Source organism: Monocercomonoides exilis (genome assembly GCF_001643675.1).
Source record: "Monocercomonoides exilis strain PA203 chromosome Unknown scaffold1-2713096, whole genome shotgun sequence".
Lineage (NCBI taxonomy): Eukaryota > Preaxostyla > Oxymonadida > Polymastigidae > Monocercomonoides > Monocercomonoides exilis.
The window spans coordinates 19763-297773 of NW_027150546.1; the positions used below are offsets into that span (position 1 = coordinate 19763).

At 38.0% G+C, this 278011-nt stretch overlaps 56 protein-coding genes across 56 annotated transcripts in view; 23 read left to right on the forward strand and 33 right to left on the reverse strand.

Moving 5' to 3' along the window:
* Nucleotides 1-703, reverse strand: part of MONOS_15744 (uncharacterized protein) — a gene marked incomplete at both ends in the record, with an annotated part of 939 nt that extends 236 nt beyond the window's left edge. The window contains 2 exons of the mRNA XM_067868638.1: nt 216-385; nt 425-703. Of these exons, the coding sequence (XP_067736085.1) occupies nt 216-385; nt 425-703 (449 nt within the window). The remainder of the gene's footprint in view (nt 1-215; nt 386-424) is intronic.
* Nucleotides 704-4520: 3817 nt separating this feature from the next.
* MONOS_15743 (uncharacterized protein) lies at nt 4521-5545 on the forward strand (the record flags this gene model as incomplete). Its single annotated transcript, XM_067868637.1, has 1 exon — nt 4521-5545. The coding sequence occupies one exon, from the start codon at nt 4521-4523 to the stop codon at nt 5517-5519; it is 999 nt and encodes a 332-aa protein (XP_067736086.1). The 3' UTR covers nt 5520-5545.
* Nucleotides 5546-11611: 6066 nt separating this feature from the next.
* On the reverse strand, nt 11612-12079 carry MONOS_16864 (uncharacterized protein; the record flags this gene model as incomplete). Its single annotated transcript, XM_067869733.1, has 1 exon — nt 11612-12079. One exon carries the CDS (start codon nt 12077-12079, stop codon nt 11612-11614), a length of 468 nt encoding a protein of 155 aa, XP_067736087.1.
* A 5126-nt stretch (nt 12080-17205) lies between these two features.
* MONOS_10974 (putative f5/8 type C domain protein) lies at nt 17206-21244 on the reverse strand (the record flags this gene model as incomplete). The annotated part of the gene is made up of 3 exons (XM_067863464.1): nt 17206-18327; nt 19789-21146; nt 21235-21244. 3 exons carry the CDS (start codon nt 21242-21244, stop codon nt 17206-17208), a joined length of 2490 nt encoding a protein of 829 aa, XP_067736088.1.
* A 73-nt stretch (nt 21245-21317) lies between these two features.
* MONOS_10973 (putative Vacuolar (H+)-ATPase G subunit) lies at nt 21318-22158 on the forward strand. Its single transcript, XM_067863463.1, has 4 exons — nt 21318-21381; nt 21461-21523; nt 21616-21716; nt 21790-22158. Exons 1-4 carry the CDS (start codon nt 21333-21335, stop codon nt 21925-21927), a joined length of 351 nt encoding a protein of 116 aa, XP_067736089.1. The 5' UTR covers nt 21318-21332; the 3' UTR covers nt 21928-22158.
* A 67-nt stretch (nt 22159-22225) lies between these two features.
* Nucleotides 22226-34684, forward strand: MONOS_10972 (uncharacterized protein; the record flags this gene model as incomplete). The annotated part of the gene is made up of 5 exons (XM_067863462.1): nt 22226-22347; nt 22431-22599; nt 22661-22773; nt 22847-28230; nt 28504-34684. 5 exons carry the CDS (start codon nt 22226-22228, stop codon nt 34167-34169), a joined length of 11454 nt encoding a protein of 3817 aa, XP_067736090.1. The 3' UTR covers nt 34170-34684.
* Nucleotides 34685-35044: 360 nt separating this feature from the next.
* Nucleotides 35045-36392, reverse strand: MONOS_10971 (vesicle-associated membrane protein 7D; the record flags this gene model as incomplete). The annotated part of the gene is made up of 4 exons (XM_067863461.1): nt 35045-35580; nt 35660-35829; nt 35895-35982; nt 36054-36392. The coding sequence occupies 4 exons, from the start codon at nt 36390-36392 to the stop codon at nt 35518-35520; spliced, it is 660 nt and encodes a 219-aa protein (XP_067736091.1). The 3' UTR covers nt 35045-35517.
* A 460-nt stretch (nt 36393-36852) lies between these two features.
* On the forward strand, nt 36853-38523 carry MONOS_10970 (putative flagellar associated protein). Its single transcript, XM_067863460.1, has 3 exons — nt 36853-36964; nt 37043-37645; nt 37731-38523. Exons 1-3 carry the CDS (start codon nt 36869-36871, stop codon nt 38331-38333), a joined length of 1302 nt encoding a protein of 433 aa, XP_067736092.1. The 5' UTR covers nt 36853-36868; the 3' UTR covers nt 38334-38523.
* Nucleotides 38524-43824: 5301 nt separating this feature from the next.
* MONOS_10969 (uncharacterized protein) lies at nt 43825-44280 on the reverse strand (the record flags this gene model as incomplete). Its single annotated transcript, XM_067863458.1, has 1 exon — nt 43825-44280. The coding sequence occupies one exon, from the start codon at nt 44278-44280 to the stop codon at nt 43825-43827; it is 456 nt and encodes a 151-aa protein (XP_067736093.1).
* A 471-nt stretch (nt 44281-44751) lies between these two features.
* MONOS_10968 (uncharacterized protein) lies at nt 44752-45938 on the reverse strand (the record flags this gene model as incomplete). The annotated part of the gene is made up of 3 exons (XM_067863457.1): nt 44752-45105; nt 45200-45402; nt 45869-45938. The coding sequence occupies 3 exons, from the start codon at nt 45936-45938 to the stop codon at nt 44752-44754; spliced, it is 627 nt and encodes a 208-aa protein (XP_067736094.1).
* Nucleotides 45939-47610: 1672 nt separating this feature from the next.
* On the forward strand, nt 47611-56237 carry MONOS_10967 (uncharacterized protein; the record flags this gene model as incomplete). The annotated part of the gene is made up of 4 exons (XM_067863456.1): nt 47611-48436; nt 48776-51438; nt 51531-55192; nt 55391-56237. The coding sequence occupies 4 exons, from the start codon at nt 47611-47613 to the stop codon at nt 56235-56237; spliced, it is 7998 nt and encodes a 2665-aa protein (XP_067736095.1).
* Nucleotides 56238-56261: 24 nt separating this feature from the next.
* On the reverse strand, nt 56262-56722 carry MONOS_16865 (uncharacterized protein; the record flags this gene model as incomplete). Its single annotated transcript, XM_067869734.1, has 2 exons — nt 56262-56407; nt 56443-56722. The coding sequence occupies 2 exons, from the start codon at nt 56720-56722 to the stop codon at nt 56262-56264; spliced, it is 426 nt and encodes a 141-aa protein (XP_067736096.1).
* A 3541-nt stretch (nt 56723-60263) lies between these two features.
* On the reverse strand, nt 60264-68309 carry MONOS_16290 (uncharacterized protein; the record flags this gene model as incomplete). Its single annotated transcript, XM_067869206.1, has 1 exon — nt 60264-68309. The coding sequence occupies one exon, from the start codon at nt 68307-68309 to the stop codon at nt 60264-60266; it is 8046 nt and encodes a 2681-aa protein (XP_067736097.1).
* Nucleotides 68310-73429: 5120 nt separating this feature from the next.
* MONOS_9282 (uncharacterized protein) lies at nt 73430-73909 on the reverse strand (the record flags this gene model as incomplete). Its single annotated transcript, XM_067879766.1, has 2 exons — nt 73430-73591; nt 73700-73909. 2 exons carry the CDS (start codon nt 73907-73909, stop codon nt 73430-73432), a joined length of 372 nt encoding a protein of 123 aa, XP_067736098.1.
* Nucleotides 73910-81795: 7886 nt separating this feature from the next.
* Nucleotides 81796-82938, reverse strand: MONOS_9283 (uncharacterized protein; the record flags this gene model as incomplete). Its single annotated transcript, XM_067879767.1, has 1 exon — nt 81796-82938. One exon carries the CDS (start codon nt 82936-82938, stop codon nt 81796-81798), a length of 1143 nt encoding a protein of 380 aa, XP_067736099.1.
* A 1649-nt stretch (nt 82939-84587) lies between these two features.
* On the reverse strand, nt 84588-89080 carry MONOS_9284 (uncharacterized protein; the record flags this gene model as incomplete). Its single annotated transcript, XM_067879768.1, has 3 exons — nt 87887-89080; nt 85120-87634; nt 84588-84907 (listed from the first exon to the last, which is right to left on the reverse strand). Exons 1-3 carry the CDS (start codon nt 88754-88756, stop codon nt 84588-84590), a joined length of 3705 nt encoding a protein of 1234 aa, XP_067736100.1. The 5' UTR covers nt 88757-89080.
* Nucleotides 89081-91359: 2279 nt separating this feature from the next.
* MONOS_9285 (uncharacterized protein) lies at nt 91360-97980 on the forward strand. The gene has a single exon (XM_067879769.1). It carries the CDS (start codon nt 91476-91478, stop codon nt 97806-97808), a length of 6333 nt encoding a protein of 2110 aa, XP_067736101.1. The 5' UTR covers nt 91360-91475; the 3' UTR covers nt 97809-97980.
* Nucleotides 97981-98821, reverse strand: MONOS_9286 (putative secondary thiamine-phosphate synthase enzyme). The gene is made up of 5 exons (XM_067879770.1): nt 98781-98821; nt 98682-98724; nt 98538-98634; nt 98251-98465; nt 97981-98176 (listed from the first exon to the last, which is right to left on the reverse strand). The coding sequence occupies exons 1-5, from the start codon at nt 98805-98807 to the stop codon at nt 98118-98120; spliced, it is 441 nt and encodes a 146-aa protein (XP_067736102.1). The 5' UTR covers nt 98808-98821; the 3' UTR covers nt 97981-98117.
* Nucleotides 98822-98856: 35 nt separating this feature from the next.
* On the forward strand, nt 98857-99121 carry MONOS_9287 (uncharacterized protein; the record flags this gene model as incomplete). The annotated part of the gene is made up of 2 exons (XM_067879771.1): nt 98857-98962; nt 99027-99121. 2 exons carry the CDS (start codon nt 98857-98859, stop codon nt 99119-99121), a joined length of 201 nt encoding a protein of 66 aa, XP_067736103.1.
* Nucleotides 99122-99754: 633 nt separating this feature from the next.
* On the reverse strand, nt 99755-102811 carry MONOS_9288 (uncharacterized protein). Its single transcript, XM_067879772.1, has 8 exons — nt 102751-102811; nt 102438-102647; nt 102235-102384; nt 101314-102164; nt 101044-101133; nt 100806-100894; nt 100505-100642; nt 99755-100370 (listed from the first exon to the last, which is right to left on the reverse strand). The coding sequence occupies exons 1-8, from the start codon at nt 102803-102805 to the stop codon at nt 99962-99964; spliced, it is 1992 nt and encodes a 663-aa protein (XP_067736104.1). The 5' UTR covers nt 102806-102811; the 3' UTR covers nt 99755-99961.
* A 138-nt stretch (nt 102812-102949) lies between these two features.
* MONOS_9289 (putative kinesin-like motor protein) lies at nt 102950-105436 on the reverse strand (the record flags this gene model as incomplete). Its single annotated transcript, XM_067879773.1, has 1 exon — nt 102950-105436. The coding sequence occupies one exon, from the start codon at nt 105434-105436 to the stop codon at nt 102950-102952; it is 2487 nt and encodes an 828-aa protein (XP_067736105.1).
* Nucleotides 105437-105499: 63 nt separating this feature from the next.
* Nucleotides 105500-109701, reverse strand: MONOS_9290 (uncharacterized protein; the record flags this gene model as incomplete). Its single annotated transcript, XM_067879775.1, has 4 exons — nt 109558-109701; nt 109422-109449; nt 107032-109359; nt 105500-106879 (listed from the first exon to the last, which is right to left on the reverse strand). Exons 1-4 carry the CDS (start codon nt 109668-109670, stop codon nt 105500-105502), a joined length of 3849 nt encoding a protein of 1282 aa, XP_067736106.1. The 5' UTR covers nt 109671-109701.
* Nucleotides 109702-111698: 1997 nt separating this feature from the next.
* Nucleotides 111699-112583, reverse strand: MONOS_9291 (putative pre-rRNA-processing protein TSR2; the record flags this gene model as incomplete). Its single annotated transcript, XM_067879776.1, has 2 exons — nt 112414-112583; nt 111699-112330 (listed from the first exon to the last, which is right to left on the reverse strand). Exons 1-2 carry the CDS (start codon nt 112568-112570, stop codon nt 111699-111701), a joined length of 789 nt encoding a protein of 262 aa, XP_067736107.1. The 5' UTR covers nt 112571-112583.
* Nucleotides 112584-112992: 409 nt separating this feature from the next.
* MONOS_9292 (putative cob(I)alamin adenosyltransferase) lies at nt 112993-113732 on the forward strand (the record flags this gene model as incomplete). The annotated part of the gene is made up of 3 exons (XM_067879777.1): nt 112993-113131; nt 113191-113261; nt 113319-113732. The coding sequence occupies 3 exons, from the start codon at nt 112993-112995 to the stop codon at nt 113730-113732; spliced, it is 624 nt and encodes a 207-aa protein (XP_067736108.1).
* Nucleotides 113733-113794: 62 nt separating this feature from the next.
* On the reverse strand, nt 113795-114538 carry MONOS_9293 (uncharacterized protein; the record flags this gene model as incomplete). The annotated part of the gene is made up of 1 exon (XM_067879778.1): nt 113795-114538. The coding sequence occupies exon 1, from the start codon at nt 114464-114466 to the stop codon at nt 113795-113797; it is 672 nt and encodes a 223-aa protein (XP_067736109.1). The 5' UTR covers nt 114467-114538.
* A 22-nt stretch (nt 114539-114560) lies between these two features.
* MONOS_9294 (VPS9-ankyrin-repeat protein (Varp)) lies at nt 114561-121699 on the forward strand (the record flags this gene model as incomplete). The annotated part of the gene is made up of 3 exons (XM_067879779.1): nt 114561-116504; nt 116997-120654; nt 121021-121699. The coding sequence occupies exons 1-3, from the start codon at nt 114566-114568 to the stop codon at nt 121697-121699; spliced, it is 6276 nt and encodes a 2091-aa protein (XP_067736110.1). The 5' UTR covers nt 114561-114565.
* Nucleotides 121700-122268: 569 nt separating this feature from the next.
* On the reverse strand, nt 122269-127003 carry MONOS_9295 (putative Exo-beta-D-glucosaminidase precursor). Its single transcript, XM_067879780.1, has 2 exons — nt 122707-127003; nt 122269-122640 (listed from the first exon to the last, which is right to left on the reverse strand). Exon 1 carries the CDS (start codon nt 126891-126893, stop codon nt 122766-122768), a length of 4128 nt encoding a protein of 1375 aa, XP_067736111.1. The 5' UTR covers nt 126894-127003; the 3' UTR covers nt 122269-122640; nt 122707-122765.
* A 7278-nt stretch (nt 127004-134281) lies between these two features.
* On the reverse strand, nt 134282-137901 carry MONOS_16866 (uncharacterized protein; the record flags this gene model as incomplete). The annotated part of the gene is made up of 2 exons (XM_067869735.1): nt 134282-135687; nt 135744-137901. The coding sequence occupies 2 exons, from the start codon at nt 137899-137901 to the stop codon at nt 134282-134284; spliced, it is 3564 nt and encodes a 1187-aa protein (XP_067736112.1).
* A 1840-nt stretch (nt 137902-139741) lies between these two features.
* On the forward strand, nt 139742-141835 carry MONOS_14680 (uncharacterized protein; the record flags this gene model as incomplete). Its single annotated transcript, XM_067867504.1, has 1 exon — nt 139742-141835. The coding sequence occupies one exon, from the start codon at nt 139742-139744 to the stop codon at nt 141833-141835; it is 2094 nt and encodes a 697-aa protein (XP_067736113.1).
* A 2262-nt stretch (nt 141836-144097) lies between these two features.
* On the reverse strand, nt 144098-147012 carry MONOS_14681 (putative 26S protease regulatory subunit 6A). Its single transcript, XM_067867505.1, has 9 exons — nt 146814-147012; nt 146488-146666; nt 146404-146431; nt 145969-146321; nt 145829-145903; nt 145535-145705; nt 145110-145376; nt 144846-144935; nt 144098-144732 (listed from the first exon to the last, which is right to left on the reverse strand). The coding sequence occupies exons 1-9, from the start codon at nt 146878-146880 to the stop codon at nt 144604-144606; spliced, it is 1359 nt and encodes a 452-aa protein (XP_067736114.1). The 5' UTR covers nt 146881-147012; the 3' UTR covers nt 144098-144603.
* A 1698-nt stretch (nt 147013-148710) lies between these two features.
* MONOS_14682 (uncharacterized protein) lies at nt 148711-151772 on the reverse strand. The gene is made up of 2 exons (XM_067867506.1): nt 151613-151772; nt 148711-151543 (listed from the first exon to the last, which is right to left on the reverse strand). Exons 1-2 carry the CDS (start codon nt 151734-151736, stop codon nt 148803-148805), a joined length of 2865 nt encoding a protein of 954 aa, XP_067736115.1. The 5' UTR covers nt 151737-151772; the 3' UTR covers nt 148711-148802.
* Nucleotides 151773-151795: 23 nt separating this feature from the next.
* MONOS_14683 (putative Nucleosome assembly protein (NAP)) lies at nt 151796-153620 on the forward strand. Its single transcript, XM_067867507.1, has 2 exons — nt 151796-152119; nt 152217-153620. The coding sequence occupies exons 1-2, from the start codon at nt 151798-151800 to the stop codon at nt 153371-153373; spliced, it is 1479 nt and encodes a 492-aa protein (XP_067736116.1). The 5' UTR covers nt 151796-151797; the 3' UTR covers nt 153374-153620.
* Nucleotides 153621-153726: 106 nt separating this feature from the next.
* MONOS_14684 (putative WD repeat protein) lies at nt 153727-158051 on the reverse strand (the record flags this gene model as incomplete). Its single annotated transcript, XM_067867508.1, has 6 exons — nt 158020-158051; nt 157837-157949; nt 157566-157760; nt 157370-157516; nt 154074-157278; nt 153727-153873 (listed from the first exon to the last, which is right to left on the reverse strand). The coding sequence occupies exons 1-6, from the start codon at nt 158035-158037 to the stop codon at nt 153727-153729; spliced, it is 3825 nt and encodes a 1274-aa protein (XP_067736117.1). The 5' UTR covers nt 158038-158051.
* Nucleotides 158052-158515: 464 nt separating this feature from the next.
* Nucleotides 158516-159688, forward strand: MONOS_14685 (putative Hepatocellular carcinoma-associated antigen 59; the record flags this gene model as incomplete). The annotated part of the gene is made up of 5 exons (XM_067867509.1): nt 158516-158664; nt 158712-158865; nt 158924-158994; nt 159114-159203; nt 159301-159688. 5 exons carry the CDS (start codon nt 158516-158518, stop codon nt 159686-159688), a joined length of 852 nt encoding a protein of 283 aa, XP_067736118.1.
* Nucleotides 159689-162551: 2863 nt separating this feature from the next.
* MONOS_16030 (uncharacterized protein) lies at nt 162552-170630 on the forward strand (the record flags this gene model as incomplete). The annotated part of the gene is made up of 1 exon (XM_067868937.1): nt 162552-170630. One exon carries the CDS (start codon nt 162552-162554, stop codon nt 170628-170630), a length of 8079 nt encoding a protein of 2692 aa, XP_067736119.1.
* A 3602-nt stretch (nt 170631-174232) lies between these two features.
* On the reverse strand, nt 174233-181513 carry MONOS_12150 (uncharacterized protein; the record flags this gene model as incomplete). Its single annotated transcript, XM_067864746.1, has 1 exon — nt 174233-181513. The coding sequence occupies one exon, from the start codon at nt 181511-181513 to the stop codon at nt 174233-174235; it is 7281 nt and encodes a 2426-aa protein (XP_067736120.1).
* Nucleotides 181514-181582: 69 nt separating this feature from the next.
* MONOS_12151 (uncharacterized protein) lies at nt 181583-183304 on the reverse strand (the record flags this gene model as incomplete). Its single annotated transcript, XM_067864747.1, has 1 exon — nt 181583-183304. The coding sequence occupies one exon, from the start codon at nt 183302-183304 to the stop codon at nt 181583-181585; it is 1722 nt and encodes a 573-aa protein (XP_067736121.1).
* A 696-nt stretch (nt 183305-184000) lies between these two features.
* On the reverse strand, nt 184001-187398 carry MONOS_12152 (uncharacterized protein; the record flags this gene model as incomplete). Its single annotated transcript, XM_067864748.1, has 3 exons — nt 184001-187089; nt 187163-187300; nt 187392-187398. The coding sequence occupies 3 exons, from the start codon at nt 187396-187398 to the stop codon at nt 184001-184003; spliced, it is 3234 nt and encodes a 1077-aa protein (XP_067736122.1).
* Nucleotides 187399-187457: 59 nt separating this feature from the next.
* Nucleotides 187458-199079, forward strand: MONOS_12153 (uncharacterized protein). The gene is made up of 9 exons (XM_067864749.1): nt 187458-187646; nt 187698-187813; nt 187907-191789; nt 191931-192001; nt 192839-192921; nt 193011-193167; nt 193292-193406; nt 193581-193806; nt 193982-199079. Exons 1-9 carry the CDS (start codon nt 187497-187499, stop codon nt 198544-198546), a joined length of 9366 nt encoding a protein of 3121 aa, XP_067736123.1. The 5' UTR covers nt 187458-187496; the 3' UTR covers nt 198547-199079.
* Nucleotides 199080-199132: 53 nt separating this feature from the next.
* On the reverse strand, nt 199133-203127 carry MONOS_12154 (pyruvate-ferrodoxin oxidoreductase (PFO)). Its single transcript, XM_067864750.1, has 2 exons — nt 202982-203127; nt 199133-202906 (listed from the first exon to the last, which is right to left on the reverse strand). The coding sequence occupies exons 1-2, from the start codon at nt 203085-203087 to the stop codon at nt 199347-199349; spliced, it is 3666 nt and encodes a 1221-aa protein (XP_067736124.1). The 5' UTR covers nt 203088-203127; the 3' UTR covers nt 199133-199346.
* A 1090-nt stretch (nt 203128-204217) lies between these two features.
* On the forward strand, nt 204218-209977 carry MONOS_12155 (uncharacterized protein; the record flags this gene model as incomplete). The annotated part of the gene is made up of 1 exon (XM_067864751.1): nt 204218-209977. The coding sequence occupies one exon, from the start codon at nt 204218-204220 to the stop codon at nt 209975-209977; it is 5760 nt and encodes a 1919-aa protein (XP_067736125.1).
* Nucleotides 209978-217115: 7138 nt separating this feature from the next.
* On the forward strand, nt 217116-218332 carry MONOS_15153p1 (uncharacterized protein; the record flags this gene model as incomplete). Its single annotated transcript, XM_067868012.1, has 2 exons — nt 217116-218121; nt 218184-218332. The coding sequence occupies 2 exons, from the start codon at nt 217116-217118 to the stop codon at nt 218330-218332; spliced, it is 1155 nt and encodes a 384-aa protein (XP_067736126.1).
* A 177-nt stretch (nt 218333-218509) lies between these two features.
* MONOS_15153p2 (uncharacterized protein) lies at nt 218510-222228 on the forward strand (the record flags this gene model as incomplete). Its single annotated transcript, XM_067868013.1, has 3 exons — nt 218510-219087; nt 219135-220073; nt 220692-222228. The coding sequence occupies 3 exons, from the start codon at nt 218510-218512 to the stop codon at nt 222226-222228; spliced, it is 3054 nt and encodes a 1017-aa protein (XP_067736127.1).
* A 2760-nt stretch (nt 222229-224988) lies between these two features.
* Nucleotides 224989-226536, reverse strand: MONOS_15154c1 (uncharacterized protein; the record flags this gene model as incomplete). Its single annotated transcript, XM_067868014.1, has 1 exon — nt 224989-226536. One exon carries the CDS (start codon nt 226534-226536, stop codon nt 224989-224991), a length of 1548 nt encoding a protein of 515 aa, XP_067736128.1.
* A 2111-nt stretch (nt 226537-228647) lies between these two features.
* On the forward strand, nt 228648-229714 carry MONOS_18519 (uncharacterized protein). Its single transcript, XM_067871545.1, has one exon. It carries the CDS (start codon nt 228670-228672, stop codon nt 229507-229509), a length of 840 nt encoding a protein of 279 aa, XP_067736129.1. The 5' UTR covers nt 228648-228669; the 3' UTR covers nt 229510-229714.
* Nucleotides 229715-235751: 6037 nt separating this feature from the next.
* Nucleotides 235752-237299, forward strand: MONOS_15154c2 (uncharacterized protein; the record flags this gene model as incomplete). Its single annotated transcript, XM_067868015.1, has 1 exon — nt 235752-237299. One exon carries the CDS (start codon nt 235752-235754, stop codon nt 237297-237299), a length of 1548 nt encoding a protein of 515 aa, XP_067736130.1.
* A 6652-nt stretch (nt 237300-243951) lies between these two features.
* On the reverse strand, nt 243952-245190 carry MONOS_16867 (uncharacterized protein; the record flags this gene model as incomplete). Its single annotated transcript, XM_067869736.1, has 1 exon — nt 243952-245190. One exon carries the CDS (start codon nt 245188-245190, stop codon nt 243952-243954), a length of 1239 nt encoding a protein of 412 aa, XP_067736131.1.
* A 7365-nt stretch (nt 245191-252555) lies between these two features.
* Nucleotides 252556-254929, forward strand: MONOS_8480 (uncharacterized protein; the record flags this gene model as incomplete). The annotated part of the gene is made up of 3 exons (XM_067878895.1): nt 252556-252649; nt 252711-252817; nt 252889-254929. 3 exons carry the CDS (start codon nt 252556-252558, stop codon nt 254566-254568), a joined length of 1881 nt encoding a protein of 626 aa, XP_067736132.1. The 3' UTR covers nt 254569-254929.
* Nucleotides 254930-255252: 323 nt separating this feature from the next.
* MONOS_8479 (uncharacterized protein) lies at nt 255253-257200 on the reverse strand (the record flags this gene model as incomplete). The annotated part of the gene is made up of 4 exons (XM_067878893.1): nt 255253-255476; nt 255571-255699; nt 255822-255881; nt 255973-257200. The coding sequence occupies 4 exons, from the start codon at nt 257198-257200 to the stop codon at nt 255253-255255; spliced, it is 1641 nt and encodes a 546-aa protein (XP_067736133.1).
* Nucleotides 257201-257586: 386 nt separating this feature from the next.
* On the reverse strand, nt 257587-260549 carry MONOS_8478 (putative leucine-zipper-like transcription regulator 1). Its single transcript, XM_067878892.1, has 8 exons — nt 260334-260549; nt 260115-260267; nt 259972-260053; nt 259844-259914; nt 259633-259779; nt 259238-259531; nt 258235-258790; nt 257587-258032 (listed from the first exon to the last, which is right to left on the reverse strand). Exons 1-8 carry the CDS (start codon nt 260512-260514, stop codon nt 257804-257806), a joined length of 1713 nt encoding a protein of 570 aa, XP_067736134.1. The 5' UTR covers nt 260515-260549; the 3' UTR covers nt 257587-257803.
* Nucleotides 260550-260993: 444 nt separating this feature from the next.
* On the forward strand, nt 260994-264858 carry MONOS_8477 (uncharacterized protein). Its single transcript, XM_067878891.1, has 2 exons — nt 260994-261232; nt 261305-264858. The coding sequence occupies exons 1-2, from the start codon at nt 261024-261026 to the stop codon at nt 264726-264728; spliced, it is 3633 nt and encodes a 1210-aa protein (XP_067736135.1). The 5' UTR covers nt 260994-261023; the 3' UTR covers nt 264729-264858.
* Nucleotides 264859-264923: 65 nt separating this feature from the next.
* On the reverse strand, nt 264924-266277 carry MONOS_18520 (uncharacterized protein; the record flags this gene model as incomplete). Its single annotated transcript, XM_067871547.1, has 2 exons — nt 264924-265919; nt 265981-266277. 2 exons carry the CDS (start codon nt 266275-266277, stop codon nt 265515-265517), a joined length of 702 nt encoding a protein of 233 aa, XP_067736136.1. The 3' UTR covers nt 264924-265514.
* A 1111-nt stretch (nt 266278-267388) lies between these two features.
* On the forward strand, nt 267389-267671 carry MONOS_16868 (uncharacterized protein; the record flags this gene model as incomplete). Its single annotated transcript, XM_067869737.1, has 2 exons — nt 267389-267586; nt 267645-267671. 2 exons carry the CDS (start codon nt 267389-267391, stop codon nt 267669-267671), a joined length of 225 nt encoding a protein of 74 aa, XP_067736137.1.
* Nucleotides 267672-268774: 1103 nt separating this feature from the next.
* MONOS_8476 (uncharacterized protein) lies at nt 268775-270239 on the forward strand (the record flags this gene model as incomplete). Its single annotated transcript, XM_067878890.1, has 3 exons — nt 268775-268899; nt 269022-269383; nt 269476-270239. 3 exons carry the CDS (start codon nt 268775-268777, stop codon nt 270237-270239), a joined length of 1251 nt encoding a protein of 416 aa, XP_067736138.1.
* A 1129-nt stretch (nt 270240-271368) lies between these two features.
* MONOS_8475 (putative ubiquitin-conjugating enzyme E2-binding protein 1) lies at nt 271369-273833 on the reverse strand (the record flags this gene model as incomplete). The annotated part of the gene is made up of 9 exons (XM_067878889.1): nt 271369-271536; nt 271683-272116; nt 272260-272363; nt 272618-272743; nt 272882-272968; nt 273042-273267; nt 273332-273486; nt 273534-273652; nt 273702-273833. The coding sequence occupies 9 exons, from the start codon at nt 273831-273833 to the stop codon at nt 271480-271482; spliced, it is 1440 nt and encodes a 479-aa protein (XP_067736139.1). The 3' UTR covers nt 271369-271479.
* A 1074-nt stretch (nt 273834-274907) lies between these two features.
* MONOS_8474 (uncharacterized protein) lies at nt 274908-275580 on the reverse strand (the record flags this gene model as incomplete). Its single annotated transcript, XM_067878888.1, has 1 exon — nt 274908-275580. The coding sequence occupies one exon, from the start codon at nt 275578-275580 to the stop codon at nt 275281-275283; it is 300 nt and encodes a 99-aa protein (XP_067736140.1). The 3' UTR covers nt 274908-275280.
* Nucleotides 275581-278011: the final 2431 nt, after the last annotated feature.

Consider the following 278011-nt stretch of genomic DNA (forward strand, 5'->3'; position numbering starts at 1 on the left):
TAGAAGGAAAGGCATATCCGTCCGCTGCAACAGCTGACATGAATGAATAATTGATCATTCTTGGAGGTTTTTTCGTTAAACCTGCTTTCGTATCTGCTGCATGCACAAAAAGCTGTTTTGAATCTGTAGGAACGAGTGTTGAAGATTCGTCGATATTAATAAATTAAGCTGGATTGAAACAATATTTCTCATGAAGCTCGTCGAGTGTTTTGTACCAGGGTTTCAAAACACTTCTGCACGAAACATCCAGTCTGTTAATGTCCAAATTCTTCGGAGTTCCAGTCTTCAGCTCCGGATGACGCTTGACAAAGCCATATGTGGCAGACATTGAAACTTCGTGAAATGGTGCGTCTTCATCGTCATTGTCGTTTATAACATTTTCTATCTGAAAAGCAAATAATAAAAACATAAAAATAAAGCAAACCAATTCTCTTGTTTTTTTTAACGTTAAACATGTTCCAGACTTTGCTTCAATATGAATAATATCTAAAACTCTTTGTTCATTTTCGCCCACTACTGCTGCAGGTCTGCCAACTTTTCCAACCAGCCTTCCTTTTCTCATCGATCCAACTGTGTTCTTTTTTCCAGTGCGACTAAATTCCTTAGAATTGATAGCATCAGTTATACGAACAACTCCATCAACAACGATGTGAGCCATTCGCTCCAGCCGACTGTTGTATTTTCTATGCTTGCGCGAAGACATTGCTCTTTGCAGTTTTTTCTGCCCTTCTTTTAATTTTATTTCTGTTGATATTTTCATTTTTTTTATAATATTTTTAAGATCATAATAATTTTTTATTTTTTGAATTGAAATGAAATGAAAATAAAAAACGATACATAACATTTTTAACAAACTGAAGGTTTTATTCCATGTTTAACCCTCCAATTCCACACAGAAGTTCAATGAAGGGGTTAAACCCCCCCATCTCCCCCCCCCCCCCCCCCCCCCAGCGAAATTGGGTTTGTTTCAAAATGTATTTATTTTTATCAATTGAATTCATATATATACTTAAAAATCTTTTCAAATATGAAATTGTGGGAAAAGATACTGATAAAACTATAAAAAAGGTCTTGATAAAAAAATGTCAAAATACAATCATAACACTATTTAACTTCCTTCTTAAAAAATTGTGAGAGCACCACATCATGGGTCATTCACTCAGCTGAACAAATGGTAAATTGTGAAATGATACGCAAAGGTGTGAGTGAGAATATTTTAAAAGAATTGATAATTGGCAAATTGAAAATTTTTCCAAAAGTTGAAAAAACATACGTTTGAAAAACAGAAAAGAGATTAGCAATCAAATTATATATTTTTATTATATTCCAAATTAAGAGACGATCCTATAATAATTAAACGTTTATATCATTGTTATTCTGCACCAACGAATTTTAAAGGAGATGAGCATTTATAATTGATGAGTGAGAGAGAGAAAAAAGTGAAATAAATTATTTCTTTATAATAAAAACCCTTGTGAATTTATAAATCGAAAAAAATAAATTGGTTGTCCAGACACTAATCTTGTATGAGTACAGCAAAATGAAACTTCAATATTCCTCAAGGATGTGTGAAATTTGTCCTTTCCGAATCAACCATTATTGAAGCCGCAAAATCAATTTATCCAGTTTTTAAAAATCAAGAAGGATGCATATGTTGAAGAATTCGAGAATGAGTGTGAGAAAAAATGGGCTTCAAAAGATTTTTTTGCTTAAAGAAATATAATTGTGTTTTTTTCAAAACCTAATTAAACATTCTCAGATTACAAATTAAATTGGATATCAAATCTGTTCACGAACACAATTGATACAATAATATTATGTTTTGTGGCCTCAAACATATTTCAATAGCAGAACCAATTTTTAAAATAGATTTTGTTTACAATAAGTTAATTATAAGCAAATAATTTTTGAATTAAAATGACTGAAGATAAATATTTTGCCCTACACAAAAAACTTTGAGTTAGAAGTGTGCATTGAAAATGGATATCGAACAGTAAAGTCTGACAAAGAAAAAATAATATCCTCCTGCCTTTATTACTTTTGTTCCACAACAACAAACAAATCAATGAAAGCTGAAGAGTTGATGAGAGTTGGAGTTGATGCTGATATTTTGGAGCAGATTTTGCAAACTGCAAATTGATATTTCAATGACTTCAAATTCATAAATTATCTTTTGGAGAATTTCAAGTAATGAAAAGAAAAAGAAAAAGATGAATTGAAAGATGAGAAAAAAAACGGTTGAGATTATTGGGTTTGCAATTTCTAATTATCGAAATTACTTTTTTTCAGAGCAATTCATTATGCAGTTTCAAATTAAAAGAATTAGGACTACTTGTATAAAGTTTATATCGTCATTCAATCTTCAAAAAAAACATGAAGCATTCACTTCCGACAATAGTAAACGAGGAAATTGATAAATCATTTTGAATTTCTTGTGACTTTTTTTTCATAAATGGATTTAGCAACAATAAACATTTCACAATAACAAAATATCAATTTCCCCTATTTGAAAAACTGCAAAATAAAATTCATTCAAGGCATAGGTGTAAATTGTGCCACTTTCATTTTGAATTTTTTCAAAATTTGAATATTTAATCGTTTATCTACACAATATAACTAAGCGATTCAAGGAGGGAAATTTCGAAATTCGATCAAAAAAATTTCTCTCAAAAATTTTAATTTTCGGCACCTATAATTTTATATTTTTGATCACATTTTATTAAAATATCAATATCTTGGTTTGCAAAGATCAAATAAATTTGTCGATTCAATGGAACAAGAAGAAATATAGCGTTTAATGTTTGTTACGAAGAATTATTGTCAATATTATTTTGTATGCTGCTAATATTTATGGATTCAATAAATACCGGATTCTTAAGTTTTTTTAAAAATAAAGCAAAATACTACAATAACACCTTCTAAGCAACAATGGAAGAAAACATATGCAACGTGTGATAAATATTTTTTATTGTTTATTAAATTTTTTTAATGCTATTTTTTTCCCCTTTTAAATTGAAATGCATATGAAAGGTTCGTGACAGTGAAGATCGATTGCTAACTGCATTTTTTTTGATTGAGTTCTGGATGGAGGAAGATGAGAAGAGAAGAATGCTGAGAGTGAGGTTGAATGGGCAATGGAAGAGCGGGTGAAAACAACATTTAATTTTTTCTTTATTTGGAATTGGGTTTGAAAGGCGAAGGCGTGGTGTGGTGTGGTGCTTGGAGTGGATGATGCTGGGGTGAGAGGTATTTGGAGAGAGGCAAACAGGGGACGAGGGGAGTGAAGGGAAATGAAGATTTGTGGAGGTATTTTATTCTTGTTTCTTTATTTTCTTCATATATTATTTTTTATTTTTATTTGTATATTTTTGATTTGATTGATGTGTGATGCGATCAGGTGTTGTCAGAAGCGCTGGGGGAGCATGAAACATGGGATGTGGAAACACTCCTTTTTTATGAGCATTCCTAAAAGAAATTTGGAGAAATGGGCAACTGAAGAGCGTTTGGCAGATTGAGCAAGACGGAAAAAACTGAAGAGAATGAGGAAAGATATTTTTGTGGAATTTTTTTTTGCAAAAATTTTTTCGGAAGCAGCAGCAGAAGAGGCAGAAAAAAGTGAATTCAAGCTTGTTTGGATATTTTACGATATAGCACAAAGAATCATGCGGCAAATAAGTGAAGGGAAAGGAAGAATTTCTGTGAATGAATTTCATTTCTCCTCTATTTACCGATTTATCTCTTCACCTTTTATCCCTTTTGTATCCCTCTAACATCTGACGTTTTTCAACATCATTACAGCAAATGAGGCATGCTCACCTTCAACCGCAATGTCAACCCAAACCTCATGTATGGTATACAGCTGCTCATTTACTTCTGTTTGCAATATGTATGATGGAGGGATTGTCCCTTCCCTCGACAACCCCTAAGCCTCTTTGACAGCTTCAAAGACCATGTTTATAAGGTGTTGTCGTACAAGAAATGTGAAATGTGAAGGAACTGCAAATAAAAAATATAAGCCAGGGAGACAAAACGAAACAGACAATGGACCGAATACATTCACGTGGTGTCAATGGAATGGATCAAATACAACAGGAGAAGTTGACTCAAATACAGACGGAATATCGAGTGGAGGTGCGATTTGCATGTCCAATCTCAATTTCGGAAAACTTTCAGTGAAATATTGTTCATTCAATGACTGCAATGCACATTGGGACGGTGGAACAATTATACGTTATTCGATTAATTCAGTCAAGATTGAAAACAGCTCATTCAGTTTATGCAAAGCAAAATATTCAACAGGAGGGGGAATGTATATCAGATCAATTTTGAAATGCTTCATGATGAGCAATTGTGAATTCTCAAAATGCAAATAAAGAAACGGAGGAGGAGCAATATTACTTTTTGATTTCAATGAGTCAAAATCTAATTGTGCAGCAACGGAAAGTGGTACTGTGGAGAGCGCTTGTGTGTTTGAGTGTTTTTTCACTTCGAGTTCTCTTACAGGTTCACATGGTGGAGGGATGTGTTGTGCAACAGTTCCAGCTGCATTCAAAATGCTGAGCATCCAATTTATTTCGTGCTTGGAAGTGTCACATGGAGGAGGAATGAGATTTGATCCATATCAATCAACAGCCCCAAATTACAATCGTAATTTTTATATCTTCTTCTTCTACGATTGCAGATGCACAACCAATTCCACTCCATATGGCCATGACGTGTATTTTAATGATGGAAACAATCTCTTCTCTTCGAATAACCCATTCTTTGAATCATACACAACGAATAGCGATGCAAATAGATTATGCGATGCTTATTATTCGAGAGGTTGGAAATATCAGCATACAGAAAAGAAGGATTGGTTGAAGGAAGAGATGAAGGATCGGTATGTTGGAGTGAATGGAAACGACTCGAATAATCTGCGTGGGATGAGTGAGGCAACACCTTGCAAGACAGTGGGGCATGCAGTGGTGTCGAGCATGGCACAGCTGAGCTCGACAATCACGTTGCTGAGTGGGAAGCATGTGAGCGAAGGGGCGACGATCAGTGTTGGGGAAAAGAAGATAATAATAACAGGGAGAGGGAAGACGGTGAGTGTGATTGGGACAAGTGCGCTTTCTACCTCTTCGACAGCGCTGTTCAGCGTATCTTCTGGTCAACTGGAGGTGGGGCATGTGGGGATCGATCACAACTCGATGAGAAGTCCATCGCCGAGTGTGTTTGTGGTGTCTGTGGGGAGCGGGACACTTTCGCTGGAGGATGTGGTGATCGACTCTTCGACATCAGGAGGGAGTGGAATCTCGTCATCTGTATTTGAAGTGACGCTGAGTCAGCTGAAGATGATTGATGTGGAGATAAAAAAGGTCAATTTATTTGCATCTCCTCAAAGATTGAGTTGCCAACTTAAAGGGAACCGTAGTCAATACCTGATCCTGGAAAAAGCTGTTGCTAAAACGAAAAGTGCTTTTTTTTTATTAATATTCTTTGCTTATTTATTGAACTTTTCATTTCCATTTTTCTAAAAAAGAATACTTTTAAAATAACGAAATGTTAGAATTAATGTTTTCATTCAAAACGAACTTTCACCAATTCGTAACTAGATCCGAAACAAAAACATCACAAAACAATTTTCTGTGAATTTTCGAAGACAGTTCCATCCCCTCTGTTCATAGCATAATTCTTACGATCCATTTCCTTCACTTTCCTTCTCTCGTTCAAACAAGCTTCATCCTCTATGTTCTCCATCTCCCTCTTCTTTTCTCACCTTTCCAAAAAGACAACTGCTCCTCAATCTCACTTAACAAACACATCTGCTCCAATCCAGCTTTTCCTTCCTCCTTTCAAAAATGGAATTTCATACCAGTTCCAACGAATCCGTTACAAAAAGAGTTTATAAATCAATAATAATTAAATACCTATAATAATCTCATAATAAACATTAATTATCATCAATCAAACATGCAAATTCCTATCAATTTAGTTTTCATCTTCTATTTATCAAAAGCGAAAACATATATAACGCTAATACTTGTGAATAACTAAATAATCGAATCCATAAATATTAGCAGCATACAAAATAATATTGACAATAATTCTTCGTAACAAACATTAAACGCTATATTTCTTCTTGTTCCATTGAATCGACAAATTTATTTGATCTTTGCAAACCAAGATATTGATATTTTAATAAAATGTGATCAAAAATATAAAATTATAGGTGCCGAAAATTAAAATTTTTGAGAGAAATTTTTTTGATCGAATTTCGAAATTTCCCTCCTTGAATCGCTTAGTTATATTGTGTAGATAAACGATTAAATATTCAAATTTTGAAAAAATTCAAAATGAAAGTGGCACAATTTACACCTATGCCTTATATTCATTCAGCCCAATGATTATTTGCGATTGAAAATGAATTAAAAATCAGCCAAAAATGTTCTTGCACACAAAAATGTGACTATAAGCGAATGTGATTATATTCGACTTGATAATATCCGGTTCAGACTGTTCACTACAATTCAAAACCAATATTTCCTTAAATATAACTTCTCATTACAGATATTGCACAAAATACATGACATCGCACAAAATACCGGACAAGATCGTTTTCTCAATAACCACTCAAAGAGAAAATCTGATAATATTCCTCCAAATATATATAAACAAAACTAACTCATTTGCCATACCGGGCATTCATTTCCATGCAGACTGAATATTTAAAAAATAATTTTTAAAATCTCCGAGAAACACATAATCAAATTTCTCGGAGATTTTAAAAATTATTTTTTAAATATTCAGTCTGCATGGAAATGAATGCCCGGTATGGCAAATGAGTTAGTTTTGTTTATATATATTTGGAGGAATATTATCAGATTTTCTCTTTGAGTGGTTATTGAGAAAACGATCTTGTCCGGTATTTTGTGCGATGTCATGTATTTTGTGCAATATCTGTATTTCTAATCAAAAAAGAAAAAAAAATGTTTCATCTCCGGATTTTTGAAAAATATCTCTTTTAAATAATGAGGAAAAATATTGTTTTCATTTATAAATTTATTTTGTTCACATTGTTCGAAAGCCTTCCAGATGACAAATCAATTATTCTTCTAAAAACAAAATTATGCAAAGATAATGAAGTGATATTAAATTGACTAATGAGGTTTATTCCATTTGCTATAACCAGAAAATGTACAAAGCGAAGAAAAAATTTTTCGATTCAAGTTCTGGATGAATGTTATTATTCCAGGTGTTTCAGATGAGGAAAATATTGCTCATTATTGGGAATAACTCCTTTGAAAAAAAACAATTCATATGGGTGATAATTTTTTAATCCTATTTTTTTTATTCAAAAATTTAGGTTAAAGGATTCACTTTGAATTATGCAAACCAAACACCGAAAAAATAAAACTTCTTTCAAAGACACTCAATGGGAAGGGGGAAAAACCGCACAAAAGACGAAATTTGTGCACATGGGTTGAAAAATTAATACTTGCTTTGTGCATCGCAAATATGTATTTCATAGTATCCAATTCTTGTTCTGTAAAGAATATATTTAATGAATTTTCGCTTCAGCAATTTTGAAATGGATTCTTTCCCATTTTCATTTATGTTTTTTTTTATGGAACAAATGGAACACGAAAGAATTTGTGCAAATTGTCAAATTTTAACTCTTTCACAAAAGGAACTTTGATTTTAAATGATTATTAAAACATAATAATCCATTTCATTCGAAACACTTCCGTTATTATTAGATTTGAACTTTTTGGTTTTTTTCTCCAATTTTTATTTTTGCATCAATTGTTTAGCAATTATGTAAAAAGAATAATTTCATTGATGCTGTTTGTGAAATTTTTACGTGTTCAATTAAAATGTGAAAACATTTAGCTATTTGTTCAATGAACTTTGTAAAAAAAAATTGTTTTCTTCTTGTTTTAATTAAGGATTCCAATACTTTTATGCTATCATTTTATTTTTCCTTTTAAATCAAGTGAAGATAGATCAAAATTTTCACATATATATCAATCGAAAAATAGTTTGATAAAGTTTTGTGCTTTATGAAGTTTGAAATGAAATATATATATGCTTATAAAAAAGAATAATGAAAATATATTTCAAATTCATTCAAATACAGAAAGCCACAAAATAAAAAAGGATCATTTGCTTCCCTTCATCTTTTCCCTTTGACATTCATTAAATGTGTCTGAAAAACTTCTTTTCCTTATCACATGGGGTGAAAATATGGATTTTCAAGCTTTTTATGCACAAACAATGAAAAAATTGTTTCACTTATAACATTATAAAATTTAATCAGATTTCAAAACAAATTAGATTTTCATTATTGAAAACAAACGTCATTGATGAAATAACAAAATGTTTTGTGACATCACATGTATTTCAAAAAAAAACCCATTTTTTTTCAATTTTTGTATCACAACAAGTTCATCGAAGGTACATAATTTTTCATGAAAATGCCTGAAGTCAAATATTTTGTCCCATACATGAAACTATTGAGCTCATGCTCGAGCTTCGTCATTATCACCGTGTCAATATTTGAACAAAATCTTTTCAAACAAGCTGATTCATATGAAATTGAATTGGTGCCCATCATTTTTGCAGTAGTAAACTATCTCAGATTATTCCTATGCGCTTTCTCATAAGAAAACAATTTCTTATCCGAAGCGCATAGCATTCATGAACGTTATCTTCAATTAATAAGTTTGTGAATGTTCAGAAATATGAATCGATTGTAGTAACTGCTCAGTTGTCCGAATGCAATAGTCATCATCAGTTCAATTAATTTGCGTACTCCTCAATCGTTTCTTATCCTCAAGTGAAAACATGTTTTGCTTGTCATATCACCAAACAAATAACTCCACATTTTTCTTGCCTAAGTCTATAAAAATCCGTACGACTTTTATCTTTGTCTCACACGATTCCAGAATGGCCTATGCATTTGACACTTCCATTAGTTGAGCATGTTGGTATATAGAACACATTTGTTATTATTCTCTCGTCAAATTGTTTCTGTTCAGCTTTTTCCTTGAAACAATTGGTTCAAGGACATTGCTCATGATTCCTATTTTGCGTTTTGATTTTCCACGACAAGCTCTCCATATTCTTTTTGCAGCACAATTGAACATATAAAACATGAGATACCACAAAAACACAATCAGCTTCATTTTTCCATATAATAGTGCTTCATTATATGAGTTGTATCAGGTGTTTTTAATTAAGCTTCAACTAGTTTGCCTAACTTTCAGTTATTCAAAAGTTTACTTTTGTTTATCTTTTTAATGAATAATTAGATCATTTTTTGATTGAGAAGTGAATAAAAGTTTTTAAAACGAAATTCCACATTTTTAAGTTGATTTTTTTAAAAATTATGCAATCTGCCTTAAGCAACTCATCATTTGAAGTATCAATATGAGTAATTGCACCACAATCAACAAGCACATTTTCATTTTTGTAACTTGCTTATTTTTGTTGATGTTTCAAGACAAAAACAAACAAAATTTTGTTTGTTTAACAATGATTCTTTCCTTTGAAGCATTTAAAACCAAGAATGCGAAACAGAGGATGTTTTGCAACGATTAACAAAAATTTGACATGCGAACTTACCAAAAAAACCATTGACTTAATGGATCTTTCAGAAACGGGAAAAAATGTCATGCATTTTTTGTTGAGCTGAAAAAATAATGTGAGATAAACTGTATTGGGCAAAGTTCATATTGATTGAGTTGAAACATCTCACAGTTTGAAAAGCTAATTTTGTTCTCTTGAATCAACGAAAATCGATGTCATCTCAAAGAAGTTTTGAATTTAGTCATTAGTTCGTAGAATTATTTCTATTCTTTCAGTTCACAACAAATTTTGTGAAATAGTTTTATTCTCGAAAACACAATGGAAAAGTATTCCAATATGAACTTTGCAAATTAAACGGATAACAAAACTTTCAAATCTTCATTTTTCGAATGAAGCATGCACATATGTTGATAATAGTTGTTCAAATCATTTCAAAATAAATTGCATAAATAAATTACAATTGTTTTTTTTACAAAAACAACGAGAAAAAAACCCGTTACAAAATTAAAAACCCGGATTTTTTTTGAATGGCAACTGCATTTTGTTTCATTCAAAAAGGTTCAATTGACCGGTTTGTTTTATGTTTCATTGAATAATTAATGAACGTTTTGTGATTTCATGAATTGAGATTTGTATTAGAAAATAATTTTTGTATTTTTTCAACGAATTCAAAGATGTCAATGTGAAATGGCATTTCTCTAATTGTCTAAATTGTTGATGTGATATTTATTTAAATAAAATGATAGTTGATAAAGACGCAACAGAAGTTTCTTCCAATCCGATGCTCAGTTTATTCCATCCTTTGTCTTTTCTGAATTCAGTGAATAAGAATAACAGAAATTATTACATCAAACATTCAATACAAGACAAACAATTAATTTCAAGCTAAACGAATAAAAGTTGGGCAATAAAATGGATATGATTTTCAACAAAAAAAATTATTAAACAAACTTATTTACGTTTCCATCTATTGGCATAGGTGTATATAAGGTACATTCCCAATACTTGGTTATTCTTCAAAACATTGTGATAAATAAAAAGTAGATTTAATAGTAAAACATTTGCATGGACTAGAATTTTGAAATTCTTTTTGATCCTTGAGAAAAATCAATTTTTAAAAATCACCCATAAATCTGAGTATTATTTCTAATTATTGATAAAAATTGATAATTTTAAACTAATAAGCAGCTAAGAGGTCGTTAATCATTATATACTCTTATTTTATCCATGATTTTTCAAAAAATAAAACATTCGAAAAAATAAATTAAAAAATAAATAATTTGATCAATTCCACAATTATATTTTTAATATCCAAAAAATTAGAATTTGCTTTCTTTCATCACTCGCAATATAAAAGTTCTGTTATTTAACTTTATTTTTATTAATTATATCCAATCTTTTGTGAAAAGAAGATTCAATGTAAATATAACTCAAACAGTTTTCATAATGTTACATTAAATTATAGAAGATGTCTTTGTTCATAATAATTGGTTTTCTTTTTATATAAGCAGCGATGAATGATCACAATTAATAATGAATAATATTTTAATATTTTAGCTTTATAATAGTTTATTTGCGATATTTCAATTTTTATTTTCTCTATTATTTAATTTTTTTAACAAGATGCAGAAGATAATCGTTTTCTTTTTATTCATTGCCAGTTTCTTTTCATATTTATATGGCGTTTTTGTTTAAAAGACAAATGAATTTGAAAAATAAATATTTTTTTTTAAAAAAAAAGAAAATTTGTTCTTGTACTTAATTTTAAAAAGTTATTAAACTTAAAATTTCATGCAATCATTTCAATTCAAAATGTCAAGCACTTTTTTCAATGTGTTCTCCTCATATATATATATGATATGATTGCTGCAACACTGAAAAATAAAAAAAAAATTCGAGTTATTTTATTGAAAAAATCAAAACACAATACTTTATTCTTGCTTCTTCTTCAAAGTTTCTCAGCCCTTCTCAGCCTCTCTTTCTGCTCTTTGCCACTGTTCCTCAGGATACATCTCCATCATCTCCACCTCAAATGCCTTCAAATCCTTTCTGTTGTTGTCATTCGCAATCTTTTGTAATTCCTCGTTTCTTCTTTTTCCTTTCTCCACCGAACAGCCAGAACAACTGATGCAACAAGAACAGTCAAAAACAGAACAACAAATATCACAGCAATAATCGCTGTGCATGATGATTTTCCTTCTTTCCCTCCATTAACAATCCTTTCATATCCATTAGCTTTGGGATCACTTCGATTCTTCAGAATGAAAGTATCAGTGACCAATGGCTTATTCGAATCCCCAAACATAATGCTCACTCTCACTTCTGCTTCATCTTCCGCCTCACTCATCCTCTCCTTTGGCATCCTCCATTCTGCTGCAGTCTCTGACACACATCCACTTTCACCAAATCCATATTTTTCAATCTGTTTTTCTTCTCCAATTTGCTTCACAATCATGAACGACAATTTCCATGCAAGAAGGAGCTTCCCTTTAAACACAACCTCCATTTTTTCTCCTTTCTCATTTGTTTCAACACTTTACAAAACAGGAATGAAGAAGGCAAAGTCTCTTAAAGAAACACTCAAACTGTTCATAATGATTGAATTACTCTGATGAATTGTCACAAATCCAATCAGATCAGTGTCATTTAGGTTATCGCACAAATCTATTCCGCATATCGTATTATTATGAGTGCAATATCCATCTCGAAGATTATACTGGAATTGCCTTTCATTGATCTGCAATGTGACGTTGTTTCATTCTGAAAAATTTAATTTCCAACTTTTGCTGTGTATTAATTTTCACCTTTTTTTGCCAAAAAAAACTTCTCTTCCTATTTCTCTGTAGTTGTTGTGGTGATTAACACCAGGCTTTTAACATTCATTTTATTTGTGAAGATAATATTCGATATTTAATATGTTGAATAGAAATATTTAATAAAATATTGTTAATCATTAAAAATAATACATTCATACGTTTTAACAATGCTTCTTTATTCATGATCATCATTGTGTAACATAAACATCCTCAAACTGCACAAAAATTTTCATATTAAAAATCATAATCAAAATACATAAAGATTTGAATGATATATAGATAATTATTCATCACACACTTTAAAGCTATATTAATATATATGACTTGTTATATGTTTTCAAACAAGGGTTCAATTCTTGATGAAAGAAAGCAAATTCTAATTTTTTGGATATTAAAAATATAATTGTGGAATTGATCAAATTATTTATTTTTTAATTTATTTTTTCGAATGTTTTATTTTTTGAAAAATCATGGATAAAATAAGAGTATATAATGATTAACGACCTCTTAGCTGCTTATTAGTTTAAAATTATCAATTTTTATCAATAATTAGAAATAATACTCAGATTTATGGGTGATTTTTAAAAATTGATTTTTCTCAAGGATCAAAAAGAATTTCAAAATTCTAGTCCATGCAAATGTTTTACTATTAAATCTACTTTTTATTTATCACAATGTTTTGAAGAATAACCAAGTATTGGGAATGTACCTTAAATACACCTATGCCCATCTATTCGTTATCATCATGCTGTATTTTAAATTTTTTCCTTTCAGGTTGAGTGGTTTCTTCTGCGCTTTCTTTATGCTCACTTTTTCATATATCTTTTTCGTAATCTTCGTCATCTTCATATGGGGTAAAATATGGACTTTCAAGCTTTTTATGCACAAAGCATGAAAAAATTGTTTTTCTCATAACATTATAAAACTCATTTGGAATTTAAAATAAATTTGATTTTTATTGTGTATACAAACATCATGATATAATTACATTATGATTAGCGACATCAAACGTATTTTAAAATATAAATTCATTTTTAAAGTACTTTTTGATGTCAAAAAGTTGATCGAAAATGCATAATTTTTCAATGAAAATGCCTGAAGTGAAATATTTTGCCCCATATATAAAATCGTTATCAATTTTTACCTTTCTTGTTCTGATAATTCTTTTGGTAAAATTGCCACTGTCAGAATTGGTGCAGTGATCTTCGTCATTGAATAAATTATCTTCTGTTTGTTTGCTTTCATCAACGCTAGGTTTTTCATTGATTTTCATATCCATTTTACACTAACTTGATTTAACTTTGCGTTTTGGGGAAAATGAACCAAACAATTCATTGTTAACTTCATCTGAAGAAATTACTAAAGAAGATTTTGAAGGAGATCCACTTATTTTGGAGAGAACTTGCGAAGCTGCTAGTGGCCAGATTCCTGTATTGAGAAAAGCAGCTTTGATTACCGATGGAGTGGTCGCTTCAGCGATTGCGTCTGGTAAAACCATAGCAAGAGCCTTTCTATATGAAGAACATGAATTATCGATTGGAACATAGAAATTATTGAATAATTTTCATTTCTATCTGGCAAATATCACATTGTCACAGGGCTGGAGGAGATGGGTCATGTTAGGGGGAAATGTTTTTATGAAAATTCCGTTATTTTCAGCTTCCATAATGACTTTTGAACATGAATGGGTAGAATGGTTGTCAAGAAGAAGATGAGCCTTTTTCGAAGATGTCGATTGTATTTTTTGATGAATGAGAGGAATCCAATTTTGAAGCATGATGACTTTGAAAATTTCAGTAGTTATCCATCCTGAAGGTACAGGAATATAATTTATATTAAAAAATTTCAATTAGAAAACTCTTCAGGCATTTTTTACTTTGGATAAAGAAAATAATGAGGAAGGCAGGAACCATCAGAACACACACAAACGCAAAGAGTTGAGTTGGCAATTTTTCGAGGAACTGGAGGAGAAGAAGGGATCTGATCTTTCAAACAGATCACTAATTTTGACGAACTTTCTCCAATTTTCACGGAAGATTCGTCAAAATAAAAAACATTGTAAACTTCGATATTGTTCACTTCTACGATTTCTATCACTTCTTCAAACCAATTAGTCACCTTTTCAGGGCTCTGTGATCGAATCTTTGCAATTTCCAGTGGTCTCGCGAAGGCCGCCATTAAAATAGAGCTTCTATGAACCAAATAATAAGATAATTTCGGATGGAGTTTTTCGTTTTCTTCTTCATTTGTTGATTCAGTATTTAAAATGTCAATTGCCTAAAAAACAAAGATAAAAATATTTTTTTATAAAAAAACGAAAACCATTTCCTGTATGTGCTTCATTCGAACTACAACTCCTTCTGATAATATAGACAAGACCTGATTTTCGATTTTTTCCAGTTTCTCAGAATTTATAAGCGATGGTCTTCGTTCTTTTCCAACATCTCTGTTTTTCTTTTCTGCTGTTTTGCCTCTGTACCAAGCCTGCCTTGTAATTACTTTCGCTTTGACCGCCACGTTCACTGTCAATGGATATGTTTTCTTGATTTCAAAAATTTACCTCGATCTGGAATGGATTGTGCGGTATTCTCTTGTAGCAGCAATCCTAAGAAGTTCTTCTGAAGAAATTGATTTCTTTTCCATTTCAAAAAAGGGAATGATCACAATGAGCAAAATGGTTAAAATATTGTTTGAAAGGCTATTCAATCAAACTAACAAAAGGCAGTTCAAGTGATGGAATGATAATTTTTTTTTCTCTATATTTGCTAAATTTTATCTTGAATTTTCAACAACAAATAAAGAATATTAATCATTCATTCTATCAAGTGAACAACACTTGTGGAGAAGAAATACATCGTAATAATTAGAAAAGATTAAACTCTCCAACTTCAAACGTTTAATCAGTCAATATTCAGTTTGAACAAGCTAATGTTTCAATGAAAGAAAAAAGTTCTTTTTTGAATAAGTCCTGGTTTTTTTACTTTGTTCTGGGTATTTTACTCATTTAATATTTTTGAAATAAAAAATTGGCTTCCGAATTATAATTTGAACATCTCATTTTGCCACAATTCATGATTTGCATTTGCATTTATAAAAGAGAATATATTTTCCCCCTTACATCATGGTTTGCCTTTATTGTTTTCAATTAATTGCAACTTATAGAAGATCATTTTTTTATTGTATTTGTTCAGGATAATCATGATTTTTATTCGATTGTGTTATAATTTCTATTTTCTAATGTTTTTTTTTTTTGTTTTTTCCCAATAATTTGAACATATAGCTTAATGATCCTTGACGGAGATTATTTATTTTTCAAATCACATATCAAAACATGTTTTTTTCACTTCAAAATATTATATTTGTACACTTATTATTTTTTCAGTGAAATGCGATTGATTTTCGATGGAAATAGTTATAATAAAAAATTTCAGAAAAAAAACTAATTTTCTATTGAAATGTCTAAATATTATTGAAAAGTTCCTTTTATTTAATTTTCAAATGGAGTGAAAATCTCATATTTTGATCTGATTTCTGTTCCCACTTACGAAAATTCACAAAAATGGAAACAATAACATTGTCATGATTTTATTTTCATAACAGCAAAATCTGGTGAGTGAAAACAGAAATTTGATGGAAAAATGAAATACTTATTCTATTTGAAAATTTTACAAAATGAACTTTTAAAAAAAAAATTAGACAAATATGATGTCATTACAAAAATCTAAAATAATCTGATTGCAATTACCATTTAAGTGTAATTTTTCAGAAAAACAGTAAAAACCACGTTAATGCGCAATGTTTCTTTTTCAATGAACTCTATTTTATTTGCAAACAATTAATTAAGAATACTTTTAACCCTTGTGCTCAAGTTTTTTCTCCGAAGTGGGTTTTTTTCCTAACTATCAGAAATGAATAAAATTTTATAATTAGTTATTTTCTACGATTTTCATTTATTATAACTTTTTAATGAAAAATTCATCACCAAAGAAATTTAACTTTTGAAAAATCAACTCTCCGAAAAAAGTTATGATTTCTTAAATTATTACACAAATATATTTTTTTCTTTCCAAAGAAACTCGGAGAAATATGATTCTCCGAGTTTCTCTAAAAACTGAAAATGTTTTTTTTATTATTCCAAGGAGCATGTTGTTTCATTTGTAATTATTTCAATAGATTGAATTCGAATAGTGAATAATTGGATCAATTGTCGAAAAGCAGCTATCAATGATTGTTGAGATAATGCCAATGTCCACATTCATTGAATGCACACACTGTTACAAATACAAATAATATTTTTGAAATTTCGTACAAAATGCAAAATGCGGAACATGAAAAGTCAATTGAGCTTTTAAAATGCAATAAGTTTTCACATATATGAAATTGGATGATTATTTCTAGAGATAATGTCAAGTTTGCAGGTTTTTTCACTCACTTTTATATTTTTCTCAATTATTAATTATCATTTTTTTTCCAAATAATAATTTCCAACGAAAACATGAGAACATTTCATTTCGATTGCGAATTTTATTATTTTGAATGCAACATTTATTATTTTGAGTGCAAAAATGCTCATTTAAAATTATTTTTGGTGTACCTTTTTTTTTGAAAAAATAATTATAATTTTTGTTCTGCTCTCAATGTATTTATCAATAAATAATAAACAATTAAAAACTCGAAAAGAATTATTAGGTTATTTTTAAGTTAAAAAATGTTGCCTTAAAATGCTTTTCGATTTCAACCGACTTTTGCTTTTCAACAAATTTCGCGAATCCTTTTTTTTTTTTAAATTGACGTCAAGTACAATTGGGGGCACAGTCTATCCGTCAACAACGACCACAAACGAATCCCCATGAAGCCATTTGCTATCGAACTCAACGGACACTGTCTTTGATGTCTGAGGCATCAGACCAAACCAATTATCGCTGAAATACACAGGAAGCACTCGAGAAGTCAATGGCACAGAAGTTGAAGAAGAAGAAGAAGATGATGATGGCACTCTGTACAATTGCAAATGCACCAAAAGCGCAGGATCAGGTGATGTGTTGTTGAGTGTAACAGAAAAGCGTCGAATGCTGCTTTGAGATGCAGAATCGGGCAATGAACTTGGTGTTGCAGACCAAAATGACAGCAGCGATGGTGCTGGCGTCTCTTCAACTCCTGAAACGCCTGCTGCAATCGTGGCATTCTTCAACCCAGAAAAGTCCATAAACGAGCGACTCCCTCCGACTTTGTCCCAATAAAAGTTGTCTGAAATCACTTCCACCTCCTTTCCCTTCACCTGACTTGCTCTTGTGCTCACAAAGAAGATCCCTTCCTGAGGCACCGAAAAGGCAAATGGCGGTGGAGAAACCATCGTATTTTCGCTCATCGTCATCTCTCCTTCAAAGCTGTTCAGTTTCTTCCCATGGAGATCGTGCACCCACACTTCAATCTTCACATTCTCCCATCTTTTCCACGCGTTGTTCACAACAGAAATGTTCTTGCTGTCGATGTTGTACACAACACTGAACGGCTGGTTGCCCTTCTTGCACCCAAAATACCCTGCATTCGTGTCGAAGAAGAAATCGTACGTCTGCCACACCATCGAAGGCCAGCACGACTGGCTCATCCACATCAGCAGCCCTCGGCTTTCCCGCAACGTGGATCCTTCAAACATCGCCTTATGGTTCTCATAGTTCACAAACTGCGACCGCCAAACAAACTCCTCAAACGGATTCGCTGCAAATGATGCTGAGCAAATCAATGACGAGGTGTTTGAATCGTTTGAGTTTGTAGATGAAGAACCCGCACAAGCAACTTCACTTGCAGCCTCTTTATTAAAGACTCTATCATTGCCAAAAAGCGTTGCTTCGCTCAGGAACCTTCTTCCATTCTGTGCAGAACCCAAAGCAAAGTCATGAAGCCCCCACAGCTCACCCCTCGGCCACAGCCGATGTGCCTGCAGCATTTCTCTGATGGAGCGCGCACTCGGAACATTCGGCATCCCCATCTCTGTGTGGAACGTCTTCGAATTAGACCGATAGTAATAGGCTGGCCCTTGCACCGAATATGGCCCGTTCCCTGTCAGCGCAACTCCCTCTGTCATTCCAGTCGAAGAGCCCACAAACAATCTGCTCCCATCCAGTTCTGTTGTTGCCTGCTTCAGCGGTTGATACAGCGATGCAGGTGGCGATCCTTCGTTCCTGCCGCAGTACACACACAGTGATGGGTGCTTCCGCGCCCACCTCACCTTATCTCTTGCATTTCTCATGAACATCCCTGGATCATCTGGTTCTGGCCCGTCCCACGGGTTTGCCAGCCAGAAGTCATCGAATATCAATATCCCATTCCTGTCACACGCCGAATAGAACTCTTCGTCTCCTGTCATCCCAACCCAATTCCGAATCATCGTGAAGTGCGCCTCTTTGTGCAGCCGCACACGTATCTCGTAGTCTTCTGCTGTTCGGCAACGCATCATCGACTCGTCCATCCCCCAGTTTCCGCCCGAGCAAAAAATCGGCTTGCCGTTTATTATCACCGTCAATATTCCGTTTTTCGGGAAATACAAGTCCCTCACTCCAACGTCGAATGAATAAAAATCACTCAACAGTTTCGTGAGCTTGTCACCATCATTCGTGCTGTTGGAAGATGACTGCTCATTCAGCATCATTTTCCCTTTCGCTGCCTCTTCGGTGATTGTATCAACGATTTCTTTCGCTTCCACATGGCACTTGTAAAGGTGCTGCTCGCCATAGCGATTCGGCCACCACAACTTTGGGTTGTCCAGTGTGGCATTGATCTCCACTGTCTTTGTCTCCTGTGCACTCAGCTCCAAAGTCTGCACAAACTCAACATCTGTTCCTTCGAGTGTTGCTCTGACCTCCACCTTCTTGGATTCCGCTGGCTGCATCTGCTTCGAAACTGAAACGTCGTTCTGCTCACTTTTGCTCCTGTCTCCTTCTTCTCCGCCGACTGCATTCATCACCTCACACCGAAATGTCAGCTGTGCCTGCTTCGAGTTTCCCACGCTCCTCACATGTGTCTCCACCCACGGGTCTCGCACCACCACATCGCCTGTAAACGTCAGGTACACATCGTTGTATATCCCTGTGTTCCGCCCCCTCACTGTCATCACCCAGTCCCATCCCACACTCGCGTGAATCGTCGGGTTGTCTTTCCCCAGAACTCCTCCGTTGTGCCCTGCATAGCTTTCTGTTTTCGTGTCAACTTCTCCAGGGTTGTTGCATCGATGGATAAACACAGCAATGTGATTCAGTTCTTTCTGCGATGCATTTGAAGATGACCCAGACAGCCCATCAGCGCCATTCTCTGCAGCCTTCTCTGGCTTGTATTTGATCAGGTTTGTAATGTCATACTTCCCTCGAATGAACGCTCCTTCAATCCTTTTTGACAGAAGCACCCCATTCACCCAAATGTCTGCCTTCCAGTTGATCCCATCGAAGTTCAGCCAGCACCGCTTCCCTCTCATCTTCTCACTCACATCAAACCCACAGCAATACCAAAAGTCTGTCGTGAAGAACCAATCAGAGATTTGCAGCTGCTGATCCCCAAAGTTCGGATCAGGTATCGCCCCCACGTTCAAATAAGACACAAGCACTGTTCCAGGCACTGTGGCAATCACCCATCCATCTTCCATTCGATCCGCTTTGTCCGCTTCTTCCTTTGCTTGTTCGGTATTCCTTCCAACTGTGCCCCCAGATTGTTCTCTTTCTATTATGTCTTCATCAAACTCTTTCCCAAGCGACAATTCACTTCCCTTTCCCTCCACTTCTGATGCCCTCTTCACTTTCCAGCTTCCCCCACTCAAGTCTTGCCGCATCCGTTTTTCGTCAAACGGCGGTCGAGGGCTTGGCTTCACAACCAGATCGTTGCTCCCAATCACTTCGATCTGTGCAACTCTGATCGCGGAAAACCTCGATGGAGTATCAAGAGGCGATGAGAGAGGCTTTGCAACTGCACCTCGAACGAGCAATTTCATCAGCCTGCAGGAAATGTCATCCTTCAATTTGATTGTGTGCACTGTTCCTTTGCTTCCACCGCTTCGCTCCTCATACACACTCGCAAACACTGCCTTTCCGTTTTGCAATTCGCTTGTGCTCCCGTTGCTCGCAAGGATGCCGTATTCGTGGCCGATGCTGTCCAGCCCCCACGAAATCACCACAGTGCTCAATGAGCTCAGCGCCCCAAAGTCAATCACCACCCACTCGTTGTTGGTTGTCCGCGCCTCCCAATAGTTGTCTCTAACTTTCGCCCTGTTGCTCGCTGGCCGATGAAGAATCGACTTTCCGTCCGCGTCAAGCAGATCAAACTCTGCCAGTTCAAGCATCCCCCCATACATCCCTTCTGTGTTCCCGTTGTTCTTTGTGATGTTGAGTCTGTATGTCGCGAAGCGTATTTTTTGATCGATTTGGAAGTGCGAAGCTTCTGTGTCGTTTTCCTCAAACATAAAGTTTGCAACATCGCTCAGGATGGCCCATGTTCGATTGTCGTTCGATCCCAACAGCGTCCACGACTTCGGGTTTCTGCTCGACGCATAAGTCCCTGGCCGGATTGTGTATGAAGACGCTGGCTTTGCTGACGACGGAACAGTCACATCCACCCATGTCTGCGGGTGGATGCAAATGAATGTTTGATTGCGGTTCCTGTTCAGCAGCGTTCGCACCGAATGAGTGCGCGGCTGATCGAGCCATTGCGATGAGATGCTGATTGTGTTGTTGGGCTTCAAAGTCGAAATTAGTCCGTTTGTCGTCAGATGGCCTGTTTTGTGAACATCAATCGAGCTTGAGTGATACGCAGCTCGAAGGAGCGCAATATTTCTCACCTCAGAAGCAATATTTTGTAAGACTAAATTTCATTTGTTATATACTGTGAAATACTCAAATATTATTTCTTTCAAACACAAATGAATAATTATGATCATGAATAACCATAATAAGGATCATAATGACAGACGGAAAGATCGAAAAAACCTGGGATAAACAAGGACAAGCTGGTGATGATTCTTATCATTATACATTTAATTATCAAACTCAATGTTTTATTTCCTATCGTTATTTATTGTGACATTTCAGGTATTCAACAATTGTTTGAAGCTGAAGCAGAAGCTGGCAAAATTGTTGAACAAGCCAAACAAAGTTTGTTGTTTTCTCTACAGTTTAACATTTTTATTTTAACCTTTTTTGTAATTCGTTGATATCTCATGGTTAATTTGTATCTTCAATGTTAGAGCGAATTCAACTCATGAAATCAGCAAAGGAAGATGCAGATCGTGAAGCTCTTGAATTCAGAAAGAAATTGGAAGCAGAGTACTTACAAGAAGTTGCAAAGGTAACATTTCTTATTAGGATCTCGATTCCTCTCATTTTATAAAACTTTTCAAATATTTTTTCTTATTCTTAAGTTTGACGGGACAGACTCGGAGTACTTTACTGGCCTTGATGAAAAGAAAGAAGAACTATTAGAAAAAATGAGAAAGGATGCGGCATCACATGAACAAGAAGTAGTTTCTCTCTTAGTCGAAGCTGCAACAAAATTCTAATTAAACATTCATTTTGTTGTAATAGCCTCGCAATTTTTAAATTAAATTCTATTTGCTTACAGTCTCTTCAAGCTACAATGTCTTCATCTCACTTTTCTTTCTCTAAGCGTTATGATACATGTTCATTTTCACATTGAATTCATCATTTTATATTCACCATTGTCGTTTTTATCGTTAATACGGGATTTATAATAACATAACATGAAACTGTTTCAATGAAAAGTACTTTGATTTTATAGTTTTTTTCTGGTCCATAATTTATGTATTGAATTCTTTGTGATCATTTCACACTGAATTCATGGGCAACCTTGAAGCAAAGAGTGAAGATCTTATTGTTGTTAATAAAAACATAGATTTTTTAATCGATAAATTTATAATACATTGCCAAAAGCTTACAAATGTTGAATTGAGACGAAATGAGTTTGTTATTGACAATTTCGGATAATTAAAAATTCAAGCAATTTATGTGATATTTATTTCATTTATTAACATATCTTTGGAAGATTGAAACAATTTCCAGGTGGAATTGTTAAGTTCAAAACAATGAAACGTCTTAAGATTGCTGTTAATCGTCTGGAAGAAATTCAACCAGAAATCTATGGATTTCCCGCTCTAGAAATTCTTGACTTATCTTACAATTTTATAAAAACTTTAAAACTTTCAGCGTTTAAGGTGTTTTATTTTTTTGTTTTTTTTCTTTTTCAGATAAAAAAAATTATTTTTACGAATTTAGTCACCAAAACTGAAGGAATTAATACTTTTATCAAATCGTATTGATACCTTTCAAGTTGAAAAATGTCTTTCACTTTCTCAATGTTTAACAAATTTGGATATGACAGGCAACCGGTTTGCCTACATTTAATTTCTTTTTTCAAAAGTTAGATATTTTTAATTTTAACTTAAAATAAATATGCACAAGTTTATCTTCGCTTCCTTTTGAATTATTTTCCTTTACACAACGCTCTCCTATTCCTTCACTGCAACGATTAATCCTTTCTAACAATATGTTCATATCTCTTCCATCTTCAACGTTTTTTCCATTTCCTAACTTAAAAATCCTTGATCTTTCATTCAACATGCTTACAACACTGCCAACTCCTTCAGACCCCCATACGATTTCCGTGTTTGATGCGCTTCCCAACCTGGAGCAACTGAATCTGCAGTACAACAAACTCACCGAGCTTCCATCGAACCTGTTTTATCCGCTGAAGAAGCTGACCCAGCTGAACATCGAAGGCAACCAGCTGTCGTATCTGCCCACGTCCTTTTGGCACCTCAAGTCGCTCGTCTGTCTGAAGGCAGCGAGAAACTGCCTGTCCGCATTCTCTTCGCAGCTGTACACAGAAATGGAGAGGAAGCGGAAGGCAAACGAGCAGAACTACCAGAGGCTCCTCACTCGCACCCCTATCACTGCCTCCTCCTCCTCCTCCTCTTCTTCTTCTTCTGTTTCTTCTGCTAACAACATAAACAATACCCCTTCAGCTGCGTCTCCAAGCACCACAACACCAACAACTGGAACAGCAATGACATCTTCTTTAAATTCATCATCATCCTCCTCCTCACTGCCATCATCCTCATCCTCATCCTCATCTCTTGCCACTCCTTCTCCTCTTCGCCCATCACAGCCCATCTCATCAGCCACTTCATCCACACTCTTCCAAATCCCCTTTCAGCATCCGTCGTCTCATCCTCCTTTTCACCCTCCTCCTCCTCCTTCTCTTCCTCCTCCAAACTCTTCCTATTTCCGCCCAACACTTTTGATGACTCAAAACACAGCAGCAGACTCACAAATACACAAAACTGGCCCAAGTATTTCTTTTTCTCCATCTTCTTCTGTTTCTGGCATATTGCCACCACCTCCTTCACCATCGACTTCATTGTCATCATCCTCTTCTTCTTCTTCTTCTTCTTCTTCTTCTTCTGCTTCTTCTTCTTCCTTGTCTGACGACTCCTGCCTCGACGAAGGGGAGTGGGAGACGACGAAGATTGACGATGAGGTGTTCAAAGAGATCAGCGTGTCTGTCTTCAGCGAAGTTCTGAAGAATCTTCGAGAAGCTGACTTCAGCTACAACATGATTGGCATCGGGCTGGGTCTGTCTGAAGACGAAGAGCGCGACGAGGCTGTGGCACAGAAGGACGAGTACGACAAGCCATTCGATGAAGGAAGCTGGATGAAGACGAGGTTTCCTGTGAATTCTCTTCGAAGTGATGGAAGTTATAATAATAATAATAACAAAAATCACAGAGCATCTTTTGGTGCATCTACTGCTCCCCCTGCTCCTTCACCACCTTTTCCTCCCCCGTCTTCTTCGCCTTCCTTCAGAAACACACCACTTCCTTCTCTTTCCCCTTCTTTTTCATCCTCTTCCTCCAACCTTTCTTCCTCCTCCTCCCTCTCAACACTCTCGACCCTATCATCTCTCTCATCATCATCATCCTCTTCTTCTTCTTCATCCACAACCACACCAGAAGCCCTCCATGAGCTCCAAATGCAGCGTGTGCGCCGTGAGCTTCTTGCCTGGTTCAAACACCGCCGCGAGACCTCCCAAAACGCGTCGTCTGTGCCCTTCTCGTGCATCCCCTTTCCTTCCCTTGAGACACTCAACCTCTCCCACAACCGCATCACCTCCACCGCCCTCCCGCACTTGGGCATTGCCCAGCTCTCATCTCTCACCCGCCTCGATCTCTCGCACAACCCCATCCGCTCCTTCAGCCCGTCTGCTGTTGCATTCCCGTCTTCTCCTTCTCCTCTGCAGCACCTGCGCCTCTGCAGCTGCCAGCTGCACACGGTTGATGAGCAGTGGGACAAGCGCATTGCTTCTGTGAAGAGGAAGGAAGAAGAACAGATCTCTTTGAGTAATGGCAGTGGCAGTGGTAGTATTTCTAGTCCATTCAGAATGTCAGCAACATCACAGTCATCTTTTGATTCATCCTCTTATTCATTCAGCACTCCATTTCTGGCAGACACGGCGAGTGATGTTGTGTGTGTTGACCATTGTGATGCTGAAGATGCTCGTCTGTGGTCAATTGGCCCCCACTCTGCCAGTCTCTTCGGAAGGAATGAGAGCAGAGAAGAGAGAAGGCGTGATGCCTCTTCAGCTTCAACAAGGGCTGCCCAGTGGAGTGTGTTTGCCTCTCTCCGTCTGCTGGACTTGTCGATGAACCCACTCCTCTCAACACTTCCTCCTTCAATCGCTCTTCTCTCGCTGAATGAGCTGAGGCTGGCGGCGTGTGGATTCACAGAGCTGCCACTGCCATTGATACAAGGGGCGATCAGAAGAGAGGAGAAGGAGAGGGAGAGAGAGAGGGCGAATTCAAAAGACAGAGAGAGAAGTGGGAGTTCGCCTTTCTTTGCTTCTGGAGGCAGTCATGGAAACAGTAATAACAGCGATAGCATCAATAGTGTGAATATGAATATGAGTGTGAATGGAGGAGGAATAACAGGAGGAGGAGTCGGAGGAGGTGTTTGTGTGAGTGGGCAGGGTATGTCACACAGCTTCGGCAGCTCTCCACTTGCTATTCAATCGAACATACGCACAATTAACATGAACACAAACACATTCAACAGCAATAGCAACATCAACAACTCTTCTGCCTTTGGAGGAGCGATGCATTTTGCTGGCAGCTCCTCTTCAGACACAAACAATCCTGGCTGTTTGATGAACAGCTGTGGAGGAATGCCCAACACTCTCAGCAATCCTCACCCTCCTTTCCATTGCACCCACTCGCCTTCTCTTCATCACAAAGATCCCGTCCCTCTTTTGCCGTCGAAGGAAGCTGTACCAATTGAAAAGTCACTCACTTCTCTTGTTCTCTCCTGCAATCGCATCTCTTCCTTGTCTGTTCCTCTTTCTTTCATTCAACACCACTCCATCGCCACAAACTCGTTCTTCTCTCGTTTTGCAAACAGAACTGGCTCTTCTGTTGGAGTGCTGACATCTTCTTTACCAGCTTCTTTTGTTCCTTATAGCCCTTCTTCTTCTTCTTCTTCTTCTTTTACTTCTTCTTCTCCCTTATCCTCTTCTTCCTCTACTTCAGTTGCATCTTCATCATCTTCTTTATTGCCAACTGCTTTCTCTGCAAATGTTGTCAATTCAACATTAAATACATCTTCTTCTTCTTCTTCTTCTTCACATGATTCACCATCCTTTTACAGCACCATCCCTCAACCATCCCAATCACATCTCTTATTCGATGAATGCAACCCCTTTGAACGTATATCTCCCCTCGAGTCATTCACAAAGCTCGCCAAATTGGATCTGAGCTGGAACAATCTCACTGAACTGCCTTCTTCTTTCCCCAAAATGACAACACTTTCAACACTCAACTTGTCTGGCAACAGAATGCTCTTTGCGCCTCACCCGCTTTTTGGCAGTTTGCAGCCGTTTTCTTCTGCTTATGATGTTTCTTCCTCTTCTTCTAATTCTAATTCTCTTCCTTCTTCTCACATTCAACATTCATCAATTCCCTCGTCCAATATAAACATCTCTTCTGATCATAGCATTCCTTCTTTGTCTCCTCCATCTGCAACATCAGTCTCAAATGTCCCAACCCCTCTTTCTATTTCTCCTCCTCTCCCACCTCCCCCTTCTTCTCCTTCTTCCTCTTCCTCTTCTTCTTCTTCCTTTTCGCAAGCCTCTCAGCCTTCTCTTATCATCCCCCCCTCTCCTCCTCACTCCATCACAAAGATATCTCCTCTTCCTTCCGATTCCAGTGCTTCTTCATTTGCTGTCCAAAGCCAGCTCCAAAAGAGAATAAAATCTTCAACTTCAGACATCCTCATTCGACCACCCGCCAAACGAAGACATCATCCCCTGCAGCTCATTCCGCCTTTTGTGGAGAATTTGTCGTTGGATTTCACTTCTCTTTCGTCTTTCTCTGCTTTCCAGTTGCTCACTTCTTGTCCAGATGCGAATCGTTCAAGTGCTTTGTCTGCTAGCAATTTATCTTCTTCCTCTCCTTCTTCTTCTTTTTCTCCTTCTCCTTCTTCTCCTTCTTCATCTTCCTTCAATCCGCCTTCCTCCTTCTTCAAACAGCACCCTCGTCTCTCCACTTTCACTTGCGCTGGCAACCATCTTCGTGTTATGCCACCTGATTTCTATCAACTTTTGAAAGGTACTCTTCAAACATCCTTTGCACCTCAGCTGATTAATTCTCAATTGTTTTCTTCTTCTTCTTCTTCTTCTTCTTCTTCCTCGTCATCTTCTTCTTTCTCTCCTTTATCCATTTCTTCTTCTTCTTCCCCAGCTTCTCCTCTCAAAACAGTTGACTTATCCTTCAACTGCATAGAAGAGATGGATGAGTTGCTGAATGTTCCTCTGACTGAGCTGGCGTCAATGAAAATGCTCGATTTGACAGGCAATCCTCTCTGCCACAACACAAAATGGATGGAAAAGATGAGAGAAAGAGTGGCTCCGAAGCAGAAAGCGGAGAAAGAGAAAGAGAAGGAGAAGGAGAAAGAGAATAATAATAACATCTATTGTAACACAACAACACAAACACAAACAACTCAAAACATTCAGCCACTTCAGCAACCAAGTCAACAGCATCTGATGAATTCCTCTTCTCATCCTCCTTCTCATCCCTCTTCTCAGCAGCCACAATGCCAGCAGACCACTCTCTCCTCTCTTCTTCCTCTTTATTCTTCTTTCGAATATCCCTCTCAATTTGTCAATCGCATCCCCTTTCGCAGTCGTGTGCTGAATGTGAGTGGAAGAATAATACCTAAACAATCAAGTTTAACAGAAACATTAACAGAAACAACAACACAAGAAATATCACAGACAAAGAAACAGACTCAAGTTTCTGGTAAAACTGATACAGTTCAGTGTGTTTTGAAGGAAAAGCAGAAGATTAATAAGGAAGATGGAAAAGATAAAGAAGAAAAAGAAGGGGGAAATGAAGATGAAAATGAAGAGAAAAACAAAGAAATAAATCATAAAGATGATGTTTCGTCTTCAACATCGCAAAATACACAGCAGATGAATTCAAAGTCATCAATTGATGCAAAACAGACACAAAATCCAAATAACTTAACTATTTTACCTCTTCCTCTTTCTTCTCCATTTTCTTCTTTTTCTCCTCCTCCTTCTTCATCATCATCCAAACACACAATTTTACTTGCTGCTTCTCCCTTTCAGCCAGCTGAAATATCACAAAATGCATCTTTCATTTCTGTGCCGACACCACAATTTCCATCTCCTTCTTCATCAACATCAACATCTTTTTCTTCTTCCTCTTCAATTTCTCCTCTCATTCGAAAGTCAGCATTTCTCACAACACAACCACAAAACTCACCAATCAGTCAAGATTCACAGCCTAAAACCAACAATTCTTCTTCTTCTTCTTCTTCTTCTTCTTCTTCTTCTTCTTCTTCTTCTTCTTCTTCTTCTTCTTCTTCTTCTTCTTCTTCTTCTTCTTCTTCTTCTTCTTCTTCTTCTTCTTCTTCTTCTTCTTCTTCTTCTTCTTCTTCTTCTTCTTCTTCTTCTTCTTCTTCTTCTTCTTCTTCTTCTTCTTCTTCTTCTTCCTTTTCTTTGTCTTCTTCTTTGTCTGCTTTGCCATCATCTCAGTTTGCAGCATCGCCTTCTCTCAACTCTCCTGTTTGCACATCATCTTCTGCCTCTCCTCAAACAACCTCATCTCTTTCATCTTCTGACTCTTCTCATTCTTCTTCCTCTTCACCTTCTTCCTCCTCTTCCCTCTCTTCTTCTTCTCATTCATTTGATTTATCTTCTTCTTCATCTTCCACTTCCTCTTCCTCCTCTTCCTCCTCTTCTCCTTCTCCTTCTTCCTCTTTCATAGACATCTCTTCCTTCTGTGCATATTCTGAGTCTGTTGGCCCTCGTGCCACACAAGAAGACTCCATCACATTCGTCCCCTTCGTCTTGTGCTCTGCTACTGTCTCAAACATTCACAGGGGAATGGCAAAATATGATTGTTCTTCTCCATTAAATGATGCTTCTTCTTCCTCCTCTTCCTCCTCCTCCTCCTCCTCCTCTTCTTCTTCTTCTTCTTCTAATTCATCTTCAAATATTTTGAGTTGTTCTTGTTTGCCTGACAAGAACACTCAACACTCTCAAACATCACAAGATTTCTCTCCTTTCTTCATCACTCTCACTTCATTGGCTCCTTCCTCTTCTCCTTCTTCCTCTCCTTCTTCTTCCTCTTTATCATTTTCTTCTTCTTTTACTTCTTTTTCTGTTATCCTTCCTCTTCCTCCATTCACTCTGACACATCAGCATTTCTCTAATCTCTCATACAACACTCTCTCTTCTGCTCCTTCTCAGTCTAAACAGCCTTCTTCTCAACAAAATGCCTCTTCAAAGAAATCTCGCTCTTCTTCTATTTCTTCTTCTCTATCTTCTCCTTCTTCTTCTCCATATTCTCCTTCTCCTTCCACTCCCTTCAACCCCCGCTGCTCCTCCAACACAACCCATCCTCCTCCTCTTCCTCCCCCTCTCTCTCTTCCTCCTTCTCTTCCTCTCTCTCATTCTCCTTCTCTCAAGTCTTCCTTCTTCACCAGCTGTGATATCTTCCCTGACTCCACCATCAAATCCATCATAAACACACAAAGACAAATTTATTGGTCTTTTCTGCTTTCTTCTCGCTGTGCTGACAGCCTTCTTTCTGTCTGCCTCGCCATCATCGCAAAGGAATGTCATCCTCCTCTCCCTGGACTCAGTCAAAAGCCACCTTTTTTGATCGAAGCTGAAAGAATTAACAGAAATGATACTCAAAACTTGAAAATTTCATCAAAATATGACAATATTAATCAAACAAGCTCTTCTTTTATTCCACCATTTTTCACCATTCTTCCTCATTTTGCGTGTGCCATTCTGCATTTCTGGTCAGGCAGCTCATTTTCAAAGCCAATTGCTGAAATCGAAGAGTATTGCAATGCTTTGCTATCATCATCATGTTCATCATCAACTAATAATACCTCAGATTCTTCTACTCCTTCTTCCTCTTCTTTCCCTTCTTCCTCTTCCACTTCTTCCTCCTCAGACGTCCCAGCCTCTTCCTCCCCTGTCCATTTCCCTTCCAACACGACTGCATTCTCCTCTGCCTATCCCTTCCTGTCTCATCCTCTTCCTCCTCCGCCTCTTCCTTCCCTCGGCTTTTATGCTGTTTGCGATGGGCATAACACTCATTTGTGTGCTGAACAGCTCTCTCGTCTGCTTCTTCCTTCGTTCATTCAGTCATTTTATGAGTGTTTGTACTTCATAATCGAAGACAATGTATCAAAATGGGATGAAATTGTGAACGAACAAGAGAAATCTTCAACTTCTTCTTCTTCTTCTTTTGCAACAGTTCCTCCTTCTCCTCTCATTCCGAATAACACACAGACAGACAATGACTTCTCCTCTGCTTTAAACACTTCTTGCTCATCCAACAGCCCAATCAACATCATCCACAACTCACTCTCTCGTTCAAAGACGTTGCTGTCTTCTTCCTATTCGCAGCTGAAAAAGGAAGAATTTCCTGACTTTGATTGGAATCACATTGTTCCTTCTCCACAAAATGATAATCAATCTTCTTCTTCTTCTTCTTCTTCTTCTTCTTCTTCTTCTTCTTCTTCAACATCTTCTTCATTCCCCCTCTATTCCTCCTCTGATCCACTCTCTATCTACCCTCTCCTCGGCTGCTTCTCCTTCTCCACCATCATCCGCCCTCTCCAATCGCTCATCCTTCGCCACGCCTTCCGCATTGCCTCTTCCTCTCTCCGTGCCATCAACCCTGAAGGAGGCTCTGTCTGCTGCTGTGTCTTGCTCACCTCTCGCTTCATCTACAGCGCCCACGTCGGAGACTGCAGGGCAGTTGTGGTGAAGGAGCGAGTGGACTCATACAGACAGCGACTGGAGAGGAGGCGCATGGCACAGCTGAGAGAGAAAGTGGCTGTGGAGAATGGAGAGGAGGAAGACAGCGACGATGCTTATGATGAGAGTGGATGCTGTCCGGGTGATGAAATGATGCAGATGAAGATAGCTGATTTGTCATCACATGACTTGTCTGCATCTCATTCATCATCATCGTCATCTTCTTCTTCTACAACAGCATCATTATCTTCATCCTCTTCCTCAACGGATGTGATGATATCAAAGACTCCATCTCCAATTCCATCATCATCATCATCATCATCATCCTCTCTCCATGGGAGAGTGAAGACTGCAGAAGACTTGTCGTATTGTCTTCGTTCAGAAAGCGTTCCTTCTGCTCTTTCCCCTCCGATTACTCTGTCTGCTTCGTCTATTTCTCCCATCTCTCCTCCTCAGACAACACTGCCTGCCATCACTTTTGTGCCTCGAACGGTCTCAACTTACTCAGCAAGTGGAAATGGGCAAACATTCAATATGTCTTCTGTGGTGAATTCTTCAAATGCAACAATTTCTTCATCGTCGGCATCATCGTCGTCATCATCAGCTACAACTGCTTCTCATCCAACAAATGCATCGCTTACAAGTTCTTCTTCAACAAATATGTCAATCCAAACATATTCTCCTTCTTCCTCCTCCTCTTCTTCTTCTTCCACTCCTCCCCACCACCACATCATCAACTTCCGCCACTCGGTCTCTTCTCTTCCCTTCTGCTCTGTTGGCATCACCGCCGACCACAAGCTGTACAATCACAATGAGATTACTCGCATCGTCACTGGGAATGGTGGCTGGATTTCCTCTCAAATGCGTCTGGAAGGCATATTGGCTGTTGCCAGGGCATTTGGAAACTACAAACTGCCTCGTCCAATCTGCGACCAGCCAGACATCAACGCAGTCGAGTATGATGGGAATGGAACGATACACAGCTTGTATGTGGAGTTCAACAGACAGATCAAAAGAGAAGGAAGGAAGAGAAGAAGCATCCGAAGAATGCAGATGCTGCTGAGGCCAAGGAAAAGACAGAACCATTGGGAAATGCTCAAAAGCAAGTCAGAACATGCTCCGTGTTCATCTGCTTCGAGCAAAGCAAATGAGTCATCATCATCATCATCATCATCATCTTCTTCTTCTTCTTCTTTCTCAACACGTATCAATAGTTCGTCTTCAATGAAGTGTGAAGAGCCATCTCTTTTCATCCCAAAGATTAGTTCACAGCCAAGTGGTTCGTCGTCTTCCTCTAATTCTGCCATTTCTTCTCCTCCGTTTCGAACAACAAGAGATGCCATCAAAGTCACAGCAGATGTTGCATCAAGCCAGCCAATCCAAAGTAATCAAAGCACAGAACAGCCAAATGGAATGCAGCAGTATCAGAATCAGCAGCAATCAACACAATCAACACAATCATCGCCTATTAGTGTGTCTTCAACAGAAGCAAGATACATAGATCGGTATCTCATTATTGCCTGTGACGGGCTGTTTGATGTGGTGGACAATGCAGCGCTGGGTGTGCTTGTGCTTGGGATGGAAGAGAAGGAAAGAGGGCAGATTGAGAAGGAGGAGAAGGCAGTGAAAGAGGAGATTCTGATGCTGGAGAAGAAGAGGTGGGTAAAGAGAGCGCTTGCATTTCTGAAAGGAGGAGACAAATGTGACACAGCAAGCAACAAGGCAAAAGCAGAAAGACAAATGTTTTATTCTCAAAATGGAGATATTTCATCGCGTTCTCCGCTGTTTTGGCGGGCGTTCATTCATCTTCCACAGACACCCTGGTGGCAGCAGCTGCCTGAAATGCATGCTGACAGTGCAATTGTGGAGACTGTTGGATTCAATGCAAATGTGAGAGAGGCAGCTGCAATCAACAGAAGTCGTGTTTCGTTCAGTACATCGAAAGAGAGGAGCGAAAAGAGAGAATTGAAAGAGCTGCTGAGAAAACAGAGAAACGAGTCAGAGGGAAATATGATGGCGAATGCAAATATGTTGTCAAATGCAAGCGCTTTTGCGAATGCCAACTCAGGTGTGAAGCCGAGGAGGGTTCCAAGCGACAAGAAAGGAGCGAAAGATGCGATTGACGAGGAGTTTGAGACAATTGACACAGAAAACGAGGAAGACGACGGAAGCTTCGAAGGAGAATCAGTGATGCTGGTGAACAAGAGCGATGTGATCAGAGGAGATAACATTAAAGTGAAGGCAAATAAGAAGAGGAAAGGAGGAAATAGATTGCATTTCAATGGAAAAGACAGAAATGCTCAAAAGGAGACGAAAAAAGGAGGGCTGGCGTATAATCTGCGGAGATTTGTAAGCTTTTTGGACTCGACATTTGAACAATACAACATCAGCGACGAGTTTGATGGGAATGAAATAGATGAAGAATGCGAAAAAGAGAGCAGCGAGTCTTGCAATGGCAGTGGAAATTGCAGTGCTGATGGTGAAGGAGGAGAAGGTGAAGAAGAAGAAGATGGCTCTGAAGAAGGAGGAGCATCCAGTGACACCTCGTTGTTGTCATCGAGTGAAAGCAGCATTCAACTTTTGGACAAGTTCGAAACAGTCGACAAAACATCAATTGATCAGCCTGCTTTTGAACAGAAGGCGAATAACCGCTCAAATCAGACTTCGACTTCATCCTCGCCTTCACAGTCGCATTCGCATTCGCCTTCTCCAGCTGCTTGCTTGCCAGATACAGGAAATAAAACAGTACTTTCTTCTTCTCCTCCTACTGCTCCTGCTTTGAATGTTTCTGCAACTGCTACTTCTGGTGTTGTTCAACAGCCGCCTTCCACACTCCCTTCGATGACACCTTCGCCCAACTTTGCTTCGCATATGCCGCTGCGTCCGTTGCACACACGTAATGCTTCATTTCCACTTGTTAAACAGTCACCACCACCCCCTCCTCCACCCCCGCCACCACCTCCTCTTCCTTCTCTTCCACAAAGTACTGTTGATTCTAACGTGAATAAAAGATTGCCTGCGTCTCCTTTTGAATCAGTTACTTTGCCTTCTTCTTCTTCTTCTTCTTCTACAACTACTTTGACCTCTGTTAGCTCGTCATTGCCTCAACCGCCTCCATCCCAGCAATCCCCACCTTCCCTCGATATTTCTCCTTCTCCTCCTTCCTCTTTCATTCCAACGCCTCCCAAACAGCAGGAGCTTCCACTGTGCACAGATAGACAGCTTCTGGCAAAGCCATCCCAAACACAGCCAGCAACGAGAGTCTCTTCATTCAGAGGGAATGTTCCTCATCGTGCGTATGTCTGCCCATTGAGCTTGTCTGCTTATCCGTCGAGTGCAGCAGCGATCGCAGCGAAGCTGAAGGCAGCAGCAAATGCATTGGACACAGCAGACAACACAACAGTGATTGTGTTGAGGTTGTCTTAATGGAGTTATTCAGTTGATTTACAAGCATTCATTCATGTGCTTATGCTCAAGGAAAATGATTAAAGTTTTATTTTTTTGATTGTTTTTTTGATTGTTTTTGATTGTGCCTTGTTTTGATAAGTGATATTGAGTGTTGTTTTGTTGAGTGTTCTAGGAAATACTGATATATTTGCTTAAATATGTTTTATAACTTATTAATTTACGAGTTTGAAATCATTTTTTAATTTGTGTTGACTTCTTATTGAATGAAGTTAGTTAACGTCTTTTTTGATTTTTTCTTTCAAATTTTTGTTTCGTTTTTTTGACTTCGTTTATTGGCAAAGCTTGTTGAATAAATATTGTTTTTGTCTGTATTTTATTAGCCTGGTGGTGTAAAGCCATCTTTTGTATTTTCCGAAACGTTTAGTTATTTCTGCACTTGAAGTGTTCTTTGAAATGATTTTTATTTTTAAAATTGACAATTCAATTGCTTTTGGAGATAGTAAATAATTTTGCGTTTGATATCCGCATTAAAAGTTTTGTAGCATTGATTCCTTGATTATTAGAAGACAGTTGCGAATTTCCTATCAACCCGTTGTGATGAGCAAAAATTATTTTGAAGATGTTTCAAAAGGCGCAATGCATTAAAGATATTCATTTTTCAAAAATTCCAATTTTTCAACTTTATCAAACTATTTCTCTCTCTTCATTTTCAAAAGAGTTTCTAAGGAAGCACACTCTTCTTCATTCTTCTTCTTCACAAAAAGCAAATTATTGTTATTAACAACGGAGTTGAGAATTGATATTTAAATGAGAAGCTTTTTGCAACGATGCATAAATTCTCATAAAAAAACGGATAAATCAAATAATTCTTTTCTTTGAATGTGAATGTGATATTTTTTGTTACAAATTGTTTTTGGTATAAATTAGAAAAAAGAATGAAATGCAATCCTATAGATGATGAATCAACATTGAAAAGACGCAATAAAGAATAAATAATTCACCTTTTGAACAAAGTTTCATGCATTGCACTTCTCGAATAAAGAGCTATCATAAAACAAAATAATAATTTTTTTCTCGGAAAAATTCAAAAATAAATGATAAAATAAACTTCAAGTTGCAAAATAAATGAGGTTAAAAAGAATTCATTGCAAAAAACAATATTTTTATCTATCAAACATGCACTCATAAATTAGACACGGAAATTAAAAAGTGAAATAGTAGCAACGAAAAAGAACAAAGACAAAAATGAATTTTTGAAATAGCAAGAATATAATAAAATAGATGGAGATGGCTTATTAAATTGACACCGAACATGGCAATTCAATAAGAATATATCATCAATAATCGTCTTTCAAATGTTTACGTTTTATCTGCAATTCTTAAATGTGAAGCCACCACATCCAACAAGGATACAAACTATGCCAATCACCTATAAAACAATTGAAAATGTAAAATTTTCAGATTTTGTAAAATCCTTTGTTTCATTATTTCTCAAAAAGATTACATACAAGAAGAACCATAATCACAATGAGCCATATCAACATGTTTTTATACCAAGGAGCCTTTTTCATTGTTGGATTATGACGCTGTGCTGAGCGAAGTGAGTCATCAACAAAAGGCGTTTTTTCAACCTGATCCACAAGAAGTTCACTTTTTTCGTGCCTTTGCAAAAGGCGATCTGAATCATGAATTTGTTAAAAGCATATAACTCTTGAAAATAATTGTTCACATTGATACTCACACCTATGTTTTGAGCTACTGGTACTTTTGTTCCTCTAAGATCGTCTTTAGCCCTTTCAAGTCTTTCAGGAGAAAGTATTGAATAATCTGCCTATAAAAAAATAAAAAAATTTCATTTGTTTATTATATAATAGTCGAACATAAAAATTTCGATAAACATACCATCATTTCCTTTAATAGCAACCCAAAATCTTGATATTGATATGAATTTATGTTTTCCAATGTTTGGCCATATCTATCAATAAACCTTCGTTGAGCTCTAAGCAAAAACGAGAATGCAACTGTTTGACTAAAGTTATAGTCTGTGAGGCACATAAAACAAAGATATCCACTCACAACATAGTGAAATGCATAATTATCGTATGTGTAACTCATCTTTCCTTCTTTATGTGCAACTTTTAAAAGTATTTTCCGTGCTATGGCTGACATGTTTCCAGTTTTCGCCATCATCTCAACAAGAACATATGAGCCTTTTGAAACAAGTGCGTAAATTATTGGCATTTTTAATCTCAATATTATGGTTGCATCAATTCAAAAGTGTTCACAATTGGTTTGTGATGCATGAATGAATATATATGTTTTTGAAATTATGAATTTTTTGATAACGAATTATCAGAAATATTAATACAGCATTTGAAACGTGAGAACCGAAAAAAAAATAGTTGATTTGCAATTCTAATTTCTTATTCAGGGTTTCAATTTTTTGGTGATGAGTATTTGTAAGGTATCTTTTTTTATGTTTCATCATTCTTTTATTCGAATTTTATGTCAAAAAAATATGTTTGAGACTATTCACAATTTTATTTGTTAATAAAAAAAGTGATTGAAATAATGATTATAATTCAATTCTTATTATTTTTATCTCTGAGAGTTTAATATGCATTTTTCTTATTATTTTTTTAAACACATGAAAGGAATATTCTTATTCGATTCAGACAAAATCAGAGGTTATTTTGTTCCCATATTTAGAGCTGTTAATGGAGACTTCAGCAAAATCAGAGGAGCCATTGACTCTTCGACAAAAATTCGAGCAAATATGTGCTGCAAACGAATTATTAATGAACGAAAATGCTGTATGATTATGTTTATTATTTTATAAAGAGAGTTGGATAATATTATTTCTCAATTCATTTTCTTGTTTATTGATAAAGTTACTGCAAGACACTTTATCAAGAATTCCACCAGAACAATTAAAGGCAAAGCCAACACAACAAAGGCAAAGATATGGTCGAGGACGTGAAAAAGAGAAACTTTTAACAATGCAACAAAAGCTTACTCTTGCAAATGCTGAGATTGACCGCCTGCAACATGAAATTGCAGATAGAAAAAAGAAAGTGGAAGGGCTTGTTGATTCCGCAAAAGCATCAATAGATGTATTCCAGGCACAACGCGCTGATATTCAAAAAGAAAGTTTTGAATTTAGGAAAAATGTTGTGGTTGAAGGAGTTAATGATGCCACTGGAATAGTTAAAGCTGAAAGAGTCATCAGCTATTTTGATACTATGTTTAAAGAAAAAACTACGTTAATAGGCGCACTGCAATTAAAATATCAAGCCATGAAGCAAAAGCAGAAAAGGGCAACACAATTTGAGGCACAAAGTCGCGAAGCAGGTGAGTCTCTCGAAGAAATTGACTATGAACAACTTAAAATTGAAAACCAGTTGTTTCAGGAGAAAATTACTCAAAGAAACAGAGAATTGTTAACATTCAAATTAACAGCTGTATCTACTCAACAAACTTTAAATAAAAAAAAGGTATCAGAACAACATATAAATTTGGAGTTATTTAAAAGGATTCTTCTTTATGATCAAAATTAAAATATCTTATTTATTTATTTAGCGTGATCTGTCACAAGAGTTAAAAGATAAAGAATGGCTGCTGAAGGAGATTGAATCGAAAAAGCAATCTTTGACAAAAATTGACGAAGAATTGCGCCGTGCAATGAAAGAGCGCGATCATGCTTTGAATCTTAACAAGATTTTGACTGCAAGGCACACGGAAGGTGAGAGGCCGAGAGTTTTGGACTATATTAAGCAAAAAATGTTGGTGGGAGAAATGGAAAAGGCAGTTCAAACTTGGGAAAGAAAAGTTGAAATTGCTGAAAAGAATGAAATTCAGCGAAGAAGAAAAGAAAGAGAAAGAGAGAGAGGCAGCTTGTCTGGTTCGACTGTTGGAGTAATGTCTTCATCCAGAATGAGAGGCACAGACACACGAAGAGGTCTAATTACTGGTTCAACGGCTGGCTCCATGGCATCTTCGAGATCGTCAACATACAGACAAGGCTACAGTAGTGGGTTTGGTGCTGGGATGGGGAGAGGAGGTGGTGGTGCTGGAGCTACAGCGAGGCAGTCTTCTCTGTCAATGTCTTCTGCTTCGCATCCCTCTTCCACTTCAGGTCAAAGGAGAGATCAAGAATCGGAAGCATTAAAAAGCACTGGATAAAATAGAAACAAACTTTCTGGAGAAATGAAACAAATTAATTTGTAAAGTTCATGAATTTATGTTGGACTTTTTTAAAACCACCTCAAGTAATGTAATTTTTTTTTTCATACGTGATTTCATTTTTGTTTTCATAATATTTTCTCACTTCAATTTTTGATGGAAAAATTGCAAAATATAGAAATAATGAAAATATTTTTTTTTTTTAATTAACATAATTGCTAACAATTGAGATGTTCTTCTAACTGGACAATATGCGGGGAAATAAAAATTTAACAACAGTTTTTGTTCGCTTTATAAAAACTTTATTTGTTTTTATTTTCAAACACTTTCTCTGTGAATTTGTGTAATTTTAATTAATGGAACATCATTTTTTAACATTTATTCTACATTGAAATGTGTTGTTCCTTTTGAAAAGTCGCAAATGTTTAATAACCAGGTTAAATAAAAATGTAACTTATATGATTATTTTTTGCACTTAAATTAACAATCTCTCACATTTTGCAAATTAGAATACATCAACCTATTTGATATGATAATAAGTGCATAGCGGAGAAATTTGATGGATTAACAGCAAAAAATGATGAAATAAGGAAAATTTTTATATAACCAGGATCTTAAAGATTTGCAATTTTTCAAAAAGAATAACCCAGGTTTTATGATCATAACCCAAAAAAAAAATTGGAAAAGGAAGTTGTAAGGAAATCTTGTGCGGGTCAGCAAAAGCTACTGGAGGCAATGCCATCGTTCACATACTTGCAAATACAAAATCCACTGAAGCGAATGGTGCATATTGTGAATGATGGAGCTGTATATATGGTGTATGCGAACAACGGCATATAATTCAGCGAAATTCGAATAAAGCGTGCGTTGAAGGCTGTTCGGCAAGGATGACTAGTTTCTTAAATTGGAAGACCAGATGTGGTCATTGGCGAAAAAGAGCAAAAAGTGCTGGACGAAATCAAAATAGAATCACTGTCTGGAGCAAGCTTAACCATCAAGAAAATGTGTGAATTGGTTTGCATAAATATTCTTTGAAATGTATTAGTTAATATTAATTTGATTGAAAACGTTGTTAATGATTTGAAACCAGAAAACACGCCAGATGTAGAAGTTTCTTCGTCAGTTGCCTACGATTTCATCAAACAACATTCAGAGCTGAAGACATCAAAACCAAAAATTGTTGAAGCGTACAGGCTTGCGGTGTCATGCCAACAAGTTCTAAAGCCCTGGTGTGATATGCTCAATGGATTGCATTAAACAAATAATTACAATAACGCACTGATTTTCAACGAAGACGAGTCTTCACCCAGGGTTCCCGACAGCTCCAATCGGAATATTGTTCATCCAGCTAATGCAAAACCCAATTTCGCTAAATCTGATGAACGAATGGAAAATTCGACTTTGATTGCAGAGGTTCCAGCTGATGGTCAATCACTTTTTTCAGTGATTCTGCAACCGAGTCTCAAACTTCCTGATGATTTGAAGCCTCTTCAATCTTCAAAACTTGAAATACGGCAGAACATATGCGGATGGATGGAATTTTCAACGTTTGGAAAATATTCACTCACAATTCTTCTCCCTTCAATCAAAGAAAGAAGATAACTCATATCACTCGATGAAAAAAACTGCTTTCTTCTTATTGATTCCCACATTTCTCGAGCTGATCCAACAATCTGGCGAGGGTTCAAAAAAGTAAATGTGGATGTTGTGATTTTCATCCCTCACAGCACGCACATCTGCCAGCCACTTGACAGAGTCGAATTTTCCGTTCTGAAGTTTGAGATGAGTTCTCAGTACGAAGCACCTTTATCTTCTTCTTCAACTGCGAAGAGAACAGATCTTGTGGAAGCTCTTCAATAATCAATTCATTCGGCGCAATCACCTTCGGTAATTAAAAGAGCACTCAAGTGCAGCAGCATGCTCAAGGACTCGTCTGGGCTAGTTCTGATGAAACTTCCTCAATCATCAACTCATCCACTTCCTTCTAATAAAAATCGATTTGACTTCCACAGCAAAGAAATTACTGAAGAAAAGTTACTAAATGAGTGGGATGATTATTAGAAAAAAATAAAAAATGCATTTATAAAAAGAAAACATTTTGTATAAAGAAAATGAGAAACAATGAATTTCACTGAAAAGCTGTTTAGAAAGATAAAAATACTTCAAGATGAAAAAGTTATTGAGAAAGAATTATATGATAAAATAGAACGAGGAAAGGGAAAAAGAAAAATCATTCGCAAATTTGATTCAAGTTATGAATTTTGAGTTTTTATTTTCTTTTTTTCCCTTTCTTTCTAATTCTTTTCTTTTCTTTTCTTTTCTTTTTTCTTCACTTTTCTTTTCTTTTTCTTTCTTTTTCTTTTTCTTTTTCTTTTTTTTTCCTTTCTTTTCTTTTGTTTTTCTTTCATTTTCTTTTTTTCTTTTATATTTTATTTTTACGTCTGATCCAATTAATTAATAAATTTCAATAAGAAAAAAGGTTTCATGAATGTGTTTGAAGTGTTTGATTGCGTTCAATAGTGTGAACAAGAAAACAATGAATATTCATTAACTCTTCACATGTGATTAGGATATAATAAGTTATTTTGCAAAGAATAAATAAGACAAGATTATTCTGAATCTTGTTTTACACACAAAAAGACAGAAATCAATAACATGTTTTTGAATCGAAATGTTTTTGATTTCATTATTTGCATTTGAAACTGAATAAATAAATCATTTTCAATTTTTATAGTGAGAAAAAGATCTATGGATATCAGTCCAAATCATAGAAAATAGTTGTCAAAAAATGAAAAAAAAACATTTTCAATAAATTAACATATGCAATTATGAACATTTGTTTCAATAAAATATTTATTTTTGCCTTGAATTGAAATTTTGAACTAATTAACTTCTTTTTTGATTTTGAATAACAATTTACGATACTGAATTAAACTGTTTCTATGTTGTTTTTTTTCTTTTTCGATTTCGAATTAACGTTTTTCGATCTTGAATAATTTTTTGTGTCCTTTTTCGAATTCGAATTATTTGATTAGGTTTCAAAATTTTCAATTCCGAAATCGAATTGTTATTCCTCAAATTAGTCTTCGTTTTTGTGTTTTTAAAAAATAAAAAAAAACGTTTAGAAAAAAAGTGAAGAATCAATTCCTTCTCTTGTTTTAGACACGCCACAATCTATGGGTCAGTCGCCCATTTGTGTGTTTTGGAGAATTGGATTAAAAATGCTTTGTGCTTACAAAACCAAAAAGCGCAATGAGAAGGAACAACAAAAACAAAGCGACTTTGTTAACAGAACTTAAAGAATGGGAGTGAAAACGGTGGTGGGCAAAGAGAAGGAATTGATTCTCCACTTTCTTTTTTAATTCAAATGCATAAGCACCTTATTTATCAAGAAAGTGTTTCATCAATTCCTTCTCTTGTTTGAGAGAATAAATTAGTTGGATGATGAAGCCATCATAACAACCACAGTGTGTGTCTTCTTTGCTGCATTGTTTTCTACCTCCTTTTTCACTTGTGATCTTGTTCGAATAATGAATTGTTCTTCAAGTGGTTTTTGTTCCTCCATCTCATTGTCAGGCTTATCCACTCTTGAAGGGAATTCAACAGTATTTTTTTCATTTTCATCACTCACAAAAGGCTTCATCAGGCGCTTCTAATCTTCAACATCATACTAGATTCCATTGATCGTCTCTCCTTTTTGTTCTTCTGGTCTCTTTCCTGCTTTGTACATGTCTTGCTTCCATCTTCTGCACACCGCTTGGTTGATAACTCTTCACGGGGAGTTTTCGTTATTGAAGCAATCACTTTCCTCAAGGTTGAAGCAAGATTGGCCTTCACATAATGCTACACCAACGTGTCTGTTCTAGGGGATAGGAGGGTAAACTTCGCTATCTGAGTCGGGGGTATTCCAGATATCGTAAGTGTTGAAAGTGTTGCAGCCTTTATCGAATAAGGGGTGAAATGGCTTGGAATTCCTGCTTCCTTTAACGTCTTCTTTGCCAATCGTCTGATTCCTTCCACCGTTAGAGGATGAAATGTTTCGGTATTTGAAAACAATTTCTTTCCATCGGTCTTCTTTTCTGTATCTCCTCCTACAAAACCTGAACGGCTGAAGCAGGATAGATCGAAGGGTTATTATTCAAAAACAAAACGGCAATCTCTGTTCGATTAAGCGATGTTTTTAGCCTTGTGTCCAAATGTATTCCTTCCTGCTCGAATCTGGATCGTTCCATGTCTACTCTTTCCAACTCTGAAAACATGTTCGCAGTGAATAGCATGGTGAGCACAATGGCTTTCATTGTCAGATGTTTGAAACTCAATCTCTGGTTTTCTCCAAGTTTAGAAAAATACGTCAATATGGTATTCGGATTCCAATTTTTTAGAACCTTCTTCTTTCTTGTCATCTTTGTTCTTCTAAACCATCTGAACAATATTTTTATTATTGGAATATCCCCCAAATTTGTGTTGAAAACCAAGCTAGTGAAGAATGAAACCGCTGAGCGGATGAGTTGCAAACATGACAGTTTCATTTCCTTATCTTTAAGTGGAATAAATATTCTGGAACATTGAGCTGCACACTCGTGAATATCCTCCTAAATAATGCCCATATCACTTTTTTCCCACTGTTAACCAAATTGTTCGAAGCCGAATAAATATCCGTCCCAATTCGACCGAGAAATTCCTTATTTGCACTCCTTCACCAATAAAACTTGGAATAATCTTTATTCCTATGCCCTTTTCCGCCAGCTCTCTCCTTTTTCCCTGTGGATTGATTAATATTACTCTAAATCTGCCTGGAGGAAGACATGCACATATGTTTGTCATTGAAGGCCCCTTTCTCAACACTGTTCTCAGACTCCTCCATTCGAATTTCCGATGAGGCGTCTTCTCCAATAACACATTCCAGTTCTTCCCCTTCCAGTTCGGCTAGAGAAATACTACTGGTACTCTCTCCTTCTGAACCTTCCGAATCGTCATTAAAATCAGAGGAATTGGGTGGTGTGCCTGAACGCACTCGTTTTTCCATAAATATGCAAGACCGTCTTCTCACAATGGGCTTCCTATTCCGCACCAACGCTCAAGCTTGTGGTTGTGTTGAGCTGCAAAGGCGTCCAGTGTTGGAGAAACTTGAAGCACCGCAAGAATCTGAGTAAGTTCTTCGTCTGTAATGCTGTAGTCTCCCGCTCTTTCCAGGCGGAACAAAGAATTGGCTCTTGTGTTTATCTATCCGGGGAGATGAACCGCTCTCAGAACAATTTCCAGTTTCTCCTTTAATGTCCATATCCTTTTGAGTGTCGGGCGAAGATTCATTCCTGCATTCGATTTGTTCACGTTGAAAACGACTTCCGAAATGTCTGAACGAAATTGGAACTGTGATATCTGACTCACTGATATGACTGGAGCAAAATGTGATAGAGCAAGTTTTACTTCTTTTTATTCCTTGTTGTTGGATGATTGGTTTTTCACTGCGAAAGGAAAACGACTATTACAATCAAGTGACATTTTGTTTATTCTGAGGGTTGCTCCCCAGGAGAATTGTAATGCATATGTGGTTGGTCCGTCTTCTGGAATAAACACTTGTGTGAGTCTGCGTCCGGGGTTCTACCTCAATGTCCATCTCCATCTTCTTATCTGCAGGAGGATTGACGCATTCAGCCTCATCATTCCATCCCATCCGTTTGTTAAAATTCCTTTCTGCAACAATTCGAAGATTGATCGGAGGTGCAAAGATGCGTCTGGCAGAATGAAGCATGGAGAGCTGAGCTTTCCCACGAATGATGCGAAGTCCTTCACTCTGACAGTCTTCGCTCTTATACACCTTCTCTCCCACTTGTGACACAGCTCTCGCAATGACTTTTTTCTTTCCTCCGTTAGGCACACATCGAAGCTGGTTGTGTTTCATTCGATTTTCAGGAAGCTGAACTGCATGCTCGGGATGAGGCTGCATTTTTTTTTGTTGATTGGAAGACCAAGGCCTTCAAAAAACACGATAATTTCCTGAATTATTATCTTTAAATCTGGTTGATCTTGATGTGGGAAAATAAGATCGTCTCAATAGATGACGACTCTGACATTCCATCTTCTTCTTGTCTCCGCTGCAACCTTCCTCATTATGTGTGTGAACAGGCGCGGTGCATCTACAAAGCCGAAAGGTATGCCTTTGAAGGAGTTGTCTTTTCCCATGAATCTGAATACAAGATAGGGCATTAGTTCTTTTGAAACTGGAATTTAATGATAAGCTTGTTTCAAGTTTAGGGATACGGAGTAATCTTTCCGTCTTATCAGTCGTTCCACTGTTTTCTCTCCATCGTTCTTGAAATGTGTTCTTTTCGCCACTGCATTTTGTTTCCGACAATAAAAAATTTGTCTTTCGCTGCCTGACTTCTTTTGAATGAGAAATACATTGTTTCTATGTTTTTCATCCTTCTGCTCCATTGAGATAACAACTGCTGTTCGTATCTGTTTTTCTAACATCTTCTTGAATTCCTGGATCTTTTGTTGGTTGAGAAGCAACGCTCCATCTATGAACTGTGCTTGGCTGAGAGATTTTCTGGCTTGGTTGCTCTTCCACATGGCCTGCACTCCTTTGCACATCAATTTCTCTCCTCCGATTCGCTTCCATGCCGAGATAAACAAAGCGGTTACCCCTCCTATCTGCCTCCTCTACTATGTTTCCTTGTGAACTGGACTTAAAACTGTTGACTCCCTTTTGGTCTCCTGCTCCAACTGCTTTGGTTCTTCCTTCTTCCAAATTGATGTCTTCTTGAAATGGCTGAGGACCGGGGTGATATCCGAAAAAACCGCGGGTTAGGACGAGGAAGGGGATAACTTCATCTTCTTTGAAGTGAATCTGGTTGTTATCAAACAGGGTTCTGAACTCGCGTAATAGGAAGTGTTGGTATTTGGAAGTCTCTTTCAAGTTTGGCTTCTTGCCTTGTATCTTTGAGAAACAAATCCTGTCTTTTCGTGAGGATTCCTGCAGAAGTGTCTGTTCTCATCGCTGTGGCAGCCCTGAAACAAAACCTACCTTGAATTCGAATAGTTCGTGCCTCTTGAAGAGCTTTGGTAACTATAATAATGATGTCAGCCAAACTTTGTTCTTCCCCTTCCTTAGAAGTCGGTATCTCAGCAAAGCCTATGAGCTCAGCCTTTGTAGTTTGGAAAAGAAAAATCTCCACCTTGCAACAAGCCTGATCAAACACATCGTTAATCCAGTTTTCTGTTCTCTAAGCAGCTGGTGGTTCCAGAGATAACAACGGGATAAAATCCTGTGTTGCAAACTCCTCAACTTCATCTTTAACGGATCTTGATGAAAGCCTTAGATAAAAACTTGAAAAATTTGGTGCCTGTCCAAAAATGTCCTCAAACTCCTGATGAATACGTTGGGATATGTCTAAGCCATCTTCATTTTCCTTTCTGTCAGCTGAAGGGGTCGCCTCCTGTGTTAAACTTTATGATGAAGAAGGAGAAAAAAATTGAAGAGGAAGAAAAGGTGTTCGGTTTAGATAATTTCCCTGGTTGCCTTTGCGCCACACTGTGCTGCATTGCAGCTTCAGCCGACGGCGTAAGTCCAACAATAGGAGGGTATTGTGAAGCAGACAACATTGATCAAATGTAGCGACTGACCCATTGATTGTGGCGACTCTCAAACAAGAGAAAGAATGTGTGAAACACTTTTTTGATGATTAATGTGTCTTTGCACTATAATTTAAAAAACAAAGTGAGCTATCAAAAATCATAAGTGCATATTTAGTTGTTCTTATTTCCATATGTGTTGATAAATAAATGTATTATCATATTTTAACTTTATAATAGTTAAATATTTGGGGTGAACATTTAGCAGTTTATGAAATACACAACAGTTTGTTCCAAATTTTTTCTCCACCGAGATCATGTGTAGAATAACATTAGCATGCACCACAATAAAGAAAATTAGAAAAAATCGAAACAATTTCAGAATAAATTGATAAAAATAATTTTCTCATATCAAAAGTTTTCGTTCCATTTTCGTTTAATTATTAACAAATGGGTGATTCTTTTGAAAAGTTCCGTTTGTATAATTTTCAGGTAATATTGAAAATTAAATATTTTCATTAGAATTTTATTCAAACTCACCAACTTTCAATAGTTTGAAAAATTTTTCATTGTCAAGATTTTGATTTCATAATAGCGAAATTTGGTGAGTGGGAGAAGAAAATTGGTGAAAATATAAAATTGTTATAATATTTGTAAATTAAACAAAAGGAACTTTTCACAAAAAATTTAGACATATGAAATTTTTAATTTATTTGAAAATTAAACATTTGTGACTTTTCAAAAAGAATCACCCAAATGGATAAGACAAGAACTTTATTAAAAATCTCAAACATAATGGAAGAGATCTGAATAATAATAATGAAAAGATGAATAAAGGATTTAATGGAAAAAAAAATTTCGAACGCAAAATTCTTGCCTTTTGAATATCTGTATGTTTTGCTTGAGTGATTACAAATTGTTTTGAATCACAGTCTATTTCAGAATCTCTGGATATGAAGTCAATTCATCTAATGTATCTATTTTTCTATTTCTGAAAGAAAAACGAGGGGAGCATCGTTTTCTCTTTGTGACAGAGCTATCTGAAGCGAGACTTTTTCGAAAATTTGGCAACCGAAATAGACCGGAGATCTCATAACATAAAATATGTCAAAAGTTTTTGTGAACATTTTTGGAAGTGGAAAGTGGTTTAAGGTTAAGGTTGGTGATAATGTGATTTATTATTCACGCACAACGAAACATGTATTCGAACAGAACCTGGGACTTGGAAATGAATTGATTATTGAAATATCGTCTTGAGAAGAATATATTAAGAGAGCAAGAATAGAGAGTATATGTTGAAAGAGTATTTGATTGAAATGAAAAATAACAAAGCTCAACATCTATCAAGAAGAAAGAGGATAACTAACAATCGAAGGGGAAATGTTATCAGTATTCTGTGCAAAGAAAAACATTTCTTCGAAAATGAATATAATTGTTACGGAAATGAAAAGTATTATTATTATAATAATTATTATTATTAAATATTTTTAAGAGTTTTTGAGTTTTTGAAAAAAAAGATCTATTTTCTTGATTGATGATTGTTGTACTTGTTTTTAGCATTATTTAAGATTATTTGGAAAAAGAAAGATAATAAAAATTTTTTGATGAATATTTGAAGAATAATATGGGTCATGGTGATAATAAGAATTTTTCCTGCGCATTCTTGCTTGCAGCTCAGAGCAAATAGCACTTCAGCAGAATAATGAACATAGTGTTTGTGATAATTGCAAGAATTCTTGCAGTCAGCGAAGTTAAAGAAGTACAAGGGAAGGAAATATGTGGTTTGGATGAAAAAACTGTGTTCCAACTGCCAGGAAGCAGGAATGATTGTTGTGCACAAGGAAACAAACAGCGCAGCACGATTCTATCGACATTTGTTGCAATGAATTGCTCGCTTAACACAGCAAATGTGCTGCAGATTCAGTTGGAAGGAAAAGCTTGCTTTTTCGTTTGTGAGAGGTCAATACTTAACATGAGAGGATGCGTGATTTCAGTCTCATCAAATGTGAGACCATTTGCGATGGATGGAGGAAGTATCAATTCGGTGAATCTCTCTCTTTCCACTGTGAATCCGTTTGAACATATTCCGCAACTTTTTAGCTCATCCGTGCAGAAGGCTTCCAGCAATGTGATTTGTGACGTTTCTCTCTCTGACTCGTCATTTTCATCATTTAAACTATCGTCTGTTCCGTTTCTTTCACCGAATATTAGCTGTTTGGTGAAAGTCTCTCATCTGAAGATGGCAAACATTTCTGTTGCTTATGGGGCGCAAAGAGAATTGGATCTGAGAGTAAATACGGAAACAATGATTGAAGGTTGCATATTCTGCAAAGTGAGTGATGTTATTTATGGAGGAATTGTGAAATCGATGAACACCCCAAGCATATCGCTAACTGTGTTGAATTCCTCATTTGAATGCTGCTCTCGATTGAAAAATGTGAACGAATCACACAATCATAACATGACAAAACAGACTCTGGAAGAAAATGACACGCATGCATTTTCTGATTGCGAATGGCATAATCCAGGTTTCTCACCTGCCGGAAGTGCGATTTATTTGAATGGAAGTTCGACCCTTGAATGTGTAAGATGTTCTTTTATTAATATGAGTTGCAACAACGATGGAGCTGTTTGCATTCATTCTGCAACATATGTAAAATTGTCATGTTGCAGCTTTGTTCATTGCGTTGCTAATAGCAATACAGGTGGGATGATAATGTACTATTTAAAAGGTGATTATAATATATCTGAATGTTCTTTTTTCGAATGCAGGTGCATAAATGCATATTCAGGTGGATTACGTATTTTTCATCCACTTGGAAAAACGAATTCAACAATTGAAAAATGTAAATTTATTTTCAATCAAGCCGCATCCTATGGTGGAGGGTTATATATAGAGCAACAACAGAGCCCTTATTTAATCTCAGAATGCGAATTTGAAGGGAACAAGGCAAATGGAGCAGGATCGGGAAATTTTGAAGGAGGCGGTGGAGGTATTTTCATGAGAACATCAAGTTGGATGGAGACTGATTCAACTCCAGAGAGAATATCATTTTGCTTTTTCACAGGAAACAAGGCAAGAAACGAAGAGGGACATGATGTTAAAATAAAAAATGAATATCTGAAAGGCTCACCATTTGAGTCATCGTTCTCAACAACCCCCTCAAATAGAGTGTTTTATAATAACAGTCAAACAAATTACGATGAATGGCTCCCAACGGTTCGAACAACATATACAAGTGCAACCGGTGTTGAAGGACCTGTTTGTGGTCTTTCTGAAAGCAGTCCATGCAACAGGATTGAACAGGCATTTAACATGATTGAGAAAGGAGCAGAGGGAACAGTAAATATCCTTCGATCTTCGTACTCTTCAACGGCTCTATTCATTGGAGGGGGAGATATTTCATTCAAAGGCGAAAGCGAAAGCGAGTGTGTCATTTCCACAAAATTGCTGAATTCACATGAGTGTTTGTTCACATTGGATTCGGGATCGATGGGATTGTCTTTGGTGACTATTCAACACAACAGCGAAGAATCATCTTCTTCGTTGTTTGTGATGCACACAGGAGAACAGTTACTGACACTGAAGAACGTGATCATATCAGGGGCAGAAGATGGGCAGACTCACACATTTGATGTTTCACCATTCAAAGTTGTTTTTGAGAAAACAAAGATGGAAAACTGTTTGATTGAGGATATTGGTCTGAGAGATTGCTCTTTGTTAGAGGAAGAGGAGGAAAGTGGAGTTGGGAGAGGGATGCTAGGTAATATGACGATGCAAAGGATCAGTCGGATGAGAGGGGATGGGGTGATATTCAACACTGAAAGCGAGAGAAGCGATTCATGGGAGCTGGAGAACACCACGTTCAGAAACTGTGTGAGCAAGGAAGGGAATGGAGGGAGCATTGCTTGGAGAGTGGATGAAAGTGGGATATTCAAGATTGGCAGAGGAAATGTTGTAACAATGATTGGAGATTGTGGGGCAGAGAAGGGAAGAGGAGAGGAGGAGGGAAGAGGAGGAGGGGTGTATTTGGAGCTATCATCCCCATCAAGTGTGTTTGAGATTGTGAATGTGGGATTTGAAAATAATCATGCAAAACATGGAGTGAATGTGTTTATTGCTTCAAATCAGCTGGAGCATATACCAAAAGAGAGGTTTGGATTTGTTTCTCATTTGAAAGAAGATGTGCATGAAGTGGAAGGGGCAGGAGATACTAGCAATGCAACACTAGTGATTCCGATTGTGTGCTATCTTCTTGATGTTCCGAGAAGTGAGATCTATGTTTCAGCTTCAGGAGCTGATCATCCTCAATGTGGACACACATTTTTCGAGTGCCGAACACTGAATTGTCCGATTGAGAGGGAAGAGAACACACCAGCAGATGGAACAACAACAGCGACAATCAAAGTCGGAAATGGAATTGAGGTTGGTTCGACAGTAGTCTTTTCGAAAATAGCAAGGGTGATAGAAGGAACAGGGGATGATGGATCTCTTGTTGTTAAAGGTGATGCAAGTTGCAAAGGTGATGAGGATGGATGCTTTGGGGTGTTTGTGGTGTTGAAGGAAACAAGGATGAATAAGATCGAGCTGGTGGTTCCATCTGTTCTTGAGTATCATGAGGCGATATTCCAGTTGAAAGGAGAAACACTGAACTTGAGTGAATGTGTTATCACATTTGGAGCAGAAGTGAATTTTGTCGAATACAGCTTGATCATTGTGGAGTGTGGAGAGGCGAATGTGACTTCACTGAGATTGGATTCAATGAGATTTGAAAAGCCTGCGATTATAGTGAACGGGGGATTATCATCTGTGGCGTTGAAAAATGTGGAGCTGAATGATATGACCTTTGAAGGAGAAATGGGATTTGTTGTTTGCAAGGGAGGAAGCACACTCACAGCTGAAAGTGTGATTGTCAGTGGGTGCGAAATAGGAGGAAGCAGCTTGATTTTAGCAGGGAACAGCTGTATTGTTCGAATGAGGGAGTCTTCGTGGAGCTCATGCAATTTTGTTGATTCAGGGGTGATAAGATGGAGTGAAGCAAAGGAGATATCGATTTGGGGATGCAATGGGAGTAATGTACGAGTGAGTGAAGGAGATGGAGGGATGGTGAGCGGAGTGGTTGGGGAGGGAGGCATGGTGGATGTGTGGAACACGAGCGTTGAGGGGTGTGTGGCAGAGAAAGGGAATGGAGGAGGGATGAGGATAGAAATGAAAGGGAATGCACAATTGAAGATCAGGAGCGAAACAGAAAGCACACTGATGAAAATATGCACAGCAGGAATAGAAGGAACTTTGAATGGAGGAGGGTGCGGAGGAGGGTTGTGGCTGGGGATAGAAGGAGAGAGATGCGGTTTTGATCTCAGTGGAGTGAAGTTTGAAGGGAATAGAGCAAGGAGTGGGAGGGATGTGTATGTTGTGTGTGATGATTTGAGGAGGGTTGTGAATGGAAGCAGTTTTGCATTCAGTGGAGAGATGAGTGAGAAAGAGAATTCACTGATGGGGAAGGATAAGTTGAAGTTTGTGAATGAGGTTGATTTGTTCATATTCATTGATGGATACAGCTCGTCGATCATCGAAGTGGAGAGTGAAAATGGAGACAATGGAATATGGGTGGGATGCAGAATTGTCCGTGTGGGAGTGTGGATTATGGTATTGGGAGGCTTGGTGGAGAGGGAGAAAAGAGAATTGTGATAAGAGGGAGCACAAGTGTTGAGAAGGTGACAGATGTGAGTGGAGTGAGGATTGAAGGGAAAGACAACAAGAAAAAGAAGGTAGTTGTGGAGAAAGGAATTGAAGGAGAAGGGGAAAGTGTTCTTGATTCGAAAGGAGTGAGTGTGTTTGTGAATGTTGGGTTTGAATTGCCTGGATCATTTGAACAGAGGAGAGAAGTGGTGATAAGCTCAGGAGCAGCAAATGGTGTTTTGGAGATGGAATTGTGTTCGTTTGGGATGCAGGAAGGGGATGAAGTGGCAATAGAATATAGAATCATCAGAAGCACTGGACAAGCTGTGATGATGAAGTGGATATCAATAAATAATATCAGGACAAGAAAGTGCCTGATGGATCTTGCTGTTTTTGGAGCTGAGCGGAATGGGGCAGAGAATGAAGTTGTGAGCATCAGCAACTGCTCGTTTGGGAGCCTGTCAGTTGTTGGTGCAGATGAATCAGCTGTGATTTGTGCCGAGGTGAGGAGAGTGATGAAGATAGAACAGAGCAATATGAGTGGCATCACAGCTGATGAATGCTTGAATGGTGGGGCAGTGAGGGTGAATAACCTTGATTCAGGAATGATTTGTGTGAAGGAGGGGATGATGGAGAAATGTTTGGGAGAGAAGGCGAGTGGTGGGAAAGGAGGATGGATGCATGTGAACTGCAGTGAAAGGAGGGGAGGAATTCCATTCAAGTTTGAGAGAGTGAAATTTGATGGGAATGATGCATTTTTTGGGAAGAACATGTTCATTTTGGATTCAGATCTGAATGTGACAGCGAGGAGTGAGACATTTGCGATTGATGTTGAAGGGATGGAAAACGATCCGAATCTGTTTGTTGGAAGTGATGAGAAGCGGATCAACACAGATCTGTTGAGATTTATCATCGAATACAGGAGTGAGAGGATTGTGGTGTGGGAAAGGGGAGATGATGTTGTTCGATGTGGGAGTGAAGAGGATCCGTGTGAGACATTGGAGATGGGATTGAAACATATTGAGAGAGGAAAAGAGAGAAAAGTGGTGAGGGTGAAGGAAAAGATAAGAGTGGAAGAGGAACATGATTTGAGCGGGATTGAGGTGGAATCTGTGGGAGCAGGATATGATGAGATGGAATATGGAACAGTTGTGATGGGGAGTGAAGGAGAAAGTGGAACAAAAGTGTGTCTTAGCAACAGTGGAGCATTCACTCTGAAAGCACTGGAGATGTGTGTGATGAATGTAAAGGGAAGTGTGGAAGCAGGGATGATTATGAGTGAGGGAGAGAGAATTGAATGGGAAGACTGTTCGATCTCATGGAAGGGAAAGAGAGAAGGAATGGGGAATATTGCATTTTGTGTTGTGAAGAAAGGGGAGCTGGAGATGAAGAAGTTAAAAGTGCTTTCGTATTTTGGGAAGGGAAGTGTATTTGTAGTGGGAGGAGAAGTTGTGAGTGTGATAGATGAATTCACAGTCACAGAAGCCACATTGGAGAGTGGAAGTTTGTTTGAAATTGAAGGAGAGGGAGCAAATGGAGGAGGTGAGATGAGGATGAAGAATTGCAGTTTCGGATCAGTTGATGGGGAAGGAACAGATCCGAGTGTTATTTTGAGCAAGAGTGGAAGTGAAGTGAAGCTTGTTGTTGAAAATTCACTGTTTGAAGGATGCAGCAGTGGGAGAAGCACAAAGGGAGGTGCGATGCTGTTTGAGTTGAATGAAGGAGGATTGTTCCATGTTGTGAATACAAGTGTGAAGCAGTGTGGATGCTCTGTGAGCGAAGGGAAAGGAGGCGGGGTGTATCTGAAGACTGAATTGAGGGGAGAGCTGGATTATGTGTTTGATAGGGTGATATTCCGAAGGAATACAGCAAGCATCGGGAATGATGTGTTTATTGTGTGTGACTGCATCGAGAGGCAGATCAATGAAACACAGTTCAACATCGACTTCCGGAATAAAGAGTTCATCGAACAAAATGCAATCTATGGGATGGATGCTGGAGAGCACAAAGAGGAGGCGATGGACTTGATGAGTCTGATTGTGAAATACCAATCAGACACGATTGTTGTGTCGAGCAAAGAAGGGAAAGGAGGGAGGAATGAACAGCAATGTGGAAAGCCTTTGCTTCCTTGTGCAACAATTGGGTTTGGGCTGAGGCATCTGACACATGATTTCTTCAGCCAGGTGTTTGTCGATGAAGAATCTGTAATTGATGAGGAAATTGGATTGGACACGCTCACATTGAGTGGGATGCATGAAGTTCAGAGTCGAGTGGTTGTGAAAGGGAGAATGAACTGTAGCAAAGAAATGATTGTGGAAACAAGTGGGCAGGTGTATGTGAGATGGATTCAATTTTCATTTGAAGAAGTGGAATCAACACCGACTCCACTTCCAACGACTCATTCATCATTCATGAAGATTTGTTCGGGGAAGACGTCGATCAGCATGTGTTCGTTTGAGGGAGTGAGCTCGGCCGGGGAGGAAATGGCAGAAGTGCCATTCTGCCTGATATTTGTGGAGAGAGGGAAATGCTCAATGGGGAATGTGAGTGTTATGTGGCTTTCATTTTTGAGTGAAGCAGTGATGGTGATGGAAGAGGATTGTGAAGTGAGTGGGATGGCACTGAGAAATGTTGAGGGAAGCAAAGACTGTTTGAAGATCGGTGGAGGTGGGAGTGTGAAGATGGAAAAAGTGGAAGCAGGAAATGTGAGGATGGAAGACGGATGGGTCATAAGAGCAAATGGAAAGGAAGAAGGGAGACACAACAGAGAGGAAGGAGAGTTTTCATTTTCGATTTTGTCATCTTCATTTGAGAACATCACGTGTGTGGATGAGCGTGCAGGAGCAATTGAAGTGGAGGGGATGGAAGGAAATGCAGAGTTTTCGAACTGCTCTTTTTGTGGGTGTTCATCGAGAAGAGAGAAGGGGAAGATGATTTCGCTTTTGGTGTGCAAAAGAATTCAGATGAGGCAGTGCTTGTTTGATGGGAAGGCAAATAAAAAGGATTTGAATGAGGAAGTGGTTGATGTGTGCAAATGGAATGGGTCAGTTGTTGAGGTGAAGGAGAGCGCGGGGGAGATGAAGGATACCAGTTTTGTGAGCTGTTCGGGTGGAGGTCTTTCTGTATGCGAAGGAAGGATGAAGATTGAAGATGGTAAGTTTGAGAACAACAATCCTTCGATTGAAAGATATCCATCTGCCAGACGAAACATTCTCTGTTCAGACACAGGACCATTGAATGTGATGAGTTTGAAAGGAGGAGACGGATGGGAAAGAAACACATCCTTGTGGATTCTGGATGAAGGATGTGAACTGGATGGGATTGTCTCTGAGAGAGCATCCACTCTGTTCGTTCCAGTTGTGGAAGAGGCGATGAATGAGACAACATCCGATGGTAGAACAAGCATCTCACTGACTGGGAAACTTCTTCTTCCATGCAATGTATCGCTTCGTTTGAGCTTCAGGAATGGAAAGGAAGAAGTGGTCGAGATCTATGGAATTGGTGAAAGGGAAAGTGTATCAGAGAAAGAGATGGTTGCTGTTGTTTCATCTGCTCAGATGACAGCGGTGGGAGCTGAGACAGAAGTATCTGTGAGTCTTCTGTTTGGAAAGATTGATTCGCCATCATCAACAGAATCATTTATTCTGAAGAACAAAAGTGAAAGTCAGGCAAATGGAGATGAAAAACTTGTTGAAGGAGGAAAAGAAGGAAAATCTTATTGGTTGTTGATTGTGATTGTGCTTGTTGCGATATTATTTATCGTGTTAATTGGCTTTATTATTTTTGTTGTTCGATGGAGAAAGCAAAAGAGAAGAACTGAAGAACTGGAAGAGATTGTGAATGACAACATCAAAAAGGATCCGAAGGCATTCGAGATGGTGACGATGGAGATGTCTCCCGAGGAGCAGTGGAGGAGGGCAGAGAGGGAGGCTGAGAAGAAGAATGAAGAGAGGTTCAAGAAGAGGGTGTATGAGAAAAGCTTGGGACACTCAGAGTCATCTGAGCATCTTCTTTCTGAGAGTGGTTCCACTGAATACATTCTGGGGAAAGATTCAGACAAGATCCCAGATTGGGCATTGGAAAAGGTTGAAGAAGAAGAGATTCGAAAGAGATCACCTTCACCATCCATTTCATCCACTTCAACAACAGACTCAGATTCAACATTTGTTCGAAGGGAGGAATTGTGTCCAACCACCTCATCGATGTCGAATCTCGTGGATGCAATGGCATGCTCGTCTCCTCATGAGAAGCTGATTGTGGATCTGAGGGATTCGCTGTTCATGCTGCTGCACGGAAAGAATGAGAAGAAAGAGATGGCCATTGGGAGCTTGAAGGAAAGAGAGCAAACAGCTGCTCAAATCCTGTTCTGGGTGGCTGGCGGCGCACTCTTCTCCTTCGAAGACGGGGAGGACGATCTTCCCTCTCTGCCAAACCTCAGCCCCCACATCGTGCTGTTCTCCGAGCACATGGTCATCTGCATCGCCCTCCATTCAGATTTCTCTTCTGAAGACTCCGACACATCCTCCATCTCTTCTTCAACCGTTGTCACATCTGCAAGCGATGATGATGATGATGGCAGAAACGATAGAGACTCTCTGCCCTCATCTGCATTTGAGGAAGAAGATAGCTTCAAAAAGAGTGTTTGAGGTGGAAGGCGCCTGAGCTCCTGATCAACAAGAAGATGGGGGCAACACAGAAGTCCGTGGCATTCTCCATCGGGATGATGCTGTGGGAGTGTGTGACGCTCCAGATCCCGTTTGGCGAGTACGAGGCCGAGACTGCCGGCCAGAAGATAGCAAATGGCGAAAAGCCAGATCTGGGCGCGGCAGGCTGCTCCGCCTTCGCCCAAACCATCAACGCCTGCCTTTCCCAAAATCCAGATGCCCGCCCCAGCCCTGCCCAGCTCCAGCGCCAGTTCATCCAGCACTTTCCCGGTGGCGCTCCCAGCCTCACAGCTTCCGATGCCCTCTATTGTTACTGCCCCTTGCACCTCAACTGCTCCTCCGATCAATCTGCCTCCTATTCCGCAACAACCTTCACCGAAGATCCCGCTGCCCCCTCCTGATCCTTCTCCGAGCAGCTGAACATGCCCTGTCTTTTTCCATCCAGCTCTCCCCCAGCCCTTCCACATCCCGATGACTGGCTTGGAAGCTAGCAAGCGAAAAAGTCACATCTGCAGCTCAAATAAAGCGGAAATGACGCAGGCAAGATAGATGCTCACAAATGACGATAGCGCAGACTGCATCTCATTCTGTGCCTCTTGTCAAACGTAACAGTTGTTTTATTAATTTATTAATTGTTTGTCTTTTTTTTGGGAATACTTCCATATGTTTTCTGTTATCTGTTTTCCGTTTTCATTTTGCCAGCTCCGATTTTGTTGTTATTATGAGGACCAGGCTCGCCAAGCTGCGGCCGTGTAGCTTTTTGCATCCTTCCATTTTGTGTTTGTTTGTTTGTTTGTTTTGTACTCGCTTTGTATTCGGCGTTTTTCTTCATTCACAGATGTTGTGGTTTTCAAGCCATTTTCATCCCCATTTCATTGTCCTGTTCCCACCCATGTGCGCTCTTCACATCACTTCCGTTGGCGCGCTCTCTCTCTCTCTAAAATAAACAAATCAGGGCATTTGCACTTCTAGATGGGAAAAACTCACAAACAGGTGCCAAAAAGAAAAAAGCAAAAATTGCGTTTCTGTCACAATTCTCTGTCTTTCTGAGAAAAAGAAAAGCAAACGAATAAAATGCGAATTTTTCTATCAATAAAAACGATTGAGTGCACACCATTCTCTTCGGCCGAGAAAATGTCAAAGCGCTCGCTCAGCAAGAACACTCACTTTGTGTGCTTGCCCAGGAAGCAACACGAAAACGGAAACAGCACCAAACTCAATTTAGAAAGAGCCATGTTAGCCTTGCAACATAAAGAATAACAATATCACAAACAGATGCATCGGATGATTCACAAATGAAAAGAAAAGAAAAGAAAAAGCTTTAAAAAAATGAATGAATGAATGAATGAATGAATGAATGAAGAGGACAAAATCCAAATCACACATCTAACCAACACTCAAAAAGCACAGATAACCCCACAGACATTTCAAAAACCGGTTTGATGGATAATTAGCAACAACAAAAAACAAAAAAGCAACTGTCATAACAGAGCAAACCAGAAAAATCAATACACACATATTTGATAAATCAATAAAAAATAATTTTTGTTCTTCTGAAAATTCTCTTCAAAATGTTGAAATATTGCTTGTTTATATGCTTCATGAAACCAGAAAGTGGAAATATCATTCTCACAAAAAAGTGTTAAAAAAAGTTTAAAATGAAAACAAACAGTTTCAGGCAAAATGGACAATCAACGAAGCCTCTTCAAATGTAGTGCTTCATTCGGTTACATCTTTCTCGGATGAATTTCAATCTGCAAAATCAATATTATTTGGTGGGTTTATTTCACAAAAATCTGTAGCAGAAGGAGCATCCACTGCGTTCATGTGAAAACATTCCATCACAAAGCATTTAATGCAAAATTATAGTTTTTTTGCACCAATTATTTATTTTTCCAATTGGCTTTTTCCTCGTGAAAGATCGATTTTATCTGTTTCTCTTTTTTGCAACAAATTCGACAGATAAATTGACTTCACAGTTCTCCATTTTCCCCATATGGATTTTATAAGCAAAAACGATGTAATTGCTCAATTCCTCGTGGGTTTTGATTTGTAATTTAATCGATTTGAACGTATATCTTTCAACAAAGCTCATTTCATTTCTTCAATGAATAACTACTTTTTTGTCATTTTATTTGAACAACAAAATATGTACACTATTTATTGGCTCAACGTGAGTTAGTCGAAAGAATTTCTGGCTCAATCTCAAAATTCTTTTTTTGTTTTTTTGAATAAATGCTCCCATACTAAAAGCTGATTTTTAAGCAAATGAAAAAACAGCAATATTCGAAGTGTCATTTGGAGATGCGCAACAAAAAATGAGAATCAATTGGTGAAAGCAAAAAGAAACAGGGAAAGGCGAAGAAAGCATGCTTTTGAAAAACCAGAAAAGGAGGTGAAGCACATTATTGAAATTGAGCAATGGCTTGAAGCAAGCAGGACAAAACATTGGATAACGCTCCAATAAATGAAACAATTAGTAATCGGAATAGCATCCAATGGAGTTATTCAAAAAATGAAGAACAAAGGGAAAAAGAAGAAAAACAAGGATGGATGAAAGAATGACTGAAAAGGCAAGACAAAAAGAAATTGAAAATTTTCCCAGTGATTTTCACACACCCTCATTAAATGTGTGAGTGCTTAAAGGAGAGCGGAAAAAGAAGTTGATTGAAGAAAACAAAGAAGAAATTTCAGAAGCAAAAAGGTGAAGCGGGAAAGGAAATGGAAGGAGCGACTGGAAATAAAGATACTACGAAAAGATAACTGAGTAGAATTAGATGGAACCAAAAACAATATTGATTCACTTTTTAAGATTCAATTTGCATATTATTAATTCATTTTGCAAACAAGGAGCGAAAAGAAAAGGATTTATACGCAATAAAGACATTAATAACGACTAATTATTTGTATTTTCTGGTTTGTTCTGTCGTAGCAATTGGTTGTTTGTTTTTTGTTGTTGATTGTTTGATTTGTTTGTTTTTGAAATGTCAGTGGGAGTATTTGTGCTTTTTGAGTGTTGGCCAGACGTGTGATTTGGATTTTGTCCTCTTCATTCATTCATTCATTCATTCATCCATTCATTTTTTTAAAGCTTTTTCTTTTCTTTTCTTTTCATTTGTGAATCATCCGATGCATCTGTTTGTGATATTGTTATTCTTTATGTTGCAAGGCTAACATGGCTCTTTCTAAATTGAGTTTGGTGCTGTTTCCGTTTTCGTGTTGCTTCCTGGGCAAGCACACAAAGTGAGTGTTCTTGCTGAGCGAGCGCTTTGACATTTTCTCGGCCGAAGAGAATGGTGTGCACTCAATCGTTTTTATTGATAGAAAAATTCGCATTTTATTCGTTTGCTTTTCTTTTTCTCAGAAAGACAGAGAATTGTGACAGAAACGCAATTTTTGCTTTTTTCTTTTTGGCACCTGTTTGTGAGTTTTTCCCATCTAGAAGTGCAAATGCCCTGATTTGTTTATTTTAGAGAGAGAGAGAGCGCGCCAACGGAAGTGATGTGAAGAGCGCACATGGGTGGGAACAGGACAATGAAATGGGGATGAAAATGGCTTGAAAACCACAACATCTGTGAATGAAGAAAAACGCCGAATACAAAGCGAGTACAAAACAAACAAACAAACAAACACAAAATGGAAGGATGCAAAAAGCTACACGGCCGCAGCTTGGCGAGCCTGGTCCTCATAATAACAACAAAATCGGAGCTGGCAAAATGAAAACGGAAAACAGATAACAGAAAACATATGGAAGTATTCCCAAAAAAAGACAAACAATTAATAAATTAATAAAACAACTGTTACGTTTGACAAGAGGCACAGAATGAGATGCAGTCTGCGCTATCGTCATTTGTGAGCATCTATCTTGCCTGCGTCATTTCCGCTTTATTTGAGCTGCAGATGTGACTTTTTCGCTTGCTAGCTTCCAAGCCAGTCATCGGGATGTGGAAGGGCTGGGGGAGAGCTGGATGGAAAAAGACAGGGCATGTTCAGCTGCTCGGAGAAGGATCAGGAGGGGGCAGCGGGATCTTCGGTGAAGGTTGTTGCGGAATAGGAGGCAGATTGATCGGAGGAGCAGTTGAGGTGCAAGGGGCAGTAACAATAGAGGGCATCGGAAGCTGTGAGGCTGGGAGCGCCACCGGGAAAGTGCTGGATGAACTGGCGCTGGAGCTGGGCAGGGCTGGGGCGGGCATCTGGATTTTGGGAAAGGCAGGCGTTGATGGTTTGGGCGAAGGCGGAGCAGCCTGCCGCGCCCAGATCTGGCTTTTCGCCATTTGCTATCTTCTGGCCGGCAGTCTCGGCCTCGTACTCGCCAAACGGGATCTGGAGCGTCACACACTCCCACAGCATCATCCCGATGGAGAATGCCACGGACTTCTGTGTTGCCCCCATCTTCTTGTTGATCAGGAGCTCAGGCGCCTTCCACCTCAAACACTCTTTTTTGAAGCTATCTTCTTCCTCAAATGCAGATGAGGGCAGAGAGTCTCTATCGTTTCTGCCATCATCATCATCATCGCTTGCAGATGTGACAACGGTTGAAGAAGAGATGGAGGATGTGTCGGAGTCTTCAGAAGAGAAATCTGAATGGAGGGCGATGCAGATGACCATGTGCTCGGAGAACAGCACGATGTGGGGGCTGAGGTTTGGCAGAGAGGGAAGATCGTCCTCCCCGTCTTCGAAGGAGAAGAGTGCGCCGCCAGCCACCCAGAACAGGATTTGAGCAGCTGTTTGCTCTCTTTCCTTCAAGCTCCCAATGGCCATCTCTTTCTTCTCATTCTTTCCGTGCAGCAGCATGAACAGCGAATCCCTCAGATCCACAATCAGCTTCTCATGAGGAGACGAGCATGCCATTGCATCCACGAGATTCGACATCGATGAGGTGGTTGGACACAATTCCTCCCTTCGAACAAATGTTGAATCTGAGTCTGTTGTTGAAGTGGATGAAATGGATGGTGAAGGTGATCTCTTTCGAATCTCTTCTTCTTCAACCTTTTCCAATGCCCAATCTGGGATCTTGTCTGAATCTTTCCCCAGAATGTATTCAGTGGAACCACTCTCAGAAAGAAGATGCTCAGATGACTCTGAGTGTCCCAAGCTTTTCTCATACACCCTCTTCTTGAACCTCTCTTCATTCTTCTTCTCAGCCTCCCTCTCTGCCCTCCTCCACTGCTCCTCGGGAGACATCTCCATCGTCACCATCTCGAATGCCTTCGGATCCTTTTTGATGTTGTCATTCACAATCTCTTCCAGTTCTTCAGTTCTTCTCTTTTGCTTTCTCCATCGAACAACAAAAATAATAAAGCCAATTAACACGATAAATAATATCGCAACAAGCACAATCACAATCAACAACCAATAAGATTTTTCTTCTTTTCCCTCTTCAACAAGTTTTTCATCTCCATTTGCCTGACTTTCACTTTTGTTCTTCACAACAATGGCATCGGTGAAAGAAGGACTGGAGGGGTTGCCGAACTGCAGCGCAACCAACACATCTGCCTTGTCAGATGCATCAGCTATTGCATTTGCTGGGATGGTGCTGGCGATCTCGTTCTCGCTCACATAATCGTCATGAGAGAAGAGGCCTTTCTCCACAGCGTGTTGATCGCCGAGGAGGAAGAAGAGGGCGTATGAGAGGTTGCAAGGGAGAAGGAGGGAGCCGTTGCAGCGGATCTGGATGTGGGTGTTGTTGTGATGGGTGATGGCAGCGCTGGTGAGTGTGGGGATGAAGAACGAGGATGCTCTTTGAGCAGGGATGCCGTGGAGCGAGCATGCGGTTGTGTGGATCCAGAGGGAAGTGTTTGGAAGGAGGCCGTCTCCGCCGGCGATGCTTGTGAGATGGAGGGCGGAGGCATTTGAGCAGATGATGTTGCGGCGGGCAGACTGGTAGTTGGGGATGGATGGGGTGTTGTTTGCGAAGAGGATCTTGCGTATGTGCGCAGACGCGGCAGAAAGAGAGAGGGCGCCCTGAGGCGCAGCGGTGAATGCAGCGTCTGTGATTGCGACTGATGAGTCGGCGAAATGGACAAGAGACCCGTTCCATGTGCACACGTTGTCTGCAACTTCTCTGGCTGTGTTGGCTGTGTTGGATGTGCTGGATGTGCATGAGGCAGCGGTACCTGTGCCTTGGAAGATGCATGCTTCGATCTGGATGTTTGCACAATTAGCAAAGCGCTCCATCGTTCCTGTTGCAGATGCAGATGCGAATGTGGGTGTGGAAGTGGAAGAGGAAGTGGAAGTGAAGTTGGTGAAAGAGCAGTTGTGCTGGAGGATGGTTCCTGTGCACGAAGTGCAGTCAATGCCGCATCTCTTGGTTGTTGCATGGGCAACAGCCACCCCGACCAGCTTCAGCAGAGAGGCAGGTTCATCTGGAGAAGGCTGGGTGCCTGGGGTTTGGGGGCAGCCGCACGTGATGAATGCATTATCTGCTGTGGAGTTGTGTATGGCGAGATCTCTGATTTCGATGGTGGTGCTTGGCTCGATGGCAAGCGCGGCGTTGCTGGTGGCAGTGCTGCTGATGTTTGTTTCTGTGCACACTGCAACAGCTGAGCTGCAGAAGAGGAGGAGATTGCGAGTTGTGGCGATTGAATGGAGGGAGGCTTTCCTCATCTCGAACACCCCGCTTGCCACAGAGATGAGTGTGGAGTTGAGGAGAGCTTCAGTTCCGGCAGATGTGAATGTGCATGAAACGACGAGCAAGCTGCCGTTGAGCTGGCGAAAGACAGAGTCGAGCTCGGACGCGAAGCCGGAGCTAATGGAGAAGTGGCAGCTGTCGAGCGAGCAATCGTTTGCAAAAGCGACGACAGCGTGGTGGGTTTGCTCGATTGCGATTGGAGTCTGGAGATGGACCAGGCAGATCAGCTTTGTTGCTGAGCGGAGGGTGAGGTCGGCGAGTGTTGTCTGGCGGGCGAAGGCAGAATCGGTGTGGACAACGACCATGTTCCAAGTGCCGCTGTCGATGTGGCGGATGCTGTTGTCGATGGTTCTGCACATGTTTGAGGTGGAGCCGCACTGGCGCGAGTCAGTTCCGAGGAGGCAGGCGTGGATCTGGCCGGCCTTGAAGAAGGTGATGAGCGGGATGAGATCGAGAAGGGTGCTGTCGGTGAATGTGGAGCCGCAGATGGAGTTGTTTGTCTGGAGAGAGGGCTGGGTGAAGTCGAGTGTGAATTGGGTTTCGTTGATCTGTGTGGCGACGTGGTCGGACCGGATGAAGATGTCTTTGCCGGCAAAGGCGTCGTTCAAGATGAAGCGGTCGTTGAGGATGCGGAGCGGGATGGGGTGGAGGAGGTCATCAGGAGCTGGGGGTGAAGATTGAGAATAAGATTGAGAATGGGATTGGGGCTGGGTGCAGTCGATCATGAGAGCACCGCCTTTGCCCTTTGTGCGCGAGCACACACACTGAGTGAGCACACACGAAGCCACTTTCAGAGAGGATTCGGTGGAGCTGAGGCACACACGCACCGCGCCTCCTTCGTCGATGGTTTCTCCCACGCAGTTTGTGCAGAAGCAGGAGTCGAGCACACAGTCGATGCTCTGATACGAAGGGAGGGCAAAGACAGTTGAGTGATTGGCGCGGGCAGTGATGTTTGTGAAGTTGGAGTCTGCGATTGTGAAGGTCAACTGGCTGTTTGTGGGGCTGTATGTCTGCTTGGATGCGTCTTCAGCGGGTGCAGCGACCTCGATTATCCCTGCTGGCGAGGCATCCACCATGCAGGCGGACAAGTTCTGCACAGCTGCTTGGGATGCGGTTGCAGCGACAAGGAAAAAGGGATGGGCGAGAGTGATTGCAGAGACGCAGCAGTTGGCGATGTCGGCTGATCCGGCAAGCACAGACACAACAGCATAGCTGGTTGGAGAGGAAGGGGCTGTGGATGCAAAGGAGCAGGCAGAGAGGGAGAGGCGGGCAGATGATGTGGCGGTTTGGAGAAAAGAGAGGATGCTGTGAAGCGAGGGTGGAAGAGAGAAGGAGAGGTTGGCGAGGCGGAGGAGGATGGAGGAGGCGAGGAAGGCTTTGTTGCTGCCTTGAAGGGCTGGCTCGTGCACTGCGACTGGTGTGCCATGGAGGTTGCCATTTATTAGGAGTTGTGGATTGTGGTGTGTAGCAGAAGGCTGGAGGTGGAGGAGGATGGAGAAGGTGGTGCTGTGTGTGACTGTGATTGTGGAGGCAGAGGATGGAAGGTCGGGGACAAACCGGAGCTGGAGAGCCTTGTCGATGGATCTGCAAGGTGCGACGTCAAAGCCGCAAGCGCTGAAGTCCCATCCATCTGTGCCGTCGACATAGGCATGGGCAGAGAAGTTGGTCCAGAGGTACACAACGAGCGGCACAGCATAGTGCTCGCCGCATGTTGCTCTTTCCCAGCCGTTGAGCTGGTGCAGCGACTGGAAGGCTGGCCCGTCCATGTCCCATTTCAGGTGGAGCGTGTCGGCCACGCTGTCCAGCATCTGTCCGGCAACAAACAGGCTTTTCCCTCTCCAGGCGCGGCACTCGTCGAAGGTCATGTTTTGGAGCACAAAATCCATCGAGCCTTCGCCTCCCTCGATGAACATTCCACCCCCAAGCCCTCTTTCTTCGGTGTCCTCGTTTTCTGCATCGACTTCTTCATCGGCCTCAGTCTCAGCATCGGAATTGGTATCTGCCTCGGGCGCGGAGCTCAATGCTGAACACTGTGTGAATGTGACTCCAGTCATGGTGAGCTTCCTGCCGTTCTCCACAGATGCATACAGACCGCCGCCTTTGAGGGTGTGTGCGCGGATGCAGCAGGATGATATGGTGCAATTGGACAGGTGCATTGTTGTGCCTTGCTGGGTGTGCTTTTCCGCGATCAGGCACCCGCCGTCTCCATTTGCCCGTCTCGGCCGTGCTATTATGGTGCTGTTGATGGTGATGCTGTGTGCGCCCGATATCAGGATCGGGGTGAAGGTGCTGAACTCGGCGTGTGTGCTGATTTGTGTGTTGGTGATGGTTGCGCTTCCCGATGCAAGGCGCATGATGTAGAAGATGACTGGGTGGGATGGAGCACTGTGAAAGTCTATGCAGCAATGGTCGAGCGTGAAGGCTGCAAGCGAGTGGATGAAGCCGTGTCGGCCGGTGCTCATGGCAGTGGGGAGCAAAAAGCAGATGCTGGATGCGCTCATCTCAGCGGAAGCAGTGACAATGGCTTTGTTTGAGCACTGGCCTGCATCATGCACGTGCACAGCCTGGAGATGTGCTGTTGCAGAGGAGAGCAGGAAGGGGAGTGTTTCGATTGTGATCTCGGAAGCGAGCGTGGAGTTTGCAGCAAGAAGAATGGTGGTGGATGCAGAGGTGATTCTGTTGGATGCTGCGAAGTGGACGGTCTCGCAGGCAAACACAGATGGGCCGCAGTGCAAATGATCTGTCCCGGCGAGTCCGTCGACATAGATGTTGTTGTCGTGGTGGCAGAGATATATCTCGAGCGGGATGGCAGGCTGGTCTGCACCGTCCTCAGAGCCGCTGAGTCTGGATGGATCGGCAAAGCAATGGGTGTGGTCGACAAACTGAAGTGTGGTTGTGTTCACGATATCACTCAGCATCACTCTGCTTGTGCATCTGAGAAAGAGGTCTCTTCCAACCGCTGCTCTGTTTGGTGTGGAATTGGAGAAGCACACGCCGCTGCTTATCTGGAGGAGTGCTTTGGCGTTGTCGATATGCACCATCATCCCTCCGCCCTTTCCGCCCTTTCCACCCGTTCCTCCCGTTCCCTCTGTATCGGGCACACAGCAATCAGCGAAAGCAGCCGAGCCGTTCACAACCATCTCAGCGTCCTCGTCTGTCAGGTGCACACACACCCCTCCGCCGCACGAGCCATCCTGGCAGGCGGTGCAGCTGGAGAAAGATCCACCAGTGATGCACACTTGCGATCCAGCGATGAGGGAGCATTCGAGGCCGCTTCCGCTTCCGCTTTGCCGGGTGATGGCTGTCAGGTTTGTGGAAGTGAGTGTGACGCTCAGTGCAGCCTCGGCATTCACAGTCAGGGCAGCCACAGATGAAAGGCACATAGGGCCAATTTCCGCCGAATCGAACAGCACATGCCCTGCAGCCACAGTTATGATGGATGCAGCGAATGGTGCATCGGGCAGTGTTTCTGCTGCAGTGATTGTGCAGTGGGCGACTTCGAGGCATCCCTGCATGTCTGTCAGGTGGAACAGGTGGGAGTGCAGCGAGGCGCTTGCATTCCTGCGGAATGCGAGGGAGCTGAAAGTGGCACTGCCAGTTGTGATTTGCACGAGGGCTGTGCTGTCTGTGGCGTCAGCACTCAGCACTGTTTTGTCAGCGCCAGCGCCGCTGAAGGATATGGTGAGTGTGCACACATCGATCCTTGTTTCGTGGCACACACACTCCTCGACTGCAACAGCCTTTGTTTGGAGCAGCGGGTTGGCCACGCCCACTGCATATCCCACGGTTCTGCATCTTCTGCCTTGGATGTCTCCTGCATCAGCCGATCCGCATGCTTGGTGGTCGATGCCGCTGAAACTGTTGACGAGGATGGGATCGAAGAAAGTGTTTGGAATCCAGGAGCTGCATTCTTGCATCCCCTTCACAACCCTGTTTGTGGAGCCAGCTGTTGCGGAGCGGCAGAGCACAAAGCACTCATCATTGATGTTTGTCCAACCGCTGTCGATATACACATCGTGACCCATTTTTGCAGCAGAATTGTTTTCAAAGAAGCAGAAGCTCACTTTGGAAACATATGCGTTGCTTGAATTGTCCCAACAAATTCCTCCTCCATGTTTCTCACTCGAACAGTTTCTGAAACAACAATCAGTCATGTTAACTCTTCCATTGTCATATAATCCAAAACATCCTCCTTGATAATCTTGTGTTTTCTTTTTGCAACTCTCAAAAATGCATGAATCTGTCAACCCAGTATTTTCACAGTCATATGTTATCATTCCGCTTCCAACATGTCCAGTCGTACAATTTGTTGTGACAGTATTCCTGATCAAAAATGAATTTAGAGTGGACATATCAATTGCTCCTCCCGAATGAATTGCATTGCAGCTATTGAAAAAAGTATGTGTTGAAATCAAATTTTTTCCTCCATTGTTCAAGGAAATAGCACCTCCACGAGATGAAGAATTGCAGTTATTGAACATGCAATGTGAGATACTCAGTACTCCCGAAGACGTGAAGTGAATGGCTCCACCAGGTGAACCTGTCAATGAAGAAAAGTGGCAATCAACGAACGTTGCATCACCTGTTGAAATGTTCTGTCTTAACATTGAATGATTGCCAACCACTGGCTGGGCATTATGGTGTCTGTGGCAGTTCTCAAAGGAAGTGTTTGCTGATGAGTGAGTGAAAGATTTGGAGTTCAGTGCATGGAACAAGCCTCCGTTGTATGGGGATTCGACACATTTCACGGTGCATCCAGACATCACTGTTCTGATTTCGCGGGTGGGGATATCGAGGGGCTCATTCATGTTTGTGGTGTGGGTGATGTTTGTGAAGCATGAATGCAGCAGCTCAACATCGGATATGCCAGATGTGGCGACAAACGGGGAGCCATCACAGACGCAGCAGGAGTCGAAGAGGGATGAGGATATTGAGACTCTGCAGCTCGCTGAGCTGGCCGGATGGTCAGCACCGCTGGCAATGGATGAAACAGGAACAGCTGGGTTAGAGACTGCCAGCGAGATGTTGAACAGCCACAGGGATGCACTTTGCAGCTGGGCAACATGGTGGGTTGATTTGGCGGTGTATGAGAGAGTGCAAGATGTGAATGTGGCATTGCTGCTGGTGATGGCAAGGCAGGCGTGTGGTGCACAGCATGCAAGGGATGTGTCAGACAGCAGGAAAGAGGTGTTGGCCATTGTTGCACAGTGGCGGCTGAGCAGCTGAGTTTGTTTTGGCGCACTCAACAAACCCTTGAAAAGGCATTGCTGTTTGTTGTTGGATGTGCCAATGGACTTGTTATTGAAAGGCAAGTGTGCTTTGCATGGTGAATGTTCCGAGCAGTTGGCAGCGCCATTTGATTCGCATGCAATGAAGCACAAAAACAAGAAAGTCAAATGGCACTTCATGGATGCTTTCAGCATGGTGACACATAATTTTTTTTTTTGAATTTGATTTGTCAGAAAGTCCAAATTATGAGTTTTGTTTTTCTTTGAATGGGTCTTCGAGATAATGTCTTGGCAAATTTTATGTGCTTTTTAACTTTTGTTAATTGCTGTTCTTTTACTTCGATGAACAACGAAAATTGTGTGATTGTTGCAATCATAACGAATATATATGATTTGAGCAATTGTGATGATTGTGAATCTCAATAATTTAATTTTCATGAAAAATGTTTGATTTCATCCAGCTTCGTAATCATCTTTCTCTTTCTTTTCAAACGCAAAATCAAACAAATATCAAAAAAGTTGGCATTGATGTTGTTATAATTCTCACTTTGACTTTCATTTTGCAGAAATATTATTCAGATAGAGAAAGACAATCCGAACTCTTAATTTTGCACCAAAAACAAGGAAAAGTCATTAACGTTTCAGATTGAAACAATTCATAAATTTTTCGTTATAGGAAAGTCTTTTAAAGAAGTAAATAAATTTTGAAAAAGTTATTAATTTTCGAATTAAAGGTCTATGATCAAAAGAACTTTATTGCAAGATCTGAAGAGGAAAAAATAGTCAAATAATATTTCAATCAAATACGATCTTCCATGATAAAGAAGAAACGAGGAATAGGTTTTTCGAATGTTTTCAAGAGTTTGCCGAAATGGACTGGCCTTGAATCGAAAATTCAAACAAAATCAGAAAGGTTACAGAATATACAAATATTTTTGATGTCAAACATATAGAAAAAAATACATCAATATTTTAGAATACCATTTTTTCCGAAAATGAAACAACCAATTAATATTGTCATGCAGATTCTATTATATTGTTGTATTGAAATTTGACTGAAACAGATTCATTTGCCGATAGATATTTCTTATCCATCAATATGGGTGATTATTTTTTGAGATCATAACTTTTTTCGGGTTGTTGATTTTTTATCGGTTTTTTGTCACTGAGAAAAGATTTTGTATTAGAATGCTGAATTCTTCACAACTGTATCATTGACAAACGTTTTTGCTCAAATAAAGATGATGATGTCATTTATATGCCTTTTCATTTTTCAGTGTTCTTTTTTGGATGTTCAAGTGAAATATTCGAACCGAAAAATATGAAAGAAAAAATATGATTTCAAAAATAATCACTCATATGTTTTTGGGCAAGCGTTGTTCAAGTTGTTTGCATACAAATATGAATTGAAATGATGCAAAATTAGGAGGATCTTGAAAATTCTTCGAAATAGACGAGGATGTTTGGAGGAGATGGAAATATGGAAGAGGAAGAAAGAAGGATTAGCTGTGGATTTTCGGATAAGCTGAGATGAAGGAAGGAGGAGGAGCTGGAACCAATTTTGAAATCATCGTTCCAAACAGGAAAAAAGAAATATTGATCCCTATTATTCAAGAAAGGATATTAGCAGGCACAACAATTATAAGTGATGAAAGGAAAAGATGCAATTGTTTAAAAGAAATAGGATACGATCGGCATAATGATACTATATGGTATTCACTGAAATAGAGTAAAATTTATATGGCATGATTTCATTTATTACATAATTGTTTTTTATGCTGACGATTCTGTACGGAAACGTTTTCTCAAGAAATCGAAATAATTAGAAAAATCTTGTTTTATAAATTATTAATGGGATAAGATCAAAAAATGATAATTGTTTAAAAAATCATAAAACCGAGATCCGGTTGTGCAAAAGATAAAAAAACGTTTATTATGATTGAGATGTTTATTTAGGAGATGGAGATGGTGAAAATTGCTTCGGAATTCATCTCTTTGATGTAATTAGAATTATTAAAAAAAAAGAAATGATTTATTTTTTATTTTTGTCAATAACACATTTCCGCAAACTTTTATCATACAGCACATGCTTAAAACAACATATATAATCAGAGTATAGTGTTATTAGTGAAATTTGTAAAATGCTATATTGTACTTTTATGCCGATATGATCATATTACAGTCTGTAATAAAATAAACTTCAAAGACACTGAAACAGGTGCATGTTCCAATACTGTTGAAGGTTTGTGGAGTCATTAAAGAGGATTTTTCCAAAGCATGGTGTTGGAAAATCGTTTACTGCAGATAACTTGTTTATATGGCTTGTTAAAAGATATTTGGACCCAAGTTTTGTTTCAAAATTGAAAATGATGTTTCGTATTATTCAAAAAAAAAAATTTCCCATTGTTGTTTATAAAGAAATTATCAAAGAAAAAAATGATGATAATGGTGATGCTGACGATATCCAGCATGATCCGGACCATGATGAAATTGAACAAGTTTGAATATATATAGATGAAGGAGAAAATGCATGGAATGATTCAGATGATTAATAAGAAATATTCGGTTGATCTGTTTTAATAAAAATCAATTTTTTCATTGCTTTTTTAACATTTTCTGACATATTTTTTCTCAACACAAAAGCTTAGTAATATCAAATAAATCATTAGAAACAAAAACAGTCTCGGGGGGAAAAAATCGAAACATCTCATTTTCTTAAAAAATCTATTAAATAATTGGAAAAATTCAATGATTATCCACGGACATATTTTCTATTTATATAATCAAATATTCCATGAAAGCTTGTGATAGTATCTTCGAACCCTTCTTTTTCCATCTTTTCAAACACTTTCCTTTTCAACTCTTGTCTTTTTGCTTCTTCCATTTCTTCTCTCTTCTTTTCTTTTAAGCTTTTGGTGATTCTTTCCAAAAACAATAAGTATTTTCGTATTTGGGAGTTTTCAACATTTGATTGATGAAACTCCTTCAAGCAGAAATCAACAACCCCGTTTTTCACCAGATCACCTGCATCAACATCTTCCTTTTCTGTCATTTGCATCAAAACATTAAAGCACAATTGTTGAACATCTCTTTGATTTTTTGCAATTGAGCTGCACATCCTCACAACACGTGTAATAAACTGCACGTTCTTCGCTTCATAATGAGGGTCCAAGCTGAAATAATGATATGCAGTGGTGAGCCATCGTTTGAAAATGCATATTTCGTTCATTCCTCCTGTTTTCTCTTCAACCCTCTTCCTCACCACAACCCTTTCAAGTTCTTCTAATTCTTTCGTTGCTTCATTCACAAAATCTAAGTTTCTTGCGGTGCTGATAAACAATTTTCTATTATCAATTCCAAATGTGAAAATGAGCCAAGCAGATTGGTAGGCAAGCAACGTGAGGTTGTGGTGCTCTTGATGGAACTGGATAATTCGAGTAATCTCTATCCAATACAACTTATTATTGATTTTCTTTTTTGACAAAAAATATCAAAGAAAAGAAAAGAAAAGAAAAAGAAAAAAAAACTTGCTATAGTTCACAAAAAACATTTCACAAACCACATGACAGAAAATGTTGCTCAAAGCAAGCAAAGCCATTTCAGCTTCTTTCTGTGCTTCTTTCCCCTTCCCTTCTCTTGCTGCAACATCCAACAGGCAGTGAATGCAGATTGAAAGCAATTCTTTTGGAACACAATTGTCCACAAAATGAAGCAGAAGATAGCTTTCGCAGAGATCAGCCAACAATTTTTCATTTTTCCTTTTCCTTCTCATTCCTTCGTTATAAATCATCTCCTCAATTCTCTGGAACAGCAAAGACCTACTAAAACTGGAAGTCCACAAATCTTTCATCACATTACAAAATCCAATATTCTTCAGCAACAATACTGCAGCCTTTGTGGGCAATTTCCTATTTCCCATCAATTTGTCTATTTTATCAAATGTTTCTTTTGTCAAAACTGAATCCAGTTCCTTCCATTCCATTTCCCCAATTAATGCATTCATTTCGAGGATTTTTTGTATCTGTTTGCCATCACCACAACGCTCAAGCTCAGATAGTGTTTCTTTCAAAAGAAAGGGAAAGAAACTTATGTGCAATAAAATTCTTTCTTTTGAAAAACATGCCTAAATATCTATTCTCACAAGTTTCGATCTTCATTGCAATCAATTCAATTCAACAATATATAGGGTTATTATTTTATCTTGACCCTTTTTCTTTATTCTGACCCAAAAAAATGAAGTGTGAAAAGTTCAAAAAATAACTTCATTAAAAGAAAACAAAATCAGAATTAATTCTTCTGTTTACTTTCCTTTTTCCTTCACCTCGATTTAATGCATTATCTTTCTTTTCTTCATCAGAATCATCGTTTTTCACATGAAGAAATCTTCTTTTTATTTTTTTCTTTTCATCAACAACAGTCTTCACTTCATCTTTCTCCTTTTCATCCATTTCATTTTTTCTTTCAATATTCATTTTCTAATTATTTTCCCATTTCTCTAAAAGATTTTCGTCGGTTATCACTTTTCCATAAAAGTTGAATCTATTTCTTCGTAATGGAAAAGGGTAAATAGATGAATCGGGCAGTTTCAAAAGAACTGGCCCAGAAGTATTGTGCAGAACACCACTGCAGACGAAAGCTTTCTGAATTACAGTATATTATTATGCAGTGTGGACTGCTTGAGGAAAAATGTTTACAATTGCTGCTCGTTTGGAGGAAGATGAAGAAGAAGATGGAGCCTCAAATCTGTTTGTCAGTTCAGATTTGAACACAGCAAACACTCCTCTGTCCAGTGGTTGACAAAGGTGTGTGCTATGTTGCACGAAGGTTAAAACGTCGACTTGTTGTTTTTGGAATTCTCACCAGATCGATGGATCTGCGCGAGATGCACGCGAATCAAGAAGGAGAAGAATGTGTCCATTTTCAAGTGACATGCGATTTCTTCTTTCGATGATCGAAAGGAGAAGAATGGTGAGAGCATCCCTTTTGAAACATTTTTCCCATACAGAAGCTTCCATTTTCCCAAATTTCAAGCGTTGAGGTGAAAAGGCTTTTCAGCTCCTCTGGAAGAATGATGCATGGACATAGAATAATTGAATGAAAGGCATATCAATCTGCTGCCACAGCTGACATGAATGAATAATTGATCATTCTTGGAGGTTCTTTCGTAGTACCTGCTTTCGTTTCTGCTGAATGCATAACAAGCTGTTTTGAATCTGTAGGAACACGAGTTGAAGATTCGTCGATATTTATGATTAAAGCTGGATTGAAATAGTATTTCTCATGAAACTCGTCGAATGTTTTTTGTACCAGGGTTTTCAAACACTTCTGCACGAAACAGCCAGTCTGTTAATGTCCAAATTCTTCGGAGTTCCAGTCTTCAGCTCCGGATGACGCTTGACAAAGCCATATGTGGCAGACATTGAAACTTCGTGAAATGGTGCGTCTTCATCGTCGTTGTCGTTTATAACATTTTCTATCTGAAAAGCAAATAATAAAAACATAAAAATAAAGCAAACCAATTCTCTTGTTTTTTTTAACGTTAAACATGTTCCAGACTTTGCTTCAATATGAATAATATCTAAAACTCTTTGTTCCTTTTCGCCCACTACTGCTGCAGGTCTGCCAATTTTTCCAACCAGCCTTCCTTTTCTCAGTGCTCGAACTGCATTCTTTGTTCCTGTGCTGCTGAATTCCTTGGAATTAAAAGCATCCGTAATAGGAACAACTTCATCAAAAACGATGTGAGCCATTCGCTCCAGCCGACTGTTGTATTTTCTATGCTTGCGCGAAGACATTGCTCTTTGCAGTTTTTTCTGCCCTTCTTTTAATTTTATTTCTGTTGATATTTTCATTTTTTTTATAATATTTTTAAGATCATAATAATTCCTTATTTTTTGAATTGAAATGAAATGAAAATAAAAAACGATACATAACATTTTTAACAAACTGAAGGTTTTATTCCATGTTTAACCCTCCAATTCCACACAGAAGTTCAATGAAGGGGTTAAACCCCCCCATCTCCCCCCCCCCCCCAGCGAAATTGGGTTTGTTTCAAAATGAATTTATTTTTATCAATTGAATTCATATATATACTTAAAAATCTTTTCAAATATGAAATTGTGGGAAAAGTTAATGATTAATTAAAAAAGAAGGTCAAGATAAAAAAAAAGGTCGAGATAAAATTATAACCCTATATATATATCGAAAGATGTTTGTGGTCAATCTAATAAAGAATCGTTAACAATAAAAAACAATATATTACCGTCATTTCAACACTTCAAAGCTGATTTTGATGCTCTTAACAATTATGAATGATAAAATATATTTTGAAAAAATTATAATGGTATTGAGCTCTCTCGAAAACTTCAAAACGAGAAGCATTGTGCGTATTGTATTTTGCCGAACACGGATCACGATATATAATGATATTGTACCATAATAATTTCTGACAGAAGAAAAATTATCTGTTTGGATTCAATTTGAAGAGATCAGAAAAATGAAATGGTGAAGCGATTAGCATGATAAACATAAAGGCAAAATGAAAGTATATCGGAACTCTCAATTTTGCACAATAAAATAGTGAAAGTCATTTATATTATATATAGATACAATATGCAAATTTTCAGCTATCGGAAAGTCTTTTTAAGAAGTTTAAAAAAACATGGAAAAGTCAAAAAAATTCTAATTTATTGTTTATGATCAAAAGAGTTTTATGGCAAGATCTGAAGAGGAAAAAAATAGTCAAATAGTATTTCGATTAAATACGATCTTCCATGATAAAGAAGAAACGTGGAATTGGTTTATCAAACGTTTTCAAGAGTTCGCTTCCAAGGATTGCCCAAAATGCAGAAGCAAAAGGAGAATCAGTGAGGAAACAGAAGGTTTCAAATATCTTTGGTGTCAAACTTGCCGAAAAAAACCTCAATATTTGAAAATACGTATTTTCCAAAATGAAACTACCAATTAATATTGTTCTGCTAATTCTTTCATGTTATTGGATTGGTATTGGATTGAAACAGATTCATTTGCTGACAGATGTTTCTTGTCCAACAATAAGTTTATGGATAAGCGTTGTGAGAGTTGTGTGTTCACAAATTTGGAATGAAACGACGCCGAAATAAGGAGGGCTTGGAAAATACGTCGAAATAGATGAGGCTGTTTGGAGGAGAAGGAAATATGGAAGAGGAAGAAAGAAGGATTTGCTGTGGATTTTCTGAGGAGTTGTGAGGAAGGAAGGAGGAGGAGCTGGAACCAATTTTGAAATCATCGTTCCAAACAGGAAAAAAGAAATATTGATCCCTATTATTCAAGAAAGGATATTAGCAGGCACAACAATTATAAGTGATGAAAGGAAAAGATGCAATTGTCTGAATAATAAAGATTATGAACATATTGCAGTTTGTCATTAAATTAACTTAATAGATTCAGAAACAGGTTCATGTACCAATACCGTTGAAGGGTTGTGGAGTCATTTAAGAGCGTTTTTTCCAAAGCATGGAGTAAGAAAAACATTCATTGCAGATTGTTTATTTATGTGGCTTGTTCAAAGGAATCTTAAACCAAATATTGCTGATATTTTTTACAAAAATTAATTCATATTATTCCAGAAGAAAAACCCATTATTGCTGATGAAGAAATTGATTTTTCAGAAAATGAAGAAATTCCTGATGCTGACGATATTCTGCATGAACAGCGTGATGATGAAAAAGAAGAAGATTCAAATAGCGTTGATGACTGAGAGGATGCTTCTGATTATTCTGATGAATAAGCAGAAATTTTCATTTGATCAGTTTGAATAAAAAATTATTGAAAGTTTTTTTAAACGTTTTCCGACAACTTTTTTCACATTTCAACACTTTATGAACACAAAAGAAATCAATAGAAACAAGAATAATCATAATTTGAAAGTTCCGATATTCTTTTAATTTGCCAACATAAAAAGCAATATCAAAGGAGCAACAAACCAGAACATCGAAAAAACGATGAAGGATCATTTTGATATTTTGAGCCCGACGCTCGGATTGAAAACTTTCAAGGAAATTGAGTGCGAACGTCGAAGTTAATTTCAATGGCATATTCCTTTTGGTTTATTCATGTTGCAGAAACATGGAATTCTTCGAAAGAATTTACTGGCTGTTTTTGTTTTTTCAAAAAAACAAAAACAATTATTTACAAATGAAATGTTTCAGACATTGCTTCATTTGTCTCTTCAAAAGGGGGAAAAAATGCAAATTTGAGACTTCTGCAACACTAACATTTTATTTATCTTGAATTTTTCCATTTTGTTGCTATTTTCAAAAAAGAACAAAAAGGAAACCTCTGATCCATTGAAACTCACTTCCAAATGACAGCCGAAGAATGCTGGAAAGGTAGGAAAATGCAAGAAGTTTTTCTGTCGGGATGTTTTTAATCAGCCGAACCTTTAACGATTATTTCAAATGACACTCCACAGAATTAAATCTTAAAAGGAAAGAATTTCTGGTAGAAAACGAATTATTTGCAACAGCATCTGCAGCAAAGGAACTTGTCTGGAACTCTTTTTTTCTTTTTGGGGCTAATCGTTGCAAGAATTATGACATTCGCAAATGGAGAGAAATTTGTGAATGTCATCAACATTACAAGAAGCATCCAGCGCTATCTTATGAAGACAAATGAATGATGAGTCATTTTTCATGTTTTTGCAATTTCTGCGACTGCAAACTCCAGCCAATTGAATATTGAATCATTTTTTTTTTGCATTATTATTATGAAAACAATAATTGCATTCAGAAAAATGAAATGGATTGTTTCAAATACTCATACATTTCTGTTTTCAAGCTTATCATCTTTTGCTTCATTCACTTTCTATCCTCAAGCTTAATCACCATCTCCCTCTTCTTCTTCTTCTTCTTCTTCATTTATTATTTTTCCTCTCCACAATGATCCAAATAACTCACAACCATTGTAACACTCATCACAAGTGAGATGGCGGCAGGTAATAAAACGCTCATTTTTTTGCTATCAGCCAACTTGCTGAGGCATTGGACACAGCAAAGAACAATGAATGTTGTGTTTTCATTTTTCTTCCAGCAAGTGTCGCAGTTTCACAAGAAGAGCAAAAGATGTACAAGATCAGAAGCAGCAGTAAAAGTTCATTTGAGAGTGAATATCACAGCTGGATTTGTTTAGGCTGCTTTTTCGATTGGTGAATATCAATCGGTTTTCAGTCGTAAAGAGCAAATCGGAAATCATGAGAAGATGGCTACGGGCGAACTGCAAAATGCTTCGAATATGTTTGTTGTTGTTAGAGATGAAGAAAACCGAGGAGAAAGTATGGTTTATGTGAATATATTCATTAATTCGTCAAAGCAAGTCAGCAACAATTGATGGATCTTAAACGAAAGGATAAGGAAACTTTCATTATATGGTTGAATTTCTTTGTTTTGTGGTGAAAGAAATCAAGTTTGCTTTTTTTTCCTCAAAACTTTTTTATTTCTTTATTTATTTTCATGTCTATCAATGATAATTTTTCATATCCTTGCCTTATGAAATCATTGAATATTTTTGAACTAGTTCTTTTTGCAACAATGGCAATCTTATGTTTGCAACTGAAATATGCTTATTTGATTCAAGAAATACAACAAACAGATCCTCAACTATTCAGGGTATAGGAGAAAGAAAATTGGAGAAATTAAGAGAGAAAGTAGCGGGTGGACTTCAATCAGTTGAGCAACACATACTTGAGAAGCTAATTGGGGAGAAAAAGAACAAGCCTTTGTTGACAAAAGAAGTGGAACAAGAACAGGAACAGAAACATGTACTGGAGAGCAAAAAAGCGGGAAATAATACAATCGAAGAGGGTGCATAAATGCAAAGTACTAAAGGAAAAGTGTCTTCTCATTTCCGCAAGAGCAACAGAACAGAGGTAACTGAAAGCGAATAATATAGGGTTTTATAGACTCTTAAGTTTCCAAATACGCTCAGAAACAAACTGCGAGTGGACGTCTTTTGTTAATTGGTCATGATCATTCGGCAATCAGCATCAGAATCTTCTACTTTTATTTCTTGTTGGTGCAATTTCGTTTCAAAAGAACTTTGTTCATTGCTCTTGTTTATACTTGAAATTCGCTTTGAAGAAAAGGGCAGTGAATATTGTCAAACAGAGACGGCAAGCGAAGAGCAGATACAAACAAGAGTTAGTTTAGTGGATAATCTGAGTCTGTTTCTGAAACAGAATGTGGAAATCAAGAAAATCTTTTCAGAGAAAAGAATCGCATTAAAATGCAGCTTGACATTCAAACCAAAAAAAGTGCTTTCGGAAGAATGTGGAATTGAATGAAAATAGCGAAAACTTTCAAAACCAAGCTCTTGTTATATAAAAGAAGAAGGAAAGCTCAAAAATCCAAAAAAATTTATGAATTAACACTGGGAAAAAATGAAAGATTTTGTGATCATTGAACACAATACTCGGACGAATGAACAAAAGTTACAAGAATACGATCTTTTTACAGATGTTGGTTGAAAAGACAAATCAACTTTTCGGCTGAAAAAGCAATTGGAGAATCCATCAGCATTGGAAGTTCCAGTTGCTCCTGAGTCATTTCCTCCGTTGCATCTGCTTTTGTTGCAGAGACTTATCTTCGAACAATTGACAACATCCGCCCAGATGTTTTGAATGAAGTTCTTCTTCGGCTTTAGAAAGCTCACTCGTTCGTTTTTAGCACCGCAGCTCGTCACGATGACAATTCTTCATCATTTGGCCTTTAGCTATTTGCAATCTTTTTTTCGCCAAAGCGTTCATAATTTGTATTTTTGATTATGAAAAATACGTTTCGTGTTTGGAACAAAACTAAAAATTGAAAGCATGAGATAATTTCTGGATTCAATTCTGTCAATCTCAAATCAAAGGTTTGGAATTTCATTTATTGTTGCATTTTAAATCTATCATTTATGCACTAACATCCTTTTGTTTGCTTTTAATTAAACTAAAAAACTCAAAAATGGATAGAAGCTTTCAAATTTGATCTGAAAAGTCAATGAGGGGAGCACAACTTTCACAACAGCCAAAGCGTTCTATTATTCAGAGAGGCTTTCTTCTGTTATTGCTTTGGTGCAAAGATAATTCGTTCTCGTTTCTCAATGGCCAATTCGTTCATTGTTTTTCTTTCTGTTTCAAAAGAGATTCATGAAGCAGAATTTGTAAAAAATATAACTTTTAACGCATGCTGTTCTGTGTATTCTTTTCGAAGAAGAACAGATGATTATCAACAAATAGGAAATAACAATTTGAATGGGATGTGTAATGCAATCAAAATGAAATGACGAAAATTTTTGAATATTTGGATTTTATTCTTTGTGCAATTGAAAATGTTTATTTAAAGAAAAATGCATCAAATTCATAAGATTAGGGTCATCTTTTTATTGGCATTTTTTCTTTATTGGCATTAATATTTTTTGAAATGAAAATAATTAAAAGCACATCAAAAAAATACAAAACTCGAATCAATTACTCTTCTAACTTTTCTTTTTCCATTTTCACGTTCAAAGAGGTCAAATTCATCACTTGTTTCTTCGTCATCATACTTTATTTTTCTGAATTTCCTTTTCACTTTTTTCTCCTAAGGCAATTCTTCTTCTTCAATTTTTTTTCATTTTCTGCAATTTCTTCAATTTTCTCCTTGCGTTTTTCATTATATTCATCCCATTCATCAAAAAGCTTTTCTTTTGTTATTTCTTTTCCGAAGAAGTCGAAACAATGTGAATGAGAAGGAATGAAGTATTGAGAAGACTGAGGAAGCTTCATATCCACATATCCAGATCCATTGCTGAGGACTCCACTGTTAATGAAAGCTTTTTTGATCACAGATGGTGTGAATGCTGTGTGAAGGGCTTGTGGCAACACATCTGCAACAGCTGTTCTTTTTGAAGATGAGGAGGTGGATGACGGAGAGCTGTAATTGTTTGATAGCTCTGACTTCAATACTGCAAATACGCCTGTCCAGCGGCTGCGATATGTGCGTGGTGTGTGGAACGAAGGTGATTACGTCAATTTCGGCTTCCTTGAACTGTCTCCATATAGTTGGATCTGCCCGTGATGAGTGCGAGTCCAGAAGAAGAAGGCAACGATGAGATTCTTTTAGTATTCGCTTTCTTCTGTCAATAATAGCTGGCAGCAGAACTGTTAAGGCGTATTTTTTGAATGCTGTTTTATCCATCCAGCCGTTTGTGTTTGGCCAAATGTCAAGCGACAGTGTTAACGGTTTTGTTTGTTCTTTCGAAAGAGTTGCGCTGGGACACAGCACGACAGATGGAAGAGAGAAGCCATCAGCAGCTATTCCAGCAACGAGAGTAGCATTTGGCATCCTTTCGGCAGTCTTTTTGAATCCAGCTTGTTCATCTGTAGTGTGATTAACAACACCACGTGAAGAAGTTGGAATTCGAAGCGAAGATTCGTCGACATTGAAGATTAATTCCTCTGGATATTTATTTTCATTGTGTAATACTTGTAATTCCGTATACCATGGCTAAAGGACTTTCTGGCAAGAAGCCGCAAGTCTGTTTATATCAACTTGCTTTGGCAGCGAGGACTTCAATTCTGGATGAAGCTTTATGAAGGCGTAAACTGTCTTTAGAGAAACTGTCTTTTTTATCTTTTCTTCATTTTCTCCTTCTTCTTCACCATCGTTAATTATATTTTCCATCTTAATACAAATTAATATACAATTCAAATATCAATTACAAACCAAATCGCGAGCTTTTCGTAATGTGAGGCTTGTCCCAGATCGAGATTCTATTGTAACTTCTTCCAAGAATTGTTTTTCTTTTTCTCCGCTAATAATTGGTGGATGACCAACTTTTGCAATAGGCCTGCCGTTTTTTATGGCTTTAACTGCGTGCTCCAAAGGTTTTTTTGCTTATTCCGCCATATTTCACTCCGTCGACCAGCCTGACAACATTGTCATTAACAATGTGTGCAATCCTTTCTAATCTTGAACTATATTTTCTGTAATGAAATGTAGACATTGCTTCCTTCAGCCGCTTCTGCGCCGCTTCAGCTATCTTTTTCACTAATAATTTCATTTATATATTATGGGTAATGATCGTTAATAAATTTTTTTATTTTCCAATTCTCATTAAGAATTTTTAATTAATATTTAAATTTTTGAATGAATAAGAAATATTCACAAACCTTTGTGCAGTCCAATTTCTCATGAAAGCTCAATGGATGGACTTGAACACCCCCCTCCCCCCCATTTCCCCTCCACAAGAAATTGGATTTCTTTCAAATTTTTAATATAAAATACCTGACATTTGAAAATGTATCAAAAAATTTTTATTAAAATCATTTGTGGTTTAGATGAATTTTATTTATTAGTAAAGTGCCAATATGAAAAAAGTGCCAATAAAAAGATGACCCTATTAAAATTTTTTTTTGAAAAAGGCAAAAATGAAATAATAAGATTAAATTATTGAAATTGATCGACAAGCCAAAAGAAAGAAAAGAAAAGAAAAGTTGAGATACAAAAATGAATGTCAATTAGGAATACTCAGACATTTGACGGAACGTCAAGTTCTTCGCCAAATTTTTCACCAATAAATTAAAAATATAAAATTTCTTGTTGCGACGAATAAATCCAGACGCTATTTTTATGTTGATTCAAATAAAAAAATGAGAATATTCTCAATTCGAAAAGACTAACATTCATGTGGAATCATCGGTGATCATCCACTTCGGTGGATCATCCATGCAATATATTTTCCAAAACGCTGCCATTGTCCTACCAAAATTGTCGCTAAGAGTAATATCATGTCGCATCCACTTTGGTGGCTCTGTTTTTACGTGTATTATCCATATCATGGCCATTGTGCATCCATTTTTATTGCAAAGTGTGGCATCATGTCTCATCCATTCCGGTGGCTCTGTCTTAACTTCTTCGATCCATGTCATGGCCATTGTCCATCCATCTTCATATGCAAATGTGATGTCGTGTCTCATCCACTTTGGTGGCTCTGTCTTCACATTTGCTATCCATAGCATTGCCATTGTCCATCCTTTGTTATCAGCAAGTGTGATGTCGTGTCTCATCCACTTTGGCGAGTCTGCTTTGACAAATGCAATCCATATCATGGCCATTGTCCATCCTTTGTTGTCAGCAAGTGTTATCTCGTTTCTCATCCAATGTGGAGGATCCGATTTCAACCAAAAAATCCACAGCATCGCCATTGAAAATCCTTTTTTATTCCCAAGCGTAATGTCATGTCTCATCCATTCCGGTGGTTCTATTTTGTCATTTTCGATGCATGTCATGGCCATAGTATTTCCAGCTTTATCGGCAAATGTGAGGTCGTGTCTCATCCATTGTGGAGGATCAGATTCAATAAATCTTATCCAGTACATTGCCATTGTCAATCCAAAATTGTCATGTTGAGCAATGTCATGTCTCATCCACTCAGGTGGCTCTGTTTTCACGTGTATTATCCATATCATTGCCATTGTTTGTTTATCTTCGCTGGCAAGCTTATTGTCATGCCGCATCCATTTTGGAGGTTCTGTCTTAACAGTAATAATCCAATGCATTGCCATCGTCCTCCCCTCCTTGTTGCCAAGTGCATTATCATGACGCATCCATTCTGGAGGTTCCTTTTTGACGTTTATGATCCAATACATTGCCATCGTACAACCACTGTTACTACCCATTGTAATGTCATGTCGCATCCACTTTGGGGGTTCTGTTTTTTTCTCCACGATCCAGCGCATTGCTTTCGTCCTTCCCCATTTATCCCTCTTTGCAAATTTTGTTTTCTTTTTTGACGAATTCACTTTTTTTCCACCATCGTAAATCATTACTATTGCACTGCTGCAATATATGTCTTAAAAATAATAAAATAAAAGGCGTTTTCCTCGATTAATCGAAAATATATTCTGATCCTCCCATCATTAAAAACTATCTTGCCCAATAAAAAATAAATTAGGAAAAAGTTAATATGTATAAATAGTTGTTATCATAAAATGTCAAATAAAAAACTTTATTACACTGAAACATTCTCGTCATTTTTTAATTGAATAAAAAAACTTCTTTTTAACATTTTCGTTGAAAATGTTGTTAAACATTTGCAATAAGAAAAATTCATAAAGTTATTTAAGATGGCATAACTGCCGATCATGGCATCTGATCGATCATTCCCAATATTAATCTTAAGGATTGGAAATTTTTGTTTTTTGTGCAAATAATGAAATAAGAATGTTAGAATAAATGTAACGAAATTGCATGAATTTCTGTATTTTAAATACTATAGGGTATGAAGCACTTCCACGATCCTCATTCATTTATTTAGTGATTTATTAAATTTAACTTTTGTCCTATTCAAAATGTGAAAATATAAATGACATTTTAAAACTTTATTGAAAACACAATAATAGACGTTCCTTGCACTTAAAAAACGGTATAAAATTGTGTCTTAATTGAAAATTTTCATTTATTAGTTTTGGAAACAATGCTGTTTTCTTATAACCTTTTAAAGTTGCATTCTCCACTATTATAAATTTTTGTGAGAACATGTGATGAGTGAGTTCCTTCAAAATCAATTACAGTTTCAACAGTTATGAAGAGATATGAGTCAAATGAAAGGTCAAATTGGATTATTATTGAATAAATTTTGGGGTTGATCAGTGAGATGCCATGATCGAAGGTCATGCATTAAGATTTTGTGAATATATAAATTAGTAAATGGTCAACTGAATTTGTGTATATGAACAAATTAGCAGCACACACAAGGTTCATTCTTATTTTTGATATTTCTTAATCCAGTTTATTCCGATTAACATTTAAAATCAGATTGTTTGCAAACTTTGATAAATTGTTTTTGAAAAAATTGAAGAGGAAATAATTTATGACAAATGAGAACAATTGGAGAACATGAATTTTATTTTATTTTATTTTATTTTATTTTAGTTTATTTTATTTTATTTGATTTATTTTGATGAATTGGCTGTGAAATGCTAAATCACAATCTTTGAATAATGCAATGCTTGTTCCTTATTTGCTCTTGTTTTCTTGTTTCCATTTAAAGCAGCATAAAAAATTATAAGGTTCATTCAAAAAGTGAGATTCTATCAATTTATTGACACTGCATCCGAAATGTTTGAATATGAAAAAGAATTGACCACGCTTCTGATTCAAAATCAATGTATTTGGTATCTTTGTTAAATGATAGAGCAATCAATATATCTGTAAGTCCCAACTCCTCGATTATACGCACAGTTTGTAGGTTCAATCGTGCTGACTGCATAACAGTGAGCATGACACTTTCAATGCATCCCTTTTTGAAGCTGAACTCATGATACAAAAGAAGTTCAGACCAGTATGGCAGTTTGAGTATACACTCTCTAATTGCGTTTTGTGATTTAGTGGAGCTTATAAAAAAATGACGATCAACCAAATGATCTGGTTTGATCAATGAAACATAAAGAGAGGAGAATAAATAATGAGGAATTTAGGAGAAGAACTGAATTTGATTATGTAACATAGTTTTTGAAGATAAATAGTGACTGAAAATAATCTTTGCGCAAATGCAAGCAAAGTTCGTCCGAAAGGAAGGATTTGAATAAGTGGAAGATGTGAAATGAACGATTGTTGAACAGATGTCATCAAGCTCTGCTCTACAGAATTGGAAGTTGCATTGCACAAAGCTGACGAAAAAATCAACTAAGATGGTCGAAATCCGAGGAGACGTTAGCACGTAAAAGTGCTGATTCAAATAACGGTTTAATATGATGAGTTCCTTTGGTGTGAATACTGCATTTGATATGCAATCTGAATGATAGAGAAAAGACATAATAAGTTGGAGATAAATAACAATAAAACAATATGATAAAAAAATGAAAGAGAGAAAATGAAAGAAGGACAAATCACAATGAATTAGTTCTCCACAAATTAGTATCAAGTGAAAATCTTTTAAAAAAAATAAATCTATGAATCAAATTATTTTATGAAAAATCAATCAACGAGTATATTAATCAACATACTCAATGCACAGAATCTTCGAAGTGCAGCAAATGCACATATCGAATCCACTTCGCACTGTTTCTTTGAAATTAATGATATGAGGCTATCTAATGTGTATGTGAAAAACAACTCTTCTTCATGCGTTGCAAACAACAGATAATATGCATCTGGTGCAATTCGCTCAATAGTCAGTAAATCTTTTTTGGAAAGTTCGCAAAATAAACTATGCTCACCATCTAATTTATCCTGATCCAGGCCAATAAGCGCTACCACCCTCAAAATATGCCTCAGATCCGTCAATGTCTTGTTCTTCTTTTGAACCTTGATATTCTCTTTGAACGATGCTTCTGCCATTTTGAGGTTTTCATGATGGCTGGATTGCTCTTTCTCTCCAAATGCATTTAGCATTTCACTCAACAACCCTTTGCTCAACAGAAGTCTCACCGCACTTTGATCAATCGGGAAGTTCAACACTTTATGGGGCAAAAGCAAACTCAAAGCTGGAACTGCATAACAGGATATTTGCCCAGAAAAGCTCGTCTCTGCTTCAGCAATCAATCGAATAAGATGTTCCTTAACTTCCTTCAAATTGTCCACAAGCTTCTTGAATGATGGATTCTTCAAAAGCAAATGTAAAACAGACTCCGAAAAGCCCTTTGCGCTGTTTTCTGCGATTCTCTTGAGAAGAGTCATTACAACTGAAATGATCAGACTTTGGAGAGAAGGCTGCTTCCCGTACACCGCAATTACCGTGGAGAGCATCCTCCGTTGAATTGATAAATCACTGATGTCTGCTGTCTCAATTAGTCGCTCCAGAAGTTTGATTGCAATGAGCATCACACCTGCACCAAGAAATGCCACTGAATCAGCAAGAAGCGCTGTTGCAGCCAGCCGCTTTGAACGGTTCAACTTCTGCTGCGTCCACTCCCAAAACAGCGTGCTCATCAGGCGATCGAACAGCCCCAAGTCAGATGCAGAAAGATGTCCACCGCACGATGGATTTTTTGATGCAGCTTTTGAAACCCAGCTTGAAAATAGTTTCAACACATCACATTTTCGAAGTTCTTCATAATATTCTTTTCTATTCTTTTCAACTCCAAGAAAAGCATCGATGAGAGAAAAAGAAAAACGAATATGGTTGAAACATTTTTGCTTCGTTTGAGCAGCCATTTGACTAATCTCAAAGATTTCTGAATTTTTCCTTGCTGATGAATCACTGCCATGACCCCTCAAATCTTCTTTGAAAGACCCGCTTTTACGTTTCATGCCAACAAGCTGATTCTTCTTGTTTGCCTTTGTTTTCGCTTCCTCCAGCCTTTTATCTGCATTTGAAGACTCTTCAAAGTTCTTTTTCAAGAGTCTGATTTCCTCTGTCATGCTTGTCAGCTGTATTTCTTCGGTACCATTTACGAGCAGAGCTCGCAGAAGCTTCAAGAGATTGTTATTCAGATGCTTCGAGTGAATTATGTTCGAATGAATTGAGGTATTTTCAACCTTTTCTTTGAATTTATCACAAAATTTTTTGTCTTCTGATTGAGTTGTTAGAGCATCTGCTATTTCCAAACATTCTTTTCGAAGGTATCGAAGAATTACTTGTCCTAAATGGAACTCTTTTGCGACCTTTTGAACTTCACAGGAGAGACTGCACAGTGGAATAAGCAACCGACAGGACTGACAAGTTTGCTCAATCAAATCTTCAGTCAAACTTAATTTGGTGTGCAAAACAGAATTGGAAAAAGGACCTATCGAAGAAGAAAGTGAAGGAGAAGATAACGTAGAAAAGGAAGACAAAGAGGGTGCACAAGATGTTGATAGGCTTTCTGATGAGCATTCAACAGCTAGTTGATGTTGAAGAAGTGAGAAAGGAGATGAAGATGATGCCTGTGGAAGTGAGTCAGCGTTTTCATTTGAACAATTTTCATATTCAGAATGGAAAAAACATTCTCGCTCACAATCCTTCTGCTGAAGAATCCCAATCACCTCTTCAATGGAATGCATCAAAGATATGTGAATTTGACTTTTTTCTAGAATGTGGATAAGATGGTGCAGTTGAGAAGGATACTCAGGAAAATCACTGCTGAAAGTGATGCTGATTGGAGGAGGCGAAGATGGCGGAGAAGGAGGAGGTGATGACGTTGATAAGGAAGAAGAAGAGGAATGAGAATCATCGACAACCAAATAAAGCACTGGAACACAAGATGAGCAACTGTTTTCCAAAGATGAATGCGATGATGTTGAAGAAGGAGCACCAGAAGAAGTAGAAGAAGAAGAAGAAGAAGAGGCAGATGCAGAAGCAAAAGAGGAAGAGGAAGAGGAGGAAGAGGTAGAAGAAGATTGCAATGAACGAGATGCTGATTGTTGCATCTTCTGCTCTTTCAGATACGTTTCATATGCCTTCTTTAAAAGCTTCTCGATGAGATTGAGAAGTGACAAGAAAATCTTTTCAGAGTTGATGTTTTGTTCCACTAGAACAGCAAACTGGCCCGAGTCCAAAACACATTCAAGCACAGCCTGAGGCGCTTTTTCGAGAAGGAGCTGAATAAGGTGATGGATTAAGAGGATGTGGTGTTCGTTTTCATCAGAAACTCGAAGAAAGCTGAAGAGACACAGACAAACTTTATTAAATAGAGGTATCTCGCTCAAAAATTCATAACTTTTCTCAAAAATGCAAAGAAAGCTCTCAAACACAGACATTATAGATGGACTTTGAATAAAATTTGATGAATTCGAAATCTGAAACGTTTCATTTGACTTGCATTCCAATGCAACTTTGACATCCGAACAAACAGAAAAAGATGAGGTCAAAGCAACTGAATTGTCGCTCTCATTTTCCCTCTCGCAATCGTTTGCCAAAACAGATGCAAATGAATCAGGAGTCGCTTGAAGAGAAAGAGCAGGAGCTTCATTTTCTCTTTCTCTTTCGTATTCATTTTGTGCAAGTGACTGAACAAGCAACGCAACACCATCAGCAACATCGCCAATCATCCTTTCTTTGATGAACACACGGTGTAGATACAATGCTTCACTCAATTCAGCTATCTTTTCTTCTTCCTCTTCTTTCTGACTGTTTGTCTTGTACTCAGCTTCCTCAAACAGCTTTCCCATTTCAGAATTCAAATCATCCTCATCAGCTTCTTCTTCCTCATCTCTCTTCTCTTCGAAATCATATTCATCATCACCATCATCGTCTTCGTCATCTTCTCTGCCTTTTTCTTCAATATCATCATCCCTTCGGAGAAATATAGACTTTTCTTCTGACTCTATTCGTCCAAACAACTGAGACAAAACAAAAAGAGAGCACCATGCCACTTTAGCAGAGCCGATCAAGATGCCCTTCACCAATAGGCGCAGCTGCGGAGTTCCAATTGTCATCTTTTCAGAATAAGTCGCTTTTGTATTTGATTTTTCTTTTGCTTTGATTTTTGTTTTTCCATTTAAAAATTTTTCTTCATTTAATTCAGATTCAAAACTTGAGCTTTTGCTATATTCGCTTATTTTCGGTTCATTTTCTTCATCAAAATCATCATTATCTTCATCTTCTTCATAGTCAAAATCGTCGTCGTCATCTTCTCCTTCGAAATCATTCGTTATGCTTCCATGATTTCTTTTACTAACAAAAATATCTTGGTTTTCTTTCATCGTGTTTCTATGAATCATAAACCCTTTTACTGCCAAACAAAATAACTCTTCTCTCAAACACGCTATTTCTTCTTGTTTGCTGCATAATTTCACTTTTTTTTATTCCTTTTCACTCGAACATTTCAAAGCTTGTTGAACAATACCTTCCTCAAAGATCAACTCTCGATAAACTCCTTCCTTTCTGGTACAGAAATAAGTCCACAGACGAAAGCATTCAACGCTCAAATCAATGTCATTCAAATTTTCATTCATAATACGGTGTGATAAAGATAAAATCTCTCTTGAAATTTCAACAGAAAGAACATTCGAAAATTGCTCGAGAATTTTACAAGAAACTTCAATGGCTATCTTTAAAGTCGCATTGTTTCCTGATAATCTTTGAAAAGTTTTGAAAGGAGCATAGAAAATTAAACTCAGACCTGAGCAATTGAATCATATTTGATATAATTATTTTCGCATAACTTTCCCTCGAATTCTGAAATATAATATTTTGAACTGCTCAAATGAAATTAATTACAATTAACCTTATGCTGAACAAACTTATTTTTTGGTGAATGTGTGCCGAATAATGAAAGCATTTTTCGGTTCTTAATGACTGAATAGTCTTTAAATTTAAGAGCATTTGCTTTATTGAATGAACGCAAGTTGATTTTTCTGTGAAACTGAGTAAGATGTTGAAACACATCGTTGAAATCTCATTATTTTCTTCAAATCTCACAGCAGTTTTTGTTATTGCAAAAAAACTATTCTCTGGAATATCGTTTGCAAATTGAATAATATCACTTCGTTAGCAAAAAAGGTTTGAATAAATCGATACAAGAAAGGGAATATACTATATCTTATTCAATAAGTCCTTGACATCCACAACAGATTCATTATTCTCATCAATTATTCAATTCATTCACTAATTCACAAAATGTCACATTATAATGCTCAAACAATTAAACTCCTAAGAAATTCATTTATTCCTTCTTGATTCATTTTTCACTTAATTTATTATTCTTCCTGCAATTCATATAAAATCAAAGCAAGATCATTGTGCCCACTTTTTTCATTTTCTATTAATTACTCTATTTTTAAAATGATTATCCACAAAACACATTTAACAATAAAACATATAACGTCAACTCCTCTCTTTGTTATTGTTTTTTAAATTGCATTTTTTTCTTTTTGAAAAAAGAAAAGAAAAAGAAAAAGAAAAAGAGAAAAAGAAAAAAAGAAAGGAAAGAATTACAACCAGCGAAAAATGCAATGAAGATTTCTTAGAAAAAAAACAGGATTGATCAGAATTATTTGAAAAGAAAACAAACAATTCAGAAATAAAAACTAATTTTTTTTTATTTTCGGAAAAGAATTTGGACAAAAGAGTTGAATGAACAAAATAACATCAAAAATTTAACACTTTTCTCAACAGTTTCTTTAATATGATTTCAGCATGTTGAAAATCCTGATAACTACTCATTAAAATGAAAGCATAAAGAAGCAACGAAAAGTAAATACAGATGCATTCATTTGCAGAAAACCGGGAGGGAGGGAGGAGAGAGAGAGAGAGAGAGAGAGAGAGAGAGAGAGAGAGAGAGAAATAGAAATATTTGTATTAAAACAATTCCTCACTTTTCAAATGACAAAATCATATCAAAATCTTTTTTTCAAGGAGTAAATTGCAAATTATATTCATTTGTTAAAAAAATTATTAATGAAGCAGTACCAGTTGTTTTTAAAAATGAAATTCAATCAAAATAAAAAAAGGAAAAATAACATTCATTTTTATAAAACAGTACTCCTTCTAATTCAAAATTTTCCAACACAAGTATAAAGATTTATCTTAACGATATTAAAAAATTAATTATTTTTTCTTAAATGCTTTTTCATAAACACCTTTCACTTTTCATTATTTAATGAAAGTTTTGTGGCAAAAAGGAAAATACATACTGTTGTCCCACAAAATGGCAAAATTTTTGTCCATTGTTCAATCTTTTTTTTCTCAAAGCATACAAGATGATCCAACAAGTGTGGCAAGAAAAGTTGCAGAAGAATCTATAAAAGCTACGTTCAATGATGTTTATGAATCCGTGAATGTCGCTTTTTCTGTTCTGAAAACATTGAATCATATAAATGAATCTTCACCAATTCCCCTTTCTTTAATTTCTCCACTTTGGATTGACGTTTCATTACATCTCATAAGGGATTTGTTTGGGCGTGAAGAGTTTACAAATTCTTTGCAAACAAATAATGAAATTGTCAAAACTATCGAGCATTGCTTTTTTACGGTTTGCACCCAAATATTTAGTGTAATTAATTCTTTTCCTAACTACAGTGCAATTTTATCACGTTCAGAGCTCTTGAAGTGTACTGCAATTTCGAATTTGAGAAACAAAAGATTTCTTCAACTTCATCTGCTGATAATTTAAGTGATAACCCATACAACCAATTTCTTTCGAGCACTTACCAAATATCTTTTTTTCTTATTGAGATTGTTCGTCAACTTCCGTTTTCATACTTCACCGACACAAATCAACTGCTCACTTTTTCAAGTGCCAATACAATTCTTCGATTTTTTGATAAATCTGCCCCTAACCAGAGTGCTACTCTGCAAATACATTTCATTATTTTTTGTCTTCGGTTCCTGATTTTGTATCAGAATTCTGAAAGCCGTCTGTCCGCTTTTCGCATTTCACCACCAAATTTTATACAACTTATAAAAAGCATAAAACCGTTAAAGTCTCAGGTAGCTGGAATGGTTGCAGAAGCAATCAAAAACAACGAATTCCACGAAGACTCCGTCTGCTCTCTTCTGAAGCACTGCCTGTGCTGGGTGCAGTCGTTGACCAGCAGCAGTGCCTCTGCTTCTCCCCCACCCGAAATCTCATTAAAGTTGCAAAGACACAACTCAATCGCCTCCTCACAGCCTGCTCTGTATCTTTTTGAGTGTGTCCGGCCAGACTCCCTTTCGGGCGTGTGGAAAGGGATGAAGGACATCATCGACAGCTGCGCGGCCGCTCTGCAGAATTCCCCCGCTCATCTGCGCTGGGCCGGAGAAACGGAGAATTATTCGGCTGCTTCATGTGTTGTGGGCATTGTGGCTGAGCTGATTGAACACACGTCGCGTTGCTTTGCTGAGTTCTGGCACGCTTACTTGGCAAGCGAATTATCATCAACATCTTCCTCTTCCTCTTCTTCTCTTTCTTCTTCTCCTCCTCCCTCTTCTCCACCTTCCTCCTCCTCCTCTTCTTCTTCTTCCTCTGCTGCCCTGACAAAACTGTCCAAATTTGTTCGTTTTCTGTTCGTGATGAGCTGCAGCGCTGTCTCTTCTCTGTTTTCTGTGCCCTTTCTGTTCCATTCGCTGCTGCCTGTGCTGATGCGGCTGGTTGCTGTGATGATTGGAGCATTCGTGTCTGACGCACATTCGGCTGAGAGAGGAGAGGAAGAAGAGAAAGAGAAGGAGAAGGAGAAAGAGAGAGAGAGAGAAAGAGAGAGAGGAAAAGAGAGAGGGAAATCAATGTTTGCTTCACAAATGCAGGCTTATTCACAAAATTCTTCTTCTTCTTCTTCGCCTTCGCCTTCGCCTTCGCCTTCGATATCTTCATCAACAAAGCTGCTTGAAGATACAATGAAGAATGTGATTGACTCATTCAAAAAGACGATTCTGCCTCTTCTTCACAACAATCCTTCTTCTTCTTCTTCCTCTTCCTCTTCATCATCATCTTCTTCTTCTTCAACTGAACAGAACTCATCAAACAACACATTCAATGACACTTCATTTACTTGTCCTATTTTATGCACAACATTATTTCAATCATCTTTCTGTGCTTCTTCTTCTTCTTCTTCCTCTTCCTCATCTTCTCCTTCTTTCTCTCTTTCTCCTCTTCCTCTCAGCTCCACTTTCCACCTCTCTCCTTCTCGCTCTTATTCAGATGCTCTGCTCTTCTTCTTCTTCAATGAAATATTCACCATTTTGTGTTGTCATCCTGCAAATGACACGAAAAATGAAAGAAAGGAAAGGAAAAACAAAGAAGAAGAAGAAGAAGAAGAAAATGATGATGATGAAGAGAAATTTACAGAAGATAAAGAAAATAAAGATAAAAAAGAAGAATATGTAAATTCTTCTGTTCTATCTATTTTAATGAAAAGAGAATGCATTCACTATCCAGTTATGTTTATGAGGAGGTTTGAGGAAGAGGCGTTGAAGGGATATTTGAAAGGGAAAAGAAGAAATGGAAGAGAAGAAGAAGAAGCTGATGATGATTTTTATTTATCCAATGAATTTTGGAGTGGATTGCATATACCTCAACATAATCATCTATCAAAAACATTTTCTTCTTCTACTTCCTCCTCCTCCTCTTCTTCTTCTTCCTCTTCTTCTCCTCTCCCTCACATTCTATTTCATATGCCCCATCTTTCTTCTCTCCTCTCCCTCACTCCTTGTTCCTATCTGTCTGGCCTCTTCTTCTTCTGCTGCATCTCTTTCTGCTATGACATTCCCTCTAATCCAACTCCTTTCGTTTCTCTAACTCCTTCTCTTACTCCTCCAATCATTGAATATAAACAATATAAATCACAAAATTCAGTTATTTCTTCTTCTTCTTCTTCTTCTTCTTCTCTTTCTTCTTCTTCTTCTCCCTCTTCTTCTCCCTCTTCTTCTCCCTCTTCTCCCTTCCTCTTCCATTCATTGGATGATTTCTGTTCTCTTCGAACTGTTCTGTCTTCTGCTCTCATCGCCTTCTCTTCTCTTTCTCCTCTTTTCTTCTCAACCACCCCTTCCTTCAGCATCTTCACCACTCTCAGCAGTTTATTCTCTTCTCCTCCTCCTCCTCCTCCTCCTCCTCCTCCTTCTTCTTCTTCTTCTTCTCTTTCTTCCTCTTCTTCTTCCTCTTCTCCTCCTTCGTTCCTCTTCCTCTTCCTCTCCTCTTCTGTCCTCTATCTTTCTGCTCATCCTGGCAATGATGCTGAAGAATGGCTCTTTTCTATTCTGATTGATCCTTCATTGGCTGCCTCTTACTCTGCCATTGCAATTGAGAGAATGGCTGAAAGAATAAGATGTGATACAAACATTGATACTTCTACTTCTTCTTCTTCTCATTCTTCTTCTTCTAGTTCTTCTTCTTCATTAACACTTTCTTCTTCCTCCTCCTCCTCTTCATCTTCTTCCATTCCATCTTCCCTCCCCCACCCCCTCTTACCTCCTCTCGTCCTCCACCCCCCTCCTCTCCTCCGCACTCTCATTTCTCTTCTCTTCGCTTCTCTCCTTCACATCACACCACAGCGATTGATGACACCTTCCCCTCCTCTCGTCTCTTACTCTCCTCTCCTTCATCTCCTTCTCTTTGTGCTTTCCCTGCTGTTGGGCGTGACTATCAGTGATAATGACAATTCAATGGGGAATTCTTCGTCTTCATCTTCTTCTTCCTCTTCCTCCTCTTCTTCTTCTTTGAATGCTGATGATGGCAGAGGAAGAGGAGATGGAAGAAGACTGAGCGATCAAAGACTCCACAGATTGCATTCACCTTCTCCTTCCTCTTCTCCTTCTCCTTCTCCTTCCTCTTCTCCCTCTTTATCATCATCATCATCATCTTCTTCTTCTTCTTCTTCTTCTTACAATGCTCACACTTATTCTCTATTTACAAGATATGTGGATGTCTTCAAGATATCTCCTCTCTTCCACAATCTTCAACCATTCAGATTTTATTCTTCTTCTTCTTCTTCTTCTTCTTCAGAAGCATATGATGTTACTTCTCTTGTCTTCTCTATGCAACACTTGCACACTTCAATCAATTCTTCTTCCTCTTCCATCTCTTCTCCATCTTCGTCTTCTTCCACATCATCATCATCATCTCCTTCTTCTTCCTCTTCTTCCATTTCTTTCGATTCCTCTTCTCTTTCTCTTCATCTCCACCATCTCTTCAACTCTCTCTTGTTCATCCTCCAATCAACTGCTCATCTGCTTCCCCCAGAAGTCTTCCCTTTCCTCTCCAATTTCGTATTCACTTCACACTCTTTCCTTGTTATTCCTCCTGATTCTGTTCCTTCTTCTTCTTCTTCCTCTTCCTTTTCTTCTTCCTCTTCTTCTTCTTATCCTTCTTATCCTTCTCCTTCTTCCCTTGCCTTGCTCTCTTCTTTCTCCTCCTCTTTCCTCTTCTCCTCTTCTCCTGCCTCTCGTCTTCTTCAGCTTTTGCCTCTATCCAAATGGCCAGCAATGGAAAAAGCACAATTGTCTAATAGCTCAACCTCTCCTTCTCGTGCTATTGTGGAATGGCTGAGTGTGAATCCTTCTTCTTCTTCTTCTTCTTCCTCTTCCTCTTCCTCCTCTTCTTCTGCAGGGTCACAAATGAGTAATACAAAGGAAGAGAACGAAGAAGAACAAAGACATTGGAGAAGAAGAGCTTTTCTTCCTCCTTTCTCCACTTCTTCATCTTTCTCGCCTCCTTCTTCTTCTTCTTCCTCCTCCTCCTCCTCTTCTTCTCAACAGCCTCAGCTGCTGCAGCCTTCTTCTCTTCCTCAGATTCCACTTGAGCAGCTCATATCAACAGCAGTGGTTGTTGTAAAGGCATATTCTGAAGTGTCTAATGAAGAGGCAGGTGTGTGGCTGAGAGAGTGGGGGAAGATTGGAATGAAGGAGAAGAAGAGGAAGGGAGAAGGAGGAGAAGGAGGGGAAGAGGAAGAGGAAGAAGATGATGATAGTGAAGATGATTTGGATGAAGAATCAGATACAGATGAATATTTTAGCAGCGAAAGAAAAAGCAAAAGCAGAAGAACAAGTAAAAATACAGACAATACAATGGAGAATAAACATGGATCGATAAAATCATCACAAAACCCACAAATATCTCAAACATCTTCCAATTCATCTTTCTCTTCTTCTCCTCCTCCTTCTCCTTCTTCAATTTCTTCAACAGCCTCATCTGACAAGCTGTGTGAAACTGGCGTTCCTCTCATTCTCTCCTGTCTGTTCTGTCTGGATTCTTTGCTCTCCTTTGGGAAGAAAGAGGGGACTAAAAGAATGGTGAAGGAGAAGACAGCATATGAGCTGTTGAGTGTGGTGCAGAAGCTGATCAGCAGAGGATGGAGACATCCATTTGCAGAGGGGGCAGTGAAGGCGACGAGGAGAAAGATGAAAGTGGAGATGATGATGAGGAAGAAGAAGAAGGAGAAGGAGAGAAAGAGGAGAATGGAGGAGGAGAGGGAGAAGGAGATGAGAATGGAGATGGAAGAAGAACAAGGAGAAGGAGAAGAAAGCGGAAAAAAGAAAGAAGAGAAAGAAGCGAAAGATGAATGTTACAAGTTGAGCAGAAAAGATTGGCTGAAGTTAGTTGTTTTTGAGTTGCATCGGAGAATTCTGAAGATCAGTGTGGATGTTATTGGAGAATGGGGAAGCTCATTCTTTCCTTCTTCTTCTCCCTCCTCTTCTTCATCCTCTTCTTCCTCTCCTCCTTCTGCAAATGCTGTGATTGCCCCCATCTTCCAGTCATCCTCAGCAAGTGTTGACAGCGATCAGCTCATTGTGGATGTGCTGAATGCAATGCCTTCTTTGCTTGCTCCTCCTCAAAAACCAATTTTCACTTCAAAAAAGTCAAACTTCTCGTTTGATGGTGAAGGGAAAGATGGAGAGCTGTTCTTGATTCGAAGAACTTCTTCTTCTTCTTCCTTTTCTTCTTCCTCTTCTTCTTCTTTATTCTTTTCTGAACCTCTTCTTTCTCCTGTTCCTGTTCTTCTTCTCCTCAAAAAGCTATCAACATGCTTGCCTCATCCAAACAATGGGTCGTCATTTGCTGTTGCCTTTTCCACAACACTTGCTTTGTGTATTCAGGTAGTGGAGAAGACATCTTGTAATAATAATAATGCAATAGAAATGGATGCTTATTCTTCTCCTTTGATGTCATCTTCTGTTTCTATTCCAAAAAGCAAAGAATATGGCTATGCGTTGTGTGTCAATGTTCTTCTATACATCTTGAGACATTCATGCATTACCTCAAATATTCTGTTACATGCAATTGCAAGCTCTTATTCTTCTTCCTCTTCCTCTTCCACCTCTCCTTCCTCAACCACTTCACCTCCTTCTCAAATACCATCTGTCATCTTCATTGTGAAGAGGATGCTCCAAGACAAACAATATTTCCTGTCTGAAGCAGCCAAGCGAGGCATGGGCTGGATGAAGAAAGCGGAGAAATACGAAAAGAACGAGAAAGCGCAGAAGAGGAAGGAGAATGGAGAGAATGAAAACGGCACACAAAACTTGCTTGGTGAAAAGAACGATGAAGCGAGTGGAAGGAGAAAGATGCGCAAGAGCCAGCAAATAATCTCTGATGACAAAGATGAAGAGGGAGGAATAGGGGAAAATGGAGGAGAAAGGAAGAAAAAGGGTAATGATGCTGATGCTGCTGATGTGGATGGTGAAGACTCAAAGACAAGTCAATCAGGATTGCTGGAGAGCGAGCCATCTTCTTTTGCTTCGAGCAGAGGAGTGAGTGAATCACAAAGGAATGACGATGAGAAAGACGAAGAAGTTGTCAGCTTCTTCAATGAGATTAGCAGAAGGCAGCGTAACAACAAGCAGAGTAACAGCAACTTCTCTTCTTTGGAAGCCAAACGGAAGCGGGTGCTGTTCAATGCTGACCACATGTGCAAAGACGTTGAGTGGAAGTGGCTGAGGCCGATGGAACTGAAAGGGGAGTTAGGAAAGGGAGCATTATCTTCTCCATCACAATCACAGTCACAATCACCTTCTTCTATTTCTTCTTCTTCTTCTTCACTTCAACCAGAAGACTCTTCCAATTCCACATCCGCTGACACTTCATCCCACGAGCAGGCCATCCACGACGAGTTCGCGTTCTCTTCTCCTCTTCTCTCCTCTTCTCTTTCCGACTTCCCTTCCTCGCTTGATGCTGGCTCTCCCTTTAAGCTCCCAACAGACAGCAATTCGAAGTACGTTTCGCAGCTGGATGAGCTGAAACACTTCATTTCATCACTTCGTATGAGAGAAATCGACAGCGACGCCTCAGCTGAGGAGAGGCAGGTTGTGCTGCAGATCAAAGAGAAGCTGAGGGAGATCAACGAATTGATATTGCAGATGTAGTTGTTGGGTCTTTCAATTATTCACAACTCTATTTATTTTTTACTGTTTTTGTTTGGCATTTCTTTATTTTTTTCATCATAAACTCAATGAAACTTGCGTTCTCTGATAATTCACGCAAATACATTTCATCATTTTCTCTTTTTATTTATTCCAATAAAAAAAGAAACAGCAATTTCTATTCCTTTTTTGAATTTTTACTTTGAGCTTGAACTATCATTATGTTTGAAGTGGAAGATATTTCCTTTGATTTTAAAAAAAATAGAATAGACAAAAACAAAAAATAAGCATATTTTTGAAATCTCTAAATTGTTACTTTGTGCCAATAATCTTAATCATTACTCTTTTTCTTCTTTTCCCATCAAATTCACCTTTATCATGAAAATTATTTTTGAATATCATAGAAATTTACATGAATATAAAACCAAAATTAGTTTATACAAACCGTAGAAAATTTGTTCCCATGGGCCAAAATCAAGTCTTCCATTTGTTACAGCAACAACTGTTTCTCTTCCGAATAGTTGACGTCTGATGTGTGCAGAACCATTTTCTTCTCCAGAATCATTGTGCTTGTATTGAGAGGGATCCCATGGGACAATTCTCTCCAAAAATTGAGCAAAATCTTGATGAAGTCCTCTTTCATCATCGTTAATAAAAACTCTTTATTATATGAAATAATTCAATCATTTTTGCATGTATTTTATTGAAAAAAGTGAAATTTTCTTCGCATACGATGCAGTTATATGCATTGCGTTAACCAGGCACAGTCCTTCTCTAATTCCACTTTCCCTTAAAGCGGCTTCAACTTGCGGAGTTATGTTGATGAATTCTGAAAAGCTCAAAGTGAAATTTTTTATCATTTATTTTTTTGCAAACCTTGACGATGAGAAGTCGCAAATGTTAGCTCTTTTTTGTATGACTTAAAAATTAATATTTGTTTTGTTTCAAACGCAAAATATCAAAAAAATTGCACACAGTCATCACTGGGGTTGGTTCTGCCATTTGATCTGTTGCCAATATATTTAACTTTGAGCATAAAATTTCTTAATCAATGTTTTTTAATTCTTCAAAAGAGAAAAAGTCAAAATACCTTAAACTTTTTGGAACCGTTTTTTCAGGAGCGTTATTTACTGCTGGACTTTGGCTATTTATTGACGGTTTGAATATTTTAACGATTTTGATAAAGAAACTTGTCTTTTTCATGTTTTCTATTTTTTGCAGGAGCTTATGCAAAAATTGGACACAAAATGCAAGCTCCTGGATATGTTGCATTCATATTTACCGCATTGGCTGGAATATTGTGTGCCAAAGATTAAAAATTATAGTTAATTCTTAATTCTATCTCTGATGCATTTATTTTAGATTGAATTTCTTAAATTGGGTTTGAACAGCATTTAAAATAATATTTCTAATTATTTATCGTTTTCTTTCACTTTGTTCATTGAAAGTCAACTGTTGCTGGAACAAATGATGATTCTCCATTACAAAAGGGGATTGCTCGAATTCTCTTTTTCACAACGATAGTTGTTATGATTGGGTATGCACGTTTTTTATTGTTGCATTATGTTAATTTTTTTGTTAACAAGTGGTTTTGCTGGATCATTTTGCGTTATGTATTATGAATACATTGTGCCTTCATATGAGAATCGTCCAGGAGTCGAAATATTTCTATCTACAATTATAACTATAATTTCATTTGCTATTTTCAGATTTGTACGAACGGATACAGAGTAGATGACAAAATATTTCATTGAAATTCTTTTTTTTTTTTTCGTTTATTATTAGAGTTTTGGTATCATCTCCTAGTCAAGTCATTTTGAGATTTTATTTTTTATCAAAGATATCTTTTTTTTTCCTTTTTTCCCAGAACTTTATAACCTTACACCTTAGTTTTTATTGTTGTTTGAGAATTTTATTTCATATTTTTATGAAATATGCGATTTTTCTAAGAAAAATTTGTGTATTTTTTTTTATTTTTCAATATTCATTGCACAGGGGGGAAAAAATCGAGCAAAAGCATCGGATTTTTGCAATAGATGGTGAAGTGGGGATATACACATTCACAAGAAAACCGTTGTAACAAATTTCACTCCATCAAGTGCATCATTATTCTACGTATCGCTCAGAATAAAACAAAATATAAAAATTTCCAAATCTTATCCTTCTTCTTTCTCTCTCTCTCTCCTCTCTTCCCTTTCTGTACGAATCCTCTCCATTCTCTCTGCTCTTCCCAGAGCATCCATTCTGCGCTTCAGTAGCTGCTTCTCATTCATCAGCCCTTCTTTATCCAGCTTCCATCTTCTTCTCACCTCAGCCTCCTTTTCCTTCAACGCCTCAATCTCGCTCTTCAGCTTCCCGATCTTCTCTTCTCCAACGCGCACCACGTTCATCGTGTGGGCTGTCTCAATTGCTCTTGCCTGCTCTTCTTCTTCAGCAATTTCTGCCTTCAGCTCTTTCACTTGATTTGCTGTCTGCGCTCTAAATGAGGTGACCATTCGAGATGTTGATGAGGTTATTTCACGTTGAATGGCTGTGATGTCGCGAGAAACTGCAGAGGAAGACTCTCTGAAAGAAAGTGAAAAGTGTTTTAATGAAATAATATTTGATCATTTGGAATGAAGTTCAACGCAAAAAAAGGATTAAATATTTTGTTTGAACATCATTTTAATAAGAACAAGATTGCATTAACAATAACAAACCTTAGCAATTCTCTTTCTTCAATCAAAGAACGCTGCTTTATCTGGAATGCCAATCGAGAACTCAAATATCCCTTTGTCTCTGACAAAAGCGCTTGTCTCAGGCTTTTTTCCTTTTCTGCTGCAGCCAATCTCTCTTTGCTGCAATTGTTCAAAGCAAATAAATGAACATTTATCAAATTTTTTTTAAAATAATTCGAAAAAGAATTGAGTATTAGTGTTAAAAGATGAAAATTGAAAAATATTTTTAACAGAAAATGATATTTGAAAATTCAAAAGATAAAAATAAAAACTCAAGACAAACTAATGCTTTTCAACGGCCTCTTCAATCTGATCTGCCAAAGCTCTTCTCTGTTGAATTAATGGAAGAGCAACTTTCTCAAAAGCTCGAAGCTGACAAAAATTTGAGTCATAGCAAGAATGCGAAAAAATAAAAAGTTAATTTCAAATTTAGAAAACAAATAAAGTTACGCAAGGAACAAATCCAATGTATTACCAATTTAATTTATTGTATTGCAATCCAATAAATAAATGCTTCAAACCTTTTCTTTTCTTGTTCTTTCGAGTTGAGCCAATTGATTCATCATCCTGTCATAATCATCGTCTGGAAGAAAATGACGAAAGTCCTCAGTCTAAATCAAGCAAAGAAAATCAAACATATGAAATTCATTCACAAAAAAATTAATAATCATCAAAAATATACATTTATAAAAAATATGTTAGAAGATTATTCAGATGCTCATATGTTCATTTATAAAACAAATAATTCAAAATAATTATACTTAACCAAAAAAGAGAATCTCATAACAAACATCTGAGGGAACAATAACTGGAGTTTGCTTCTTCAAATCTTTGATTGGTGTTTGCGAAGAGGATGAATTTGAAGACGAGCGTCTTGTCAGGTTAAATGTGGGTGTAGGAGTCTGATGTCTTTTTGAGGGAGTCAAAACAGAAGAAGAAGAAGAAGAAGAAGCTGAACGGGAATTGGTTGAGCGTGAAGTGTGTTGAGATGGTGATGTGTTCTGTGCAATCCGCACTTTTTTGGATGATGTGAGTGTGTTTGGCATTCCAAATGGCTTTGGAGGCGGCTGCGTTCGCGGTCTTGGTGCAGCTGTGTCGTCTTCTTCTGCGTCATCTTGCAAAAGACCCGGTTCTCTAGCTTCTGATGGACTTTGAGCGTCTTCCATTTGTTGCTCGCGATCAGTATCTTCCTCTTCATCTTCTTCGTCTCCGTCATCTTTTTCATTTTCAATTCTGTCATTCTGTGAACGACTCATTGCTAGAAGTATTTCTTGATCTTGTTGCTCCATCATCTCTCTCATTGCTTTCTCTCTCTTCATTTTCTCTCTCTGCTTTGGGGTAAAGCACTCAATTGGATTCATAGTTTCGCGTAGTGGACGAGGGGGCGTATACTTTTTCCTCCGTTTTTCATTTTCCATGTCTTTCTCATATTTTTCTTCCATTTTTCTTTTCACAAAAGAAGACGAAGGAGTGCGCATAGCTGCATCTTCCAATTCTTCTGCTCTGTTACGTGGAGGCGTTTTCTCTCCAAGAACTCCTCGGCGACGAAGCCTTCCAACAATTGATGGTTGTAGAAAAGGCTCTGGTTGGTCGACTAGAGTTGTTTTTGTTGGAAGGGGTAGAACAGAATGAATCATTGCTCCTGGGAATCGAAATGAAAAATAGCATTTTGAATATATGCAAAGTCTTTAATATGAACGCTTGAAAAATACCTTCTTCATCATATCCAAATGCATTAATATCACCTCCTCCCGTCGAACCCTTTGGTCCCTTTCGAACCCCTAAACTTGCTAATGTATTTCCAGCTGGGCGAGCCGCTGCAAGCAGTCTTCCAAGTTTTGTTCTATTTTCCAGAACTTTTCCTAAAATACACAAAACTTTGCTAAATAATTCTAAGTGGATGTTGTATTCAAACCTTTTAATCTCGAATTATCTCCTTTAATCTCGAGAACAGTACGCTTCTGTTCAAAGTCATTCAATTTCAGTTCATTGGATTTCATTAAAAGAGTTGTAATCTCTTTTTCCTTTTCAATGCATTCTAATTCTCTTCCATAATTTTCATCAATAAGATGTTGTAACATATCAAATCGAAGAAGAAAAACTGCTCGTTCTTCTTCATAGTCGACTGTTTCGCAAAAGTATAAATATATGATTGTCGATGCATATTAACAGTTAATCATCATAAATAATTGAAATAATGTTTTATTATTTAACGCAAGTAGCCAAACCTAAACGACTTCTGAAATGATGAACAAGCGCTTCGGAATATGGCTCGTTTTCCATTTCAAATGTGATCTAACCCATAGCAAAATAAATTTGATTTTTATTATTATTCAAACTTTTACTAATAATTGAAAAGAATTTCTAATCATGCAGTGGAAAATTAACATAAAAAAATAAGTGGAATGGAAAATGACATGATTGCCTTTAATCAATGGAGCATTCCATCTTCTTTTTAGTGCTACTTGTTTTAGCAACCATTTGAGAGAAAAGATTAGCCAGTCGAAGTGCATTAAGTGATGGATTTGCGTCAAATGGAGAACTTGGAATACAGACTATCATAAGTCCTTTCGCTTCTCCATTCAAGCAAGGTTGGAGAACACTTGTAAGAACAGATTTATTGTATGGAATGTTTGATGAATTTGTTATTCTTGCATTGATAACATCTTTAAAGGTAGCCAAAGATGATAAAGCAGAAGCAGAAGCAGCACAATTACATTGATGTGAAATAGGATCTGAGTTGGATAAAGCTGACGTGAATGGAACAGATGATGAAGCTGATTGTTGAGATGAAAATGATAATGACTGACTAAGAGAAGGTGTGCAAGAAGATGATTGAGAAGATGTTGGAATTAAAGAATAAGATGAAAAAGAAGGGGATTGTGACCCAAAGGAAGAGCCTGAGATTTGTGAAGATTCTTGTACCAATGATGATGATGATGGTGATGATGATGGCAATGAAGATGAAGTTGTTGCATTTGGAGAAGCGAAGGTGCCGAGCCATAATGAACCTTTTGTTGCTTGCCCAGTAATTGTGTTCAGTCCATTCAGAAACAAAATGCACACAAAATGTGATGTCTCGTATACTTCTTTGCTGTATGTCTTCCTCAGGTTGAAAATGACACTGATATATTTGTCAACATCAGCATCGTTGTCAAACTCAACTTTTACCAATTGATCCAATCCAGAAACAATTGCACTTGTCTCCTGCTGCTTGCATGCTTCTTCATCCATTGTGGAGGTTGTTGTTTGGGAAGCTTGTGTGAATTGTGCTTCAACTCCAAAAGAAGAAGAAGAAGAAGGTTGAGATGCTTGTTCTGATTTGCTTTCTTTCAAAACATCGTAAACGTGCTCGCAATAAACGCGAAGACAAACAGCAGAAAACGAATAATTCCATCCTCTTGCCCTCATTTCCTTTATCATTCCAAACAGCTGCTTCACTGCTCGTGGAATGATGCCAAAAGATGAACAACTATCTCTTAATGCATTTGATCCCTGTTGTGTTGCAAATGATTCAGTTGGCAAACCTGTGAAAGTTGATGGAGTTGCGCTTGACTGTGGAAGTTGCTCACTTGTTGTGCATTCTCCAATCATTGTGTAATGTTTGCCAGCTCCATTGGGACCACTGCAGAATACACAGGAAGTGAAGCCATCAACAGCTGACTGAACTAATGAAGTCACTTCTTCATAAACAGAATCGTTTGTGGACGAATGATTGAACACGCGATCAAACTGAAATGTGTATTTCAATAGTTTCTCTCCTTTCTTTCCGCTTTCGTCTTTGCTTAGTTTTTTGATTTCGATTCTCTGATCATCTCCATTTGACACGACTGCCACGCCACATTCTTTGTCTTTGCTTGTCTCTGCCAAAGCAGCTGTTCCATCACTCTGTAAAAGCGTTGTTGATTTCTGCTGTCTTGCAAAGCAGGCCTCTTCTTCTTCTGTTTTCGTCATTGGTCGAACTCTGCAAAAAGCCCTCATTGTCCCTTTCAGAAGGAGCAGCTTGTTATGAAGATCTCTCCTGATCTTCTCATCATCATGTGCTTTCTCTCTCATTCTCAACAATTTGCAATCGTGCTCAGCCAATATTTTTCTCATCTCGTTGATTTCATTGTGAAGCAATTGTGATTTCGCTTGAAATGTGCTGACTTGTAACCTAATTTCGACCTGTTGCTGCTCTAGTGTCATTATTGTTCTGTTTCGACTTTCCAAGTTATCCTGAAGAAAAGAGCAATCTTTTTTAGTTGATTCCAATTTTGACTGAACGCTTTCGATTTGATCTTCAATTACCTCTTTTTGCCTTTTCGCTTCTTGAAGTTGAAGCTCGACTTTTGTTTTTTCATTTTCCACCTTTTCAATTTCCTCTTTCCATGTTTCCAAATCTTTTTCAGCAATTCCAGATTTACTCTGAAGAGCAGCAATTTGTTGAGTGAGTTCGATTTCTCGAGAAGAAGAATCATTTAGTTTCTTCATAAGAGAATCAAACTTTTCTTCAAGATCCTCAAGCTTTCCTTTTATATCCCAAGAAGGCCTCTTTCCAGCTGGCTTCGGTTTAGGAATTGATACTCGCGCTGCCACAGATTGAGCTGCTTTTGGACTTTCCAAAGGCAATATCTTGTGAGCAGATGTTGTCTGATAAGTTATCACTCTCTTTGATTTTATAACAATGTTTTGAATTTGCGTTTCATTTTTTCTTTTTGCTGCAGGACTTTGACGCTCAATGGAACGCGAGGAAGGTGATTTTTGTTGAGGTGAACTGACAATAGTTGTCACCCTAGTTGTTTTTTCTTTTGATGGTGTTTGAACAGATGAATTGGATGATAAAATATGATTTCTACTATTTTCAGGACTATTTGAAACTAAAATTTTTGAAACCTGCCGAACTCCAAATTTTGGAAGTGGAATTCGACTCATTAATAAAATAAAAAATACTTTTAAAAATATAATAAATTCTATAAAGGGAAAGATCAAAGTTTTTCATTTTTCTTCATCAGGTTTTACCCATTCAGATCTTTGAGCAAGCAACCCTTCTGATATATGCGGCAATTCAGATGTTTGCGTTTCGCTTAATCCTTCCTGTTGTTCTTCTTCAATCACTTCTTGCGAATCATCAATTTTTTCTAAATCTTGACTGGATGAATTATTCTTTTCTGCTTTCCCTCTGAATGGCTCAAGCGGAGTGAAAGGAGTAAAGCGAGTATAGAATGTGTATGAAGGCAGCTCTGTCTTCTCATTCCCCACTGCTGGATAAGCAGGCGGAGGGAGAGGAGGAAGCTGAGAAAGAGGTGAAAGTGGAGAAAACAAAGGCAAATGAGGTGAAGCAGCAGAAGAATTAGAGCCAAGAGCAGGCATTGTGTGGAAGTATGGATGAATGCCATGTTGATTAAGAGCAGCAACAGCAGAAGGGGAAGAAACAGAGGAAGAAGAAGAAGAGGAAGAGGAAGAAGAAGAATAAGGCGATAGAGAAGCAGTTAATGTGCTCATCACCTTCTCCAGCTCTTCCAACTGTCTTTGAAGTTCTTTCTGTTGTCTTCTTCTCTGGCTGTGCTGATGCTCATGATGTCCATACGAATTGTGATGATATCCATTCTTATGCTCTTTGCCTCCTCTTCCTCTTTCTCCTCCTCTTCTTCTTCTATTTCTGTTTCCATTTTTATTTTTATTCCTCTTTCCTCCTCCTCCTTCTCTTTCTTCTCTTTCACCAAACCCATTTGCTTCATTTGATGATTGTTCTGATGAATAACGAGAAGAATTTTCATCATCATCATCATCATCATTGCTGTGTGAATATGAAGAACTTGTGAATGTGTCAGCTAAACTGAATGTGCTGTCTTCTTCTTCTCCTTCTTCTTCTCCTCCTTCTACTTCTCCTTCTTCATTGTCTTCCAAATCCATTTTATTCCATTTGCTTCGCTTTCTTCTTTCTGAATTTGGGTTGGCATTTTGATGTGAGTGATGATGTGTTTTGTGTGAAGAAGAAGAAGAAGAAGAAGAATTGATTTGTGTGTTGCTGGATGAAATGGAAAGACGAGAAGGGGCAAGTGAAGAAGAAGAAGATGATGATGATGAAGAGGAGGAAGAGGAAGAAGAAGAAGAAGAGGAAGAATTAATTCTATTGCTTATAGGAAGCATGCGATGGACAGGAGGAGAAGGAGAAACAGGATTGATGAGCTGTGGTGGCCTCACAATCGGAGGAGGAAGAGAAGAAGTGTCTTGTTCTGATTGAAAAGAGGAAGAAGAGGAAGAAGAAGAAGAAGAAGGAAGAGAAGCAACTTGAGGTGTGGATGTGTTGTCAATAGAACTGAAGGAAGGGTTGGCTGATCGTTGGGAGAGCTGTCCTTTGCTTTCTGCTTTCTCCTGAAAAGAAATGAATAAACAAATAAAATACCAAAATTATAAACATGATAACAAAAGCAATAATGAAATAATGAAAGTTTTCATGAATAATGATAATGACAAAGAAAAGAATAGAAAAAGAAAAAGAAAAAGAAAAAGAAAAATAAACAAACCGCCTCTTCCTTAATCCTCAGCTCCTCCAGTTCTCTCTTCCACCTCTCCTCTGCTTTCCTGTCTTCTTCTCTCTCTTTCTCCTCTTCTTCCCTCTTCCTCCTCTTCTTCTCTTCTATCTGCTTTGCCAGCTCTGCTTGATACTTTGCCTGCTGAATGGCTGCTTGGTTGGCTGCTAATTTCGACTGAAGACGGAGTGGAGGGCCAGAAGAAAAGGGGGTGGAGTAAGAAGAAGAGGAAGAGGAGGAGGAAGAAGAAGAAGAAATAGAAGAAGAAGATGTTGATGATGATGATGATGATGATGATGGATAAGAAATGGGTGGGTGACGTGCCACAATTGCTGAAATGGGAAGAGATTCAGGAGAAGAATTAGAAGAAGCAGCATAAGAAGAAGAAGAATATGAAGAAGAAGAAGAAGAAGAATTAGAAACAACCGGGCTCGCCATCATCTCTGTCAGCGCAGTTACATCCCTCTTCGTTCCCCTCACATTCACAATGATATTCCCTTCTTTGTCTCTCACTGGATCGCCTCCGCCTCCAAACGCCCTCAGCATCTTCTCCTTCTCCTTCTCCCTTTCCCACTCTCTCTCCAGCCTCTGGTTGTACTCTGCCTCTTGCTGCTTCTCCTGCTGCTTTCTTTTCTTCTTCTCTTCTGCCTGCTGCTTCAGCTCTTGTCGATATTGCGCTTCTTTCATTCGCTTCTCTTCTGCTGCTGACATAACAGAGGGAGAAGAAGAGGAGGAGGAGGAGGAAGAAGAAGAAGAAGAAGACACTGGAAATTGTGGGAGTAAAGAAGAAGGACGATATGGTGGAGGATAAGAACTGGGAAGAGAAGAAGGAAGATATGAAGAAGAAGAGGAGGAGGAGGAGGAAGAAGAAGAAGAAGAAGAATATGCTCCTTCAGCAACAGACCGATTGCGATAGGCAATTCGAGAAACAGCTGGCGGTGAGTGTGGCTGTGCATCATAAGAAGGCTGATAAGAAGAAGAAGAAGAAGAAGGATAATCCTGCTGCAAATAGCGATATGGCTGCTGATATTGCTGTTGTTCTTCATCATCTCGTCCAAAACCAGAAAACTGTCCTCTTCTGTCATCTGCACCATACCCTCTTCCTTGTGCCCCTCCTCTTTCTCTTCTTCCTCCTCTTTCTTCCAACGCTTCATATTCATCCCCATATGCTCTGTTATACCCTCCTTCTCTTCCATAGTTTGCTCTTCTGTCTTCAAATCGATCTCTTTCTCTCACGTTCTCTTGATCATCTCTATCTTCTCTTCCCCTTCCTCCTCCTCCTCCTCTCCAAACACCCTCCTCCGCCCTCTCCCTCTCATTCACCCTCCCTCCTTCTCTTCCTCCCCAGTTCTCTCCCTCACACCTTCCTCTCTCTTCCTCCTCTCTTCCTCTCTCCTTCCTCTCCCATATCTTCGGCAGCGGCGCCTGCAGCTTCTGTCTGTCCCCTTTCGTCTGCTCCAGCGCAGTCCACAGCGCCACCACGTTGCCCTCAGCGTCTCTCAACGGATCTCCTCCCCCGCCCTTCCGCATCTGCGCCAGCCTCGCTGCCTCTTCCTGCTCCCTCCGCACTCGCTCCATCTCCCTCTGCTCCTCTGCTTTCTCCCTCTCCTTCGCCTGCCGCTTCGCTTCGATCTGCTCTCGCAGCTCGTCTGCATATGACGTCTGCTTCGTGACTGATTCCTGGTGATCTTCCTGGCGCACAGGCGGACGCTGGAGGTAACCTGCCGTCTTTGCCACCCCTCCGCTCATCCTCCGCCTCCGCTGCAGAAGCTCGCTGTCGTCGTCGGCTCGATCCACAGACGGATAATAATTGCTGCTTCTGTAATCTCGCGAGACTTCGTCCATTTCTGGTTGAAAGTTCAATCCCCGCCCTCCCCATTCTCTTCTTTCTTTTTCAATAGGAGTTTCGCATTCTTGTTCCTCGTTCAATCTAGCAGGTAATGGATAATCATAATATTCATCTGATTTTCCTTCATATGATGAATCGTGTGAATTGTATCTCCCAAACTCAGATTTTCTTCCTTGATTTTTCTGCTCATTTTCTGGAGAATTCCATTTTTTTGGATTTTCTCTCTTTCGAATAAGAGAAGGTGCGGTTTTCATTTCTCTAAATTCTCTTCCGAATGCTCTTTCCTCATCGTCTAAATATTTTCGCTGTAAAAAATAGTCTCTTTTTTGTTCTCTTTCTTTAAATTCTTCTCTTTCTTTCTGTTTTTGTAATTCCCATTTTTCTTTCTCAGAAAAGTAAGTTGGATTATGGAAATATCCCTTCTGTTTGTAATTATAATGCTCTTGGTATCCTTTATCGTGAATTTCATCATTCTACAAACGATAAAACGAAAGAAGTGAAGAATATCAAAAAAAACTGAAAAAAAGGGTCAAACCTTTTGAGGTCGAATTCCCCTATTATCTCTTCATAAATAAATTTTCAATGTTAAGCGTTAAAATTGTTATGTGTGTTCATATCAAACATTTTGATAGTTAAAAACATTTACTCTCATTTTCAAAAATTTAAAAAACCTCAATTGAAATTCTTGAAATTGTTGCCTTTGCCTTACGATTTTATCTGCAAGTGATTTTGGAATGATAGAATATGATTGTTTTGGTGTTTTTTTTGGAGGTCCAAATGACATTGCCAATTCTTTCTCAACGGTTTTTTATGAAATATATAATGGTAAATACTTGAAAAGTATCATTTATTAATTTTCTATATTTTTTCTTGCAATTTAAGAATGACCACAACTTATATTCACTGAAAAATGAAAATGATTAACTTCTTTTTGAACAAGATTGTTTCACAAGATTTGTGAAATGATCATTATCAGTGCAAAACTGTATTATTCAAAATGATGAGACTGTCATAAAGTCCTTGTTCTTCCATTATTTCCATAACCTTCATTTTTATCATTGAACATTTTCTTTCTTCCCTTGAAATCTTAAATTTTTCCTGAATCTTTTTTTTGAGAAATTAAACATTTTGTATAATGCATTGTTGCAATGTCTTCCATCAAATTTTGTTGAAACATATCCATGAGCGTATCAATGGATCCGCTCTTCAATAGGTCTTCAACATACACATTCGCTGATTTAAAAAAGCTGGCAAAAACCCTTGCAAGTTCAATGATTATTATTTCACAATTTAGCTTTGATCCACCACAGATTCGAACGACGCATTCGATCAACTTGCAATAACATCCTTCATGAGTGCTCTCTTCACTAAGGTATAAATCAAGCATTTCTAGCCATCTTTTAGTCATCCATACGCATTTCATTTCATTTCTGTCTTTTTCCGTTTTTGAAAAATCAACATATTTTATCAATTCTTTCAATTCTTTCGTCGCTTCTCTCACAAAATGCAGTTCATTAACAATCACCTCTTCCAAGCTTCTTTCATTGGAAAGTCTGCTTATCAAAAATTTCCAAGCTGATTGATATGCAAGTCGAGTGAGGTTGCAATGTTCCTGATGACATTTGATGATTTCTGTAATCTTCATCAAGAAAAGTGTTGATTTCACAATCTGTTAAAAACAAGGTGGAAAAAAAGCAAGAATAACAAAAAAGAAAAAAGAATTATGCACACAATCCAAGGATGAATGCCACTCAAAGCCAACAATGTCATTTCCACTTCGTTCACATTTTCCTCATTTCCCTCTTTCTTCAATGCAACTTTCAAAAGACAAGGCACACAAATCGACTTCAATTCATTCGAGTAGTTGCAACTTATAGAAATAAAGCATTCACAAAGATCAACAAGAAGATTTTCGTTCTTTTCCTCTTTCTTCTTCTCTTCATTAATAATCATCTTCTTGAAACTTTCGCTCAAAAATGAGTCACTAAAAGAAAAATTTAAAAAGCCTTTCAATTCTTTGCAATATCCGACTTTCTTCAAAAACAAAATTGCATTGTTCATCGACATTTTCTTTTCTTCAGTCATTTTGTTTATTTCATTGAACAGATCTTTTGTGAAAACAGATTGCCATTCTTCTTCATCCATTTCATTTACAATTTCATTCATTTCTTCGATTTTTTGTATTTGCACTTTCTCATCACAATCTTTGAGTTCATAAAACAATTCTTCACAAACAATTTGAAAAAACATTTATCATCATAAATACCAAAGTTATCATAATCAAAAACCTGAAAATTTTTTAATAAGTTTCTTCTCCTGCATTTTTACAAAGCAGAAACAAAATAATAAATTATTTCTCGATTCACAAGAAGCAAAAATACAACATGATTAAAAAAAATTCAAAAGATTTTCGATTCAAAATATTCAAAAAGTCTGTGTTCACACAATTTTTCGTTGCATTTTTCTTTCAATAAAAGAATTTCAAGAAATGCTTTCAATTTATGATCATATGAGTAATATAATAAAAAAGATAAAAAAGATGATAGAATAATTTATTTCTAAATATTTTTTTTCTTTTAATTAAAATTTAAAAATAAATTCTATAAATGTTATTTCTGGCTTTCAAAAACAAATCCAACTTTGTTAATTTTCACTTTTATCTGTTCCATTTTTATGAATTCTCATCACTAAAAAAATTAATTCTCGGGTTTATCAAAAAGGTTGCTGAAAGCAAACGTTGTTTCTTCTGTTTTTCATCATCAGTATTTTTGAAAACTTCTGATCAAAAATTCAAGCAATAATCAGCTTATCTTCATTTCCCTCGTTTTCTAGAAACAATTCGAAATCCATCTTCATCAAAAAGAGCTTTTTTAGGCTTTGATTTCGGCTTTGATTTCGGCTTTGATTTCGGCTTTGGCTTTGACTTTTGAATGCTCTGCTTTTTTTCTGTTGATGATTCCTCTTTCTCATCGCATAAATATTCATCTTCTTTTTTCTCTTCTTTTGATTCGCACTTTGTTTCTTCCTCCTTCTTCTTCTTAGAGCAATGGGGCAAAGAACGTGTAGATGATTCAGGTTTTTCATTTTTGTCATCTCCATCAAGGTCAGATTCCAGCTCTTCATCGTCCTCTTCATCTTCATCTTCTTCATCCTTCAAATTTCGCTTCTTTTTATCAAATTTATCAAATGTCTGTGGAGCATCCACTCCAAAAGGAAGAAAGTCTTCCGACTTCCAATTTAAAGATATTGAGAGTGGTTTAATGCGATGATGGAATGATATTTGCGCAAGATTTTTCAACTCTTCATCAGAGCCTTTTAATAAAGATTGATGTAGCCTACAAATTTGTTGTGCTATTTTCGGTAGAGTTCCGTCTTCTGCTTGTGTATTGAAATCTTCAAGAAGATAAGAATCAAGAAGATTTTCAATATCAACTTGATCAGAGTCTACATAAATAATATATATTCATGGATTTTTATAATTGGGAATGTTGATATTCAGTTATTTTCGAGCATATAAGAAAATAAACCTCTTTTTGTTAAATAATCAAAAATATCATTTAATAGGTTATCCAGTCTTTCGTCATCATCTTCAACTCCGCTAAATCCATTGTCAACTACAAATCTTAAGGTGTCCCAATTATTTAAAATGCATTTAATTCCAAAAATCAATTTTTTATCATCCATTATTATGAACAATGGAATGATCAACATTTTTTTTTTCTAATGATAAAATAATAAATCGCCATTCATCGATAATTCAAAAAATAAAATAAGTTCTTTGGTTTAATTTGACAAATTATTTCAATTCTATGTTGGAATTTGGAAAGTGAATCTTTTTGATAAAACGAAAAAAGCATCAACATACAAAATATTTATTTTCGATTGTTTTAAATTTTATTGTTTATATTAATAAGATGAAAAAGAAAAAGAAAAGAAAAGAAAAACTGAATAAACTCAAAACTATTTCTTCTTTATGAAACTAATTTATTCTTAGAAACAATCTTTTTTAATTTTTAGAACGGTTGTGGATCAAGTTTTGTTGTCTTGTTTTTGTGTTTCACGTTGTTATTTGTTTGATTTATTTCAATTTTTCAGGTTCTATTTATATGGAAGAAGTTAGAAAAGGATATGTCCAGATTTATACTGGAAATGGTAAAGGAAAAACAACATGCTCCATTGGATTAGCGATGCGCGCCCTTGGAGCAGGAATGAAAGTCTTTATTCATCAGGTTGGATTTTTCAAATGTATTTTAAATATGCTAACTTGTTAAAAAAAAAAAATCTTTTTCAAAAGTTTTTGAAAGGCAGAGAAGTTAGTGAAGTGAAATTTATTCATTCTCTTCAATCAAAAGGATATCCAATTCAGCTTAATCAAGTTTATTTATTTTTTCGAACATAAAATAAAATAAAAAAATCTAATAATTATTTTTAGAGCGGGACTCCAAATTTCATTATTGGTAAACCCGCAAAAGAAGATATCGAACGAGCAAGAAAAAGTTACAATCAAATTATTTCCATGTTCCGCCAAAGTTCAAGCAAATCTGAAGATGAAAAATCTTCATGCAAATCTTCGGCATCTCCTGAAAGTAGTTCAGAACTTGGTGATTTTGTCCAATACAATATGTTTATTCTTGATGAAATTTTGTCTTGTATCTCACTTGGGATATTTTCAGAGGAAGATATCATTCAATTAATGGAAGAGAAGCCAAAAGAAGTTGAACTTATTTTAACAGGAAGAGGCGCTACAGAACGAGTAATTGAAAAAGCTGATCTTGTGACTGAAATGAAAGAAATAAAGCATTACTATCATGCTGGCGTTCCAGCAAGGATCGGAATAGAGATGTAGATATTTATGTATTTTTTCCAAAAGTGTTTATTTGTTTCATTTCAAACTTTTCAAAACTGTTGTTAGACAGCTATTGCCCATCCAAGGAGCGAAAAACTAAGACAGATTGCAAATCCAACAAAAACCTGCGAATTTATCCATCCAAGAAAGAGAGTCCCCACTGAAGTTGCAGTTGTCTTTTTTGCAACAGCGTCATTATCGATTTCAAGGATGATAACGTACATTGAAATAACAAAAATGATCATTGCAGTTGTGAATAAAATAAAAAACGTTATCCAATTCATAGGGGTTGTATCTCTAAACATTTTAATACTTAAATTAGTGGTTGTTCCTTTCATAAGTGCGTTGATCCTGTAAATTCCAGTTGTATCAAAATTTGTTGTTGGATGATACAATGTTAGTAATTCTTCTGGTTTTGGTGGATGCTTTCCAGCTAAAAGTGGATCATAATCTTCTTGTTGAAGTTGCCTTGGTTGCCTTGATGGTGTTTTTGGAGACGAACCGTGAGAAGGAATCTTTTGTTTTGCTTTTGAAACTTGAGCATTTTGTTCAACTTTTGGTGGAGGACTAGAACTTGTCGCTTTTTTTGGAGGAGGTTTTGTGGCTGTTGCTTTTTGTTTTGGGCGTGTTGGAGATTGATGAGGTTGTTTTGAGTTTTGATTGGCTTTTTGTGAAGAAGGGGGTGACGATTTGGGGGAAAGGGAAGGACGTTTATTTATCGTTTTTGGAGGCATTTGGATAAAAATAAAAATGCTTCACTGTTTTACAGAAATGGTTCCTGTTGACAAATTATGAGTTATATATTATTATGGCTTTTGCCATAACTAATCTTGATGCAACACAAAGACATAAATGAAGATACTACGATTCAGACAATGATTAAAAATAATCAAAAACTCTTGGAACAAATACAGACAAACGATTTTATTTGCGCTAAAATTTCTTCACTTCAAAATACTTTTCAAAAACAACTTATAAATGAATTTCAAGTTACTCATTTTAAACTTTCTAAAAAACGACAGCAATTGATTACAGCCAATTTACAATCGGAGGCAAGCTACCGCGTGGTATTAAATAACTTATTGGCGTCTTCTACCGTGGTTCTTCAAGAATGTTATTCTTTTTTTTCTTCTTTAACAAATTCAACTCGAATGACTGCAAACTTAAATGAATCGATTCCAGCTAAGCAATGCGAAAGCTTTGATCCATATATTTTAGTTGGAAATGATGCAATGTTTGGTTATTACTTCCGAATATTTGTGCATTTTCATCATAAACATCATAAAAGCATGATTAATTTAACGAACGAATTAAATTCGTTTATTCCAGAATTCAAGGATTTGCATATAACCACGATTGAAGGTGTTTGGCCAAGGCTTTTCGATAGACTGATTTTTTCTTTGTTCAACTCAGATGAACAAAAATTGAATTCAAATTTATTGAACAATTATTACTCAAATATTAAATCTCATAAAGAAAATCCAAATGCAGTTAGAAGATTGACAGCTATTGAAAACAATTTTGGGGCACGGACAAATATTCGGCATTCAATTTCTGTCAGTACATTTTCAAACAATCAAAGTGATCATACAAATATTATGACAAAATCACTTTGCAAGTTACAAGCAGAATCACAGAGTTCTCAATCTTTTTCTTCTGCCTCTTCTTCCCTTGCTTCGTCATCTTCTTCAAGTTTAACATCATTCTTTTTTCAGCCACCACCACCGCCATTATCATCATCGTCGTCATCATCATCATCATCAACCCCCTCTTCTCCCCGTATCCTTCTGTCCCGTTCCCCTTCTTCCCTCCACGAAACCCGTCAGAGCTGCTTCGCCCGCCTTGTGTCCTGCGTCCATCTGGCAGCGTGTGCAGGTGCTCCACAGACAGCATTTGACATGGGCTTCTGGATATCCCACCAGGATGAGGTGGTTGCCAGATGCTCTGCTATGCTGAGAGACACGTGCTATTTGATAGGCACAGCTATTGAAAGGTTCAAGGCAGAGGTGAAAGCGGACTTTTTGAGGATTCTAGTGAAGGAAAGGAACAGAAAGATGAAGGCGGAGAAGGAGAATGAGGTTGTGGGTGGAGAAAAGAACAGAGGAAATGAAGAAGGAAAAAAGAATGTTGTTGAAGGAAATCAAAGAAAACGCAATGGTTCTTCAGCAACAACAATTTCTTCTTCTATCCCTTCTTCTATTTCTTCTTCCCCCTCTTTTCATGCGCCTCTTCCTCTTTCTTCATCGTTTTCTGCGCAAAAAGATGAAGCAAACGATTTAAAAATTAATGAAACAGGAAAAAGTCATAAGAAGCAAGGCAACATAAATGAAGATAGTCAAAAGGAAGAAGAGAAAGAGAAAGAGAGAAAAGAAAAAGAAGAAAAAGAAAAAGACAAATTAAAAAATTGTCAATCAAAGAATGAACAACAAAATGAAAACGGAATTGAAAAGGATTGCGAATGCGAGAAAGAGAAAGAGAAAGAGATAGAAAGAAAGAAAGAAAAAGAGAAAATAACAGAAGCAGAAGAGGAAGAGGAAGAGTATGAAACAGAAGAATATGAAGAAGAATATGAAGATGAGGAAGAGAAAGAAGAAGAAAAAGCTGAAAACAATGAGAAAAAGGAAGAAAAAAATAGAAAAAAAGAGAAAACAAAAAAAGAAGAAGAAGAAGAGAAACAGAAATCTGATGAAAGCAATTTAAGTGACTCCTCTGTTGGAAAACTGAATACGCCAAACAATAACATTATGGATGAAGGAGAAAACAAGAAATCCAGTAATGCTTCAATAGCAGTTGACGCAACATTAGCTCCTCAGACATTATCTTCTTCATCTGTTGCTTCATCATCATCTTCTTCTTCCTCTTCTTCCTCTTCTTCCTCTTCTTCCTCTTCTTCCTCTTCTTCCTCTTCTTCCTCTTCTTCCTCTTCTTCCTCTTCTTCCTCTTCTTCCTCTTCTTCCTCTTCTTCCTCTTCTTCCTCTTCTTCCTCTTCTTCCTCTTCTTCCTCTTCTTCCTCTTCTTCCTCTTCTTCCTCTTCTTCCTCTTCTTCCTCTTCTTCCTCTTCTTCCTCTTCTTCCTCTTCTTCCTCTTCTTCCTCTTCTTCCTCTTCTTCCTCTTCTTCCTCTTCTTCCTCTTCTTCCTCTTCTTCCTCTTCTTCCTCTTCTTCCTCTTCTTCCTCTTCTTCCTCTTCTTCCTCTTCTTCCTCTTCTTCCTCTTCTTCCTCTTCCTCTTCCTCTTCCTCTTCTTCTGAATCAACCAACACACAAGAAGTATCCAAGCCATTCATTCCATCTGCCTCTCTTTCTCTCATCCACACCCCTCAGCGCAACAAAAGAAGAAGACAACAAAATTCTTCTTTTGCTTCTTCTTCCCTTTCTTCTTCCCTTTCTTCCTCTTCTTCTTCCTCCTCCTCAAAATCCAACAAATCTTCCTTCTCTTCTTCCTCTTCCTCTTCCTCTCCATTCACACACAAATCAGACACGGATTCTCTCTCTCTCCATTCTCTCACTCAGAAAATCATCTTTTTCACTCAAAATGTCTCTCGTGCCCTTTCTGAACACATCACAAACGCACAAGAATACTCACAGCTCTTCTCATTCAGCCAAAATCCTTCTTCTTCTTCTTTCTCTTCTTCTTCTTCTTCTTCCTTCTCTTCTTTTCCTTCTCTTTCCTGGCAGAAGCTCCTCCAGCTGCACAAATCTCCTTCTTCTGAAGGAAATGCTCTTTTTCCTGCTGTTTTGCTTCTTCTTCAGTTTGCTCTTCTTCCTTCTCTTCTGTCTGCTTCTACACTTTCGTGGCGGCTGCCTGAAGAGAAACAGGGGAAGGTTGCAATGGATGGAGGGAATGGAGTTAAGGGAGTTAATGGAGAGAATGAGGAAGAGAGAGAAGATAAAGAAGATAAAGAAGATGAAATGAATAAGATGAATAAAGGAAGCAACGAATGTAAAGTTCATGGAGAAGATAGAGAAGATGAAAAAGATAGAGAAAATAGCGAAGAAATAGAAGATGCATCCAAAGGAATCAGCAGAATTCGCAAGATAAATGGCATTTTCCAGAGTGTGAGTGGGAAGGACACGATATACACAGCACAGACAAGATGGATGAGGCTGTTGTCTTTGAGGGATTTGGGTGTGGATGAAGAGTATATTCCAGAGGGGCATATGGAAAGGGTGGAGAGGAAGAAGAGAGAGAAGAGAGAGAAAGGGGAGAAAGTGAGGTTGTTTGAGAGCTTGTTTGATGTGAGGTGTGTGGAGGAGGGGGAAGAAGGGGGAGGAGTAAGGAGGAAAGAAGGAGAAATGGAAGAAGAAAAAGAAAAAGATGGGATGAAGAATGAAAATGAAACGAATTTATCTGAAGAAAATGGAACATCCAAAGGCAATTTTCCGACAACAACAAATTTAACTCCATCTTCCTCTTCCTCTTCTTCTTCCTCTTCTTCTTCCTCTTCTTCTTCCTCTTCTTCTTCCTCTTCTTCTTCTTCTTCTTCTTCCTCTTCTTCCTCTTCTTCCATTAGTCTTCTCCCCCTCCAAAGATGGAGAGATGTTGATTATTCAGATGCTATTTCCTGTTTTGATGAAATTGTTCTGTCTTCTTCTCCCTTTGAGCAATTGCAGCTGATTGTGAAGGGATGCAATGGAGTGATGGCTGCTGCATCAGATGTTTGGATGAGGAAGATGAAGAAGATGAAGAAGGAGAAGAAGAAGAAAGAAGAAGAGAAAGAGGAGAAAGAAGAAAAGGAAAAGGAGAAAGTTGATGAAAATGAAAAAATTGAGGATGAAGAGAAGAAAATGAATCGCATAAATTCTGAAAGGGAAGAAAACAAAGATATCAAACAAGATAATTTTTCTTCATCAGAAGAAGAAGAAGACAATTGCAATAAAACGTCAGATGAAACAAATAAAGATACTTATTTTGATCCAAAAGAGCAAACTTCATCTGCATCTTCATCTTCTCCTTCTTCTTCTTCCTCTTTCTCTTCTTCCTCGCAATCATCATCATCATCATTTTCTCCACCATCAAAGCTAATCCTTCCTCATTTGTATCTTCCTTCTCTTCCACAAACACCTCCTTCTCCTCTTCATTCGCCTGATGCCATCAACAACTCCTCTGAAAAAGACAATAAACTTCTGAATTATTCAGAATATTCACAACAAACAGAGAAATCTGAACAATTTGAACAATTAGAACATTCGATTCATTCGATTCATTCACCCACATCATCTTCTGATCATATCGCTATCTCTTCTTCTGAAATAGATGCTTCTATTGATTCTTCTTCTAACACTTCATTATCATCGTCGTCATCATCATCTTCTTCTTCTTCTTCCTTTTCCTCTTCTTCTTCCATTTCAACACCTCCTTCTCCATCAACATCTTCACTTGCTTCTTCTTCTTCTTCTTCTTCTTCCACTTCTTCTTCTTCTTCAATCTCATTCATTCCACCTGCTGCTGCCTCTCCTTTTCTCGAAGATCCTTCTTCATTCACATTGCTCACCCCTCCATCTACACCCCCTGGACATACAAAAGAAGAAGGAAAAGGAAAAGAAGGAAAAGAAGAAAAAGAAGAGGGAGAAGAGGGAGAAGAAGGAGGAGGAAGAGGAGGTTTAAAAGAAGAAGAACAATTAGAACACAATGAAATAACAATGAAATCAGAGAAATTCGAACAAATGGAACAAACAGAACAATCAGAACAATCAGAAGATGCTGATGATAATTCCAATAATTCTTCAATTCCACAAAACCCTCCAAAAAAGATAGCACCTCAGCCTCCTGCTCCTCTTTCTCCTTCTTCGGATGATTTCTTTTGGTTGGATGTGACTTCATCATCAACATCTTCTTCTTCTTCTTCTTCTTTCTCATCATCATCATTATCTCCAGAGAAGATGCAAGAACAGAACGAAAGAAGAAGAATAAAAAAAGGAAGCGGAAGAGATGGCAGTGAAATGGATTGTTTTAAGTCAAAAGCAGAAGAAGAATCGCTTGTAACAGCCGACAACTTCCTCCCTCTTCTCATTTATGTTCTTTCTCAGTCGCTTTTAAGCAATCCTTTTCATCTTCTGTTTTTGATCAACAATTTTGTGCCGAGGCAGCAGCGGAGTGGGAAAGCAGAATATTTTCTTGTGTCATTCACAAGTGCTGTGCAATATATCCTGAATGCAACACCAGAGGAGATGGCGACGCATATGAAGGAGGGAGAGGAAGAGAAAGAGAAGGAGAAGGAGAAGAAGAGGGGAGGGAAGGAAGGAAAAGGAGAAGAAAGAGAAAGAGATGGAGGAGAAGTTAAGAAAAAAGAGAACAATGTTTCTGATGTTGAGAAATGTGAGCAGAATGATGAAGGAAGGACAATTGTGAGTGAATCGCAAACACATTCAGCCCATTCACAGGAAATTCAAACAACAAACTCTTCGGTTGATGCATCACAATCGTCCACTCCTTCATCATCCTCTTCTCCTTCATTATCATCTTCTTCTCCTGCATCCTTCTCCTCTAAGCGCTCCTTCCTCTCCTTCTTTGTCCCTCTCCAAAGAAGATGTCTGTCTGATGCTCAGCGCAGTGTCTCTTCGTGTGTGTTGATGGCGCCTTCGAAGGAAGTCTGCCATTTTGCTCATCTTTCCTGTGCTCATTCTGTTCTCTGCCCTGTTTCAGAGGTGGATGATGTGGAAGAAGAAGGAAGAGAAGGAGAAGGAAGAGAAGGAGGAAACGATGAGAATGAAGAAGAGAAAGAGGAGAAAGAGAATAAAAATAAAGAAAACAATGTTACAACACTAAGAAACAATAAAATATTCGGAAAATCCAAAAGAATCAATGACACCCCCTTCCTCCCTCTTGCTCGCCCAACCCCTCCTCTTCCACTGTCAACACCTCCAATGCGCTCTTCTTCCATTTCTTTGGATTCTGTTGGCTCTCATCACATCAGAGATTCCAGGTTGATACCTCAACATCCTCCTCTTTCTGCTTCATTTGCAAATTATTCCTCCTCCTCCTCCTCTCCTCCTCCTCCTTCTTGTTCTTCTTCTTCCACTTCTTCTTTTTCTTATGCCTCTGCTTCTATTTCTTCTTCTTCTTCTTCTTCTTCTTCTTCTTCTTCTTCTTCTTCTTCTTCACCTTCTTCACCTTCTCATTCTCGTTCTCGTTCGCCTTCTTCTCTTCATTTATCTGCTAAACAAGCACCGCCCACCCCTCCTCCATCCAGAGAGGATGAGCTGCTTCACAATGGAACTGCTGTTCAACCTGTCACTTTGACAAAAGATAATCAGAATGAAGATGGAAATAGTAATCTTGCTGTAAATAGTGGGTGTTGTACCTCTTCTTCGTCTTCTTCGCCTCCTCCTCCTCCTTCTTCAACATCCCCTTCTCCATCTCTTTCTCTTTCTCCTTCATCTTCCTCTTCCTCCTCGCCGTCATCGTTATCGTCACCATCATTATCATTATTACCACCACTCCCACCAATCCAAAGATTCACATCCGACAGTAATAATAATACCAATGATGATGGCCATTCAATTTCTTCTTATTCTTCCTCTTCTTCCTCCTCTTCCTCTGATGGCTCATCCCTTTTCTCTGCTGCCTCAGCCACTGCCTCTGCCATCCCGTCTGAGCTGCTCCTTCTGAAAAGAGGCAGATCAGCTTCTCATCCATCCAGTTCTGATAGGCATGCTGCTATCATTTCTGCTGCTTCTGCTTCTTCTGCTTCTGGTGTGTCTGTGAGCGGATCTGATAGTGAATTGCAATCTGCAAATAATTCTTCTTCTTCCTCATCTTCTTCTGCTTCTGTGTATTTGAACAAAACATGTTCCAGAACGAATGAAGATGGATTCAAAACCAATACCTCTTATGCAAATAGTTATTTCAGCAATCAAAGTGATTATGCAAAGCGTTATTCAAGAAAACTTGTTAGTCAAAGAGATCCGATTGATTATTCAGAAATGTATAGCAATATTTCGTTTTTATTGGTGGATAACGAAAAGTGAAAGTTTTTGTTTGTTTATTTTGTTTGTTTGTTTGTTTTTGAATGTCTTTTCTTGTGTTGAATAATTCTTTTTCTTTCTTTATGAGTTAGTTTTTGTATCTATTGGTTTATATGAACCAGATTTGGTGAGATTAGCAAATTGTTTTTTCATACTTATTTATTTTTTTGTTTGTTTGTTTATTCTTTTCGAAGGATTTGATGTGTTGTATGGTTGTTTAGAAATTGCTTTGTGTTTAAAAAATTATGTTTTGCATTGCTAAAGTGTGTTATTTCATCTCTAAAAAATTCTGTCAAAGGTGAAAAACATCAAAAAAATCAATTTTTTGAGGAGAACCTCAACATTTTTGTATATTTTTTTCAGTAAATCATGAGTGCATTGAACTCAGTGCATTTTTATACAAGAATCAATGCTTCATCCAGTAGCCAGTGTAGAAAGAAAATAAACAACAATATTGCCTGAAGATGGATTGAATGTGTTTTTTTTATGTTTCACATTCATAAATTTGTTATTTTCTGTCAATTCCAGTTTTCAACAATTTATTCTGCAAATAAAAATTATTGTTGAAAATTGAAAGAAATAGTTTGTTTATATTTAAAAACTGAATTTAATGGTTCAAAGGCATCGTGAGAAATTAAAAATCTGCTGATAAATAAAGCAATTTCAAGAAAAAGATTGCCCACTTAAATCAAATAATTCAATATATTTCTATGTAGAATTATAATTACATCTTCTATGTTAAAGAGCATAACTTCAACGATTTTGAAATAGCTGAGGTTAAAAGCCAATTATCTCAACCAGATACACCAAAACTTTCTAAATCTTGAAATTTTAATATACAAAAAGAAAAAGAAATGTGAAAAACAGATTTAAGATTTACCGTGTATATCCATACAAAGCAATACAAAGTTTTTGGAAATACAGTTTCTAGAAAAAGAATAATCCTATATAAAAGAAAGAACATAATCATGTTGTAAAAATAGCTCCAACCAAGCACAAGTACAATATACCTCAAAATAAATAAAAACACAAGTGCTTGTGTTGACTAACGTTCTCTGGTGTATTCTATTTAATTTTCTTTGGTTTCGAGCACAATTGGCGACACATTGTATCCGTCAACAACGACCACAAACGAATCCCTATGAAGCCATTTGCTATCGAATTCAACTGACACTGTCTTTGATGTCTGAGGCATCAGACCAAACCAATTATCGCTGAAATACACAGGAAGCACTCGAGAAGTCAATGGCACAGAAGTTGAAGAAGAAGAAGATGATGATGATGGCACTCTGTACAATTGCAAATGCACCAAAAGCGCTGGATCAGGTGATGTGTTGATGAGTGTAACAGAAAAGCGTCGAATGCTGCTTTGAGATGCAGAATCGGGCAATGAACTTGGTGTTGCAGACCAAAATGACAGCAGCGATGGTGCTGGCGTCTCTTCAACTCCTGAAATGCCTGCTGCAATCGTGGCATTCTTCAACCCAGAAAAGTCCATAAACGAGCGACTCCCTCCGACTTTGTCCCAATAAAAGTTGTCTGAAATCACTTCCACCTCCTCTCCCTTCACCTGACTTGCTCTTGTGCTCACAAAGAAGATCCCTTCCTGAGGCGCCGAAAAGGCAAATGGCGGTGGAGAAACCATCGTATTTTCGCTCATCGTCATCTCTCCTTCAAAGCTGTTCAGCTTCTTCCCATGGAGATCGTGCACCCACACTTCAATCTTCACATTCTCCCATCTTTTCCACGCGTTGTTCACAACAGAAATGTTCTTGCTGTCGATGTTGTACACAACACTGAACGGCTGGTTGCCCTTCTTGCACCCAAAATACCCTGCATTCGTGTCGAAGAAGAAATCGTACGTCTGCCACACCATCGAAGGCCAGCACGACTGGCTCATCCACATCAGCAGCCCTCGGCTTTCCCGCAATGTGGATCCTTCAAACATCGCCTTATGGTTCTCATAGTTCACAAACTGCGACCGCCAAACAAACTCCTCAAACGGATTCGCTGCAAATGATGCTGAGCAAATCAATGACGAGGTGTTTGAATCGTTTGAGTTTGTAGATGAAGAACCCGCACAAGCAGCTTCACTTGCAGCCTCTTTATTAAAGACTCTATCATTGCCAAAAAGCGTTGCTTCGCTCAGGAACCTTCTTCCATTCTGTGCAGAACCCAAAGCAAAGTCATGAAGCCCCCACAGCTCGCCCCTCGGCCACAGCCGATGTGCTGGCAGCATTTCTCTGATGGAGCGCGCACTCGGAACATTCGGCATCCCCATCTCTGTGTGGAACGTCTTCGAATTAGACCGATAGTAATAGGCTGGCCCTTGCACCGAATATGGCCCGTTCCCTGTCAGCGCAACTCCCTCTGTCATTCCAGTCGAAGAGCCCACAAACAATCTGCTCCCATCCAGTTCTGTTGTTGCCTGCTTCAGCGGTTGATACAGCGATGCAGGTGGCGATCCTTCGTTCCTGCCGCAGTACACACACAGCGATGGGTGCTTCCGCGCCCACCTCACCTTGTCTCTTGCATTTCTCATGAACATCTCAGGATCATCTGGTTCTGGCCCGTCCCACGGGTTTGCCAACCAGAAGTCATCAAATACCAATATTCCATTCCTGTCACACGCCGAATAGAACTCTTCGTCTCCTGTCATCCCAACCCAATTCCGAATCATCGTGAAGTGCGCCTCTTTGTGCAGCCGCACACGTATCTCGTAGTCTTCTGCTGTTCGGCAGCGCATCATCGACTCGTCCATCCCCCAGTTTCCGCCCGAGCAAAAAATCGGCTTGCCGTTTATTATCACCGTCAATATTCCGTTTTTCGGGAAATACAAGTCCCTCACTCCAACGTCGAATGAATAAAAATCACTCAACAGTTTCGTGAGCTTGTCACCATCATTCGTGCTGTTGGAAGATGACTGCTCATTCAGCATCATTTTCCCTTTCGCTGCCTCTTCGGTGATTGTATCAACAATTTCTTTCGCTTCCACATGGCACTTGTAAAGGTGCTGCTCGCCATAGCGATTCGGCCACCACAACTTTGGGTTGTCCAGTGTGGCATTGATCTCCACTGTCTTTGTCTCCTGTGCACTCAGCTCCAAAGTCTGTACAAACTCAACATCTGTTCCTTCGAGTGTTGCTCTGACCTCCACCTTCTTGGATTCCGCTGGCTGCATCTGCTTCGAAACTGAAACGTCGTTCTGCTCACTTTTGCTCCTGTCTCCTTCTTCTCCGCCGACTGCATTCATCACCTCACACCGAAATGTCAGCTGTGCCTGCTTCGAGTTTCCCACGCTCCTCACATGTGTCTCCACCCACGGGTCTCGCACCACCACATCGCCTGTAAACGTCAGGTACACATCGTTGTATATCCCTGTGTTCCGCCCCCTCACTGTCATCACCCAGTCCCATCCCACACTCGCGTGAATCGTCGGGTTGTCTTTCCCCAGAACTCCTCCGTTGTGCCCTGCATAGCTTTCTGTTTTCGTGTCAACTTCTCCAGGGTTGTTGCATCGATGGATAAACACAGCAATGTGATTCAGTTCTTTCTGCGATGCATTTGAAGATGACCCAGACAGCCCATCAGCGCCATTCTCTGCAGCCTTCTCTGGCTTGTATTTGATCAGGTTTGTAATATCATACTTCCCTCGAATGAACGCTCCTTCAATCCTTTTTGACAGAAGCACCCCATTCACCCAAATGTCTGCCTTCCAGTTGATCCCGTCGAAGTTCAGCCAGCACCGCTTCCCTCTCATCTTCTCGCTCACATCAAACCCACTGCAATACCAAAAGTCTGTCGTGAAGAACCAATCAGAGATTTGCAGCTGCTGATCCCCAAAGTTCGGATCAGGTATCGCCCCCACGTTCAAATAAGACACAAGCACTGTTCCAGGCACTGTGGCAATCACCCATCCATCTTCCATTCGATCCGCTTTGTCCGCTTCTTCCTTTGCTTGTTCGGTATTTCTTCCAGCCGTGCCCCCAGATTGTTCTCTTTCTATTATGTCTTCATCAAACTCTTTCCCAAGCGACAATTCACTTCCCTTTCCCTCCACTTCTGATGCCCTCTTCACTTTCCAGCTTCCCCCACTCAAGTCTTGCCGCATCCGTTTTTCGTCAAACGGCGGACGAGGGCTTGGCTTCACAACCAGATCGTTGCTCCCAATCACTTCGATCTGTGCAACTCTGATCGCGGAAAACCTCGATGGAGCATCAAGAGGCGATGAGAGAGGCTTTGCAACTGCACCTCGAACGAGCAACTTCATCAGCCTGCAAAAAATGCCATCCTTCAATTTGATTGTGTGCACTGTTCCTTTGCTTCCACCGCTTCGCTCCTCATACACACTCGCAAACGCTGCCTTTCCGTTTTGCAATTCGCTTGTGCTCCCGTTGCTCACAAGGATGTCGTATTCGTGGCCGATGCTGTCCAGCCCCCACGAAATCACCACAGTGCTCAATGAGCTCAGCGCCCCAAAATCAATCACCACCCACTCGTTGTTGGTTGTCCGCGCCTCCCAATACTTGTCTCTAACTTTCGCCCTGTTGCTCGCTGGCCGATGAAGAATCGACTTTCCGTCAGCGTCAAGCAGATCAAACTCCGCCAGTTCAAGCATCCCCCCATACATCCCTTCTGTGTTCCCGTTGTTTTTTGTGATGTTGAGTCTGTATGTCGCGAAGCGTATTTCTTGATCGATTTGGAAATGCGAAGCTTCTGTGACGTTTTCCTCAAACATGAAGTTTGCAACATCGCTCAGGATAGCCCACGTTCGATTGTCGTTCGATCCCAACAGCGTCCACGACTTCGGGTTTCTGCTCGACGCATAAGTCCCAGGCCGGATTGTGTATGAAGACGCTGGCTTCGCTGACGATGGAACAGTCACATCCACCCATGTCTGCGGGTGGATGCAAATGAATGTTTGATTGCGGTTCCTGTTCAGCAGCGTTCGCACCGAATGAGTGCGCGGCTGATCGAGCCATTGAGACGAGACGCTGATTGTGTTGTTGGGCTTCAAAGTCGAAATTAGTCCGTTTGTCGTCAGATGGCCTGTTTTGTGAACATCAATCGAGCTTGAATGATACGCAGCTCGAAGGAGCGCAATATTTCTCACCTCAGAAGCAACATTTTCATTGTGGAAAACATCAGAATGTAAAAATGATGCAAGAATCAAAATGAGCAAGTAAATTCTAATCATTTATTTGAATAAATTATTTACAGAAATGGAATTGGATCTGACTTCTGTACTAAAGCTTAAAAATTTATCTAAAAATGAAAAAATATTATTGATTCTTCCTTGATCAGAATTACCTAAATTCATTGCTGAAAGTTCAAGATAACTATTTTTTTTAATATTTGATTATAAATAAACAACAAACAATAATATTGTGTGAGTGCAATTAGACCTGAGCGACACGACAAGCGAATTTTTGTTGCTGTCGGTCACTAAAAAAAAAAAAAAAAAAAAAAAAAAAAAAAAAAAAAAAAAAAAAAAAAAAAAAAAAAAAAAATTACAACACTTCCTCTGTTTAATAAATTAATAAATTCGTAGTGTTTTTTTAAATAATTAATTTTAAATTTTATTTTAGTTTTAATTGAATCGAACATTTGATCTGGAAATCCATTTTTTTATTCATGGATTAATGAAACAAAAATTTTTTGAAATTCATCGTTTATCATTTCAGTGCAAAAATGAATAGGACTAACACTAATATTTTCATGAACAATTTGAATTGCAATTTCAAGATAATTCATTCCATCCGAGCTTTTGAAAGTTCTATTTAAAATAGAGAAATTGTGTGATTTTCTTGTATAAATTCATTCAAAAAAATATAGATTTCATCTTGTCCATAAGAGTTAGAGGTTTGCTATCATTGTTGCATTTGAATTTATGATGACTGTATTTATTTCTGTTCTTTGCCTTTATCAAAAAGTTATTGAATGTTCTGAAAAATTGCGATGAGAGACAGCAAATAGTTGAAATTGGAGAATTGAAAGAAGTGATGAAGGAAATGTTTCGAAAAGGACTGGAATCGGTTCTCACAAGAAAACAGTCAAGTGAAATCCACAGAATGATTGAAGAAAAGAAGTTATCATTGAACAATATAACAGTATTGTTTTTAAACGTTAGATGCTCCAAAATGCTTATATTTTATGTATTCAATGCTTTAGCAACTCACCTTTTTCCATAATTTTTCAAAAGATAATAATAGATGAAAATTGGAAAGAAAAAGTGATCGAAATGCTTCAAAAAATGTTTTGATACGCTGCCTTTTGCAAAAAGACAGGACTCAATCAGGATTGTTTTCTGCGTATGTGTTTTTTCTTTTGAAAGCAACAATGATTTATGAGTGAAGAAAAGAGGAACAAAAAAACCTTGAAATAACTTTGATGGCTTTGAAAAATACTATCCGTAACAAGGTGTGATCATTTTCGTTTTCTTTTTGAAAACTTTTTTGTTTCTTATTCTTGAATATAAAGTTCCAGAAGAAATAAATTAAAAGTGACTGACAAAAATTATGCAATATTATCATGAACATCACAATCTGATACGTCTTGAATCTCAATCAAATTGAAAATTTTTGAAAGACAGATTTGTCAGTGAAAAAACGTTGAAGATGCAATCGAAAATGAGCGACATTTTTCGAGGGAAGCAAGACGGGAATTTGAAGAGTTGAAAGGAAATGTGGATTTGAAGAATAAAGAAGAATAAAGAGGAGAAAAGTCGAAAGAAGAGTTTCTTTTTTGGGATGGCTTCATGAATCGTACTGCATCATTACCGATTGCAAAATTTGGAATGAAAAATCTATCTTTCTTATCGAGGTAATTGTTCATGTATTTCAATCAATAAAGTGGAATTATGGGAGGATTTGCAACTGGTGCATTTATTTATTGAATACAATAGCAAAGAATATTGCTGTTAAAATAGAAGAATTGTTGAGAGATGGAGCAATTTATGCAGTATCGGAAGCGATTCAGGAGACAACGATGATTGACAAGATGGCATATGCGACCATGAATTTTTTTTATGAATGTTTCAAGAAAATGAAAATGAAAAGAGGATGATGAAGAGGAGTTTGATGAGAGGGATGAAGATAAGGATGAAGATAAGGATGAACTGAATAAAGGCGAAATAGAAGAATCGAATAGTGAAAACTTGAAAATGAAGATGCTTGAAATGATGGAAGAAAAAGGATTCAAAGATTTCATCTCTGTCTTTCATGAAACGCTTCCTTTTTTTTGTGAATATTGCAATAATAGTATTTCATTTGATTTTTCAGATAAGTTCAAAAATGCGTGAGAAATCATTGAAACTGTATTTTTCTTTTAATAGAATATTTCTTTCTCTTTTCTCAATCATTGATCAAAATAAAAACAATGCAATAAAGCTTTTTTGAAATCCGTGATTTTCAAATTTCAAAAAATGAAGTGAAACCTTGTATCGAATAAAAAATTGAAAATCATTTTGCATATTCCTCCTTCTTTCATAAGAAAACTTCTTAAAGAAATTTGTGGCTACAATATTTTAATAATGAAAATTCCAAATCCTTCAGGCTTTCTTTCATCGTTTCCAGATATTTCTCATTTATCCAAGGATTTAATATTTCCATGTTTTTGCAAAATACCTTCTAAAAACAATTGTTTTGCTCTTTTTAGGCATTTTTGTCGATTATCTGAAAATAACTGTATTTTCAAAAAATATGAGGATGGTGAGAAAAAAAGAAATAAGACTTGCATTGGAAAATGGTTTTGAATAAGAAGAAAAAGTCGAAGCTCTCGTGAAACATTCAACAGAAAAAAACAATTCTGGAGAGTCGAATGATAGTTCTGTTAAAATATCAACTTACCAGCAATAATAAAAAATTCAATCATCATACCCCTGATAAATATTGATAGATTATTATTTTATCAATTTCATAAGATGATCCACATGTATATGTAGAAATTCAGCAATTACTGTTCCACTCGCAAGATAAACTTGTCCGGCTTGTTGTCTTTGAGTAAAAAGGATTAATTCATCTGACAGAGCTACTGAATTTTCTGTTCTCATCATCAAATATTCAAATACTTCTCATTAAGGCATTTAAATGCATTGAAACTTCGATTTTTATAAAAAACCAAGTATATCAATTATTTTGTGAAAAATAGTGATGAGCACTTAAATTCTTCGACGCATTTTTCCGCATAAACAAAATTGTTTTATTTTTCCAAGTGATAAATACACACTCCTTGTTAATTAAAAAATGAGTAAAACAAGCAAAAAAATAAGAAGTCATGATATCAACAAATATGAACATTTTCAAACGGTAATTAAACAAAACAGTCTTTGAATGTACATACTTCAGATCCTTTTTTAATTTGTCTTTGTTTCTTTCACTGAAAAATGAAAGTTCAATAAATATAAAAAGAAAAGTTATGGCAATAACTTTCTAAAAAGTGAAATCAGTAATATTTCAAAAGCAAAGAATGTTATTTTTATGTTCTGTTTCATTTTCCAACTCATTTATTTCATTGACAAAATTATAATCCAGTGACAGAAGTGGCTTCCAGTGGCTTTTTAAATTCCTTTGTTCACTGATCTTGTCACAAAACCATTTTTCTCTTTATTCGTATTTTGAAATTTTTTTGATAGACCTTTCGAAAAAATGTATTTTTTTCTTTTTATAAAAGTTGCAATAATATGAAAAGAACGACATTGTTCAAAGTTTTCTTCTAAAGGAATCCAAAATATGAGATATGAAAATTATTTATGGAACAGATCAGAAGAAAATGTCCTGTCGGTCACCTTTGTCACTAAGTGGCAAATTTTGCCACTTGTCGCACAGGTCTAAGTGCAATATATGCAACGAAATTTATAGTGCGTTTATTTACTGTTTCGCAAAAGAAAAATTCTAAATGAGAGCATTTGTTGTTGAATTATGCATATAAAATATTTCTATCTATTTTCAATTTATAAAAATAATTCTTTATTGCAGTTGTATTTTATTAATTGTGAAATTAAATACAATAAATCTTATTTTGTAATTGTTCATTTGAGATGAAAATGTTGTGAATATGTTCAATTTTGACAGAACTATTATTTTCAAAATGTGTGACGTATTTTTCAACAAAAGATGAAATTCAAATTAAATTTTTGATTCTATTAAATTGTTCTTATTTAAACGAATAGGGTTTTTCTGAGATAAAGTCAAATTATTTGGAAATGTTGAAGTTATATTTGAATGAAGAATTAAACAATTCAATATTGTTTTATGAAAAAGTTGAAAATTCGAATGAATAAAATTTAAAATGTTTTATTTCTCACTTTATCAACAAAAAATTTAATAATGAAACGAAAATGAAAATTTTAATTGAACACTATGAAAAGAAGATAAATGAATTTGGAAGCAATGATAAAGCTAAAAAAAAACAACTTGAAATGAATGAATATGGAAAAAAATCATTCACATGGGTGATTCTTTTTGAAAAGTCACAAATGTTTAATTTTCAAATGCTTCAAAAATTTCATATTTCACTCAAATTACTGTTTCAGCTCACAAATCTCCTCAAGAATGTGTTTAATAGCATTATCAAGTTATTGATTCCATTTTTGTGAAGTTTGATATTTGTTTTCAAAATATTTAGCAAAATATAAAATTTTTGATTTATTTGTAAATTAAACATTTGTGACTTTTCAAAAAGAATTACCCACATCATACATTTTCATTGGAAAATTATACACTTTTTTTTTCCTTTTTTTTCTTTTTTTCATCAAAAATATGCTCAAAATACGTTCTTATTATTTTAAACAAAAATTTCACAAAACTTTTTGAAATAATTTCAATGACAACTGTAAACTGTTTCAAAAATGCGATTTATTTTGAAATCAAGAAAGAAAATGATGTTTAAAGTGAAACAAATTCTTTAGCTTTGTGCAGGAATTCGTGAAAGCCCGAATTTTCTTTCATGTTTAATTTTATTCTCATGAATCAATTCCATTTTAATAATTTTTCATTATGAGCATTGGATTAATAAATATTAACAATTAATATTTTTCATCTTTTGATGTTCGTGGAGTGATTTATCATATACAAAACTTTTGAAGTGGAAGTGCACAACGAAGTCCATTGTTTGCTCAAACTTTCATCTTTTCCACTATCTACGTGAATTGGATAAATTCCATTTTCATTTATCCAGTTTTTTTCCATAACCTCTCAAAATTTTTTTTCTCCGATATTCTCTGCTCCACTCCATTTTTCAAGTGGATGCATCTAGATAGAAACCACCTCATATTCCTTTTGATCACATTTTTTTTTAATACTAGTGGCCTTTTGCAATTTTTTCTGATCCATTTTTATCTTTCTTTTAGCAAGTCATAAATATCAATAATTAAATCCATGGAATTAATGGAATAATTGGCATTTCAGCAATAACTCACAAAATAGTTTAATTATCTTTTTTTCGCTTTCTTTGATTATTTCATCGTTTTTGAATATCAGATAATTTCTTTTATCTTTTATCAAACGTTGTCGATGCTGAAGAATTTGATTTTTTTAATGAGATGATTGTGTCCACTTTTGTTTTGAGAGGCGCTGAAGTTACGATTGTGACTTGGATGACTGTTTGGATTTTTATTTTTTATTTATTTTTTTTAAGGAGTTTTGTTTGCAGCAAATACGCCTGGAGTTCGTGAACTGAATCATTGAAGGAAATGATTGGAATTACAGTTAAATCGGATATAATCACATCAGTTTTTGCAAAACTTTTTGTGAACATGTTCGATTGTGATTAGATGCTATGTCGCATCACACAGAAAAAAAAAAAAATAAAGAAAGAAATTTTGGGTCAAATTTTCCATTTTTGTAAATTCTTCACAAATACACACTTTTCACTTGCGAAATCAAATTTCATCAATAATTTGCATCATACAGACTTTTTCAAACCCAATTTTGAAAAATTGATATTTTGATATTTTTCATCAAAAAATCGATTTTTCAATGAAAAATGAACCCATAATAAAACAAAATGAGATTGTGTATATTTAGCCCTGTTATCATATTTGATTGAAAATGAATGAAGCACAGACCAAAAATGTCGGTGAGTTGAAAAATGTGACTATTACCGAATGTGATTATATTTGAAGTGATTATTTCCAGTTTTTACTGTATTTGCTATTATATCTCAAAAATTGTTCAAACAAGTATTACTCTTTATTTGTCTTCAACTTTCACTGATTTGTTTTTTATCTCCCTTTGCAATGAAAAAATGCATTATGTGTATGCTTTTTCGAAGAAAACAAATCTTCCAAAAATGAACTTATTATGCCACTGGCAAACATGATGTGATCCTAATGCCACAACAAACAAAATACGATGGATAAAAAGCAAAATTTTGAATTGGCAATCCAATAGTTTTCTCTTCTAACTTTTTTTCTCCAATGATTTCTGAATGATGCATAAACTTAAAGAAGAAGAAGATAAATGGGAAATGAATGGGAAAAATAGACTGAATGCAATATAGAATGTCTTCTTCTTGTCTGTATCTCCATATATGGCATTTTTGCTTCTCTTCTTCTTCCACAGTTGCGAAAAGCCATAACCATCCATCTCAGTCATATTACAAAATTGAACAATCACGATTCTGTCAAGGAATATTAAGAGAAAGATGACATACCTCGTATCATTTGCGATGATATGAATCAAATGAATACACAACAACAATAACAACAATATCTTTTTTTTTCTCTTCGTTCTCTTCCTTTTCCACCTGTTCTTATTTGCTGCTTCTTTTCCCTTCACTTTTTCAATCTCATTCTATATTTGATTCAAAAAGTCGTGATTTTTGTCATTTATCTCTTTCAAAATGAAGAAGTGTAAAGAATATGTGGAATAGTAGCAAAAACATGTTGTATTCAAATGAAACAATAAATAACAATGGAAATGATAAAGATAAGCAGATTCTATTCCAAACACACAAAGCAAGAGAATCAAAAGAATACAAAACACAAAAAGATATAAGAGAGATTAAAATGGATATATCAATACAATTATCATCATCATCTTTTTCTTATTCTTTATCTTCTTTCACTCCATCACCATTCTTTATTTCATCTTCGTATTTTTTTGGAAATATATTAATCTAATGTTATATTCTTTTTAATATTCAGTATCAACATTCTAACATGATCAACTGTTTTTAAAGAATAATGTAGGACTATTTCAAAAAGGAAACAATAACACAAGTTCTCGATCTTGTTCACAATTTGATCTACTTGAATATTACAAAATATATACAAATTATATCCTAATATATTAATCGAGACTGATAACAGCCTCAACGATGAAAATAGTGCATGGCATTGCGCCAGAAAATGTAATATATAATAAAACTTGAAAATAAAAAAACAAAAGAAAAGATAACTAAATAAGGAAAAATTGAAAATATTGCTCATTTGGTGACAACAAACAAGCATATCAATAAAAATGCAAAATATCAGCTTAACTGGTTTAACTTATGAATAAAATCAAAATAGAAAAAACAATAAGCATGTAACTTTTCTTTGTCAATATGCATTAACAACAATTATTGGTTTCACTCCTCCATTTTTTAGTTGTTCCGAGACCTTTTCTTCCTGACAACAATAATCGCAATAATCACAACAACTACCACAATCACCACAACCACAATAGGAACAACAATAGCAACTACAGTTCCCGCATTTGACTTCTTCTTTTCTGGTTCTGGCTCATCTTTCGGTTCTTTGTGCTTCAGGTATTTCTCATACACATCTTCAAGATTGTCACCTTCTTTTTTTGCTCCGACAATCCATCCTTTATTATCATCGTTGTAATCCTTCGCAAACCCAAATGCATCTTCTTGCTTGCTGTACTCATCAAAGTCCGGCGCAATAATACACAACGATGCAACCGATGAATCTTTCCCTTTGTTGTTGTTATCAAATTCAAGTTTGCCTTCACCTGGAAGTTTCAAATTAGAAACTATCTCCTTCATCTCAATGAAAATAGCTCCTGAATCTCCTTTTTCTGCTTCGCACGACTTGAATGAACATTTCTTTTCTCTTCCCATTTCCACTTTTGAACCATTATCAGCCATCTTGATCATAATACCAGCAGACAATCCATTCGCTGATTTCACTTCATTCATGGTCAATCCTTCTATTTTAACAGTCGAAGCTTTATCAGTGGCATCTCTAATGCTAATTACTGCTCCGTCTGTCATGCTCACTTTATTGATCTCAACTGTATCAAATTTGACTGAAGAGGATTCGCTAATAACAAACAACGATTCTTGGAATTTCACTTCATTATCACCCTTGCATTCAACTCCACTCATTTCTAATTCTCCTGCTTTCACATTAACAAGATGGATTTTGGCAATTTCTTCATCATTACTGTGTGCAACTGACTCTGGTCTCACAAATTTGCACTTATTAATTGTCAGCGATACTGAGTCAGTTTCCGCAACAATCAATGAGGATGCACCGGTATTTGATTCCTTAGGTGCATCCAATGACAACGGGAATTTGAAGGTAATTCCTCTGAACTCAACTTTCTTTTTGCATGTGAATAGATCCTTTCCAATTTCGACCTTGCAATCAAGTGTAACTTCTGTTTCTGTTTCTTCTTCATTAGCTTTGGTTACACCAACAATTCTAACTCCAGTCTCTTTATTAAACTCAACAGCATCAGCAGTTAGAACATTTTTAGCATCTGTTTCCTTGATTATTTTGATTGTAAATCCAGAAGCGCTTTTTATCTCTTCAAATAGTTCATATGCCTTGCTCAGATTTCCCATAGGATTCTCATATGTATTTCCATTTTCATCATTTCCATCTTTCTTCACATATACAATAGGAAGATCAAAATAATTTGAAGTGAAGTCAACATCACCATCTTCACTGTTGGCTGCAACAAACCAGTCATTTGTTCCTCGTTTATAATCTGTTGCAAAACTCGCTTTCATAGCTGCTGCAATTTCCTCATGAAGAGTAACTGGTACATTCAAATATAATGCCGTGTTCTTTTGGAATCTCCTTCTCCTGCTGCACAGCTAGTGAATTTTAAATTAGTTCCCGTTTCCGGCCATGACAATTGAGTTGCTTCTGTTATTCCTATCATCTTCAGATATATTGCTCCTGCTTTCCCTTTTGCACATGTGCAATTTTCAAATTTTGTTTCACCAGTATTTCCAATCGTGAAAGTGCTTTCAACATTTTCACTTTCAACGTATAATGCACCGCTTGTTGTATCTACTGTTGAAATGCATTCTGTGAATGTGCATTTATCCAATTTTATCACAACCTTGTTTGCACTTTTGACTTTCACCACTGCACTTTCTTTTGATGTGATCTTCTTTAAATTCAATGATATCAATGTGACATCTGATGTTCCCTCAACCAAAAATGGTGTTGCTGAAAATGTGATGGCATCAGCATTGGTTTTGCTTTCTTCTGTGCAATCAACTGTGCTCATCGTCAATGAACCTGCACTCACTTTCACAAGATGAAATTTGACTTCCCCTGATGTTGGTCGCTTAAACTCACAGTTCTCAATTGTTAGAGAAACCGAGCCATCAACAGCATGAATAAGAGCAAATAGGTCTTCATTTGCTTCATATCCATCTGTTATTTGTCCAGATGTTGTTGAGAAGTCAAACACCAAATTCTTGAATGTCACCATTTCTTTGCATGTGAACAGATCCGTTCCTTCAGTAGATGTGCAGTTGATCTCCACTTTAGTCTCAGCTTCGTTTTCAGCATCCTCTGCTTCCACCACTCCTTCTATCGTAATTCCTGTCTCTTTTGAGAATGTAATAGCTTCCCCTGTAACTGCTTGGCCAGATTCGTTTTTCATAATTTTAATGGAAAATTCTCCAGATCCTTTTGAATCTGCAAATAATTCATAAGCTTTTTTTATTGTTTTAAATGGTTTTGTTTTTGTTCCATCTGCTGTGTCATCATTTCCTCCACTTTGAACATATGCTTCATGTGGATCAAAATATAATGTAGTAAAATCAATATCGATAGCACTTTCATTAGCTCCCTTAGCTGCAACAAACCAGTCATTTGTTCCTTTCACATAATTTTCGGCAAAGCTTTTCTTCATTGCTTTTGCAATGGCCTGTAAATTGCCACTATTCACGTCAAGATACAAACCCGTACTCTTTGATCCGGCTGTGCAATTAGTAAATATCAAATTAGTTCCTATCTTCGGCCATGACAACTGACTCTCATTTGAAATATTTGGCATCTTCAGATATATCCCACCTGATTTCCCATTGGCACATTCACATGATTTAAATGTTGTTGTTGCATTTGAAATTCGTGAACTTTCTGAAATATTAAATTTGCTTCCTGTTCCGTTGCTTTCAACATACAATGCTCCACTTGTAGCATTGTTTGCATTTTCTGTTGATTTGCAATTGGAAAATGTGCATCCATGGACGTTCACTGTAATAGCTTCATTCTCTTTTCCCACAATCTTCACTACTGAACTTGCACTCGACTCTATGTTATTCAATGTTGATGCAATCAATGTAACTTTTGCTGCTCCCTCAATCAAAAACGGAGTGGCTGAAAATTTTGCAATATTGGTTTCATCCTTACAAGATACTGCCTCCATGTTGAATTCACCTGCTTCCACTTTCACTAGATGTATACTTGCAACACCTGTTTCCGGGCGTTCGAAATGACAAGTGCTAATTGTTAGTGTGGGTTGGTCATTCGAATTTTCTCCTGAATTTGCAACTGAACGAATAATAGCCAATGTGTTATCATCATTAGATGCAGTTCCAAGTGACATTGGATATATAAACTTCAGATGCTTGAAAGATACATCATTCTTACAGATGAATATATCCTTGCTGGTATCACCATTTCCCTCAGCAGATGAACAATTTATTTCCAATAAATCAGGAATTGCATTGTCACTTTGTTTTCCTCGAAGCATTAATGGCTTATCTTTTTCAAATACATTCTCTCCTGCAACTAATGCAGAGTTGCTATCTACTGGCTTCAGAACTGTAATGATGTAAGAACTTGGACTTGTATCATCAGTGAGCTTTGTTAATGCATCACTTATCTTTCCAACAGGGCTATCTTCTGTTCCTTCTCCACCATTTGCTCCACTTTTAACGAACACTTCTTTCACGTCACCATCTGCATATACTGAAAGCACAACTTGCAAAAATACTAATTTCAGAAACATTTTCAATTGATGTTCTTTTCTCAAAGCAATCAAAGATCTACGGACACATTAATTGCACAATCATTATTGCTATTTATGGTCTATTACATACTTCGTATCTTTTGGTATTTTCGAGTAAACAAAGAATTATTGAACAAATTTTTGTAAGTGCATTGACTGATAGAACTCTCCAAAAATTTGTTCAATAATTCTTTGTTTACTCGAAAATACCAAAAGATACGAAGTATGTAATAGACCATAAATAGCAATAATGATTGTGCAATTAATGTGTCCGTAGATCTTTGATTGCTTTGAGAAAAGAACATCAATTGAAAATGTTTCTGAAATTAGTATTTTTGCAAGTTGTGCTTTCAGTATATGCAGATGGTGACGTGAAAGAAGTGTTCGTTAAAAGTGGAGCAAATGGTGGAGAAGGAACAGAAGATAGCCCTGTTGGAAAGATAAGTGATGCATTAACAAAGCTCACTGATGATACAAGTCCAAGTTCTTACATCATTACAGTTCTGAAGCCAGTAGATAGCAACTCTGCATTAGTTGCAGGAGAGAATGTATTTGAAAAAGATAAGCCATTAATGCTTCGAGGAAAACAAAGTGACAATGCAATTCCTGATTTAGTGGAAATAAATTGTTCATCTGCTGAGGGAAATGGTGATACCAGCAAGGATATATTCATCTGTAAGAATGATGTATCTTTCAAGCATCTGAAGTTTATATATCCAATGTCACTTGGAACTGCATCTAATGATGATAACACATTGGCTATTATTCGTTCAGTTGCAAATTCAGGAGAAAATTCGAATGACCAACCCACACTAACAATTAGCACTTGTCATTTCGAACGCCCGGAAACAGGTGTTGCAAGTATACATCTAGTGAAAGTGGAAGCAGGTGAATTCAACATGGAGGCAGTATCTTGTAAGGATGAAACCAATATTGCAAAATTTTCAGCCACTCCGTTTTTGATTGAGGGAGCAGCAAAAGTTACATTGATTGCATCAACATTGAATAACATAGAGTCGAGTGCAAGTTCAGTAGTGAAGATTGTGGGAAAAGAGAATGAAGCTATTACAGTGAACGTCCATGGATGCACATTTTCCAATTGCAAATCAACAGAAAATGCAAACAATGCTACAAGTGGAGCATTGTATGTTGAAAGCAACGGAACAGGAAGCAAATTTAATATTTCAGAAAGTTCACGAATTTCAAATGCAACAACAACATTTAAATCATGTGAATGTGCCAATGGGAAATCAGGTGGGATATATCTGAAGATGCCAAATATTTCAAATGAGAGTCAGTTGTCATGGCCGAAGATAGGAACTAATTTGATATTTACTAATTGCACAGCCGGATCAAAGAGTACGGGTTTGTATCTTGACGTGAATAGTGGCAATTTACAGGCCATTGCAAAAGCAATGAAGAAAAGCTTTGCCGAAAATTATGTGAAAGGAACAAATGACTGGTTTGTTGCAGCTAAGGGAGCTAATGAAAGTGCTATCGATATTGATTTTACTACATTATATTTTGATCCACATGAAGCATATGTTCAAAGTGGAGGAAATGATGACACAGCAGATGGAACAAAAACAAAACCATTTAAAACAATAAAAAAGCTTATGAATTATTTGCAGATTCAAAAGGATCTGGAGAATTTTCCATTAAAATTATGAAAAACGAATCTGGCCAAGCAGTTACAGGGGAAGCTATTACATTCTCAAAAGAGACAGGAATTACGATAGAAGGAGTGGTGGAAGCAGAGGATGCTGAAAACGAAGCTGAGACTAAAGTGGAGATCAACTGCACATCTACTGAAGGAACGGATCTGTTCACATGCAAAGAAATGGTGACATTCAAGAATTTGGTGTTTGACTTCTCAACAACATCTGGACAAATAACAGATGGATATGAAGCAAATGAAGACCTATTTGCTCTTATTCATGCTGTTGATGGCTCGGTTTCTCTAACAATTGAGAACTGTGAGTTTAAGCGACCAACATCAGGGGAAGTCAAATTTCATCTTGTGAAAGTGAGTGCAGGTTCATTGACGATGAGCACAGTTGATTGCACAGAAGAAAGCAAAACCAATGCTGATGCCATCACATTTTCAGCAACACCATTTTTGGTTGAGGGAACATCAGATGTCACATTGATATCATTGAATTTAAAGAAGATCACATCAAAAGAAAGTGCAGTGGTGAAAGTCAAAAGTGCAAACAAGGTTGTGATAAAATTGGATAAATGCACATTCACAGAATGCATTTCAACAGTAGATACAACAAGCGGTGCATTATACGTTGAAAGTGAAAATGTTGAAAGCACTTTCACGATTGGAAATACTGGTGAAACAAAATTTGAAAATTGCACATGTGCAAAAGGGAAAGCAGGAGCAATATATCTGAAGATGATAGGAATAACAGAAGCAACTCAATTGTCATGGCCGGAAACGGGAACTAATTTAAAATTCACTAGCTGTGCAGCAGGAGAAGGAGATTCCAAAAAGAACACGGCATTATATTTGAATGTACCAGTTACTCTTCATGAGGAAATTGCAGCAGCTATGAAAGCGAGTTTTGCAACAGATTATAAACGAGGAACAAATGACTGGTTTGTTGCAGCCAACAGTGAAGATGGTGATGTTGACTTCACTTCAAATTATTTTGATCTTCCTATTGTATATGTGAAGAAAGATGGAAATGATGAAAATGGAAATACATATGAGAATCCTATGGGAAATCTGAGCAAGGCATATGAACTATTTGAAGAGATAAAAAGCGCTTCTGGATTTACAATCAAAATAATCAAGGAAACAGATGCTAAAAATGTTCTAACTGCTGATGCTGTTGAGTTTAATAAAGAGACTGGAGTTAGAATTGTTGGTGTAACCAAAGCTAATGAAGAAGAAACAGAAACAGAAGTTACACTTGATTGCAAGGTCGAAATTGGAAAGGATCTATTCACATGCAAAAAGAAAGTTGAGTTCAGAGGAATTACCTTCAAATTCCCGTTGTCATTGGATGCACCTAAGGAATCAAATACCGGTGCATCCTCATTGATTGTTGCGGAAACTGACTCAGTATCGCTGACAATTAATAAGTGCAAATTTGTGAGACCAGAGTCAGTTGCACACAGTAATGATGAAGAAATTGCCAAAATCCATCTTGTTAATGTGAAAGCAGGAGAATTAGAAATGAGTGGAGTTGAATGCAAGGGTGATAATGAAGTGAAATTCCAAGAATCGTTGTTTGTTATTAGCGAATCCTCTTCAGTCAAATTTGATACAGTTGAGATCAATAAAGTGAGCATGACAGACGGAGCAGTAATTAGCATTAGAGATGCCACTGATAAAGCTTCGACTGTTAAAATAGAAGGATTGACCATGAATGAAGTGAAATCAGCGAATGGATTGTCTGCTGGTATTATGATCAAGATGGCTGATAATGGTTCAAAAGTGGAAATGGGAAGAGAAAAGAAATGTTCATTCAAGTCGTGCGAAGCAGAAAAAGGAGATTCAGGAGCTATTTTCATTGAGATGAAGGAGATAGTTTCTAATTTGAAACTTCCAGGTGAAGGCAAACTTGAATTTGATAACAACAACAAAGGGAAAGATTCATCGGTTGCATCGTTGTGTATTATTGCGCCGGACTTTGATGAGTACAGCAAGCAAGAAGATGCATTTGGGTTTGCGAAGGATTACAACGATGATAATAAAGGATGGATTGTCGGAGCAAAAAAAGAAGGTGACAATCTTGAAGATGTGTATGAGAAATACCTGAAGCACAAAGAACCGAAAGATGAGCCAGAACCAGAAAAGAAGAAGTCAAATGCGGGAACTGTAGTTGCTATTGTTGTTCCTATTGTGGTTGTGGTGATTGTGGTAGTTGTTGTGATTATTGCGATTATTGTTGTCAGGAAGAAAAGGTCTCGGAACAACTAAAAAATGGAGGAGTGAAACCAATAATTGTTGTTAATGCATATTGACAAAGAAAAGTTACATGCTTATTGTTTTTTCTATTTTGATTTTATTCATAAGTTAAACCAGTTAAGCTGATATTTTGCATTTTTATTGATATGCTTGTTTGTTGTCACCAAATGAGCAATATTTTCAATTTTTCCTTATTTAGTTATCTTTTCTTTTGTTTTTTTTATTTTCAAGTTTTATTATATATTACATTTTCTGGCGCAATGCCATGCACTATTTTCATCGTTGAGGCTGTTATCAGTCTCGATTAATATATTAGGATATAATTTGTATATATTTTGTAATATTCAAGTAGATCAAATTGTGAACAAGATCGAGAACTTGTGTTATTGTTTCCTTTTTGAAATAGTCCTACATTATTCTTTAAAAACAGTTGATCATGTTAGAATGTTGATACTGAATATTAAAAAGAATATAACATTAGATTAATATATTTCCAAAAAAATACGAAGATGAAATAAAGAATGGTGATGGAGTGAAAGAAGATAAAGAATAAGAAAAAGATGATGATGATAATTGTATTGATATATCCATTTTAATCTCTCTTATATCTTTTTGTGTTTTGTATTCTTTTGATTCTCTTGCTTTGTGTGTTTGGAATAGAATCTGCTTATCTTTATCATTTCCATTGTTATTTATTGTTTCATTTGAATACAACATGTTTTTGCTACTATTCCACATATTCTTTACACTTCTTCATTTTGAAAGAGATAAATGACAAAAATCACGACTTTTTGAATCAAATATAGAATGAGATTGAAAAAGTGAAGGGAAAAGAAGCAGCAAATAAGAACAGGTGGAAAAGGAAGAGAACGAAGAGAAAAAAAAAGATATTGTTGTTATTGTTGTTGTGTATTCATTTGATTCATATCATCGCAAATGATACGAGGTATGTCATCTTTCTCTTAATATTCCTTGACAGAATCGTGATTGTTCAATTTTGCAATGACAAATAAACTCAACTCTCAACATGCTACATCAAATTACTGTTCATTGGACACTTGTTTTCAAAAAGAAAAGAAAAAAAAAAATGAAAAAAAAAGTGTTGGATAGCAATTTCCTACTAATGTTGTGATCAAAGCGAAAAAAATATATTATTCAATTGAAATTTTTTGAAATTTGAGTTGAAATAAACAAATAAATAAACGAATAATGATATTTAATATAAATAATCATTAACGAACAATATTTCTTTCATATATTTGAAAAATTGTTTGATTACAAAACAAAATTGAAAATTTATCAAATTAAAAACTCTCTGAACTTCGAATTTTTATCAAATTTTTGCTTTATAATTTCTCTTGATTTTTTATTTATAGGGCTATAATTTTATCTTGACCTTTTTTCTTTATCTTGACCTTTTTCTTTTTTATTAAACTTTCAGCTATACACAAGCTTGTGATAAATAAAAAATAATCAGAAATGTTTGAAATGTTTTTATTTCCTTATTCTGTATTTTTTTTTCAATATTTCTTTTTTTTCAAAAAGATCGAGGATTATAATAATTTTATGTTTTGATCATTGGCTTGCTGCTTTTCCAGCGAATATTTTTTATAAGAAGTTTTAGGCTTTTATATCATAATACATCGTTTATTTTTTATAAGTTGAACTTGTTTTAAACTTTCTCAACTTGTTTTTTTAACATTATTTTCATTTCACTCATTTTTTCAAAAAACACGATTTTAAGGACAAATATGAATTTGTTTTTAAATTTATTGAAACGACAAATAAACATTATTAAAATAAAAAGATTCTTGTTTATTAAAATGATAAATTATTTGTATATGTTTCGTAATTTGAATAACAAAAAAATCATATACACTTGCTTTTTTATTCAAATTTTTGAGAAGTTCCTTTTCATTTCAAAATTAAACACAAATAAACGATAATAAAGACTTTGTGTATTTTTTTCATTTAAATAAAATTTGACACAAACACTTGTTTATTAAAAAAATCGTGTTTTAAGCAAAAACTGTGAAATGAGAAAAAAAGGTCAAAAATTAAATTGAAAAAGTTAAAAACAAGTCAAAATAATAATATAGGAGTGAAGAATTGTAATGCTATTGCTTAAAACGTTCAGTATGAAATATTGGTGTCACAGCCAGCAAGTCTTTGATCTGGGTCCTAAAATAATAAAAATTTTTAATTTTTTTTGGTACATAAAAATACCAAATTTTTTTTCCACAGAATTCTGAAAAACATAAATATCAAGAAGTCTATTAATTTTGTTTTTGTTTTTAACCTTTTCATAAATCAAAAAAGCAAAAATAAGTTTCAAAAAAATAGGGTTGAGATAAAAAATTGAGGTCAAGATAAAATTAGCACCCTATCTGTTATGGCTGATTCGAAAATATAGCTGTTTGTTTGAATAAGCATCCACTCATCGAATTAAAAGAGTGTTTATTATTATTATATCAAATCATTAGAATGTAAATTATTAATTCACCTTTCCTCCATCCGATAACTTTTCTTTTTGTTTGTGATTTGCTCTTGAATAATCTTTAATAGTTTTATTTTACGCATCACGATAACTTTTAGTACAACGTTTTTTATTCAAATCTGAAAAAATAATTCTCCATTTTTTCACTTTTTGTTGAGAAATAGAAGATAATCAATCATTGATGCAAGAAACTTTAAGGTTAGAGTCAGTCTTCATTTAATATTTCACAAAAAATGAACCTTTTTCTCCATTCCCTTTTTGAAACAAAAGAACTTTCAATAAATCAGACATAATACTCGAAATACGACTTCTTCTTTGCCTGTACTTCAGCAACACCTGCCACAAAATCTTCGTGCATTAATTCTGTTCCTCCTCTTCTTAATGCAATCATCCCTGCTTCCACACACACAGCCTGAGCGGAAATAAAAGTTTTTGTTTTAAAATGACAAAATTCACAAAATAAGAAAATAATTACGAATTATCATACAAAAATTATCAACATATAAATGCATTAAAGAATTATACCTTCAACTGCGCTCCATTGAAATCGTCTGTCATTCGTGCTATTTCTTCAAAATTGACATCTGGATTCACATTCATTCGTCTGGAATGGATCTGTAATTGATAACGGTTATCAGTTGAAGATTTTTTTCATTTAATAATAATAAAAAGTGTTCATGAAATATGAAATATTCCAAGGAAAAAAAATATCACATGTTTAATAACAAAAATATGGATCAAACGTAATTAGATAAGCATACAAACAGAATCAAAAAATAATATTCATACCTGTAAAATTTGTTCTCTTGCTTTTAGATTAGGCAGAGGAAGTTCAATTTTTCTGTCAATTCTTCCTGATCGCAGGAGCGCAGGATCCAACACATCCACTCTGTTAGTAGCAGCAATAACTTTAATCATGTCATTTTGCGTAAACCCGTCAAGCTGATTCAGAAGCTCAAGCATTGTTCGCTGCACTTCTCGATCGCCTGACCTGTCAGACTCCACTCTTTTCGTGCCAATCGCATCCAGCTCATCAATGAAAATAATTGTTGGCTCCTGAAATGAATTAAAAAATAAAACAATTGAATGAATTTTTTGTGTGGAAGATTTTATAAATTTTGAATCATGAACATCGCAAACAGTATTCACAATAATAAGAAAATATATTTAAAAAAATATCTTTAATGAAAAGAAATAATTCAAAAATTGCAAGCCTTTTCCTTTGCCAAAGCAAATGCATCTCTGACCATTTTGGCTCCGTCTCCCACATACATCTGCACCAGTTGCGAGGCAGCTAATTTCAGAAAAGTTGCCTTTGACTTCGCAGCCACAGCACGAGCCATCAAAGTCTTCCCTGTTCCTGGTGGACCATACAGCAGCACACCCTGATGAAGAAATATGTTTAAAAAATTACAATTTTTGAATGAAAAAGGAATATTTTATTTTATTTTATTTTAAAAAAGAAAATGCAAAGTTATTTTTGGTAAGATAAACTAAGCTTCACAAACCTTTGGTGGCCTAATTCCAACTTTAATAAAAAGATCCATATGCTCCATTGGCATAACAACAGCTTCAATTAATTCCTATGGAAAAGCACAAACAGCAAAGTTATTAATGCTATTTTATAATAGTTGTTTTTAAAAAAAACCTCAATTTGCTTATCTAATCCTCCAATTTGAGTAAAGTCCTCCTTTGGCCTTTCGTCAATTTCCATTGTTTTCACGCGAGAGTCATATTCTGGTGGCAGCTTTTCTATAATAAGGTGCGTATCTTTATTTGTTCCAACCAGATCTCCAGGATGAAGTTCAGATGGATCAACCAATCCAATTTCAGGAAGGAAAAATGTTTGCCTTTGAGATGATTTAACAACTGCACATTTGTGAGGTTTAGAAGGAGGAGGTTTTGTTGCAGGACCGCCTTTGGCTTCTCGTGCAGCTGAAGAAAGGGAGGTGTATTCAGAACTTGTTGACCCAGCAAATGAACGAGGAACAGGTCCCATGTCTAAAAAAATTAAATTAAAACAGGATTAATAAAACGGTTGTTCAATAGACATCAATAATATTTTATTTTTGTTTTATCGTACCATCAAACTCAGAGGGAAGATCCAAAATCTAAGGAAAAACAACTATTGCTCAAAACGCTTCATAAAAATAAAAATGAAACATGCCTCAACAATGCTTGAAACTTGGTAAGGAAGATCTTTGTTAAGATTAATTTTTTGAATGTTTTCTTTCATTGTATCCTTCATATTTTGTATTTCATATTTTATTCTTGAAATGGTGGTGACATTAACTCTTGTTTCTGTTCTAATGGCATCTGCCCTTGATTTAATATCGGAAATAGATGCTATTGAATTAGGAATCGAATAGTTATATATTTTAAGCAAAGTGTATTTTATTCAGTTGATTAATTATGAAAATAGTGCAACAAAGCAAAATTTGACAGCGGAAAAATAATATTTCATAAACGAAAAGAATAATCTTAAAAACAAGCCTGTTTGCAACCATCCTTCAGTTTCATCTGCTTCTTTCTCTTCTGGCAGTAATTCATCTTTTTCCATTGAGTTTTTATTGTAAATTAAAGAAAATTATTGCAATAGTTATGGGTCATAAAACCAAAATAGGTAAAGTGAAATGGCATCGCTATTTCAAATATATTAGAAAATAAAAGAAATATATATGAAGACAAAATTAAAAATATTCATAAAAACAACATTTGTATGAGATTGCGAAATGAACAACCAACTGTGAAGTGAATCTCCTTTTCACTTTGATTTCTTTTTCTTTTTTGTTTGAGGCGACGGAGCAGCTTCTCCATCTGTGTCTGCCTCATTAGTTGGTGATGGTTGTGGAGAAGGACTGCGCGAAGTGGATTGAGATGATGCATTTAGTTCATTCATGCTTATTCCAAGTTGTTGGCTGATCTGTATTACCCCCAAAAAATTTGAAATGATATGAAAAATTTAACCAAATTTTTAAAAAATAAAATAAAAAGAAAAGAAACCTTCTTCATGATTGTTTCTTTGTGCCTCAAAAGCAAAACAGAAAGCTCTTCTTTCGAGTCTTGTAGTGACTTTGTAATTGCTTCTGTGACCAGCCTTTGTACCCTCTCTGAAATGGATGGAATAAAAAAAATAATATACAAACAAAAGAAAGTGAGTTTTGAACGCAATTTGATAAAACATCAATGAACAGATTTCAATCAAGATTAATACGAAATAAAAGTTAAAAAAAATAAAATGAATTACAACAAAAAGTGAAAGCATAATGAAGAATGTTAAATGAACAAGCAATTTTCAAACCTTCTGGAGTCTCTTTATGCTCTTCTTCAGTTGGTGACGGAGGAGGCGTAGGAGGTTTCGGATGGGCTTCAGAAAACGGGACAAGCTTTGCAGGTGTCACAATCTGTCTTGTGACAGTCTGCTTAGGAACACAGCGCCTTGGATGAGTAGTGACATATTTATAGAGCTTGAAATGTCGTAGAAATCTGTTTTAAAAAAGTTTGTGTTAAAACACATTGAATTGCGTAATTGACAAAATAAAATGGAAAAAGATGCACCAATTAAAAACAATTGATTGAAAATAAAGATTATTATACCCAGTTGTAACATAACGAATAGCATTTTCAATTTCGCTTGGCGATAAAACGACTTCAACAGGAATTCCTTCATTGACATTTTGTTTTGTTATCTCCACCAGAGGTATTTCCTCTTTTATTTCTTGTTTTTCTTCTTCCTTCTCTTTCTCAGCCTTCGAAGTCTTTTTATTTGTTTTCCCTGTTTTTTTGCCTTTTTCATTTTTTTCTTTTGGAGCTGGCTCTTCTGGAGGAATTTCCTCTGGAGGTGGAGTTGGAGGAACTTGAGGAGCTGGATCCATTTGAATCACAGTTGGCTTTGGAGAAGTACTTAAAGATGAGGCAGCAAGTAATTGAGAACGAAGAACCAACACGCATTGCTCAAGCGTTGTGGATCCTGCTTCTTTGTAAAATTTTAGCATCAAATTCATAAAATAAAGCGAGCCAGGGGTTGAAAATTGCTGCGCAGATACAAATCCAATAACATCAATGCAAAAATCAATAAAAATAGCTTTCCCCAGTGTTTCATCACAATTTTCAAGTTCTATAAAATAGAAAATGATAAGAATCATGGAATTTATTCGTGAACATACCGAAATATTGCGGAAGAACAATAGTTAATTCATCTGGCTCCATTGTAGGAAAAACACTTGCACATTCCCAATCAAATTCTTTGGTTAATAAATTTGGTGACCATAATGTCGATTCCCAATTAACCTCCGTTGAAGAGCTTGGGCAAGACATTCTTCAAAAAAAACAAACGGAAAAGTTTGAATTGAGGTCAAGATCAGTTTTTCGAAACAAAGAAAAATGTTAAAAACGATTATTTATTGAATGTTTTGTAATTAATTTTTTAAAAAATAATTGTATTTTATATTTGGAAAAATAATTAAAAAAAAATTTCTTTTCTTAACCTCTACTTAAATTCACTCCCTTTCCAGTCCATAATTCCTTTAATTCAACAGAACAACCCAAATCCCTCAATGCTGCATGAACCGCCTCGTGGAAATTTCTCCACAAAGTTATATCTTTTCTTTGCTGAGGAGTAGATGGAGTTTTATCTTTTTCTCTTTTAGCTGCTTCATAAAGTGGTCTCAGAATTTTTTCTGCCCCATTCTTCAGAAATGTCTCTTTCAACGCAGTTGCTGACGACAAATGCACAGCAGAAGCAGTAGACGCTGAAGAAAGCGAGGAAAGCGACATGGAGTTCCGAATGATGTAGCACAGATGTGTCATTACAGGCAGTGAAGCAGTATCAGCAGAACCTGAACTTTGCTGCAGTGCTTCGAGAGAAAGAAGAATAGAGCCGACAAAATCGATGCCGTCGTCAGGAATCGAAGAAGTGGGCGTTGAAGACGACGATGAAGACGAAGATGATGAAGAAGAATGCTCTACAAGTCGATTGGTTGTTTCTCTGTTGCGGAGGAGAAGCGACGAAAGAGCAGCAGCAGCACCTTCAGCGATGGACATGAGAGAAGGAGAAAGAATTGTGAGAGGAAGGAAGGGCTGTGATTGAGAAGAAGAAGAGGAGGAGGAAGAGGAGGAAGAAGAAGAAGAAGATGATGCTGAAGAAGGAGCAGGCTTTGGTGGGAACAAAGTTGTGATTGTTTGGATGAGTGACAGCAAAGTCATTCCAACATCGCAGACAGGAATAGAAGTGGCAGATGAATCTATTTCAATAGAAGACAACGACGATGATGACTCGCCAAAATGCTCTGGATGGACAGAAAGGACTCTTTTCGCATCGTCGCTGTGGTTGAGCGCCTTGATCAGCTGCAAAGTGGATGACAGCACATTCAGAGCAGCACTCAGCATCACACGCGACAGAAGGGAAGAAGGTTGGTCCGCTGTTTCTTTGGATTTTGTATCGCTCTCTTTATCTTTATCTTTATCTTCTTCTTCGTCTTCTTCTTTTTTCTCGTTTTCTTTCTCGTTTTGAGTTTCGGCTGCCTCTTCATCTTTCTTTTTCTGCTGCGAAAGCTCTCTTTTTTGGGCTGAGTGTATCCATCTCAATAGAGAAAGGCCATCTCTCAAAGTGGCTGTGATTAAATGCACAATTGTTGGCTCACAAGAAGAAAGATAAGAAGAAGAAGATGATGAAGATGATGATAACTGTGCTGTCTGAGAAGAAGCATCCAAAATGCTCAAAGTTGTGCCTTTCACCGGCGAATCTGCAGAAGAAGCAGAAGAACACAAGGAATGGCAGACAGGAGCCAGCAGACAGAATGAAGACGCAAAAGAGTTGAGAAGCGTCGAATGCAAACGGAAAGTGGCTGCGACAGCATTCGCACGGAGCGATGCTGACTGCTCATTTAACGACAGATAAAGCGCCAAAGGCGTGAAAACAGAAGAATGTGCTGTTGTTGGGGTTGATTTGCCTGCCAAATGAAACGGCGGCGAAAGCGCTGCCCAATCTGGAATCACAGCAGATTCGCTTGTTTCTGCTTTCTTCTTCTTCTCATCATCTTCTTTTTCTTCTTCTCCTTTCTCCTCTTTTCCTTCCTTTTCTTTGACATTCTCAACCAAAAATCCCTTTCTGATGAGGCTGCTCAGCTTGTCAAAGAGTCCCTTGCTGCCCATCTCCTGTCTTGTCTGATGGCCTCTTCCAGCCGTCGCCCTCACATCGTCATCAGCTGTCAGCGTCTTCATCAGCACACACACATCAACCGCAGATGCAGCAAGAGGCATCGTCTGCATCGACGCAAAGGGACATGAGCTGGTCTCTTCTGAAGATGAACTGGAAGATGCCTTCAAAACTTCCTCAACAAATTCTCTGAACTGTTTTTCCTCCTTTTCCACGCTCGTTTCTTCCCTCTTTTCGCTTCCCGACAGCGCCATTTCCTTTGCCGCCTTGTTTATGTGCGAAATAAGAAGCAACGAGCTTTTCAGTGCATCTAACAGTCCATAGCCAATGAAGTGGGTTCTGTGCTGTTCGTGCTTCTTGCACCCAGCATTGATGCACTCAATGCATTGGTTTAACAGATATAACTTAGAATAGCATAAAGAGGTTGATGATGCTAATGAAAGTGCGGTTTGCTGAAGAGAACGAAGAATGAAGAGAAGACGCAATGGATATGAAAGAACGGCCGATAAGGAAATTGAATCAACTTCTTTCTTTGCTTTTAACCAGCTGCTCTCTTCTTCATCTGAATTGTCACTTTTTTTCTCTTTATTTTTTTCATCTTCAAATGTAATTGGTACGTATCTTTGAGTGTACGGAAGAGTTGTTTCTCTCGACATTGACGCACCAGATGTTGAAGGTAAAGTTGTTAGGTAGTCTGGCTGTGCTTTCAATAGAATCAAAAGAGCTTCAAAAGCAATGCGAGCAGAAAACAGTTGCTGAGGTTCTGAAAATGGAAAGCAGACATATTCAAGATAGATTATAATCAAGTGGATAAGATTATTCTCGCAGCACTTCAACGGAGAATCTGCAACACCACTTTCCTTTGGATCTTTTAAACATCTGACAATTTTAATCAAAATCATTGCAACTTTTGGGGAATTTTCTTTCCAATTTATGTCATTAAGTGATGCTTCTTTTGAAATCAGTTTTTGAATCTCCGAAAGATGCTTTTCAAGCGGAGGAAGAAAATCATCGTCACTTGTGCCTGGAGGTAAATATATTCGCTTTATGTTTGATAGATCAACAGCTTCATGAAAAAGCATGCAATTTACAAGAATAAAATATCTCAATCAAAAAATATCACTTTTATTCAAACACATTCTTTCAAATTCGTTAACAGCTTCCGCAATGGCTTCATCTTCCTCCATGTCAAAATCCTCAATGTTTGATCGAACAGCTTCATTGAAAGCTTTTTGCGTTATTGTGCGTTTTGGTGGCATTTCCAAAAAATAACTTAAATGAAACCAATTGTTAATGGGTAATCATTTGAATTGATCAAAAATGTCAAGTGCTTCCTGTTCTTCAACCGGGGTAGATATCCCAGATAATATTCACAAAAGATTGAGAGCTTTGAAGAAAATTCAAGATGAGCTTTCGGGACCTGAAGCAAACTATGAAAAAGAGAAAGCAGAAATTCTGAGTAAATATTCAAAGATTTTTGAAAACATATTCGAAACTCGCAAGAAAATAATCACAGGGGAATATGAACCTAAAGAAGAAGAATTGGCTCCTGTGGAATCACTTCCTTTTGCAAAACCTGAAGATGGAAAAGATGAGCCATCATCATCCTCTTCTGCTTCTGAGAAAGAAGAAAGTGATAAGGGTATTTTGTTGTTTTTGCTGTCGTAGTTTATTTTATTATATTATTTTTATTGCAATTTATACAAAAAATATTTGATTTCTTTTATTTGATTTCAAAGTTAAAGGAGTTCATGGATTTTGGAAGCAATGCATTCGAGGTGCCCCAATGTTCAACAATGTAATTCACATGAGAGATCTAGATGCATTAGAATATTTGAGCGATATACATTTTGAAAAGGAACTTCGAAGCGATGATGGAGCAGAAGAAGATGAAGATGAGGAAGATGAAAAATCAGAAAAGGAAGAAGAATCCAAAGAAAAAGATGATCAGACGAACCAAAAAAGTGCTCCTCGTGAATGCGAAACAGTCAGTGTTGTATTTGTTTTCGAAAAGAATCCGTACTTCAAAAATGAATCGTTTTCACTCACATTTCGGACTATCAAAGAAGGCTCTCGATGGAATTATTCGTATCTTCCACCTGAAGTTGAAGAAGGCAAGCAATCTATTGAATGGAAGAAAGGAATGGAAATCGGGGTGTTCCAGCAGAAAGTGATGGTTGACAAGAAAGTGAAGGATTCAAAGGGGAAAAGTAAAGGAAAAGGTAAAGGAAAAGAAAAGAAGATCAAAGTGGAAGAAGAGATTACCGTTGTGCGCCCTACATTTTTCGACATGTTTCTGAGTTTTGAAGAGTATGTAGAGAAGATGGACACAATGCAGGATGCTGCAGATAAATACAAGATTTCAGCAGAATCAATCAAAGAAGAAGAGAAAATCTGGAAAAAGAAAGGATATCCATTTTTGCCTGAAATGAATTCGGAAAGCGGAGAAAAGAAAGGGAAAGGAAAAGACAAAGGAAAGAAGAAGCAAAAACCAGGAAAGCTTGAAGTGGACGAAGAAGACGAGAAAGAAGGAATCTACGAGATGGAAGCAGACAAGGACAAAGAGGTGATAGAAAGCGATGTGAGTGAGATGATGAGCAGCTATCTGATGATTGGGCTGTTTCTGGTGAATGAGCTGCTCCCGAATGCAATTGGATGGTTCACAGGCGAAGCGGTTGTGGAAATGGAAAAGAACGAGGAGGAAGAGAGCGATGATGATGATGATGATGATGACTCAGATGAGGATGAGGATGAGGACGAAGAGGAGGAAGATGAAGATGAAGAAGACGATGAAGACGATGATGATTCTGATGATGATAATGCAAAGGATAAGAAATCGAAAGCGAAAGCGAAAGGTGCAGAAAAAGAACTTCCTCCAGAATGCAAACAATCATAACAAATACACTTTGGTTTTTTAATTTGTTATTTTATTGATTTTTCTCAACTTCTCATTATCTTTGCTTCTTTTGTTAGATTTTAAAACAATTGAAGCTCTTTATTTTTTAACAATGCAAATGGAACGTATCTCTTTTTGAATGACAAAGAAGAAATAATTTAACTCATTACAAATAGAATTTCTTGAATATTTTGAAAACTATCAAATGAAAAACTGATAGCAAGTTTTTTCTTGGAAGTTAAAAAAATCAATATTTTTTATTTTTAAAAATAGGAAGTGAGGTGAAGTGAAATTCAAAGATTGCAAAAAAGACAATCTATTTATTTAATATAACTCCTTTCGATTTGCTTTGCTTATAAGTTCTCTTTGCTTTCTAAGTGAGCAACAGACAGATATTTCATAAGTGATACATTCTCTTGTGAGGTGGTGTTGAGCGAAGTGTAGTCGGTTTTCATCCATTTTTGGATCGCTCTGAGAGATGGAAGAAGCTGGATGCGATTCTTAGGGAAAAGAAGTTCCATTAATAATAAGAAAATGATAAGAAAAAAAATATGTTAAAAAATATTCACATATATAAAAACAAAGAAATATAAACCAAATTAGAATTCATAAAAAAGAAGAAGAAAACATCAAAATTAATATTGCTATTTCAATTATTTAATTAATGAAAAAATCCTGCTCATGAACCCTTCAAGCAAACCTTTGTAATATAAACTGAATGAACAGACAGCAACGTCACAACCCAAAGAAGGCACAGCTGGAGATGCGGAGAGCTGTCACCGTATCGTCCAAAGAACGACAGAAGTCTCGAAACCAGATTTCCTCTAGAAAACGATGATGAAGGCAGAGATGACACAACTTGATGTATTTCTGTTGGCGGGATCGATTCTACAACACGCACCACAATCTCAAACTCGCCCAATCTCAACGCTGTTCTGAGCGCCTTTGCCCACTCTTCCTTCTCCAATGCAGCAGCAATTGCATCTTCAGTCACATCCTCATCGAATTCAAACGGATCAAACGCTAACGCCGCAGCATTCGAATCAAACACCACAGCACCTCTTCCTGTTGCCACAACAAACGCTGTCCCCGTTGGCGCAAATGCCACACAACGCGAGCCAAACTGCTTTGCTGACGATGCCATCCAGCTGGGCCGAGGGTCGCCCTCTGCTCCATCATCTCCCATTGCATTCCCTCTCTCTTCAGCTTCATCATCTGAATCAGCTAAGTCGATGTCCACTTCACCTTGATATTCCTGGTTGTCTGGAATGTCCATCCAGTTCTTGTTGTATTTCATTCCTGTTGTGCGCCACATCTTCTCTCCTTGTGCTGTGATGCCTGGAAACAGCCGGTCAGGCGCCAGACGGTAGCGATGCAGCAGCACTGCCCCGTTTTTGCTGCTCACGTCGTAAAGGCAGGCAAACGGATGCAGCCCAACGCACATAATGCACGAGCCATCTGGTGAGAAGTGGATGTCAGTGAAGCCATTTGCTGTCAGATCCTGCTTCTCCTTCCGCATTCCCCCCGACCCAACACAGTCAAACGAGATGTCAGTTGCAAACAGCTGCTTCCCGAACTCGACGTCCCACATCGACAGCATTCCGCGTCTGGTGAGTGTTGCAACTGTCTTCGAGTCTGGGCAGAACTGCACATTCAGCACTTCGCTTGCATGATCCAGTACTTTCGGCTCGCTTCCTGTACCTTTCTTCTCAAAGATGTCCCACAGGCGCACCGTCCCGTCCCACGAGCCAGACGCCAAAAGTGTTCCTTCCTCAGAAAAGGCCACACACGAAACAGGTCCGCTGTGTCCCGACAAGAAGTCCAGAAGCTGCCCAGTCTGCGAAGACCACACAGCCACACCATCGCCTGCCACTGTCGAAGATGTGCCAGCCATCTCGGACGATGTCGAGGAGAAAGTTGACCCTCCGCTCATGTCGATGCAGCCTGCTGCGATGAGAGTTCCGCTCGAGTCAGCACACACCGAAGACAGCGAGCAGCTGCTGACTGCCACGCCGGCTGTGGCTCCTGCTCCCAGTGATTTCACAGATGGAGGTACCAGCACTCGAAACGTTCGGAACCGCTTCAGATCGAACAAGCGTACAGAACCGTCTTTGGACGAGGCAGCCAGCGCGTGACGGGGCAAGAAGTTTAGTCCAGTGATCTCTGCGCTGTGCTCAGCGAATGTGGCAATGCAGAAGCCAGACTCGCGCGACCAGATTTTCACTTTTCCGTCGCTTGCACCAGTTGCGATGAGGGTGGAATCAGGAGAGAATGCACAGCAGCTCACACCATCGAAGGAGGCTGTCAAAATGCCAGTTGCAATTTCAGAGCCATCTGCACGAGAAAGCGAGGTTGCATTGGAAGAAGCATCGTCTCCTCCAGCCGCTGTGCCTGAATTTCCTCCAGAAGATGAAGAAGAATTGTTGCTGACAACTCCGAACGTCTTCCCGCCAGCAACCATCACACCTCCGTGGCCGACCTGCCTCATCACAACTGTCTCATTCACCCAGTCCCACACAGACAGCAGCCCTTCCTTTGCGCAGCCCACCGCAATCCAGTTTTCGTTCGCAGAGAAGGCAACAGAAGTGACGCGGGTGTTTGAGAGAGTGAGGGATTGTGTTGTGGCGATGCAGGGTGCAGGAGGGTCAGCAGATGCAGATACAGAAGAGGCAGAGGAGGATGAAGTGGATGCGTAGAAATCAGCAAGCGAGAACGAGTTTGGATCTGAAGAAGATGACGATGACGAGGAAGATGCAGCCAGTGCAGCTGTTTCCTTTGCTGGGTGCATAATCCGAATGACGCCTGAAGAAAGCCCCACGATAAGGATGTTCGACATCGAAGCAGAAAGCGAAGAGAGAGACGAAATGTGCTGCTTCTGTGCTGCAAGGAAGTCGGCAGAGACAGCCGCTGCGCTGAACAGGAGCGACGGCGAGGGAACTGCAAAGTACGCGACGGAGGACACTTTTGCATGGCCCAATGAAAGATACTCCTTTCTGATGAAGCTCCAGCGTGAGCGGGCGAATGCTGTTTCCCATTCGTGTTTAGCGTTCAGCGCGTCCTTCTGAGCGGATGTCAAAAGGAGATGCGACTCTTCCCCAGGGAGAAGAACAGCAGACGCATCAGACGTGCTGTTGGTTGATGAAGAGGAAGAAGAAGAGGAAGGACTGGATGAAGAAGAGGATTTACTTCTGCTTTTCTTTCCTTCTCCGCTTTTGTTGTCTTCAACCTCTCGAATGTCATCTTCTTCCATTTTGGTCTTTCCATGCTCCTTTCCGTTTTTCCCTTTCCCCTTTTCCTCTCTTTCCAGTTTCTTCTGCTTCGCATAGTCAGGCATCATGCTCTTTGGAGGAGGGTTCCGCTTCCAAAAGCAGATGGTGCCATCTCTCGAAAGAGAATACATTTCGCTCGCATCTGAGTTGAAGAAGGCACCCATAATGCGAGTCCTGTGCCCAGAAAACGAAACAGGCCGGAACGTCAAGCGCTTCTTCTTTCTTTTGCTGTTATTTTTCCGGTCAAATCCCTCGTTTTGAGCTTCGCTTGGCTTTTCGTCCAAAGAAAGATACTCTGGCAGTTCCTCGTTTTTCTGCTTTTCTTTTTCCATCTTCATTTTCTTTTTGTTTGAATTGAATCCGTCATCGTCATCACTTTCGCTTCCTTCGATTGACTCATCTTCGTCGTTGTCCTCTTCTGCAAGCTGATCGCCCAACTCTTCGCTTGACATTTCTTCTTCCTCCTCTTCTTCCTCATCTGAAGCAGAACTATCTTCTTCTTCATCTTCTTCATTCCCCTTCTCTCCTGTTGGCGCTTTTGTTGTTATACCAATGCGGCTATACATCAAAGGAATGCTAATGTTTCTTATAGAAAAAAGACGAACGGTTGCATCTTCACTTCCAACAAGAACAAAACTGTTAGAAGAGCATAATTACGATAAATTGTCAATTATAAAAGAGGGTGAAAAATCTCAAAAATATATAACAATGAAAATTTTGTTCAAACGAAGACGTTGGATCCCATTCAACTGATGTAACCAATCCTTGTATTCCTCGAAGAGTTTTCATCAAAATTAAAGGAGCAAGTTGAAACTCAGCAGTGTTGGGAGTTTTCCATATGAAAACTTTTGCTCCACTACTGGTTGCTAAATACCTAGGCAAACAAATGCAAATCCAAAAGAATAAAAAAAATGCAAAAATACTTGCTATCAGGCGAGAAACGAAGGAAAAATGCAGGTGCGTGAAGATTGACGTTTCCAATAACTGAACGAGACAAAAAATGATATAAAACAGTTCTCCCATCAATATCTGAAACAGCAAGCAAAGAGTCATTTGGGGACAATGCCACAGAAATAATATTTTTCCTTGTTTCAAATGGCAACGTCTCCACAATATTTCTATTAAAAAATGTTTGATTATCAAATGAATTGAATGAATTATAATGCTTAACAAAATTAATTACAGTCCATCAACCTCTTTAAATTATAAATCAATATTCGATTCCCAACTGGTGATAAAAGTTGTGATCCATTTTGTGTAAAAAGCAAGTTTCCTTTCCTATATATTCCACCAAGAAGATGTGAAAACTTTAAAATAATTTACAATCGAAATATGTTGTACTTTGATCGCTTTAAAACCTAAGCAAAAAAAGCAAACTATAAATTCTTTCTGCATTGAAAACTGTCTATGGTTAGATCAAACACATAAACTTGATATTGTGTGAAACTATGAATAATCCACAAATATGAGAAAAATATCATTTGATTTTCTCTTTTCTTTAATAACCATAAGTTTTTGCTTCAACCTAGTTTTTTTTTATTCTTTGAATAATTGTCACTGTTTCAGATAATATATATTATGATAAATGAATCACTGGAAAAGGAATTGAATTGTATGCTTTTAAAGTATCTGTGAAATATGGAACTTTCATTTCATGTTGCAATTTTTCGTAATTATTTTTTTTAAAATTTATCCAGCAAAAGAGTCAAAAACTGTTTTTAAAAAGCCTGGCAAAATAAAAAAGTTTCGAAGTGTAAATTCTGTAAATATGACAGATAATGATTCCATTGATGAAAGCTCGGATATTATGTTTGTTCAAATAGTATTTATTCTCTGCAACTGTTCAAATAGGGATAAGATTCAACAAATTAAAATGGAACAAAAAATGAAGGAATATATATCTGGGTTGGATGCAGAAACACTCAGCATTATTACATCTGAGAAAAAGGGAAAAGAGCAAAAGCAATCCTCAGAAGGAACTTTTGCACAAGAATCTACTGTTTTTGGACAAGATGCTCGAAAGTTTGATATAGCATTTTCAATTTTTATTTTTAGGATTACACAAATAGGCAACTTTACATTGAAGAGAAATTGAAAGAAAAATCTTTCATTGAAAAAACTCCAAGCAAAAAGCCTGATGAAATGGCAAAAAGCAGCACTGAAAATCAATCTAAACGTTTAACAGAAGAAGATTTATTCAAAGTTCCTGAATCTTTGAAAGCAGTTTGCTTTTTATTCATAGGTTATTGATTTCATTGCTCCAATTAATACCCAAAAATAGAAGCAAAAACCACCAAAAGAGGTTGCAAGCAATTGGGATGTTGGAATAAGCGAAGTGGAACTTCCTATAAAGTTAGCTTCTTCTTCTTACTTTAACTAATTTGCTTTTCTTTCTGTTTTATTTAATATATCTTAAAATTATATTTTCATTCATTAATATTTGAATATAAATCGAACTTTTCCGTTTTAAGGTTTAAGAAAAAGAATATGCAGGCCACTGAAACTGCGTACAAGCGACTTGTTGAGAAAGAAGCGTCTCAACCTGCTCCAGTACCGATGTCGTGTGTACAAATTTATTTATATTTTTGATTTTTAAAATTATGTTGAACTTTGTTTTGAACTCTATTGAAATTGATTTTTATTAATTGGAAAACAAAGACATTATAAATCAACAATGACCGGTCTTGCCCTTCCGATTGATGATGATGCATCGGTTAAGCGTATGATTCAAGAAACTGTAAAACGGAAGTCTCAATCTTTTGAAGAAACAGCTCAGAAAAGGATTCATAGCCAGAATGATGAAGAAATTCATAGCATCGAAGGGGAAATTTCTTCCGGAGAAAAAAAGGTGAAGTTATCAACCTCTCAAAGTATTGATGAAAAGATAGTATCTTTGACTGATGAATCAGTGATTCCACTTCACCAACTGATTGAAAAGGAATTGAGCAGCATCAACAAGCAACTGAAAGGGCAAAAAGTCCACACAAACCAAACAGCTACTGATGATTTAGTAATGAATCGTTTCAAAGCTAGGATGAGGAGATAGCCTCTTCATATTTTAAAATGTATTTGTTATTTTCTTTTCATATTCTATTCTTGCTTTTTATTTCAATAAAAAAAATATAAAGAATAAACGATAAATTTTTATTCATTGTTGCATTGAACGTGTCTTTGTGAAAAAATGAAAGCTATGCATATTATCTTTGCCAAATTCAGCATCGTTTCAGTTTTTTTTTTTTTTTTTTTTTTTTTTTTTTTTTTTTTTTTTTTTTTTTTTTTGTATTGTGCAGCAAAAACTGGAATTTTTATTCCTTTTCTTTTCCGATTTGAAATTACAGACAGATCACAAAGAGGACAGTCAAAATCGGATATTATCACTTAAGTTTTTGCACAACTTTTTGTGACTATATCCAATTGTGATTATATGTAATGCAACTTTACACAGAAAAAAAATAAAATTAATTAATTATTTTGTTTTGTTTCAATATTTTCTTTTTTGAAAATCCTTATCGAAACCATATTTTTGAACTTGAGAAAACAATTTTTATCATTTATACACTTTATGAAGATTTATTTAAACAGTATAATGAAAAATCAAAAAATTGAAATTTTTATTAAAAATCGATTTTTCAATAAAAAATGCATCTATAATGATTAAAAATGTGATTATATATATTTGGCCCTGCGATTTTTTTCGTTGAAAAATGAAATGAAAAAGAAAAAAATGTTTTAGCATACAAAAATGTGATTATTACTAATGTTGATTTTATTCGATGGGATTATATCAGGTTTAAACCGTATATGCGTCATTCTCAATAATAATGGATTATTGAATAATTTTTTCAGACAAACGTTTGATGTGTAAATTTGGACAGAAATAAGATGAGGACAAAAAGAATCTCTCACAGTTTGTCCAATATTTTTTTGAAAAGTTTGTATTGTTTATTTTTCAAGTGATAATGGAAATTGAATATTTTCATAAAATTTTCATTCATTTTCACAAAACGATTCAAAAGTGTTAGAAATAACAATTGCAATCATTTACTCCCTTTTTGATTAGATATGGTGAAAATGAATGAAAATTTTATGAAAATATTCAATTTCCATTATCACTTGAAAAATAAACAATACAAACTTTTCAAAAAAATATTGGACAAACTGTGAGAGATTCTTTTTGTCCTCATCTTATTTCTGTCCAAATTTACACATCAAACGTTTGTCTGAAAAAATTATTCAATAATCCATTATTATTGAGAATGACGCATATACGGTTTAAACCTGATATAATCCCATCGAATAAAATCAACATTAGTAATAATCACATTTTTGTATGCTAAAACATTTTTTTCTTTTTCATTTCATTTTTCAACGAAAAAAATCGCAGGGCCAAATATATATAATCACATTTTTAATCATTATAGATGCATTTTTTATTGAAAAATCGATTTTTAATAAAAATTTCAATTTTTTGATTTTTCATTATACTGTTTAAATAAATCTTCATAAAGTGTATAAATGATAAAAATTGTTTTCTCAAGTTCAAAAATATGGTTTCGATAAGGATTTTCAAAAAAGAAAATATTGAAACAAAACAAAATAATTAATTAATTTTATTTTTTTTCTGTGTAAAGTTGCATTACATATAATCACAATTGGATATAGTCACAAAAAGTTGTGCAAAAACTTAAGTGATAATATCCGATTTTGACTGAATTAAAGTCTTGTCAAAAGAAAAATTATTGACGAACATAATCAATTTTAAAAAATTTCAATTCATTATCAAACACATAAGAAATTTTAGTTGCATTTTATCCAATTTTGTTTTTGCACTGTATCAACATATTTTTTTACAAGAAAATTTTATGAAATTGAGTTATCCAAAAAAGTCATTTCTTTTTATCTTCGTTTATGAAGAAATTAGTGTTGAATATAAGGGGAAAAATACAGACGTTCAAGTATTTTTTGCACAAAAGACAAAATAATTGCTTCACTTATAACTTTTCAAAACTCTCTCAGATTTCAAAATAAATTGGATTTTCATAAACGCAAACAAACATTATTGATATAACAACATTCTGATTTGTGACATCCAAAAGAATTTCCAAAAATGAACACATTATATGTGTGATTATTATTGAAATCATATTTCTTCCATCAAAACTTTCGGTTTAAGAATTCACTTTGAGTGCTGATAAATGAGCACACAATAGATATAATTCCATTCAAAAAATTTTTTTTCATGTATATTATCTGAAGCATTGTCATTTTAAACAATTGCATTGCGTTTAACTTTTTTATGGACAATTCCTTTCAAAAGAAGTTAAACATTTGAAAAATCGACACTCCTGAAAAAGTTATGATTTCAAAAATAATCACCCATATTCAAATTTTTGATCACATTCAATTTATCCTCTGGGTATATTTTTTCAGTTAAAAAGCTTGAAGTTTCATTTTTCCCTCATTAACGAAAATAACTTTCCATTTTTTTGGAATAAAATTGACAGTTCCAATGTACTTTCATTTTCACCAGAAATATGATTCAGATAGAGAAAGATAAAGTGAGAATTATTACTACGTCAATACCAACTTTTTTGATATTTATTTGATTTTGTGTTTGAAAAGAAAGAGAAAGATAATAATGAAGCTGGATGAAATCAAACATTTTTCATGAAAATAAAATAATTGAGATTCACAACCATCACAATTACTCAAATCATTAAAATTCGTTATGATGGCAACAATCACACAATTTTTGTTGTTCATCTAAGTTAACGAACAGCAATTAACAAAAGTGAACAAGCACATAAAATTTGTTAAGACATTATCTCGAAGACCCATTCAAAGAAAAACAAAACTCATAATTTGGACTTTCTGACTAATCAAATTCAAAAAAAAAATTATGTGTTACCATGCAGAAAGCATCCATGAAGTGCCATTTGACTTTCTTGTTTTTGTGCTTCATTGCATGCGAATCAAATGGCGCTGCCAATTGCTCGGAACATTCACCATGCAAAGCTCACTTGCCTTTCAATAACAAGTCCATTGGCACATCCAACAACAATCAGCAACGTCTTTTCAATGGTTTGTTGAGTGCCCCAAAACAAACTCAGCTGCTCAGCCGGCACTGTGCAACAATGGCCAACACCTCTTTCCTGCTGTCTGACACATCCCTTGCATGCTGTGCACCACACGCCTGCCTTGCCATCACCAGCAGCAGCAATGCCACATTCACATCTTGCGCTCTCACATACACCGCCAAATCAACCCACCATGTCGCCCAGCTGCAAAGTGCATCCCTGTGGCTGTTCAACATCTCGCTAGCAGTCTCTAACCCAGCTGCCCCTGTTTCATCCATTGCCAGCGGTGCCGACCATCCTGCCAGTTCAGCAAACTGCAGAGTCTCAATATGCTCATCCCTCTTCGACTCCTGCTGCGTCTGTGCTGGCTCCCCGTTTGTCGCCACATCTGGCATATCCGATGTTGAGCTGCTGCATTCATCCTTCACAAACATCACCCGCACCACAAACATGAATGAGCCACTCAATATCCCCACCCGCGAAATCAGAACAGTGATGTCTGGATGCACCGTGAAATGTGTCGATTCCCCATACAACGGAGGCTTGTTCCATGCGCTGAACTCCCAATCTTTCACTCACTCATCAGCAAACACTTCCTTTGAGAACTGCCACAGACACCACAATGCCCAGCCAGTGATTGGAGATCATTCAACGATAAGACAGAACATTTCAGATGGTGATGCAACGTTCGTTGATTGTGAATTCAATTCATTGGCAGGTGATTATGGTGGAGCAATTCGCTTCACTTCTTCGGGATTACTGAGTATCTCACATTGTGTGTTTAACAACTGTAATTCCTCATTTCGTGGAGGTGCTATTTCTTTATCTGAAAATGGAAAAAGTATTGTAACTTTAAATTCGTCTTTCAATAGCTGCAATGCCAATCATTCCGGAGGTGCTTTTGATATTCGTCATCCAATTTCAATTGTGATTGAACATTGTTATATCTCTTTTTGCACAGCGAATCATGTCGGAAGCGGAATAATAATATATCAATATGATGATCAATGTATAATTAACCTGTGTAATTTTTTGAATTGCCAAAAGAAAACACAAACATTTGATGGAGGTTGCTTGGGGATATATGACAATGGAAGAGTTAACATGACTGATTGTTGTTTCAGAAACTGTTCCAGCGACAATCATGGAGGAGGTATTTGCTGGGATGATTCAAGCAACGCATATGTTTCCAAAGTGAGCTTCTGCTTCTTTGTTAACAATTCTGCTGCAGAAATGGGTCACGATGTGTATATCGACAGCGGTTGGACAAACATCAACGAGGAGTGCTTTGTGCTCTGCCGCTCCGCAACAGCCGGCTCCACAAACAGGGTTGTGAAGGGGAAGCAAGAATGCAGCTCCTGGATTCCAAACACTTTCTTCGATCCCATCCTCGTCAACAGTGCCAGTGGCATCGACCACCAAGCATGCGGATCGGCTGATGCAGGAGACATCCAAGGCAGAAGATGCAGAACCGTGGGATATGCAGTGGGCGTGGCCAACCCGCTGCTCCAAACAAAGGCTGTTGCAGTCGAGGAGTGGGTGTGCCACGAGACAAGGATCGATGTGTGCACACTCACCATATCCTTCAGCGGCGCTGGCGCTGACAAAACAGTGCTGAGTGCTGATGCCACAGACAACACAGCCCTCGTGCAAATCACAACTGGCAGCGCCACTTTCAGCTCCCTCGCATTCCGCAGGAATGCAAGCGCCTCGCTGCACTCCCACCTGTTCCACCTGACAGGCATGCAGGGATTCCTCGAAGTCGCCCACTGCACAATCACTGCAACAGAAACACTGCCCGATGCACCATTCGCTGCATCCGTCATAACTGTGGCTGCAGGGCATGTGCTGTTCGATTCGGCGGAAATAGGCCCCATGTGCTTTTCATCTGTAGCTGCCCTGGCTGTGAATGCCGAGGCTGCACTGAGTGTCACACTCACTTCCACAAACCTGACAGCCATCACCCGGCAAAGCGGAAGCGGAAGCGGCCTCGAATGCTCCCTCATCGCTGGATCGCAAGTGTGCATCACTGGTGGATCCTTCTCCAGCTGCACCGCCTGCCAGGATGGCTCGTGTGGCGGAGGGGTGTGCGCGCACCTGACAGGCGAGGATGCTGAGATGGTTGTGAACGGCTCGGCTGCTTTCGCTGGTTGCTGTGTGCCTGATACAGAGGGAACGGGAGGAACGGGAGGAAAGGGTGGAAAGGGTGGAAAGGGCGGAGGGATGATGGTGCATATCGACAACGCCAAAGCACTCCTCCAGATAAGCAGCGGCGTGTGCTTCTCCGATTCCACGCCAAACAGAGCAGCTGTTGGCAGAGACCTCTTTCTCAGGTGCGCAAGCAGAGTGATGCTGAGTGAAATCGTGAACACAACCACACTTCAGTTTGTCGACCACACCCAGTGCTTTGCCGATCCATCCAGACTCAGCGGCTCTGAGGATGGTGCAGACCACCCTGTCATCCCGCTCGAGGTATATCTCTGCCAGCACGACAACAACATCTATGTCGACGGACTCGCCGGGACAGATCATTTGCACTGCGGCCCATCTGTGTTTGCCTGCGAGACCATCCACTTCGCTGCAACCAACAGAATCACCTCTGCATCCACCACCATTCTTCTTGCTGCAAACTCCACGCTCGCTTCCGAGATCACGATCGAAACACTCCCCTTCCTGCTCTCCTCTGCAACAGCACATCTTCAGGCTGTGCACGTGCATGATGCAGGCCAGTGCTCAAACAAAGCCATTGTCACTGCTTCTGCTGAGATGAGCGCATCCAGCATCTGCTTTTTGCTCCCCACTGCCATGAGCACCGGCCGACACGGCTTCATCCACTCGCTTGCTGCACTCACACTCGACCACTGCTGCATAGACTTTCACAGTGCTCCATCCCTCCCAGTCACCTTCTACATCATGCACCTTGCATCGGGAAGCGCAACCATCACCAACACACAAATCAGCACACACGCCGAGTTCAGCACTTTCACCCCGATCCTGATATCGGGCGCGCACAGCATCACCATCAACAGCACCACAATAGCACGGCCGAGACGGGCAAATGGAGACGGCGGGTGCCTGATCGCGGAAAAGCACACTCAGCAAGGCACCACAATGCACCTGTCCAACTGCACCATATCATCCTGCTGCATCCGCACACACACCCTCAAAGGCGGCGGCCTGTATGCATCTGTGGAGAACGGCAGGAAGCTCACCATGACTGGCGTCATATTCGCACAGTGTTCAGCATCGAGCTCCGCACCCGAGGCAGATACCGATGCCGATGCTGAGACCGAGGCTGAGGTAGAAGTCGATGCAGAAAACGAGGACACGGAAGAAAGAGGGCTTGGGGGTGGAATGTTCATCGAGGGAGGCGAAGGCTCGATGGACTTTGTGCTCCAAAACATGACATTCGACGAGTGCCACGCCTGGAGAGGGAAAAGCCTGTTTGTTGCCGGGCAGATGCTGGACAGCGTGGCCGACACGCTCCACCTGAAATGGGACATGGACGGGCCAGCCTTCCAGTCGCTGCACCAGCTCAACGGCTGGGAAAGAGCAACATGCGGCGAGCACTATGCTGTGCCGCTCGTTGTGTATCTCTGGACCAACTTCTCTGCCCATGCCTATGTCGACGGCGCTGACGGATGGGACTTCAGCGCTTGCGGCCTTGACGTCGCACCTTGCAGATCCATCGACAAGGCTCTCCAGCTCCGGTTTGTCCCCGACCTTCCATCCTCTGCCTCCACAATCACAGTCACGCACAGCACCACCTTCTCCATCCTCCTCCACCTCCAGCCTTCTGCCACACACCGCAATCCACAACTCCTAATAAATGGCAACCTCCATGGCACACCAGTCGCCGTCCACGAGCCAGCCCTTCAAGGCAGCAACAAAGCCTTCCTCGCCTCCTCCATCCTCCTCCGCCTCGCCAACCTCTCCTTCTCTCTTCCACCCTCGCTTCACGGCATCCTCTCTTTTCTCCAATCCGCCACATCCCCTGCCTGCCTCTCCCTCTCTGCCTGCTCCTTTGCATCCACAGCCCCTTCCTCTCCAACCAGCTATGCTGTTGTGTCTGTGCTCGCCGGATCAGCCGAAATCGCCAACTGCTGCGTCTCTGCAATCACCCTCACCCATCCCTTTTTCCTTGTCGCTGCAACCACATCCCAAGCAGCTGTGCAGAACTTGTCCGCCTGCATGGTGGATGCCTCGCCAGCAGGGATAATCGAGGTCGCTGCACCCGCTGAAGACACATCCAAGCAGACAATCAGCCCCACAAACAGCCAGTTGACCTTCACAATCGCAGACTCCAACTTCACAAACATCACTGCCCACGCCAATCACTCAACTGTCTTTGCCCTCCCTTCGTACCAGAGCATCGACTGTGTGCTCGACTCCTGCTTCTGCACAAACTGCGTGGGAGAGACCATCGACGAAGGAGGCGCGGTGCGTGTGTGCCTCAGCTCCACCGAATCCTCTCTGAAAGTGGCTTCGTGTGTGCTCACTCAGTGCGTGTGCTCGCGCACAAAGGGCAAAGGCGGTGCTCTCATGGTCGACTGCACCCTGCCCCAATCCCTGCCCCAATCCCTGCCCCAATCCCATTCTCAATCTTATTCTCAATCTTCACCCCCAGCTCCTGATGATCTCCTTCACCCCATCCCGCTCCGCATCCTCAACGACCGCTTCATCTTGAACGACGCCTTTGCAGGCAAAGACATCTTCATCCGGTCCGACCACGTCGCCACACAGATCAACGAAACCCAATTCACACTCGACTTCACCCAGCCCTCTCTCCAGACAAACAACTCCATCTGCGGCTCCACATTCGCCGACAGCACCCTTCTCGATCTCATCCCGCTCATCACCTTCTTCAAGGCTGGCCAGATCCACGCCTGCCTCCTAGGAACTGACTCGCGCCAGTGCGGCTCCACCTCAAACATGTGCAGAACCATCGACAACAGCATCCGCCACATCGACAGCGGCACTTGGAACATGGTCGTTGTCCACACCGATTCCGCCTTCGCCCGCCAGACAACACTCGCCGACCTCACCCTCCGCTCAGCAACAAAGCTGATCTGCCTGATCCATCTCCAGACTCCAATCGCAATCGAGCAAACCCACCACGCTGTCGTCGCTTTTGCAAACGATTGCTCGCTCGACAGCTGCCACTTCTCCATCGGCTCCGGCTTCGCATCTGAGCTCCACTCTGTCTTTCGCCAGCTCAACGGCAGCTTGCTCGTCGTTTCATGCACATTCACATCTGCCGGATCTGAAACTCTCCTCAACTCCACACTCATCTCTGTGGCAAGCGGGGTGTTCGAGATGAGGAAAGCCGCCCTCCATTCAATCGCCACAACTCGCAATCTCCTCCTCTTCTGCAGCTCATCTGTTGCAGTGTGCACAGAAACAAACATCAGCAGCACTACCACCAGCAACGCTGCGCTTGCCATCGAGCCAAGCACCACCATCGAAATCAGAGATCTCACCATACGCAACTCCACAGCAGATAATGCATTCATCACGTGCGGCTGCCCCCAAACGCCAGGCATCGAGTCTTTTCCAGACGAACCTGCCTCTCTGCTGAAGCTGGTCGGGGTGGCTGTTGCCCATGCAACAACCAAGAGATGCGGCTTTGACTGCACCTCGTGCACAGGAACCATCCTCCAGCACAACTGCTCTTTCACCAACTTCACTTCCACTTCCACCCCCGCATTCGCATCTGAATCTGCATCTGCAACAGGAACGATGGAGCACTTTGCTAATTGTGCAAACATCCAGATCGAAGCATGCATCTTCCAAGGCACAGGAACCGCTGCATCATGCACATCCAACACAGCCAGAGAAGTTGCAGACAACGTGTGCACATGGAACGGGTCTCTTGTCCATTTCGCCGACTCATCAGTCGCAATCACAGATGCTGCATTCACCGCTGCACCTCAGGGCGCCCTCTCTCTTTCTGCCGCGTCTGCACACATGCACAAGATCCTCTTCGCAAACAACACCCCATCCATCCCCAACTACCAGTCTGCCCGCCGCAACATCATCTGCTCAAATGCCTCCACCCTCCATCTCACAAGCATCGCCGGCGGAGACGGCCTCCTTCCAAACACTTCCCTCTGGATCCACACAACCACATGCTCGCTCCACGGCATCCCTGCTCAAAGAGCATCTCCGTTCTTCATCCCCACACTCACCAGCGCTGCCATCACCCATCACAACAACACCCACATCCAGATCCGCTGCAACGGCTCCCTCCTTCTCCCTTGCAACCTCTCATACGCCCTCTTCTTCCTCCTCGGCGATCAACACGCTGTGGAGAAAGGTACATTCTCTCATGACGATTATGTGAGCGAGAACGAGATCGCTAGCACCATCCCAGCAAATGCAATTGCTGATGCATCTGACAAGGCAGATGTGTTGGTTGCGCTGCAGTTCGGCAACCCCTCCAGTCCGTCTTTCACCGATGCCATTGTTGTGAAGAACAAAAGTGAAAGTCAGGCAAATGGAGATGAAAAACTTGTTGAAGGAGGAAAAGAAGGAAAATCTTATTGGTTGTTGATTGTGATTGTACTTGTTGCGATATTATTGATCGTGTTAATTTGCTTTATTATTTTTGTAATTCGATGGAGAAAGCAAAAGAGAAGAACTGAAGAACTGGAAGAGATTGTGAATGACAACATCAAAAAGGATCCGAAGGCATTCGAGATGGTGACGATGGAGATGTCTCCCGAGGAGCAGTGGAGGAGGGCAGAGAGGGAGGCTGAGAAGAAGAATGAAGAGAGGATCAAGAAGAGAGTGTATGAGAAAAGCTTGGGACATTCTGAGTCATCAGAACATCTTCTATCTGAGAGTGGCTCAACAGAATACATTTTGGGGAAAGACTCAGATAAGATCCCAGAGTGGATGCTGGAGAAGGTTGATGAGAAAGAAGAAGAAGAGACAAGAAAGAGATCACCATCACCATCCATTTCATCCACTTCCACCACTTCAACAACAGACTCAGATTCAACATTTGTTCGAGGAGAGGATCTGTGTCCAACCACTTCATCCATGTCGAATTTGGTGGATGCGATGGCCTGTTCATCACCTCATGAGAAGCTGATTGTTGACTTGAGGGATTCTCTGTTCATGCTGCTGCACGGAAAGAATGAGAAGAAAGAGATGGCTATTGGGAGCTTGAAGGAAAGAGAGCAGACAGCTGCCCAAATCCTGTTCTGGGTGGCTGGCGGCGCACTCTTCTCCTTCGAAGACGGGGAGGACGATCTTCCCTCTCTGCCAAACCTCAGCCCACACATCGTGCTGTTCTCCGAGCACATGGTTATCTGCATCGCCCTCCATTCAGATTTCTCTTCTGATGATTCTGACACATCTTCCATCTCTTCATCAACCGTTGTCACATCTGCAAGTGATGATGATGATGATGATGGCAGAAACGATAGAGATTCTCTGCCCTCATCTGCATTTGAGGAAGAAGATAGCTTCAAAAAAGAGTGTTTGAGGTGGAAGGCGCCAGAACTGTTGATGAACAAGAAGATGGGGGCAACACAGAAGTCTGTGGCATTCTCCATCGGGATGATGCTGTGGGAGTGTGTGACGCTCCAGATCCCGTTTGGCGAGTACGAGGCCGAGACTGCTGGCCAAAAGATAGCGAATGGCGAAAAGCCAGATCTGGGCATGGCTGGCTGCTCCGCCTTTGCCCAAACCATCAATGCCTGCCTTTCCCAAAATCCAGATGCCCGCCCCAGCCCTGCCCAGCTTCAGCGCCAGTTCATCCAGCACTTTCCCGGCGGTGCTCCCAGCCTCACAGCTTCCGACGCCCTCTATTGTTACCACCCCTTGCGCCTCAACTACTCCTCCGATCAATCTGCCTCCTATTCCGCAACAACCTTTACCGAAGATCCCGCTGCCCCCTCCTGATCCTTCTCCGAGCAGCTGAGCATGCCCTGTCTTTTTCCATCCAGCTCTCCCCCAGCCCTTCCACATCCCAAAGACTGGCTTGGAAGCTGGAAAGCGAAAAAGCCACATCTGCAGCTCAAATAAAGCGGAAATAACGCAGACAAGATAGATGCTCACAAATGACGTAGCGCAGACTGCATCTCATTCTGTGCCTCTTGTCAAACGTAACAGTTGTTTTATTTATTTATTTATTTATTTATTGTTTTCTTGTCTTTTTTTTTGGAAATGCTTCCATCTGTTTTCCGTTATCTGTTTTCCGTTTTCCTTTTGTCAGCTCCGATTTTGTTGTTATTATGAGGACCAGGCTCCCCAAGCTGCAGCTGTGTAGCTTTTTGCATCCTTCCATTTTGCGTTTGTTTGTTTGTTTTGCACTCGCTTTGTATTCGGCGTTTTTCTTCATTCACAGATGTTGTGGCTTTCAAGCCATTTTCATCCCCATTTCATTGTCCTGCTCCCATCCATGTGCGCTCTTCACATCACTTCCGTTGGCGCGCGCTCTCTCTAAAATAAACAAATCAGGGCATTTGCACTTCCATGCGGTAAAAACTCACAAGCAGATGCCATGAAAAAAGCAAAAATTGTGTTTCTGCCACAATTCTCTGACTTTCTGAGAAAAAGAAAAGCAAACGAATAAAATGCGAATTTTTCTATCAATAAAAATGATTGAGTGCACACCATTCTCTTCGGCCGAGAAAATGTCAAAGCGCTCGCTCAGCAAGAACATTCACTTTGTGTGCTTGTTCAGGAAGCAACACGAAAACGGAAACAGCACCAAACTCAATTAAGAAAGAGCCATGTTTGCATTGCAACATAAAGAATAACAATATCACAAACAGATGCATCGGATGATTCACAAAAGAAAAGAAAAGAAAAGAAAAGAAAAAGTTTTAAGAATAAATATATAAATTAATAAATGTGGAGAGCAAAATCAAAATCACACATCTGGCCAACACTCAAAAAGCACAGATACTCCCACACACATTTCAAAAACAAACCACTTGACCAATCATCAAAAATAAAAATAAAGCAAACAATTGCTACGACAGAACAAACCAGAAAAATCAAAACACACATATTTGAAAAATCAATAAAAAATATTTTTTGTTCTTTTGAAAATTCTCTTCAAAATGTTGAAATACTGCTTGTTCATAAGCTTCATGAAAACAGAAAGTGAAATTTCCATTCTCACAAAAAAGTGTTAAAAAAAGTTAAAATGAAAACAAACTGTTTCAAGGAAAATGGACAATCAACGAAGCCTCTACAAATGTCGTGATTCACTCAACAACATATTTCTCGGATGAATTTCAAACTGCTAAAGTTATATCATTTGGTGTGTTTATTTCACAAAAATCTGTGGCAGAAGGAGCATCGACTGCTTTCATGTGAAATCATTCCATCACAAAGAATTAAATACAAAATTATAAAATTTTGCACCAATTATTTATCTTTCCAATTGACTTTTTCCTCGTGAAAGATCGATTTCATCTGTTTCTCTTTTTTGCAACAAATTCGACAGATAAATTGACTTCACAGTTCTCCATTTTTCCCATTTGGATATTATCAGCAAAATAGATGTAATTGCTCAATTCCTCGTGGGTTTTGACATGAAACTTCATTGATTTGAACGAATATCTTTAAACAAAGCTCATTTCATTTCTTCAACGAATAACCTCTTTTTTTGTCATTTTATTTGAACAGAAAAATATGCACACTATTTATTGGCTCAACGTGAGTTATTCGAAAGAATTTCTGACTCGATTTCAAAATTCCTTTTTTGTTTTTTTGAATAAATGCTCCCATACTAAAAGCTGTTATCCAAGAAATGAAAAAACAGCAATATTTGAAGAGTCATTTGGAGATTCGCAACAAAAAATGAAAACCAATTGGCGAAAGCAAAAAGAAACAGGGAAAGGCGAAGAAAGCATGCTTTTGAAAAACCAGAAAGTGAGGTGAAGCACATTATTGAAATTGAACGATGAATTGAAACAAGCAGGACAAAACATTGGACAACTCTCTTATAAATGAAACAATTTGTAATCTGAATAGCACCCAATGGAGTTATTCAAAAAATGAAGAACAAAGGGAAAAAGAAGAAAAACAAGGATGGATGAAAGAATGACTGAAAAGAACAAAATAAAAAGAAATTGATAATTTTCCCAGTGATTTTCACACACTCTCATAAAATATATGAGTACTTAAAGGAGAGCGGAAAAAGAAGTTGATTGAAGAAAAACAAAGAAGAAATTTCAGAAGCAAAAAGTTGAAGCGAAGAAGGAAATGGAAGGAGCGAATGGAAAGAAAGATACTACGAAAAGACAACTTAGTTGAATTAGATGAAACCAAAAACAATATTGACAAGTTTTTGAAGATTCGAATTGCGTATTTTAATTCATTTTGCAAACGAGGAGCTAAAAGAAAATGTTGAAGATTCAATAAAAACATCAACAACATCGAATTATTTGATTTTTCTGGTTTGTTCTGTCGTAGCAATTGTTTGCTTTATTTTTATTTTTGATGATTGGTCAAGTGGTTTGTTTTTGAAATGTGTGTGGGAGTATCTGTGCTTTTTGAGTGTTGGCCAGATGTGTGATTTTGATTTTGCTCTCCACATTTATTAATTTATATATTTATTCTTAAAACTTTTTCTTTTCTTTTCTTTTCTTTTCTTTTGTGAATCATCCGATGCATCTGTTTGTGATATTGTTATTCTTTATGTTGCAATGCAAACATGGCTCTTTCTTAATTGAGTTTGGTGCTGTTTCCGTTTTCGTGTTGCTTCCTGAACAAGCACACAAAGTGAATGTTCTTGCTGAGCGAGCGCTTTGACATTTTCTCGGCCGAAGAGAATGGTGTGCACTCAATCATTTTTATTGATAGAAAAATTCGCATTTTATTCGTTTGCTTTTCTTTTTCTCAGAAAGTCAGAGAATTGTGGCAGAAACACAATTTTTGCTTTTTTCATGGCATCTGCTTGTGAGTTTTTACCGCATGGAAGTGCAAATGCCCTGATTTGTTTATTTTAGAGAGAGCGCGCGCCAACGGAAGTGATGTGAAGAGCGCACATGGATGGGAGCAGGACAATGAAATGGGGATGAAAATGGCTTGAAAGCCACAACATCTGTGAATGAAGAAAAACGCCGAATACAAAGCGAGTGCAAAACAAACAAACAAACGCAAAATGGAAGGATGCAAAAAGCTACACAGCTGCAGCTTGGGGAGCCTGGTCCTCATAATAACAACAAAATCGGAGCTGACAAAAGGAAAACGGAAAACAGATAACGGAAAACAGATGGAAGCATTTCCAAAAAAAAAGACAAGAAAACAATAAATAAATAAATAAATAAATAAAACAACTGTTACGTTTGACAAGAGGCACAGAATGAGATGCAGTCTGCGCTACGTCATTTGTGAGCATCTATCTTGTCTGCGTTATTTCCGCTTTATTTGAGCTGCAGATGTGGCTTTTTCGCTTTCCAGCTTCCAAGCCAGTCTTTGGGATGTGGAAGGGCTGGGGGAGAGCTGGATGGAAAAAGACAGGGCATGCTCAGCTGCTCGGAGAAGGATCAGGAGGGGGCAGCGGGATCTTCGGTAAAGGTTGTTGCGGAATAGGAGGCAGATTGATCGGAGGAGTAGTTGAGGCGCAAGGGGTGGTAACAATAGAGGGCGTCGGAAGCTGTGAGGCTGGGAGCACCGCCGGGAAAGTGCTGGATGAACTGGCGCTGAAGCTGGGCAGGGCTGGGGCGGGCATCTGGATTTTGGGAAAGGCAGGCATTGATGGTTTGGGCAAAGGCGGAGCAGCCAGCCATGCCCAGATCTGGCTTTTCGCCATTCGCTATCTTTTGGCCAGCAGTCTCGGCCTCGTACTCGCCAAACGGGATCTGGAGCGTCACACACTCCCACAGCATCATCCCGATGGAGAATGCCACAGACTTCTGTGTTGCCCCCATCTTCTTGTTCATCAACAGTTCTGGCGCCTTCCACCTCAAACACTCTTTTTTGAAGCTATCTTCTTCCTCAAATGCAGATGAGGGCAGAGAATCTCTATCGTTTCTGCCATCATCATCATCATCATCACTTGCAGATGTGACAACGGTTGATGAAGAGATGGAAGATGTGTCAGAATCATCAGAAGAGAAATCTGAATGGAGGGCGATGCAGATAACCATGTGCTCGGAGAACAGCACGATGTGTGGGCTGAGGTTTGGCAGAGAGGGAAGATCGTCCTCCCCGTCTTCGAAGGAGAAGAGTGCGCCGCCAGCCACCCAGAACAGGATTTGGGCAGCTGTCTGCTCTCTTTCCTTCAAGCTCCCAATAGCCATCTCTTTCTTCTCATTCTTTCCGTGCAGCAGCATGAACAGAGAATCCCTCAAGTCTACAATCAGCTTCTCATGCGGTGACGAACAAGCCATTGCATCCACGAGATTCGACATGGATGAAGTGGTTGGACACAGATCCTCTCCTCGAACAAATGTTGAATCAGAATCAGTTGTTGAAGTGGATGAAATGGAAGGTGAAGGAGTTGTCTTTCTTGTCTCTTCTTCTTCTTTCTCATCAACCTTCTCCAGCATCCACTCTGGGATCTTATCTGAGTCTTTCCCCAGGATGTATTCAGTCGATCCACTCTCAGACAGAAGATGTTCTGATGACTCAGAATGTCCCAAGCTTTTCTCATACACCCTCTTCTTGATCCTCTCATCATTCTTCTTCTCAGCCTCCCTCTCTGCCCTCCTCCACTGCTCCTCGGGAGACATCTCCATCGTCACCATCTCGAATGCCTTCGGATCCTTTTTGATGTTGTCATTCACAATCTCTCTCAAATCCTTTGCCTCATTCTTTGCCTTTCTCCATCGAATTACAAAAATAATAAAGCCAATTAACACGATCAATAATATCGCAACAAGCACAATCACAATCAACAACCAATAAGATTTTCCTTCTTTTCCTCCTTCAACAAGTTTTTCATCTCCATTTGCCTGACTTTCACTTTTGTTCTTCAGAATGAGTGATTCTGTTGACGAAGGAGAATCAATTTTTCCAAACAGAAGACTCACAGATACTTCTGTCTCAGCTCCCACCAATGTCATCTGAGTCGATGAAACAACAGCGACGATCTCTTTCTCTGAAACGCTTTCCCTTTCACTAATTCCATAGCTCTCAACCACTTCTTCCTTTCCATTCCTGAAGTTCAAGCGCAGTGAAACATTGCATGGAAGAAGAAGTTTCCCAGTCAGCGAGATGCTTGTTCTCCCATCGGATGTTGTCTCATTCATCGCCTCTTCTACAACTGGAACGAACAGTGTTGATGCTCTCTCAGAAACAATCCCGCTCAGTTCACATCCTTCATCCAGAATCCACAAGGATGTGTTTCTTTCCCATCCATCTCCTCCTTTCAAACTCATCACATTCAATGATCCTGCACCTGAACAGAGAATGTTTCGTCTGGCAGATGGATATCTTTCAATCGAAGGATTGTTGTTCTCAAACTTACCATCTTCAATCTTCATCCTTCCTTCGCATACAGAAAGACCTCCATCCGAACAGCTCACAAAACTGGTATCCTTCATCTCTGCTGAGCTTTCCTTCACATCAACAACTGATCCATTCCATTTGCACATGTTCACTTCCTCATTCAAATGTTTTTCACTTATTTTCCCATCAAACAAGCACTGACTCATGGAAATATTTTGACATTTCCAAAACGACATCATTCCTCCTTTTATTCTTCTCGATGCACATCCAACAAATGAACAGTTCGAAAACTCCACATTTATGTCTCTCCCCTCAACATCAACTACTCCTGCACTCTCATCCACACAAGTGATGTTCTTCAATGAAGATGATAATATGGAAAACGAAAGCTCACTTTCTCCTATATTGTTTGGACCTTGTCCTCTGCCACGAACATTCAAAAACCATCCATTTTTAATCTTCACATTTCCTGCTTCCACTTTTTCCATCTTTGCATTCCCAGCTCCATTTATCTTCAAACAGTCTTTGCTAGCTTCAATATTATTGAGTTTCAGCACACTCACTTCAGTATCCTCATCCATCATCATCACTGCTTCACTCCCAAACGAAAGCCACGAAACACTCACATTCCTGATTTCACATTTCCCTCTTTCCACAAACATCAGAATAAATGGTACTTGCACCATTTCTCTCTCAGCCGAGCTCACTCCATCAAATGAACACACGCTGATCGATATCTTTCCTGAGCTTATCTTCATAAATGATGAATGTGCGATTGGTGTTTGTGCTGTTTCAACTTCTTCAAATGAAAATTGAATCCATCTCACATACACCTGCCCATTTGTCTCCACAATCCAGTCTTTGTTACAGTTCATCCTTCCTATCACTACTACTCGACTCTGAACTTCGTGCATCCCACTCAGCGTGAGCGTGTCCAATCCAATTTCCTCATCAATCACAGATTCCTCATCAACAACCATTTGACTCAGAAAATCGTGGGTTAGATGCCTCAGCCCAAACCCAATCGTTGCGCAAGGAAGCAAAGGCTTTCCACATTGCTGTCCATTCCTCCCTCCTTTCCCTTCTTTGCTCGACACAACAATCGTGTCTGATTGGTATTTCACAATCAGACTCATCAAGTCCATCGCCTCCTCCTTGTGCTCTCCTGCATCCATCCCATAGATTGCATTTTGTTCGATGAACTCTTTATCACGGAAGTCGATGTTGAACTGTGTTTCATTGATCTGCCTCTCGATGCAGTCGCACACAATGAACACATCATTCCCGATGCTTGCTGTGTTCCTTCGGAAGATCACCCCATCAAACACATAATCCAGCTCTCCCCTCAATTCAGTCTTCAGATACACCCCACCTCCTTTCCCTTCGCTCACAGAGCATCCACACTGCTTCATGCTCGCATTCATAACATGGAACCATCCTCCTTCATTCAATTCAAACAGCATCGCTCCTCCCTTTGTGCTTCTCCCACTGCTGCATCCTTCAAACAGTGAATCTTCAACAACAAGCTTCACACCATTCCCACTCTTGCTCCAAACAACACATGGATTGGCTCCTTCCCCTTCAACTGATCCAAAACTGCAATTCTTCATCCTCATCTCACCTCCTCCATTTGTTCCCTCTTCAATTCTTTCGTCAAGCTCTCCTTCAATTTCAAACAGACTTCCACTCTCCAATGTGGCTTCTGTGACTGTTATTTCATTAATCACACTCGCAACTTCTCCACTCACCACAAACACACTTCCCTTCCCAAAATACGAAAGCACTTTGAACCTCTTCATCTCCAACTCCCCTTTCTTCACAACACAAAATGCAATATTCCCCAATCCCTCTTTCTTTCCCTTCCATGAGATCGAACAGTCTTCCCATTCAATTCTCTCTCCCTCACTCATAATCATCCCTGCTTCTTCACTTCCCATTACATTCATCACACACATCTCCAATGCTCTCAGAGTGACTGCTCCACTGTTGCGAAGACACACTTTTGCTCCAGTTTCTCCTTCACTCCCCAACACAACTGTTCCATGTTCCATCTCATCATATCCTGCTCCCACAGATTCCACCTCAATCCAGCTCAAATCATGTTCCTCTTCCACTCTTATCTTTTCCTTCACCCTCACCACTTTTCTCTCTCCTCCTCTCTCAATGTGCTTCAATCCCATCTCCAATGTCTCACACGGATCCTCTTCACTCCCACATCGCACAACATCGTCTCCATTTTCCCACACCACAATCCTCTCGCTCATGTATTCAATCACAAATCGCAACAGATCTGTGTTCATCCGCTTTTCATCACTTCCAACAAATGCATTCGTATCATCTTCCATCCCTTCAATATCAATCGCAAATGTCTCACTCCTCACTGTCACATTCAGATCTGAATCCAGAACGAACATGTTCTTCCCCACAAAAGCCTCATTCTCAGCAAATGTCACTCCCTCAAACTTGAATGGCACTCCTCCCCTCCTTTCACTGCAATTCACATATATCCATCCTCCTTTTCCACCACTCACCTTCTCTGCCACACATTTCTCCGTCATCCCCTCTTTCACGCAAATCATCCCTGAATCAAGGATATTCACCCTCACTGCCCCACCACTCATGCTCTCTCCTCCTGTGATGTCACTCATGTTGCTCTGTTCTATCTTCATCACTCTCCTCACCTCGGCACATATCGCAGCTGATTCATCTGCACCAACAACAAACAAACTTCCAAACGAGCAGTTGCTAATGCTCACTGACTCTTCATCGACTCCATTTTGTTCCATCTCAAGAAGAGCAAGATCCATCAGACACTTTCTTGTTCTGATGGAATTTATTGATATCCACTTCATCCTCACAGCCTGTCCACTGCTTCTGATGATTCTATATTCTATTGCATCTTCTTCCCCTTCCTGCATTCCAAACGAACACAATTCCATCTGCAAAACACCACTTGCTGTTCCTGAGCTTATCACCACTTCTCTCCTCTGTTCAAATGATTCAGGCAATTCAAACCCAACATTCACAAACACACTCAATCCCTTCGAATCAAGAACACTTTTCCCTTCTCCTTCAATTCCTTTCTGCACAACCACCTTCATTCTCTTGTTGTCTTTCCCTTCAATCCTCACTCCACTCACATTTGTCACATTCTCAACACTTGTGCTCCCGCTTATCACAATTCTCTTTTCTCCCTCTCCACCAAGCCTCCAAATGCCATAATCCACACTCCTGCACGGACAATTCTGCATCCCACACCATATTCCATTGTCTCCGTTCTCACTCTCCACATTAATAACCGACGAGCTGTATCCATCAATGAATATGAACAGATCAACCTCATTCACAAACTTCAACTTATCCTTCCCCATCAGTGAGTTCTCTCTCTCGCTTATCTCTCCACTGAATGAGAAACTGCTTCCATTCACAACCCTCCTCAGATCATCACACACAACATACACATCTCTCCCCTTCCTTGCTCTATTCCATTCAAACCTCACTCCGCTGAGATGAAAACTGCATCTCTCTCCTTCTATCCCCAGCCACAACCCTCCTCCACACCCTCCTCCATTCATTGTCCCTTCCAGTCCAGCCGAACATTTCTTCATCAGTGTCACTTCTGCTTCGCTCCTGATTCTCAGTTGTGCATTCTCTTTTAAATCAATCATCATTCCTCCTCCATTCTTTTTCTCTGCAGCACATCCCTCAACACTTGTGTTCCACACTTCAATTTCACCACCTTCTCCAACCACCCCACTCACCATCCCTCCATCTCCTTCACTCACTCGTACATTACTCCCATTACATCCCCAGATAGATATCTCCTTTGCCTCAACTCCTTTTATTATCCCTGAATCAACAAAATTGCACGAACTCCACTTGCATTCTCTCCTCCTTGCAACACAGTTACCACCTGCACAAATCAAACTGTTTCTTCCCATTTCGCTCCCACTGACAATCGCACTTTCCGCTGTGAGTGTGCTTCCTTCCTTGCAAACAACAAATCCCATTTCTCCTTCAAAGGTCATATCATTCAGCTCCACATTCTTCAACGAGACAGATGACAATCCCCCATTCGCTTTTATCACAGGCTTCCCGAAATTCATTGAATCCAATCTCAGTGAAGTCACATTCGCCTCTCCACACTCCACAATGATCAAGCTGTATTCAACAGAATTCACTTCTGCTCCAAATGTGATCACACATTCACTCAAGTTCAGTGTTTCTCCTTTCAACTGGAATATCGCCTCATGATCCTCAAGAACAGATGGCATCACCAGCTCGATCTTCCTCATCCTTGTTTCCTTCAGCACCACAAACACTCCAACGCATCCTTCCTCATCTCCTTTGCGTGCAGCCTCGCCTTCAATTACAAGCGATCCATCATCCTCTGTTCCTTCAATCACTCTTGAGGATTTCGAAAAGACAACTGTCGAGCCAACCTCAACTCCATTTCCAATTTTGATTGTTGTTGTTGTTGCTCCATCTGCTGGCGTGTTCTCTTCCCTCTCAATCGGACAGTTCAATGATCGGCACTCGAAAAATGTGTGTCCACACCGTGGATGATCAACACCTGATGAAGAAACATAGATCTCATTCTTCGGAACATCCAAAAGATAGCACACAATCGGAATCACCAGTGTTGCATTGTTCGTGTCTCCCACTCCCTCCACTTCATGCACATCCTCGTTCAAAAGAGAAATAAATCCAAATTGCCCTTCCGGTATCAATTCCAACTGAGGCGATGCAATAAACACATTCGCCCCATGTTCTGCACGATTGCCTTCAAATCCCACATTCACAATCTCAAACACTGTTGTTGGTGATGAAAGCTCCAAATACACACCTCCTCCTCTCCCCTTCTCCTCTCCACTTCCCTTCTCTGCTCCACATTCTCCAATCAATGTTGTCACCTCTCCTCTGCCAATCTTGAATATCCCACTTTTATCGACCCTCCAAGCGATAGCACCTCCATTCCCTTCCTTGCACTCACAGTTTCTGAATGTGGTGTTCTCCAGCTCCCAAGAATCGCTTCTCTCACTTTGAGAGCTGAATATCGCTCCATCTCCCCTCATCCGACAAATGTTTTGAATAGTCACATTTCCCAGCATCCCTCTCCCAACTCCACTTTCCTCCTCTTCCTCAAACAATGAACAATCTCCCAGTCCAATACCCTCAATCAAGCAATTTTCCATTTTCGTTTTCTCAAATATCACTTTGAATGGTGAAACATCAAATGAGTGTGTTTGCCCATCTTCTGCCCCTGATATGATCACATTCTTCAGTGTCAGTTTCTGAGCTCCTGTTCGCATTACAAACAATGAAGACGATGATTCTGCACTGTTGTGCCGAATTGTCACCAAAGATAATCCCATCGATCCCGAATCCAATGTGAACAAATACTCATGAGAATTCAACAATTCTGTGTTGATGACACACTCGCCCTAGCTTTCGCCTTTGAATGAAATGTCTCCACCTTCAATGAATAGCGCCTTTGAAGAGTACGAAGATCGAAGGATATTTACTGTTCCCTCTGCTCCTTTCTCAATCATGTTAAATGCCTGCTCAATCGTGTTGCATGGACTGCCTTCAGAAAGACCACAAACAGGTCCTTCGACACCGGTTGCACTTGTATATGTTGTTCGAACTGTTGGGAGCCATTCATCGTAATTTGTTTGACTGTTATTATAAAACACTCTATTTGCAGGAGATGTTGTGTATGACAATTTAAATGGCGAACTTTTCAGACATTCATTTTTTATTTTAACATCATGGCCCTCTTCGTTTCTTGCCTTGTTTCCTGTGAAAAAGCAAAATGCTATTCTCTCTGGAGTTGAATCAGTCTCCATCCAACTTGATGTTCTCATGAAAATACCTCCACCCCCTCCTTCAAAATTTCCCGATCCTGCTCCATTTGCCTTGTTCCCTTCAAATTCGCATTCTGTGATTAAATAAGGGCTCTGTTGTTGCTCTATATATAACCCTCCACCATAGGATGCGGCTTGATTGAAAAAAAATTTGCATTTTTCAATTGTTGCATTCGTATTTCCAAGTGGATGAAAAATACGTAATCCACCTGAAAATGCATTTATACACATGCACTCGTAAAAAGAACATTCAGATATATTATAATCACCTTTTAAATGGTACATTATCATCCCACCTGTATTGCTATTAGCAACGCAATGAACAAAGCTGCAACATGACAATTTTACATATGTTGCAGAATGAATGCAAACGGCTCCATCGATGTTATGACTCATATTAATAAAAGAACATCTTACACATACAAGAGTCGAATTTCCATTTAAATAAATCGCACTTCCAGCAGGTGAGAAACCTGGATTATGCCATTCGCAATCAGAAAATGAATGTGTTTCATTTTCTTCCAGAGTCTGTTTTGTCATGTTATGATTGTGTGATTCGTTCACATTTTTCAATCGAGAGCAGCATTCAAATGAGGAATTTAACACAGTTAGCGAAGTGCTTGGGGTGTTCATCGATTTCACAATTCCTCCATAAATAACATCACTCACTTTGGAGAATATGCAACTTTCAATCATTGTTTCCGTATTTACTCTCAGATCCAATTCTCTTTGCGCCCCAGAATCAACAGAAATGTTTACCATCTTCAGACGAGTGACATTCACAAAACAGCTAATATTCTGTGAAAGAAACGGAACAGACGATAGTTCAAATGATGAAAATGACGAGTCAGAGAGAGAAACGTCGCAAATCACATTGCTGGAAGCCTTAAGCACGGATGAGCTAAAAAGTTGCGGAATATGTTCAAACGGATTCACAGTGGAAAGAGAGAGATTCACCGAATTGATGCTTCCTCCATCCATCGCAAATGGTCTCACATTTGATGAGACTGAAATCACGCATCCTCTCATGTTAAGTGTTGACCTCTCACAAACGAAAAAGCAAGCTTTTCCTTCCAACTGAATCTGCAGCACACTCGCTGTGCTCACTGAGCAATTCACAGCAACAAATTCCGATAGAATCTTGCTGAACTGATTATTTTCTGGTGTACAAATATCATTCCTGCAAACTGGCAGCCGGAACACAACTTTCTTATCCAATTCACACATCTCCTTAGCTGATGCTTCTTTGACTTCGCTGACTGCAAGAACTCTTGCAATTATCACAAACACTATTTTCATTATTCTGCTGAAGTGCTATTCGCTCTGAGCTGCAAGCAAGAATGTACAGGAAAAATTCTAATTATCACAATGACCCATAGTATTCTTCAAATTTTCATCAAAAATAAAATTACATTTGTTTTTTCAAAATAATCTCAAATAATATTATTAACAAATACAAAAATTATGCAATAAAAAAATACAAAAATTGTCAAAATTTCAAAAAAAAAAAAAAAAAAAAAAAAAAAAAAACTTTTTGTCCACATATAATTTATTATTTTAATTATTTATTTATTTTGCGATTGATTGATTGATTATTATTTGAAAAAACTTAGCAAGACACCTAAAAAAAAGAAACTTAAAAAAATTGTAAGTGAATGAGTGAGTGTAAGTGTGAAAATATATATTGCGAACGAGTGATAGTGGGGACTCGAATTTACAATAATTCTTAAATTTCTCAACAAAAAATTGTTTATACACACAAATTAGTAACTCAATGAAGCAATACATTGAGGTCTAATTGAAGATTTATGATGTGAAAGAAAAGAATTGAAAGAACAATATCAATCAAAATATCCTTGAAAATTGAAGAAAACATAAACATCAGCAAAAAATGAAATGGAAATACCCAAGGGATGTTAATAAAATTTTATGTCTCTGTAAGCAACATTCGCTTTGTCTTTTTAACACATCTTCAATATCATGTTGAAATTAAAATTAGTTTTCTTTAATACGATTTTCTTGCTTTCGGTTCTGCTCTTCTTTCATTTGTCTCAACTTATTTTCTCTTTTATTGAGAATATTTTCCATTTCCATTATCTCCCGTTCCATAACCACCCATGGAGGGTAAGTTATCCCATACTTCCTGAATTTTGTCAAAAATGCATCGCTTTTTTTCCCAAAGTAGAATAATGATATTTCATGTGGCATCGAAGAGCTAGCTGTCTTAACATCCCCAGAACCGTCGCCTGTGTTTTCCCAGAACTTCAGCCTGTGTGAGAAAAACAGCGTGTGGCAGTGAGGATGATGGAACGCAATGTCAAACCAACGCGACGAAGGAGCAGCGCGACACAACACAAACAGCTCTTTGCAGTGCTTGCGGGTGTACTCATTGAGCGCATGGTTCATAAATACCCCAATCAGAGAAAATGGAGGATTCACATACACAATGTCAGCATTCCAGCTCTTCTCCAGTGCTGAGGCGCACCAAAACTGTCTCGCACCCACAATCCTCTGCGCAGCTGGCTCGCTCGCAGGATCGAGATCGATGGGCCGGCGTTCCATCTCAACAATTGATGCTATTATATCAGGAGGGGTAAACCACTTGTCAGTCGCACGTGATATGAAAATGGTTGAATAGTGGTTCGACATTTGATGTGTTACAATTCCTGAAGGTGGCAGATATGCTGAACGGGGAAGAGGATGTGCAGTGGATGTAGACGGTTGGCTGGAAGAAGGAGAAGCAGAAAGCTGCAGTGGAAGAGGAAGTGTGTGTGGAAGTTGAAGAGGGGGAGGCAGTTGCAACGAAGTGTCAGATGGTGAGGAGGAAGGGATCATTGGTGACTGTGAAGAATATGGCGATTGGTAAGGATTAGGAGATCCAAGTGGAGTAGAGAGGAAAGGAATGTCCTGCTGGGAAGGGCCGAAAGGTGAGGAAAACGGGGAATAGATCGAGGCAGATGATGGAGGAGAAAAGAAAGGAGAAGGCAGAGGAGAGTATGATGGTGAGTTAGAAGGATGTGAGGTGTCAGAGTCTGACGTGTCGGAAGCGTTAGGTGTGTCTGCTTGCAAGTTCAGTGGAAGTTCAGGTGGAATCAACTCGGGAATGGCAAGAGGAGGGCCAAATTGTATTTGGCTTGTTAATTTTCCTTCTGGTTCAGTTTTCAGTTGCGGGTTTGAAGAATTGCTTTGTGTGGATTCGCTGGGGATCTTCTCATCCATCGGTAAGCCAAAGCAGATTGCATTTTGTTTACTTTCCAACTGCTTTGAAAAATCATTCAGCACATTTCTTGGCAATTCTCGAGTGTAGTTTTCTTCTGAACCTTGCTTTTCTGCTCCTATAAGCCTTTCTTGTTTCAAATCCATCTGCTGTTCTTCTTTCACTTTGAATTCTTCATCAAAAAGAGTGCTCTCTTCTTTTGCTTCACCTTGATCGTTTTCTTCATCTTCATTTATTATTCTCTTTCTGCCTTTCCCCTTCTTTTTAGCACTTTTATCAACGGCTCCAGGTTTTCTTCCTCTTTTCTTTTTCGCACCTACCTCCATTTGTATCTGCTCCTCGTATCCACCATTCACAGCCTCCTCAAACTCACCACCACAATCAGCTTGCACAAAACCTTTTGGATTCAAAATTTGCTCTTCAATCAGCTTTTCGATGTCCACATCACTTGGGACCATTGTCACTTCCAATTCGCTCAGCGGGACATCTGCCCAGTTTGCTCGCTGCTCCTGTCTCTGCACTTCTTCATGCATATTGCTTGCTTCCTCGCTTGTTGAGGAGATGGAGGATGAAGAAGAAGCATTGCTTGATGATGGTGAAGAAAAGGAAGAAATAGAAGAGGATTGATCAGATTGAAGTTGAAGTGATTCGTTTTGCATAGAAGATGAGTTAGCTTTAGATATATTTTGTTGTAATTTTTTCATATGCTTCTTCTGCATTATCATCATTCCCCATTCGTCAAGTGTTTCATATGGAGGAAGCGGATAAGGGAAATATATTTCTCCGTTGCTTCCCTTGATCACCTTATTGAAATACTCCGGAGTATAGACCGAGTCTTTGAACGGGTCCGGAGACTCTGCCCTCGCCCTACTCAGCGCGCTTCCCGTGTCAGATTTCTGCCTGTGTGGCGGTTTCAAAACAGGTCTGGTTTTCATCAGTTCTTCCATTTCCTCACTATAATCGCTTTGAAGGTCTGAATGGTCGTAATTGATGTCTAAGATGTTACTTCCTCTCTCTGAATGCTTTTTCATTGTGTTTCTTGCTCCAGGCTTTCTCCCTCTCCGCTTTGGAACTTTTTGCTCATCCGCTGAAGAAGCCAGTTTGCTTGCAGAGCTTTTTCTTTCTCCTCTTTTCCTCCCTTTTCGATGAAGAGGAAAAGAAAAAGGAAGCGAATCTCGGAAAAGATCACTTTGCTGTGATGTCGGATCTTCAACAGAAGAATTATGCTGCATGTTGAACGTCTTTAGAGCTTCTATAACTTCAGGCAGAAGTGGGAGAGGTGGAGGTTGTGGAAGAAGCTCGGACTCTTGCGAATCATCTTGCTTTTGCTTCAAAACTACGCGAAAGCAAAAACTTCTCTCATTTGAATTTGGTATGTTATTGTTTTCTTCGTTTTGCATTTGATTATCTTCTGTTTTAAATGTCAGCTTATTGACGCGTCTAGATTTTGGTATTGGCCTCTTCACGTGCGGAGGCTTAGAGATTTTTGTTGGAATTTGCGTTAATTTAATGAGATTCTTGTATTCATCAGCAGATTTGTACGTTGATCGCATCGAACGTTCTCTTTGAATAGACTGTGACTGATTTTCCGGGATCTCTGCTTGAACAGAGGAATTATTTATTTCAGATAGATTTGATAGTTGGTTCTCCATAATTTCTCTAGAAGATATTTGATTTTCTGATAAAGAAAAATTCTCATCTTTTACTGTGAATTGCTCTTTTTGTTCGTCAACATCTTCTGAAAACGGAATTTCTGAAGAAGATGTTTTCTTCTCTGATCCTTCGTTAAAAAGATTATCAGAATTTGATTCATCTTCAGATTCAAATTCAGAGAAAAGATCTGATGAAGAATCACTTTGTTCTTCTTCTTTGAGGATGAGCAAAATGAAAAGATTAAATATTCAATAGAATGACACTTTTCTCAAAAAACAAAAGCAAACCTTTTTCATGCTCATATTCTTCTGTTGTCAACGTTGATTCGCTGACAAAACCATTCTGTGCATTTGCAATTCCTTCATTACTTTCTTGAATTTGAAAATGCTCATCTTCTTCAAGCGACTTATCAGATGCCTCTGAAGCTTTTGAAACAAAATAATTTTGTTGCAACAAATTAAACAAGTATAATAAGGATATAATGAAATTTTCAATTCATAATTTTTTCCCGCATACTCGCCATCGTTCCTTTTCTGAAAGAATAAGATAATTTTCAAATTCAGAAAGAAATTACAATGGGCTATTGATCACAAAACTGAAGTGCTAGACGCTTAAGGTCGCATGGGTCGGACTAAAAGAAATGATCCTTCGTTAGTATTATGTAAGCACCTTCGTCAGCCAGAGCTTGATGAACTGAAAGCAATTGCAGATAGAGGAATTCCTTTAAGATGTTCTGATTGTGATGAGCAGAAAAGAGAGCAAGGGCACGAAGTTTGTTTAACAAAGACATTATTAATATGAATTATTTAAGTATAAATACAGTTTAGCGTGTGCCTTCTTTGCGGAGATATTACTTGTCCTGATCATACAAAAGATCATTATCAACACGAAAAAGAGCACTCAACATTTTTTTACACTGGGCCTCCTCAACATTTCAGGTATATACTTTTTTCTTTCATATTTTCTTTTTTAAAGATTTTTTAAACGAAAAATTATGCATGAAATGCATCAATGTTTCTCGAAAACGAAAGATGTTTTTGTAAAAAGAATAACTCAAAGTTTATAATTCCAGATGATCCAGATTTGTGGCCAAAAGAATTGAGGCCTTTGAACAAAATTCTTAAAAAATTTAGTACACTTCTGGTTTCTACTCCTGAACCGCAATCGGAAGATGAAAACCTGAATAAAAATAATATTGACGAAGAAGAAGAAGAAGAAGAAGATTTGTCATACGTTATGGAGAGAATTAAACAGATGGATTTGGAAGAGCAATCAAAACCTCGGTTTGTTGAAAAATCAACAAAAAATCAGCCATCTGAGCAATCCCAGACAACACTTTATGCTTCAGCTCAACAGCAAATCAAAGGGTTCCAGAATCTGGGCAACACGTGTTTTTTCAACAGCATTTTGCAGTGCCTTATGCAGACTGAGGCGCTCCGGCAGCACTTCGTCGAGAAGCCTCCGCCAGAGCCGCTATCTGAGCAAAAACGCGCTGAGGTGTATTTGTCAGTGCAGATTCTGCGGAGGAGAATGAGGGAAATGGCAGAGGAGGCAGCGAGTAGGGGAAGAAGTAGGGGCAGAGAAGGAGAAATTGGATTTGAAAGGAAGAGAAAAGAAGGAGAAGGCAAAAGCAGTGTAAAGTGGGGAAGGATGGCAGACAGTCGAGTGTCGTTTGAGGCGCAGCTGGAGGCGGTGCTGCCGCTGCTGCCGAGAGTGAATGTGGAAGGAAGAACGACAGTTGCACTGAGAACGCTGTTTCGGATGTTTTGGACGGGAAGAGGAAGCGAAGGAGGAGGAGGAGGAGAAGGAGAAGGAGAAAAGATGGAGAATGATGAAGATAATTGTGGAGAGCTGATACAAAACACGAAAAACTATAAAAATTCCTGGAAGAAAGCGAAAAACCGCAAGAAAAGGCAGCAAGCTCTGCAGAGTTCTGAGCGGACGCTTGTTCCGTGGGACCTGCTGATCAGCATCGCGCACTACGACCACCAGTTTGCTGGGTTTCAGCAGCAAGATGCATTAGACCTGCTGCTCACTCTGTTCCAGGCACTCGACACGGAAGAGGAGAAGAGGATGGCGTTGGCAGAGTATTTCAGACATGCACAGACGGTGCTGAGGGAGAGAAGGTTCAGGAGAGTGCTGGGGGAGGTGTTTGAGAGGGAGGGAGAGGAGGAAGAAGGGGGAGAAGGAGAAGATGGAGAAGAAGGAAGAGGTGAAAGAGAAGGAGAAGAAGATCAATCAGAATATGACAAGCCTCTTTTTCTGCAGTTTAAGGAAGCAGTGAAAGCGCTTGAAGAAGCAGAGGGAGAAGAAAGAAATGAAAAGAAGAACGAGCAAAAGGGAGAGAAGGACGAGGATAATGAAGTTGATAATGATAAGGAAGAAGATGATGAAGACGAAGAAGAAGAAGAGGATGATGAGGAGGAGGAAGAAGAAGAAGAAGAAGAAGAAGAAGAAGAAGATGATGATGATGAAGGGGAAAGTGATGATTCTTCAAGTTCAAGTTCAAGTTCATCATCATCTTCTTCTCAGTCATCAACAAGTGCCGAAGAAGAGAAAGAAGACGATGATGATAAAGATGATGATGAGAAAGAGAAAGAGGGCAAGAAAAAAGAAAAGAAAACGAAGAAAACAAAGAAATCTTCACAAAAGACAAAGCAACAAGAACAAGATAAAACACAACATCAACAGAAAAGTTCATCATCATCATCTTCTTCCTCTTCTTCCTCTTCTTCTTCCTCCTCCTCCTGCTCTTCTTCTACTTCCAGTTGCAATCCACATCATCGCCTTCACCCAACTTTTGTTGAAGAAATCTTTCGTGGCGATCTCATTTCAATGAGAAGATGTGTCGTGTGTGGAAACATCTGCAACAGCACCAGCGAATTCTACAACCTCTCTCTGCCTCTTGCTCCTCCTTCTCCTTCTCTTCTTTCGCATTCATCTTCATCATCTTTTTCTTCTTCTTCTTTTATCCTTTCTCTTCTCCAACAGACAGAAGTTTGTTCATCATCTGCTTCTTCTTCTTCTTCTTCTTCTTCTTCTTCTCAGCCTTCTCAATTGCAATCTCAATCAATCCAACGACAACAACAAGAAGAAGAGATAAAACAAAACATGAATGGAAATAATTCATCAGTCAATCAAACTTCTTCTTCTTCTTCTTCTTCTTCAACGCAAACATCCAAATTGCTCGATGAAGAAACATTTTCCCTGTTGCAAATGTATCAGTCCACTCTTCCTTCACTTGATGCACTCACAACTCATTCAGAATTAGAATCATCATCATCATCTTCTTCTTCCTCCTCCTCTATCTCTTTCTCTTCCTCATCTTCCCCTTCTCCTTCTCCTCCCTTCCCCCTCTCCCCTCCCCCCACCACCCTCTGCTCCTCCCTCGAAGAAGCACTCGGTCGTTTCTTCTCAACTGAAATGCTGCAAGGTGAAGAAAGTCCCACATGCGACGTGTGTTCAGAGCGGCTGAGGAAGATTCGGCAGCTGCAGGAAGAGGAGATGGAGAGGATGGAGATGATGAAGGGGATAGAGGAGTCGTTGAGGGTGATGGAGGAAGAGGAGGAGAAGAGGAAGAAGAAGAAGGAGAGGGAGAAGGGTGAAGGAAAGGGTGAAGAAGGAAAGGAAGGAGAGAAAGAGAAAGAAGAGAAAGAAGATATAAAGCAAACAAATTCTGATGCAATATCATCATCTTCATCTTCTTCTTCTTCTTCTTCTTCAGAATCAATAACAGCAAATGACGAAGCTATAGCTCTTGCTCTTGCTGCAGGAGACGAAGAATATTTGGATCCATCTCTTCTTGCTTCTTCATCTGACATCATTTCACAACCTTATTCATCATTATCATCTTCTTATTCTTCTTCCTCTTCCTCCTTTTCCTCTTCTTCCTCTTCCTCTTCCATTTCTTCCATTTCTTCTTCTTCCTCTTCCTCCTCTTCCTCCTCCTCCTCCTTCTCCTTCTCCCATCACTCCCCTCTCCTTACACCTCATCTTCTTTTTCTCTCTCTTCGTGTGCCTGCGCAGCTGAAGATGCTCGTACGCTCTTTTCCAAAAGTGTTGGTGATTCATCTGAAAAGGTTTGCCGGCGGGTTAATTGGAGGGAAATTATTTGACAATGGGAATAATAATGATGGTTATGACAGTTATGATAGAAATAAGTACAAAAAGAGAGGAGAAGAAGAAGAAGAAGAAGATGATGATGATGATGATGAAGAGAAAGAAAGGGGAAAAGAGGAAAAGAGGAAGAGGAAGAATAAGAAGAATAAGAAGGAGAAAGAAGAAGAGGAGAAGAAAAACAAGAAGAAATCCAAGAAACATAAGCACAAAAGATCCGAAAAGGGCGAGAAAGATAAAAAACACCAACATCATCACAATAATAATAATAGGCATAATAATAAACATAACCATCATCATCATCGTCATCATCAAACATTGCATAAAATCGATAATTATGTTAGCTTCCCCTTCTTTCTTGATCTGAGCCAGTATGCGTGGATGAGCAAGGAAGAAGAAGAAGAAGTGAAGGAGTGGAAGGAGAAGCAGAAGAAGAGGTTTGAAGAGCTAACAAGAAGGACACATGATAGAGAAATAGAAGAAAGTTATGTTGTTTCTGAAGAAGAGAAAAGGTTAGCAGAAAGAGGAAGAGAACAAAGTGCATTAATAACAACTGATTCATCGTCATCATCTTCTTCCTCTCCTTCCTCTCCTTCCTCTTCTTCTTCTTCTTCTTCCTCCTCCTCCTCCTCTTCTCCTTCACCTGAAGCTGCAGCAGACCTGCCAGCAGCCAAAATGCCCTCACTCTCTTGTGGCTCATCGAGCTATTCGCTTTATGGCATCGTCTCTCACAGCGGGTCTCTTCACGGCGGACATTATGTCTCATACACACGAAGATGCCAAGGAAAAGAAATGGAGGTTTGTATTTTATTTTATTTGAAATTTTTGATTTTATTGTATTTTATTGTATTTTATTGTATTTTATTAATAATTCAATATTAATTTTTTTATGTGTTTTTGTATTAATTTCATTGAAATTTCCTCTTTTATTATTTACAGAATGAATGGTTCTTTGAATCAGATACAGTTACAAGACCTGCATCAATTAAAGAAGTCAAGAGTGCCGAGGCGTATATTCTTTTTTACGAACAAATTTCTTCATGATGCATTTTAATTTAACTTTTGGTAATACTTTTTAACTTTGAGTTGATTTATTTTAATAAAACAAAATCATTTTTAATTTTTAGCAATTTATTTATAAAAAAATAATGGTACTTTCAACATGTTTGATGTTGGTTATTTTTTCTTTATTGCTTGCATCTCAATATTCAACAGAAATTAGCAGTTTGACATTAAAAAATTTTGATGGATGTTTTATGAAAGTTAATGCAAATTTATTGTTTTTTTCAAAAAGAAAATGCTGATAACATGTTTTTATTCCCTCTTGCCAATTCTTTTGCAAGTTCAATACGAAAGTTGTCACAAGGGAAAATAGGAGATTATCTCCTTTATTCATCGCTATATAATATCGTGGAAGATTTGAATAACGAAGGAAAGGGGATTGAAGGACTTGAATTGAATAAATCAATCCCTGGCAATTTGATTGCTGTTTGTTGTTTTGATTTGTGCTTAATTTTTATTATCATTTCTTTTCTAGTCCGCTTGCGTTTCAGTTTTAATTTGCGCGATCTTGTGGGCTTTGATAATTATCTTTGGAATTTCTTGGTGCTGCGTAATTGATTGCCCTTGCTGTCAAAAGGAACCTGGAAAAAAGCCATGCTGCGCATGTTGTTGTTGGGATGATGGCCCATTCACTTTGTGGAAAGTCGCTACTAAAACAATATTTTTTATATCTACTTTTGTTATTTTGTATGCTAACTATATTTTTTTATCAATATTTATTTATTTTTGTTGTAAAGGTTCGGAACTGTTATATGCTCTTTATGTTATTTTTTCTTGTATAACAGCATTGCTTCATTTGGATATGATTCAAAGGAAGTGGTTGATGAAATTAATAAATCTATCTCACAGTTTTCTGGTATTGAAAAAGGTTTGAGCTCAATATATTATGCGAAAATTCTTTAATTTCACCAAATTGATTTTGTTGTTCGATTTATTTAAACTACAATATCTTAACAGTTTTCGAGCCTTTGACATCTGTTCTTGATTCACAGCTTGCACATCTTCAGCATGAGCCATATAATTCATTGAAATGGCATTCGATGTCAAAGACGTTAAATCCATTCACGCACAACACTTGGTACAAATGCAATTCGTCTTCTAATATTGGTGAAGAGTGTGCTTTATTTATCTTCATATTGAAATATTTTTAATTTGATGTTTAACTTGTTTCTTCTCATTCTTTTCAATTCTTCTTTGGATTTTTTTAATTGATCCACATGAAATCGCAATATTTGCAGATACCGTGCTGCTCTTGATGCATTGACAACGGCTGCAGTTCCTGATAATTATGATTATCGTTTAGTTCATGATATACGCGATTATATTGATGAAGTTGCAAGACAACAGTTTACTGTGTGCCATAATCGTTGATGCAATTTAATTTGTCAAAACTTCATCATCATTGTGTTTTTATTTCCCTTTTTTTATTTTTTTCATATTCTTTTCTCTTTGTCTTTCTCTTCTTTTTTTTTCCCATTAAATGATGTTTTATTCCTCATTAAAACTGCTATTTTAACCTGAACTCAGTATTCTTACAATGCATCTGGCAGCGGCAACCTATCGATGACTCCAACGACTCCCTCAAATCCGTACTACGAACAGCATACCGAAATATCCGAAAAACTCCGTGTTTTTTCGTCATATTTCACAGGGCGCTATTATGAACTGCTTCACAACCTGTTTCTGCCATACGCTGAGTCCAGACTAGAAAAGCTCTTTGCTGAATTCCCCAATGCCCAAAAGGCTCTTGAAGGTTAGTCTTTTTTATTTGGTGTTGTGCTTATTCCAGTGATTTTTTTGTGATTATTATTTGTATTCATATTCATTGAAATTTTGTTCTAATTGATTGTGCGAAATTTCTATCATAAAAACTTAACTAAACTAAACTAAACTTAATAAATAAAACGCATTGTCTGTATTTTAACCAGACAACAGCGCATTGCAATCACCCTCAAGCTCCCCAGCTGTCATTGAGCGCATCTACCAGGACATCTTATCCACCATTCCAGACAGCTCTGTCCTGAACAAGACGATCGACGCTGTCCGCTCCTACTGCAGTGTGATGGAGCAGAACGAGAAGCTCAGAAAATATCTGCGTCTGATCGTCGCCCGCGGGGCCTGCGCCAACACACGCAGCAGCTTCTACCCGTTCTACGGGGATTCCACCGCTGCCTGCGAAGAAGTCAAAGAAGTCATGTTTCGCAATGTCTCCTTCAGCTCCAGTGGCACCATGTACGCAGCTAACAACACAGGACTCTCATTCTACACAGACAGCCACGAGGAAATGGCATCACTGGCAGACGCAAACAGCGTTTTGTACAAGTTCTTCAAAGAAGGCTACATCAACCCGTCCACTTCTGCCATCGGCCGCTTCAAACAATTCGTTGAAGGCTTTGAACGCAACATGTCTTCCATCAATGCGAACTCCCCTTCTTCCTATTCTTCCCTCTCTGCCCAGTTCGAGTCAGCCATCGATCCCTTTGTGCAGTCGTTCCAGAGGATGACGTATGCCTCGTGGTGTTTGAAGGGCCTTCCTGACCTCACCCGCATCACACTCCAGTTGATACGAAACAAACTGTCTTATGCAAGAACAATTGTGAGCGATGTAATCATCGACTATCAGATCGTCTTCGCTGTTGTCCTGATCATCTTCGGCGTTCTTGTCGGCTTGCTCTCTTTCTTCTTCCTCGCTTTGCTCATATACACCTTCTGCACCCCTTCCAAAATCTGCCTCCGCCGCATCGGCGTGTTCGAAACCATATTCTTCGGCATCTTTGGCATTTTCCTGCTTATTTTCTGTTTTCCTGGGGTTGCCCTGCACGACGCGTCTGGCCTGCTCTTTGTCGACGGCCCCCAGTTTGCAGAAAGTAGCTCAATGGGCATATCACTCAAGGACGTGTTTGTCAGCAGCAACTGGGGAGATTACGAGGACTACGCAGTGTGCGTGGAGAAAGTGTGGCAAGCCACGCTCCCTTCTGAAATCGCCTCTAATGATGAGCAGCAATTGTTAGCTTATTATGCCGTCTCCCGTCTGAACAACACGGTTGCTGCTTTCCCCTTTCCGCTGTATGAAAGCCTGTGGCCGAGCCCGCTGGCGCCGGCAGAGCGGGAAGAGAACGAAGATGATTACGCATACAGATGGTATGTGTATTCACTGAAGCAGCAGCGCTTATATAATGATGAGGACAATGATATATACCCAGAGTGCAGGAGAAACCCGGTGACAGGCGAGATGTTTCGGCCACTGCTAATGAGGCAGCCGAGTGCAGCTGGTGTTGATAGAAGCAAAAGAGGAGCAGAAAGAGGAAGAGGAAGAGAAAGAAGAGGAAGAAGAAGTGGGTTTGGGTTGGGAGGTTTATCGGATGGTTTGGAGGAAAGCAGGAATGTTTATTTGAGAAGAAGGAATTCTAATCAGAAGGGCAATAGAAGATTTTTATCTGAAGATTCATCATCATCATCATTATCATCATCATCATCATCATCTTCTTCTTCTTCTTTCTCTTCTTTCTCTTCTTTCTCTTCTTTCACCTCCGGCAATTCTTCATCTCCTCCCAACCGCAAAGCACAAAATGCAGTAGTGCATGGATTACTTACGCGCTTTGAGAACGACAATGTGTATAGCTTTCTGAATGCTTCTTTGCCGGACTATCTCCACCCGATGCTCTGCTTCCCCTATTTTGTGTACCGCTTCGAGTCAAATGTCTCCCTCTTTCCACACCACCTGTCGAATTCTCGGGCAGTGGAGTCTTATTCATCTGCTTCGAATTCTGCTTCGAATTCTTCTTCCTCTTCCTCTTCTTCTTCTTCTTCTTCCTCTTCTTCTTCATCTTCTTCTTCCTCTTCTTCTTCATCTTCTTCATCTTCTTCATCCTCTTCTTCTTCCTCTTCCTCCTCCTCATCTTTTTCTGAAATCCCTTCATTCCTTTCCAATTCAAAAACACACAAAAAACAGCCTCAAACACCTCATCGTCACCACCATCCTCTGAACTTATCTCCAAACACACACTCATTCAACACGCACTCTTCATATTCTAAATCATCTTTAGCAAATACTGCTGAAACATCAGCAAGTTATTCTGCTTATGCTTCTTCTTCTTCTCCTTCTTCTTCTTCTTCTTCTTCCCTCGACTTATCCCAGCTGAGCATCCTCTCCCTAAATCAATCTCTTCTCTCCTCCCTCATCAACTACTACCTCACCAACACCTCCGATTCCAACACCACCACCAACCCGCTCTACCAAGCCATCAAAGACTCCCAACAGAAGATTGAGCCTCTCCTCCGCTCGTTCGCCCAACGGAGCTGCCAGTACAACCCTCTCCTTTCGTGCAATGTTACCCTCAACAGCAGCTTCGCCAGCGCCCTCAACAGAGCCATCGACAAGTGCATGGACAACATCGACCGCCTTGCTACGAGTGTGAAGAAGGCTACTGATTATTCCACTGTCTACTCTGCCCTCTCAAAAACCGTCTCTCCCTTTGTGAGTGCAACAAGGTGGGCGGAGCTGCTGTGGTTCAGCGTGTTTGTGATATTTCTGACGTTGCTGCTGCAGCTGCCGATGTTGGCGTGCGGAGCTGTCCATTGGATCAAGTACATCCCACGCAGCGAACTCAGATCGGCGCTGAGGAAAAGAGAAAGGGAAGAAGAAGGCGAAGAAGAAGAAGAAGAAGATGATGATGATGATGATGAAACTTCGAAGTACATTCGTTCGCGGAATAGGAAGTTACAGTCGCGCCGTGCAGTTGGTCATCTTCCTCCAAGAAAAGCGCCCAATGCGCCTGCAAAGAAGAAGATTCTGATTATAACTTCGCCTCTCTCCTCGCCTTCAACAGCCAGAGGAAGCAATCTGGCCACTTCTGCTTCTTCTTCTGTCCTCATCCCATCGACTGGCCAGCCAGCAAGAATTATTACCAACAGCAACAGTAATAATAGCATTAACAATAATAACAATAATAATAATAGCACCCTTGCCCAGCTCCAGAGCCAGGTGCTGCAGATACAGCAGACACAGCTGCAGACTCAGCAGCAGCAGCAGGAAATTGCCGAGCTGCAGCGGACAATCGCACTCACCACAGCACTCAACGCCACGCAGCCAGTTGGTGTGCCTCAGCCTGCGCCTCCAATGTACCAGCCGCCTGTGCAGCCCCTCGGTAGCCCTGTGATGAGCCCTGTGATGAGCCCTGCTTTCAACCGTCCTGTTACAGTTATGCCACCAATGACACAAATGAATCAAATGAATCAGATGAATCAGATGATGCCAGTTATGCCTGTAATGCCGACTCCTCCTCTCACTTCAGCACCTCAAATGACTCAGATGAATCAAATGCCGATGAATCTCACACAGACAATGCCTCCTCTGATGCACACAGCCTCTTTCTCATCAAGAACAGTTGCATCAGCAGCTTCTGCATCATCTTCTCCCCAATTGCCATTATCATCCACATATCCTCCTCCACTCTCTTCGCCTGCCTCTCCACCCACTCCTTATTCTCAGCAGACACCGATGATGTCGAGAAGAGCTTTGCTTCCTCAGACACCGCTTACAGCATCTGCAACAACAGCTTCGCTAAACATCAAGCAGAATCCGATGGCAGAGTCGTTTGTGGAGAAGATGAAGGTGCTGGGTGTGGTTGGAGATGATGATGATGATGATGATAATGAAGACGATGACGATGATAGCGATGCAAGTGATGATGAAGATGCAAGTGATATGGATGGTGCTTCAGATAAGAGAGCAAAAGAACAGAATGCAATGGGTGGAAGATGGAGCAGCGAAGAAGAGAAAAAAGGGAAAGGGAAGAATAATGGACTCGAAGAAAAGAACACAAGCGCTATTAATGAAGATGATAGCGAGGAAGATGCAGATTTTGAGACAGCCAAAAAGAAGAAAAAGAAGAAAAAGAAAAAGAAGTCATTGAAAAGCTCGCAATCTTTTTCCATTCAAGACAGTGATGATGATGATGATGATGATGATGATATTGAACCCATTGAAGCAAGAGGAAAGAAGAAGAAAAAGAAGAAGAAGAAGAAGAAAGGTTCCAAAGAAAACAAAACAAAAACAGTTGAGATGGAAGAGGAAGAATTTGAGGACAAAGAAGAAGAGCAGAAAGATGATGATGATGATGAAAATATGGATAAAAACTCAGCCGTTTTGCGGGGAGCAGTCAGAATTGACGAGGAACTCAACATGTTTGATGAGGTATCATCGCCTGCTGAATCGCTGTTGCTTTCAACGATGAAGTTGAGAAGAAAAGGAGGATTTGAGACGATTGGTGAATCGGGAGCTTCGGGGAAAGGCAGAAGAGGTGTGGTTGATGGAGAAGGAGATGATGATAATAGCGATGATGATGGCGATGATGATGATGAAGGGAATAAGAGAGCTAGTTATATGGGAGATGGGGAGAATAGGGAGGTGGATGAAGTTGAAGAGCCTGAAAAGAAGAAGAAGAAAAAGAAGAAGAAGAAGAAGAAGAAGGCAATTGAAGAAGACGATTGAAAAAGGGGACTGAGCAATTTTTTTCTGTTTAACATAAAAAGGTTATCACTATGATGTATTATTTATTTCCATTTTTTTGTGTGGATGGAACGTGTTTTTGATTATTTTGTTTGAAGAAAATAAACCACTATGTCCGACAAATGAGAATTGCAAATTTTTGCTTTTTGCGATTTTTGGGAAAGTAAAAACACAGATTCAAAACTCTTTTCGAAATTTTTTTTTTTTTCATTTTTTTCTGAAATTTCTTCAATTCACTTCGATTGACGTATTTCAAAATCAATTATTTGTTCTGTATTTGTAATAGTTCATCGATTTCAATATATTTTATGATAGCTTTAATTTTTATTGAAAAATCTATTTTGTTTCGTTTAAATGCCATTTTGGAGTTTTGACTTTGTTTTTTAAATCTTTCGATTCATTCTTCACACGTCGCAATCTGCGTCATATGTCTCAATAGGAATATTCTAATTCACAAAAAGAAACACAGTCTTTTATTCACTTTATTCGTTTCAATTAATATTTTTTATCTTTTTTCAAAAATAACGAACACAGTCCCATTTGATTTTCTAAAAAAAAATAAAATAATAAGTCAATTTTTTTCTTTTTTTTCAAATGCAGTTTGGAGTTCAATAGCTTTGTTAATGATTAACAAATGAAGAAGATATACAAAGATTTTTCATTTTCTCTTAAAGATCAACATTTATTCACAGAACCGAAAAAATAAATTGTAAGGAAGTGTATAAAAATATACATCAAAGAAAGGAAGTAGAATGCATAAAATAAAAACAGAGTTAAAAACTTTATTTTGCTGGTTGAGCAGCCAGAGCTTGAAGCTTAGCGAATGTGGCATCGATATCAGCTTGAAGACCGCTCTGGAGTGCTTCACCTCTCTCCTTCGATTGTTGGAGAAGAGAAGCGAAACGAGTCTCCTGTTTCAACAGTTCAGTAACGGGCTTCTTTGGAGGTGCAGAGTCAAGTGAAAACGGATTCTTTCCTTCTTTCGCCAACAGCGGGTTGTAACGATACAAAGGCCAATATCCGCATTCAACAGCCAGTTTCTGCTCCTTCATTGAGTTTCCTTGTCCGTTCTTAAGTCCCCAGTTGATGCATGGGCAAAGAGCAATCACAATTGATGTTCCAGGGAATTGTTCAGCTTCGTGAATTGCTTTCAGCATCTGTTGAGGGTTTGCTCCTTGTGCAACTTGAGCAACATAGCAGCAGCCAAGGTTGATTGCATACAAGCCAAGATTCTTCTTTGAGGTGTCTTTTCCCGCAGCAGCGAAACGAGCAACAGCTGAACGTGGTGTTGACTTTGATTTCTGCCCTCCTGTGTTGGAATACACTTCAGTATCCATCACAAGAATGTTCAGATCAGCTCCCATGTGGAGAACTTGGTCAAGACCGCCAAAGTCAATATCATAAGCCCATCCATCTCCTCCAAATGTCCAGTAAGACTTCTTTTGGAAGTAGTCGCGACGAGTCCAGATTTCAGTGAGGATATCGCACTTCGCTCTTTCTTCTGCTGGAATGCGTGCAAGAAGGCTGTGAATTTCTTGCCCGAATTTCTTTGATTTAACGGGGCTGTCATACGAGTTGATCCATCCGTCCATTGCCTTCTTCATTTCTGCATCGCTCACGCCAGTTGACTCTGGAATGTGGCAGGCTTGTGCTTTCTTCACAAATTCCAACAATTGCTCACGCATCATTTGTCCAGCTGTGGCAATACCATAGCCCAATTCAGCTGCATCTTCAAAGAGAGATCCAGTGTAAACTGGGCCAAGTCCTTCTTTTGAATGTGAGTAGGCGCATGATGGAGAATAACCTCCCCACACCATTGAGCATCCGCAGGCATTGGAAATCATCATTCTCTCTCCGTACAATTGTGTGATCACTCTCACAACAGGTGATTCAGCGCATCCTGCACAAGCTGCTGAGAATTCAAAGAGTGGGCGTTTGAATTGAACGGCTTTGACTGTTGGTGCAGGAACAATTGAAAGCTTGTCGGTTTTCGCTTTCTCTTCAACAATTTCGTCATCATATAACAAGTTCGATCTTTCTGGAAGATCAACAAGATATTCAAAGTCTTTCTGCATTTGATCGGTTTCTTCGGTGTGATTTGGTTTCATGGCAAGGCATTGAGCAGGGCATACAGATGCGCACACTCCACATCCAAGGCAATCAGCTGTGCTGATCGAGATGGCAAAACGAAGATTCTCTTCGGTTCCAGGAAGTGTTTGTGGAGCTGGATTTGAAGGCTTCAATGTTTTCATTGATGGTGAAACAGATGCTTCTTTCTCTGTTATGAGGAATGGACGAATGCACGAATGAGGGCATGAATATGAGCAAATGTTGCACTGAACACATTTGGTTTCATCCCAAATAGGAACAGTTGCAGAGACATTTCTCTTTTCGAATTGTGCTGTTCCAGTTGGAAGAGATCCTCCCAGAAGTGGCATCACATCGCTCACTTTAAGTTCAGCTCCCCTCAAAGCAAGAATAGGTCCTGCAATCTTCTTGAAGAATTCTGTTCGTTTTGCTGGGAACACTGGAATCTCCTCGAATTCAGATTTGCTCCATTCATCAACTGGATAATCAATCTTCACAAGATTTGCAATTGTGCTATCAACACATTTCCAGTTCTTTTCAACAATTTCCATTCCTTTCTTCTCATAAGTCTTCTTGATTGCACCCTTCTGATACTCAATGGCTTTCTCCATTGGCGTAACCACTTGCGACAAATAGAAGAACACTGTCTGCATAACAATGTTGATTCTTCCAGCAAGTCCAGCCTCTCTTGCGATCTTTTCAGCATCAATTGTATACATCTGCAATTTCTTCTTTACGATCAGTTGCTTTGCTTGCCCTGGAAGAGCTTCTCCAACTTCGGCTGTGCTTTTCCATGGTCCATTTAAAACAAACACTCCACCTTCTTTTGCATGTTGAAGCATGTCGTACTTACGAATGTATGAAGGATGATGACAAGCCAAATAATCCGCATCCAAAATCTCATATTGAGAAGAGATTGGATCTGGACCAAAACGAATATGAGAAATTGTAACACCTCCACTCTTCTTAGCATCGTAAACGAAGTATGCCTGAGAGTAAAGTGGTGTGTGATCACCAATAATTTTAATTGCATCCTTGATTGCTCCAACAGTACCATCAGCACCAAATCCATAGAATAAGGCTTGCTTCACTCCTGGCAAAGTAACTACAACTTTCTCTTTTGGCATTGGAATTGAAAGATGTGTAACATCATCTTCAAATCCAACAGTGTATTTGTATTTTGGTGAAGCACTCTCCATGTTGTTATAAACAGCCCAAGCAATTGAAGGTGTGATGTCTCTTCCACCAAGGCCATAGCGACCTCCAGATACTTTCAACTGTCCCAATTTTCCTGATTCTTGAAGAGCAGCCAAGCATTCGAGATACAATGGCTCTCCAGCAGCTCCGGGTTCCTTTGTTCTGTCCAGAATTGTAATATGTTTGCATGTCTTTGGAATGCATTCCACGAAATGTTCAACAGAGAACGGATGGAACAAATGAACTGCAATTAAACCATACTTCTTCTTTTCTTTAATTTCTGATTGATTGACGTATTCCTCAAATGTTTTACAAGAGGTACCCATTGCAACAATAACATATTCAGCATCTGGGGCTCCATAATAATCAAACAAATGATATTGTCGTCCAGTCAATTTAGCATATTTGTCCATCATTTCCTGCATGATTTTGATAAGGTTAGTGTAGAGCCCATTAGTTCCTTCCAAAAGTGGGAAATATTCATCAGTGTTATCAACAAGTCCTCTCATTGTTGGATCGGAGTTTTTCATTGTTTTTGTCTCTCTCCACTTACGAATGGAATCTCTATCCATCATTTCGCTCAAGATTTCAGTTCCTGGAAGAAGAATCTTTTGCAGCTCATGTGAAACACGGAATCCATCAAAGAAATGAAGAATTGGAATTTGTGCACGAACGGTTGCTGCATGGGCAATTGCTGCCATATCTGCTGCTTGCTGAACTGAATGAGAGCAGAGAATGCTCCATCCCGTTTGACGTGTTGCCATAACATCTCCATGATCGCAATAAATAACCATTGCTTGACCTCCAACGGAACGAGATGCAACATGGAAAACTGCTGGCTGAAGTTCTCCTGCAATTTTGTACATTTCGGGAATCATCAAAAGAAGACCCTGTGAGCATGTGAATGTTGAGCAAAGAGCGCCGGAAAGAATTGCTCCGTGAAGTGCACCAGAAACACCTCCTTCTGATTGCATTTGAGTAATTCTAACAACATCACCAAAAATATTCTTTTTTCCTGCTGCGCTCAAATCATCTGCTTTTTCTCCCATTGTGGATGCTATTTAATTCGATAAAGAAATGAAGTTTAAAAAGGAAAATAATAATAAAATACTTAAAAATAAGTTTTCCATACCAGGAGTAATTGGATAAATAAAGCACATGTCGCTCATGCTATAGCCAATAGTTGCAACTGCTGCATTTCCATCAGTCACAACAAAACTTTGATTTTCAGAAGACATCTTTTTCTGTGTTACCAACAAAATAAGTTGATCAAAAACCTAAATTTCATTTTGCCAAAAAAAGAATGCTATAGTCTTATGGTACGATCATGAAGCAATAAACAAAATGAAAACAAAATCAAGACATACGGATTGCAAATACTTTTCTATTTTTGTTTTCCAAACATATTTTTTGTTCCTGAGGAAATAACAAACATCTATCAACCACAAAATAATGTTTTTCATAATGAAATACGATGAGTTTGATAAACAGTATAAAAAATACACAATTTATTAAATATTTTTATTCTCGAAATTTTAGAAACAAATTTGCACTTTCATTGAAAACTTTAAAAACCTAAAAAATAAACTCTCATCAAGACAAAAAGAAAATTTTTTCAAATTTCAAAGACTTGACAATTGAATGGAAATGTGATCATATGATCTATGCTTATTCTCATTTTTGAAAAACATATCATTTTTTAACATTTTTTTATCCCTTTAATTAAAACTTTCAAATACATATTTTTTGTTATTTTATTTTTTTCAATTTATAGTCATGAGCAATGTTTATATTTTATTTGCTTGTAAATTTTACCATTTTCACGAATATGCTTAGCATTGCTGAATGTGCAGAATTGAAATTTGAATCAATCATTCAAAACAATGATTCATTTTCCCTCGAAAAAATTGCCAAACGTTCAATGATGCAAAATTCTAACAGAGCTTCAAGGAATGAATTCTTTCCTTCAGAGGAAATATGTGTTACATCTTTTAATGGTTATGATTTCGGATATCGTAATGGAAATTTTTTGAACAATATGAGTTGCCTGCATTCGAAAGTAAGATCTATCAACTCGACTTCAACAATTACTGAAATAACCATTTTTGCTAGGCGTGAAACCTCAACAATTTTACAGGATGAATTTTCGTTCATTTCGCTGGAAAATTGCATTGTTTTTGCAAATGAACACAAATTGTGCTGCCCGTTTGTCCAAACTGGAAGCGATTTGCATCTGATAAATATCTCGCTTGCATTTCACAAAGATTCTTTGGAAATGAATTCGTTTGTCTCTCTAAAAAGTAATTCATCGATTTCACGTCCCTCTGTCTCTGTGCAAATATCAACTTCGTTATTTTCATCTGCAATCATGACATCAACATTTGTTGCGTCGTCTCTCTTTAAATCAACATTGGAAATGCAATTTTCAACTTTTTATAACATTTCATCAAAGCAAAACGCTTATTACCATGAATTTGCATCACATTTGAGTTCATATGAAATAAATGGCTGCACGTTTGATCGTGTTTGCGAAATATATGACGGTACAATAATCCCTTCGATCTCTACTGGAGTTCGCTCACTGGCTAATTTTAACACAACGCATATTTCATGTTCGCGATGGACAAATAAGCACTACACAAACGAAACACTCAAAAGAATCGTACTGGATCCTGCCGTTGATAAGGAATTTGAGTTTGACTCATGCACCTGGAAGGGAATTAAAGGCGATGGACCTGGCCAGTGCATCTTTGCTAAAACAGAAGATGAGACTATCGTTACTCTAGTTGTTAAAGATTGCTATTTTCTTGATTGTGCAAGCGAAGTTTTATCTGGAGGAGCTATTTTTGTATCTGGAAATGTTAATGTTAAGCTGAAAAATACCACATTCAATGACATAAAATTTGAAAATATAAACAATTATGCTGAAGTAGCTGCTGGAGCCGTTCATATAATCAGCATATATCCACCGTCAATTAGACAATGTTTGTTCGTAAATTGCAGTTCAAATGAGGATGCATGCGTAATATTTGAGCACAGCGCGGTAAAGATTCCACAAAGAAAAGCTGACTTGTGTGAAAGTCGCGCAATTCTGCGTCAAAATGATTGCTCACAAATTCGTGAAAGAAACATTTTTGCAAATGAAGGCAAAGATAAGAATCGGCAAACAGTTCGGAATATGAAGTCAAGAGAACACATCGGGGAAGCTGAGCCAATATGCTTTCAAAGCATCTTTATGAGTTGCATCTCAAAAAGAAACGGAGGTGGACTTTTACTGGAGAATGTTGAAGAATGTGTTCTTGTTTCTGAGTGTGACTTTTCTGGCTGTCAATCCAGATACGGTGAGGCAATTTTGTTCCGTTTTTCAAATATTCGTTTATCTGACAAAATAAACCTGTCATCCTATGAATATCCTTATTGCGTTTTTGCAAGTTATTTCGCCATCAATTTTCCATCTAAAAACTTTTCAAACGTTTTAATTCAGAGCCGTTCCGACTACGACGACGGACTAAGGTTCTTTTCGTTGTGCAAAGCATCTCGAGAGTATGAAAAGGCTGCTGTTCAGGTAATTCCAGATGAGCACGATACGATTATCCCTCTTCTCAAATCATTTGATGTTGCACAGCGCGTCATTGTGTTGGATTCTACAGCAAAATTTGATGCCGCATGTGGCTCTTCTGCAAGTCGGCCTTGTCAGACAGTACATCAAGCTTTGAATCATGTTGCATTGCATGAAAATGTGAAGTTCTCTATTTATCCAAATTCTCAAACAATTGTTGATGAAGTCTGCACCGTTGATAATATTAATTTGGAGATTGCCGGAAAGCAGGACAGCGTTATGGTTATTAGCAAAGCGAAATCAAAAGGATATTATTCTACGGTTTTTATTCTTGCGAGCACTGTATTTTCTTTGCGAGAACTGACTGTTTTGTACTCGAAGAGTGCGTTAGGCCGTTATTGTAATGTTTTTTTAGTTGAATATCGACAAGAGTCTTCGACAATTTTGGCAGATCATGTTCTTTTTAAATGCGAAAGCAAGGATGAAAGAAGTGATATCAACGAAAAACGATCAGATTCTCATGAAAAGGACAGCTTCACTGACCCGTCGATCTTGTTTGATTTTTTCACTTTGACAAATTTAACAACATGCACAATCACGGGATGCGAGTTTTCTTACATTCCAGCTGGGTCAATGCGCAACGTTATTGGTGAATGGGACTTCACAAGAGTCACCGTAATTGATACTCTCTTTTATAGCATCGATTCCCAATCGGACTTTCCTATCTTTGCCAAATTGTCACTTTATCACAAAAGCTCATTGGAGATGCGAAACGTTACAGCAAACGTAATAAATAGTAACTCAAAGGCTGGAGGCTTTCTTTCGATGAATGTGTCGGAGCATAGCGGTATTGGGATCACAAACAGCTCGTTTGTTGCATGTACCGCAACAGAATATGCAGGCGCATTGGATATAAGTGTTGAAAGAGGAGCATCGCTCGTTTTTAACGAATTATACTTTTTAATTAACGAGGCAAATAAATATCACGACATGATATTATTTGCTAGGTCTTTGTTGGATGTCAACTTCCAGACGATATTCAGCTTTGTTGACAAAACCATCGATGGATCCAAAATAGGATGTTTTGATAGTCTGTACTATCAGAAAGGCATAAGCGTGGAAGAATTGCTTACTGTTTTATTGGACTCAACAATATACGTCTCGTCTTCGCGCGGCACAGACTTCACTCGATGCGGACCTCGAGAGCTCCCTTGCAGATCATTGACTTATGGCTGGACTCATCTGAAATGGCCTTTCCTATTGAATGTCATTGATCTGACTTATCTCACGCAGCCTGTCACTTTGAATGCGGGGGAAATCTCTTCTTCAAGTGAGATGGGGATGGTGGGAAAAGTCGAGGTGAACATAGAATACAGCGGCAGTTGGGAAGATGTTATCTTTTTGAATGGCGGCGTGGCATTTACTGGTTTAAACCTTGTTTTGAGTTCAATGACAAACAAAACAAAGAATGCAATTACAATCGCTGATGGAGCTTCAATGTGGAAGGATATGATAATATCTTTCTCTACAGTGAAAGAAGAGCAGTCTGTTAGCTATGTCCTGTACAATGTCATAAAGGGGAGTTTGATACTTGATAACTTGACTGTCAACGGGGGAAGCTCTTTGATTACGCGGGCAATGTTCATCGTGGAAGTTGACGTGGATTTGCTGCAGCTGAAAAATGTCTCAATAGAAAATGTACGAGTTAATCGTGATTTGATCTTTGTTGCTTACAGCTTGTCTTGCAATCCGAAAAAGATGAATGAGCAGAATGTTCAAAATATATTGGTATCGAATTTTTCGTGTGTCAAAACGGATAATCAGGCAGATTCAGTGAGATCTTCTCAAAATGCAGATGAGACAATTGTAGAAGGGCGGTTTCTTCGAAGCAGAGAAAGCACTCGGCAAAAGCTCGAATTGCACAACTCATCGTTCAGTGGGTTTGTGTGTCCTGATAACTTTGAACCTTATGGAGGATGCATTCACTGGAGCGAGAAAAAGCAAGACGGAAAAGGTTCTTCAACAACTTCTGAAAACGATGAAGCTGAAGAGAGTTCGGAACTTTTGCTCAAAAATTGCACATTCTGTCATGATGGTCTTGACACACAACTTCGTGAGAAGGAAACGAAAGGAGGAGCAATCTATTTGGCATTCGATTCGTCAACGTTTCCTTTTGTGTTTCAGGACGTTTGCTTGTTCGAAAACAAGGCAAATACTGGAAGTGACATATTCTTCAGATGTGCAAGCATCATGAACAAAGACGAATCGAAGAAATTTGGAATCAATTTCCATTATCCACTTTGGAGAGAGCAAAACTCGATCGCAGCAGAAAGTGAAGAAGATGGCAAAACTGTTGATTATCTGGTATTTGTGGCATATAGAAATGTTGTAGTTTATGTTAGCGGATTTGATGTTCCTGCAAAGAAGCATCAAACTGGGACAATTTCATCCTCCTCTTTATCTTCTTTCTGGCATTCATCAAACGATAATTCACTAAATTCATACAGAAAAGCTGCTGAACAAGTCGAAGGCTGGGACATCTTTTTCTGTGGAGATGAAGACAATCCGTGCCACACAGTGAATTATGCAATGGCCCATTTATCTTATCAACCTTCAGAAGATGAAGATGAACAACTTACGATTCGAGTGATTGGAGAGCCATCACTTTATTTTTCAGTAACATGGAAATCACTTTTGGTGGAAGGAAGGACTGAAGACGCTGGATTACTGTTAGATTATAAAAGCCATTTAGCAAATGAACAAAATGCATTTGGAAGAACAGATGGGCAGAGAGAAGGCGATGAACTAATTGATACGCACGTAGTGATCGAAGGAAAATGCATGCTGAATAAGACGAATGTGAAGGTCAGTGCAGATTTGCCTGTAAACTATCTCTTTTTTATCAGCAACGAGGGCACCTTTGTGGTTGAGAAGTGCACTGTTGCCTCAGCAAAGAAGCAGGCATCCATGCCAACTGTATTCAAAATTGAATCTGGATCTCTTTCGTGCTATTTTGTGCGCCTTGATGAGGTGCTGTTTAATGGCAGCACTTGTTTTATTGATTGCTCACAGCTGGAAGATGAACGAAAAGCGAATGTGCGGCTGAAAAACTGCAGCTTGACTAACATAAAGCAAAATGATAAAAAATCGCTGGTTTTGTATTCTTTGAAGGAAAAGAGAGCATATGAAAGCAGTGCTCATCAACACTTTACAGAATCCACTTCACTATTAGTCACAACATCTTCTTCCATTTCCTCAAACATTTCTTCACTTCCTCAAACATCATCTTCTTCTCATTCAAATCTGAACACTTCACCGCATGATGAGAAGTCTTCGATTCCTCTTCGTGTTCCTCTTCAATTCATTGGAACGAACGTCTCCCTCACTTCACGTATGCTTATAAATGGCTTCTTTTTGACTGCGAGCGGATGCAGCTGTGCTGAAATAACAGGTTGCAGCTTTTTATATGTGAGTGCATCTTCTTCAGCTGATAATATGCAGAAAGACAACTATATGGTCATTTGTTTTTGGAGCACCTCCTTTTTGAACTTCGTTGATTGTTCGGTGTATGTGCGCAATACCAAGTTCAGAACAAAGCTTGAAGGAGCTATTTACTCTGAAAACAGCTATCTGTCTATCGATCCTGAATCGTTGAAAGGGAACTCTGTTGAATTGGAGGCATTTCCGAGCGTTGCTCACAACATTATATGCAAAAGCGACACATCACAGGAAAATGATGATAAAGGTACTATTGAGCTTGTCAAAGGTACTGGAAGTTCAACCATTTTTGAATCTAAAGTCAGAAGCATGAAACCCGGTATAAGAACGCAAAATGGACTAAGGGAAGAAAAAATCAACGAGGAACTTCCGGACAATTTCTGGATTGCCAATACCAATTGCACGCTTGTTGGGTTTCCCTCTGATATGATGTCGAGTATGTTAACACCTCGGACTGAGAATGCATCGTTAACGAAGATTGGAGAAGTGTACGAAGTGACTCTAACAGGAAAGTGCCTTGTCCACTGTTTCTTTTCCATGGTGATACTTGTTTACAGAACGATCAATGGAAATTCAACAAGTGAATTACTCGAAAGTAAGCTTACAACCAATCTGGACTGCAGCTTCGAAAATACGATTACCGGATATTTTCCGAAGGATATCTTTGAGCGTTCTGACGGAGCAGCGGTGTATGCTGCGCTTACGTTCAGTGATTTGCGTTCATTAAATAAAAATATGACAACAGTTCCGCTACTCATTTGTGAAGGAAAAGAAACAGAAGAGTTTAACGAGAGAACAATGATAATAATTATTGTCACGTCTTCTGTGTTCGCTGCAATTGCGTTTGCAGTCATATTGTTGCTTGTGCGAAGGCTTTGGAAGAAGAAAGTGCTTGTTGATGAATTCAAGGAAAAGCAGAGTTTGCTAAGTTCGATTAATTCAAGTATTCCTGGAAAGATGGAAAGGGGGAAAGATGGCTCAGTCTATTCAAGTTATGTTTATGATTATGGCACAACAACAAAGCCGATTGATGTTCCATTAGACATGCAAGAGCCATTTCTTGAAGATTAATGAAGACTTTTATTATTTATCTTTTGAATTAAGAGCAAGCAACAATGTAATGGAATATTAAATGAAAATAAGAATGAAAGAAAGAATAAAATTATTAGCATTAATTTGGAGCATCGTTTTCGGTTTTTGATAAAATTATGAACTCCTCTTTTCATATACGCAAATGTTCGATATTCTTCAAAGGCAATTAAGATTTGTAAAGTAAATTTTTATGTTTGAGTCATTTTTCAAGGATTCTTTTTTTTGTGGTTGTATTAATTAGTTATATTTATCTTGACAAATATTTTTATAGTTCGATTTGTCTTGAATGATAAAAAGTATTATAATTTTTGTAAGCATTCTATAATTTTGTTGTAGCTAAAACTACACAAAATCAAAGCAAATTGTTTTATGTTTAATAAACAGTTTTACGTTCATACAATTTTTATATTTTTAGCCTTTTCCGTTTTACTTAATCTTGGAGATAAATAGTTTTTACATATATTTTATTTTCTAACTTCTTTTGTTTGTTTTCAACATCAAAATCCAAGGCATGTTTTCTATTTTCTATTTCAAATGTTTTGATATTTTTGAACTTTTTTTTAGTGGTTTCATTTCATACATAAAAAGTTTTTCAAAATTGAAAAAACTTTTTTCCAATTTTTATAAGCTTTTGAATATAAGGCAAATTTTTAAATATGGCTGATCCTTTTTGAAATCATGCTTTCGTTCGAGTTTTGATCAAAAATTTAATCTTTGTGGAATTTTTATTATAATCTTGTTTTTTCAATAACAACATCATGAACAACATGTATTAACAGTTTTAGTTCATTTTTTCAAAATCCAATTGAAATTAAAATTTTGATCAAAACTAGAACGAAAGCATGATTTCAAAAAGGATCAGCCATATTACGAAAAAAACAATGATTTGTTCCAAAATTTTTCTGTAATCATATAATTGCAAAACTGACATTGAAGAACTATATTTAATTTTGAAATATTTAAAAGTTGAGAAAAATATTGAAAGAACTGTGTGGAACAAAATTCATAATGCAAAAAATATCGTCCCATTATATTGAATAAGTTTTTGTTAATTTTTTTTTAAAAAAATTCAAATCTTTTAGAAATAACATACACCAAGAATTATACAAAATCGAAAAACTTTCAATCGATATCGAAAATTTTCCAAAAAAATAAATGATTAATAAAGAAAATACAAGTGAGGAAAAATATTGTTCTTTTGTTTTTGTGAAAATTATTTGCAATGTTTGTGTTGTTTTCAGTAGCATATGTGTATTAAGGGCACATTCCCAATACTTGGATATTCTTTAAAACATTTCGATAAAAAAAAATTAGATTTAATGGCAAGTTACAAGTATATGGACCATCGATAAAATAATTTTTATATATTTTTAATGAAACAAAATGGAATATTAATTTATTTAAAATAAGTTATTTTTGTCGAAAAAGTGTTTTTAACAATTTTCCATTTTTCTTTTGATCAATCCCATAACATTTTCTTGTTTTATACAGGTTTGAAAATTTCGTTTTTTCGTTATTTGTGAGGATTTTGTCAAAAACCATTTGATTTTAGTTATATGCCTATTTTTCGTGATTCGAAAAAGGATATTTCTACGCTGATGAAATCCTTTTCAAACGAAAGGAAAACAATTGAATTGCTGTTGTTGCACAGATTATTACCTGCAGCAAATATGTGCACAAAATGCAAAAAGACACCAAGAATCATTTATTGTGCGAAAAATATCGTTAAATGCAAGTGCAAATGTCGATTCCTTTCAATCAGACACAATTCAATTTTTTCGAATTCGAAATTATTGATTTCCACTTATATGAAAATCATGCTGTTATGGTGGATTTATGTCGATGTGATGCGCACATCTTTTTTGACTGGAGCCAGCTGCAACACTATTTGCATCCTTTTTAATCTTTTTCGCAAGGCAGCACATGAAATGATTAAAGGAAAAAACAGAAGAATTGGAGGAAATAATTACACTATTCAAGTCGATGAAATGTTACTAAGAAGAAGAAAAATATCGGAAAGGAAAACCAAAAAACAAATTTGGATCGTAGGTGGAATTGAATCAAATGTCAAAAATCCTAAATCATTTTTAAAAAAGTGGACGATCGATCATCAATATGTCTGACCGGAGTGTAAAGAAGGCATTTGCATGCTGGAACTACTGTATGGAGCGACGAATGGAAGGGATATAGCAAAATAAAAAAAGAAGGTTTCAAACATTTAACTGTCAATCACAAAAAATGCTTTAGGGATAAAGAAACAAACTGTTGCACCAACGCAATTGAAGCCTATTGGAGTCGTCTTCGCCGTTTTCTGCCCTTGCACAGGTATACAAGACAAAGACATCTCTTCATATTTATCCTCGTTTTCATACAAAACAAGTACTCAACACAGATTTTGGGATTTTTGCGTTTCTTTTTCTAATTTGTTTTTGAAACACATCATCCATTAAACATTTGATAAAACAATATGAAGTTTATTATTATTTTTTTAACATTGAAGAGATGACCAAAGAGAAATGACTTTAAGAAGGTGGGATGAATGATATTAAATTCAAAAAATGAAAAGTCAAATGTTTCAGAAAAGGGATGAAAATGTAATATTTTTTCCTGGAGAATACGATCATCTTTTATGTTGGTTAATAAAGAGGAGTGAGTAACACATGAAGAGGATAATGAGAAGGAAGAATAAGAAGAGGGAGAAGAGGGAGAAGAGGGAGAAGAGGGAGAAGAGGGAGAAGAGGGAGAAGAGGGAGAAGAAGAAGAAGAAGAAGAAGAGGATGAAGAAGAAATTGGTAAATCAAACAGACTGAATGATGCAACCTGGACTTTTTGAGCATTCTCAGAGTGATTTTCCAAAGATCATTGCGTTTCTGTTGGAAATGAGCTTGTTGTTGAAGTCTGAGGCGAACAATGCAATGGGAAAGAAGCATACGAAGCACTTGCATTGGAAAGCGAAGGTTGCGATTGCAATTCGTCAGAAGGAGAAGATGCAGAAGATGGAGAAGAAGAATAAAAATAAGACGGTGAAGAGGATGAAGATGGAGAAGAAGTAGATTGCAATGTTGCTGAAGAGGAGACAGAAGCATTTGAAGTGTTTGCATTTTGTGTGGTGGGTGTTTGGGTGAATGTGGAAGAAGGAAGATATGAAGATTGAGTTGTTGGTGAAAGAGGAGGAGAAATGGAAGAGGAAGAGGAAGAGGAGGAAGAAGAAGAAGAAGAAAATGAAGAAAAATAGAAGATGCCAGCTTTTCCAAGTCATGTTGCGAGATAGAAAAAACTGAATGCGTTCTGGATGTGAATGCTCAGCCAGCTCATGTGCTCCGACAAAAGAGTCGCAACTGCAAAACATTCTCAACAAAAATGCCAAATAAACTGCTTCTTCTTTTTCAAGATCATGTCAAGCATTGTCATGTTATGCAGCACGCAAGTCAGATGGCAGAAGTCACAAATGTTATTGTTGAATGCAATCCAAATAAGAACATTCTCAAAACTTCTGATTCTTTTCAAAAAGGAAAAAATGGCTTTTCTCTTTGTGGTATTCCTGTTCATGTCCAATCTGTATTCATTCAAAAAACACTTAAAAGAAAAATGAATGAAATAAAAAGAGTCAAACCATTTTTTTATCCTTAAAATATTTTCCCATCTCCAATGCACTCGAAATAATCAGCCCAGCAAGTTTTCTTGTTCTCCAAAATTGCGTCTCACCTTCACATAAAAAATTCAGATAACTGGACAATAAATGGCTGGCATAGAACTTCATCGAACACAGAGAATCCATTGTGAAGTTGGCCATGATTCCAAATGAAAACACATATTCTCCAAATTAACTCCTTTTCAAAGACTTACACAACGTCAAGTCTTTGCTGATAGTTTTCCAAAGGGCTTCGCGTTAATGGCAATGTGTTTGTTGTTGAGGCCTGCTGAGTGTTTCGCTCTGTTCGCTTCCTTCATTGTCCAACCCCTCAATTCCCTTTCCTTTTCCACAAAATCAACCTTCCCCCAAAAAATCACGCAAAACATGTCCTGCGCAAAAAATATGCCAAGTGCGCTGAATTTCCCACAAAATGAACAAGCTGCTCAATTCAATCTTTCGGTTATTCTCCTCGCTTTTTCTGCATCTTGCTTAAATTATTTTTCATTCAAAATATTGCATCTGGTGTTGCATCATATGTTTTGCGTTAAATAACAATGTTCATATTTCATGCAACTTCCTCCACTAACTCACTTTTCGCAAGCAATCGATGCAAATAGCCACTCGCTCCTCACTCCGCAAGCAAAATCCCTGTTCTTCTGAAATGCTATAACTCGCATGGGTGCATCTGTGGCTGTGTGCCTAAGCAGCTCAAACATGTTCTGGCTGCAGCAAATCACCAATCAAAAATCATCACTTATAAAATTATAGGTTTGCCAGCCTTATTAATTTACTCCAACAAAAGAATATTTTTTAATATAAAGATTTGTTTGTTCTGATGCAAAAATAATAGATGGCAAAAGAGGTTTAGACTCCAGTGTTATTTAAAAAATTTTGATTTGGTATTTTTAATTCTTTTGATTCTATTGCACCACGATTATACAAAAATGAATTTATTAATTGTTTTAGATTAATTTTGCAATTTTGTAGTTTCTTTAAAACAAAATAATATTTCTGGGTATGCCAGAATTTATTAGAAACGAATGATAAAATAAATAAATGCTTCTTTTTTCTTTTTTGATTTTTCAATTTTTTCAGAGAAACTTTCCAATTGGAACAATTCACTGGAGCCGAGAAGAAACAGAAAATAGAGGAAATGAATGAAATAGTTGATGAAATGAATTTTAATGGACTCGAATCCATTATCAACGAAGAAACATTCAACAAAATGGACAAATTGATTGAAGAAAAGAAACTGTCTTTGGAGAATGTCATTTTGTTGCTGAAGCATATAGGATATTGCAATGTGCTGAAAAGTATTTATCGTTAAGGATTAAGAAGATCTTCGTTGAGCGATAGATTAAAAAAGATGATTATCGATGAAGATAAGAAAAAAGAGGAAAAAAAGTGAAAATATTTATTCAGATCTTTGTGAATGTTATATGTCCTTTCGTTACATCTTCAAAACTGAAATGCTTCACATTTGTGTGCGATGCGATCTGAAAGTCACATTGAAGAAAGAAGAAGGGGAGGAGGTTCAAAAGGATGTGGAAATGGCTTTATTGACTTTTAGGAACATTGACAATTATTACGTGTGTGCAAGTCTATATCATTTTTTTCATTATTGATTTATTTCATGTTTTTATTACATTGTGATTGAAGAGCTTAATATGAAGGAAATGACGGAAATTTTGAAATTTAATCAGGAATATTACAACCTGACTCAACTCACCTATTTGTCTGCTTGGGTTTTTTGTTACACAGATTTTACAACGACAAAAGCTTTGATGAAGTTAGCACAAATGAATTGCATTTTGCGAGAGAAGCAAGAAGAGAAATCGAAGATCTGTCAAAGTGTGTGGATTGGAAGAAAAAAGAGGAAATGAGCAAAGAAGAAACGAAAGAAGAGGTTATTTTGACAAGATGGATTGAAACATTCGCGATTTATTTTCAAAGTTGTCGAGTGAAGAATGAAGAATCTATTGGGATCATCAACAGCATTGTACTGATATATGGAGCAGCGAAGGATAATTACAGAGATATAAACAATCAATGCATTTATTCCTTGAGATATGCAGCGAAAAGCAAAGGCTTGCAAGTTGATGACTTGCTGGAGAGTGGAGCTGTTGATGTTGTTTTGGAAGAGATTCAGCAACCAACATTGGATTACAAGATGGCATATGAATGCTTTACATTTTTTTCAGAAATTTTATTGGAGATTTAAAGTTAAGGAGAAAGATGAAATGGAAGAGGTGAAAAGAGAAGAGCTGAAAAGAAGAATATTTGAGAAGATGGAAGAAGAAGGATACGAAGATATTACCACAAGTTTTCATGAAGCTTAAGGGTTTTTTTAAAGTTATTATGATTGTGGTTTATCGTTGAATGTTTGTGATTATTTTGTGAATATCTGAAGAAATCAGATGCATTTCACTTTGTAACTCAAAAATCAGCAGAGCTGTGAAATAACTACCTGTTTTCCTAATTCTCCATTATTTCGAAATGACAATTTCAGATTTGAAAGCAGAGATGCTTATTATTGAAAGAGTTTTGGATTTTTTTGTTGTTTTTTAGTTGCTTTTGTGAAAAATTTTTTATTTTATTTTATTATTTTATTCTTTCTCAAAATTAATAAAAAAATACAACAAATTTGATTCTTTTCCTGTTGATTTTACTTATTTCTTATTATAAATTATATACTTTAAAACAAATGTTCATCTTTCTTGAAAAGTATTGGTATTCTTTGAAAAAGCACTTTTATCTAATTTTGCACATTAGAATTCCTTTGTTTCCAGAACAAATGAGTTTTCTGCACGAAATATCATTAAAAAAAGATCAAGTGAATGTTAATGCAGATAAATTATAAATACACAAAATAATATGGATAATCATTTATCAATTGTAATTCTCCATAAAAACCGTGACAAATGAAACGGCACAGCCCAATGATGCAATCTTCGTATCCTTCTTCCATCTAGTTAAACATTTTCCTTTTCAGCTCTTTCCTTCTTTCTTTTTCTTCCTCTTCTTCTTCTTCTTCATTCTTTTCTTTCAATCTTTCCAAAACATTCACAAAAATTTCCACACATTCTTGTGCCATTTCTTCGTTCATAGTTGTTCTCTGAATCTCCATCAAAATAGCTCAACTGCTCCATTTTACGAAAAGTTCTCCATCAATAAAGCAATATTATCTTCCTCCGCTTCAAATGAAATTGTGCATTTCTTCTTTCCTTCTCCGTAATCATAACTAGAGGCAATATAAAAATGAACAACGCTGTTAATAAGCAAAGCGGATTCTTCGTTCTACGATTTATGTAATAAAAAGCATTATTCGCAATAGAGCGAATATCCGAACGCAAGGAGCAGGTTTGCTCCTCAATAATGAGTTTGATCTTAAATTATGGGTGGTTTAAGATCAAACTTCGCTAACAAATAAACCTTTGTTAAACACCATTGTCCGCAGCAATAATGACACAAGATCCTGTTAGAATGGAAACCAGTGACAGCGAGGACAGAGGATTTGATCTTGCAATTAGACTTTCAAGAGTAGAAAATTTGATTGAGGAAATGGCGAGAAGCCGAGCAGTTCCGAGCCGCTCGGGAGCAGTAGGAATATTACCAATGAGAAAGACGAAGAGGGAACGACCAAGAGGAAGATCTCTATCGAGATCAAGCGAATCTGAGTCCGAATCTGATGACACAGAGATGATTGCAAAGAAAAGACACAGACAGCGATTGAGGGGCAGTCACGGACGTAACCAGATGAAGAAATGGGACGATGTAGAAACAAGCGAGAGCGACTCCGAAAACTCAGAAAAGCGGGAAGAAGAGCAAGATAGATCCGAAGATTTCTTGGGAATTTTCCCAGACGAATGGTTAACGCCTAGGAGACAAGCAGGAGAACTGAAGAGATTCATGGACTTTTGCAAAGCCGGATCTATCAGAATAAATGATGATATCCTGAACACCTTTATCCCGGAGACGGAGAAGAACTTTTTTACAAGACACACTGACATCAGTTGGAACGCCTTAGCAGTGACGGGGGTTACTGCTGAGGGAAGAAAAGACTCTCCAGAAGCCGCTCGGGTTATCGAGCTGCTTCAGCCCGCCCTGGAATCGGGGTTTGAAGCCGCGAAGGCGATTGCAGCCCTCACTACAAGAGAATTGAAAAAGACGCGCCTAGAGGAAGAAGGGAAAGAGCGACTGAGGGGGCTCTTTTGCGCGTACGCCCTTATAGCAGACTGTATTAGCCGGATTAATCTATTAGAAGTTATTCCCCAGTCATACTGGGAGAATGTGAAGTGTTTTCTGGACGGGGGAATGTCCAAGGACATCCCAGAGAGTTTTAGGAGATTAGTGGATAGCACCAGCTTTTTTCGTCCAGGGGGGGATGCTTCAGGGTACGGAGCATCCCCCGTTTCTTCCACAACCTTCGGACCCGCCCCAGTCAGGGGCTTGCGCCCAGGAAAGTACAGCACAGGCAGAAACGCTCAAGGTTTTGCCTACAGACAATTCCAGAAGCAAGGTTTCGAAGGGAGCTTCTCAAATTTCAAACAGAGAAGGAGGTCAACACAAGCTCGACCACAACAGGCCCCAGCAACAGCTGGGAGAGCGCCCTTGTTCATAGTACCCCTTCCTCCAGCTCCCCGAGGATACAGGGAGAATCAGCAGCAGGAACAGCTTCTGGAACGAGCCAGTGGGCGTGAAGAGAGCCGCGCTTTGCCGCGAGATAGAGAGAGAAGAGAGAGCCGCGCTTTGCCGCGAGATAGAGAGAGAAGAGAGAGCCGCGCTTTGCCGCGAGATAGAGAGAGAAGAGAGCCGCGCTTCGCCGCGAGACAGAGAGAGAAGAGAGAGCCGCGCTTCGCCGCGAGACAGGAACGGACATGATGCTGTCAGAGCTCAAGGGAATGACAGTACTACGGGAGGTCCCAATCGATCGACAGACGATCACAGGGGAGGAACCCTTGGAAGTCTGCGAGAGCAACGAAGGGGCACTGAGCCCTTCCGACCGAAAGAAGAGGATAGAGATAGAAAGCTCGATAGATCGCGAGATGGGAACAGGGAGAGTAAACACAGAGGAAGACTCCGTATATCCCCACGGGACAGTACAGATGAACGATCAGGAACCCGAGAGGGAGGTAGTGAAGAGAGCCTTGAGAGCTTCTGGGACTGTTATCGAGTCCCTAATTGGGAGCGTCCTGGAGGAGAGCTGGAAGATAGCTGCGGCAGATACTCTCGAAGGGAAAGAGACCGCACAGATCCAGACTGGTCAAAAGACACCAGAAGTGGGGAGTTGCGTAGCAGTGGGACCACCGAAGGAGCCACTTCCTGGGAGACTAGTGAACAGGCTGAACGAGTGGAGGAAGATTGGGGGAGACAAACTAGTGAGCCGTGGTATAAAAGCCCGATGGAAAGATCCCCAATCCCCAATCTCACTCGAGGAGAAAAAACACAGACAAGAGTTTCGGGGAACAACAGAGATGACAAACAATTATTTATCCCTCTTAGAGGAGGAATTGAAAGAAGGAGTGGTGAAACCCATACAGGAGTCGGAGGTAAAGTGGTTCAACCCGACATTTATGGTCCGGAAGAAGAACGGAAAGTGGAGGAAGATTCTGGATTGCAGAATTTTAAACGAGGAAGTGCTAGGGAAACACTTCAAGATGGATTCCCAGGAGACAGTTGTGGAACTCCTGGAGGAGAACGATTGGATGACTACGCTCGACATATCAAGTGCTTATCAACATGTCAAAGTGGACGAGCAGTTCAGTCCCTTTCTGTGCTTCAGCTTCCAAAAGCAATGCTACACTTACGTGGGGATGCCATTTGGAGCAAAGGACGCGCCCAGAGTATTCACGAAGATAATGAGACGGGCAGCGTCATATATCAGAGAACATTGGAAGGTAAAGCTGGTGATATATCTGGACGACATCCTCCTCATGCACCCAGACAGGGTTGCATTGAGATCGATCTCACAGGAGATAGCCCAGTTCCTGAGAAATATGGGCTGGATACTGTCGGAGGAGAAGCTGAATTTGGAACCCGCAAGGAGCGTGGAGTTTTTGGGATGGAGTTGGAATTCAGAGAAGATGGAAGTGACGCTCCAAGAGAGGAAGAGAGTGCTGCTCCTGGAGGATGTGCGAAAGTGGATAGCACATGCAAAGAAGAGGAGGAGACAAAAGACGAAGGACCTAGCAGCCCTCCTCGGGAGGCTGAATTTTGTGAGGTTACAACACCCACCAGCGAGCCTGTGGATGAAACGCATGCAATACGTACTGAGGCATGCAATAGCCCGCGGAGGCTGGAATGGAAAGGTGATACCCAACCCAATGATGTTAGGAGAACTAACACATTGGAGGAAAACTCTGCGAGAGAACAGACCAAGGAGTCTGAAGAGAAGGAACAGACCAGCAGAGCTAACAACGGACGCTTCAGAGCTGGGATGGGGTGCAGTATTGACAATACCAACAGAGAACAAAGAGGAGAAGATATATGTCCACGGGAGTTGGACCCTCCAGGAGAGCGCATAAGCGATAAACGAGAAGGAGTCCAGAGCAGTGTTGAGGACTTTGGAAAGGAAAGGAGCATGGCTGAAAGAACAGAAGATAGATCATATTCGTCTGAAGACAGACAACATGTCCACGAGATGGACAATCCAGAAGAAAAGGGGAGCGCCATCGCTCATCCCAACACTGAGAGCATTGGAGAAGAAACTGAACAGCCTGGACTTGACAATACAGACGGAACATCTCCCGGGAGAGCAGAACACGGAAGCAGATGCACTCAGCCGGATGGCGAAGAAGCCGGACTATGCACTGAAGGGGGAGAAAGTCGCAGAGATATTACAGACAATCGCACCGAGAACACTAGATACAATTTCAGAACAGATTGCGCCGGTGCCCTGCGGAAGTACTTGGAGACTATCCTCCATGAGAAGGAAGAGAGAGAAAAGAACAGCAGAAGACGACATAGTCCTAGTCCACCCGTTCCTGAGAAACATTGGACGGAACCTGAAAGAGAAGATGAACGAAGCTCAGAGGAATCTGACGATTCTGATTCTGCCAGCCTGGCGGGGGCAGACCTGGACCCCGCTACTGCAGCCTGGGCATTTGACAAAGACCCTGGGGACCTTTCAGGAGTGCATGATACCAGGAATGAAGATGAGAAGGGAAGGCTGGAAATTACCCCCAGGAGAGGAAATAAGCGTTATACTGGAGAAGAGAATATTCAGGGGAGAGACCTCTTCTTAACATGGGGAGAACACGTTGGAGCAAAAGACATAGCAGCAGCAATACTTAGAAATCAGAAGAGTGAGAGAGATACGTGGAGAGCGCTGAGAAGATTCAAGCAATTTCTAGATAGAGAGAGTATGGATGACACTGACCCCCTCACAACGAAAGATGCAAAATGGATTATGGCAGAGTTCATCGAAACACTCTCGAATACAAACCTCTCAAGTGGAGTGATAAATCAGACAGTACGGAAGGTGCTGGATTCTATTAACCTCTTCAGAAAGACTAAGGTTGACGTGAAAGACATAGAGATATTTCTTAAAACCTATGTGGGGGAGAAACCAAGAAGAGGCAATCGATACAAATCGATGTGGGACTTGACAATCATCACGAAATGGGCAGAAGCCACTCACGATATGAAAGACCCACAGACCCTCCAGAGGAGGGCTCTCATTTTAACTATGATATTTGGTGCGTTAAGACCAGCAGAGCTGGAGAGGATGAGAAGAGGGACAACGATATTTAAAGAGAATCTAGTCCAGACACAAGTACAAACAAAGACATCAGGGGGAGAGACTGTTAAGGTTATTATAAATAAGCATCCAAACCCACGTATCGATGCGGTTGTAGCGCTCCAACGCTGGATGGATTATACAAAGACAACCCTTAGAGACGAACATGTTTGGTTCGATATCAGAGAGAGGCAACCTGCAAATTTGCAGAGGATTAAGGAAGAACTAGTGGCTGTCCTGAGAGAGAACGGAATACCCGACACATTTACCGCGTACTCGATAAGACACGCTGTGATAACGCACTTAGCAAGACAACAAGCTGCAGATTGGAAAGCAATCAATGCGTACGCGAGATGGGCGCCAGGCTCTAGAGTAGCCCAGGAGTATTACACCGTGTTACCAGTTCAGGACACGAGATGGATCCTGGAGACAATCGGTGGCCCAGTACCCCTGGCAGAGAAGGGAGGAAAGTCGGAGAAGGACAGCAAAGGAAAAGAAATTTCAAATGAGAATACAGAATCTGAAACTAAGGAATTACCTAAAGAAACATCACAATCCGGGGGAGAAGCGGAGACGAGCGAGAGAAAGAATTCGAAGAGACGAGGGCCGACTCGAGAGAAGAGTTCGCATCATGAGGACGATATAACACAACCCACCAGGGGTGATGAGACACCGTCCATAATTCCCCGCAGCATCATGGAGCTGGCGGAGGGCAGACAACCTGCCTTGCAGAAGAAACTCGAGACCGATCGGAGGAAACGCGGAGAGAGAAGCATAGGACAAATTATTATGCCCGCTCAAGTACGGAAGACCCGATCGAGAACCCCCCGAAAACAGCGCAAGAGGGGGAGGGAGTAGGAATAGAGGCCGCACCTTCATCCGCAGTCCCTCTGTTCATCCGCCGCACGACAAAGTGCTAGGCAAGAGGGTTTAAGATCAGAGGAGAGAAGAGAACGAGGGTTTTCAAAACTCATTATTGAGGAGCAAACCTGCTCCTTGCGTTCGGATATTCGCTCTATTGCGAATTGATAGAACGCAGTGAGACAGGTTTTGCTCCGAAATAATACTAACGCGGATGGAGAGACTCAGAGCGGCTGGGTGCGAGATGAGAGAGAAACACAGGGTGAAGAATAGGACGAGAAAAAAGTGGCGAGATAGCAGAGGAGATAGAAAGAGATAATCCGTCCAGAGATATCAAGTGCACCTAGAACCTGTTTAAAGAAACATGGAAACAAATAAAAAGTTCAAGCATGATCCTACTCCATTACAAGATTAGTATTGTTTTTACAGAGAAGAATTGAATATTAAATATGCAGTGTGTGATGATTGGGGTTGCTCTGCTGATGCAGCAGAAGAGCGGGAGGCAGAGCATAATACACGCAGTTTTCTTTTCCACGCCTCGCGAAAGCGAGAGTGGTTTTTCTTTCTGCTCCGAACAGAACACTCGCCTCACCGGATCCCTGCACAGCCTGCAGGTGAGAGCTCCGAGGGGTATGCCCCCTGCCCTCTGGTCTTCGAGACCATGGCAAAAGGCGAAGTCGGTGGTGAAGTGAAGCGGACAATGCATTATTTTATTTTATTATTATTATTAATTTTTAATGCTATTGTTTTGTTTTTTCATCTCGCCCTTTTTTCCACGTCATTTGGGAGGGCGAAGTTTTTCACTCAAACCACCCATAATTTAAGATCAAACTCATTATTTCGGAGCAAAACCTGTCTCACTGCGTTCTATCAATAAATTCTTGTTTTATCCAAAGCACATTAAAGATCGAAGAAAGATTTTTTCGAAAAATAAACAAAAATTTCAAATCTGTTAAAAACAAGAAAATGTTATGGGATTGATCAAAAGAAAAATGGAAAATTGTTAAAAACACTTTTTCGACAAAAATAACTTATTTTAAATAAATTAATATTCCATTTTGTTTCATTAAAAATATATAAAAATTATTTTATCGATGGTCCATATACTTGTAACTTGCCAACTTTCAATCTTTAAAAAATCAAAACCCCGAAAAAAGATATGATATCAAAAATAATCACCCATATATTTACAGCCATGTGATTATATGTGACGGAAAATGATGGAAAACTAAATCAAAAATGTCAGTGCATCGAAAAATGTAACATTGAAAGAATGCGATTATATTCTACGTGATTATTTCCAGTTTTGACTGTTTTTGTTATAATATCTCAAAAATTGCTTAAACAAGTATTACTCTTTATTTGTTTTCAGCTTTCACCGATTTGTTTATTATCTCCCTTTGGAATGAAAAAATGCATTATGCGCATGCTTTTTCGAAGAAAACAAATCTACCAAAAATGAACTTATAATGCCACTGTCTAACCTGATGTGATCCTAATGCCACAACATACAAAATTCGATGGATAAAAAGCAAAATTTTGAATTGGCAACACAATAGTTTTCTCTTCAAACTTTTTTTTTCTCCAATAATTTCTGAATGATTCATAAACTTATTGAAGAAGAAGAGAAATGGAAAATGAATGGGTAAATTTGACTGAATGCAACATTGTATGTCTTCCACTAGCCTGTATCTCCATATATAGCATTCTTGCTTCTCTTCTTCTACCACAAATGCGAAAAGTCATAACCATCCATCTCTGTCATATTGCAATGTGAATAATCACGATTCTGACAAGGAAAATAATGAGAAAGATGACATACCTCGTATCATTTGCGATGATATGAATCAAATGCATATGCAACAACGATAACAACAATATCTTTTTTGTTTCGCTTTGTTCTCTTCCTTTTCCACCTGTTCTTATTTGCTGCTTCTTTTCCCTTCACTTTTTCAATCTCATTCTATATTTAATTCAAAAAGTCGTGATTTTTGTCATTTATCTCTTTCAAAATGAAGAAGTGTAAAGAATATGTGGAATAGTAGCAAAAACATGTTGTATTCAAATGAAACAATAAATAACAATGGAAATGATAAAGATAAGCAGATTCTATTCCAAACACACAAAGCAAGAGAATCAAAAGAATACAAAACACAAAAAGATATAAGAGAGATTAAAATGGATATATCAATACAATTATCATCATCATCTTTTTCTTATTCTTTATCTTCTTTCACTCCATCACCACTCTTTATTTCATCTTTATATTTTTTTGGAAATATATTAATCTAATGTTATATTCTTTTTAATATTCAGTATCAACATTCTAATATGATCAACTGTTTTTAAAGAATAGTGAAGGACTATTTCAAAAATGAAACAATAACACAAGTTCTCGATCTTGTTCACAATTTGACCTACTTGAATATTCCAAAATATACACAAATTATATCCTAATATATTTATCGAGACTGATAACAGCCTCAACGATGAAAATAGTGTATGGCATTGCGCCAGAAAATGTAATATATAATAAAACTAGAAAATAAAAAAAGCAAAAGAAAAGATAACTAAAGAAGGAAAAATTGAAAATATTGCTCATTTGGTGACAACAAACAAGCATATCAATAAAAATACAAAACATCAGCTTAACTGGTTTAACTTATGAATAAAATCAAAATAGAAAAAACAATAAGCATGTAACTTTTCTTTGTCAATATGCATCAACAACAATTATTGATTTCACTCCTCCATTTTTTAGTTGCTCCGAGACCTTTTCTTCCTGACAACAACAATTGCAATAATCACAACAACCACCACAATCACCACAACCACAATAGGAACAACAATAGCAACCACAGTTCCCGCATTTGACTTCTTCCTTTCTGGTTCTGGCTCATCTTTCGGTTCTTTGTGCTTCAGGTATTTCTCATACACATCTTCAAGATCACCGCCTTCTTCTTTTGCCCCCACAACCCATCCTTTGTTGTTATCGTTGTAATCCTTTGCAAACTCAAAGGAGTCTTTCTGTTGGCTGAACTTATCAAAGTCTGGAGCAATGATGCACAGTGATGCCACCGATGAATCTTTCCCTTTGTTGTCACCTAACTCAAGTTTGCCTTCACCCGGAAGTTTCAAATTACCAACCGCATCTTTCACTTCAATGAGAATAGCTCCTGCCTTTCCACTTGCTGCTTCGCACGATTTGAATGAACATTTCTTTTCTCTTCCCATTTCCACTTTTGAACCATTATCAGCCATCTTGATCATAACACCTGCAGACAATCCCTTCGATGATTTCACTTCATTCATGGTCAACCCTTCTATTTTAACAGTCGAAGCTTTATCAGCGGCGTCTAGAATGTTGATTACTGCTCCATCTGTCACACTCACTTTGTTGATCTCAACTGTATCAAATTTGACTGAAGAGGATTCGCTAATAACAAACAACGATTCTTGGAATTTCACTTCATTATTGCCCTTGCATTCAACTCCACTCATTGTAAGTTCTCCTTCTGTCACTTTTACAAGATGGATTATGGCGATTTCTTCATCATTACTGGGTGCATCTGGTTCTGGTCTCACAAATTTGCAGTTCACAATACTCAGCTCAGCACCTGCACCACCTGCAACAATCAATGAATGTGGATCGGCATTTGATTCCTTTGTCTTATCCAATGACAATGGGAAAATGAAGGAAATTCCTCTGAACTCAACTTCACTCTTGCATGTGAACAAATGACTGTCTGATTCAACATTGCAATCGATCTCCACTTCTGTTTCTGATTCTTCTTCATTAGCTTTGGTTACGCCCACGATCGTTATCAATGAAAATTTCTCAAGTGTAACAGCTGCAGCTTGGTGTGCATTTTCTGTTTTGATGATGTTGATCTTGAACTTTTCTCCTCCAACACCCTCTCCAAGCAAATTGTATGCTGAATTCAGCTTTTTCTTTGGCTTTTCATAGCTCAATCCATCATTGCTATCATTGTCTGCTGTAGCACTCACATACACATTTGTATTAGGATCAAAATACACTTCTGTGAAATCAACTTCAGTGTTATCTTCTGCTCCTTTTGCAATAACATTGTTTTTATTCATTCCTTTCTTGTATCCAGATGCAAAGCTTTGCTTCATCGCTATTGCCATATCTCTGTGAAGGCTGACTGGCACATCCAAATATAATCCTGTGTTCTTTTCAGCATTAGAAATTGTATCTGCCTCTTCAACCTTGCAACTTGTGAAAACCAAATTATCTCCTGTTTCTGGCCATGTCAGTTCATCTGCTTTGGTTATTGCTGTCATTTCCAGACATATTGCTCCTGATTTCCCTTTTGAACATGTGCAATTTTCAAATGTTGTTTTACCAGTGTTTCCAATAGAGAATGTACTTTCTGCATGTTCGCTCTTCACATAAAGTGCTCCACATGTTTCTGTTGTTGCATCTTCCGATTTGCATTCTGTGAATGAGCATGCGTCCAATTTCACTGAAATAGCTGTGTCTGTTTTGCCAACAATTTTCATAACAGCACTATCTTTTGATGTAATCTTCTTCAGATTCAATGATGTTAATGAAACATCTGTCACTGCTGTTGTTGTTCCATCAGCCAAAAATGGTGTTTCTGAAAATTTCACTTCGTTCTCCGAAGTGCATTCGACATTATTCATTGTCAATGTTCCTGCACTCACTTTCACAAGATGAAATTTTATTTCTTCCTCTGTATTTGAAAGCATCCCATCTGAATGAGCAGCTGGTGTTGTTTGCTTAAAATCACAAGTGTCAATTTCAATAGATGTTGATTCTGAATCAGCGTGAATCAAAGCATATGGTCCTTCATTTCCTTCAGATTGATCTGTTACTTGTCCAGGTGTTGATTTGAAATCGAATATCAAATTCTTGAATGTCACTGTCTTTTGACAGGTGAATAAATCCTTTTCAGATACATTGCTACAATCAATCTCAACTTTAGTCTCAGCTTCGTTTGCATTTTCCTCTGCTTCTACCACTCCTTCTATCGTTATTCCTGTCTCTTTTGAGAATGTAATAGCTTCCCCTGTAACTGCTTGGCCAGATTCGTTTTTCATAATTTTAATGGAAAATTCTCCAGATCCTTTTGAATCTGCAAATAATTCATAAGCTTTTTTTATTGTTTTAAATGGTTTTGTTTTTGTTCCATCTGCTGTGTCATCATTTCCTCCACTTTGAACATATGCCTCATGTGGATCAAAATATACTGCAGTAAAATCAATATCATCATTGTTTGTTCCCTTAGCTGCAACAAACCAGTCATTTGTTCCTTCCACATAATTTTTAGCGAATTTCTTTTTCATCTTTTCGGCAATTTCCTTGAACTTGTCATCAGGCACTTCCAAATACAAAAATGTCTGTTTATCTGAACCAGCTTTGCACCCTCTAACTGTCAATTTATCTTCCTCAGACCATATCAGTTTTTCTGCACTATCAATTTTTGTCATCTTCAGATATATCCCACCTGATTTCCCATTGGCACATTCACATGATTTAAATGTTGTTGTTGCATTTGAAATTCGTGAACTTTCTGAAATATTAAATTTGCTATCTGATTGATCACTTTCAACATACAATGCTCCACTTGTGGCATTAGTTCCATTTTCTGTTGATATGCAATTGGCAAATGTACACCCATGGACATTGACTTCAATCTTCTCACTATCATTTCCCACAATCTTCACCACTGCACTTGCACTCGACTCTATGTTACTCAATGTCGATGCAATCAATGTAACTTTTGTTGCTCCCTCAAACAAAAACGGAGTGGCTGAAAACTTTGCAATATTGGTTTCATCCTTACAAGATACTGCCTCCATGTTGAATTCACCTGCTTCCACTTTCACTAGATGTATACTTGCAACACCTGTTTCTGGGCGTTCGAAATGACAAGTGCTAATTGTCAGATTAGGTGAGAGGAAAGATGATTTTGTTGTCTTGAATGAAAGATCAGACAACACTTGAGTTGATCCCCCTGAATTTGCAACCAATCGAATAATAGCCAATGTGCTTCCATCATTAGATGCATTTCCAAGTGATAACGGATATATAAACTTCAGGTACTTGAATGTCACATTTTGCTTACAAGTAAACAGGTCCTTGCTTGAACCAGTATCACCATTTTCCTCAGTGGATGTACAATTTATTTCCACTAACTCAGGAGTCCCATTTCCACTTTGTTTTCCTTGGATCATTAATGAAACGTTTTTATCAAATTCATTCACTCCTGCCACTAACGCGGGCGTATTATTTTCTTGCTTTATAATTGTAATGATGTATGAACTTGAACTTGTATCACCATTAATCAAAGCGCAAGCACTTTGATTTAAAAGAAAACATTCTCTCACTTCCTTCTCTTCTATTTACGAGAGATCATCACTTAAGGGTCAGTCACGATCACTGATCTAAAAATGATGATCCCTAACAATCCTCTGGGAACAGGACTTGCGGCCGAACCGAGCGCAGCTGCGCTGCCTGGTGGTCCAACAAGCGGGTTTCCGACATTTCCCGGACCCTTTTCCGCTTCCCAACCTTCTTCTATTTCATCCTCACTCTCCCCACCTTCTACCACCCTTGGCGAAGAAAAAGAAGAAGAAATTACACTGGAAAATTCGTTTCTTAAAATATTTGGTAGAGCACCGGAATTATCGTTATATGATCTTCCATTACCGGAACAGGAGATAAATGACTTGGTTGCTTCGTTGAAGACAGAAGACTTATCCCCTTTCCTCCCTAATGCGCCTCCACCTTTTGTAAGGACTACCAGTCCGTACAAAGACGCCTTAGATCAAGCAGGAGAAAGATGTGAGACGTTTCTTTACCCCGCAATGAAACTTATTTTATTTGCCCATACGAAAACAAAAGATGATGAAGCTCAGAGTGCCGTAGCGCAAGCATGTTTACTGCTTGCACAAGCCTTGAAAGAAGCCAGAAACGCTCGCATCCAAGCGAGATTTGGATTTACCGAAGCAGCGAGAATGAAAGAGGATTCAGCATCACCGCTCCTAACGAAAAGGCAAAGTGATTTATTGGAAGAGGTCAGGAAAACCTCACAATCAACAGCGAAAAGATGGACTTCGTTCTCATTTAATTCCAAATCCTTTGGCAAAAGCAGATATGGAAAACATGAAAGCTACCAACGCCCTCGGTTTTTTCGTTCGGGTCCCCGGTCGTGGGCAGGGAGAAAAACCTCAAATACATACCGCAGAAGTCCTTCTCAAACGCGATCCAGGGGAACGGGAACCAACTAAGCCAGTCACCTTCAATTGTTGGAGGAAGAACGGAATATTTTCGAGAAGCGTGGAGAATGATAGATGGAGAGAAGTTGGTAAAAAGAGGCGTCATTCCAATTTGGAAAAACAGGATAGCCAGGGAGAAATTACTAAACTCAAAAATGGAAACATACAGCCCCCATCAATCAGGGGAAGCAACCAAAGCGATGGCAAAGCTGATCCAGAATCAGCTCGAAACGAACATAATACAAAAAATACAGAAAAGAAAGGTGAAACATTTAAATCCAGTGTTTGTGATAAAGAAAAAACAAGGGGGATGGAGACAAATTATCGATTGCAGAGCGTTGAACAATGCAACGAAGTCAATCCATTTCAAACTGGAGGATTACAGGTCACTAGAACGAATTATAACAAGAGGAGATTATGCAACAACTTTAGACCTAAGCCAGGCCTACTATTTAGTGAAAGTGGACGACAACTTCAAGCCGTTTCTTGCGTTCGAATTCAACGAAAATTACTACTGTTTCAACGGAATGCCATTTGGATACAAAGATTCTCCAAGAATCTTTACAAAAATCATGAGGAAGGTGATACAATTCATCCGGGAGCAATGGAACGTAAGAGCAATCGCGTACCTCGACGATATTATTCTTCTTCACCAAGACCAAAAGAAATTAAAATGGATAACTCAGAAAGTCGTTTCTCTTTTCGAAAGCCTTGGTCTTCTGGTAAACACAGAAAAGAGTCATTTGATTCCCTCACAAACTTTCACCTATTTGGGTTTCGAGTGGAACACGCACCAGTTCAATGTAGCTCTGGAAATGATGAGAACGAAAGAACTTATAAAGGAATGTACCAGATGGAGGAGGAGGTCCCTCAGAGCGAAAGAAGTGAGAGTAAGAGACCTTGCAGCGTTCATTGGAAAGCTGAACGCTACAAGGTTCGTGGTTCGAGAAGCTTCTCTGTTTCTCTCAGATCTTTATCGCACTTTAAACAAAATGGTTTCGATGGTAGGATGGAGAGGGAAGATGAGGATCAACCAGTCCATTCTCCCCAATCTAACCAAATGGATATCGAGGTTGAAAACCAACACGCCAAGACAACTATGCCCACTCTTTCTTCCAGATGCAACACTTACGACGGATGCTTCCAGAAAAGCTGTTGGAGCTTATTTAAGAATCGGAAACAGTATTTTGGATTTTCATCGCAGACTCCCCCTATTGGCAACGAAATCAAAGTTCAAACTATCGGGAGATGTTCGCAATTTTGTCAGCTCTAACTCACTTCTCCCCAATTCTGTTATCCAATCGCATCCACAAACTACTTATCAGATCGGACAACTCAACATCGGTGTTCAACCTGAACAGGTGGCGGGCAGGAGCGAATTTGAGAAGACTCCTATTGAAGATTTGGAAACAAACGCACACGATGCAGATTCAAGTGAAAGCGCAACACATCCCCGGTCAAAGAAACGAAAGGGCCGATTCTCTTTCCAGGCTAGAAAGGGGAGGCGACTATCAGATAAAGCAAGAATCCTACAAGGAGCTTGTAACGAAGATGAGATTGAACATAACGTTGGACGCTTTCGCCACAAAACAAAACAAGAAAGTGAGCAGATGGTGCGGGCCAGGAAGCCCGATAAACGAAGACGGTCTGCAGCAGCCTTGGCGAGGAGAGACAGTTCTTGCTCATCCTCCAATTCCTCTCATTCTTCCGACAATCAGGAAAATGATTCTCGAACGAGCTCGAGGTCTTCTCCTTCTTCCCGATTGGAAGGGACAAATATGGGAGCCGTTGTTGAAAAGAACGACCCATATAGAATGGATGTGGAAGAGCCAGAGCGAACTTCTTACCCCGGGACCATGGATGAAGAGGATGGATGCTTGCCTGCCACCAGGGAAGCTTCGAGTTGTACTGATGAATCCTTAGCGATCAATGGAGAACACTGGTTCAAAGGAGTTTTGCAAACAAGAGGATTTCCAATGGATATATGTGATCTGTGCAAATCCAGTCTTTCGCCTTCGACGTGGCATGGGTACTTACTCAGTTATGCTCATTTCGGAGACCAGTGGACAAACTGCGGCTATGGTCTTTCTGTTGGAGATTGGTTCAATTGGGTCGTTAGATGTGCCGATGTTTTCCTTAAGCTTTTCAACAAGGGGCTGAAGGAGCAATCCCTTTGTAAAATACGATCTGCCATCTCTCTCATTTCTCAATTATTATTCGAGAGAAGTTTGGGAGATTACCCGCTTATGAAGCTTCTCTTCCGATCATTTAAAAGATTGGAAAGGAGGAAGAAGAAAAATAAGCCTGATATATGGAACCCCAAAATACTTCTTGATTATATATCGGGGCTAGGCGAGAACGCGAACTTATCCTTCACTACTCTCACGAAGAAAACAATTTGTCTTTGCATGCTATTCTCCGCCTGCCGGTTCACCGAGCTCGAGCGGATCAGTCTGAAACATTCTGCAGTGAGAGAAGATTCAATTGCATTGGATACTTCGCTGAAAACAGGACCCGAAAGAACAGACATTATAATACCGTTTCTCACAGATACTCCTTCAATATGTCCTGCCTCAGCAGTGTGTGAATTGTGGTCCAGAATAAGCAAACTTCAAGACAACCCTGACCACTTGTTTATTAACGATCGCACAAAGATTCCACTTTCCGCAAGAGTGCTGAGAAAACTTGTTGCAAATCTCCTTCACGAGACAGGTATACCGAATTATTTTGGTCCTTACTCGATAAAGCATGCTTCAATATCTGCATTGACAATGGCTGGACTACCAATAGCGCAAGTGGCAAAGTTCGCAAGGCTGTCTCCACGAAGCGATACCATTATTAATTACTATTTTCAAAAAGATATCGCCACATCCTGTGCGAAAGTGATTGCAGATCAAGCGGCTATTAATGCAACTTCCTCCCAGACCCAGTCATCACCTTTAAGTCTGCAAACCCTTCGCAAACCAAAAATTACCTTTGATGACAATTCAAGTTCAGAAGATATTGAGGACTCTTCGTCAACTGACGAAGAGCAAGATGAGGAGGACTACAGTCTGAACTCAAAGTCTGACAACATCGAGAGCGAAAAAGGAATCAGGATCAGGTTGGAAAAACCTAATCTGCAATATGACAACAAAAGCCAAACGATCTACAACGACGAAGAAGAACCATCAAAGCCAGACTACGTGGAGGAGCCAGACGAGAACAGTCATAAAGAGTATGAAAGAAGGAATTTTCGTGAGAAAAGACTAGTTGGAGAAGTTGTCCAGAAGAAAACAATTGAGATAACAATTAAAACCAGAGCGCAAGCCAAACGTGAGCAACTCGAACAATTGCTGAGGGATGACAAATAAGAGGTCAATCAAATAATAACAACAGCAGAGTATTCTCCCAATTATGGAACTCTCTCGTAAATAGAAGAGAAGGAAGTGAGAGAATGTTTTCTTTTAAATCAAAGTGCTTGCGCTTTGATTGAAAAAGAAAATGTGAATCTCACTTCCTTCTCTTCTTCCGACACTCCCACCCTTATTATAAACAGATTCTGTTAATGACCCATCTTCCTTCTTCTTCAGGCGTGATATGTAATGAGCGCCATAACATTGTTATGTTTTTTAATGTTTCTATCCTTTTTAGCTATTTCACATCACCGTTGTAATCTATTACTATTTTGCATTTCAGATCAGTTGGGTGACTGACCCTTAAGTGATGATCTCTCGTAAATAGAAGAGAAGGAAGTGAGATTCACATTTTCTTTTTCAAGCTTATCATATGCTCCTTTAATTGAATCCATAGGATTTCCTTCTGTTCCATCTCCACCCGATGATGCTTTACTTTTGACAAACTTTTCTTCCACTTTTCCTTCTTCTGAATATATTGAAAGCACAACTTGCAAAAATACTAATTTCAAAAACATTTTCAACTGATGTTCTTTTCTCAATGCAATCAAAGATCGACGGACACATTAATTGCACAATCATTATTACCATTTATGGTCTATAACATACTTCGTATTTATTGGTATTTTCGAGTTTGCATAGAATTATTGAACTATATTCGAGAACGCGTATTTTCAAATATTGCGTCCAAAAAAATGATTTCAATAATTCTATGCAAACTCGAAAATACAAGACTGTGTGTAAATGTGTATGTTGCATGCATCAAAAATATCAAGTCGAAAAGGAAAAGTGGAAATTGAAAAGTCATATGAATCAAGAGGAGCATATGATAAGCTTAATGATACAAGTTCAAGTTCATACATCATTACAATTATAAAGCAAGAAAATAATACGCCCGCGTTAGTGGCAGGAGTGAATGAATTTGATAAAAACGTTTCATTAATGATCCAAGGAAAACAAAGTGGAAATGGGACTCCTGAGTTAGTGGAAATAAATTGTACATCCACTGAGGAAAATGGTGATACTGGTTCAAGCAAGGACCTGTTTACTTGTAAGCAAAATGTGACATTCAAGTACCTGAAGTTTATATATCCGTTATCACTTGGAAATGCATCTAATGATGGAAGCACATTGGCTATTATTCGATTGGTTGCAAATTCAGGGGGATCAACTCAAGTGTTGTCTGATCTTTCATTCAAGACAACAAAATCATCTTTCCTCTCACCTAATCTGACAATTAGCACTTGTCATTTCGAACGCCCAGAAACAGGTGTTGCAAGTATACATCTAGTGAAAGTGGAAGCAGGTGAATTCAACATGGAGGCAGTATCTTGTAAGGATGAAACCAATATTGCAAAGTTTTCAGCCACTCCGTTTTTGTTTGAGGGAGCAACAAAAGTTACATTGATTGCATCGACATTGAGTAACATAGAGTCGAGTGCAAGTGCAGTGGTGAAGATTGTGGGAAATGATAGTGAGAAGATTGAAGTCAATGTCCATGGGTGTACATTTGCCAATTGCATATCAACAGAAAATGGAACTAATGCCACAAGTGGAGCATTGTATGTTGAAAGTGATCAATCAGATAGCAAATTTAATATTTCAGAAAGTTCACGAATTTCAAATGCAACAACAACATTTAAATCATGTGAATGTGCCAATGGGAAATCAGGTGGGATATATCTGAAGATGACAAAAATTGATAGTGCAGAAAAACTGATATGGTCTGAGGAAGATAAATTGACAGTTAGAGGGTGCAAAGCTGGTTCAGATAAACAGACATTTTTGTATTTGGAAGTGCCTGATGACAAGTTCAAGGAAATTGCCGAAAAGATGAAAAAGAAATTCGCTAAAAATTATGTGGAAGGAACAAATGACTGGTTTGTTGCAGCTAAGGGAACAAACAATGATGATATTGATTTTACTGCAGTATATTTTGATCCACATGAGGCATATGTTCAAAGTGGAGGAAATGATGACACAGCAGATGGAACAAAAACAAAACCATTTAAAACAATAAAAAAAGCTTATGAATTATTTGCAGATTCAAAAGGATCTGGAGAATTTTCCATTAAAATTATGAAAAACGAATCTGGCCAAGCAGTTACAGGGGAAGCTATTACATTCTCAAAAGAGACAGGAATAACGATAGAAGGAGTGGTAGAAGCAGAGGAAAATGCAAACGAAGCTGAGACTAAAGTTGAGATTGATTGTAGCAATGTATCTGAAAAGGATTTATTCACCTGTCAAAAGACAGTGACATTCAAGAATTTGATATTCGATTTCAAATCAACACCTGGACAAGTAACAGATCAATCTGAAGGAAATGAAGGACCATATGCTTTGATTCACGCTGATTCAGAATCAACATCTATTGAAATTGACACTTGTGATTTTAAGCAAACAACACCAGCTGCTCATTCAGATGGGATGCTTTCAAATACAGAGGAAGAAATAAAATTTCATCTTGTGAAAGTGAGTGCAGGAACATTGACAATGAATAATGTCGAATGCACTTCGGAGAACGAAGTGAAATTTTCAGAAACACCATTTTTGGCTGATGGAACAACAACAGCAGTGACAGATGTTTCATTAACATCATTGAATCTGAAGAAGATTACATCAAAAGATAGTGCTGTTATGAAAATTGTTGGCAAAACAGACACAGCTATTTCAGTGAAATTGGACGCATGCTCATTCACAGAATGCAAATCGGAAGATGCAACAACAGAAACATGTGGAGCACTTTATGTGAAGAGCGAACATGCAGAAAGTACATTCTCTATTGGAAACACTGGTAAAACAACATTTGAAAATTGCACATGTTCAAAAGGGAAATCAGGAGCAATATGTCTGGAAATGACAGCAATAACCAAAGCAGATGAACTGACATGGCCAGAAACAGGAGATAATTTGGTTTTCACAAGTTGCAAGGTTGAAGAGGCAGATACAATTTCTAATGCTGAAAAGAACACAGGATTATATTTGGATGTGCCAGTCAGCCTTCACAGAGATATGGCAATAGCGATGAAGCAAAGCTTTGCATCTGGATACAAGAAAGGAATGAATAAAAACAATGTTATTGCAAAAGGAGCAGAAGATAACACTGAAGTTGATTTCACAGAAGTGTATTTTGATCCTAATACAAATGTGTATGTGAGTGCTACAGCAGACAATGATAGCAATGATGGATTGAGCTATGAAAAGCCAAAGAAAAAGCTGAATTCAGCATACAATTTGCTTGGAGAGGGTGTTGGAGGAGAAAAGTTCAAGATCAACATCATCAAAACAGAAAATGCACACCAAGCTGCAGCTGTTACACTTGAGAAATTTTCATTGATAACGATCGTGGGCGTAACCAAAGCTAATGAAGAAGAATCAGAAACAGAAGTGGAGATCGATTGCAATGTTGAATCAGACAGTCATTTGTTCACATGCAAGAGTGAAGTTGAGTTCAGAGGAATTTCCTTCATTTTCCCATTGTCATTGGATAAGACAAAGGAATCAAATGCCGATCCACATTCATTGATTGTTGCAGGTGGTGCAGGTGCTGAGCTGAGTATTGTGAACTGCAAATTTGTGAGACCAGAACCAGATGCACCCAGTAATGATGAAGAAATCGCCATAATCCATCTTGTAAAAGTGACAGAAGGAGAACTTACAATGAGTGGAGTTGAATGCAAGGGCAATAATGAAGTGAAATTCCAAGAATCGTTGTTTGTTATTAGCGAATCCTCTTCAGTCAAATTTGATACAGTTGAGATCAACAAAGTGAGTGTGACAGATGGAGCAGTAATCAACATTCTAGACGCCGCTGATAAAGCTTCGACTGTTAAAATAGAAGGGTTGACCATGAATGAAGTGAAATCATCGAAGGGATTGTCTGCAGGTGTTATGATCAAGATGGCTGATAATGGTTCAAAAGTGGAAATGGGAAGAGAAAAGAAATGTTCATTCAAATCGTGCGAAGCAGCAAGTGGAAAGGCAGGAGCTATTCTCATTGAAGTGAAAGATGCGGTTGGTAATTTGAAACTTCCGGGTGAAGGCAAACTTGAGTTAGGTGACAACAAAGGGAAAGATTCATCGGTGGCATCACTGTGCATCATTGCTCCAGACTTTGATAAGTTCAGCCAACAGAAAGACTCCTTTGAGTTTGCAAAGGATTACAACGATAACAACAAAGGATGGGTTGTGGGGGCAAAAGAAGAAGGCGGTGATCTTGAAGATGTGTATGAGAAATACCTGAAGCACAAAGAACCGAAAGATGAGCCAGAACCAGAAAGGAAGAAGTCAAATGCGGGAACTGTGGTTGCTATTGTTGTTCCTATTGTGGTTGTGGTGATTGTGGTGGTTGTTGTGATTATTGCAATTGTTGTTGTCAGGAAGAAAAGGTCTCGGAGCAACTAAAAAATGGAGGAGTGAAATCAATAATTGTTGTTGATGCATATTGACAAAGAAAAGTTACATGCTTATTGTTTTTTCTATTTTGATTTTATTCATAAGTTAAACCAGTTAAGCTGATGTTTTGTATTTTTATTGATATGCTTGTTTGTTGTCACCAAATGAGCAATATTTTCAATTTTTCCTTCTTTAGTTATCTTTTCTTTTGCTTTTTTATTTTCTAGTTTTATTATATATTACATTTTCTGGCGCAATGCCATACACTATTTTCATCGTTGAGGCTGTTATCAGTCTCGATAAATATATTAGGATATAATTTGTGTATATTTTGGAATATTCAAGTAGGTCAAATTGTGAACAAGATCGAGAACTTGTGTTATTGTTTCATTTTTGAAATAGTCCTTCACTATTCTTTAAAAACAGTTGATCATATTAGAATGTTGATACTGAATATTAAAAAGAATATAACATTAGATTAATATATTTCCAAAAAATATAAAGATGAAATAAAGAGTGGTGATGGAGTGAAAGAAGATAAAGAATAAGAAAAAGATGATGATGATAATTGTATTGATATATCCATTTTAATCTCTCTTATATCTTTTTGTGTTTTGTATTCTTTTGATTCTCTTGCTTTGTGTGTTTGGAATAGAATCTGCTTATCTTTATCATTTCCATTGTTATTTATTGTTTCATTTGAATACAACATGTTTTTGCTACTATTCCACATATTCTTTACACTTCTTCATTTTGAAAGAGATAAATGACAAAAATCACGACTTTTTGAATTAAATATAGAATGAGATTGAAAAAGTGAAGGGAAAAGAAGCAGCAAATAAGAACAGGTGGAAAAGGAAGAGAACAAAGCGAAACAAAAAAGATATTGTTGTTATCGTTGTTGCATATGCATTTGATTCATATCATCGCAAATGATACGAGGTATGTCATCTTTCTCATTATTTTCCTTGTCAGAATCGTGATTATTCACATTGCAATATGACAGAGATGGATGGTTATGACTTTTCGCATTTGTGGTAGAAGAAGAGAAGCAAGAATGCTATATATGGAGATACAGGCTAGTGGAAGACATACAATGTTGCATTCAGTCAAATTTACCCATTCATTTTCCATTTCTCTTCTTCTTCAATAAGTTTATGAATCATTCAGAAATTATTGGAGAAAAAAAGTTTGAAGAGAAAACTATTGTGTTGCCAATTCAAAATTTTGCTTTTTATCCATCGAATTTTGTATGTTGTGGCATTAGGATCACATCAGGTTAGACAGTGGCATTATAAGTTCATTTTTGGTAGATTTGTTTTCTTCGAAAAAGCATGCGCATAATGCATTTTTTCATTCCAAAGGGAGATAATAAACAAATCGGTGAAAGCTGAAAACAAATAAAGAGTAATACTTGTTTAAGCAATTTTTGAGATATTATAACAAAAACAGTCAAAACTGGAAATAATCACGTAGAATATAATCGCATTCTTTCAATGTTACATTTTTCGATGCACTGACATTTTTGATTTAGTTTTCCATCATTTTCCGTCACATATAATCACATGGCTGTAAATATATGGGTGATTATTTTTGATATCATATCTTTTTTCGGGGTTTTGATTTTTTAAAGATTGAAAGTTGGCAAGTTACAAGTATATGGACCATCGATAAAATAATTTTTATATATTTTTAATGAAACAAAATGGAATATTAATTTATTTAAAATAAGTTATTTTTGTCGAAAAAGTGTTTTTAACAATTTTCCATTTTTCTTTTGATCAATCCCATAACATTTTCTTGTTTTTAACAGATTTGAAATTTTTGTTTATTTTTCGAAAAAATCTTTCTTCGATCTTTAATGTGCTTTGGATAAAACAAGAATTTATTGATAGAACGCAGTGAGACAGGTTTTGCTCCGAAATAATGAGTTTGATCTTAAATTATGGGTGGTTTGAGTGAAAAACTTCGCCCTCCCAAATGACGTGGAAAAAAGGGCGAGATGAAAAAACAAAACAATAGCATTAAAAATTAATAATAATAATAAAATAAAATAATGCATTGTCCGCTTCACTTCACCACCGACTTCGCCTTTTGCCATGGTCTCGAAGACCAGAGGGCAGGGGGCATACCCCTCGGAGCTCTCACCTGCAGGCTGTGCAGGGATCCGGTGAGGCGAGTGTTCTGTTCGGAGCAGAAAGAAAAACCACTCTCGCTTTCGCGAGGCGTGGAAAAAGAAAACTGCGTGTATTATGCTCTGCCTCCCGCTCTTCTGCTGCATCAGCAGAGCAACCCCAATCATCACACACTGCATATTTAATATTCAATTCTTCTCTGTAAAAACAATACTAATCTTGTAATGGAGTAGGATCATGCTTGAACTTTTATTTGTTTCCATGTTTCTTTAAACAGGTTCTAGGTGCACTTGATATCTCTGGACGGATTATCTCTTTCTATCTCCTCTGCTATCTCGCCACTTTTTTCTCGTCCTATTCTTCACCCTGTGTTTCTCTCTCATCTCGCACCCAGCCGCTCTGAGTCTCTCCATCCGCGTTAGTATTATTTCGGAGCAAAACCTGTCTCACTGCGTTCTATCAATTCGCAATAGAGCGAATATCCGAACGCAAGGAGCAGGTTTGCTCCTCAATAATGAGTTTTGAAAACCCTCGTTCTCTTCTCTCCTCTGATCTTAAACCCTCTTGCCTAGCACTTTGTCGTGCGGCGGATGAACAGAGGGACTGCGGATGAAGGTGCGGCCTCTATTCCTACTCCCTCCCCCTCTTGCGCTGTTTTCGGGGGGTTCTCGATCGGGTCTTCCGTACTTGAGCGGGCATAATAATTTGTCCTATGCTTCTCTCTCCGCGTTTCCTCCGATCGGTCTCGAGTTTCTTCTGCAAGGCAGGTTGTCTGCCCTCCGCCAGCTCCATGATGCTGCGGGGAATTATGGACGGTGTCTCATCACCCCTGGTGGGTTGTGTTATATCGTCCTCATGATGCGAACTCTTCTCTCGAGTCGGCCCTCGTCTCTTCGAATTCTTTCTCTCGCTCGTCTCCGCTTCTCCCCCGGATTGTGATGTTTCTTTAGGTAATTCCTTAGTTTCAGATTCTGTATTCTCATTTGAAATTTCTTTTCCTTTGCTGTCCTTCTCCGACTTTCCTCCCTTCTCTGCCAGGGGTACTGGGCCACCGATTGTCTCCAGGATCCATCTCGTGTCCTGAACTGGTAACACGGTGTAATACTCCTGGGCTACTCTAGAGCCTGGCGCCCATCTCGCGTACGCATTGATTGCTTTCCAATCTGCAGCTTGTTGTCTTGCTAAGTGCGTTATCACAGCGTGTCTTATCGAGTACGCGGTAAATGTGTCGGGTATTCCGTTCTCTCTCAGGACAGCCACTAGTTCTTCCTTAATCCTCTGCAAATTTGCAGGTTGCCTCTCTCTGATATCGAACCAAACATGTTCGTCTCTAAGGGTTGTCTTTGTATAATCCATCCAGCGTTGGAGCGCTACAACCGCATCGATACGTGGGTTTGGATGCTTATTTATAATAACCTTAACAGTCTCTCCCCTGATGTCTTTGTTTGTACTTGTGTCTGGACTAGATTCTCTTTAAATATCGTTGTCCCTCTTCTCATCCTCTCCAGCTCTGCTGGTCTTAACGCACCAAATATCATAGTTAAAATGAGAGCCCTCCTCTGGAGGGTCTGTGGGTCTTTCATATCGTGAGTGGCTTCTGCCCATTTCGTGATGATTGTCAAGTCCCACATCGATTTGTATCGATTGCCTCTTCTTGGTTTCTCCCCACATAGGTTTTAAGAAATATCTCTATGTCTTTCACGTCAACCTTAGTCTTTCTGAAGAGGTTAATAGAATCCAGCACCTTCCGTACTGTCTGATTTATCACTCCACTTGAGAGGTTTGTATTCGAGAGTGTTTCGATGAACTCTGCCATAATCCATTTTGCATCTTTCGTTGTGAGGGGGTCAGTGTCATCCATACTCTCTCTATCTAGAAATTGCTTGAATCTTCTCAGCGCTCTCCACGTATCTCTCTCACTCTTCTGATTTCTAAGTATTGCTGCTGCTATGTCTTTTGCTCCAACGTGTTCTCCCCATGTTAAGAAGAGGTCTCTCCCCTGAATATTCTCTTCTCCAGTATAACGCTTATTTCCTCTCCTGGGGGTAATTTCCAGCCTTCCCTTCTCATCTTCATTCCTGGTATCATGCACTCCTGAAAGGTCCCCAGGGTCTTTGTCAAATGCCCAGGCTGCAGTAGCGGGGTCCAGGTCTGCCCCCGCCAGGCTGGCAGAATCAGAATCGTCAGATTCCTCTGAGCTTCGTTCATCTTCTCTTTCAGGTTCCGTCCAATGTTTCTCAGGAACGGGTGGACTAGGACTATGTCGTCTTCTGCTGTTCTTTTCTCTCTCTTCCTTCTCATGGAGGATAGTCTCCAAGTACTTCCGCAGGGCACCGGCGCAATCTGTTCTGAAATTGTATCTAGTGTTCTCGGTGCGATTGTCTGTAATATCTCTGCGACTTTCTCCCCCTTCAGTGCATAGTCCGGCTTCTTCGCCATCCGGCTGAGTGCATCTGCTTCCGTGTTCTGCTCTCCCGGGAGATGTTCCGTCTGTATTGTCAAGTCCAGGCTGTTCAGTTTCTTCTCCAATGCTCTCAGTGTTGGGATGAGCGATGGCGCTCCCCTTTTCTTCTGGATTGTCCATCTCGTGGACATGTTGTCTGTCTTCAGACGAATATGATCTATCTTCTGTTCTTTCAGCCATGCTCCTTTCCTTTCCAAAGTCCTCAACACTGCTCTGGACTCCTTCTCGTTTATCGCTAATGCGCTCTCCTGGAGGGTCCAACTCCCGTGGACATATATCTTCTCCTCTTTGTTCTCTGTTGGTATTGTCAATACTGCACCCCATCCCAGCTCTGAAGCGTCCGTTGTTAGCTCTGCTGGTCTGTTCCTTCTCTTCAGACTCCTTGGTCTGTTCTCTCGCAGAGTTTTCCTCCAATGTGTTAGTTCTCCTAACATCATTGGGTTGGGTATCACCTTTCCATTCCAGCCTCCGCGGGCTATTGCATGCCTCAGTACGTATTGCATGCGTTTCATCCACAGGCTCGCTGGTGGGTGTTGTAACCTCACAAAATTCAGCCTCCCGAGGAGGGCTGCTAGGTCCTTCGTCTTTTGTCTCCTCCTCTTCTTTGCATGTGCTATCCACTTTCGCACATCCTCCAGGAGCAGCACTCTCTTCCTCTCTTGGAGCGTCACTTCCATCTTCTCTGAATTCCAACTCCATCCCAAAAACTCCACGCTCCTTGCGGGTTCCAAATTCAGCTTCTCCTCCGACAGTATCCAGCCCATATTTCTCAGGAACTGGGCTATCTCCTGTGAGATCGATCTCAATGCAACCCTGTCTGGGTGCATGAGGAGGATGTCGTCCAGATATATCACCAGCTTTACCTTCCAATGTTCTCTGATATATGACGCTGCCCGTCTCATTATCTTCGTGAATACTCTGGGCGCGTCCTTTGCTCCAAATGGCATCCCCACGTAAGTGTAGCATTGCTTTTGGAAGCTGAAGCACAGAAAGGGACTGAACTGCTCGTCCACTTTGACATGTTGATAAGCACTTGATATGTCGAGCGTAGTCATCCAATCGTTCTCCTCCAGGAGTTCCACAACTGTCTCCTGGGAATCCATCTTGAAGTGTTTCCCTAGCACTTCCTCGTTTAAAATTCTGCAATCCAGAATCTTCCTCCACTTTCCGTTCTTCTTCCGGACCATAAATGTCGGGTTGAACCACTTTACCTCCGACTCCTGTATGGGTTTCACCACTCCTTCTTTCAATTCCTCCTCTAAGAGGGATAAATAATTGTTTGTCATCTCTGTTGTTCCCCGAAACTCTTGTCTGTGTTTTTTCTCCTCGAGTGAGATTGGGGATTGGGGATCTTTCCATCGGGCTTTTATACCACGGCTCACTAGTTTGTCTCCCCCAATCTTCCTCCACTCGTTCAGCCTGTTCACTAGTCTCCCAGGAAGTGGCTCCTTCGGTGGTCCCACTGCTACGCAACTCCCCACTTCTGGTGTCTTTTGACCAGTCTGGATCTGTGCGGTCTCTTTCCCTTCGAGAGTATCTGCCGCAGCTATCTTCCAGCTCTCCTCCAGGACGCTCCCAATTAGGGACTCGATAACAGTCCCAGAAGCTCTCAAGGCTCTCTTCACTACCTCCCTCTCGGGTTCCTGATCGTTCATCTGTACTGTCCCGTGGGGATATACGGAGTCTTCCTCTGTGTTTACTCTCCCTGTTCCCATCTCGCGATCTATCGAGCTTTCTATCTCTATCCTCTTCTTTCGGTCGGAAGGGCTCAGTGCCCCTTCGTTGCTCTCGCAGACTTCCAAGGGTTCCTCCCCTGTGATCGTCTGTCGATCGATTGGGACCTCCCGTAGTACTGTCATTCCCTTGAGCTCTGACAGCATCATGTCCGTTCCTGTCTCGCGGCGAAGCGCGGCTCTCTCTTCTCTCTCTGTCTCGCGGCGAAGCGCGGCTCTCTCTTCTCTCTCTATCTCGCGGCAAAGCGCGGCTCTCTCTTCTCTCTCTATCTCGCGGCAAAGCGCGGCTCTCTCTTCTCTCTCTATCTCGCGGCAAAGCGCGGCTCTCTTCACGCCCACTGGCTCGTTCCAGAAGCTGTTCCTGCTGCTGATTCTCCCTGTATCCTCGGGGGAGCTGGAGGAAGGGGTACTATGAACAAGGGCGCTCTCCCAGCTGTTGCTGGGGCCTGTTGTGGTCGAGCTTGTGTTGACCTCCTTCTCTGTTTGAAATTTGAGAAGCTCCCTTCGAAACCTTGCTTCTGGAATTGTCTGTAGGCAAAACCTTGAGCGTTTCTGCCTGTGCTGTACTTTCCTGGGCGCAAGCCCCTGACTGGGGCGGGTCCGAAGGTTGTGGAAGAAACGGGGGATGCTCCGTACCCTGAAGCATCCCCCCCTGGACGAAAAAAGCTGGTGCTATCCACTAATCTCCTAAAACTCTCTGGGATGTCCTTGGACATTCCCCCGTCCAGAAAACACTTCACATTCTCCCAGTATGACTGGGGAATAACTTCTAATAGATTAATCCGGCTAATACAGTCTGCTATAAGGGCGTACGCGCAAAAGAGCCCCCTCAGTCGCTCTTTCCCTTCTTCCTCTAGGCGCGTCTTTTTCAATTCTCTTGTAGTGAGGGCTGCAATCGCCTTCGCGGCTTCAAACCCCGATTCCAGGGCGGGCTGAAGCAGCTCGATAACCCGAGCGGCTTCTGGAGAGTCTTTTCTTCCCTCAGCAGTAACCCCCGTCACTGCTAAGGCGTTCCAACTGATGTCAGTGTGTCTTGTAAAAAAGTTCTTCTCCGTCTCCGGGATAAAGGTGTTCAGGATATCATCATTTATTCTGATAGATCCGGCTTTGCAAAAGTCCATGAATCTCTTCAGTTCTCCTGCTTGTCTCCTAGGCGTTAACCATTCGTCTGGGAAAATTCCCAAGAAATCTTCGGATCTATCTTGCTCTTCTTCCCGCTTTTCTGAGTTTTCGGAGTCGCTCTCGCTTGTTTCTACATCGTCCCATTTCTTCATCTGGTTACGTCCGCGACTGCCCCTCAATCGCTGTCTGTGTCTTTTCTTTGCAATCATCTCTGTGTCATCAGATTCGGACTCAGATTCGCTTGATCTCGATAGAGATCTTCCTCTTGGTCGTTCCCTCTTCGTCTTTCTCATTGGTAATATTCCTACTGCTCCCGAGCGGCTCGGAACTGCTCGGCTTCTCGCCATTTCCTCAATCAAATTTTCTACTCTTGAAAGTCTAATTGCAAGATCAAATCCTCTGTCCTCGCTGTCACTGGTTTCCATTCTAACAGGATCTTGTGTCATTATTGCTGCGGACAATGGTGTTTAACAAAGGTTTATTTGTTAGCGAAGTTTGATCTTAAACCACCCATAATTTAAGATCAAACTCATTATTGAGGAGCAAACCTGCTCCTTGCGTTCGGATATTCGCTCTATTGCGAATAATGCTTTTTATTACATAAATCGTAGAACGAAGAATCCGCTTTGCTTATTAACAGCGTTGTTCATTTTTATATTGCCTCTAGTTATGATTACGGAGAAGGAAAGAAGAAATGCACAATTTCATTTGAAGCGGAGGAAGATAATATTGCTTTATTGATGGAGAACTTTTCGTAAAATGGAGCAGTTGAGCTATTTTGATGGAGATTCAGAGAACAACTATGAACGAAGAAATGGCACAAGAATGTGTGGAAATTTTTGTGAATGTTTTGGAAAGATTGAAAGAAAAGAATGAAGAAGAAGAAGAAGAGGAAGAAAAAGAAAAGAAGGAAAAGAGCTGAAAAGGAAAATGTTTAACTAGATGGAAGAAGGATACGAAGATTGCATCATTGGGCTGTGCCGTTTCATTTGTCACGGTTTTTATGGAGAATTACAATTGATAAATGATTATCCATATTATTTTGTGTATTTATAATTTATCTGCATTAACATTCACTTGATCTTTTTTTAATGATATTTCGTGCAGAAAACTCATTTGTTCTGGAAACAAAGGAATTCTAATGTGCAAAATTAGATAAAAGTGCTTTTTCAAAGAATACCAATACTTTTCAAGAAAGATGAACATTTGTTTTAAAGTATATAATTTATAATAAGAAATAAGTAAAATCAACAGGAAAAGAATCAAATTTGTTGTATTTTTTTATTAATTTTGAGAAAGAATAAAATAATAAAATAAAATAAAAAATTTTTCACAAAAGCAACTAAAAAACAACAAAAAAATCCAAAACTCTTTCAATAATAAGCATCTCTGCTTTCAAATCTGAAATTGTCATTTCGAAATAATGGAGAATTAGGAAAACAGGTAGTTATTTCACAGCTCTGCTGATTTTTGAGTTACAAAGTGAAATGCATCTGATTTCTTCAGATATTCACAAAATAATCACAAACATTCAACGATAAACCACAATCATAATAACTTTAAAAAAACCCTTAAGCTTCATGAAAACTTGTGGTGATATCTTCGTATCCTTCTTCTTCCATCTTCTCAAATATTCTTCTTTTCAGCTCTTCTCTTTTCACCTCTTCCATTTCATCTTTCTCCTTAACTTTAAATCTCCAATAAAATTTCTGAAAAAAATGTAAAGCATTCATATGCCATCTTGTAATCCAATGTTGGTTGCTGAATCTCTTCCAAAACAACATCAACAGCTCCACTCTCCAGCAAGTCATCAACTTGCAAGCCTTTGCTTTTCGCTGCATATCTCAAGGAATAAATGCATTGATTGTTTATATCTCTGTAATTATCCTTCGCTGCTCCATATATCAGTACAATGCTGTTGATGATCCCAATAGATTCTTCATTCTTCACTCGACAACTTTGAAAATAAATCGCGAATGTTTCAATCCATCTTGTCAAAATAACCTCTTCTTTCGTTTCTTCTTTGCTCATTTCCTCTTTTTCTTCCAATCCACACACTTTGACAGATCTTCGATTTCTCTTCTTGCTTCTCTCGCAAAATGCAATTCATTTGTGCTAACTTCATCAAAGCTTTTGTCGTTGTAAAATCTGTGTAACAAAAAACCCAAGCAGACAAATAGGTGAGTTGAGTCAGGTTGTAATATTCCTGATTAAATTTCAAAATTTCCGTCATTTCCTTCATATTAAGCTCTTCAATCACAATGTAATAAAAACATGAAATAAATCAATAATGAAAAAAATGATATAGACTTGCACACACGTAATAATTGTCAATGTTCCTAAAAGTCAATAAAGCCATTTCCACATCCTTTTGAACCTCCTCCCCTTCTTCTTTCTTCAATGTGACTTTCAGATCGCATCGCACACAAATGTGAAGCATTTCAGTTTTGAAGATGTAACGAAAGGACATATAACATTCACAAAGATCTGAATAAATATTTTCACTTTTTTTCCTCTTTTTTCTTATCTTCATCGATAATCATCTTTTTTAATCTATCGCTCAACGAAGATCTTCTTAATCCTTAACGATAAATACTTTTCAGCACATTGCAATATCCTATATGCTTCAGCAACAAAATGACATTCTCCAAAGACAGTTTCTTTTCTTCAATCAATTTGTCCATTTTGTTGAATGTTTCTTCGTTGATAATGGATTCGAGTCCATTAAAATTCATTTCATCAACTATTTCATTCATTTCCTCTATTTTCTGTTTCTTCTCGGCTCCAGTGAATTGTTCCAATTGGAAAGTTTCTCTGAAAAAATTGAAAAATCAAAAAAGAAAAAAAGAAGCATTTATTTATTTTATCATTCGTTTCTAATAAATTCTGGCATACCCAGAAATATTATTTTGTTTTAAAGAAACTACAAAATTGCAAAATTAATCTAAAACAATTAATAAATTCATTTTTGTATAATCGTGGTGCAATAGAATCAAAAGAATTAAAAATACCAAATCAAAATTTTTTAAATAACACTGGAGTCTAAACCTCTTTTGCCATCTATTATTTTTGCATCAGAACAAACAAATCTTTATATTAAAAAATATTCTTTTGTTGGAGTAAATTAATAAGGCTGGCAAACCTATAATTTTATAAGTGATGATTTTTGATTGGTGATTTGCTGCAGCCAGAACATGTTTGAGCTGCTTAGGCACACAGCCACAGATGCACCCATGCGAGTTATAGCATTTCAGAAGAACAGGGATTTTGCTTGCGGAGTGAGGAGCGAGTGGCTATTTGCATCGATTGCTTGCGAAAAGTGAGTTAGTGGAGGAAGTTGCATGAAATATGAACATTGTTATTTAACGCAAAACATATGATGCAACACCAGATGCAATATTTTGAATGAAAAATAATTTAAGCAAGATGCAGAAAAAGCGAGGAGAATAACCGAAAGATTGAATTGAGCAGCTTGTTCATTTTGTGGGAAATTCAGCGCACTTGGCATATTTTTTGCGCAGGACATGTTTTGCGTGATTTTTTTGGGGGAAGGTTGATTTTGTGGAAAAGGAAAGGGAATTGAGGGGTTGGACAATGAAGGAAGCGAACAGAGCGAAACACTCAGCAGGCCTCAACAACAAACACATTGCCATTAACGCGAAGCCCTTTGGAAAACTATCAGCAAAGACTTGACGTTGTGTAAGTCTTTGAAAAGGAGTTAATTTGGAGAATATGTGTTTTCATTTGGAATCATGGCCAACTTCACAATGGATTCTCTGTGTTCGATGAAGTTCTATGCCAGCCATTTATTGTCCAGTTATCTGAATTTTTTATGTGAAGGTGAGACGCAATTTTGGAGAACAAGAAAACTTGCTGGGCTGATTATTTCGAGTGCATTGGAGATGGGAAAATATTTTAAGGATAAAAAAATGGTTTGACTCTTTTTATTTCATTCATTTTTCTTTTAAGTGTTTTTTGAATGAATACAGATTGGACATGAACAGGAATACCACAAAGAGAAAAGCCATTTTTTCCTTTTTGAAAAGAATCAGAAGTTTTGAGAATGTTCTTATTTGGATTGCATTCAACAATAACATTTGTGACTTCTGCCATCTGACTTGCGTGCTGCATAACATGACAATGCTTGACATGATCTTGAAAAAGAAGAAGCAGTTTATTTGGCATTTTTGTTGAGAATGTTTTGCAGTTGCGACTCTTTTGTCGGAGCACATGAGCTGGCTGAGCATTCACATCCAGAACGCATTCAGTTTTTTCTATCTCGCAACATGACTTGGAAAAGCTGGCATCTTCTATTTTTCTTCATTTTCTTCTTCTTCTTCTTCCTCCTCTTCCTCTTCCTCTTCCATTTCTCCTCCTCTTTCACCAACAACTCAATCTTCATATCTTCCTTCTTCCACATTCACCCAAACACCCACCACACAAAATGCAAACACTTCAAATGCTTCTGTCTCCTCTTCAGCAACATTGCAATCTACTTCTTCTCCATCTTCATCCTCTTCACCGTCTTATTTTTATTCTTCTTCTCCATCTTCTGCATCTTCTCCTTCTGACGAATTGCAATCGCAACCTTCGCTTTCCAATGCAAGTGCTTCGTATGCTTCTTTCCCATTGCATTGTTCGCCTCAGACTTCAACAACAAGCTCATTTCCAACAGAAACGCAATGATCTTTGGAAAATCACTCTGAGAATGCTCAAAAAGTCCAGGTTGCATCATTCAGTCTGTTTGATTTACCAATTTCTTCTTCATCCTCTTCTTCTTCTTCTTCTTCTTCTCCCTCTTCTCCCTCTTCTCCCTCTTCTCCCTCTTCTCCCTCTTCTCCCTCTTCTCCCTCTTCTCCCTCTTCTTATTCTTCCTTCTCATTATCCTCTTCATGTGTTACTCACTCCTCTTTATTAACCAACATAAAAGATGATCGTATTCTCCAGGAAAAAATATTACATTTTCATCCCTTTTCTGAAACATTTGACTTTTCATTTTTTGAATTTAATATCATTCATCCCACCTTCTTAAAGTCATTTCTCTTTGGTCATCTCTTCAATGTTAAAAAAATAATAATAAACTTCATATTGTTTTATCAAATGTTTAATGGATGATGTGTTTCAAAAACAAATTAGAAAAAGAAACGCAAAAATCCCAAAATCTGTGTTGAGTACTTGTTTTGTATGAAAACGAGGATAAATATGAAGAGATGTCTTTGTCTTGTATACCTGTGCAAGGCAGAAAACGGCGAAGACGACTCCAATAGGCTTCAATTGCGTTGGTGCAACAGTTTGTTTCTTTATCCCTAAAGCATTTTTTGTGATTGACAGTTAAATGTTTGAAACCTTCTTTTTTTATTTTGCTATATCCCTTCCATTCGTCGCTCCATACAGTAGTTCCAGCATGCAAATGCCTTCTTTACACTCCGGTCAGACATATTGATGATCGATCGTCCACTTTTTTTAAAAATGATTTAGGATTTTTGACATTTGATTCAATTCCACCTACGATCCAAATTTGTTTTTTTGGTTTTCCTTTCCGATATTTTCTTCTTCTTAGTAACATTTCATCGACTTGAATAGTGTAATTATTTCCTCCAATTCTTCTGTTTTTTCCTTTAATCATTTCATGTGCTGCCTTGCGAAAAAGATTAAAAAGGATGCAAATAGTGTTGCAGCTGGCTCCAGTCAAAAAAGATGTGCGCATCACATCGACATAAATCCACCATAACAGCATGATTTTCATATAAGTGGAAATCAATAATTTCGAATTCGAAAAAATTGAATTGTGTCTGATTGAAAGGAATCGACATTTGCACTTGCATTTAACGATATTTTTCGCACAATAAATGATTCTTGGTGTCTTTTTGCATTTTGTGCACATATTTGCTGCAGGTAATAATCTGTGCAACAACAGCAATTCAATTGTTTTCCTTTCGTTTGAAAAGGATTTCATCAGCGTAGAAATATCCTTTTTCGAATCACGAAAAATAGGCATATAACTAAAATCAAATGGTTTTTGACAAAATCCTCACAAATAACGAAAAAACGAAATTTTCAAACCTGTATAAAACAAGAAAATGTTATGGGATTGATCAAAAGAAAAATGGAAAATTGTTAAAAACACTTTTTCGACAAAAATAACTTATTTTAAATAAATTAGTATTCCATTTTGTTTCATTAAAAATATATAAAAATTATTTTATCGATGGTCCATATACTTGGAACTTGCCGATTAAACATTTATGAATCGAAATAAATAATTTGTATCAATTCAAAAATTAAAAAAAAAACAAAAAATTATCACAACTGAATAAATCTGTCAATGCACTTTCGGAATTCTTGATTTATTATTAATTGCTTTATGGAATATATTTAAATATCAATATCTTTTCATAAAGAATTGTGCTCATTTTCACTATGTGAGGTGAATTCATTTGAAAATTATCTGATTTTCATGAAAATGATTTTTTTCCGAAAAATCAAAAAATTTCATATTTATTCACAAATAATAAAACTCGGGGTTCAATTTTTCATCCCTTTAAAGAATAATGAAAAAACAAAACATTTTAATCACTTTCTGACTCTCAGCCAGTGATTTTATTGTATCAAAATTTATTAATAAAAAATACTGAATATTATTAATTTTGAATAAGTAGTTTTTTATTTTGAATTATTAGTTTCACAACTTTGTATAATTAGTTTTCCAAATTTGAATAATCAGTTGACCAATTTCTAACTATAAATTTACGAAATTTGAATAATAAATGTCAAATTTGGGGGAAAATACGGACTTTCAAGCTTTTTATGCACAAAGCATGAAAAAATTGTTTTTCTAATAACATTACCAAACTTTCTCAGATTTCAAAAAAAATTTGATTTTCATATCCGTAAACAGGTGTTGTTGAAATTAAAACAAAAAATTTTCCAACATTTCACGAATGTCAAAAAATGGACCCATTTTTATTTTGTTTTTTGATCTCAAAAAGTCATTGAAAAGTGCATATTTTTTCAATGAAAATGCCTGAAGTCAAATATTTTGTCCCATTTTTTTTTGAAATATTCCTTTTGTTTAATTTTCAAATAAAATAAAAATTTCGTTTTTCAATCAAATTTCTGTTCTCTCTCGTGAAACTTCACGAAAATAAAAATAATACCAATTTCAAGATTTTATTTTCTTGACAGGAAAATTTGGTGAGTGGGAACAGAAATTTGATTGAAAAACGAAATTTTTATTTTATTTGAAAATTAAACAAAAGGAACTTTTCAAAAAAATTTAGACAAATGGTGTTTTAAAAAATAGAAAAAAAAATTTAATAAAAAAATTAAAAAAATTAAATAAAATAAAATAAAATAAATAAAAAAAATAATAAAAAACTCGATACGGACTTTATCATTTGATCAACAATCATCAAATTTTCTAACATTATCGTAAAGTCCGAATTCCAATAATTATGAATTACAATTTTTTTTTAATTTTTTTTTCAAAATTGACAAAAATAAGATAATCGTTTTGTCGGTTGTCTTGTCGAAAGGCTCTTGAAGTGTCGATCTTTCTTTGAAGCTTATATGGAACAATTGGAAGTCATATCAACTGTAAACATAAAGGAAAAAATGAAAAACAATAAAGATTAAAGATGAAAATTATTATTCATAAATAGATCCAATATATAATAATTAGTTTGCAATCAGAAATGAGCTGGAGAAAATCATTCGATATTAATGAAGAAGATTGTCAAGATATTCCAATGGAGAAAATCGATTCAATGTTTAATGATCAACAAGATTTCTTACAAAATTTGTACAATCTAATGGTTAACGATTTTCATCAAAGATTATCAAGAAATGGAGTTTATTCAAAAAACAAATTGTTTGCGGTTTCAAATAACCTGGCTAATAAAATAGGTATAAAATACGCTATATTTAATTTGGAATTTAGCATCTCTTTTATTATTATTATTCAAAGCAATTAAATTTCAAAGTCAAATAAATGATAATAAAGAAACTGAGGATAATCCTTCAGAAGCAGAAATCGCTGCACTTATTCAAGATGGATTTAATAGCGTTCACTTAGTTTGCTAATTTGCTCAAAATTATTTGGATTTTGATATTTGCAACGGTTCAATTTTTTTTATTATTTAAAGAAATTTGACGAATGCATTCCAATGTTATTTAACAGATTAACAGAACTTGAAAGGTCAGTGAGTAATTTTGCGACAATTGCTCCTGGATCAATAGATTTGAAAACAGAACGATTATTTCCTTCAGAAGCTTCATCTTATCAAATGGATAAGGCACCAAGTGCACTTTCCTCTTCTTGCAAAGGGAACATATTTGTATGCCCTCTTTGCAAAAATACTTTCCCGACGAATGAGGATGCGGTTAACCATATCCAAACTTCAAAAATTCACGAACAAATTGTTGAGGATTGCAAAAAACATGGACTGGAAATAACTCCTGAAATTTTATCGGCAGATTCAAATAATGAGCTAATGACAGAGGTAGCACAATTTAATAAGGATCAGAAAAGCAAAAGAGTATTGGAAAGTCCCTCCGGAAATGAAATTAAAAGTACAATTGAAGTTAAAGATTCTACAACTTCAGCCGGATGCATAAAACTAGCTTTTACACAAGAAATGCGAATTCCTTCTGGTTCCAACGAACGTTCAGTTTTATCTCAGAGCAATACTTCAGAAGAAGCTTCTATTGAACAGATGCAAACAAAACTACCTCCGCTTCCTCCGTGTGCATCGACTTGTGGTGAAAATTCACCGTCTGTATTGCCCTCTTGTAATCCAAGCTTTGTAAATCCATGCTGTCTACCAAACCAGAAAGCTCCAGAAGAAAATCTCAAGACCGACTCAGCTCCATGCACACAGAGCTCAGCAGCATCTTCTGCGTGCCAGACCTTCAATTCTTCATCGCCAATGTCCCTCTCAGCTCCTCCTGCGGACAAAGTGGTTAAATCACCCTCAGCAAGTGCCACAGACAGCGCTCTTTCCACCCCGACGCCTGCGAAACCTTTCATCAGATTCACCCCGCTTAAGATGACTGAGCAACAAGCCCAGCAGCAGCTTCCTCCTGCTGCCCTGCCAAACCCAAAGACCCACCTCGCTGCTGAATCTTCTGGCTCACCAGGAGCTGCGAATATACCACAAATTCCGAAAATTCCAAAAATTCCAAAAATTCCACAAATCCCACAGGTTCCACAAATTCCACTGATTCCCCAGATACCAACCATCCCTGTCATTCCAGTGATGCCGCCTCTCCGCACGTTTACGATGATCCCTCCGATTAGCACTCCGCCTGCTCCTTCGCCCCGTGAGAAGGAGGACCTGCCTCGGCAACCGCCTCAGCTTCAGCCGATGCTGCCGAAATCTCCGCCAGCAGCAGACTCACGGCACGCGCCTCTCAGTCCTTTCAAGCCACAGCCGTTTCAGATTTATCCTCAAATACAGCCGTTGGCTAACCCATCTGGTGCATCCAAACCTGCCAATGCAAAACCTGCTGCTGCTTCTCCTCTGCCTGCGCCTCCCAGTGCGCCTTCAAGTGCACCGCCAGCGCCTTCTTTGCATTCATATCCTGCCTCTTCTCCGCACCTGGTGAAGACGCCGCCAGCTCCTGTTTCCCCTTCTCTTAAGGATGATAAGGAAAAACCTGCCCCTGCCCCTGCCCCTGCACATTTGCCGGATGCTAAGCAGGCTCCGCCGATTGCTCAGAAGCAGGAAGAAGACGTGATGATCCCGTGTGAGCTGTGCAAGGAAATGGTGCCATTCAGTCAATACAACAATCATGTTCTAAGTCATCACGGGGGCCGTCATTAATTCCTTTTAATTAATCAAATCAGATTATTTGATTGAAAAAACCGATTTTTTTTATTTTTAATATTTGCGTTCTTATACTTGTGTTTTTCAATTTTGATTTCTCTTCTTCCGTTCGATTGAAATAAATGCCAATCAGAAAGAAGGCGGTGCTGGTTTTCGTTATTCGGGGGAGAACGTCCAAATGTTATTTCTCTCTCTCTTTTTTTTTTCATGTTTTTTTTAAATTTTATTAATATTAATTTTATTTGGTGATCAGTTTTCATTCCTATTTTCTTTTGTATTATTACAACTCTTAAAGTTTATTTTGTGATTGCGGACAATTTTTTGGCTGAAAAATATAAGATACATTAAAAAGCAAAAATGCGCTTCATTATTTTTTTTTATAAATTTTGAGACAAAGCAAAACAGAAAAAAAGTGTCTCCACTCAAAATAAAGGAAACAATTGTGTTGAAAGAAAGAATTTCTTGAAGACCCAGCCACTTTATTGAAGACATGAATTCAATTCCAATGGAGTTAGAAAACTCTTCCACATTTTTCACAATGTTGGTTTTTTTATTCGAATGTGCCAGAAAAATTGACTTTCCTCAAAAAAAAACCTTGATTATTGATAACACTTTTAAAAGGATGTGATCTAAGCCTTTCAAACACCTCAAGCTAATTGCCAACAACTTTATCCTCTTGCTCTATTTAAACGAAGACTTGTGCTTTTCATACCATTTGTGTGCAACTGTTTCTCCCTTGTGGTGCGCCCTCATCATCAGAATTGCTCTGATCCTGCCCAGCCCCACCATCTGAACAACAGGGTCACCCAGCGGCTTCGCTCCATCAGCCAGCGCAATCAGCTCAGACACGTCATTGTTGATCATCACAAGAGAGTTGCGGGTGGCTAAGCCTCGCATGTCAATTTCTGGGGAAATGTAAGATTAAAAAAAAAAAAGAAGGAAATTTATTTATTTATTTACAATTGAAAAAAAAGGAAATTTTGCAAGTAAAAAAAAAACCTGTTTGTGTGAAAAAGGAGTCTTTGAACAATGCTTTAATTTCATCAAAGTCTTCAATAAGAATGTTGAAAGAAGCAAGCGATGCAGGTCGTTTGCGCAGCGCTGCATTGAAAATGCGTTGATCAAAGACTGATAAAATGGATTAACAAATGTTCGTTAACACAAAAAGATAGAGAGAAGGAAAGAGAGAAAGAGAAAGAGAAAAGAAGAAGAATATCGTAATGAGTGTTGATTTAACAAAGAATACACACCATAAAGAAGAAGATCAAAAATATACGAGCTCACAATTTTCCTTGTTTCGTCATCTGGCACTAAGTTAATAGGATCAAATATCAAATAAAAAGAATAATAAATAAGAAATTATAATCATCATAATTTCAAAAAAATCCAAGTCATTCAAACATTCATTCACCATCGTCGCAAGCTGCGGCTTGATGACATCAAGCACGACGCGGATTCTGTTTGACTCAAAAAGAGGCTCGTACAACGAGTGGAACACAACATCTCCAGCTGAAATCACAACTATCTTTGTGGCAAACAGCTCCGCAAACCGTCTCTCCATATCTTCGAGCGTGTGAAAAATCGGCTCAAACAGATCGATCAAATAAGACGTGCAGTGGCGGTGCATCTGGCTGATTGAGACCCACTTCTTCTTCTTCCGCTTGATTCCCAGTGTGGAAGCGTTATACGATAAATTCGCAGAAGATGCTTGAGAAGACCCAGACGATGGAGAAAGTTCAAAATCAGTGGAAAATGACTGCGAATGGGAAGAGAATGACGAAGAAGGAAATGGCGATGACGATCGATGCTCAGCAGAAGGCGTCTTGCCAGCCAAACTCGCTGAATCGCTTTTCCAGTCCAACTCGTCAGCGTCCTTCGAGTTCTGCTCTTGGCTCAATTTGAGCTTGCTGCTTTCCTCGCTGACTTCGTCGTACAGCACAGAGTCCTCAGCCACCATGACCATCTGGAAGTTGTCCTGCAGCTTCTCTGACATCTCCTCCAAATCTGCAATGGCCTCTTTCTTCAGCTCTTTCAGCTCTTCAGTTATGTGCCTGATTGTGCAATACAGCACTGATAGTTTTTCCAGAGTTGAATCCTGAACAGCTGAATAGCTCATCATCGAGTTTTGCCCGGAAAACACTGCCTGTATAAGCGTCTCTGTCTCGGCCTGAATCTTATACGAGCCACCACTTCGCTTCAAGAAGCCAGACTGTTCTGAAGTTTGGCTTGCTGCTGAAGATGTCGAAGAAGAAGAAGATTTCATTGATGAGCTTTGATCAATTTGAGTAAATGAATTAGCTGCAGGAGGTGGAGGCGTGAGAAAAGTTTTTGAATGTAGTTGTAATGCAAAATCAACAGACACATATTCAGAACCAATTAAAGTCAAATATTGAACAATGAGTGATTTCACAGCATCAATATAGTATCGATGACACTCAAAATATGAAGGTAAATGAAGATTTAACAGATCTTTTTCTGTTCTGAAAAAAGAGAAAAACAAGTCATTTGAGGAAGATGACTGATAATCAACTATTTCTTTCTTCTTCCCCATCTTTTCATGGACCCATCTTTCCTTGTTCACAGCTTTTATATAAATGCCGTTAAGAAAAGATAGATAATCCTTTTTCATTTTTTGCGTAATAGGATCAAATATAAGCTCAAAGTTTAATGGTGAAACACCGGATTCTTCAAAAATCTGATTGAAATCAAGCAAAATGTCATAAATTGATAAAGTACTTCTGAGAGAGCCAAAATCCAGTTCTGCCAAAGAAATTCTTATTTGATCAGTAAAGAAACTTCGCACTAATTGTAAATAGTACTTTTCTGCTCCTGTATATAATTTTGTGAAAGTTGGAATGAATGATCTTTTCTGACTTTCAATTTCCGAACATAAAGAACCAACGTAGTCCTTGACTTCTTCATGCAATAAGACTGGAGAAAAACATTTTCGAATTCTATTCATTTGGTTCACGCATCCGCGTCTTATGATTTCTTTTATTAAGAGCTCTTCATTCATTTCATATTTATGGGTAAAAAATTGTTAGAATTGTTTTCATTCAATTAAAAAAGAAAAAAAGTATTTATGATGTGAATAAAACAAACTTTCAATAATATTTTAAAAAGAAAAATAAACTGTTTAAGAGAACATTAATAACAAATAAAATTAGCAAAACACACATTTTTTTAATAAAAATATATTACAAACATAAAAAAACATAGATTGCTATAAGAATTACAACAAGCCACCCATCTGTATAGTTTCGTCCAGAAGTGCCTTAACATCTGCATCTCTGCCTCCAAGCACCTTCCACACAGAATCCAGCCCAGTTTCGTCTTTTTCCTCTTCTGTGGCAACAAGTCTCCCGAGAACAACAGAATAATGGAGCAGCGCATCTGCCGGAAAATGAGGCAGGATGGAAAGCGAAAACGGTAGCAACGCAACAAAATAGTGGATTGATTTTCTGAAAGAGAAAGTTTAATAAAATGTCATTCAATTATTTTGAATAACAACAAGAAAAATAAATAAATAAGTAAATAAATAAATAAATAAATAAATAAATAAATAAATAAATAAATAAATAAATAAATAAATAAATAAATAAATAAATAAGTTAACAAGTTAATAAATCACAAATCCAATGTTACAATCAATCCATTCCAAACCTCTCCAGCTGTATCAGCCCGAACTTCTTCGCAACCACCATCGCTTCTCCCAAGTTCTTCAGCTTAGTCAAATCCAAATTGCTCATCACACGAGCACATATCGTCTTCACACGTATTGAGCCACATTCTTCGGCAAAGGCAATCAGAGAGACTGCATCTTCGGCTGTTAAGTTGTCTGTGGGCAGCTCGTCGGTGTTGATGTACTTGACAAGCGCTTCGATGGCTGTGTTGGAGAGAGGAAGCGGCTTCCCAACAGGATTTGAGGAGGAAGAGGAGGAAGAGGAAGAAGAGGAAGAAGAGGATGAGGAAGATGATGGAAGAGGTTCTGGTGGTTCGTCTGGCAAAGAAGAAGAAGCAGAAGGAGAAGAAGAGGAAGAAGAAGACGAAGATAAATCAGTTGAAGACGAGAGAGGAGAAAGATAAGTCAGAAGAGGCGGGAAACGCCCCTTTATGATGGCTCTGTTGACTGGAAATGACTTGGAACCAGACGAAACCTGAGCATCGCAGCAGCGCTGGAGGGCTCGTTGAATGTCTTCGGCAAGGGTGGATGGAGGAGCTGTGAAGGAACAGTCGGTTGGGAATGACAAATAAGAAAGATATAATAACGCGGAAGAAGTAATATTCAGAACAGTTAAAAAAAAAAAACAGATAAGAATTCACAAGCAAATGATTGCATTATAATCAAAAATAAAAATTTTTATTATGAATATTCATATAAATAAATAAATAAATAAATAAATAAATAAATAAATAAATAAATAAATAAATAAATAAATAAATAAATAAATAAATAAATAAATAAATAAATAAATAAATAAATAAATAAATAAATAAATAAATAAATAAATAAATAAATAAATAAATAAATAAATAAATAAATAAATAAATAAATAAATAAATAAATAAATAAATAAATAAATAAATAAATAAATAAATAAATAAATAAATAAATAAATAAATAAATAAATAAATAAATAAATAAATCCAAAAATAAATATCACACAAATGATGTATCGAGTCAAGTCATTCAGAGGAGTGTTTCCGTCGTGTCCTCCAAAGATAAACATGTCCCCCTGATACGCCACAGCCCTGTGCTGAATACGAGCCGTGATAGGCGTTCCTTTGATCTTTTCCTCTGCCCACGAATGCAGCGAGAACGAGTAGAAGCACACATCATTCATCTTCCCTCCAGCATTCCCGCCAAACACATACATGTTCCCGCCTTGCACCACTGCGCTGTGCCGATAGCGCGGCTTCGTCGCCTTCAGAATCTTCACTTCTGTCCATTCGTGGTTTCCTGTTTGATGTTTTTATTTATTTATTTTTTTTTTTTCCAAAAATATTTTTACAATGAAAAAATGTTAAAAATTTATTGATTGGAAAAATAATTGTACAAACTTAAATTGAATTCCCAAAGATCGCCAAATACTGAATCTCCAAGCCCTCCGAAAACGAACATAGAATGACGATATCCAACAGCTGTATGCTCGTCACGAGGAGGTGGTATTGCTCCGGGAACTTGTACTTGAACCCACTGATTTTTTTCTGCAAATTAATTTTTGGTTTAAGAATTTCTTAAAATTTTAAGAGAATTCAAAAGTAATCAAACCAAAATCCAAGTACCACGTCTCATTCAAACGATTTTTTCCATCTTCTCCTCCAAAGATGTACATGCGAGTTCTAAAATATTTGAATAATATATGCTTGTTCAAAACAAATCAAAACAAAATCTCAAACCCGTAAACAAGAGCAGTGTGACGACGTCTGGCTGAAGGACTTTTTTGTTCTTCTGTTACAATTACTCTCCATGTATGGTGTTCTGTTGAATAAGTCAATTTATGTTTTATCAGAATTAGAAAAATTGAATTATTGAAACACACCGAAAGAAAAAGCATAAAGATCTGAATAAACAACATTTTGTTGTCCGCTTCCTCCAAAGATAATCATTTCATCTCCATATACAACTGCGCTGTGACAACTTCTACATGCAGGCGAAGATCCAAGAATTGGCACACGAAGCCATGATTGTGTTTCTGTCAAATACAAACGAAGTTGAATAAGCTCGAGTTACAGCAACAAAAAATATATTAAGTTCAAACCAAAATCAAATTTGAATATTTCACTAGAAAAGTCATTTCCAAGGTCACCACCAAAAAGATAAAGATGATGATCATAAACAACAATAGACGAATCTGCAAGGCCTGGAGGCACATCTCCACGTGGAGGAAGTGTATGAAATGTTTTTGTCTCGCTGGTAGTATCGCGAACACGGCCTGACATAAGTGAATACGCTGGGAAAGGACTTAGATCAGTCTGATTTATCCCATAGTAATTTCTTGATCAAACATTAAAAATAAATATCGTTTTTTTTTTCTTTGGATTGATAAAATTATATTCGAATATTTATCGGTTAGTAAAAGTGAACAATTGAAAATCTTTGAGATTTCTTCTATATTTAATTATATCGTTTTCAAAGTTTGATGAACAAAAAAAAAATAGAGAGACTATTTCATTTTCAAAATTTTTTGAGCTTTCTTTGACTGAAAATTTGAAATAAAAAAATTATAGAAAAAAAAATAGATGTTCAATCGGTTTCACCAATAGGACGTTATGAAAATATTTATTTCAAACAAAAAAGTCCAGTTTAATAAATAGTTGATATGGAAATTATAAAACGCAAATAGATTTCAATAGCATATTTTTAATCAAGCTTTTGGTGTTCATTTTCAATAAATATTGATCTCGACCATCACAAACTATTTATTTTTTAATTTTTAAATTTTCTTTAAATGGACGAGAAAGAGAAGCATGAAGTCGATGTTTTAAAAGGCTCATATATAGCTCCTTATAAAACCAAGTTTGAAAAAGAGGAAATTGTGATTTTATCTCCTGGGACTGATATTTGGGAATATATACTTCCTGCTCCTGAGCAACCAGCATCATCGATTAGAACTCTTCGTGAATACAATACAAAATTATCAGAAAAATTTTTAAGACAGTTTGTTAAAGTGCTTTATATTTGATTTATCAAAAAAAATTTTAACAATTTTTTTGTTCTCATTCAAAAAAGAATAACTTCATTTGCAACTGAATCATATGCTCAACTTCTTCAACCTTTTGTTGCATTTTGCTCAAACCCCATTATATTTACGGATAAAGAAGAATCAGACCAAGATTATCACTACTTGTCAAATAATATTCTTTTTTGCCCTCCTCTTTCTTCTGTGTGGATGCCATCAAACGGAGTTTTCAATCCATTAAATGGTTTATTGATTTCGTCTTCTTCACATCCGATTCGCCTTCCTCTTCAGGTGGACTCTGATTATCAATTTTCAATGATAAATTTTTATTCAAAGCCTCAGTTTAGCGGAGCAATGATAAATGCTGGAACACCTGTTTGGAGCATTGACTTTACATATGTTAATGATTGCAATGAGTCAACATTTCACTTTTTGGCCATCGGCACTCGACAATGTAATGTTCATTTTTTGTTCAGTGAATGGATCAAAGATGATTTACGCCAAGATAGAAATGGGATTTGTTATCAACCACCAGCTTCGATGGGAATTCCCATATGCTGTTCTCAGCATGCAGAAGCAGATCCAACAGGATATCTTTCAGGAGCAATACAAATCTGGAATTGCGGACAACTTTCCAAAGGATCAAAATACGGAAGAATGAAATTTAATGATAAAAAGAAACTCAAATTTTTCAACAGAGATAAAACAAAGGAAGGTTCAATCAACAAAGAAGAAGAAGAAGAAGAAGAAGAGATTCCTCAAGCTTTTAAAGAAGAATACAGCTCTCAACGCTTAGGCGATACGACGCTGTTCCCTCCACCCACACGTGACCAATCGACTCCGCCATCTGTGGATGATCTTCCTTTTCTGTCTCTTCTCGTTGCACATGGATGCGGTTGTGTATACACTCTGAAATGGAACCCGCATGTCAGAGCAGATGATCCAGATAAAGCAATTGACGAATTATTTGCATCGCAAAACAAGCAAACAGATTCTTCTTCTCCTCCTACGGATTTTTCTTCGTCTTCGTCTTTGCCAAATATATCAAATACATTTGCTCCGGAAGCCACTTCTCATCTCACCGATTCTTCTGGTTCTGTTGCTATTCCTCGTCTTGGCGTCATGGCTGTCAGTTGTGTCGGTGCATGCTTTGTCTGTTCTGTTCCTCATCCATCGTTTGTATCAGAGTGTCAGCAATTCACTTCACAAAAAAGAATTAATTCAGCTCCAATTGATTCCGCATCATCTTCAATGCATCAGGACACTCGGCCTGCTGATCGCAATCAATCTGAATTATTCTCATTTCCTGCTGACATAAAGCCGAATTCTGTTGATTCAACTTCGCCTCAGCACAATTTGAATGAATCTTATCCACCTCAAACAGCACATCCAGCAGCCCCTTCTGCCTCTCCGTTCCCACCATGCGTCCCACTTTCTGCGCTTCCCCACTCCTTTTTGGTTCTCCCGTACGAGGTGTCTGTCTGGTGCCTCGACTGGTCATTTCACAATCCTTCTCTTCTCGCTTGCGGTTGCAGTGATGGCGCCGTTCGCCTCTACAACATAACGGAATTCACCTCATACCACTTCGAATCCACTTCATCCTCTCCTTTTAGCTTTTCACAGTCACCGTCGCTTCTGTTCTCTGAAGAAACATTTTACCCCACATTCATCCCAGCTTACATGTCCATTCCGATGTCGCATTTCCCAATTCGAGCTGTTTCTTTCTCTCCTTTTTCACCTTCACAACTTGTTGCTGGCGGGCACGATTCACGTCTTCATTTTCTTGATCTTAATGCACCTTATTTTGGAGCTAGTCGTTGCAAGAGCATTTCGATTCCAGATAAAGACGACGATGGAGATGAAGATGATGAAAAAGCAACAAATGACGGAAAGCCCGAATCAGGAAAAGCCAATGAAACAAAGCAGAAATCCAACAAGAAAAGCAAGAAAACTTCAGCTGAAAAGGGAGAGAAAGAAGAATCAGTGTCTTCAAGCAATACACTTTTGCAGCAATATGGGAAGCTTGGAAAAGGGATGGAGACGCAGAGCAGCAATTGGGTGATGGGGATCGATTGGGTGAGCCCGACGCGGATTATAATGGGGATGGACGACAACACAGTTCGCATTGTCGATGTGGTTGAACGACTGATAACGAATCAGAATGCAACTGGAACACTTTTCGATTCGCAGAAGGAGAGCAAAGAAGGAGAAAAAAGCGAGATGAATGCGATTACAGCTGAGGATGAAAAGAATGTTCCTGATGAGAAAGAAATAAATGAAGGAGACGAAGAAGATGAAGAAGTTATTGAAATAAAAGAAAGTGGAAGTGCAAAACAAAAAAGAGATGAAACAAATGAAAATGACAGCAAAAGCGAGGAAAACGAAAGTCAACCGAAGAAGAAAACAACATCAAGCGAAAAGAAAAAACCAAGTGTCCCAGTGAAAAGTGGGAAAAATATTGATCACACGCTCCAAGTGTCTGTATTTGATATCTTTTCCTCTCCTGTTATGAGTGTGGCACATTCGTTGTACTCGGGTCTGTCAGTTGTGTCTTGCAGCGACGGAAGATGCGTGGTTGTTGGTTCGATGGGATTGAGAGAGAAAAAATCAAGGGTGCTGTCTATCTTAGAGATACTTGCCATCACTCAGTCAACAGAAGAAGATATACAGCGATGGATTAAAAGCATCGGGACAGAAGAGAAGCAAGAGCAAAAAAGGAAAGAGCAGATAATGAAGATGTCGTCTTCGGGTGTTACTAATGCTGCTGACTCAAACAAAAATGCTCCACAATTGGATTCTGCTGAAAGTGGCTTTGCTTTGTTTTCGGTTAGCGGCAAGCACAAAACTCCTCCAATTGTTGTTCCCTCGATGAAGTCCGTGTGGAACTCTTTTGCATCTTTGGTCATTTCAACTTGTGTCGGCGATCACCCTTCGGCTGGAGAAGCAGCACCATCTCCTGTGAATGATAACCGTTCTGGAGAGGAGTTAACACCACTTGAGAGGCTTGTTAATTCATTTTCGAGGCATTTGCACCAAAACGTTATCTCGGCGAACTCACTTTCTCAATATTTGAGTGTGATTAGCTTCCCGTTTGTTTCGCATTCGCTTCACTCAACTCTGAATCGCACGCTTCGGCTCACTCCGGTTACAAACGATCCACTTCAGGCTTCCATTTTAACTAAATTATCGATGACACCACAGAAAGCGGAAAAAGAGAAAAAGAAGAAAGAGGAAGACGGTTCTTCCGTTCAGACACAGATCTCGCCAGTTCTTTCTCTCAAATATCCTTCACTTAACCTCAAGGACATTCACACAATTGTTGCTAAAAACAGAACTATCTTTTCTCTGCCGCCACGAGGACACAATGCTAATTGTGTTTGCTGGAATAAATCTGGCACAAAAAGCGGAAATTGGGTGGCTGTTGGTTTTCAGTCCGGAATAATTCGTCTTTCACGAATAACAGTGGATTCTTGAAATGGAACTTTGGAAAAAACTATTTGGTTGTTTATAATAATTGTTTTTTATTTGCATTTTCAGGATAATCATTTTTATTTTATGCATGAAAACTTTAACAGCTCGAGTAAAATGCACTTAATTTACAAAACATTGCATTTTCAATAATTTCAAAAAACCTTGAATTTAAATGGACGTGTTAATAGTGTCAAATAATTAACATGTTTTCAGCATGCATCTCAATTACTCATTTATTTCTGTGGTGTGAATGAAATTTGTTTTTCAAAATTCGTATTTCAAACTATACATTAAACAAAGAAAGAAAGAAAGAAAGAAAGAAAGAAAATTGTGATATAAAATTCAATGAATTTCCTCAAATGCTCATAAAAAAATCTGAGAAACAATCCCAACTCTCATCAATTTCACAATGCACGCACGAGATTGTATTAATCAAACGGTTCAAACTGACCAAGCTATCTTCACATCCTTCTTCTTCCATCTTTTTAAACACTTTTCTTTTCGATTCTTTTCTTTTCGCTTCTTCCATTTCATCTTTGCTTGTTTCTTTCTTTTCTTCTTCCTTCTCTTCTTCCTTTTCTTCTTCTTCTTTGCATTTATCTTCTTTTTTCTTCAGCCTCGTTGAAATAGACCGGAAAAATATCACGCATGAATTCAACACATATTCATGCAATGTTCGTTGCTGAATCGCCTCCAGAACAATATTGACAATACCGTAATTCAACAACTCATCAATTCTCACGCATTCGCTTCCTGATATTTGTACAAATATATAAATGCACCACTCGTTTATTTCTTTGTAATTATCCCTTGATGCTCGATAAATCTGAATGATGCTTTCAATAAGCCATTAATTTCTTCAATCCTCAATCTACAACAGTAAAAATAAATATCAAGTGTTTTGAGCCATTCTAATAAAATAATCTCTTCTTTTCCTTTTTTTCCTCTTTCTTTTTCCTCTTCTGTTCTCCTCCAATCAACACTCTTTGAAAGCTCTTCTATTTCTCTTTTCGCCTCTTTGCAAAAACACAGCTCATTCACAACAACTTCTTCCAAGCTTTCATCATCAAAATAAGGCCTGCTCATCAAAAACTCCCAAGTTGATTGATAGGCAAGTTGAGTGAGGTTGTGATGTTCCTGATGATATCTAATAATCTCTATGATTTCATTCAAATATAGTTCTTCTATCCCTTTCTGAAAACATTTTTTTATATGTTAATAATGACATCAAAAAGAAAAACATAAACGCATATACACGATAATTAGCATGTCGCAAAGCCAATAAAGCTATTTCCACTTCTTTTTGTGTTTCCTCGTTTTCCTCTTTTTTCAACACGACTTTCAGAAGGTAAGGAAAACAGATTGAAAACAATTCAGGCGAGATTATGTAACGTAGTGTAACACAGCATTCACAAAGACCAATCAGAAGCTTTTCGTTCTTTTCTCCTTTTTTCTTCACTTCGTTTGCAATCATCTGTTCGAATTTTCTGCTCAGAGAAGTATCAAAAAAGCTTCGAGTGAAAATTCTTCTCAGAACATTGCAATATCCCATATGTCTCAGCAACATAACGGAATTTTCCAAAGTCAATTTCTTTTCTTCGATCATATTATAAATATTGTTGAATATTTCAGCATTTAAAACAGAAAACAACTCAAATTTTTTCATTTCATCAATTAGTTCATTCATTTCTCCGATTTTCTGTTTCTGCTCATCGTCAGTGAATTGTTCCAACTGTGAAAATTTCTCTAAAAAATTGAAAAATCAAAAGAGATAAAAGAAGCATTTATTTTTTAAACCATTCATTTCTAATAAGATTTGCCAAAGCCAAGAATCGTTTGTATTTTTAAAGGTGACTGCGAAATCGCAAAATTATTTCAAAACAACAAATAAATTCGTTTTCGAAATATTCGTTGAATATTCGAATTAAAAGAATTAAAAACACAAAATCAAAATTTTTTAAATAATACAGGATTCGAAACCACTTTTGCCCTCAATGACTTATGCATAAAAGAAAGCAAATCCATGAATAAATTTATCTTTTTTTGTGCAAATAAATAAGGGTGGCATCCCTATAATATAAAAAGTGATGATTTTTGATTGATGATTTGCGCCAGAGCATGTTTGAGCTTCTTAGACCTTCGGACACAAATGCATCTATGCGAGCTATAGTGCTGCAGAAGGGAATGAATTTTGCCTGCAGATAAATGAGCGAGTAGCTGTTTTCCAATATTGCTTGCGAAAAGTGAATTGGTGGGGGGAAGTTGCATGAAATTTGAACTTGGTTATATATCGCAAATCATATGATGCAACATCGGCTATGATATTTTGTGAAAAATAACTCAAGCAAGATGCAGAAAAAGATACGACAATTTCAGAAAGATCGAATTGCACCGCTTGTTCATTTCGAGGGATATACAGTGCACTTGGCATATTTTTTGCGCAGGACATGTTTTGCGTGATTTTTTATTGGGAGGTTGGTTTTGTGGAAAAGGAAAGGGAATCGGGAGTTGGACAACTGAGGAAGCGAGTTGAACGAAGCACTCAGCAGGCCTTTTCAACAATCTCATTTGCATTTTGCGCGAATCCTACTGGCATGCTGTCAGCAAAGACATGTCGTTGAATTAGTCTTTGAAAAGGAGTTAATTTCTTGTTAATTTGGAAAATGTGTGTTTTCATTTGGAATCATGGCCATCTTCACAAGGGATTTTCTGCGTTCGATGATGTCCTTTACCTGCCATTTATTGTCCAATTATCTGAATTTTTTGGGGAAGAGATGCAATTTTGGAGAACAAGAAAGCCATCTGGGCTGATAAATAATAATTCATTGGAGATGGGAAAATATTACGAGGCCAAAAAGATGGTTTGATTTTTTTTATTTCATTCATTTTTCTCTAAAGGTGTTCTTTGAATAAATACAGATTGACCATGAACGGGAATGCCATTGAATGAAGCCTTCTTTGCATTTCGCAAAAGAACCAGAAGTTTTGAGATTATTCTTGTTTGGATTTCATTCAACAATAACCGTCGTTACTTCTTCCTCATTTAACATGCTGCATAACTCAACAATGCTTGACATGAGCTTGAAAGAGAGAAAAAGCAGTTTGTTTGTCATATTTATTCGGAATGTTTGGCAGTAGCGACTCTTTTGTCGGAGCTGATGGGCTGGCTGTGCATTCTCATTCAGAAAGCATCTGACTTCTTATGTTATTCAACACTCATCTTCTTCTATTGACTCTTCGCAGTCATTGCCTTCATTGCAAATGTAGTTAATCTCCTTCTCCTTCTCCTTCTCCTTCTCCTTCTCTATTCATATCGTCTCCACAAAAAGATAGCTCTCATATCAAAATTCAATCAAGCAATCGCATTTCGTTGTCAATTTTCTTCATCTCTGCATCAAATGAAAATTTTTTTAAATGCATTCTAGCAATATTCAACAGAATTATAATTTGAAATCATCTTTTTCTTCTCATTCGCATCTGTCTCATGCATTTTCATCTCATTTTTTGTATTTTATTTTTATTATTATAAAATTTTAAAAATGTGAGGAAATTTTCTTTCATTTATGAAAAAAACAACGATTTGTTCAAAACTTTTTCTGTTTTCAGATCATTATAAGTCAAACTTTCTCATGTTAAAAAGTTTTGGAAAAAAAATCGAGAAATCTGTTAGAAATTCTGTGTGGAACAAAATTCATTAAGCAAAAAATTACGTATCAAATTTTCCTTTTGACGATATAATCATCACGGAAAAATGTCTGTATGGATAATGAAGAAATTCAAACTATGTAGAACATAAATTTTGCATATTTTCTCATTATTTGTGAAGAAAATTATCGACTATTTGATGACAAAAAAAATTATGAATCATGATGATCCAATATTATTTTTATTTTTCTTAATGTTTAGTCTTGGAGGAGCTGACGAAGACACATATCGGCCTTTATTGATCATAGAAATGTTTGTTTTTTGAATATTTTTAGTAAATGATTATTATAAGCAATCATTTGTAATTATCAAATAATTCAAAATAAAGATGCCTAGAAAGCATAATGTCGGCTATTTCCATTGAAGAGTTACTTAGAATAGAAGTATTTTTGAGAAAGAGTCGTCCAAAAGACAGATTTCATCTTCAACTTATGTTTAGGCTGCTTTTGCCTATTTCATTTATTTTGAGGTGAGAATAATTCTATAATGCTTAAATATCATGACTTTAACAATAATTTTATTTGCATATAAATATCTGTTATGACCTTTATGATTTGCCCATATTTATTGCTTTTCTCATAAATATTCAAGGCTTATAACCTTATGTGTGTATAAAACATCCCAAAAGGCGATTGATAATCAAACCCCACCTGAATTTCTAATTTCTGCATTATCAGGATACTTTTTTGTTTCTTCTTTTATTTGTATCGTTTCGCATTGGATCATTGCAATTCATGCAGAAGAATTGGAAGGAAAACCAAGATTATGGATTATTGGAATTTTGATTCTAATCTTTTGTTTTATAATTCCTCTTTCATTGATCATTTCTGTGTTTGCCCTTGATAACAGCCCAGAGAACATAGATAATCGTCTTTGCACTTGGATCCATAAAGGTGAATCCTTCTATAATGTTATTCTTAATATAACAGTTGGCATAATCTTTTTGGTCTATGGCTTGTATTCACTTTTATACGATTTAGTTGCTTATGTGTTTATTATTGTGATTACAATTTATTGCTTAATAATTCAAATCTTCTTTTTTTAGGTGGCTTAGTTTTGAAACGTCTTTCAGTTTTAAAAGGTCCTCCACAATTAAAGCGACTAAAGCAAAAAATCGGAGTTCAAATGATTATAGGGCTATCAATATTTATGTTTCGTGCAATTCTACTGGTTGTCAGGATATTTGTTCTTGAGGTGGTCGCTTGCCAAATTATTGCACTGGTTACAACCATCATCGGAGAATGTGGATTGGCTCTGTTTATAATGATTACTCTTCTTGTTCGTGTCTCATCGAGTTCTCATCCACGCAAAAACGTCATGACCAGCAAAATAAAGCGAGTTTCAAGTTCTGGGTCATATCAAACGGCTTCCAGTTCATTCGCTTCTGATGAGACTTCTTGCATGAACTCAGGGAAAAGACACAGCAAAGGAAGCAGGAAAAAGAGAGACGGTTCGACTTCAACGCGAAGAAAGAGCACTCAAAATACGAACCCTTCTGAAAGCGATTGCAAAACTGAAGAAGCTCCGAATGGAGATGCGTCGTTGTCGATGTCTCAGCCGTTGCTTCAGAGCAACTTATCTTCAGAATCGCAAACAGTAGACAATTCAATCAGCAGTGACCGGCAGAAGAATACACAGAAAAAACATCGGAAGAAGAAGAAGAAGTTGGCTATTAATGTGAGTGAGAATGACAGGCATGCGCGTGTAGAGAATGAGGAGGCTGCTGGTGGGCTTGTTGAAAGCGCAGGGAAGGATGAAATCGGGCACAGTTACAATGCTGCGGAAGAGGAAGAGGGAAGATGCATTTAGAAATGTGAATTCAGAAGAATTGAATAAGTACATTTTTGCTGAATAAGTATTGAAAATATAAGTCTTCATATGGATTCTTCAAGGGAATTCATTTGAGGGAATAAGAGTGAAAATAAAGAGAAGAAGAGAATTCTCTTTAAAAAAGTGCTTAAATTTGTGAAGATGAACGTATTTATGAAACATTTGAAGATCTTCTAAAATGTTACAAATGCGAACTTTTATAAAGACGAGCTGTTGAATGACAGCAGAAGAAAAGCAAAAGTTGCACCTGATCGTGCACATAATCACCAATATGGAGTGTTTCAAATTTTATTTATTATTTATTTATTTATGATTTCTTTCTTTGAATATTACTTTTTTATTTATTTGATTTTTGAATGTGTCTCTGTATGCTTTGATTTCTTGTCAGTGTCGGGAAATTGTTGTGATTTTTGCTTCTTTTGGTTATTTGCCTGATATTTTCACAAAAAGAATAACAATATTTGTTTTTATTCAGGACAAAGTCTTTTGCATTTTTAAAAAAAAGCAACGTTATTTTTGAAGAGTTGCAATTCGTTATTGTTCTGTAACAGTTGTTTTTTCATTCTATTTCTGTGATTTTTCTCGATAATTTTTTGTTTTGTCTTTTGATGAATGCATGTTATTTTTTATCTTCTTTTTCCATTTTTCTCCTCATTGTTCAATCGATTTTCCTGATTCTTCATTGGTTTGCTATTTCAAATAATAATCTTTCTTTTTCTCTTTTTTCTTATCTTTCCTTTGTTTTCTTCACATATTTTATTTGATTTCTTTTTCGTGTGAGCAAGTGTTTCAGAGCCTTTTCAATTGTTTGTTTTCTATTTCTCCTCATATGCAAGGTAAATACTGTAATTAAAAAGCATGTGAAAGTTGTATTCGTTCATTTCGGCTCTTGTGATGATTATTTGCAATTATTTAAAATGAAAAAGTTATGATTCTTCTGCTCGCTTTGAATGATACAAACGTTTGGCGGGGAAGGAATTGTCGTTTTTGTTTTTGTTTTTGTTTTTGTTTTTCGATCCATCATTTCAAAAGGATCTCAAAAGAAAGTTGTAAATGATTCGCTTTCAGAACAAAGTTGTTCAATGTTCTTATTTCTGGGAGAGATTTCTTTTATTCATTCATTTACACATTGCAAAACACAAAACAATAATATTTTTATTTAAAAATAAATTACATAAACAAAAAAGAGAAAGATAGAAGCAATTGCTGCCTGTAACCTTCAACCGTACTTCGCAAATTCATCAGATTCCATTGCTTCAAGAAAACGAATGCGGTACTAAGAAGATTTATTTGAAGAAAAAAATCATATAAATTGAAAAAATCATTCATGAAATTGCATGAATGAACAAATAAAGTTATAAATGATGATTCAATAAAAAATAATTATGAACTTTAAATATGATATTTTGTAAAGAAAAAAACCTTTCTTGTGATATTAATTTGCTCTATCATTTTCATCCTGTCTATCGAATTAACTGGATATTCCACAAACTGCTTCAGCTCATCCGTGCATTTCGCCAAGTCCTTAATCATAAACGGGAAAACAGAGTTTTTCCGCACATTAGGCACATAAGACGAGTAGATATATGAAGAGCAGAGGGTCCTGCAGCAGTCCTTCAGCACAGTAAACGCATCCATAATGAACTCAGCCTGGTTCTGCTGGCACTGCAGGTATTGGCAGTAGCGCCGTGTCTTTGCGTCTGCCTCCTCCATGTTCTCGCCCATGTCGTGGATGATCTTGTCTCTTTCGTTCCACAGGTCGAATGTTGATTGGAAGTTGAAGGCAGCGCCATCCACCTCCTCCTCTTTACTGTCAGTGGAGATTATCTTGTGAGTGGAGCACACCCAGTTATCGCCTGTATGATGAAAGAAGTTGATAGCAATGGAGTATATGTGATAGATATTTATGAACATATTTCGATAAAAATGTAGTAATTATGAAAGTATTTTTATTCATGCAAAAACAACAAAATAAATAAAATCAAGTCGTGATTCATACTGTGAGTTGTCCAAGGTCTTAAGCACATCCAGCAAAATTCGTATCTGCAATAAGCACAACGAATATACAAGCAGCCTGCTCTTCGCTCAATTGGCACTCCACATCTGAAATATTTGTGGAAAAATAGATATATCAAATAATAGTATATGATATGGTTCAAGAAAATGACAGATAAATGTGAGACAAATAATGTAATAACAGATAGTGGTTAAGAATTGTTCAAAATAAATAAATAAATAAATAAATAAATAAATAAAAACAGTTGAAAATGTACACATTCAACATTATCGCAATCATAGCGAATTTTTCAAATGAATTTATTTCTTTTTCAGCATCTCGAGCAGAGCCGAAAACAAACCCAGGGCAGGCTTTTGTGTGCTTAATCATCCATTCCAGTGTCAGAGAATTATCTCCAATCAAATGCTCCCATTTCTGCATCATGTCGCACGTTGCTGGCATATGCCCAGGTCGTCCGCACTGAAAACTGAACAATTAAACAAATTTTACCAAACAATTAGATAAATGGTCAAAAAAAATTATGTAAATATCGGCAATTAGGAAAGAAGTTTTTTAATTTTTTTTTTATTAGCATGACTTATTGAAATAACTTCACAAAGCACACCAATAAACCATTCCGCATTTGCAGGTCACATCTTGTCCCAATCCAATCCTTCTGGCAACAATCGAACAGGAGTGTCTGGGGCATCTCCTGTTATCATCAAAAATGTGATTGTTTGAGAAATAAAAATGTTTGAAAAAATTATTCGCTTTTTGAATCAAACCTTAAGTTCCTTTGTTTTTCAATAAAAGAATTCTGAAATATGATATCGTATTTTGCTTTGTTAACATCTGTAAGTGAACTCCTAATCTTAACAGGCGATATTTGAATAGCGCACCCACTGCAAGGACAAGATGTTTGAAGGCATTCAAATCCTAACTTTATTCTGCTATTAATATATGCAACTACACATTCTTTGCAATACTTGTGTTCACAAGTTAAAGGAAAAGCTTAATATCATTTAAAAATGATAAGGTTATGCCAAAAATAGAAAATATTTCCTATTTGTCATACATTCGTTCAATGAATATTGACAATAACATATTCCGCATTCAAATGTTTTTGAGTCATCGTTTTCATATGAAGACATTGATGATGTTATTCCAGCAGTTTGTAAAGTGATTTCTCTTCGTTCTAGATACTCAGATAATAACAATTCAGAATTCCAACTTTTATAATGTTGTAATTGAGCAGTAACAATTAATACAAAGCAAACTTGAAATACAATAGAAGTGCCAATGCATCATCATAAGAAAGTTGTAATGTTTCCTTAACTTCATTAACTTTTGCAACTATTAAATTCTCTACAGCTCTATCTGTTAAAAAAGCAAAATCCTTCGCAAAACTTGATATAAACACTTTCAAATGATAAAAGGATACATACATGTCTAGCATTTGAATCCACTCCATCGAATTTATCTTCATCATCTTCATCAACATCTTCGTCTTCTTCGCATCCACATTCTTCTTCAACTTCTTCATATTCTTCAATCTCCTCATATTCTGGCTCGCTCATGAAAAAGAATTAAATTCAAAAAAGTAATGGGATGAATAATGATTTTTTTAAACTGAAATTTTGCACAAATGATTTGCAAATGTGAAAATATCAAAAATATATAGGAATGTGGGTAGATAATGACAGGTAAACAAATTCCATTGACACGTTTTTTTTTTATTTTTGCTATTAAAAATGAATGCAATGATGATAATTCGAAAGTGTTACATGAATTCCAGTGATTCAAAACCGAGAAAACCTGTCTTGAAAATCCTACATATAGATTGTGCATAAAATACCGGACGAAGCACAAAATACCGGACAAAAAACAATCTTATGGTTTGATCATAATGAATTGATTATTTTCCCGAGCTAATTCTTTGAAATTTTGCATTTTGTATTCATCTATGAATTTTTTTTTTGGATTTTCACAAAAAGTTTGTTTATGATAATATAATGGGTTAACAAAATATTAATATTTGCGAAATATGCATCAGGTGATGTTTTTGAAGGTGGAATTGATGGTTGAAAATGCAAATTTCAAGTGACGAAAATCGTAGAAGCAATATATAAAACAAAAACTTTCACAAACAAGTAGTTCAGGTGTAAAACAACAATAACAAAAGTGATGCGTTCGTTTCTTGAAAAATGCTGGAAGATGAATGATGTCGATTGCTTCAAGAATGTTATGTTGCCGCACATAATAGTGAAATATTTGTTTGAGCTGTCCGTGATGATGCGGGACTGCTTCACATTGATTCCAATGATTTTCCTTTAAGAATGAATTTGAACATCGGTGATGAACAAATTTCAGAATCAAATGGAGCTTTTAAGATTCCACATAAAGTGAAGGGGCTATTCTTATATGGAGGAGAAATTTTCATTTGATTAGTGAATGAAAAGCAATCAAACAATCAAAGGAATTTGATGAAAATAATTTTTTTCATGTGAAAATAAAGAAATCTCATTCATTGGTTCTTTCTTAACAAATAAAAACTATATGCTTTTAATGAAATCATATTTTTGCAATGTTTCAAAATCATTTCAAAAAAATCACTTGGCAAACAAGATTCATTGAAAACGTTTTATGTCTTATTTGTTTAATGATAATATAATAAAAACTATTAGCATGTGAGTAAAAGCAACAATTTGACGAATCCTTTTTTCTTCATTGAAAATATTGAAATTTTCGTCTGAATAAATTCAAAAAAAAACCCCATTTCTTTTAATGAAAGTGTCATCTTTTTGCAAAAATAATTATCAACAACAAAAAATGAAGTTTTCTTATCGAAAAAAAGAATTTCGTTGTTCTGGGAATTGTGATCCTTTTTCACATTGTTTTTTCTTCAGTTATCTTCCATTCTTCAAAACGCTGAATTTCATCTAAGTTTATCCATGTTATCCTCTTCCATATCGTTCTCAATTGAAAATCACAAAGAAAGTTGGACATTTCAGCACAGCTGAATCATTAGACTGCCACCAATGGCGGGTGCATCTCATTCGCTTCATCTGCCCCTGTCAACTCGTGTTCTGTCAGCAACACCATCTTCTCCAGTTGCTCTGTGAGCAAGGATACAAGTTCTGGAGGAAGAGGCGGTGCTCTCATGATCGAGTTCAACCAAGGCTCAAAAGTGTCAGAATCCTCCTTTTCCATAACCAATATCGTGTTTTCAGCCAACAAGGCCAGCGTCGGAAGAGATATGTATTTTGTGTGTGAATCATTTGTCGCTTCTGTGAAGGAACCCTTGTTCACTTTCATGACAAGCATCACTCAGAAAGACAATTTGATTGTTGGACATGATAGAACAGAAGCATTCGGAGATTGGGAAGTTGATTTGTTCATTCTTCTCGATGGATGCCTTGCTGACTTGGTGTATGTTGATGGAACATCTGGAGTGGAAGCGGTTTATTGAGGGTTGGAGAAAATGCAATGTCTGAACGTAAATCATGGTATGGAGCATCAGAAGAGAACACAAAATATAAAAGAGGATATAAATGAAAGTACAAAATCAACGATGACAGAGAGAATAGATGCGGGTGGAAGGTGTGCAAACACAAAACAGGAGGTTACTGTAAATATCGAATGCCAAAGGGATGCGAGTGGATCTGAAACGTGCGTTCCGAAATCTACATGGCCAACAGAAATAGAGTTCATAGGGATTGTCGTTCCATCAAATTTTTCAAAAACAGTCTCAGCAGTGATCGAATCAAGCACTTAAAATTGCGAGCTACACATGAAAAATTGTGAGATGGGTGTAATTGAAGGGAAGCAAAATATAGATGGATTTTCTTTAATCAAATCCACAAAAAAGATAATTGAGCTGGAGTTTGCCATGATTTCAGAAGTGAAATCAACGGAATCGCAGTTTTAACTTTTCTCTAAGGAATGCATATCAAGTGGAGAGCGATGAAGAAAACAAAACGAATCTTATGAGTTGAATAACAAAATGAATGCAGATTGATTGGTAAGCTGTTAAAGGTTTCTTGAAATTATAAAGGATTATCCATAAATAATCGTTTTAAACCTCATTTTTCTTTTCTTCCATTTTTTGTTAACACAATTATTAACTTTTTCAAATCTGGAATGAATGAATAATCAGGAAATAATCGTATTGAAAAAAAAATCAACAAATATTTTATAATATGTCTTCAAATATAATTAATGGCTTTGTTGATCAAAATGCATCTCGATAGTGATTTCTATATTTCATTTCTTCTTTGACTTTAAAATGATGAAGAAAATATTTAAGATTGGAATGAAGGTTTGCCATATTTATTATTTTGTTTTAAATGTTGTTCCTATTTGTCAATCCTTATCATGAAACATTATTTACTCATTGGCTGAAGACAGTGGCTTCAGAAAAATATTTTATTTGAATACTGCATCGCTCTTTAAAGTGAACAATATCCATTCGTGAATACTGGCTCGTTTTTTCTATTTTGATCTCTTTTATTGTTGTTGATTAAACTTGTTGATCTCATTCGAATTCAGTGAGATCACCAAGATTTTTATCTTTTATTGAGAATTGATAACCTCAATTACTTGTTTTTTTGTTTTTTTTTAATTTAATTATTTCTTTGAATTTTTTTTATTTAATAGTTATCTTGTTATTGAATGTTTTTCTTAAGTTCATTGTGTGCTAACTTTTGCTATTATGACAAAGACATTTGTGAATATTCATTTCTTATTGGGAGATTTTTTAGCTGTTTTGTAAATATTTTTTGTATTATTTAATATCATATCGTTTCATAAATTAGAAATAATCGTTTTATCTTTGAATGTGTGTTTGTTTGTGAACCAGACATTTTTAACAACGAAATGCCTTTTGCATATGATGGTGAAAGAATAAATATTATAGAATAAAAGTTGTGAAAAAAATTATAAAGATTTAATGGGATAATGTTCAGAAAGTTATTGAAATTATATGAAAAAGTTGCCTTTATTTAATGGCATAATGAGTTATGATGTTGTTTATTTGATTGGATAAAAAAATTCTCAAACCCTTTATAGTTAATGTTGTCCGGTATTTTGTGCGATGTTTGGTATTTTATGCACAATCTATGTATTTATTCTTTGTTAACTTCCTCATATACAGTTTGTGCAAAAAATACAGGACAAGATCGATTTCACAATAACTGCAAGAAGAAAATTTCTGACAATTTTCCTCAAAATACATCTCATCAATACAAACTCATTTGATATTTGAATCTTTCAAAATAGCTTCATTTGTGCTCAGAAATAAATAATTATTAAAATTTCGGAGAAATAGGTTTTCGAGTTTTTCCGAAATTTCAATCATTCTTTTTTCTGAGCACAAATGAAGCTATTTTGAAAGATTCAAATATCAAATGAGTTTGTATTGATGAGATGTATTTTGAGGAAAATTGTCAGAAATTTTCTTCTTGCAGTTATTGTGAAATCGATCTTGTCAAGTATTTTTTGCACAAACTGTAAATTGAAAAACTTTTATCAATTGAATCAAAAAAGTTTTTTTTAAACATAACTTTAATAAACAAATTGACAAAGGATGAAATTTTTTTGAACAATACGCCATTATAACTTATTCACGAAAAGAAATTATTCAATTTCGTAATAAATGAATTCAATTCTGAAAACGCATAATTCGATTTCGAAATAAAACAATTTTTTTGTGGAAAGAATAACATTTGTTTTTTTATAAAAATTCTTTTTATTATTA

Coding starts and splice junctions, on each gene's coding strand:
- MONOS_10973 (XM_067863463.1), top strand. CDS start 21,333: ATGACAGACGGAAAGATCGAAAAAACCTGGGATAAACAAGGACAAGCT. Junction 21,382..21,460: donor GGATAAACAAGGACAAGCTG/GTGATGATTCTT, acceptor GTGACATTTCAG/GTATTCAACAATTGTTTGAA. Junction 21,524..21,615: donor TGTTGAACAAGCCAAACAAA/GTTTGTTGTTTT, acceptor CTTCAATGTTAG/AGCGAATTCAACTCATGAAA.
- MONOS_10970 (XM_067863460.1), top strand. CDS start 36,869: ATGGAGACTTCAGCAAAATCAGAGGAGCCATTGACTCTTCGACAAAAA. Junction 36,965..37,042: donor TATTAATGAACGAAAATGCT/GTATGATTATGT, acceptor TTATTGATAAAG/TTACTGCAAGACACTTTATC. Junction 37,646..37,730: donor AAACTTTAAATAAAAAAAAG/GTATCAGAACAA, acceptor TTATTTATTTAG/CGTGATCTGTCACAAGAGTT.
- MONOS_9285 (XM_067879769.1), top strand. CDS start 91,476: ATGGTTGCAGAAGCAATCAAAAACAACGAATTCCACGAAGACTCCGTC.
- MONOS_9286 (XM_067879770.1), bottom strand. CDS start 98,807: ATGGCAGAACCAACCCCAGTGATGACT. Junction 98,725..98,780: donor AACCAACCCCAGTGATGACT/GTGTGCAATTTT, acceptor TTAATTTTTAAG/TCATACAAAAAAGAGCTAAC. Junction 98,177..98,250: donor ATGGGAACAAATTTTCTACG/GTTTGTATAAAC, acceptor TTCATGATAAAG/GTGAATTTGATGGGAAAAGA.
- MONOS_9288 (XM_067879772.1), bottom strand. CDS start 102,805: ATGGAAAACGAGCCATATTCCGAAGCGCTTGTTCATCATTTCAGAAGT. Junction 102,648..102,750: donor TCATTTCAGAAGTCGTTTAG/GTTTGGCTACTT, acceptor TTTGCGAAACAG/TCGACTATGAAGAAGAACGA. Junction 100,643..100,805: donor GAGGCCGTTGAAAAGCATTA/GTTTGTCTTGAG, acceptor GAACAATTGCAG/CAAAGAGAGATTGGCTGCAG.
- MONOS_9295 (XM_067879780.1), bottom strand. CDS start 126,893: ATGATTAGAATTTACTTGCTCATTTTGATTCTTGCATCATTTTTACAT.
- MONOS_14681 (XM_067867505.1), bottom strand. CDS start 146,880: ATGGAAAAAGATGAATTACTGCCAGAAGAGAAAGAAGCAGATGAAACT. Junction 145,904..145,968: donor GATTAGATAAGCAAATTGAG/GTTTTTTTTAAA, acceptor GCTTTTCCATAG/GAATTAATTGAAGCTGTTGT. Junction 145,377..145,534: donor TTGCTTTGGCAAAGGAAAAG/GCTTGCAATTTT, acceptor AATTCATTTCAG/GAGCCAACAATTATTTTCAT.
- MONOS_14682 (XM_067867506.1), bottom strand. CDS start 151,736: ATGCCACCAAAACGCACAATAACGCAAAAAGCTTTCAATGAAGCTGTT. Junction 151,544..151,612: donor TAACGAATTTGAAAGAATGT/GTTTGAATAAAA, acceptor TTTTTCATGAAG/CTGTTGATCTATCAAACATA.
- MONOS_14683 (XM_067867507.1), top strand. CDS start 151,798: ATGTCAAGTGCTTCCTGTTCTTCAACCGGGGTAGATATCCCAGATAAT. Junction 152,120..152,216: donor GAAAGAAGAAAGTGATAAGG/GTATTTTGTTGT, acceptor TTGATTTCAAAG/TTAAAGGAGTTCATGGATTT.
- MONOS_12153 (XM_067864749.1), top strand. CDS start 187,497: ATGGGTCGGACTAAAAGAAATGATCCTTCGTTAGTATTATGTAAGCAC. Junction 191,790..191,930: donor GCCAAGGAAAAGAAATGGAG/GTTTGTATTTTA, acceptor TATTATTTACAG/AATGAATGGTTCTTTGAATC. Junction 192,922..193,010: donor GTTTTCTGGTATTGAAAAAG/GTTTGAGCTCAA, acceptor ATATCTTAACAG/TTTTCGAGCCTTTGACATCT.
- MONOS_12154 (XM_067864750.1), bottom strand. CDS start 203,087: ATGTCTTCTGAAAATCAAAGTTTTGTTGTGACTGATGGAAATGCAGCA. Junction 202,907..202,981: donor TATTTATCCAATTACTCCTG/GTATGGAAAACT, acceptor CGAATTAAATAG/CATCCACAATGGGAGAAAAA.
- MONOS_18519 (XM_067871545.1), top strand. CDS start 228,670: ATGATGATCCCTAACAATCCTCTGGGAACAGGACTTGCGGCCGAACCG.
- MONOS_8478 (XM_067878892.1), bottom strand. CDS start 260,514: ATGTCAGGCCGTGTTCGCGATACTACCAGCGAGACAAAAACATTTCAT. Junction 260,268..260,333: donor AATATTCAAATTTGATTTTG/GTTTGAACTTAA, acceptor TGTATTTGACAG/AAACACAATCATGGCTTCGT. Junction 260,054..260,114: donor TCTTTATGCTTTTTCTTTCG/GTGTGTTTCAAT, acceptor CTTATTCAACAG/AACACCATACATGGAGAGTA.
- MONOS_8477 (XM_067878891.1), top strand. CDS start 261,024: ATGGACGAGAAAGAGAAGCATGAAGTCGATGTTTTAAAAGGCTCATAT. Junction 261,233..261,304: donor TCAGAAAAATTTTTAAGACA/GTTTGTTAAAGT, acceptor CATTCAAAAAAG/AATAACTTCATTTGCAACTG.